The 288,358-nt window shown below is 38.3% G+C and overlaps 1 protein-coding gene across 1 annotated transcript; it reads left to right on the top strand.

Moving 5' to 3' along the window:
* Positions 1-96,851: 96,851 nt before the first annotated feature.
* On the top strand, positions 96,852-272,640 carry Rorb (RAR related orphan receptor B). The gene is made up of 10 exons (XM_051194072.1): positions 96,852-97,510; positions 223,614-223,699; positions 227,389-227,530; positions 233,032-233,433; positions 248,467-248,588; positions 250,074-250,206; positions 253,913-254,020; positions 256,126-256,236; positions 258,856-258,968; positions 272,465-272,640. Exons 1-10 carry the CDS (start codon positions 97,504-97,506, stop codon positions 272,618-272,620), a joined length of 1,380 nt encoding a protein of 459 aa, XP_051050029.1. The 5' UTR covers positions 96,852-97,503; the 3' UTR covers positions 272,621-272,640.
* The last annotated feature ends 15,718 nt before the right edge of the window (positions 272,641-288,358 follow it).

Below are 288,358 nucleotides of genomic sequence, written 5' to 3'. Positions count from 1 at the left end.
TTGTCTGTGGTTTTCTTTATCTTGGGAACATCATGCAGATAGGAATTTTTCAAAGTCTTAACTAGTAAATCTGATATCTGGACTTCTCAAGGGTTAGTTTCTTTTAAAACCCTTTCTTCTTTTGTTCAGTCTACCCTTTATCCTCTCTTCAGATGCTTTGTGACTTCTACTATTGGGCTTTTTCATGCTGCAACATAGTCACTCTAGAAGTCAGATTTTTCATTTTCCTCATTTTCTTACTTTCATTTAGTCCTTCTTTGCAGAAGTCTGAGTTTCTAGCTAGTTTTCTGTCAGTGTTGAAGGCCATGTTGTGTATTGCAGTGACCTCCCCAGCTGCCTTTACAAACCTTTTCTCTATCCTGTGTGCTCCCTGAAGTCTCTGCTCATCTTGGAGTCAGCTTGTGTTTTGACTGAGTATCTTGAAAAGTCAAGAGAAACAGAAGTTAAACAGCAAACTTCCTTTCAATTTTTACATATCGGCTTTGTGCCACAGTATTCCTTCTATACTTACTCACTCTTAATACTGAGCTTGGGATTTAGCCTAGGGTGAAAACTTTGGATGTTCTCTGTTCTTTTGTCAAAGTATGTCTTGCCCTAAGCATAGGCACACATACCCTAATTCCTAGGTATTTAGAGTACATTTTCTAAAGCAATCCTACTTAGTGGTTGCTTCTAGATGCCAGACGGACTATTTTACATTTAAATAATAACCTTTTGCCTGAAATGTTTATAATTGTTTGTCCACTTTACAGGACTTCTGGGTAATACAGTGGTAAACAAAAACAAGGTGGTAGTTTCCTAATAGGAATGTTTTCCCTCTCCTCAGTTGGGTATTGCCTTGGTGTTTATTCCTGTTGCTGTGATGAAATACCCTGACAAAGGAAACTTAAGGGATAAAGGGCTTATTCCAATTTACTGCTTTATTGGGATTTGTTCTATCCCAAGAAAGTCACAGCAACAGGGACAAAAGGCTGATTGGTCACACTGCATCCACTCAGGAAGCAGAGAATGAACAGGGAATATGTCCAGATTATGACTCCTCAAAACAATCCCTCAGTGACTCACTTCCTCCAATGAGGCTTCTGCTTCTAAAAGTCACACAGACTTTGTAAAGAGTTCCACCAGCTGGGGACCAAGTGTTCCAAGTCATGAGGCTATGAATGACACTTCAATTAAAACTACACTGTTCAGCCCTAACACCCATTGGCTTATGGCTACCTCTTAGAGCAAAATGCATTCATGGTAACTGTAAAAGTCCCGATAATCTTATTCTTTTACACTCCCAATACAATTCAAAAGTTCAAAGTCCCTTCTAAGGCTCAAGGCAGTATTTTTACTATAAACCTTATAAAACAAATAAATACATAAGTAAACAATTACATATTTCCAACATAAAATGTCATAGAGTATACACTCACATTCCAAAATAGAAGTATTTTAGCATAGGAAAGAATGTTAGGACCAAAGTAATACTGGGCTTGGAATGAAATTGGCTGGGCTATAAATGTCTTAGCCTACAGAGTGAGTTCCAGGTCAGCCAGAAGTATTACAGAGAAGAAAAAAAAAACATATTCTCAAAATAAAAATATAAAACAATAAAACTAACAAAAATTCTAGCCATAATTGGGGAGGGAAAATATTTTGATGTAGATAGATAGGTAGGTAATTAGATAGATTTTAGATAGATAGATAGATAGATAGATAGATAGATAGGTAGATAGATAGATAGAATGGTCCTCAGGCACATATTCTGGTGAAGTTGAATTGATAAAATGAACTGTTTGACAGGTGAAATATGAAGACAGACAAATACTCCAATTGATGTTGACAAAACAGCTATAATTGTGAAGGAGATCAGCACTAGTGAAGAGAAGCCTCCTGAATAGTGATTTGTGACAGTATGAGAGATATTCCACAGGCGAAATGCCATGCATTGGAGGCTCCATCTTGAGAAAAACAAAATGCATTTGAAGGAAGGAAGACTAAACTGAAGGGGTACACTTCTTGGGGGCAATTGCCTAGGACAGCGTTTCCCTGGGGTAGCCAAATAGAAGCTAGTTATCTAAAGTCTGAGGTGACAGTTTATATCTCAAGATGGCAGCAGAGCTTGACACCATTATCCATGTGGTACTGATTTTGAAGGCATGGAAAGTTCAAGACCAATGGAGTTATATAGTCCTAGTACACAGATTCAGAGAGCAATATGGACAATATGTGTGACAGGCTTAGAGGCTCCTCAAGCAGGCCACTAGAGTTCATTGTGTGAACTTATGGTGATATTTAAGTTGCACTGAACTGGAGATGACAGGGCCATGGAATGTCTTACCAAGGGAAGCATAAGTATGGAGTGGACTCAGACTAAAAGAGAGACCCTGTATGATGTAGGCTGCAGACCTAGAGGGATAGACTATGACACGTGTAGTCCAGCAAATTTCATTCCAAGTCCAGTAGTATTTTGGCCCTAATATTTTTTCCCAAGCTAAAATTCTCCAGTTTTGGAATGGAAGTGTGCAAGTGAGTATGGGTGCCCTGGAAAGGCCAGGGGGAATATCAGACTCCCTGGAGCTAGAGTTACTGGTAATTGTGAGAAATCTAGCATGGGTAAACCGAACTCTGAAAGAGCAGCACCTGCTTCTTGACATAGGCTATCTCTTCAGTCCTGAAAAATCAGTATTAACTATCACAGAATGTAATCTTCACACTCTCACTCATGCTCTTCTAATCACCTCTAGTTCATATATGATATATAACACAGTGTAAATATTCACCAAAAAAGGCTTTATGGTTTATTATAGAACAATGACAAAGTAACGTCTGAACACCTTTGTAAAGATGGAACCACCATTGTTGACCACACAGAACATAAACAAGACATGAGGCACTAATGCTCAAATAGTGAGCACTGAAGAGAAACAAGGATCAATGAAGAGTCAGGAGACTCTGACAAGGTGTGGTAAGTTCACTTCATTCATTTGTGACAGCCTTGTGCTTTCCCTTTGGAAAATTGAAACTTTGAATTTGCGGGACTTTCTAGAATTTTATCAAACATTTTTGTTTACTCTTGTTTGAATCTGAGGACTTAAGTGCCAGGAATATGAAAGTCTATACAACCTTCCAAGTACTCATAACTTTCATAGAGGCAGAAATATTTCCTTAGTAGTGTACCACCCATACCATCATATTCATATTGTCTATAACATCATTAAAACACAATAGATTTGGGTAATATGGGGTTAATCAATTCATACGTTCTGATACTAGGCAATCAATGGGTGAGCTACTATCTAACTCTAACCTTAAACTCTGCAAATTATGCATAAATCCTATCCTCTTAGTCCACTGACATTTTTCTCCTATTCAACCATGGCAAGATTGCCTTATTTGAGGGTCTTGCTACTTCCTATATGGGGGTATAAAATGTTTTTATCAAAGGCCTTCAAATGAAATACTACACCTATCAAGTGACTCTGAAATGCTAAGAGTCTTCATGGTACAAAAACAATACCACTGAAAAGCCCCAGTCTGACATTCAATTCAGTGACTGCAGAGTTTCAGTGACCACTCACTGACAACAAAAAGATAAATTCATCACAAAGTGGATAGCCTTTGTTCTCATAAGTTTACAGTTAGAAGAGACGAAAAAGAGCTTTTATCATCATCATCATCATCCATTCCCATCAGAAAGGAAGGCCTGGTGCTTTAAACAGTTTTTATAAAACACTGTATTTCTTTCCATGAATACATGACTAACTAGTAGGTGTTTATAGCTATCCTGTTGGTTCATTCATAACTGTAAGATACTGCTTTTACTTGCCTTTGTGTCATTTAAAGCATAATACAGTTTAAGAGTCATCAACCTATTTCTTATACAACTTAGTGAATCCCTGCTGATCAATTTAAATCAAAGACATCAAAGAAAACTCTCATACTAATAAAAAGGACCATCCCCAAGCATCATGCCATAAGAGAAACCAGACTGTGGTAAGATTATGAACTTCACCCACTTCAGTCTGATTTTTTTCAGTGCAGTAGGTCATATCACAACTAAGCACTAATATAGTACTTGTATAATTTGCTGAATGTTCTTTTTCCAGTTCATTGAAGATTATCTGATATTTTTAAGGGTTATTAAGGTACTAAAATGCAGACAGTTATTACCACTGAATTAGTAAGCAGCTGAGCTTCAGATGAACATTAAGATCCTGAATAAGCTGTTGATTTTGTGCATTTCTGGTATAGAGTCCTCCAGGACCCAATCTTTGTTGTTCTGTTCTAGCTGACCCTCTTTCCCCTACTATCTACACAGCCAATGTACATCCATGTTTCTCCAGCACACAGTGCTTCTGACTCTTTACATGTGTTTGGAGTGGAGTTTTCATCTATGTAATGTTTATTGTCTTGTGCCAGTTCTTTGTTATTTTCAGAAAGCTTGCCCTGGTCTCCTTTGGGAGACAATTTGAAACCTTTCTCCCATGTCATTCCCATTTTTAACAAATATGGTATGACTATAATAATGCCTGGTCCATTGATGAATTTCTACATTAACAATTCATTTATTGTCTAGCTAATTACTTAATGACTGTGACTTGCTGCATTATGTTGGATTTATTATTTGACTTTGTTTTTTCCTAACATGATCCTTAAAGGCATGGACAGTAGTGTCTATCACTAGATTTAGCACCCATCATTGAAGTCAGCAACAAGAAGATGTCTCATAAGTACCTGTCAACCAAGTCTAAATTGTGAAGGTAATCCATGAAATATGGGCCTTTAATCTACAAAATCTTCACAGTAGGGTTTAAGAAAGAATGGAGCTGAATTAAGGCAAATCTAAAAGCCATTTGCAAAGCAAAACATTTGGTTCAGAAAAGAAGTTTAACAGTTTAAATGTGTTTTGGGTCGAAATGTTTGCTCTAGAAACAGGCATTTCTAAAATATGTTTTTGCTGTTGAGGGTGAAAAAAAAATGTTTTAAAGGCATTAGGACACTGAATGATAAAAACATCTCTAGCCCTAAGACTAGAAAAGTGATAGTCAGTAAAAATGCTTGCAGGCAAGGATTCTGCTTCACACGGTCTCAAAATATTTCCTTGGGTGAAATGTTCTTAGAAACACTTTAAATTGAAAGAATTATGTTTGCCAGCTTTGCTACTAGCATGATTTCATTAACACAGAGGCCAGCACATTGTCAAAAAGTAAAAGCAGTATTGATTCCACCTAACAACAAAACAAGAATTAAAATTAACTCAATATAAAGATCAAACTAGCAAATGAAAATAAGCTTTCCATATCTATTCCTAAAGCTAACTCATCAGCCATAAAATATGATGCCCTTAAATTCTATTTGCTAAAGAAATAGGGAGTGACACATGTAACATGTTAAGACAGGTTAAAGCACCTATGAGTATACATAGAAGTTGAGATGAATTCAAGGCCTTGAAAATGTGCAAAAGATACACAATACCACATATATTGGATTTACAAACCACTATACATGGTTGTGCTGTAGAGATAAAAAGATGCAGACCTTCACATATGCTATACTTTTATATGGATAATATGTATTACTTCTATTCTTTTTATAATTTGCAAAATTGGAAATTATTCTTAAAATATTTTAACTACAAATTTTAATGGATTAAATGTGAAATGAGAGATTATATAATGTAATTTTAAAGAATTATTTTCTGTCCTAAAATTAAATAATTTAATTAATACTTCACATTACCAAAAGAAATTTAAAGAGCAATTACATAATTTGTAAATCCAACCAAATACTATTAATTTGTACCTTTTAGGAATATCTATTTTTTCTACAAATTAAATAAAAATAATTAGTTATTAATTGTGTCATTTTAAACACATAGCATGGAGACACATTTGTAATCCTAGTGCTGAGGAAGAGGAGACAGGAGGACACTGGGAGCTGACATGCCCCATGTCCTAGTAGGAAACCCTGACCCCCCCACTACCCCCAAAATAACAAGCAAGATGGTTACTGAGAAACAAAGCCTGAGGTTAATCTTTGGTAGCACATGTTTACATGCAGATACATATGTACTTGCACAAACAAGAAAAAGCATACATATACATGTACACACATATTTGAATAACTTAGGGAACATCCTTATTAGGTGTTACTAAGTAGCATTACAAAAAAAGAAACCAATATTATGGCAACAAATTTAAACAGATTCTGATAGTGAAATACTAAATAGAAAAGGTAATGTTAGTAAATTGTGTTGTGTCATATATTGGGCATAACAAATTGCCATAAAACTTAGGGGTTCAACAATAACAACTGGCTTTGCTTATTTATTTACTTGCTTACTTACTTATTTTTATTTAATTTAATTAATTTATTTATTTATTTGGTTTTTCAGACAGGGTTTCTCTTTGTAGCTCTGGCTGTTCTGGAACTCACTTTGTAGACCAGGCTTGCCTCAAATCCACAGACAATCACCAGGCTCTGCCTCCTGAATGCTGGAATTAAAGGTGTGAGCCACAACACCCAATTAAAATTCCAAAATCATCCCAAAAAATGAAAGAAAAGAAGATGAAAAAAAGAGAAAGAAAAACCCAAAATAACAAAGCAATAACAACTATCATCTCAGATTTTTGAAGGTGCAGAATCTAGGCACATTCTATCCTTGCTTTGAGTGTCATAAGGCTGCTGTCACAGTGTTAGCCATGGTATCTGATGGACCAGCTGGGAAGGCTCAGTTTCTTAGCCCACTCAGTAGTTTTGATGAGATCCAGTACCTTGAGACTACCATTTCCTCTTATCACTGGGTGCAGTCACATCCCAGTGTGGAGACTATAAGAGGGAATGAATAGAGAGAAGAGGATCCCTTAAAAGAACATTTTTAAGATTTCTACATTTTCTTGTAGGCAATTATGCACATTTTATAATATGAGGAAGAATAAAATTGGAGAAAGGTATTCAAGAGGTTGATATAGAAAATCTAAGTAACTTGATAGTAAGTAGAAAAATAATAAAGACCAATACCAAACATCACAGACACACACAAACACACACACACACACACACACACGATGGGAGATGTCATTCTATAAATATGTTTCTCTTATTGGTTAATGAATAAAGCACTGTTGGCCAATAGGAAAGCAAGATAGGCAGGAATAGGAGACAAGGAGGATTCTAGAAGGAGTAGAGTGGAGATCCAAGATGGAGGACTGAGAGGTAGAATGCCAGCCCCTCTCTCTGGTAAGATAAGACCACGTGGAAGTACTTAAATTAAAAGAAATTGGTTAATATTTAAAACAGAGCTGGCCAATAAGAAACTACTCATAGGCCAACATAATTATATCTAATGCAGTGTCTCTGTGTGTTATTTGGCTGGTGAGGCAGTTGGCCCAGGCTGGCAGGGAAAAAAAAAATACTCATAATATAATAGCACCTTCAATATGGCTAATAAGAACTTCCACTTAAAACTTAAGAAAAGCTTAAGAAAGTGTTTTAGAAACAAAAGAACAGAAACAAGCAAGGCTTCTTGGTAACAGCATTTTTCACAGTTGAACAGTTGGACTCTGTTTTGCTAGAGAGAAACAGAAAATTTGTGACTCCTTTAAGAGAAGTTTCCTGGCTCAGCGTAAGTGGCAAAAAAAAGAAAGAAAGAAAGAAAGAAAAAACCCTCAAGGCTTTAAAAAGCTCTGCTAACAACGGAATTGTGTGTAGGAGAGGTGGCAATGGCAGTGGTCACATCTTCAAGCCTGCAGCATGCTGCTGGATGGCAGTGTAGATCAAGGCAGTGAGCACAGCTCTCAGTTCTGGCGGTAAAATTACCCGCCACCATCTTGGATAGACCGTGCAGATAAAAGACTCGTGGCAACAAAAAGATAAAGATTTAAAGTAAAGACAGATTCAGATTAAGAAAAACCTCTAAAGGTTTACAATGTGTTTTAAAATATAAGTAGACTTAGGAGAGAACAAGAAAAAAAATGGTTTTAAAAAGACAGAGAATAGCTGGGTGTGGTGGCACACAGCTTTAATTCCAGCGCTCAGGAGACAGAGGCAAGCAGATTTCTTGTGATTTCAATGTAAAACTGGTATAAAGAGTTAATTCCAGGACAGATAAAAGTTACACAGATAAACTCTGTCTCAAAAAATGAAAAAATTAAAGTAGAAGAAATAGAGTAATAAAAAAAAAAAGCCACGTAAAGATGGGAAGCACAGAGAGAATCTGGATACTGAATGGTATTATATTGTCTTTATATCATTTGACTGCTGAGGAAATAACAACAACTGTTAAAAGAAATACTGCTGGATTAATTAATTCAATTTACATATTTTAAACATGCTTTGACTCCAAAATTTAAGTCTAAGGACTGGGGAAAAGGATTCTATTTTTGTTTCCACAGAAAATGAAAAGCTGTGGATTCCTTCCAGACTAATGTGGTTTGATCAAGCCAGACACCCTGAAACCGTGTCCCAGGTGATACAATATTCAAAACAGCTTGGACAAGGCAGCCTTGCAGAATACAGCCAAGATTTCTGTGTCTTCCTATGATCCCCTACCAGCAGGAAGCAGTTTGGAAAGAACGATGCCTAAATTCACAAATATTGCTTATAAATGTTTGTTTTTATTTAAATGGGCTTGGTTATAAATGGTTAATGACCACAACCAATCTCTTTTTAAAGGTAAAAGGGGGATTATGGTATAGATTTGAACACGTTTTGGAATGGATTTTCATTAATTGATACAATGTAAGGTAAATTTTGTGATATGTAACTATCTCCTCTTGCTTAGGTATTGTGTTTATATAGCTCATTTAGAAATGTATAGTTTAGTACAGATTATAGATAATTACCTATAATAGTCAAAACTTATAGTTAGGTGAGTTAGGTTTTCTAGATATACAGAGATGTATTTGAGATGAATAGGCATTCTTCAAACCTTTCAAAGACCTACAGAATATGGCATTTAAAATGGTTTAGGTTTTTTCTTAACAGTGAGGCACAAACTGCTCCTGGCAACACCACCTGCATCAGACAGAATGATGGACATTGAAGAAACATGTTATGGAGTTTACTTTCAATATGGCAAAACTAGCCAATTGGGCAAGATTCTATTCTTGTCTACACTCTTTGACTTTATGCTGTGTAAACTGGACATGCTGGACCCACGGGAAAGTGACTGCTGATACAAGATGGACATTGCTACAGGGACCCTGCTTCATAGAAGAGTCTGCCAGACAGTCTGCAGGAGACCAAGAAAGTGACTGACAAACTGCCAATACAGGTGGACAGCTTAGACTTTCCTGATTTACTGAGGAGTCTGCCAGACACACTATGGCCAATAGGCTGAAGATGGAACATTACAGAAGAACTTTGGGTGACTATCCAGGCAATGAATTGTCTCTGTCATTTCTAGAGTTTATATATTATCCTTCTGTGGTCTTTGATGGAATTGAAGAAAGATAGTCAGACAAGGAGGAGAAAGGAAGTAGGATGGAGGAGATACAAGCTGGAGGATGGAAAGAGAATGCCAGCCCCTCTCTCTGGTAGGATAAGACCAAGTGGAAGTACTTAGATTAATAGAAATTGGTTAATATTTAAGACAGAGCTAGCCAATAAGAAACTAGTAACTGGCCAACAGCTTGCTATCAAATACAGAGTCTCTGTGTTATTTGGGGCTGGTGCGGGGGTGGGACCAGAGTGGCAGAAAAACTGTTCCTACCAACACACGCACACACACACACACTTATATGCATACACATATTCATGCACATATACATACACTCACACTCACATGCACACACACATACACATATACATGTGTGTGGGTACATATGTATCTATCACATACTGTCAGGTGGTAAATTTTTAGTCAAGGTTTACAAAAAGATGAGGCTATCTTGTCAGACAACAGAACACTCACAAGTCAATAAAATGTACTCAGCCATTTACTGGAGAAGCATCAAGACTTGCTCAGTGTTAGAAATGTAAATTTCAATGTAGTTAAACCAATCAAGATTGAAAATTGAATGCTTAATAGGATATATTGAGCCATAGAACTGTAAAAAGTTATCTAAACAATTTTTGTTATTCCTTAGTTAAGAAAGCCTCTAGATCTATTTAGGGTCTGGTGATTTAGGATCACTCTATATCAGTGGGTATTTATCAGCTTCATGTGGGAGGATCCCTGGTTTTAAAACACAGCATTTGGGTTCATTATTTTAAGGAAAATTAAAATTTTCTTTTTATCAGGAAAAAAAAGAACATACTGCAGAGAAATGTCTCAGCAAAACAATACAAAATTCATTTTTTTTTTGTTTTTGCTATGTATGTTTCTGTGTTTGTTGCTATAAACATAGAGGCATGAAAAGAAAGAAGGAAGTCATGTAAGGTTTCTTTGGAGATCAGCGAGTAAAAGCAGTGCTGTAAAAGGAATTGGCCACCAAAAGGAGTGCTACTATTAGAATATGTGTCTTTGTTAGAGTTGATGTGACCTTGTTGGAGGAAGTATGTCACTGTGGGGGTGGACTTTGAGGTCTCCTATACTCAAGCTACTCCCAGTGAGAGGGTTCAGTTCCTGTTGCTCATGAATCAACTTATAGAATTCTCCAACAACATGTCTGGCACCATATTCCCAGCATCCATGTCCCAACATGATGTTAATGCAATGAGCCTTTGAATGTTAAGTCAACACCTCAGTTATATGTTTTCCTTTACAAGAGTTGCCATGGTCATAGTGCCTCTTCACAGCAATAAAAATTCAAATTAAGATACTGGGTTTCAAGATTTTTGCACTCGTTTTTATAAAAGAGCTGTAACTCCATTTAAAAGCTTGTTCTATCAATGTTGCCCTATATGAATAATTTCAGGTCTGGTACAGGAAGTAGAGACAATGTGTGAATATGAAGGTAGTGGGGCAGAGGACATGGAGTGGTTGGTTCCTTGTTGAATAGGGAACAGTGTGTTTGGGAGAGAAGAAAGGCATAAGGCACAATCAGCATAAGGATTGTGACTGAAGTCATTCATTTAAGGACACGCCAGTGACACAAATATACCCCATGCATTTTTCCCATCTATGTTCAAATGTACAATTGTGCAAGCAGAGCACCTGGGCTACCAGAATTGAGGTTGAGGTTTTACTAGCAGAATGATGAAGAATAGAGCAAGAAAGATGAGAACACACGGGTGAAGAAGTAAAATGCACAAATCCAATAGCAAGAGCAAAGGACATGACAGGAAACGAAAAATTAAGAAGGTGGTAAATGAAAGGGAGTGACAAAGTTTGAGGAATTTGGAAATTTTTGAACATCAGAGACAGTGAAAAAATCATATTGGAGTTATGGTATCTTTAAAAGGTCTGTCTTCTTCTCTCATACAATACTTGCTGATGACAACCTCCCTCCCTCCACTACCACTCTCGCCCAGATTGACTGCACCTTCGATTCCCTATAGAAAAGAGTATGCCTCCCAGGGATATCAACTGAACACAGCATAACAGAATGCAATAAGGCTAGGCATAACCCCTCATATTAAGGTTGGACAGGGCATCCCAGTAGGAAGAAAGGGTCCAAAGAGAAGTCAACATGATCTGAGATACCCCCACTCCCACTGTTAGGTATTCTCCCTCAAAAAAAATTTTTTAAAAATGCTAAACAGCCACAACATACATGCAAAGTACCTAACACAGACTCCTGTAGGGTCCATAGTTGACACTTCAGTCTCTGTGAGCCTCTCTATGAGCCCTTCTTAGTTGACTCTGTGGGCTGTGTTCTCCTGGTGTCTTGGACCCATCTGGCTTCTACAATCCTTTCTCTTCTTTCACCTAATTTCAGCTGTGGGTCTCTGCCTCTGCTCCTATCAGCTGCTGGAAGAAGCCTCTTGGGTGATAACTGGGCTAGGTGTCAATCCATGAGCATAGCAAAATATCATTAGAAATCATTTCATTGACTGTTTTGGGTCAGTCATGTTTGGCTCTACCTGCGCCATTCAGCTTCTGGTTCCTGACCATCTAAGCAATGTCAGCCATAGGCTCCCTCTCATGGGTGGGCCTCAATTTAGACCAGTCATTGGCTGGCTATTCCCACAAGCTCTAAGCCACCATTACCATAGCACATCTTACAGGCAGAACAGATTGTGGGTCAAAAGCTTTGTGGCTAGGTTGGTGCTGCAGTCCCACCACTGAATTCCTTGCCTTGTTATAGAAGATGGTCTGTTCAGGAATCTTATCCTCTCTTACTAGGTTTACTCAGCAGGGTCACCCTTATATGTTCCAGGAAGTTTCCACTGCACTAGGTTTCCACATCTCCAACTCCAAATGAACCCCCTGAAATTCCAGTCATATTCTCCCCCTCCATTTCTCCCTCACTCAGTGGATCCTTCCTGTTTCCATCCCACCTGCTCCAGGCCACCCAAAAAATCTATTCTATTTCCCCTTCCCATGGAAATCCATGAGTCTTCCAGATCCCTCATTGAAACCTAGCCTCTCTAGGTCTATGGATTGTAGCATGATTGTTCTTCAATTAATGGCTAATAACCACTTAAAAGTGATTGCCTACCACATTTGTCTTTCTGAGTTTGGGTTGTTTTGTTCATGATGATTGTTTTTCCTATTCTATTTATTTCAGATTTCATGATGTCATTGTTTTCAGCACCTGAATAATGCTATATAAATGCACCACAGTTTCATTATTATATCCATTATTTGGTTAAGGGGCATGTTGGCTGTTTTGAGTTTTTGACTATTACAAATAAGGCTGCTATGAGCATAATTAAGTAAGTGTCCTTGTGGTAGGATGGAATGGTTTTTGTGTTGTGTGTTGTGTGTTGAGGTATATTGATTCCCAACTTTCTAAGGAACATCCATATTGATTTCCATGGCTGCTATACAAATTTGCACTCCCTTGAGCAAAAGAGGAGTGGTTCTCTTGTCCACATCCTCTTCAATATGAGCTGCCACTTGTGTTTTTAATCTTAGACATTCTGGCAGGTATAAGATGGAATCTCAAGGTCATTTTCATTTGCATTTCCCTTATGGCTAAGGATATTGAATATTTCTTTAAGTGTTTCTTGGCCACTTGAGGTTCCTATATTGAGAATTTTATATCTAGATCTATGCCCCAGTGTTATTGGATTATTTGTTTTTTTAATATCTAGTTTCTTGAGTTCTTTATATATTTTCAATATTAGTCCTCCATAAGATGTAGAGTTAGTTAAAAATATTTTCCCATTCTGTAGATTTCTGCCTTTCCCAATCAATGGTATCCTTTGCCTTATGAAGCTTTAAGTTTCATGAGGACCAATTGTTATCAATCTTTTGCCTGAACTACATGAAATCTGGGCTGAAGAGCCATTAAAAGCAAGGCTTATAACCAACAATAATTTTTTAAAAAGCCTTTAAAAGCCATATGGCTAGAAAGTCACTTGATTGGCTTTTTTCTCATGAAGAATCAAATTGAAGATCTAGGTGGTAACTATGATGACAATATTTATGAATCATAGCATAATAACTAGCAGATTTTTTCCCTTTCTGATCTCCAGTTAAATGTATTGAGTTGTAGGCATAGCAACTGAAAAAACAATGACCAAATGTAGAGAAAGAGAATTGAGGGTATTGATATGTCAGATCCTTATGTCAAAATTATAAGCATTTAGAATTGAGATGCAGAGAGGTTAGGGAAACACAAAATCATGTGATAGCATCCATGTTTTAGGGTTAATATCATTTGAGAAACATGGTTTGAAGCAACTAAAAATTAGAGCAAAACTGAAAGAAATTAGTTTTCAACAAGGAAAATAAGGCATTGCAGAGGTCACTGTGCCCTTGTAAATAGCTAACAACAGTAATAAAAATTCAGATCAGATGTGCCAAGAAGTTTGGGGGCAGGCAAAAGAACAACCTCTCTCATCCCTTTTCTACAGCCACCCTTGTGCCAGTTTGGTTCCTATTGTTTCTGTAGCATGAACCCAGAGACAGATATAGGTGTTCAAGAGAAGCAAAGCAGCAAAGACATCAGAGAGCTCTTACCTCTACCAAGACTGTGACAATCCTGTCCTCAATGTGGCTGGAGACTAATTGCCTGCGCTGAGACCCCACTCCTGTCTTATATTCCTCTCTATTTCTGGGATCAAAGACATGTGCCACAATCACTTGGCTCTATGACTAATCAGTGTCGCTGCTAGGATTTAAGGTGTGTGCCACTAGCTTTGCGCTCTTATCTACAGGCAAGATTTGTTAACTCATAAACAACATATCACCACGTGCTTAGATGCAACAGTGGCCAAAATCAATTGTAGGAGAGAATGATTTATTTTGTTTTACATTTTATAATCCATCATGAAAGAAGTCAGGACAAGAACTCAAGGTAGGAACATGGAGGCAGGAACTGAAGCAGAAGTCATGGAGGAATGCTACTTACTGGCTTGCTCCTCAGGACTTGCTTATATTTCATTGTTATTCAGCCCAGAAGTAGCACCACCCACAATGGGGTGGGCCCTCCCACAATAATTATTCATCACAAAACAAAAGTCATACATACTTGCCTGCAGGCCAATATGAAGGAAATATTTTCTTAACTGAGGTTCCTTTTCCCAGATGATTTTTGCTATGTCAGGTTGACAAAATCATCCAGCATAATCTCTGTGCAAGAATATGTTTTGGAAATGTCAGGGCCATTGCACACATGAACTCATAGCACCTGTGACTGTATGCACAATATCTGTACAAGGTCAAACCAAAATCTCAGCATAGATGGAAAGATGGATTCGAACATCTCAATCCTTAGCCTAAGAGCTTTTGACAATCAATGGTTGCTGTGAGAGGGAGATTTGTCAGTTTCTTCAAGGATGTGGCCACTGATAGGCTGCCCATGCTCCTGTAGAGTGTTCTAAACCCATACACATTCTAGTAGCTCTGTGTGGGCTCCCTGAATTTAAAAAAAAAAAATAATGAGTGAAGTTGAAAAAAACTTAGTGGTAGAAATATGGGAGGAGTTGTAGTGGAGAGACTGGGGTAGATTCAATAAAAAACTATTACATACATATATGAAATTCTCAAACCATAAATTAAAAAGTAAGAGATCAGAGACTACCTCTACATGACAGTATTCATGGGTATTGATAAGTAGCTTGGGTATATTAGGTAATATGTCACTACTGATGACCTCTTGTACCTTTTTAGAATATGACCTACTAACTACAGAGTAATAAGGAATGAGACAATTATATAACTAATAGCATGCTAACTTCCCAATAAATTAGTTTCATAGGGAAATGAGCTAGAGAACCATGTCTAAGGATTTGGTGACCCTGATAGAAGAGCCTGCCTAGCTACTAATGTTTACTTATCTTCTCTTTTGCTGTTCCATTGCTGAGTGTTTTTATTTTTTAATCTTTTTGATGTCGAAATGGCACAGAACCTTTAACCAAATTTGTTCACTTTTCCAAAAAGGCTAGTGTTGTGAATCCTTGAAGCAGAAGCCGCCTGATTGAGTGCTTTATAAAATGGAGAATCCAATGGGACTGTAGGTTGGAGCACTCTGAAAATATGGACAGATGATAGTCAAACAGTCTAGATACTGTTGAATCTCTAGTGCTAATTTTAGAGACCCAGATTTCCTACAAAAAAGCATTAAAGTCCCAATAACATTTGGAAGTCTTCTGTGACATTTTCTTTAAAGAAAAGAGACAAAGGAGAAAAATGCATTAATCAAAAAAAAAAATAATAATGATGATGATGTGCTTGGAAAAATACAAATTGTTATTTAACCAGAGGGTAGAAGTCTCCCAGGAAGCTCCTTAAATAAAATGTTTACATTCATTTTTTTCATGTAAAAGGATTCATTTAACAGTGTATTACAAAATAAAACTCAACGCTGTTGATGATCCCAGCTGGAGTGAAAGGATAGAATGCAGACCAATTTATTACCAACTGGTTTTAAAAAGTTATAGGCCCCAATCCAGGAGAAAGGGAGGAGGGAAGAGGTTTTGAGCCTAGCAGGTAGAAAACTCACATTTTCTGATCATCAAAACATGAACAAGCTTTGTGCTCAGCACTTCCCAGAACTTTTTTTTTTTTTTAAACTAAAACCAACTTCAGGGCAAATATACCCAAGGTCCTGTTCAGAGACAAGATGCTCACTGAGTTCTGCAAATGACCTGAAGTGACACAGCCCATCAAAGGCAGACAACCTTTACACGACCTCAAATCCGATGAAAGGAACATGAAGAAATTCTTTACACTGTATTTACACCTTTTTCAAGTACAAGCAGGCACAAATGGAAATGATATAAAGGCTCTTTCCCCACACTTCTGATTATTTGCTTGGATACTAATTCACAAAATACAAATACTTCAGGGATGTGGTAACGGCTGAGTGCAAGTGCCAAGGCTTGGAATCTTCAGTGGCAGTGGCTTTTTTTTTTTCCTGTGACCAGGCAATTTCCTATTTCACCCTGCTGAAAAAGTGATCAGTGCAGGATTAAGTACACTCCCAGCAGAGACCAAAGGATTAGCCCTAGCTTTTATAAATTGTAGCTGGTGCAGGGGATGCAACCCTCAAGTTTCTTCTCTGTGGTCAGAACTGGGCTGGAATTTGGCAGGTTTTTCAGTCCCTTGCTTCAGGGTTAGCCCTGCTCCTGCCTGTGATCTTAAACCCAGGCAGAATCACATATTCGCAATATTTCTGACCCTTGGAGGCATCGGAACTTGTAATCCCTAGACAGGATGCTCTAGAAATTTTCTTCCAGCTCCCACACTCCATGATCATTTAATTTAGAGTTACTGAAATATGTACCCAGACCTGTCAAAACTTTTAAAGAAAAATGTCTCACATTGTTATATGAAGAAATGTTAAAAGCATAGACTTTATGATCTAGAGAAGACATCAATCAGTATTTGTGGAAAAGGGAAACAGGGATGTAACATCACCTAGCATTTAACTGGAGTGAAATTTTGTATTCTAATCATCAAGCAGTTGACAGATGCCTACCAGACACCAATATCTGAGCATGGCCCTAAGCTATAGCACTGAGACTACAAAGTGGATTAACAGCCTTATTTCCTTCACCCATACAGAAGCACTTCATCCCATCTGCAGATTAAGAAAGCATCCTCAGCCTCTAAACTGGTGATGTGTGTGAGTCTCTGAAAACTGACAGATGAGCTTTCAAAATGATAATAGATTTTTTTTCTTTAAAATATAAGTAAAATAAAGGAAATAAATTGTAACATCAAAATTCCTACCCATGTCCTTTTGCAAAAGAGCTGCCTTAGAATAAAATGGAGTTTCGTTGCTTACTTACAAAATGAAAAGTTAGTAATCATACCCCAGAGGCTCAGGCAAGGCAAAATATAATCTATCATAACTGCACAGACACACACACACTTGCACATAATTAAAAAATAAATTTAAAAAAAATAATAATGAAGTATTTTCTTCTCTGCCTTAAGAATTGCCCTCAATCGTGTATCTAAACTCCAAGTACAGAAACTATTCTCTAATTTGATGGATATCATGCAAAGTTTGTCTCTCCTACCACAAAGGTGACACTCTACACCACTGTCTCAAGACTTTGACTTTTAGATGTGGTCAGGGTCAGTGTTGTTCAATAAGCAGGTATCACTCTAGAAAAGGGTACTTGTACTCAGTGATCATTATCCTTGCCATTATTTTGGATGAATATAAGGACACTTGCAGTTCTCTGTCAATTGATACTTTCTAATATGATTTCATTTTCACATAAATATATGAGACATCAAGTACACAAGGCAATGTCTCAGAATATTGAAGAAAATACATATCTCAGAACAAACAAGTAACAGCTATAAAGGTGAGTTGAGTCACTTACAATAGTGGTTTAATTTGTCTCTGGACTTCTGAACTGCATGGCTATGGGCAGCTTTCTATTGAAGTCATTTGTATGAATGCTATCATTGTGAAATTATCAAATATCTCATATGAGTATTATATGCCTTCATTTCTCAGTTTCCTATGCTGGTCAGCTTCCTGTCACTGTGACAAAGCAACTTAAAGTTATATCTTTGAATCTCAATGCCAAGGTCGCTAACCACTTGGTTCATTATTTCTTGGCCTGTGGTGAGCAGAAAACCACAAAACCAAGCATATTGTGGAGTGTAACTGCTCACCCTATGAAGCCAGAAAGGGCAAGAGACAAATACACCATAAGTGGTTACATCCCAGTGATCTACTTCCTCCAACTAGTCTACTCCTCCTGAAGATTCGGTACCTCCAAGGAACCCATTGAGCCACAAAATATTAGAGCCATTAAAGATTAGAGTCCTCTTGCTCCACTTCTCTAGGGACTAGTTCATCAATAAGTGAACTTTTAGAGATTGTTTTCCCCAATAGAGAAAAATTACATATTAAGCAAACTGGAAACCAAACATGAAGATGGAAGTAACAGCTGCAGAAGCTTGTGGAGCAAGAGTTCAGACAGGGCAATGCCCTGAGAAGTACAGGTGCCTTGCTGACTATACACACCCACAGTGCTATTCATACAATATCTAAGCAATGATATTGTCTCTTGACGTTGCTTATCCAGCTTCTCTGCTGTATAGTGATCAGCTTCTCTATAGTTTTACTCATTCTTTGTCCCCTAAGGTGGAACAGAAACCCTAGAGTCTAGCAAGCAAATAGAAGATCACTTCTGAGCAAACAGAGACATGACACTAAGGCTGACATGTTTGAATGAATTGTGACATTGTCTGACCTTGCAAAAATTCATCATGACCCAACTCCAAGTTCGTCATCTAAAGCTCACTTTTTAACAAGAAAACTCCTATATTTTAGCAATGCTATCCTTTATCCAAACTGTCGTTTATGCCTCCAAATCAAATATCCCATTCATTTGGGTTTTGGAGGATCTTTTCTACAGGAGTTTTAGGGAAACTCCTTAAGGTTATCACATGGAGAAAAACATACAGCAGATTCAGCTTGAAAGAAAAACCTTAGGCTGACTGACACCACAATGCTTTGCTCTTCTTTCCTGTAGGCCCATTAGTAAAACCATCAGATCTACATTGTATAGATAAGTACACTGAAGCCGAGAGAAGAAAAGCTAGGCTGAAGGCTAGACTTCATCACCAGCACCAACACCAGCACCACCACCACCACCCTGCAGCTTTGAGCAAGCCATTTTTGGTGATAATTTGCTAAATAAGCCAATAAATTCCAAGCAAGAATATATAGTAAATTCAGGTTTATTATTTTTTAACCCTAATAAACACCATTGCAAAAATTTAAAAACAAGGTCCAGGTTTAAAATATAAAATGTTGTACTTTCTATTCAAATAATGACATTGCAGATGTAAAAGCATTTCCTGCTGTCTTAAAATCTCACTCTGTAGAAAGCTACATATGATGCCCTGGAGATTTGTTATAAGAATCTCAAAATTATTTTCTCTACATTTATATTTTGAAGCTGATCCCTTCATGGGGATAAAGAGCACACAACCTTGTGTCAGGTTTGCACATATTATGTCAAGTGTCATAATTCTACTGCCAATATTTACTTCAAACTATCTGAGAGACCTATTCCCTAGAATATGTTTTCTCTGAAACTCTTTCTGTTTCCAAACTGGGGGAAAATAAGAGTGTTTACAATGGTGGGAGGAAAGAACTGAGGAATCATGAGGCCATTAATGCTACAAATATGCCTGATGTTCAAATGGATAAAGATGTCCACAGCAAGCTGAGACTTGCGACTATAATACTTACTGGAAGATGTGTATCATCTCCTATACCTCAGAATTTCCCACTGGAATCCTGTTCATAGAACTGTTCAACTCTCCATCTCTGGAAATTCCTGCAGCTAAATCACATAGGAAGGCAATGTGTCAATTGTCCATAGAGATGTGGATGCAAAGCTGAGGGTTCGCCATGCTCCATAAAACCACCAAATCACTGACAGCATTGATTTGGGGATATTTACACAATCTTAATTCTTCAAGCTTTCACATGGAGAAACCAATGTTTATTAGTTTGTTTGCTTAGTTCTCTGTTTCCTTAAAAGATCTTTCTTTTGAAATAATTTTGTTGTTTTAAGGATAGACAAGTGTTTTTAAATTGGTCCACCAAATGACAAGCCACACCCATAAATCCAGCCTGGGTGTTTTCCTAGTGTCCCTGCATCATGAACAGAGTATTGCAAGAAGGCAGTAACTTCTTTATGAAGTGGTGTTTTTTTTGTTGTTGTTGTTGTTTTGTTTTGTTTTTGTTTTTTGTTTTTTGTTTGTTTGTTTTTGATATATGAGGGAATGGCTATGTTCAGTGAACCAATTTCCTTGCAATTATTTTATATCAAATCTGCGGCATTTGGCATACATTCATTGTTCTTTCTTTTTTCACATATCGTCTTCCTCTCAGGGTTGGATGTGGACTCACCTGGACTCTGTCTGTCTCCACCAGGATTCTCATGCACTGCACTTGTCTCCAAAGGGAAATAATTTTATCTCCTGTTCCTAGATCACCCATGTTTACAGTGTGACTGAGTACATTCTAAAAGTTGTAGCTGACCCTGAGAGTTTTACTACCAATACAAACTATAAAGGGGTGTCATGATAGAAATCATCTTCAAAGATATTTCCTTGCATTCTTACGTGTCACAGAGGAGAAGAGGAGGGGAAAAAAACGGCAGCCTTCTGATATCCTGGGTTTGGGTGTTCTGCTTCCTTCCTTGCTAGCAGAGGCAGTGAGTTTAACACTCAGATTTGCTCTGACAGGCTGACAACTGATATCACAAGACCACAGCTAAGAGTGGTTTATTACTTTTAGGGGGATTTATTTAATTCAGCCTCACAGCCTGAGGGTGGGGTAAAGATTTAACTTGAAATTAAATTCCAGCAGGAGACCTTTTAATATAAGAAAAATGGGCAGAAGGATAAATGACATGCTCAATTGCAATGAATTTAGAAAAAAAGTGGGGTGCTATATTTAACAGGGAAGAAAATCCCACAAAATCATTTCAGTCATATGATAGAAATAGAAGTGAAGATGAACCAGGAATGATGATGGGACTCAAAAGATAACATGCTGAAGAAAAGTTTCAGTAACACTAAAATCTTTTCATCCATGAAGGGAAAAAAAAAAAAAAAAACTCCCAGTTTATGAGTGCTTTCCATCAATGTCTGAGTAAGTTGATTGGGAAAAAAATCCCACAGATGCACACAAGTGTTTTTCTATTGTTTCAAATTTAAACTACACAATGGTTCTTGATGAAACTCGAGAATTCAAGCAAGGCCATGAGGAGCAATAACTGTGGTTTTAACAAAAACACAGGAATGTCTAGACCCTAAGCTTCAGGACTGAAAATGGTCCCTTAGAGTAGGAAGCTAAAAAAAGGAGAATTTTGTCCTAACAGGCAAGCCAGACAGGTTCTGCCAGGAGGAGACTGAGGGGTTTCATGTGATTGTGCTTACAATCCTCTGCTTGCCTCTGAGAAATGGATGTCACTGACACAGAGCATGAGACAGAAGACATCATGGTTGGCTGATGCTGGAGCATTTGTGAAGTTCTCACCTTCCCAAAATTGTTTTGGCTCAGATTTCCCTTGGGGGGAAAAATGCACTGTCATCAAAACTATTGATCTGGAATGCTTACTTTGAAGGCAAAGTTGATTTTCAGGCTTTTGAGATGCAAATGTTCAAGGAAAGAATGGGACAGAGTAAACAGAAGGACCATTTGTTTGACTCTTGGGAATAGGAATCTAGACTTTACCAGCCTGTGCTCCATGCTCCATCTTCTTCTCTGCACTAAGTGTGGCAGCTGATTCAGTCATAAAGGTTTTATCCCTAATCATATGCCATGTCTGTATAGCATCTCTCCTCCCTACAGGATCCAAAGTTGTCATGGCTCTGTTGGACAGTTTTGAAATCCCATACATGCTTGCTATGATCTTTCTTTCTCTCTCTCTCTTTATAAAAACCTATGTTTGTTCATATAAATGATTAGAATGTTGCCTCTCACCTGAATGCATAATGTCTGGCTTCAGAAGTCTGTCTGGGTAATTGTTTCATGCCATTCCTTTTAAAAGGAGATTTACTAGATTGGCTTACATGAAATGGTTCAGGCAGTCCAGCAGAGGATCTCTCACACAGGACAGGCTAAGGGTTCACTATTTGTTCAGTACACAAATCTCAGCAGTGCCAGTCTGGCACTGAAGGTCTGGGGAATTCACAGAGAGCTGTGGGCCTTCAGTCTAGAATCCTGAAAGAGCTGGGTGTTACTGGAGATGGAATGTTGCAGTAACAAGAGATTAACTTCTCAATAAGAGTACAAACAAGCTGGCAAATAGAAGCATTTCCTTCTTCCTTGCTCCCTTTTGGGTTGAGTCTTTCAACTTCAGATGCTGTGATTAAGAAAGGCCTTCACAGGGGTGCCCAGTGACTTGAGTTTTAGTTGACTCCAGATCCAGTCAAGTTGACAACCAAGATTAAGGATCACAGAGGCTAAGGAAAGAGTGAAACATTCTATATAGTGAATACTTAAGTTGAAATGCCTTCATAATCACTTCTCACCTCCTGAATACTGCTCAAAGTTCGCAAATTTTGGAATGTTTTTGGGCTCTGCCACCATCTCTAAATGGAATACAAGGATCAATATAGTGTGTGTGTGTGTGTGTGTGTGTGTGTGTGTGTGTGTGTGTGTGTGTGTGTGTGTATGTACTCAGTAAGTGAATGTGGACATGCTCTTGATGGTAAGAGGACAACCTTGAGTGTTGGTCTCTGCCTTTCATCATCTTTAAGACAGGGTCTCTTATTTTTATAAGATACTTATTCCACAAATTCTCTGGGCATCCAGCTAGTACTACAATATGCCCACTATTTCCTATGACTTTATGTAGATACTAGGGATGCAAACTCAGGGAGTCACACTTGCATGGCAAGCACCTAATCTACTGAATCATATTCCAAGCCATCTAATATTGTTTTAAGTGCAGGTTAGGCATGGGCTGATCAGCATCAGCACACAGTTTGAAAACCAATAAAGAAAGTCCTTCATCTTGTCCAAGAATAATTTTCCCCTCTCTCCCTCTTCACACCTACCACCAACTGGTGGGAAGCCTCCTGACTTTTGTCAGTTATTATTTTTCACTTTAAGTAGAGGCTTTACTTACTATTTTAGAATTATAATCTTCTGACATTGCTGGTTTCTTTGCCTCTGTGATTTGAGAGGCAATTCCTCACATATTGTTCTGCGAAAACTGATAAGACATTATTTTCTAGTTAGCAGTGTTTTATGTACTGGTAGATTTTTCAGAGAAGAGTTAAAGTCATTAAGCAGGAGCTGGGTGTGCACTCAACACAATATTCCTGAGTGATCTGATAATTGAGATATCACCTTGCTTTATTCTACAGTGAAGCTGAACCCAAGCCCTGCATGTTGAACAGCATAACCAAATTTTAGGTTAATTAGCTCCCAAGTGCCCAGTATGTATTTATACCATCAAAGGATCAAAAGGTCCACTTTGAGGGTGTCTGAAGCTGGAGTAGCCGTCTGTTGAAATCAAGTGTGAGCATTTAACTCGGATACTTCTCTGCCAAATAAAAAGTCAAATGTTTCTGAAGTGCTTTTACAGATGCATCCCCATGCTGAAACTTCTGAGGAAGACATTAGAAGTTGCCTTCACTTACCTTTAATCCAATGGCTTTTTTAACACTCTTCTAAAATTCTTTAAGTTAAAACACTGTAGAACAGAAGCTGTCTGTGTGAAGGTAGTATATCTCTTACCTTGAAAATACATTTTTGACCAAAGATTATAATATAGAGAAGATATTAATAGTTCATGTTGGCACATAATCTATTTAAAGGCTTCTATAAAGCAAGTTAGTGGGGAAAAATAGCTCATTCCTATCCCTAGGACTGTGCCTGGGTTCTAGGGACTAATTGAATAGAAAGACACTGAGAAAGAGAAGATGCTTGTCCCCAGATTGTCTGAGCATACATCTCTCGTTGTCTTGACACATTACAATTCAACTTCCCTTTGGTAATAAATCCTGCTGAGGGCCACAGGAATTTTCTGCAAGAATGTAAGGTCTCCAAGTCTCATGCTACTAACCCCCAGAGAACTGCTGTCCACGTCAAGATTCCTCTGTGAAAGATTCACTCACTCACATGGCAAAAGACAGTGATTATATATGTATGTATGTATGTATGTATGTATGTATGTATGTATGTATGACATCTCTTTCCCTGTGGTATGAATTGGCACTATAATTTAGTTTGTCCTTGGAATATGTTTACTTATGAAAAAAAATACAATGTAGGGAAAAATATCTCCTTAAGATGTTGCCCACAAACACAGCAGCCTCAACACATAACACAACTGTTCTTATTACTTTTTTAAAGCACTGTTTACAGTTATTTAAAGTCTAATAAACTGGCATGATAATTTTTATTTCCAATCTTCTTGATGTATGTTTCTTAATGGGAAGTTCTTAAGAAGCTTCTAAGTTCTATTCATTTGTTGACTATGATATAATAAATCCCCAGGAAAACCCATTCACTCAAATAAGAAGCAATGAAGCCTTATCAAAAGCAGTTTCAGTAAAATTTTGTTCATAGATTTTGGAAGGATGAGTTTCAGCTCCTTCTCTCTTTGAAGGAACAAAATCTTGAAAGGCACGCCTTATGCCACCTGCCCTCTTTTTCACTGTAACTGACCAAGAAGTAACCAAGTGAAGACAAATATGAACATGCTCATGTTTCTAAAGGGACTGAGAAAAATGATGAATAAGTAATGCAATTCAACTTCCTTTCAATAATGGAAGCCTTTTAAGGTGAAGGGGGGGGGGAATGTTGTCTTGAGTCCTAGTTGTAGTGGGGATACAATGAAAGTCCATTTTAAAATATGCTGTTAAAAATAGAACCCTGTACAAAAATAATTCATCATTTAAAGTTAATATTTATAGTTTATCTATCTTTTATACTCTTCCCTGTTCTAAACAGTTTTTACCATACACTGAAAAGAAACCTAGTTCCCTCTACCATAGGTAAGACATGTTCATAGCAGTACTTGGCAGGGGAGTGTTAACCAGAAAGCAAAGGAAAAGGCTTGAAAAACTCCTTCCACAGTTTTCAGCATGGTTGTTGAATGCACTTCTTTTTCTTTTTGCCATGATTTTGCAGCCCAAAGATTTTTACAACTTCTAAGCTATTTGCCCAAGGGCTCTAAAATAAACCTTCTACGTTCTCCTTAGAAATTCCCTCTCCTTTTTTATTTATCAATAATTTTAAGTATTGAGGTAAGTAGATAAAGAAGCAATTGTAAAAAATAATTTTGATAAAGCCAACTTTGGGTTAAACTAAACTATATTGAGAACAGGATGGTGTGAGACACAGCTCCAGATTACTCAGAAGCACTATAGGATTAAAGATTTCTATTACATGAGGCTCTCCTTAACTCAATGAACTAAGGGTTCTAGTTTGGAAAGATCAGTCATTACTTTAAGTAAGGTTAAAACGTTCCAATAACATGAACTTAATAATAATGACTAAAGCAGTTTATTCTCAATATGATACCAAGATCATCTCATTCTTTGTACATGCATTTTAATGGGAAAAGTGGTGCTTACATGTTGCCCCTCTATGAGGAAATGACCAGATGGAATTTTGGAATAGAGGATTATGTAAATAACAGCATCCTGGTTATCCAGCCCAACAATGGGAAGGCAAGTTGATGCCTGACTAATGGAAAGGGCCAATGTATCCCAAGATACTTCTTCTTATCATCAGTTGCTAAGCCCTATGAACCTAGTTACTGCTTTCCATCCTCATTGACCTATTTGGTGTGTGATATTAGACAATAGTGTTCATCAATCAAAAGTTAGGTTTTCTCATTTCTAAAATTTCTGAATAGTATTGTTAAATTATATAACATAAAATGATTTAATATAGTCAATATTTGAGATATAATAAACAATATTCCCAAATCAATATAAACACTGAACTAATGCTTTTACTTAAGTAAATTTCATTACTCTTAAATAGTTTCGCATCCCAATTTCCTTCCTAGAATCTTAAACCCACACAAATTATTGCCCATATTCCCATCCAGCTGGAATGAATTTCTTCTATTCTTCTATTTCAGCTTTCTATATACCAGATGAAGTTTTTGTCATGCCCTGTGTTCAACAGTTTTAATTTATGGAAAACATTAAAATATCATAGGAGAATATTGATTAATTTCTTCTAGTTCCCTTATAGGTTACATCTTAAAACTATTTTCATATAAAACATCCCTTAATCATTTTAGTCCCAAAAAAAGTCTTTCTTTCTTGGGTAACTAAATACATTATCCAGTATCATAGCTAGAAAAATATATATTTGTTTTGCTTATCTATTTGAAAAAAAATCATCCCATCCTTCCTCCAGTTCAACCTGAGATAAGTTTAGAACTTCAAGTTAGTATAACCCAGAGAGAGAACCCCTCACTTTCTGTCTAAATTTGAGGGGATAGTGTGACTAGTGTGACCCAGTCACTCAGCAGCTCAGAGCACTGGTGCTTCTATGGAAGCTCTTGGAAGAGACACCACAGTAACTCTGTGCACTGTTATCAACAAATATAACTGCTCTGGTTCCAAAAGAACATTGGATATGAGTGGCCTGAGCCAGGGAATTACAGTTTAAGAGGCATCGTCATTCATTCTCCCTAGTAAACATTGTTAAACAGGACAACACTGTGGCTAAGGAACTCTTCAAAATAACAGCATCCCAATTAAAAATTGCAGAAACCAGCCTAGACACATTGGGGAGGCCCTAGGTCCTGCCCCAGATGAAATGACAGACTTTGAAGACTCCCCATAGAAGGCCTCACTCTCCTTGGGGAGCAGAAAGGGGATGGGCTGGGATTTGGTGGGGGTCATAGGGGAGGATGGGAGGGTGAGGGAACTGGGATTGACATGTAAAACAACCTTGTTTCAAATTTAAATAAAAAGAATAAACAAAAATTTGCAGGCAAGTACACCTTTATAAATTTAGAAATGTGCCATATTTAAGCATAGTAAAAAAAAAATGGGGGGTGGGGACAAAGGAATCTTGAAATTCATAGGCAAATGGATGGAACTTGAAGAAACCATCCTGGGTGAGGTAACCCAGTCACAAAAAGACAAACATGGTATGTACTCACTCATATATGGATTTTAGACATAGAGCAAAGTATCTCCAGAGAAACTAGGATACAAGGAGGAACCTAAGAGAGACATACATGATTTTCCAGAGAAGAAGAAAGGGACAAGATCTCCTGAGCAAATTGGGAGAATGGGGGAAGAGGGAAGGGAGGTAGGAGACAGAAAAGGAGAGAAGAGGAGGGGGAAGAGGATATGAAGGATCAGGAAGACTGTGTAAGGGGAAGAATAGAAGACAGTAAGAAAAGAGATACCTTAATAGAGGGAGCCATTATAGGATTAAAGAGAAATCTGGAACTAGGGAAATGTCCAGAGATCTACAAGACGACCCCAACTAATAATATAAGCAATAGTGGAGAGGCTACCTTAAATGCCCTTCCCATATAATGAAATTGATGACTACTTAAATGCCATCCTAGAACCTTCATCCAGTAGCTGATGGAAACAGAAGCAGAACCCCACAGCTAAGCACTAAGCTGAACTTCTGGAATCCAGTTGTAGAGAGAAAGGAGTGATGAGCAAAGGGGTTAAGACCATGCTGGGGAAACACACAGAAACAGAGGCCCTATAGACTGTTCAATCCTCCTAACTGACACCCACGTTCAAGGAGGTCTGGATTGGTCCTATCCTGGTTTCCCAGATGTCAATCTGTGGTCCATGAGCTCCCCCTTGTTTGCCAGCTTCATCCATGTTAGTATAATATTCACCCTAAAAACATTTTGTAGTTTGGGCTATTCTTGGTGCCTTATTTATTTTATTTCTGTAAAACTTAATCAAATGACCTGAGGAAATTACATGAAGTATTGGAATAGCCTATAACTTCAAGTTGATTCCATACTTTTCTGATGATATAATATAATTCAGTGTCAATGTTATTACCCAAAAGAAAAATCAATTGTTATGACAACATGAACTCAAGACACAACTATAATGGTACATTTCGAAAAACATGATCAGATGTTTAACAAATATAAAGATGGTAAATATATGAAGTTTTTATAAAAATAACATTAACTTTTTAAGTGATTATATTAAGCAAAATTGCTTTTAAAGGAATTTACAAAGAGCAGCCACACTGAACCACTTAGAAAAGAAAATGAATAAGTTGGTACAGGGGACTGCTTCCTAAACATAACTCCAGTAACACAGACACTGAGATCAACAATTAATAAATGGGACCTCCTCAAACTTAGAAGCTTCTGTAAGGCAAAGGACACAGTTAACAAGACCAAGCAGGAGCCCACCTGTCTTCACCATTCCTATATCTTACAAAGGGCTGATCTCCAAAATATACAAAGAACTCAAGAAACTGGTCAACAAAACACCAAATAACCCTATTTAAAAAATGGGGTACAGAACTGAAGGGAGAATTCTCAAAAGAGGAAATCAAAAAGGCTGAAAGACACTTGAGAAAGTGTTCAACATCCTTAGCTATCAGGGAAATGCAAATCAAAACAACTCTGAGATACCATCTTACTCTGGCCAGAATGGCTAAAATTAGAAACACCAATGACAACTTATGCAGGAGAGGATGTGGAGAAAGGGGAACACTCCTCCACTGCTGGTGGGAGTGCAAACTTGTATAGCCATTCTGGAGATCACTATGGTGGTTCCTCAGGAAAATGGGAATCAGTCCACCACAGGACTCAGCAATCCCCCTCTTGGGTATATACCCAAATGATACACTTCCATACAACAAAGACATGTGCTCAACTATGTTCATAGCAGTATTATTTGTAATAACAAGAACCTGGAAGCAACCTAGATGCCCCTCAACTGAAAAATGGATAAAGAAGATGTGGCACATTTAGACAATGGAATACTACTCTGCAGAAAAAAATATAGGAATCTTGAAATTTGCAGGCAAATGTATGGACTTGAAGAAACCATCCTGAATGTGGTAACCCAGTTACAAAAAAGAGGAACATGGTATGTACTCACTCACATATGGATTTTAGACCTAGATCAAAAGATCACCGCCCTATCATTCATACCACCAGAGGAACTAGGATACAAGGAGGATTCTAAGAGAGTCATATAATGTCCCTCACAGAACAGGAAAGGAACAAGATCTCCTGTGCATATGGGGAGTAGCTGGGGCAGTGAGTGGAGAGGGAACTAGGAGAAAGAGTAAGGGAGGAGTGGAAAACATGTGGGATTAGGAAGATTGAGTCGGGAGGAATAGACGAGAGGAGAGAGAGAGAGACCATAAAAGAGGGAGCCATTATAGGTTTGAAGAGAAAACTGAACCTGGAGAAATGTCCAGAGATCTACAAGGCTGACCCCTGATAGGAGATGTCATTCTGTATATGTTTCTCATACTGGTTAATGAATAAAGCACTGTTGGCCAATAGGAAAGGAAGATAGGAGGGACTAGGAGACAAGGAGGAAATAGGAAGTAAAGGGGAGGAGTCAGGATGGAAAGCCTGGAGAGAACAGAACTGCCATTCCTCTGCTCTCGGTAAGACCACGTGGAAATACATAGAAATGGGTTAATAATTAAGACAGAGCTAGCCGTTAAGAAACTAGCACCTGGCCAATAGCTTTGTATCAAATACAGAGTCTCTGTGTGTTATTTTGGGCTGGCGTGGCGGCAGGACAAGACCAGGCTTACAAATGGCGCCTCGTGGCTAGTAAGAACTTCCATTTAAAATTTAACAGAAGCTTTAAAAAGGGTTTTAGAAACAAAAGAACAGAGACAAGCAAGGTTTCTTGTTAGCAGCATTTTTCTCGGTTGGACTCTGTTTTGCAAGAGACAAGCAGATATCCGCGCAGCTCCTTTAAGGGAAGGTTCCTGACTCAGCATAAGTGGTGAAAAACTGCAGGACTTTTAAGAAGCACTGCTAACAATTTGTTGGTGTGTATCAGAGCTGGCAATGGCAGTGACCACATCCCCAAGCCAGCAGCATGCTTGGGAGATGGCAGTGTAGACTAAGGCAGTGAGCACAGTTCTTAGTGCTGACAGTAAAATAGCCGTCGCCATCTTTGGTAAACCACAGCAGGAACAACTATGAATTTCATTTTAGCAATGTTGTTGTTTACCAGATAAAAGACTCGTGGCCAGAAAAAGATAAAGATTTACAGTAAGACAGATTCATATTAAGAAAAACCTCTAAAGGTTTACAGTGTGTTTTAAAAAATATACGTAGGCTTGGAAGAAAAAGAAAAAAGAAATGGAATGGTTTTAAAAAGACAAAGAGGAACTGGGTGTGGTGGCACACACCTTTAATCCCAGCACTTGAGAGACAGAGGCAAGCAGATCTTGTGATTTCAAAGTAAACCTGGTATGCAGAGTGAATTCCAGGACAGATAAGAGTTACACAGAGAAACCCTGTCTCAAAAAATAAAAAATAAAAAGTAAAAGAAACGGAGTAATAATAAAGCCACGTAAAAATGAAAAGCTCAGAGAGAATCTGTGTACTGTATGGCATTATATTGTCTTTATATCGTTTGACTGCTGAGGAAACAACTGTTAAAGGAAATACTGCTGGATTAATTCAATTTATGTATTTTAAAAATGCTTTGACTCAAAAATTTAAGTCTAAGGACAAGTTACTGGGGAAAAGGATTTCTATTTTTGTTTCCACAGAAAATAAAAAGCTGTGGATTCTTTCCAGACTAATGTGGTTTGATCAAGCCAGACCCCCTGAAACAGAGTTCCTGGTGATCCAACATTCAAAACAGCTTGAACAAGGCAGCCTTGCAGACTACAGCCAGGATATCTACATCTTCTTAGGATCCCCATGACAGCGCCCCCTATCAGCAGGAAGCAATTTGGAAAGAATGATGCCCAAATTCCCAAATATTGTTTATAAATGTTTGTTTTCATTTAAATGGACTTGGTTATAAATGGTTAATGATCACAGCCAATTCTTTTTAAAGTTAAAAAGGGGATTATGGTATAGATATGAATACTTTGTTTTGGAATGGATTTTCATTTATTGATACAATTTAAGGTCAATTTTGTGATATGTATATTTCTCTTGTTTATGTATTGTGTTTATATAGCTCATTTTAAAATGTAATGTATAATTTAGTACAGATTTTAGATAGTTACCTATAATAGTAAAAATTTATAGCTAGGTGAGTTAGGTTTTCTAGATATACAGAGATGTATTTGAGATAGATAGGCATTCTTCAAACCTTTCAAAGACCTACAGAATATGGCATTTAAAATGGTTTAGGGTTTTTCTTGACAGTAAGACATAAATCCTCCTGGCAACAACACCTGTGTCAGAAAGGAAGATGGACATTGAAGAAACGTGTTATGAAGTTTGCTTTCAATATGGCAAGACTAGCCATTTGGACAAGATACTGCTCTTGTCTGGACTGTTTGACTTTATGCTGTATAAAATGGACATGCAGGACCCACAGAAAGGTGGCTGATGATTCAAGATGGACATTGCTACAGAGTTCCTGCTTCATGGAAGAGTCTGCCGGACAGTCTGCAGGACACAGAGAAAAGTGACTGACAAACTGCCAATACAAGAAGACAGTTTAAAGTTTCCTGCTTTGCTGAAAAGTCTGCCAGGCACACTATGGCCTATGGGCTGAAGATGGAAGATTACAAAAGAACTTCGGGTGACCAGGCAGTGAGATGTCTCTGTCATTTCTAGAGCTTATATATTATCCTTCTGGTCTTTGAAGGAGTTGAAGACAGTTATGGTTATAGTTTCCTTAGTTAGGTTTAAAGATAAGTTACATATAGGACTTTAGACTCACAAATATAGGATAGATGATAGAATAGTTTCTTCAAATCTTGCTAAACGTTAATGGACTAAATAGTCTTAACTGTGATTCTTACTTGATAACTGTTATGTGATATATTTTGCTATGTTAAGGTTAAAACCCTTCTTTTTATTTAGACAGAAAAGAGGAGATGATGGGAGATGTCATTCTGTATATGTTTCTCATACTGGTTAATAATAAAGCACTGTTGGCCAATAGGAAAAGAAGATAGGAGGAGCCAAGATGGAGAGTCTGGAGAGAGCAGTATGCAGCAGCCGGCTCCGGGTAAGAAGACCACGTGGAAATACATAGATTAACACAAATGGGTTAATACTTAAGACAGAGCTACCCGATAAGAAAGTAATAACTGGCCAATAGTATAATATCAAATACAGAGTCTCTGTGTGTTAACTGGGGCTGGCGCGGCGGCAGGACAAGACCAGACAGCGGGCAGAAAAACCCTAGTCCTTACAGACCCCAACTAACAATTTGAGCAACAGTGGAAAGGCTACCTTAAATGCCCTTCCCTAATAGTGAGATCAACATCTAACTTATCCACCATCAAGGAACCCTCATCTACTAGCTGATGAAAACAGAAGCAGACACCCACAACTAAATACTGAGCCAAACTGGAATCCAGATGCAGAGAGGGAGGACAAGACCAGGCTGCAGAAACACATAGAGACAGCTGACTTGAACAAGGAGGTTCTAATGGGCCCCCAGACTGATAGCTGGGAATCTAGCATGGGACCCACTCAGACTCCCTGAACATGGGTCTCAGCTAGAAGGCCTGGGCAGTCTAAGGGACCTTGGACAGTGGAACCAGGATGTATTCCTGGTGCACAAAAGGACTTTGGGAGCACATCCCCCATGGAGGGATACTCCCTTAACCTAGAGACAAGAAAGAAGGCCTAGTCCCTACTCCAAATGACTTGACAGATTTAGATGAGTCCTCCTGGAATGCATCACCCTACATGTGGAGGGGGGGGTTGAGGGGCATGAAAGGGTGGGAGAAAGGGAAGGAGGGAGGGAGGGAAGGAAGGAGAGGAACTGGGATTGATATGTAAAATGAAAAAAAAATTAAAAAAGGGGAAATAAAGAGCAGGTTTTTGGTACCATAGGGTTTTATTATAAAGGTATAGTGTGTTTTGTTTGTATAATGAAATAGCACACAAAAGGGAAATTAATATAGGGAGAAATTAATCTCCTCCTTTATAGAATTTAAGACATTGCAAAAATTAAACACATGTTGATAAGGTCTTTGTGTGTGTTTGTGTGTGTGTGTGTTTCTTTTTGTGTGTCTCTCTTCATCTGTGTGTGTGTGTGTGTGTGTGTGTGTGTCAGTGTGTCTGTATGTTTGTGAGTGTGTGTGTGATACTTAAAGTTATAAGTGCTCCTCAGGGCAGTGAATCATGACATAGTATGGCTTTTTAATTTCTTTTTTTTCTTCACAAAACACTGAATATTACCAAGCTAACATTGGAAAATCATCTAAGAACAAGTTTTGGATATTTAAATGAAATGCCAGCAAGTAATGATGTCCTGTTCCAAGAGGAAATGATATCTGATTTTCTAAACCTTCTCCTTAGAAAATGTTAAAGAAAAATCTAGTGCTGAAAGCCAGTTCTGCAAATATATATATATATATATATATATATATATATATATATCAAAGAGCTGTGATTTGTAATAGAATAAGGACAAGATTGTTCTTCAACTTGTAGTTAAGGAAATTGAATATATATATATATATATATATATATATATATATATATATTTATTTCATTTCCTATTAAACAACTACTATATTTCATTTATTTTATCATCTTTATGAAAATACTTTATAGATGGCTAAAAGAGTACTTCAAAGAAGAAAGCAATCATTTTTCAGACAGCAGTCATAACTACAACCAAACGAAAGAAAATAATATTTTGATTTCTACTTTTACTCCCAAGTTTCTTAACTTTCAAAACATATGAAACTGAACAGTGCTTCCTATGTTTTGAAAGTTAATTTAGGTTAGATTTCCAAGTATGTCACACTGTGGAATGATGGGAGGTGTCATTCTGTAAATATGTTTCTCCTATTGGTTAATGAATAAAGCACTGTTGGTCATTAGGGAAGCAAGGTAGGTAGAACTAGGAGAGGTGGAGGATTCTGGGAAATGTAGGATGGAATCACGATGTGATCTCAGGAGGAAAGGACACATGGTAAGATAAAAGCATGTAGAAATACATATGCTAGTAATTATGGGTTAATAATTAAGACAGGGCTAGCCAATAAGAATCTCAAGACACTGGCCAACAGCATTATAGCTAATACAGTGTCTCTGTTTGTTATGTGGGGCAGGCTTTGCTGTAGGACCATGCTGGTGGGAAAGAAGGGAACAAGGGAAGCTCTATGTAAACGTTGTAAAGATTATTAGGTTAATTCTCCATAGATAATTTTGTGATTCTAGGTGAGTGTAGTGGTTTGAACACTTACCCACACAGGTTTACCTACTAGAATCTTGTTCCAGGCACCATGGTATTGAGGTAAAAGGTTCTTGGGCATGATTGGAACATAGGCCTATCCTTGGAAGTGAATATGTTTCCCCTAGTGGTGGGTTATTCCCCAAGGAACTGGTTGCTACAAAAGAACAAGGTGGGTCCTTCTCCACTCCCACATATCTTCTCTCAACCATGCTCTCTTTTTCACACTCTCCCATCCCAGGCCCTTGCCACTCATTGCCTTCAGCATCATTGGACTTTCCCACCATTGGCCAAAATGCTTTTCTGTGTACACTACCCACTGCTTATTATTTTACTATTCTAATGGGAAACAGACTGAAATAATGGTAATAGGTTAAATAAAAATAAATTTAGAAATGTATTCAAGATAAATTAAATGCTTGTCCATGTTAATAAGCAGATCTTAACAAACTCCAAAAAATAATCAGTATAATTCAATTCACAATTGGTACATAATTTCCATTAAAATATTGGATATGTGGTAACATTTGAATTTCAAATAAACAATTTTTAATATAAGCATACTCCATGCATATTTGAATCATGCTGTGAGGGTTAATCTTGTTTGCCAACTTGACTGAATCTGTTATCAACTAAGAGACAAGCAAACTGATGGGTCTGTGAGTCTATTTCCTAGAAGGATTAAATAACAGCCCAAAACAGGATCTTCTAGCTTCCAGCTTAAACATAAATATATTCTAAAAGAAAGCTGTGTTGTTTGTGGACTGCCTGCCTTTGCTCCTTGCTCGTGACTGTATCTATCCTCTTGTTGCTAACACTGTTGGCATCTTCACTGACATCAAAACCCAAATTCTTGGCCATCCACATGGGTTGAAGACCAACCATTCTCAGGTTTTCAGAACCATGTTGGGACTGTTGAGGCATCCAGCTGAATTAAAGAGATACCAGGTTCTCAGCCTCTGCCATGTGCAGGAAAGACTAGACTATCCAGTCCATGTCCTATAAGCCAATGTAATAACTCTCTTTGTGGCACATGTTAATCCTATCACTTCTGTTTCTCCAGACAGCCACGATTAACATCATACTTATACCACAAAACTACTATTTATCTGAAAATCAAATTTTCCTGGTAACATTCTATTTTTTTTATTTCCAAATTGAAAATCCTAAAAATATAAATCATCATTAAAAAATTCAGAAAATGAAGCCACAAACAAACAAACAAACAAAACAAAACCCTCAGAGATCACATTAGTAAAATAAAAAAATAATAGGAAATGTATTCAAAATATACTGTTAATATTTGGGCTCAAATCTAAGAAAAGCAAAAGCATGTGAGGGAAGTCAATAGGAATGAAAAGAAAGGACCCACACTACCATGTATTAAACTTTTGTAGAGGTCTGTCTTTAAACATGGCCACACTGTTGCAGAAATAGATACAAAGGACTGTGAAGCAGCATGAGAAAGAGAAGCAGCCATGTGGGAAGTGCAGTATTTGACAAAGATGACATTGTGAGTCAGAAGTTAGCACAGAGTTTTCAATAAAACTCACTTAGTAGGTGACTTTCCAAGTGGAAAATAAAGTCTAATCATTTCATAATTCTTCATATTTCTTTGTGGGAAAGTTAAGCTTTAAAAAAAAAGCTCAGGAAAAATAGATTATCCATTTGAAATGACTGGCATAAGTGGAACACAAATATTGATAATACTGCTTATATTTACATAAAGAGAAGAAAAATAAATTATAAAATTTAAAGAACAGATTCAAATCAAATCATGGCATTTCATTACATATGGTCAATGGTACCCAATTATTGTGAAAAAGCAATAAAACATAAGTAAAAAAAATGGAACTGAGACACCAAGAAACAATAAATTAGGCATATTTATATTTTATGATTTTATAATAAATATAAAATTTGTCCATTTTCATTAACAACTAGGTAAATGCAAGGTAAAATGACCATAATAACAAGAATAAAAAACATCTGCATATGATAAATACCGTCTTAGCTCATGCATTTCTCTAAACCAAAATCAGTTATATGAGTATGGAAAATTGATAAACACCCATGGCATATCATTAATGTGCCAATGGAAGAGATGCAGGAATTAATAATCATAATAAGAAAGCATTAATATTGAGTTAATGCTTTCAAGTTTCAGACAATAAACTCTGAATATTTTTAAGCAGCACATGGCATGTTAAATAAAAACAAATATTAGCAGGGATGTGGGCAGACAGGAGTTCTCCATCTCCACAAGCTCAGGTGCATACTGTAACTCTATTCTAGAAATCAACATGGACTATTCTAGCAGAAGTTGATTGTGTAATTCATCTCTTAACAGACAGAATACAATCCTAAAAACGCTATTATTTCCTCTGCTACAAAGTTCTGTAGCTCAACCACACACATGTTTATAGCTAATGTCAGTTAATCTGTTAATCTAAAATAGAGTTTACAAATTGGCATCGAATGCTTGCATATCCCAAACTTTCTGTAAAGTCTGCTCTGTCCTCTTGTTCCAGATTGTTGCAAAGAAAGGACATGTAACACAGAAGAACCTGCCCCTGCATGTCTTCTACCTGGTTACTTTGCCATTCTATTTATTTTGCTTCTAAGAGGGGATTTTGAGAGGTTGGAGCTGGTAGGTAGAGGTGTGGAGTGTAGTGGCATCTTGCTTTCCCAGTGAAGTTGTGGGGATGGCCACACCCTTTGGGCATGGTTTCCGGTGCAGATGTGACCCAGTACAAGGTAGAGAGGGGGCTGCCTTGTACTCTTTTGGGTTGTGTCGAGAATCTGAAAGGCAGAGAATGCATCTTTTGGAGCAGGAAGATGGAGGCTGTTTTTACTCTCATGTAAGTGCTTCCATAATAAATATCTATTTATCCTCTATCTTGCATCTGGTGGACTCATTTAAACCCTGCCTTCAATGGAGAATATAATTTTGTGTCTTGAGTGAAAATAGGCCCCAAGGCAGAATTAAAGGTACAAATGATTGTGCCTGTGCAAGATAAACAGGCTAGGACAAAAAGTAGGCAGGGAAAGTCTTCAGTTTGTGACACAGACTTATAAAGGAAGACAAAAGTGAAAGAAAGAATGCTTGGGGAAAGATGCTCATGATAATTACATCTGAAAACATTGACAAATCTAGGTAGAAATGGTGGCCCCATTAGGTAAACACCACAATATCTTCATATGCCTGCTAGCTCAGACTCTGCAAGGAGATGCCTGGGAAGAAAACAGCATTGGTTCTTACTCTGGTTAGAATCTGAAAGATGCTATAGATCAAACTTGCCAGTAATCTGTACTCTTAAGGGCAGGTTTCTGTCACAAAGAGATCTAAACAGACTGCATTCTGGCTCGACTAAAGGAGCTAGCACTGATCTCACTGACCCAGTACAGGTATGGGTTGACTATTAGCTTTTCTGTTTGTACAAGCTACCAATGCTACTCTTTAATTTTTCAACGCATTTGTAAATCCATCAGAGACACTAAGCTTGGGGTTGGATCTCAGCAAATATTTTCATTCTAATGAACATATTTCTATTTTAACTGTTTTTAATTAATTTTTCATTTTATATTCATATCACAGTTTCCCCTCCATCCTCTCCTTCCATCACCCCCTGTCTCCCCTCTGCCCCACTCCATCCACTCATCCTCCATATCTGTGCAGAAAGGGCCAGCCCCCCCCCCACTCCTTGAAAGCATGGCATATCAAGTTGAGGTAGAACTAAACTCTGCCCTTGGTATTAAGGCTGGAGAAGGTGACCCGATATGAGAAATAGGTTCCTGGAAGCCAGTCAAAGCATTAGGGACAGACCTGCTCCCACTGCTAGGAATCCCACAAGTAGAGCAAGACAACTGTTACACATATACAGAGGGCTTAGGTTAGTCCCATGCAGGATTCCTAGCTGTCAGTCCAGACTCTGTGACCCTTAATGAGCCCAGGTTAGTTGTTTCTGTGGGCTCCCTTGTGATGACCTTGACACCCCTGGCTCCTACAATTTTTATGCCATCTCTTCAATGGGATTGCTGGAGCTCAGACAAATGCTTGGTTATGGGTCTCAGCATCTATTTCCATCAGTTTGTGGATAAAGGCTATTTCCCACTTTCTCTTCTATTTGCATTGTACTACATGCCTACAACCAGTTAAGTCAGCACCTTTTCTTGAAGATGCTTTCCTTTTTCCATTACATAATTTTGGCTTATTTGTCACAAAGCAGTTTTCATAGGTATGTGGGTTTATGTGAGTTGAGTCCATTGATCCACCTGTCAAATTTTATGCCAGTGTCATGCTGTTTTCATTATTGTAGCTCTATAGTAGAGTTTGAAATCAGGAATGATGATTCCTTGGGTAGTTACTTTATGTACAAGATTGTTTTAGCTATCATTGGTGCTTTATTTTTCTGTATGAAGTTGAGCATTGCTCTTTTGAGGTCTGTGAAGAACTGTGCTGGAATTTTGATGGGGTTGTCATTGAATCTGTTGATTATTTTTGGTAAGATTGCCCTTTTTACTATGTTAATCCCACTGATCCATGAGCATGAGAGATCTTTTCATTTCCCAATGTATTCTCTAATTTCTTTGTAACATGAATAATAAAAAATGAGAGGCAGGTATTGGGGTTCAAGTTGAATATCAGAGAAGCAAAGCAGCTGGCCACTAGCTCTTACCTCAACCTTAGGCTGAAAAGGCTGCCCTATTCTCAGTGTGGCTGGAGAATAAATCTCTGAGACTGAATACTGAATTCTCTATTCCTGTCTTACATACTTCTCTAGAGCTGTGATTACATGCATGGTATCCCAAGTGCTGAGATCTCCTTTGTGTGAGTTGTTTCTCTTTTAGATTGATTCACTCTAATGTAACCCTGCATGACCTTGAACTCCCAGAGAATCAGCTGTCTTTATCTCCTGAGTCCCAGGAGGGTGTGTACCTTTAATCTTAGCTAATATGGCTGCTTCGATTAAAGGTGTGTATCACCACTGCCTGGCCCTATGACTGTGGCTAGCTTTGCATTTTGATCTCCAGTGGCTTTATTAAATCATAAACAATATATCACCACATTTCTTTCTTCAAAGACTTAAATTTCTTGTTATATAGGTTTTCCATTTGTTTGGTTAGTTACTCTAAGATATTTTATATTATTTGTAGCTATTCTTTCTCAGCCCATTTATCATTAGTATATAGGAGGGTTACTGATTTTTTTTTAGTTAATCTTGTATCATGCCACATCACTGAAGGTGTAGGAATCCCATGGTAGAATTATGGGAGGTGTGTGTGTGTGTGTATGTGTGTGTGTGTGTGTGTGTGTGTGTATTATTGTATCATCTGCAAATATTCAAAGTTTGAATTTTTCCTTTTCAATTTCTATCCCTTTTGTCTCATTTTGTTGTCTTATTGCTCTAGCTAGAACGTTGAGTACAATATTGGAGAGAGGGCACTCTTGTCTTGTCCCTAATTTTAGTGGAATTACTTTCACTTTTTCTGTATTTAATTTGATATTGCTTGTCAGCTTGCTGTATATACTTTTATTATGCTTAGGTATGTTCTTTGTATCCCTAATCTCCCCAATACTTTTATCACAAAGGGGTATTAGACTTTTCAAAGGATTTTCCAGCATCTAATGAGATGATCATGTGGCTTTTTTTCTTTCAGTTTGCTTATATGCTGGGTTACATGGACAGATCTCATATATTGAACCATCCCTGCATTTCTTTGGTGAAGCCAATTGATCATGGTGGATAATTTTGAGTGTGTGTTCTTGAATTCAGTTTGCCAGTATTTTATTGAGTATTTTTGCATCAATGTTCATGAGGTATATTAGTCTATAATTCTCTTTCTTTGTTGCATCTTTGTGTGGTTCGAACATCAAAGTAATTGTAGCCCCAGAAAAAAATGTGGCAATATTTCTTCTGCTTCTATGGTCTGGGACAATTTGAAGAGTATTGGTCTTAGCTTTTCCGTGAACGTCTGGTAGAATTGTATGCTGAAACTTTCTGACTCTGAGCTTTTCCTTTTTCTTTTTGTTTTATTTGGAGAGGGGACTTTTAATGACTGCTTCTATTTAGAGGCTATTGGCCTATTTAAATTGTTTATCTGGCCTTGATTTAATTTTAATATGTGGTAACTATCAAAAAAACGGCCCATTTCTTTTTTTTTATTTATTTATTTTATAATTTTATGTAGTACAGGTTTTTGAAGTATGACCCAATGATTCAATTTATTTCCTTAGTGTCCATTGTTATGTTCCCCTTTTCAATTCTTATTTTGTTAATTTGGATATTCTCTCTTGGCTTTTTATTCTTTCTTGGCTTTTGGCTAGTTTGGATAAGGGTTTGTCTATCCTGTTGATTTTCTCAAAGAACCAATTCTTGGTTTCATTGATTTTTTTTTTTTTCCGTATTGTTCTCATTGTTTCTATCTTATTGATTTCATCCCTGAGTTTAATTGTTTCCTGCTGTTTGCTCCTCTTGAGTTTTGTTGTTGTTATTGTTGTTGTTTTTTGTTTTTTGTTTTTCTTGAGCTTTCAGGTGTGCCGTTAAGTTGCTATTGTAAGATTTCTCCAAATTCGTTATGTAGGCACGTAGTGTTATGAACTTTTCCTCTTAGCACTGCTTTCATAGTGTCCCATAAGTTTGGGTATGCTGTGCATTTATTTTCATTAAATTGTAGGAAGTTTTTAATTTCCTTCTTTATTATTTCCTTGATTGAGTGGTAATTCACTTGAGAGTTGTTGGGTTTCCATGAGTTTGTAGGCTTTCTGTAGTTTGTGTTGTTGTTGAACTCTAACTTTAAGCCATGGTGATCCAGTTAAATACATTGGGTTATTCAAATTTTTTGTATGTGTTGAGATTTGCTTTTTGACTGAATTTGTGTCCAAGGGTTGGAGTGATGGCTCAGCCATTAAAAGCTAGTTAAACAACCAAAAATATTTAAGTATGTGGGATATTTTAAAGACGGTCTCATGGGGTGCTGAGAAGGTGTATTCTTTTGTGTTTGGGTGAAATGTTCTATAAATGTCTGTTAAGTCCATTTGAGTAATAATAACTTTTAGTTCCAATATTGCTCTCTTTAGTTTCTGGCTGGCACACATGTCTGTTGGTGAGAGTGGGATACTGGTGTCTCCCACTATTAATGTGTGGGATTTGATGTGTGATTTAAGCTTTAATATGTTTTCTATACAAATGTGAGTGCCCTTGTATTGAGGGCATGGTTGTTCAGGATTGAGATTACATCTTGATGGATTTTTCCACTGATGAATATAAAATGTCCTTCTCCACTTCTCTTTATTAATTTTAGTTTGAAATATATTTTGTTAGATATTTGGGTAGGTACACCATCTTGCTTCTTAGGTCCATTTAATTGAAAATATTTTCCCACTCTTTACTTTGAGGTAATATGTGTCTTTAAAATTGGTAAGTGTTTCTTGTATAAAAGAGAAGATGGATCCTGTTTTTTGTATCCATTCTGTTAGCCTGTGTCTTTTATTGGGTGAATTAAGTCCATTGGTATTAGGAGATATTAGTAACCAAAGCTCATTACTTCCTATTAATTTTTGGTTTTGGTGGTGGTAGTGTGTGTATGTGTGTGTGTGTGTGTGTGTGTGTGTGTGTGTGTGTGTGTGTGTGTATGTGTGTGTGCGTGTGTGTGTGTTTCTCTTCTTTGGGTTTTGCTGGTGGAAATGCAAACTTGTACATCGATTTCGGGGATCAATATGGCAGTTCAGTCTACCACAGGACCCAGCAATTCTGCTCTTAGGCATATACCCAAATGATCCACATCCATGCAACAATGACATCTGTTCAACTACATTCATAGCAGCATTATTTGTAATAGCAAGAACTTGGAAGCAACCTAGATGACCCTCAACTGAAGAATGGATAAAGAACAATGGAATACTACTCACCCGAAAAAAAAAAATGTATGGAACTTGAAGAAACCATCCTGAGTGAGGTAAACCAGTCACAAAAAAGAGGAACATGGTATGTACTCATTCATATATGGATTTTAGACATAGAGCAAAGGATCTCCAGAGAAACTAGGATACAAGGAGGAACCTAAGAGATTCATTCAAGGTCCCTCACAGAAGGGGAAAGAAACAAGAGCTCCTGAGCATATTGGGAGTGGAGGGGGGCAGTGAAGGGAGAGATAGTTAGGAGAAACAGGAGGGGAGGAGAGGAGAACATGTGGGACCAGGAAGATTGAGTCTGGGAAAAAATATACAAGAGCGAAAAAAAGAGATACCACAATAGAGGGAGCCATTATAGGTTCGAAGACAAAACTGACTCTAGAGAAATGTCCAGAGACCTACAAGGATGACCCCAGCTAACAATCTGAGCAACAGTGGAAAGGCTACCATAAATGCCCTTCCCTGATAATGAGATTGATAACTAACTTACATGCCATCATAGAGCCCTCATCTAGTAACTGATGGAAACAGAAGCAGAAACCCACAGCTAAACACTGAGCAGAACTGCTGGAATCCAGTTGCAGAGAAGGGGTGCTAAGTAAAGGGGTCAAGACAGGCTACAGAAACCCACAGAGACAGCTGACCTGAACAACTGGGAGCTCATGGACCCCAGACTGGTATCTGGGAAACCAGCATTATATCGACTCAGACCCCCTGAACATGGGTCTCAGTTTGAAAGCCTGGGCCGACTAAGGGACCTCTGACAGTGGAATCAGGATGTATCCTTGATGCACGAAAGGACTTTGGGAGCACATTCCCTACCTGTGCAGTGGACGTGGGGAATGGGATGGGAGGGGGCATCAGCGGACATGGGAGAGAGGGAGGGAGGAAAGGAGAGAGGGAGGGAGGGAGGAAAGGAGGGAGGGAGAGGGAACTGGGATTGATATGTAAAATAAGAAAATGTTTAAAAACCAGCAAAAAAAAAATTGTGGGTTAATTTAAAATGTAAGAGTTAGCTAGTAACAAGTCTGAGCTATTGGCTGAATATTTATAATTAAAAATAAGTCTCTGTATGATTATTGGGAAATTGGCTATCAGTAAAGAAAAGTCTGCCTACACTGCCATGATAAGAATGTAAGCACAATGACACATGCTCTGTCTCCAGAATCTATCTTGTCATCTTCAACTCTTTCTCATGCCTCATTTATAGGACAAAGGTGAGTAACTATATGCCAACCTGTGATACTAAAATGCACACTTTAATATATTCTTGAAATGTATGTTTCTGATACATATCAAATTCACTTCTCAAGTATAACTCGTGAATGTTTATTAAAATATCCTATGAAGTTTGGGGAGTTGTATTTTAAAATAAAAAAATCAAAATAATATAAGTACCTATGAGACTGAATAAACAAATGCATATGGCAAGTTATATATAACAACGACTTTCCATTTTTTGTGTGTATGTGTGTAGGTCTGTTTGAGTGTCTATCAATGTTGGCAGCTGCTTATAAAGGCCAAGAGGTCATATTCCCTGGATGTTACAGGTAGCTGTGAGACACCAAATGAAGGTGCTAAGAACTGAATTTTTGTCATGTAGAAGAGCCACAATTACTATTAACCACTGAGCTATCTCCCCAACTCCCAGAATTTCAATTTTTTAAAAAATTATAATCAATTGGAAAGCTTACCAAAGCACAGGAAGTAGGAACTACCCTTGGAATTTTGGAGAGGGCATATCTGATGGGAGATGTCATTCTGTATATGTTTCTTTCCACCCCCCAATGGGCGTGGTCAGTGCCACAGAAGGACTATCTCACTACACATATCTGGTCTAGCCCCTGATAAACCACATTTCCAAATTCTGCAAATGTCATGGGGTTCAAAACTCGTACTTTAGCAAACACTATCATATTTCAATTAAATAAGATACACAGTTGCTCCTTGTGCCATGGATTCCTTGAGTTCTGATAAATCCAGTAACAAGTGAAATACATTCAATATAACCCAAACATGGAAGCCCTAAATTACATTGTGAATAGTTTCTTGATTCTCATGATTTTGTGTAGTGTTAGTGTTATGGTTCCCTGCTGCTGTTCAGTATGATTCACCAGTATCATTACAGATCAAAAGTGAAGAGAAAATGAGAACATTTGTACACCACTAGTGGGAGTAAAAACTGTTCTAGACACTCTGGAAATCAGTATAGAGAATCCTCAAAAGCAAAAAAATAAATCTAACATATGATCCAGCTATATCACTCTTCAGCATATTCCCAAAGAACTCAGTATCCTACTGCATAGATGCTTCCTCAACAATGCTCATTACCATTCTACTCACAATAGCTAGTGGAAACAATTTAAATGCCCTTTAACTGATGAATGACAATGAAAATGTGACTCTTACACATAATGAAATTCTTTTCCACTACAAAGAAAAATGAAATCATAAAATTTACCCTAAAAAAATTGTATTAGAAAAGGCTGTATCCAGTGAGGTAAGCTAGTCTCTGAAAGAGAATGCTACATGACCTCTCTTCTGTGGTTTCTAGTTCCAAGTCCTCTGGTGTGAGCATACAACAAAGATTAACCACAGGAACTGGATAACTGTGAAGTAACCAATGAGATAGGAGGATTCAGGTGATATGAAGGGATGAATGGGAAAATTGGGAGGGAGGCTTTACTTTGGGAAAGGATAATGAGATCAGTACGAAAGGAAAGGAAGGACAGAGTGGAAAAACAACACCAAGAATGTTTGACAAAACCTCAAGAAATCACATTATTGTATAATTACCTAAAATTATGCAATATATTGAGCTGAGTATAAGAGCCATAGACTATCTAATCAAACATAAAACACCTCCAGTCTAATTATTGGTCAAGGAAGTTCAAGTGAATCCCTAGATATGTAGGCTATTGCTGTTGCTTTTGGTTGCCTTTCAGGGGTTGAAAGTAAGGGGATTGGGAAAGTTTAGGACTTGGGGGAAAAGAAAGATGATCAAACTATATTGAATGACATGTTTACCTTGCTATATTTTACTTTGTTGCTTTGTAGTTAATTCTTAGAAGCCAGTTCTTTTCTAATGAGAGACAGAAAAGGAGTAGATCCAGATGGGAAAGGAGAACAGGAAGAACTAAGAAGAGTAAGGTGGGATGGAATATAATCAAGCTATATTGTGTGAGAAAAGAATATGTTTAGTAAAGGGGGGAAATTTTTAAATGTACTACTTGGATAGATGTATAGTATTGAAATTTCTTATCAATTGCTTTTGAATTTATTGAATTTTGTCATTACATATTTACGTCAAATAATCATGTTAAATAATTTAACAAAATACAAAAAAAAGAAAACACTCATTTAAAATTTAAATAATAATGCTTTAAATTGCACATGTTTTTCAGCAAAGAATTCAAAGGATTAGATTCATAATAAAAATCCTTTTGATACATTAACAATGGCAATTACTACGTCATACAATATGTATCATTTTAACCATTTCAAAGATAATATCCTCTAAATGACAGTTTCTTGATTCAGTAGTATTTACCATGACAGTAAGGTAATTTAAAATAATAATGATAACATCCACCAATAACACAATGGAATTCATTCTGATAAGTTTTGAAGTTTTATTGTTTTGAAGTAATTCCTAGATAATGGGCACATAAGGCAGCAAGCACCTCTGGAAGAATAGATAGGGCATCTGTTTCTGATTATTAATAACATAAAGATCTGCTTAAAGTGTTTTAGAAAATGCAGAATTATTTGTGGATTCCCTAAGTTATTCACCTTAATGACCCGTTGAACAGAAGATGTCACAGCAGAGAACTCACGTTTGAAGTCACTAACATTTATACTTACATGCTAATAACTTCTTAGATACCAACACACTTCAAGGAGCCATCCATAACCATAGTATTGCAACATCTAGCGATGTCATTGCAATTCAGGTTGTGTGTTTTCAGTGACAGACTAAATAAAAAAAAAAAAAATAGATCTCAGAATGTGTCCCTACAATGCTGTACTTGAAAAGAATGTATTTACTCAGCAATTGCCAGGGACCCGTGTGCCACTCCTTGTGGGTCAGGGACAAATAGGAATGCTTGTTACAAGAAAGTACAGATGAGAGGAAAAAGGAGCAAACTTCCAAAAGACTTAGGTAATGTTGGGAATTTTGTTTATGCTACCAAAGCCTTGGCTGTTTCATAGAGAGCTGTTAGAAACAGAAACTCCATCTGACTTCTTGTTTAGCTCTTAATTCAGTAATGGCTGTGACTCATTGCTGTAACATCAAATGTGCATCTATTATTCACAATCCTTTTAAAATACGAATAAGAACATAAATTTCCTTACTATGACTATATCATCATTGTCAGGTCAGTCCAATTGGAGATTTCAAATTAGAAAGGAAATTTCTTTTTTTTTTTTTTTTTGGAAGTCAATGGTTCTCCCATTTGCTTGGTTATATGCACAAAGTATATTCTCTAGTTAACCTGGAGACCTGGCAATTTAGACGTCTCTAGTTAGGGATCTACTTTTCCAAGAAAAGGAAAAGAAAATTCTTATTAGACATTGGATTTTAATTAAAAGATACTGAGCTCCAATTCCTTCTAACAGAAGCACTGATTTTCATTTTAAAATATTTATTAAGCATTGGGGTTTTGTCTTTAGACAAAACCAAGTGAAAGTATTGTTAAGAACAATTGTTGTTGATTTCATTAATGACTATTTACCTTTGTAGTATATTATAAGCCAATGCTTCCCATTCATTTTCTTCTAAATACCTTTTCAATGATTTTCATGATTATGTCCCTCCCAGCCTTTTTTTTTTTTTTTTTTTTTTTTTTTTTTTTGTACAAACTATTGATATGGTTCTTACTTTGTTATCTCCTGTATCTCCTGATAACATCCCAACTCAGACAAAAACCAGATAGACCCACCATGGAGTATTTCATTCAAGCTGGGGTTGTAGGTGGGAGTGGGATTGAATTAAAAGTAAAACTGTGAAATGTTCCTATTGGCTGTATGCTTAACAGCTACATTAATTAAAAACAGACTATTTCTGTGAATTCGTCTCACTGAAAATGGCAAAGATGAAATCGGAAGCTGGTGTAAGTCCCATGCAAATGATTTTTATTGAACATGTACTGCTCACATTTTAGGGACTGCATTCTACCTAAATAATGCAGGAGTATGCAATGCCTGCCAAACCCCACACAATGTTAAAACCCTACTTAGTGCTTCATCTTTAAAGAGTGGGTTCTGCATCCTTTGGCAGCTGATGAGTTCAGATAGAAAACATGCCAGGAGTGTGGACCAATGCATTTGCACACACACACACACACACCCCTGCCGCATAGCTGTGCCTCATCATATGCCATAACATTGGCAAGCAGAGCCCAGAGCTCTTTAAGAACACGAAGCTCATAAATAATGGTTGAATCACACAAGGGATAATTAAATGAGACAACTGAATGCCAATGGACTCCCCAGCAGAAAATATCCACGCTGAGGTGCTTCCTGCCACTGCTTTGTTTAGTTTTTTCTCTCAGTTTTAGCTCTGAGAAACAGTTCATTACTGCAGATACTTTTCAAATGAAAGTGTTTTAAAACTCCTCACACTCTCAGAAACATTTTGAGATGTATTTAGCAACATTTCCCCAATGCCTATTGAGTTGTACATACAATTCTCATTTTAAAATATTTTAGCATTAACAACACTAATCTAATAAGATACACCTGTTTGACGAACCAGACACATGTAATAACCCCAAAAACCAAGAGGAAAACAGTTCCAGAATTGCAGAATCTTGTTCAGTTGTAAACTTTACAGTGTGACTGGAATTTGTTCATTCCTTCTTTTCATTTAGGGTAAATATATATCAATGTTATAACTGCCTCCTCATCCTAAAAAAAAAAAAAAAAAAAAAAAGATTCACAATGAATTTCAATGTACTTCCACCAACCTCCTCTGAATTGTTTTTCAGAAATACTTAATGTCTTTGGCTTGACAGCTTTGTGCTCAAGGTTGGCAGGCTATTTTTAGTTCCTTGAGTATTTTAAAGGCTTGAAAACACCCTGCTCTGGTTTGCTTGTTTATGAAGTATATTTAGCAGACAATTACAGTTCATTTAATATGCTTTCATTGCTGTCTAGGGAAAAAAGCCTTTATGGTTTTTTGTTTTGGTATTTTTTTCTTTTTGGCAAATGAAGAGAAATATGAATCTTTGTCCCATGAAGCCACTAGCATGGGACATGTTTACCAAATCCCTGACAACTAGGCAAAATGAACAGACCACAGAAGGAAGCAATCCTAACCCACTTACTTCTGAATCATGAGAGAGGACTGAGTGCCTAGGGTCCCCATTCTGACCCATTATTATGGGTCATATATTTAACACCATCAGTTTTATCAGCTGTATCCTCTTCTTACAGAAAATATAAACATATAAACATGTAACATTGCTTTTCTCTTTTATTGCAGATGATATGTATGTATCCAACAGGAGACAAGATAATCAGCAATGTACAGCTGAATCTCAATTGCAAGCAGGCTTCACAATTAGGCAAATGTCCTCACTGTCACTTCGGTCAGTTATCAGATGATCCCAGGCCTGTGGCCAGTTCTGAAGTTAAACATGCAAAAAGAACAAAGTTGGCCCTTCCCTGCTTTACCTTGGTGGTAGCCACTCAAGAAATAATTGGAATAGTATTGAGGGAGTCTAACTGATAAAATATCAAAGCATGGAGAAGCTTCTTAAAAGATATTTTATTTTTCAGGAACATACATTTATTTTAAAGAAAGAGAAGAAAGGCATTGTGGTTTTTGGCATTAAATCTGACTAAATAGGTAAGGTCACTGAATGAGGTTAGACCACAACCTCTGCTATAAAGGGAATCTATGGAGGCATTAGTGAACAAATTAACAAAATGTGACAACAGTTAGAGAGAAGATAAATGACAATATTGTTTACAGAACCCACTAACTCCCTACTCTTAGGAAATGCACATTACTTTCTTTTAGAAAAAAAAATGTTGGATACATACATATCATCTGCAATAAAAGAGAAAAGCAATGTTACATGTTTATATGTTTATATGTTTATATTTTCTGTAAGAAGAGGATAAAAATCATAAAACTGGTGGTGTTAAATATTAACAGTAGGTGAGTATAGATAAAAGATGTATAATTTCTGTACTTACAACTTCTCTGTAAATTCAAAATTATACATTCATAATGAAAACATTTTCACACTTGCTCAACATGATGTTATTATTTTTTAAAAGATACAACAAAATTGAGGGGTAGGGAGATAGAGATACATCTCAGAGGGGATGAAGGATTGGGGTGAAGATTAAAAAACTACATTATATGCAAGTATCAAATAATTAATAAATATATCATAAAACCTTTCTGAAGTTATGTGGTGTAAATGAAGAGACATTACCACAGGAAGTGCAGTGCAAGGGGATACAGCCTGTTCTAAAGGGACCTTGGCACAGAAATTAGCACTCACGATGACGCACACTAGGTATAGGAGAGAAGCAAACAGTGTGAGATAAGAAAAAAGCATCCTTAGCACAAGCATTTATGAAGGTCTTCCAGTAGCTGAGTGCCTAGACCAAGAGAAGCCAATGTGACAGAGTATAGAAGTGACAGAGAGAAAATGTACTGAAAGGATCATGTAGGGAGGCCAGGGATTCCACACATCCAGTCATAAGAGCTGCTAAGTTTGAAAAGGGATGATGGACAGCACAATAATTCAAAGCAGAGGAAATACACAAAGCAAATATTCGAGTATTGCAACTATATAAAGGAGAGATAGCAGGAATAGGCAGCAAGATAGCTTAGTGAGTAAACATGCCTGGTAACCTGAATTCAACTCCCAGGATCATGAGGTGGAAAAGGGAACTGACTCCTACAAGCTGTCCTCTGGCCTAGACACACACACACACACACACACACACACACGCACACACACACACACACACGCACACACACACACACACACACACACACACACACGCGACAAAGATCTTTGAAAGGTAAAGTTTTATCTTTTAGAAAAAAAAAACACCCCCACATTTCCCTCCTCCCCTCTCAGAATCCAGCTCAGTTCTAGTCCTATTTCCTCTATTAAGGAAGACTATGGTAAGAAGGGACTCTAGACTGGGGAGTAAGGAAACCTAGTGTGTCTCAGTCTTAGAAGCCAGAAGCTTGAGAACAAAATAAAGTCTCAAGTCTGATACTAAATGCTCCAAAGCACCCTGGAGAGTTTCTGTTGAAAGTCTAGGTTCATCGGTAAGAAATATGGACTCAGACAACCACAGGAAACAAGTGTGGGGTTGAGCATGCACCCTGGGAAAAGGATATGCGGGCGCCTTAGCTTTCTCCTTCTGTTAGTTCATTCGATCCAAGCATCCAGCCTGCTGATCCATGCTGTCCACATTCACATTCACGACAGCTCTACTCCACTTGCATCTTTGACCAAAATGGCACTCCTCTATAAATACCTTCACGGGGACACATAGAAGCAAGCTAATTTCCTAGAAATCTCTTAATCCAGTCAAGTTGGCATCAAAATTAATCATCATGATAACTATTCATGGCTATCTATGATTTACTCACTGAGCTGGTAATAATACTTCATTGTGATTGTGAGCCTAGCCTTTTAACGACTCCAACTAACAATCTAAGCAATAGTGGAGGGGTTACCTTAAATGCCCTTCCCTGATAATGAGATTGATGACTACCTTATATGCCATCCTAGAGCCTTCATCTAGTAGCTGATGGAAGCAGAAGCAGATACCCACAGCTAATCTATGAGCTGAACTCCTGGAATCCAGTTGCAGAGAGGGAGGAGTGATGAGAAAAGGGGTTAAGACCAGGCTGGAGAAACCCACAGAAACCTAGGCAAGTGGGAGCTCATGGACACCAGTCTGATACCTGGGAAACCAGCATAGAACCAACCCAGACTCCCTGAATGTGGGTTTAGGTAGGTGGACTGGGCAGTCTATGGGACCTCTGGTAGTGGATCAGTATTTATCACTAGTGTAGGAATGGACTTTGGGAGCTCATTCCACATAGAGGGATACTCTCTCAGCCTGGGCCCTGCTCCAAATGATATGACTTTGAATATCCCCCATGGAAGGCCTCACTCTCCCTGGGGAGGAGAAAGGGGATGGGATGGGGGTTGGTGGGAGGGATAGGGGAGGAGGGGAGGGAAAGGGAACTGGGATTGACATGTAAAACAAGCTTGTTTCAAATTTAAATGAAAAAAATATCAAAAATAAAGTATTACTCATGTAAATATTTTGGGCTGAAATATGCTAGAATGCTTTAATTTTGCTTAAAAATAAGGAGCACTTATTAATTAGCAAGTCCTCTTGTCATCTTGTAGAATTTAAAACCCTGTGACAATTTCATCGAGGAAGCTTATTTTTGCATCAGACAGAGACTATTCCAGAACACAGATAACCACTGATAATTCAGTGACCAGCACCAGTTTATGAACACAAACCTGAAATTCAGGAAACATGGAGGATGAGGACAAAAAAAAAAAAAAAAAAAAAGTAAAATAAGGACTGTAAAGTCACAGTACCAGGACCTCTGCTATGATTCTGTATGACCAGAAAACTGCAACCATGAACTCTCAAAAGTATGGTCACTGAACAAGACCTATACAATGGCACTAGTTGACATGCTGGTATAAACAGGGGAGACTTCAGAAAGCCCCAGTCCTAGATGAACAGCTGCATGCATATAATGACTTCTGTAAGGAAATCAGTCTTCTCCAAGGATGATCCTCTGATAGTCTATGCACAGCATTATGTACAACACTAACTGAAGCCAGTGGATCATGTGTGTGTGTGTGTGTGTGTGTGTGTGTGTGTGTGTGTGTGTGAGAGAGAGAGAGAGAGAAAGAGAGAGAGACAGAGACAGAGAGAGAAAGTGATTGAGAAGCAATAATAAAGGAGAAGAGGTCATGAATTTGAGATAGAATAGGGAGAAGATGTAGGAAGAAAGGGAGATTTGGAAATGATCTAAACACAGTATTTATTTTAAAATTCTCAAAAATAATTTTCAAAATTTCAATTAAAGACTAATAAAATAAAACTTTACGACAAAGCCAGTAATGCAGAATTTTGTGTACATATTCTGAGCCACAAAACACATCCTTCTAACTAGGATTTTACTCCTGTAATGCAAAATGAGTAACAGGAAAAATCTACATGGCTATGCCAACAACGGTGGAGCCTCCTTGAACGTACCTAATCCATGAACCCCTTTCTTTTACAGACACAGAGGACTTCCAGTGAAGATGGTAGCCTGGAACGGCTAAGAATTCAGATAACTCTGAGTCCTCTCAAATTTGCTATGTATTCTACCAGCATTAGCTCTAAATGAAGCTCAAAAAACCAGCATATATGCTTGATTGATTCTTATTAGGAAAATGAAGAGATCTTCATTTACATATAGCTAAAATAAGTTCTTTAAAATGCTGTTTTGTTATTTTGATTTATCAAACCAAAGGTGGTTAAGACTAAGGTTATTAGAACTTTCTTATGTTCTCAGAAGGTTGAATACAAGAGTTTAATTAAAATTTCTTTATTTTTTTTTCTCATGAAGAATATATGAGTGTAATTGGGATGAAATTAACTCTGTGTGTCCATTCACAAGATTCACACACTTACTTTTCATCAGCACTGGAATCTGAAACAAAAACATAAATTATCAGTGAATTATTGCATGTTAATTTTTTTTTATTTCTCACCCCTAAAATGCCATTACAGTTATAATAAATAAGAAAAATTCAAGTCAAAACTTGTTACTCAAGGCCAATGATTTTTTTTTCTCTAAAATGTCAGATGGGCCTGCAAATTGTTCAGTGCATCCCCATGCCATTACTTCAAAATAAAATAAGTATGATAACTTTGAAGGAAAATGCAGAGATCATAAGGCCACAGTGAAATTATAGACAACAGAGCAGAGTGTCCATGCTAAAGCCTAGTTCTCATTTTTCTGTGCATTTTTAAAGTATTGAACTTTAACCACTCTCACATGAATGATCACTCTTGCATCTTTCACCTCTTCCCTTGTGTGAATGCACAAACGATGCATTACTTTATGATTCAGTCATCTTGGATACTCTGCCCCACCCACAGTCATCAGGACACCTCAGTCATTCCATAAGAAACTCATGAGCCACTGTAAGATAATCTTTTTCAGCTGGAGAAATCAGCTGTGTTCTGCTCAGGCTGGGCTTAAGATTTGCTTCTGGTGCTATATTTAAATACATCTGGAAAAATCTTCATTTTGAGAATAAAAATCCAATGTAAATTGTTTTTAGCACTTGATAAGTTTTCTGCTGCCAGGCAGTGGTGGCCCAAGCTTTTAATCCCAGCAGGTGGATCTATGTGAGTTTGAGGCCACTGAGAGAGAGTGCCAGGACAGGCTCCAAAGCTACACAGAGAAATCTTGTCTCAAAAAAAAAGAAGAAGAAAGAAAGTTTACTGATTTATGCAACCCAATGCTAAGAAGGAAAAGTTGTCTAAAACTAAGAGGAGGAACTGTTCCTCCTCTCTCAGCTTAAGGTCCTGAAGCAGATTCCACATGCTACTTCCCTGTTCTAAAACCTCATCCTCAGATCCAGAACCGCACACTTGACAATACCTTCCTTTCTGAGATATGTGGCCAGAGTGTTTTTGCTGCAATAAAACACCAGGAGCAAAAATAATTTGTGGAGGAAAGTGTTTCATTTATCTTACAACACTCAGTTCACATTCCATCACTAAGAGAAGTCATCGCATGAAGCCAACACAGGAACTGAAGCAGAGGCCATGGAAAAGCATTGTTTAATAGGCTTCTCAGGCCCCAATCACCGGGCCTCAGCTAAAGAGGCATCAGCTGGAGAGTGCCAGGCCCCAGCTAGATCTGCCTATTGGTTCAGAAACATCCTGAGTATCAGCCTTGTCTTTGACCCCCCATCGTCTCTGACGCCCCCATCGCCAGGCCTAGGCTAGATGTGAGTCTGGGACCAGTTCGAGTGGAATCCCCCCAACACACTTCCCTGGGAACTCCCTGGATTGGCCCTGGAGCTCATTGCCCCCTGTGTCCTGTTGCAATCTAGAGTGCTCTTGGAGGTCTGATACACCCCCACCTACCCCCCCCCACTGAAAGCCTGCCCTCCCCCTACCCTGTGCCCTACCCTGCCCACTGTCCTACCTCTCTGGTTGAGCACTGGGACAGAGGGTGGAGCCAACAATCCTGCCACCTTCAGGGCACTTCCTAGAGCTGCTCTGAGCACACTAAACCTGCCTATCCACTAGAGACCACCTGTAATCCCCACATGCCTGGTCTATGACCCCCCACCACTGGTCCTCTGGAACCCAATCAGAGATCCACCTATCCCCAAGGGGCCACTCTGAGTTCCTGTGGGCTGGATCCTTGACCCCCAACACTGAGCCTCTGCTAAAGAGGCCTCAGCTGGAGAGTGCCAGGCCCAGGCTAGATCTGCCTATCAGCACACAGAACATCCTGAATCCCAGACCCCCATCACCAGGCCTCTGCCTGAAGAGAGACCTCCTAGAAAGCTTGGAACACCCAGAGCTACAGACATCGAACCTCTGACCCACGTAAGCTCACCTGGGGAGTACGAGAGAGAGAGAACCCCCCACCTACACTTATCGGAAGAAGCGATGGGAAGACGGCAATATAAGAAAACACCTAATAATAGAAAGACAAGCATGACACCACCAGAACCTAGAGACTCTACACCAACTAGACCTGAACACCCCAAAGCAGATGAAGCAGAAGAGAACGACTTAAAAATTATCATCATAAAAATGATAGAGGCCCTCAAAGATGATGTGAGAAAATCCCTTAAAGAAATGGAAGAAAAAACAAACAAAAAAGTGGAAGAAATGAACAAATTTCTTAAAGAAAATACAGAAAACCAAGAAAAAAAACAATTAAACAGGTGAAGGAAACAGTTCAAGACTTGAAAACTGAAATAGAGACAACAAAGAAAACACAAACTGAAGGAATGCTGGAAATAGAAAAACTGGGCAAACGATTGGGAACTACAGACACAAGCATAACCAACAGAATACAAGAGATGGAAGAGAGAATCTCAAGCTCAGAAGATAAACTAGAGGAAATAGATGCATCAACAAACAAATCCTTAACACAAAACATCTAGGAAATGTGGGACACTTTGAAAAGGCCAAACCTAAAAATAATAGGCATAGAGGAAGGTGAGGAAGCCCAGCTCAAAGGTGCAGAAAACATAATCAACAAAATCACTGAGGAAAACTTTCCCAATCTGAAGGAGGACATGCCCATGAAAGTACAAGAAGTATACCGAACGCCAAATAGACTGGACCAAAGAAAGAAAAATCTCCTCGATGCATAATAATCAAAACACCTAACATACAGAAAAAGGAAAGAATACTAGGAGCAGTGAAGGAAAAAGGACAGGTAACATATAAAGGCAGACCTATCAAAAATTCTCCTGACTTCCCCATGGAAACTCTCAAGGCCAAAAGGTCTTGTATAGATGTTCTATAAGTACTAAGAGTCTAAGGATGCCAGCCCAGGCTACTATACCCAGCAAAACTATCAATCACTATAGATGGAGAAAACAAGATGTTTAATGACAAAGCCAGATTTTTATGATACGTATCTACAAATCCAGCCCTACAGAAAGTTCTGGAAGGAAAACTTTAACCCAAGGAAGTTAACTATGCTCACAAAGAGATAGGTAACAGATAATCCAACTACGCCAGAAACCAAGGGTAAAGCAGAACTAATATATTCACAATACCACTGCCAACAACAAATCTAAAACAAAGAAGCATTAGCAATCAATGGTCCTTACTCTCCCTCAACATTAATGGTCTTAACTCTCCTGTAAAAAGACACAGGCTAACAGAATGGATACGAAGACAAAATCCATCTTTCTGCTGCATACAAGAAACACATCTAAGCTTCAAAGATAGACATTACCTCAGGGTAAAGGGCTGGGAAAAGATCTTCCAATCAAATGGACCCAAGAAGCAAGCAGGTGTGGCTATCCTAATATATAACAGGTCAGACTTCAAACCAAAATTAATGAAAAGAGATAAAGATGGTCATTTCATATTCATTAGAGGAGAAATCAATCAACAAAAAGTCTCAATTCTGAACATCTATGCCCCAAATACAAAGGCACCCACATTCATAAAAGAAACGCTACTAAAACGCAAAACTCACATAAAACCTCACACACTTATAGTGGGAGACTTCAACGCACCACTCTCAACACTAGACAGGACCACCAGTCAGAAACTTAACAAAGAAACAAAAGAACTAACAGAAGTTATATCTGTTAGTTAACAGACATCTATAGAACATTCCATCCAAACACAATAGAATATACCTTCTCTGCTCCACATGGAACCTTTTCTAAAATCAACCACATACTAGGCGGCATAACAAACCTCAACAGATACAAAAAAAAATAGTCCCCTGTATCTTATCAGACCACCATGCTTTAAAATTGGAATTCAACAACAACACAAATTGAGAAACCCTACAAACTCATGGAAACTGAACAATGTGTAACTGCACCATGCCAGGGTCAAAGAAGAAATAAAGAAATTAAGGACTTCCTAAAATTCAACAAGAACGAGAACCCAACATACCTGAACTTACAAGACACCTTGAAAGCAATGTTATAAGGGAGGTTCACTTCACTAAGTGCCCATATGAAGAAAACAGTGGATAGTTACATTAGAGAATTAAAAGCACAACTGAAAGCCTTAGAACAAAAAGAAGCAAACTCACCCCAGAGGAGTAGACGCCAGGAAATAATCAATTTGAGAGCTGAAATCAATAAAATAGAAACTAGGAAAACAATACAAAAAAAATCAATGCAACAAAGAGTAAGTTTTTCGAGAAAACCAACAAGATAGACAAACTAATGAAAAAGCAGAGAGAGAACATGCAAACTAACAAACCAGAAATGAAAAGGGGGATATAACAACAGACAAAGAGGAAATCCAGACAATTTTCAAGTCATACTTTGAAAACCTGTACTCCACAAAATTTGAAAATTCCAAGGAAATGGACAAATTTCTGGATAACTATCATTTAGTGCAATGAACTTCCCTCATAACATTGCTTTCAAGGTGATAAAAACAATTACCAAAGCAACCTGGGAAGGAAAGGCACTTTCTGGCTTACACTTCCATAACAGTGTTCATCATTGTAGGAAGTCAGTACATGGCAAGAGCCTAGAGACAAGAGCTAAGGCACAGTCTGAGAAGTGCTGCTTGCTTGTTGATCGTGGCTTGTTCAGCCTGCTTTTTTTTTTTATAAAACTCAGGACCACTAGGACAAAGATAACACCACCCACAATTGTCTGGACCCTCCCACATCAATCACTAATTAAGAAAATTTTCTACAGTCTGATCTTATGGAGGCATTTTCTCGATTGAGGTTCTTTCCTGTCAGATGACTTGTCAAGTTGACATAAAATTAGTCATAACACAGTACCACAGTGGTACTGATTAGGTGAAGCACTAGAAACTTCCTGGGAAAGAGTAATAGCTACTTCTGGCACTATCCCTTGTAGAAGTACCAAAAATCTTGTCTCTGTCTTGTCGGTACATTAGAAATTACATATCTATTCCTGAATGGGGAGAATTGGATTAGATTGTCATCTTTACCCATCCTTAGAAGTGAAGAAAAACTTAAGAGTCACATGCAGAAAAAAAATAGCATAAAGCAAATATGAAACATCCTTAGGATGCAATAATGATAGTAGACAACCCTAAATAAACCATGAACATTAAACCACCAAAAAAGTTGGCCAAAATCCTTCAAGCAATACATTAAAAAAATCAATATCCTGTATTAATTATAATATGTATTAACCCAGGCAAGAAAAATAGAAGCAGAGGTGTAGAAATGCTCAGGAATAAATTATTCAGTATGCTTATTATTGTTTTATAAACTCAATGTTAATTATAATGGGGAAAATGTCTTGCAGATAATCACTTTAACCAAAGTGATAAAATTCAGCAATATATTGAACATGGAAATAACTCTAAATTCTATCTGCTACTATAGGATTTTAATCTGACCCTCATAAAATTCATTCAAAATAAGGAAATTTTTTTTGGCCTGGCTAGATAGATGTTTTCAAAAATATCAAAACCGTGAAAGACACAAAAATAACAATAAACCACTCTAGAATAAAGATAATATACCAACACGACAAATTAAATGTATCATATTTCTTAGCTAAATACAGAAGCACATAAACAGCAAAAGTCAGAAAAATGTTATATTAACCAGACAGAAGTAATTGCCGATAGTGGATTCCCATAGTATATTACCTTATTAGATTGATGATGGGGGAGAATGCATTCTTATTATGCAATGAATGTTAAAATTGTCATGTGTCCTCATGCTGCTTTATTCTGAAAAAGCTAAATAAAAGCCTTTCTATGAAATATAATGAATGCTTTGATGTCTGATGTTTATACACTCTTGAAATGTTTGGTCTTTTCCATGAATTTTATTCTCCTTTAATAAGAGTATGAGGTAGGAATGATCTTTTATTGTTAAAAGAGTTTTAACTTTCACAACAGAAAACTGAACATAGAAAAAGTTAATTCTTCATCCAATAAGTAGCAATGGAATTAAAGGAAGTGTTGAACATGCCATATATGCATTTATTAGATGCAAAAGCCATACCATATTTGTCTTCATTATATTTTAAGACATTTCAATTCTTTTATTGCCTACCTAAATTAAAACTGTGTTTTCTTATGCCATTTCCTACCTTTAAGTAATATTTAATAGTACCTCCTTATGAATTTTTATGTGAAATTTTATCTATTTTTGTGAGAAAGTAATCAATAAGGAAAAGGCTTGAATTAATAGAAGACTAGTCAGTTTATTTAAGATGAACAGAATACCAAAATGACTGAAAATTTCAAAAACTATAATTTCTCACACTTTTTAAAACTATAAGGACGTCCATACTTACAGTGGGCATGTATTTATAGAAAAAAAAAAGTTGTAACTAATTTCCTACTGCTTTGAAAATCTAAAATGTGATACTTTATAAGTATCAAGATACTGTCATACTTCTTAGAGGTAAAGAAGTTTAATTTGAAAATAGGGACTTGAAAATATAGCTGAACTTCACAATACACCTATACACTCAGGCCCACCTCTGATTTGATAATATACACCAAATAATTAGGCTAATCCATGACCACAGCAACTTGTTTATGAAAGAAGACAGATTCATTTATAGCGACTCTATTTTTACATATTAACCCTATATAAGAAAGGTAATATAATTGTCACAGACACCACAAAATATTTCTTAGTTTCTACTTTCTACTCTTTTGTAGCAGTCCATCTAGTATTTCATTAACATGCATTTGCCTTGATTGTTCTTCTTACTAAAAATGTACACTGAAATAACATTATAAGTTATCACTGCTTTAAATCAAATATCACATAATTCTTGAATGCTACTACCACTTTTCAAATTTTGTAAAATACTAAACTACCACATGAAAATTGACTACTTTAATGAAAAACAATATTTTAATTACCTCCCACAATTACAGAATAGATTCTGAATTATACCAGGCAACTTTAAGGTTATTGAAGATATCAGTTGAAAAATGATACCATATGGCCAACTGTGCTAGGATTTCCAAGATGAGCATTCATTCACTGGCAAGTTGTACTGATTATAGGTTGAGGTACTGACCAGAGTCAATGACTGAAGTGCCATCTTCTTCCTACTGTAAGCCTCCCCCCATACATCTCTGACTCAGTGTAGTAGTGTCTCCAAAAATAAATCAAATTTTGAATATTGCGTAATATCTTTATGTCACCTTCTGCAAATAAAGCAACAATTATAGCTAATATTAGATGAAAAACTCAGAAATAAAACTCACCACATTTGCTGTTTTGGGAAGGTAAATACTGAAAAACACACATCAGTCACAGGAAATAATCTAAAAGGGAGATAAATAGAATCAGTGTTTTAAAGTATTTTCTTTATGGGTTAGCTCAAGAACAAAATCCAGAAAATATCAATGACCCTAAGTATCCATCTCATAAAGTTATTCTAAAATGTTTAAGCTATAGTCAAAGTTATAATAGAAATAAAGAATAATAATGGTCAGGTTTAAAAACAGAAAGCAAATATTAAAAAAAAAAATGTATGCCAATAAAGTGAAAGTTTCTTCAATGAAAAGAAGATAAAATTTTAAATTTTCTAAAAATGTTTCTCAAAAACAAGCAAGCAAAATAAAGCACAAATTATCAGGAACCAAAATCAAGAAGGAACTAAACTAGAGCTCTTAAAATGATGGCACTAAACTAGGTGTGGTTCAGGGTAGAGCACTTGCCTAGCTCCTAAGGAGCCCAGGGTTTGATTGCAACTACTTTTCTTTTTTTAAGAACAGCAAACACTAGGAGGGAATTGTGAGAGTTTCTTTCAGAGCCTAAGTACAACACAAAGCTTGGCACTGTCACCTCCTCTCCTTCACATTATGCTACAGTGCCTAGCCAATGGACCATGGCTAAATTAATGAATAGGGAAGTAATTTGGAATGAAGATTTGGAATGTTTGCAAATGATATAATGGTTTGTAAAGAACATTCATGGGAATCTACAAAAAAACAATCACAATAATGCATGCATTTGGCACAAATTCAAGGTGCACACACAATACCAAATATCAGATTTATTTGAAATACTACTCCCAAATTTTAGAAATTATTTTTATATTTAACTAATTAATGCATGTATCCAAAATATTATCTATATACAAATAAAACTAGCAAGCATGCAAATAACTCTGACAGCTATTGTTAGGGAAACCTCAAAATTGATATGTATATTCATGTTTAAGAGCAATATTGTAATTAATTCTTACAAAATTGATATATAAATTTAAGTCAGTTACAGGAAAAATATCATCAGGGTTTATGACTTTCAGTGTGTGTGTGTGTGTGTGTGTGTGTGTGTGCATGCATGTGTGCTTGTAAATGTACAAATATAAGCATAAAATTTTATATTGTAAGAATTCAAGAATATAGAAGTCAATGTTTTCAAAAAAATGAAATATTACTGTGCAGGATATTACATTTTAAATCTAAATGAAACAATAAACCATGTGCAAGAAAAAAACACTGGTATGTGATAGAACAGAGGCCAGAAACAGGCACAGTCCTTTGTGAATACTAGACTAATGATAAATATGCCAATGGAAAGAACAGTGATCTTGATTCCGTAGTGCAGGATCCATAGAAAAGAGAAACTTTGTCTCTGTTTCACTCTGTACATAAAAACCCATTTCAATAACTAGAAGTAAAAACAAGCAGAAAAAAAAAAGCTTCTAGAAAATCATGTTAAAATTATTTTTAAAATGTTGATAAGTAGGTCTGAGAAAAACAAACAAACATAATCAATTGGACCCAACTAACACTGAACTTTTAGTTATCAAAGGTCTGAAAACAAAACAGAGCAGATAATAGAAAGAGGGAAGTATTTGCAAAACATAAAAATGACCCTTGAACATGAGTAAGAATGTTCAACACCAATGAAAACTACAAAGAGATGACAGAATTTACACATTTAAAAACTGGAGTTAAGAAGAGTCATTGAGCTAATGTATGGCACTCCCCATGAGTGGAAATTCCACCAATATATTAAAGTAAAGCAATCAAGAGGATAGTGTTTCTCCACACTTTGAGTTACTACATAACAAAACACAACCTCCCTGAGTATGATATTTTCCTATTTGTTTCATACTAAAAAGATATCAATGCAGGACAGATGATTCGGCCACATACTCACTACACAAATATAATGGCCTGTATTTGGATCCCCCAGCACCCATTTAAAAAGCCTGGTACAGCAGTGCACACATAATCCTAGGTCTATGGAGGCAAACACAGGCAGATCCCTGGAACTTACTGCCCAGCCAGATAGCAAATAAGTGATCTTCAAGGTCAAAACATAAACTAGAAACTAGACAAGTGCAGTGAATAAGTGTCTGCAGAGCACTGTGTTCTAAATGGGACATCTATACCATACTCTCTACTCTCAAGGCTCAGGGACTATCAGAGAAGAAGTAGCAAAACAATATAAAAGCCAGCGTTTTGGAAGGACTGAAAAAATATTCTCTAACACAGCAAGGCATTGCACAGGGGAATTCATAGTAGCTGTAAATGCCTTCACAATACCTGCACAAGATCAAGCCAGTAGAAATTCTAGCTTTGAAGTAGGAGGAGCAGCTGAAGGAGGAAAAGTCTTTTGTCTTCAGAGTTGTAACTTGTGGTAGGTTCACTATGCTCCAATGGATAGCTCTAGACCCATGTGCATAACAAAACTCACTGAATGAAAAAAAAGAAAAGAAAAAGATATGAAATTATGTGGCAGATATTGTGGGGTATCTGGGAGGAGTTAGAAGGTGGAGCAGGGGATATGGGAGGTTTTGCATAGATTTTTTTCTGAAATAAAACCTCCATCTTTTGACCACAACTAACAATCTAAACAATAGTGGAGAGGCTACTCTAAATGTCTTTCCCTGATAATGAGATTAATGACTACCTTATATGCCATCCTAGAGCTTTCATCCTGTAGCTGGTGGAAGCAGAAGCAGACACCCACAGCTAAACACTGAGCCAAACACCTGGAATCCAGTTGCAGAGAAAGAGAGGAGTGATGAGCAAAGGGGTCAAGACCAGGCTGGAGAAACACACAGAAACAGCTAACCTGAACAAGGGGGAGCTCATAGACCCCAGTCTGATACCTGGGAAACCAGCATAGGACCAACCCAGATTCCCTGAATATGGGTTTAGTTAGGAGGACTGGGCAATTCAAGAATATACCCAAAATCAACTCCTGGCCCTCTGGATGTACCTATGCATGCAGAGCTATAGGTATATACCCACACATGATCATGTATGCACACATATACCACACAGAAAGAAATAAAGATTAAAAAGTCAGCAGTTACAAATAGCTGAGCTTCAGCTACTCATAGGCAGCCATTAGTTAAGAGCCCATCAAAATGGGATACATCAATGTTCCAAGTTTAATGAGACAACTTGTTGTAAGCAGTTTTCCTACCAGCCTGGTCCCACAGCCACACCAGCCCCAAATAACACACAGAGACACTGTATTAGATATAATGCTATTGGCCAGTTACTAGTTTCTTATCGGCTAGCTCTGTCTTAAATATTAACCCATTTCCATTAATCTAAGTATTTCCACGTGGTCTCATCTTACTATAGAGAGGGCCCACCATTCTGCTCTTTCTGTCCTACATGTTGAATCTCCTCCTACCTCCTCCTGATACCTCCTTGTCTCCTAGTATCACCTATCTTCTTTCCTATTGGCCAACAGTGCTTTTATTCATTAACCAATAAGAGAAACATATTTACAGAATGACATCTCCCATCACCAGATATAGAAAGTAAGTGAATTTTCTGTTGTGTCTCTGCTACTTCTACAAAAACATGCTGTTTATGTAGCAAAGCAGAAGCCTCTGAAACTTTTCTAGATGGAATTTGCCCAATTGTATATCATTACTTAGCCAAATAATCTCAGGTAAAAGTATTTTATCTAATGTTTTTATTGTATGGGCAATGAGGTGTCTCAGCAAGTAAAGGAATTTTCCACCAAGATTAATGACCTGAGTTTCATTACTGCGACCCACATGATGGAAGAAAACTAATTGCAGCAACTTGTCTACTGACCTCCCCACATGGCACAGAAACATGCAAAGACATGAGGTGCTTGTGAGGGGAGAGACATGCACACATAAATTTTAAGGTGGTATTTTAATGCACATACAATTTCATCTATGTACAATCAACTGCTAAGACATATATGATAATTTTGTAATTATATAATCTGCAATAGCCCCAAACATGAAGTGACCCTAATGACAGTCAGCAGTAGAACTGTCATGCAAATTATAAAATGTTCACTTCATTGAGTGCTGTATGTTAAAGGAAATGAACCATGGTAATAATACCAAAATTTGGTGGATATGGTAAACAAATAAATGGAATTGTTGTGGAGATTAAATTATATTATTCCTATAAAGAACATATTATCTTGGAAAGTCTTAAAAGATATACCAGGTTGTTTTTGTTGTTGTTGTTGTTTTGTTTTACTTACATTTCTTTTACTTTCATACTGGAGAGGTTCTCTCTGACCTTCTTGTTCATAAGTTCTTAGTATTGATGCTCTTCTAAGCGTTAATGGATGAGGTATCAATGAAAGACAAGAGGCCTAATAAATACAGGATGAGGCAGCTCTGGGTTAGGACACACTAGGGTATCTGAAAGTTAAGACCATGCAAATGGCAGAAGACTTTGCATAGGAACAGTGCCCTGGGAGCAAGAAGTTCATTGTGCTCACAGGTCACCAGGGAACCCAGGAATGTTAAGCATGAAGGATTGACTTTTCACTGAAAAAGCTATGAAACTTGTTCTATCCAGAAAGCTGGGGATTGGAGGTGGTAATAGCCTGGTGATATGTGATATATGTTGGGCTAGGTCATATCAAGTTACTACAAACAGAATCAGAGGTGGCTAGTAGTCTAAATTACCCTTGCATTGTCTATACATCCAAGGGCTCTCCCAACCAAGAACAGATGTGGTAGCCCAAATGACCTCTACACTATCTGTATGACAAAGGCTGGCCAGATCCTTCCCTAGGTCCTTAAGCTAATGCAGCTAGCCTATCTCCAGAACCCATCTTCTTGGAAGAAGTGACAAGAGCTCTGAGTTGAGTTTCAGTGTAATTCTCCTTCTTGTGCACTGCTGATTCCGTTACAGCAGGAAACTTTTTCCAAATTATATTGTGTTTAAATATCCTGGCAATAAACCACTTCACATCAGACTTTTAGAAGACACATTTATACCTTTTCACAGATTATTTCCCTGGCTGCCTTGACATTGCCAGGGATTCCCTAACAGTGAACTTATTCACAAGAACACGTCCCAGCCCAATGAATGGACAAAGGGTAAAGAATATTGGACATGAATGACAGAGCAGCAGCTTACTGCAACAAAGCTGAGAACATTGAGATGAACATATTGCCCACATATGTCATATGTTTCTATTCTATAGGCTTGGAGTTATACACAAGTTCTGGGAGACAAGAATATTGATTTTGTTGTGTTGGTAGTAGGGGTGGTTGTGGTGGTGTTAATGGTGGTTTTTTTGTTTTGTTTTGTTCTGTTTTGATTTTTTGAGATAGGGTTTCTCAGTGCAATGGCCCTGGCTGTCCTGAAACTCACCCTGTAGACCAGACTGTCTTATAACTCACAGTGATCCACCTGCCTCTGCCTCCCAAGTGCTAGGATTAAAGTCATATCCCACCACTTCCAGGTGACAAAGACATCTGGAAAGAGCTTTCACACATGGGTCTGTGGACCTGAATTGTGCAATTATCAATTTCATTAAATGTTATTCAGGCCAAGAATAACAACTTCAGTGCTTGTCTTGGGAAAGATTTGTGGTGAACATTAGCAGAAAATTCTTATGAATTTTGTTTTTTAATATTTAACTGAAAACGGGACCTTAGTGAAGGCTTTGTACTTTGAGATCAGAGTCATACTGTGTCACTTTCTATGATATGACTCGGTCACCTATTCTCTCTGAAGCCAACCGCATGTCTAAATTCATATTAGAATATCTATCTAACAGAATTAACCTGAAGAATGAAGGTTAATAGATTAAAAAGTACATATTCATATTTTAGTAATAAACAGCCACTTCTAAATAATAGTGATATTTAAAAGCAGACACATGCATGCACACCCATAAACACAAAAGTACATGTGACCCAGAGCATTAGCTAAGGAGAGCTGTTAGCAGGAAATTCTATCAGGAATACAGAACTTTACAGTTTTCGTGGAGCCAGAGATAGGGAAGAGGGAATGAGCATCAGTTAAGAATTACCATGTTGGGTGATAGATAGATGGCTCAGTAGTTAAAAACATGTAATAAATACTTTTGCAAAGGACCTGAGTTTAGTTTGCAACAACCACAAACAACCACATCAATAGGCTCATACTGACTTTAACTTGAGTTCCAGGGACTCTGATGCCTAGGTCTGACCTCTGATCTGTGAGCACTTGTGCTCATAGCTACATTCTCACAAGCATATGTGTGTGTGTGTGTGTGTGTGTGTGTGTGTGTGTGTGTAGAGAGAGAGACAACGAGAGACATTAGATTTAGATATATGATTAAGAATTAAGCAAAAATGAAACACTGTTAAAAAGAAATTATAATGAAGAGAATAAACATTTGGTGGTTCATATATATTCTGTAATGCAACTATGCATTACCATGATCCATGATGCTATTGAAATGTCCTTTTCCAACTGACAATACCATTGCCTATTTATTTACAAGTGTGCAAATGTCACAAAATCCCTGTCTCAGTAAGATATGTTATATTTTTCTGGTTATTCTCTGGGCTAATTTTCAGACTTCCAAATGCTAATGTTTAGGGTTAAAAGCTAACCTCTTTAATTATTTTAGGACATATCTAATTTCAGAACTGTTCTACTTAGCAAGTCATCCCTTACACCCATATACATAGATGAGACACTTCAAGCAAAGGGTGTGAGGGAAAGTAAAAGATTTGCTGTCCTCCAAATGAATACACACTTAATCCAGACACACATGGAGTTCTAAAGCCTCTTACAAAGCACTGGCAATTATCAACAAAATGTCCTTCCACAGAGCATATTGAAAACTCAAAATTGGGGGTTATTTTCACACTTCCCCATGTTTTCAGCCTTTCACTGGTTTTTAAATTAATAGAAAAAGTGACAAAATAAATAGAATTATTCCTTACAAAAACCTGTTTGAATGCTCATTGTCCTTTTTGACAACAAACAACAGCTAGGCCATTGAAGGCTTCTTGATGTTAGTAAACACAATTCTTATTTACTCTTCCAGGAACAATTTGTTTAAAAAGTAATTTGTGGCATAAAATATGTCTAATCATCTCAGAAACAGAATAAACACTGCAAGTAGCAATTTTCTGACAAAAAGATTAGATATGAAGATATAAGAAAGCTGAAATTAGATAGCTTTCAATAAAACATTTTCTGAAATAATACTGATGATATACTGAAATATGTATAGATATGTGTGCATATATGTAGATATGTATTATGTTTGTATATATATATATGTAGAATGGAAAATATTGTTTCTTGTCATTAAAAATACATGCACTCACATGTGTATGCATAAATAATCATGATATGATAGTTTTTTTCTACTATTGTGACTCAAAGGGTATGGAAGAATATGTACCTGCCAAAAACAAAGCAATTTAATATAAGGTGTGATGGCTCACACCTTTCATCCAGAGACAAGCAAATCTCTCTGAGTTCAAAGCCAACCTGGTACACAAAGTGAGCTCCAGGCAAGACATAGCTATTGAGTAAGAATCTCTCTCAACACATAAATGCATTAATAAATAAAAAATTATAAAATAGTTGTATATAATTTTATAGAAAGAATTGACAGCTGTGAATTTCTGTATTTGTGAAGGGGATATTGGAACCAATTCTCTGAAAATACAAAAAATGAGGCTACCCGTTCATAAAGATTTTGTGGCAACCAAAACTGGAGAAAATAGTTTAGACTTTGGCTATGCCCACCAAATGTGAAATCACAATAGACTCCACAATTTTACTTGTAATGGTAGGAAAAAAAAATGATTGTCTAAAAGAGAATAAAATTTAAAACATACACACATGAAACTAAGCTTGTGATATGGCTGTAAAAAATGAAACCTTTTTTGTCAAATTTATTCATTTATCTTGTATCCCCATTATAATTTCCTCTCCTTCCTCTCCTCCAATTCCCTCCCCTACCTCCTCTCCAACGTTCCCCCACCCATCTACTCCTCTTGTTTGTATTCAGAAAGGGGCAGGCCTCCCACAGCTGTCAAGAGAGCATAGTGTATCAAGTTGAAGTAGGACTAAGCTCCTCCCCTTATATTGACTCCTCAAGGCAACCCAGTATGAGGAATGGGTTCCCAAAAGTTTTTTTGTGGTATGTTTGATCATCCTTTGTGTATATACCCAAAAGTGGTATAGCTGTGCCTTGAGGTTGACTGATTCCCAATTTTCTGAGAAACTGCCATATTGATTTCCAAAAGGGACTGCACAAGTTTGCACTCCCACCATCAGTACAGAAGTATTCCCCTTGCTTCATATCCTCTCCAGCATAAACTGTCATTACTATCTTTGTGTATGATGGAATCTCAGAGTCATTTGATTTGTATTTCCCTGATCGCTAAGAATGTTGAATTTTACTTTAAGTATATCATGGCCATTTGAGAGTCTGATGTTGAGAATTCCCTGTTTAGATCTGTACCCCATTTTTCCATATTTAATTTAAATTAGAAACAATCTTATTTTACATATTAATCCTAGTTCCCTTTCTCTCCCAACCTCCCACGCCCCCCCCCCAAGGAACCCCATCCCATCACTCTTCTGTTCCATAGAAAGTATGATCCTTTCCACAGGGAATCATCAAAACCTAGGCCCTCCCCCATGGGCCTAGGCTGAGAGACTATCCCTCTATGAAAAATGGGCTCCCACAGTCCATTCCTACACTAGGGATAAATGAGGTTCCAATACCAGAGGCCCCATAGACTGCACAGGCCTCCTAACTGACATCCACATTCAGGGGGCCTATTTCCATACTATGCGGGTTTTTGAGCTGTCAGTCTGGGAGCTCATGAACACCAGACAGTGCCCCATTTTTAATTGGATTATCTGGTTGATGTCTACTTTTTTAAATTATATATATATATATATATATATATTTTAAATTCAGCCCTAAGTTGAATGTGGGGTTGGTGAAGATCTCATTTTGTACAATTGGCAGTCTCCTTTGCCTTTCAGAAGCTTTCCAATTCCATGAGGTCCCAATTATTAATTATAATTCTCAATGTCTATGCTTCTACTGTTCTCTTCAGAAGTTTTTTCCTGTGACAAAACACTCAAGGCTATTCCACACTTTCTATTCTTTTTTATGGTAATATATGTTATTTAAATTTGAAACAAGCTTGTTTTACATGTCAATCCCAGGCCCCTCACCCTCCCCTCCTCCCCTGTACTGCCCCAACCCCCACCCCATTCCATTTATGCTCCCCAGGGAAAGTGAGGCTTAATGTGGGGGATCTTCAAAGTCTGTCATATAACTTGGAGCAGGGCCTAGGCCCTCCCCCCATGTGTCTAGGCTGAGAGAGTAACCCTCTATATGGAATGGGTTCCCAAAGTCCAGTTCTACAATAGGGATGAATACCACTACTAGAGGCCCCATAGAATGCCCAGTCTTCCTAACTAACATCCACATTCAAGGTGTCCAGGTCAGTCCTATGCTGGTTTCCCAGCTATCAGACTGGGGTCCATGAGCTTCCCCTTGTTCAGTTCAGCTGTGTCTGTGGGTTTCTCCAGCCTGGTCGTGACCCCTTTGATCATCACTCCTCTCCCTCTACAACTGGATTTCAGGAGTTCAGCTCAGTGTTTAGCTATGGGTGTTTGCTACAGCTTCCATCAGTTGATAGAAGAAGGCTCGAGGATGGCATATAGGGTAGTCATCAATATCATTATCGGGAAAGGGCATTTAAGGTAGCCTCTCCACTGTTGCTTAGATTGTTAGCTAGGGTCATACTTATAGAACTCTGGACATCTCCCTAGGGCCAGTTTTCTCTAAACTATAATGGCTCCCTCTATTATACTATCTCTTTTCTTGCTCTCCTCTATTCTTCCCTTGACTCAGTCTTCCTGCTCCCTCATGTTCTCCTCTGCCCTCCTCTTCTCCCCTTCTCTTTCTTCCCACTCCCTCTCCCCTCCCCCATGCTCCCAATTTGTTCAGGAGATCTTGTCCTTTACCCCTTCTCAGGGGAACAATGTATGCCCCTCTTAGGGTCCTCCTTGTTTCCTAGCTTTTCTGGTGGTGTGGATTGGAGGCTGGCAATCCTTTACCCTATGTCTAAAATCCACATATGAGTGAGTAAATACCATGTTTGTCTTTTTTGTGACTGGGTTACCTCACTCAGGATGGTTTCTTCTGTTTCCATCCATTTGTCTGTGAATTTCAAGATTTCATTTTTGTTTTTTGTTTTTTGTTTTGTTTTTGTTGTTGTTGTTGTTGTTGTTGTTGTTTTTTCCTCCTAAGTAATACTTCATTGTGTAAATGTATGACATTTTCTCCATTCATTCTTCAGCTGAGGGTCATTTAGGTTACTTTCAAGTTTTGGCTATTACAAATAATGCTGCTTCCAACATAGTTGAATGGATGTCCTTGTTGTGTGAATTTGTATCTTTTGGGTATATGCCTAAGTGCAATTCCTAGGTCTTGAGGTAGACTGATTCCCATTTTCCTGAAGAATTGTCAAACTGATTTCCAAAGTGGCTGTACAAGTTTTCATTCGCCTCAGCAGTAGAGGAGAGTTGCCATTTCTCCACATCCTCTTCAGCATAAACTGTCCTGGTGTTTTTTATTTTACCCATTCTGACAGAAGTAAGATGATATCTCAGAGATGTTTTGATTTGCAGTTCCCTGATGGCTAAGGATGTTGAGTACTTTCTTAAGTGTCTTTCAGTCATTTTAGATTCCTCTATTGAGAATTCTCTATTTAGTTCTATACCCCACTTTTTAGTTGGATTATTTGGTGTTTTGGTAACTGTTTTCTTGAGTTCCTTGTATATTTTGGAAATCAACCATCTGTCAGATGTGGGGTTGGTGAAGATCTTTCATCATTCCTTGGGCTGCTGTTTTGTCTTGTTGATTGTGTCCTTTGCCTTACAGAAGCTTCTCAGTTTCAGAAAGTCCCATTTATTAATTGTTGATCTCAAGGTCTGTACTACTGGTGTTATGTTCAGGAAGAGGTCTCCTGTATCAATTCATTCAAGGGTACCTTGCACTTTCTCTTCTAAGAGGTTCAGTGTGACTGGATTTATGTTGAGGCCTTTGATCCATTTGGACTTAAGTTTTGTGCATGGCGATAGATATGGATCTATCTATAATCTTCTACATACCAGCATCCTGTTATGCCAGCAACATTTGTTGAAGATATTTTTGTTTTTCCATTGTATAATTTTAACTGCTTTATCAAAAATCAGGTGTTCATAGGTGTGTTGTATATCAGGGTTTTCAATTTGATTTCATTGGTCTACCTGTCTATTTTTGCACCAATGCCAAGCTGTTTTCAGGACTATAGCTCTATAGAGCTTGAAGTCAAGGATGGTGATGCCTCCAGAAATTCCTTTACTGTACAGGGTTGTTTTAGCTATTCTGGGTCTTTTGTTTTTCCATATAAAGTTGAGGATTATTCTTCCAAGGTCTGTGAAAAATTATACCTGGATTTTGATTGGGATTGGATTGAATATGTAGATTGCTTTTGTCAAGATTACCATTTTACTGTGTTGATCCTACCTATCCACAATCATGTGAGAGCTATCCATTTCTGTTATATTCTTTAATTTCTTTCTTTAAAGACTCAATGTTCTCATTAGATAGGTCTTTCACTTGTATGGTAGCATTACCCCAAGATGTTTTATGTTGTTTATGACTGTTGTAAAGGGTGATGTTTCCCTGATGTCTTTCTCAACCCCTTTATCATCTGTACATAGTATGGTACTGATTTTTCTTTTTTAGTTAATCTAGTATCCTGTAACTTTGCTGAATGTGTTTATTAACTATAAGAGTCCCCTGGTAAAGTTTTTCAGGTCACTTATGTAAAATATCAACTGCAAATAATGAAAGTTTGAATTCTTCCTTTCCAGTTTGTATCCCCCTGATCTCTTTTTGTTTTCTTATTGCTCTAGCTAGAACTTCAAGTACAATATTTAAGAGATATGGTGAGAATGGACAGCCTTGTTCCTGATTTTAGAGGAAACACGTTGAGTTTCTCTCCATTTAGTTTGATGTTGACTGTTGGTTTGCTGTATATTGCTTTTATTATGTATAGGTATGCTCCTGTTATCTCTGTTCTCTCCAAGACTGTTATCATGAAGGGGTGTTGGATTTTGTCAAAGGCTTTTTCAGCATCAAGGGAGATGATCATGTGATTTTTCATTTTCAGTTTGTTTACATGATGGATTACATTGATGGATTTTCATATGTTGAACCATCCCTGCATCTCTGGGATGAAGCCTACTTGGTCATGGTGGATGATTTCTCTGCTGTGTTCTTGGACTAGATTTGCCAGTATTTTATTGAGTATTTTTGCATCGATGTTCATCAGGGATATGTGTCTTTGTATGGCTTGGGGACCAAAGTAATTGTAGCCTCATAAAAAGAGTTTGGCAATGACCCTTCTGCTTCTATTCTGTAAAACATTTTGAGGAGTATTTCTATTAGCTATTCTTTGAATTTCTGGTAGAATTCTGCACTGCAACCATATGGCCCTGGGCTTTTTTGTTTGGGAGACTTTTGGTAACTGCTTCTGTTCATTAGGGGTTATAGATCTATTTAAATTGTTTATCTGTTACTGATTTAATTTTGGCAAGTGATAGCTATCTAGAAAATTGTTCATTTCCATTAAAATTTTGAAGTTTGTTCAGTACAGGTTTTCAAAGTATGGCCTGAAGATTTTCTGGATTTCCTCAGTGTCCATTGTTATGTCCCACTTTTTCATATTGTTAATTTACATGTCCTCTCTCTGTCTTTTGGTTACTTTGGATAAAGTTTTGTCTGTTTTGTTGGTTTTCTCCAAGACCCAACTCCTTGTTACATTGATTCTTTGTATTGTTTTCCTAGTTTCTACTTTATTGATTTCAGCCCTCAATTTGATTATTTCCTGGTGTCTTGTTTTTTTTTTTTTAATTTTTTGCTCTTAATCCAGTTCCCTCTCCCTCCCTCCCTACCTCCCATGCCCCCCAACCATGCTTCCATCCCATCCCCCCCAACTCCACAGGGAGAGTGATGCCTTCCAGGAGGGATCAACAAAATCTGTTAAGTCACTTGGAGTAGGGACTAATTCCCATTTTCCTGAGGAACCTCCATATTGAACAACAAAATGGTTGTACAAGTTTGCACTCCCACCAGAAGTGGAGGAGTGTTTGCCTTTCTCCATATACTCTCCAGCATAAGTTGTCATTGGTGTTTCTAATTTTAGCCATTCTGGCAGGAGCAAGATGCTATCTCAGAGTTGTTTTGATTTGCATTTCCATGATAACTAAGGATGTTGAGCACTTTCTTAAGTATCTTTCAGCCTTTTTGATTTCCTCTATTGAGAATTCTCTCTTCAGTTCTGTACCCCATTTTTAAATAGGGTTAGTTGGTTTTTTTGGTGACTAGTTTGAGTTCTTTCTGTATTTTGAAGATCAGCTTTCTGTCAAGTGGTGCTGGCACGACTAGATGATGGTGTGTAGAAGACTGCAGATAGACCCATGTCCATTGCCATGCACAAAACTCAAGTCCAAATGGATCAAAGGCCTCAACATAAATTCAGCCATACTGAATCTCCTAGAAGAGAAAGTAGGAGGTAACCTTGAACAAATTGGTACAGGAGACCACTTCCTGAACATAACTCCAGTAGCACATACCCTGAGACAGACAATTAATAAATGGGACCTTCTCAAACTGAGAAGATTCTGTAAGGCAAAGGAAACAGGTGACAAGACCAAACATCAGCCCACAGACTGGGAAAAGATCTTCACCAACCCTGGCATCCTCTCCTCCTGTCTGAGTTTGATACTTTTTGGTCTAGAAATTTCATATGTGGTGTTAATTCTCTCATGTGACTATTCTCCAGTTTCTTCATATGGGCACTTAGTGCTATGAACTTTCCTCTTAGCACTGCTTACAAAGTATCCCATAAGTTTGCGTATGTTGTGTCTTCATTGTCATTGAATTCTAGGAAGTCTTTCATTTCTTCCTTGACCCAGGAATGGTACAATTGCCCATTGTTCAATTTCCATGAGTTTGTATGGTTTCTGAAATTTGTGTTGTTATTGAATTCTAACTTTAAAGCATGGTGGTCTGATAAGATACAGGGGATTATTCCAATATTTTTGTACCTACTAAGGTTTTCTATATTGCCAAGTATGTGATCAGTTTTAGAGAAGGTCCAATAGTGCACTGAGAATAAGGTATATTCTTTTTTATTTGGATGGAATGTTCTGTAAATGTCTGTTAAACCCAATTGGGTCATAACTTAGTTCCTTTGTTTCTTTGTTAAGTTTCTGCCTGGTGATCCTTTCTAGTGTTGAGAGTGGGGTATTGAAATCTCCCACTATAAGTGTGTGAGGTTTTATGTGTGATTTGAATTTTAGTAATGTTTCTTTTATGAATTAGGTGCCTTTGTATTTGGGGCATAGATGTCCAGCACTGAGATTTCATATTGATGTGCTTTTCCTGTGGTGAATAACAAATGACCTTCTTCATCTCTTTTGATTGACTTTAGCTTAAACTCTAATTTGTTAGATATTAGAATTGCTACACCCACTTGTTTCTTGGGTCCATTTGATTGGAAAATTTTTCCCAGCCCTTAACTCTGAGGCAACATCTATCTGTCTTTGAAGTTGAGGTGTGATTCTTGTAAGCAGGAGAATGGATTTTGTCTTCATATCCATTCCTTTAGCCTGTGTCTTTTTATAGGCAATTTAAGACCATTATTATTGAGGGATATTAATGACCATAGGTTGTTAATTCTTGTTTGTCTTGGATTTGGTGGTGGTGGTATTGTGTGTGGATTTCCCCCATTTTTCTTTTGGCTGTTGGTAAAGTGAGATTATCTGTTGCCTATGGTTTTATAGGTATAGTTAACTTCCTCGGGTTGGAGTTTTTCTTCCAGAATTTTCTGTAGGGCTGGATTAGTGTCTATGTATTGTTTAAATCTGATTTTTTTTTTTCATGTGCTTTTCTGGGTACAAAAGTCTGGGCTGGCATCCATGGTCTCTTAGTGTTGGTAGAATATCTAGGACCTTCTGGCCTTCAGAGTTTCCAGGGAGAAGTTAGGTATAATTCTGATAGGTTTGCCTTCATATGCTACTTGGCCTTTTCCGCTTGCTGCTCTTAATACTCTTTCTTTGTTCTGTATGTTTTGTTTTTTGATTATTGTATGGCAAGGGGACTCTTGTGGTCCTCTCTATTTGGTGTTCTATAAGCTTCTTGTATTTTCATTAGCATGTCATTATGTAGGCTGGGAAAGTTTTCTTCTATGATTTTGTTAATATATTTTGTGTGCCTTTGAGTTGGGATTCTTCACCTTCTTCTATACCTATTATTTTTAGGATTGGCCTTTTCACAGTATCCCATATTTCCTGGATATTTTGTGTTAGAAATTTGTTGGACTTAAGATTTTCTTTGGTCAATGAATCTATTTCTCCTAGTGTATCTTCAAACCCTAACATTCTCTCTTCTATCTCTTGTATTCTATCGGTTATGCTTGTATCTTTAGTCCTGGTCATTTACCCAGCTTTTCTATTTGAAGCATTCTCTCAGACTGTACTTTTTTATTGTCTCTATTTCAGCTTTCAAACCTTGCACTGTTTGAATATTTCTTGCAATTTTTGATTTGTCTTTAATTTCTTTATAAAGGATTTTCTCATTTCCTCTATTAGGGTCTCTATCATATCCATGAGGTCATTTTTAGGGTTGTTTTCTTCTGCTTCATCTGTGTTGGGTTGTTCAGGTCTTGCTGGTGTGGAGTCCTTAGACTCTGGTATTGTCATGTTAATTTTTCTGTTGTTTACTGTGTCCCTATACCATTATCTACCCATCCCTTCTTCCACTGCATACCAGTGGGACTCTCCCTCTCCTGGTGGGTACGGGACCAAGGTTCTATTCCTGTAGATGCAAGCAGGTTCAATACTCTAATGGCTATCCTCTTCCAGTGGGTAGTGATAGGACTAGAGTGCTGGCAGACTCCAGATGAGTGGGTTACCTCATGCGCAGTCCCCAGTCCTCAGGAGGCTCCAAGCAGGGTGCCAGAAGGTGTGCTCATCATGTGGGTGGAAGTGGGACCAGAATAGGGGCAAACTCTGGACTAGCCAGTCCACTGGACAGGCTCCCTCATGAGGCTCCAAGTGCAACAGTTTCTGCTCTATAAGGTTCAGTGTAACTGGATTTATGTTGAGGTCTTTAATAAATTTGGACTTAAATTGTGTACAGGGCAATAGACATTGATCTATTTGCATTCTACTACTTGCCAACATCCAGTGATGCCAACACCATTTGTTGAAGATGTTCTCTTTTTTCCATTATACAATTTTGGCTTCTGTGTCAGGTGTTCATATATGTGTGGATTTATATCTGGGTCTTTGAATAGATTCCATTGATCTACCTATCTGTTTTTATGCCAATACTATATTGTTTTTATTACTATAGTTCTATAGTAGAGCATAAAATCAGGAATAATGATACCTTTGGAAATTCTTTTATTGTGCAAGATTGTTTTAACTATTGTGGGTTTTTTGTTTTTCCATCTGAAGTTAAGAATTTTTCTTTCAAGATCTGTAAAGAATTATGTTGGAATGTTGATGGGAATTTCATTGAGTCTGTAGATTGCTTTTGGTAAAATGATCATTAATCCTAGTAATCCATGAGCTGGGAGATTTTTCCATCTTATGATATGTTTTACAACTTCTTTCTTCAAAGACTCAAAGTTCTTCTCATACAGATCCTTCTCTTGCTTGATTAAATTATTACAATATATTTTATATTATTTGTGGCTATATAGAATAAATTATCTAATATTTTAGTAGTATCTACTACCAGCTAGAAAATACTGTGAAGGAAGGAAAATGGAATCATAATTTTCAATTTATGCCTTCTTAAGCAATTTTAATTTTCTAATGTGTTCATGTATTATCTGTGTCCATTTTTTCATTTTTATTCTTGAGATTATAATATAATATAAATACAAGATTCCCCTTCCTTTTTCCACCCATATACCATCAAGACTCGTTTTTCCCATTTGTAAACATTTCTTGAGCTTTTTATTTTTTTAAGGTATTTGAACAATTGTCTACTCATTCTAGTCAGGGCATCCAATACAGAAACAAGTTGTTCTGCCCAAGTGCAGTTGGTAACTTAATGAATTTAACTAGGCTCTGTATATGAGCACTTGTCAAGGGCTACTTACAGGAGTATAGATAGCTTATGGGCAGCTACATGGAGGAAAAAAATTCTCCAGAGACAGTTGTCTAGGTATCCTGGGGACTCCACACCAACAGTAAACAACAGGAAAATTCATATGACACCACCAGAGCCTAGGGACTCCACACCAACAAGACCTGAACATCTCAACACAGATGAAGCATAAGAAAACAACCCTAAAAACAACCTCATGAAGATGATAGAGACCCTAAAAGAGGAAATGAGAAAATCCTTTAAAGAAATGAAAGAAAAGACAGGCCATAGGAGCCATTTCTCCTAATAATGATTAACTGTGTATAAATCCCTTGGGAAGGACAGGCCCTCTGGAACACCCACCCCTCCTCCAGTTACAGAAAGGCAATGGGCCCAGTCTCATCCTCATCTCCTTTCAGTGACCACAGCTGCCCACAATTTCAAAAAGCAACAGCCTAGTTAGGCCCTAGAAAACAAGGCAAATATAACTAATGCCACAGCCTTACCATTTGCTCCTTCAACTTGCTTTCTCTCAGATTATTCACACCATCCAGATAATTTTGATTTCTTAATTTACTGGAGTCATTTGAATAGGGCTGTACAGGGTACAGTCAAACCTAGTGTAACTTGTGAATAATAAAACATATTTCAACTTTTTCTTTGCAACCTTGTCTATAATTTTAGGATCTCTAATGTGGCCCCTTGAGTTGCCAAGATGTAGCTGTGGGTGCCAAGTCAGCTCCTAGCAACAAGATCTGTGAAAACACAAGACCAGTTCCTGTCTGCCAAGACCAGACCAATCTGTGTGTGTGTGTGTGTGTGTGTGTGTGTGTGTGTGTGTGTGTGTGTGGTTTCTCTGTCTCTCTGTGTCTCTCTCTCTGTCTCCCTTCCTCCCTCCCTCCCTTGTTCCCTACCGTTCTTCCTTCTTTCTCCTTCATTCTCTTAAAGTACAGATAGCCAGCATATACCTCTGCCCTCTCTACCTCTCACTTCTTCCAAGTGTATTAGATGAATAAAATACTTTGAGAGTCCTTGGCAAGTCACTTGTATGCCTGAGAGAATGGTAAAGATATAGCACCTGCCAGCTTGAACTGATGATCAAATGTTGCAAAGAACTTGATTCATCTGATGGGAGATGTCATTCTGTATATGTTTCTCATACTGGTTAATAAAAAAAGCACTGTTGGCCAATAGGAAAGGAAGATAGGAGGGACTAGGAGACAAGGAGGAAGTAGTAAGGAGGAGTAAAGATGGAGAGTCTGGAGAGAGCAGGACGCCAGATGCCTCCCCGGTAAGAGAAGGCCATATGAAAATACATAGATCAGCAGAAATGGGTTAATAATTAAGGCAGAGCTAGCCGATAAAAAACAAGTAACCGGGCCAACAGTATAATATCAAATACAGAGTCTCTGTGCATTATTTGGGGCTGGCGCGGCGGCGGGTCAAGACCAGCGGTAGCGGGAGGAAAAAACCGCACTTCTTACATTCATCCACAGGTAATCTGGCCTCCCTTTATTCATAAGCACCCTCTGTACTCATAGGTGGAGTTAAGAAGGATGGCGTGGGACAGAAGCCAGGAGAAAGTTGGAAGGGTGTCACAGTTCTGCTTGAACCACATGATGGATCTATTGTAATCCTGAAGTGAGTCTATTGGTTTGGGACTTCATATTTCTTTCAGCAAAGAATAAATGGGAATTCGAAAGAGTCTCTTTTTTTAATTTGTTTTAATCTGTTTGTCTCTTGTAATGACTCTTAGGCTACAAAGGAAATATTACAAGAATGACTAGTGATATATGTAAATTATTTTGTCTATCAAAGTCAATTTTCTCTTATGCAAATTCTTCTGTATAATTCCAATAAGACTGCCCCCTCCACAAGGTCTCCATAGAGCTCTGCCACACCTGTCAATCAGACTATCAGTAATGTATTGAAGAACAGCAATATAACCTAATAGCAGATTTGAGACTTTTGCTGAAACTATCAGATTCTCTGAATAGAATCACTAAAATGATACAGTATAAGCTAGAACATCTGGGCAGCATCTTTTCCTTCTTCAGCTGCTGCAGGTCATCACAGACAGGGCAAATCTGAAAGATCACAAATGGTCAGCTTTACCTGTTTGCTTATAATCTACACATTATAATTCTGCCACACTCTTGTTTCTTTTGCTTTGTTTAAACCAATGCTATGTTTCAAGTATATGAGTGCTATTTCTAATTTTAACATACATATGAAATGTATAAAATGATGGGTTTCTTATGTTTCCATGCATATAGATAGTAAACATGGGATGTCACAACCCATAGAAACCTGAGAGTAAAGTCACTGAACACCCATGTTTTGAATTTAGTTGGGTAAGCTATGATCAAAGAAAAGTAGATAACTTGTATAAGGAAGCAGAATGAGACGCAGACAACCATAGCCAAATGTCAAATGCCTTTATATATCACAAATCCAGGAGTAACTGCTGGACAGAACACCAAAAAAAAAAAAAAAATAGAACTAGGTTGCTGGTCTGGATAGACATTTTGCAAAAGCAGAAATTTTGGCAAATAAGTATATAAAATATTTTTAACATTATTAATCAATATAATAAAAATTAAAAAACACTCAGAATGATAGCAAATAAAACTGCAAAACAACAGCAGTAAATGCTGACAAGGATGTAGAGAAAGGATCATCATGCATTTATATTAATGGTAGGAATGAAAATTGGTAGAGACTTTAGGGAAAACAGTATGGCTATTCCTCAAAAAAACAGAGAAGCTATATGACCTAGTTGTCCTATTGCTGTGAAGTCAGCCTGAAATAAATCCTGCACAGATATTTGCATTTTGATACTTATTGGCTATGCACAAGTCAAGATCCAAAGTCAAGTAAGTTGTCATTAAAAGGTTTGTGGGATAATTAAAATATATCACGGATACACAATGGGATATTATTCACCCTTAAGAAGAATGAGTACATTTGCTCATAGCAACATGGAAGGAACAAAAGAAATTATGACAAGCAATATGCAAGAAGGAAGACGAATACCACATATTTTTATTCACATGCTGAAGCCAAAACAGTTAACATCAAAGATGTAGAGTTGTATGAATATCGCTAAGGGAGAAAAGGGAGAGGGGAAGAAAAATAGAAAGGTAAGTGATGTATACTGAAATACGGTTAAAGGGGACAAAATAGTTCTAATGTACTAGAGCCTGCTTGAGTGCTTATAGTTTACAACTTCCTGTGCATTTTATGAAGAACCGGGAAAGGGGAATTAGGTAAATACACACATATCATATGCATTTTCAGTTCATAGCATTATATCCCTTGAATATAGTTATTTATTCACTGCTGGTGGGATTGCAAACTGGTGAAACTACTACAGAAATCTGTGTAGAGGTTCTTAAAAACACAAAAGTATATTTGCCATACAATCCACCTATTCCCTTCCTGGGAATATACCCAAAGAACTCTATCCACTACTTGTGCATTAATGTTTATTGCTACGTTTTCACAATAGGAAATAAAAACAACCTAGATGTCTGGCAACTGATAATGGATAACGAAAATATGGTTATGTACAAAATAGAATTGTATTTATTTGTAAAGAAAAATTAAACTGAAATTTGCAGGTAAATGGATAGAGCTGTAGATACTAGTACCAAGTGAGGTAGCTCAGACCCGGAAAGACAAAAGCTGCATGTTCTCTCATAAAAGGATACTACCTTTGACTCTTTAGATGTATGTATCTAAAGATGTGAATCTTTTGAGCACCTGAAGAAGCCAGGGAAGCAAATAGGTGCTGGGGCATGGATTTGCAAGTGGATAGTAGAACACAAATGGTAAGAAGTGTGAAAGGGGAAGAATTTAGAAGGAAGGATTAAGTAGAATGAGAGATGGAAGAGCAAGGTACAGGATAGGTACATTAAAGGATAGCATGAAAGAACTTTTAAAATATGGAAGCTTACTAAGGTAGAAAACGTTTAGGATACATACGTATGCAAGAGGACTTTGAATGTAGTCCCTTCATACAGAGGGAAATGCCTCTCTCAGAAGCTATATCAAACAAAGGTAGGGTTTACCTCCCTTTAAATAGTTTGTCTATGTGTCCTATAACCTCCTTTCCCAGAAACCAGTAAGGTCACTGCTGTTGCTTTGGACTTCCTGACCTTGATAGGTAGAGATAGGTAGAGATACTATACAGTTGATTCACAGGGCATAGGGAGATCAAGCTGGTATAATACCATCGTGGAATTTTCACACCTGTGAAGAAGTGTTCCGCTAGTGTTTCTTGGCACCAGAAGGTGCTATGCAGGTTATACGGGGAGTAAAGTAATCAACAGTTTTACCCATTGTCAATGAAAGAATTGCCACACTATTGCAAGATGTTATTTTTTTTTTCAAAATCATAGATGATCAACTTTGAGTTTTTAGTTATTGTTTTTATCCTTTGAGGTTACAATATAAATACATTATTACCTCCTTCCCTTTCCTCCCTCTTCTTTCTTTCTGTTTGAAATTCATGGCTTTTTTCATTACTGTTCTTAAGTGCATATGTGTATATTTACACATGTATATTCCTAAATAGACAAATATAAGCTATTCAGTCTGTATAATGTTACACATGTGTATGTTTTCAGTGTAATGGGATATTCACTTTGTCGCCTTCTGTGGCACTGACCACGCCCATAGAGGGTGGAGCCAGGGACAGAAGTGACCTGGGTTACTAGGTCTGAGGAGGAGCAGGGGATGGCTCTCTTGCAAGCCACACTGGGACAGGAGGTCTGGAGGCATTCTTGGAAGCAGGAACCTGCTGGTTTTCACATCATTTGGTATTGGATAACCAATTGATGTGTTCTTCTCAAGGGAAAACTATTTCTCCTGTTCTCAACATTCTTTAGTTACCTATCATTTGTTGAGTGGGATTGGGGCCTCTTATGCTTTTCTCTGTCTATATAAAGCTGTTTACTGTTGTCTTCATTCACTTCATGTTTAGGCAGGCATGCTGGGGAGACTTTATGGATGTAGTTTCCATCTCACAGCAAACCCTCTTTTCCTCTGGACCTTTCAGTCCTTCCATCCCCCTCTTCCGATATAGTTCTAGAGCCTTCGGTGGAGAAGTTGTGTTGTTGTAGTGTATCAGTTGGGATTGAGCTCCACAACTCTGCACATTGATTGGTTGTGGTTCTAGGACTTTGTCTGTTGCAAATACAAGTTTTTTGGTTTCTTTTTTTTTTTTTTTTCTTTTCTTTTCTTTTTTTTTCTTTTTTTTTTTTTTTTTTTTTTTTTTTTTTTTTTTTTTGATGAGGTGTTAGAACTACATTTATTTGTGGTTATAAGGGCAAGTATTTAGAAGGTAATTAGCATATTCTTTCTCATCTGAAGCTCCTCGTTCCAAAGCTCAAAGCTTCAGAAGTGAATACACAACCTTGAATAACTGCAGAAATGAAGAAAATTTAAAAAGGACTATTGCATGAGGGTGGGGCAGCAATAGAGAGAAGACTAGAACACAGAAAAGAATCTGAAGGGGAAAATGGAGAGCTCCAACTAGGGAAGGGAAAAGAGGAATACAAAAGAAAAAGGAAGAAGGATAGAATAATAATAAGGATGTCTGAAAAGCTTATAAGGAATCACACTACTATTTACATTAAAATACCAATAGTATGCATAGGTTACTGGAAAATACAGATACATGGTTTATATAAATTCTCTCATCTAGACTAACAGTGTTCCCTCCAAGACTTACAGACCATCTAACAAAAATCCCAGTACCAGGCATGAGAAATCCTTTTGAGTTGTCAGTCAGGCTTATCTAAGAGATTCCCAAAATATCATATAGTGCTTATCCTCTTGCTTGTCTCCAGAAGTGAAAGGTAAGTCCCTGTTGCTAAAGGCGCTATGTATTTCAAACACAGAGTTCAGAGGCCTCTCAGCTGGAACTAGCCTAAGTATTCCCTCCCTGGGAACTACCTTTCATTATACCAAAAGGCACTGTGGAAGCTTCCAAAGGATGGAAGGAAGCAAATGTTCATCTTACCCAGCTATAATGCCTATGATCCATAACATGACCAGCATGACAGCATAAACCTAAGGGTTACAGTAGTGATAAACATCCCTTGGTGGTAGCCAATAGCTCTCTATTTGGACTTAAGACTCACTCAACAAGAAGATCAACATGCCTGGTCCTGGTAATCTAGCCAACTACTCAGAGCTCAGTAAATCTTGGCTCTTAAAGGAGACTCTTCAAGATGTTAGTAATAATGGGCACTTAGGAAAGTGGGATGGGGCAGGGTGCATGGGAATTTGATACTTTCTGCTCAGGTGTGTGTGTGAGTGTGTGTGTGTGTGTCAACATTGGTTTTTAAAATATGTTTATTAAAATGTTTGTTCAAATATAACCCTTAAGACCATCATATCAGTAAATTCTTACTTTATATTTTGTTTCATGCACTTCTACATCTGGTTAGAGGGAGCTTCCTTTTGTTTCTAAATTCTTACAATTTTTATACATTAGAAAGAAAAATTATATAAAAATAACTTTTAGAATTTATATATGAAGCTAACTTATGCACATCTTGGATTATTTTTCTTAAAGTGTGCCTATTTAAACAAATACCTGATTATTTCTGATGTTTTACAATCATCATTTTCAAAATTGCTTAAGCTTTGACCTCTGTTAAAATACCTTAAGTACTGCAGTGGGTGGCCAGCTTTACTAAATCTGTATTTCGGGAATGGATTATGAATGTAAACCTCATCTGTAAATGTACAAAATTCTACCTTTAAAATTGTCTTCATAAGCAAACTTGTCCTTTCGTGATTAGCCTTTTCTCAGTCACCAGTAACTGCAGCCCCCACATTTTTCTCTTCAGGAAATTTGACCAGATAGTGAATTAGCCTGCTCATCACCATCCACAGGATCAAAACCTGCTTGTCTTTTCCTCAGGCACTCTAATGTTTCCATTTACTGTCCCTTTGTTTTTGTAAGTTCTCCACACCTTTAGGGGGAGAGATGTATTTCTTTTTTGAGCATTCTGAGAGCTAGTGGGAAAATGTGCTGTTCCACTAGAGAGGCAAACTTCCAAGGCAAAAAAAGACCAAGTTATAGGCAATCGGGGTACTAAAGTTGTACAGGTTTCAAAATTTAAATGAAACATGGACTTGCCGGGGGGAGGAATTGTGGTATAGACAGATTATCTGTGGAAGAAAAAAAATTAGGACATATTCTAACAAAATACCCTTGACTTATTAGCTAAAAGAAAGGTATGAAATAAGGGATTGTTGGACTTCCTAATAGTGCCTATTCATTCATGATTTACTTTAATAAAAAATACAGTAGAATACACTAGAATGTTTGTTCTAATGACTAATGAGTGCAGTTTGTTATGTTTAATTCCAAGCTCAGGGAGCTTGAAGTTGAAATGACTTGAAGATCTACAGTTAGCTTCTCACATGAGAATTCCTTCCTCATGTCTCTCCCATCAACTTCTCCAGTTCCAAGGCAGGCTCCTGGTGCTGGCTGGTTGGTTGCTCACCCACTTTCTGACACCAACACTGCGCCCTCTGCTGGAAATTAGCAAAACAAAATGTTAATAAAATGGACCCCTTGACAGGTTTGTTGCCAGCACCACTCTAACTACATTTCCAGATATTCTAGCAATGTCTTCACAGGCAAAAATGGCAAACGAAAACACTTTAAGAAAATCTCTGTGATTCTTTTTCAACTTACCCTCAAGTTGAAAAGCATGAAGTAGCCAAATAACCCTTCTCTGTAGACATACCTCTATGCTTGGGAAAATGTGACATGATCAATTCTTTCCCAAGCTGCATGTGACTCATGGCACACAAAAATTAGGCCCTTTAAGAAACAATTTCAGTCGATGCAACAGTAGCACACACCTTTAATTCCAATACTCAAGAGGCAGAGGCAGGCAGATTTCTGTGAATTTGATGCCAACCTGATCTACTGAGCAAGTTCCAGGACAGCCAAGGCTACACAGAGAAACCCTGTCTTCAAAAGCCAAAAGCCAAAGCCAAAAAAAAAAAAAGAAAGAAAGAAAAAGAAAGAAAGAACAGAAGGAAGGAAGGGAGGAGGGAGGGAAGGAAGGAGGAAGGAAGAAATGAAGAAAAAGAAAGGAAGGAAAGAAAGAAAGAACAGAAGGAAGGAAGGGAGGGAGGAAGGGAGGGAAGAAAAGAAGAAAAAGAAAGGGAAGAAAGAAAGGAAGAAAGGAAGGAAGGAAGGAAAAAACAGCTTCATCCCTGTTCCTGGTAAATTGACTGTGGCAAACTTTTCATCACTTAGAAAAGAAAAAGAAAAATGATTCACTCACATTATTGTGCATCTGTCAATTCAATGGTAGTGAGAAAGACTGAATCATTCCCATTATTGTGCATCTACCAATTCATTGATATAGGAATTGGGTGGCTAATTTTTTGTTTTGTTTTTTGTTTTCGTTTTTCCTTTTTAACATATGGCTGTATATTACACCAACTTTACTAAGCATAAGTTCTAAAAGAATTCATAAATAAACAATATCATTTAGCTAAAATAAATTTTAAAATAATTACAGAGGTTTAATTCCTGGTTGTGCTACTTTGCAAGGAATAAAAGCAAAACCTGTTCTGTGTCTTTTGTTGAAGGGCTGGAACTACCATTCTGTATTTCTGGTTTCCTACCTGCATTGTGTGTGCTAAATTATTCCAAACAGAATAGCCCGTTGTGCTCTTCCCCAGATAGGTCGCTGTGGTTAAAAGACAACAGCTTGGTAGTTTAAAGGTGTCATTGTGATAACACAGTAGGGACTTGATTGCCAAAAAGACAAAGAAACAAATGAAAATGTAGGTACTACTCCTTCTGGAACCAGGCAGTTGATTCCCATCCTGAGGGATATGTTGTCCCTTGCAAAGCCAATACACACAGCAAGCTTGCCCTGCTCTGCCTCTCTCTTATTCCCTGCTTCTCTTCTTCCTTTGCTCCTCTCCATCTTCCAGCCTCAGCCCTGCTTCTCCTTATTCTTCATAGAATGACAAAGCTGAAACATGCCCAATTAAATATACACTACACATTAACTATGTCTTATTAAAGACATGTGAGTCATGTCCATGCCTCTCTCAAGCCTTTTTAACCCCTGGTTCTCCTTCCCTTTCTGTTATTTTATTGTTACTTTTCATCTCTCCTGTGTTTATTTTGTTTTTCAGTTTTTGTTTGGTTTGCCTTGTTTAATTTTGTTGCTGTTGTTGTTGTTGTTGTTGTTGTGGGTCCTTCTTCTGAGTCCTGGTCATTAATTTAACAGAATTTCTATTTTAATAAAACTTTTTCTCCACATTTTTGTATGAACTGGCTGAGATTCTAAGTGCCCCTCTGGAAATCTAAAACAACACACTGATCTTTTGTCTTTACTCTCAGAATCCTTCTGGCTGAGCTCCTCTAAAAAACAAAAATTGATTAAGATGGATATAGTACCTTGACCTAACTCTCATGGTGAACCATGCACTCAATATCTTTTCATCCTTTGGATAGATTCTTCAGGCTTCCATATCTAAAGGAACTGGGTCTCCCTTGGATGTCCCAATCCAGAAAACCATGCTTTCTTGTCCCTACCAGTTAATTTTAAATTTTCAAATTACATATGAGCACCATCTATCTAAAGGCTGTCAGGCCTCAAGCATGCAGGCAGACAAGTCTCACAGTGCAAGACTTGGTGATCACAATGTGTTTCTTCACATGGCTTCATTTAGCCTTCCACTCTCTATCCCAAGGAAAGAAATGTGGCTTAAAATTACAAGGATGGAATTTCACAATACTGTGAAGTCTCAAAGGAAAATGGATTCCCATTACCCCACAGAACAATAACAAAAAAAAACAAATATTTATTTATTTATTTATTTATTTATTTATTTATTTATTTTTGCTGGGAATTGGTCTGATTTAAACAGTCATGTTGAAAACAAGAGAAAGATACTAGTATTTTATAAGATAATACTCCCATGCCACTATCAGTTTTAATGTCCTAAATGTATAAACACGGTAAACATTCTCAAATCTTAGTAGAAAATGCCAGATCAAATTTTATATATATGCACCTGTCTTCAACATGTTTTTCAAATTCAGATCTTCAAAGTTGCCTTTATCTCTCCTTTCATTATTCATCCTGACTTGTCCCCTTCATTCCCCATTGCTGTGGAGCTTGTCCAAAGGTTCCTAAGCTGGAAACTTGTTTAGAGGTGTTAGAGCTTTGACAGGTAGTAAGTTCTTTAAGAGATTAACAAACCATGAGGGACCTGCCTTCAGATCGGATGAGTAGTTCTTGGTTGGTTGTGTTTGTTCCTGAAGGAAGGAGTTGTGAAAGGACCAGCTCTGCTCTTGCCTCCTTGTTTCTTACACACATTTGCATCTCTCTTCCCCTTCTTCATGTTACAATTCACCTAGATGGTGGCATCATTGAACTTTCTGTACATAAAAAATTAAGAACCAAGTAAACAACTTTTCTTTGTAAATTACCTAGCACAGGATATTCAGGTATGCCAACACAAAATCTAATCAGACAACTACCATAAAGACTAGAATTTATATCATTCAGGGACATTTTAAATTATATAGATTACACCTATAATTTCAAGAAAAGAATTTGATAATAAACAAATGATATACAAAGAAGAACAACCTACATATGAATTATCAGACATGGACTTTAAAACAATTCTATGTTCATATGTTAAAGAAAACAGAAAAAGAGATAAAAGATTACACCAGATAACTGGAATGTATGTAGGATGGCCAAATGAAAATTCTGAGACAAATAATAATAATAATAGTAAAACAATGCAGTAACTGGAATAAAACAACTTAATAGATACATCTATCAACAAAATGTAAGGAAGAAATATCAGTGAGATAGATGTTATGTAAAAAATGTCCTGATGGAGTCTGGGAAGGAAACGAATATAAATTACACTGAAGTGTGAAAGGTATGTGGTACATGATAAAAAGTTCTAGCATGCACAAAATACCAAGTCCATCCTGAAAGTAAAAGTAAGAGAACTGAGCAAGAGCTATGTGAAAGAGTGTGAATCAAGAACATTCCAACTGATGAAAGACTTAAGCCATAGATTCAAGCAGTGACACAAACTCTAGCTAATGAAAAGAAAATTATACCCAGAGTGGAGAGAAAGCTGAGCTGTTAAGAGCATATATTGCTCTTCCAGAGGACCTGAGTTTGGTTACAGCGCCCATATCAGACAACTTACAACCATGTGTAACTCTACCTCCAAAGTAATTTTTTTATAATTCTCTTATTAAAAAAATAAATAAGGAAAGGAAAACATCTGAGAAACAATGACAAAAAGTCACACATGAACCATAAAGGAAGATATATTCTCTTCAAGGGAACAGTATTCCAGTGACGCCTGACTCTTACTCAGAATGATATAAAACAGAAGACAATAGAATCATAAGAATAAAATATTAAAAACAAAGTCACCAGGATAAAAGCTATTTTTAAAGTAAAGCAACACAGATATTCCTATAGCATCAGAACCCAGGAACATTTCGCAGCAGCAATCTTCTAACAAGGACCCAGAAACAGCACCATGGAAATATCCCACGAGGAAACACACACACACACACACACACACACACACACACACACACACACACACACACACACACACAAGAAAACCAGAAAATCTAAACACGGGGGAAATCCAAAGGAATATGGATGATATAAAATTATGGCAATAATATTTTCAAGAGGTTCAAATATATGCAGGGTTAAAATGAACAATACTGGCCCTAATGGAATTTAGTAGTCAGGTCTGAGTGTTTAACAGAGTTGGATGTTCCCAGTCCTGGTTGGAATGCACATACTTGATAGTTTTTATTAGTCTTAATAAACCACAGACATGTGATTTTCTTCTCCATGGTGTGTGTTGAACCTTCCATTGCTGTCCTAATCATTTGAGAAAGATAAGTTAACAAAGGAGAAATTTACTTTGGTTCAGAGATTTCAGTATACTGTGACAGATGGGTGTAGGGAACCAAAGTAGCTCATGGTGTGGCATTTCAGAAGCAGAGGAAAGGGACTGCCGATGCAATAGGTTCTCTCTTCATTTCCTTATTCATCTAGGCCCACAGTCTATGCAATGATGCTGTCCACTGTCGGAGCATCAGAGCACTTCATCACAAGTGGGTCAATCATCCCTGGGCATGTTCTCACAGACACACTTAGAGATGTGCACTCTCTTCGCTACATCTCAAACCATTAAACGGATATTCAAGATTAACCATCACTTTATTGAAAGAACAATGAAAAGAGATCAAGTCAGTATATGAACAGAAAGGGAAATAAATATTTCAAAATTACTGATTCCAATAAGAAAGGAGGGGTGGGAAGGGAACCAAAGTAATTGGGAGGGAAACAAATTGAAAGGGAATCATGTAGTAAACATTAAATTGAGTGGCAGGCTTTTCATTCACGAACTACGTAGAAGCAGTTGGGTATGACAGACTGGCAGTTATCTAAATGAGTTGAATGTTTGCCAATTCATGAAACAGGTTTCCCAAAGCAAATAGCTGACTATAAAGTTTTGAGCAACTAGATAGCAGAGTTGTGCAGGGGAAGTATGCTGGGCCCATGAAGTTTTGAGCACTATGTCATTATATCTTTTTGTCTTCTTGGGTTCACTAGCCTTAACTTGAATACTGCCCATCCCTCAGCCTCAGCACCCTACCACCACCACATGTATGTATACATATTTGAGTTCCAAGCAGTGTCTTAGTCAGCTCAGTCCATTGTAACAATAAATCACAGACAGGATGGTTTAAACTATAAACTTTTTTCTCACAGTCTCAAAAGCTGAGAAGTTGGAGTTAAAGTCACTGGCCAGACTCTGAGATGAAGGCAGCTGATTTCTTGCTGTGTTTCCACCTGAGAAAGAGGAAATAAATAGAGAAGCTTTATCCTCATGACCTCATCCAATTCAAATAGCCATCTAAAGCCGTCTGGTCTTAATCTCTGGGTAGCCACTGAGTGCTAAAAAGTCTGTGGAAGAATGTAACATGAATACAAATACATGGTATATAATAGGCTAAGTAACTAGCTAAAGCTATATTGTTAATTAGATGTGAGATTTTAAAAAATTGCTGTTTTTACTTTTCATTTCACTTGAGAACAAATGCACTTAACTGTTACTACACATGTCATTTGCTTTGAAAAGCACAACTTTTGTTCCACATGGCTTTAAATGTAGCCACGAGACAGGGAGGCATGTTAGCAAATGTGTGAAACAATCTTTAAAATAGCATTTCTTGGGTCCCTTAATTCTAACCCAAGTTAGGCTCTTATTCCACCACATTTTACTAATCATGTACTAATTATCTACAGGCATTATATAGCAAGGGTAAAAGAATACTAAGTTGTTCCTTGTGTTGTAGAATTAAAATTAGTTAAAATTTATTTATCCCTTTGATTTGATAATGATAAGCGAAAATACATAAACTAACACTCTTATTGCTCTATAGAGAAAGCAAACACATGCTCTGACAAAGACTCACAAACAAGTGCTCTTTGACTAGAAAGATGATGGGAGAAGTTGCCCCTAATAGCATGACATTTATGCCAACTCAAATTCAGAACTAGGGTAACCCTCTTATATGTTACCTAGACTAAAATGCATCTGAAAAGGATAGAGGCACTTAAAATAATTATATAGGATTTCAAGGCAATCCCTAGTTTATATTCTGAGCCAAGATAAAGGGCATGGATTATTCTTTTAATGATTAAAAAAAAAACTATAGTCAACTTAGACTTTTGAAAGTTCATTTCAAATAGCTTGGAAATTGATGGAGTAGAAACAAGAATGGACGTGGCCAGATAAAACCTTAGAATATTCTCCCCATGCAGGCAGGAAAGGGTTATTAGCTTGACTTGATGAGGCACTGAAGGAAAAAAAAAATTCAAGATAAATCAGCCACAATGAAGTTATACAAAACATTACATTTGTATTTCAATTCATATTTTACCAAACATGCAAAAGTTTCCTTAAAGTTTTACCAAGAAATCTGAGAAATCACTTACAACCAACACTGCTGGGGCTATAAATAAAAGATAAAGTCATAAAGAAAAATTATCTCAGTTATCACTACTTTTCTCCTCTACCAGTTTTGATAGTTCCTATCATTTTTTACATTTGTATTGATTTATTTATGAAGTCTGTTAGTCTTTTTCCTGTTGACTACACTGCAAATAATTCCCCAGTCTATCGATTCGTTTGGGAATCTTCTACCACTCAAAATGTTTACTTTTAACTTATATAAAGAAAAATACATATTTTCTCTATGTATCATAAAGAACTAACTTTATTTAGAAAAACTGCTTCTGTCCACAGTATTATATGAATACATATAAATGGAATTCTAGTGCTTTTTGTACATATTTCAATTTCAATTGCATAGTATTTGTGTTTTCCTCAGTGTTTGAATGTCCTTAGGGTCTCACTGCCACTTTAACCAACATCTCTCTCTAACTCTGTATGCACAACACTCTGCTGGATGTTACAGATGACATATAGAAAACTCAAGCTTATCACAATGGCTTCCTATTTAAAGAACTTCTCTGCCATGCTTATTCCCTGGACATGCTCATTCTTCCCACACTCTTTACTCTCCTGACTATGGCTAGTCTCCTCCTTGACCCCATCTCCTTGCTCCCTATAGTCATCAGGAGACATCAGAGTTTCCACCTGCAAAATACTTCCCGAATCATGCTTACCTTCCCACCCCCACCCCTCATCTTTACTGGTGCAAGCTTAATTCTGGGTGACACTATCTCTGATATGAAAAATTTATTATGAATTAATTCTCTAACTTCTGTGATGAACCTACTTGGGCTATTATTGTTTGATACATTTTCATGGTATCCTATTTCCCAAGTCAAGATTCACTGTCCTGCATTCACTGTCATTTAGTAAGTAGAGCCTGCAAAGGCTGTACTGTGAAGGGCCTGGGCTCAAATGACTGTTTCTTTATTCACTTGTGTATTTTAACCATTTACTTTTTGCCAAGCAAAATTCTAAACTCTGTCTATTTAGCGCTAACATAAATAAAATCAAAGCAGGTCCCATACTCTTGGAATTTACATTTTAGTTTTTATACCTTAGCTTGAACTTTGGATCCAGCATTTTCAGGTTTGGGCTCTTTGACACAGAGCTTCCTAAGCTTCTGTTGCTTTTTGGGGACATTGATGTCAGGGATATAACACAGAACGGTCAAGCTCTAGAGAGGGACAGAAATTATATGATTCATCCAATAAAGCAAATATTAGCTCTTCTTATCTCTTCTTTTTCTTACCTATATATTGTTTTTCTTTCTCTGAACCTTGTCTTCCTCATTTCTACCCTTGTTCATTGGGATTAATTTGTGTTTTATTTAGCCCATGCTGCATTTTCTCGTTTATTGTAATGCACAAACTACACATTTTATATTTGCTTTACATTTTTTCTTTCAATACTTGTCAAATATGTATCCTAACGTTAAAAGGAAGAAAAGCTGAAAGTGCTAACATTATAAAGATTCTGTGAATGAAATGAAAAATAATAATGAATATAAAAGTAGGTAAATTTACTTTTGTAGTTAAGTAAGCAATCTCAACCCTTACATTTTCTTCCCCAATTTTTGAGAGTTTAAAAAGCAAGAAATTCTTGTCTCCATTTGCTATTAGCATCCACTGAGTAGAAATCTCTCTGTCTGACTACAGTTGTGCAACCTATGGTGCCCAAAGAGGACTCATAGACTCCAGGAATCCTAGACTCCTGTGCCCTTAAAGCTTACCCTCTTAAGTAGGAGGCTCAGCACCACTCAGATGCAGCTGCTAGAGCAGTAAAAGTCTGGAGCCCCAGAGGATCTTTAGAGGTATACCAGATAACATCCAACCTAGAACAGAAATATATGTCCAAGCATCTTCATCAAAACTTTTCACTGATCCCTGTCTTGAATGCCTTTATTAATGTGTATTTCAAAGCTTTATTTTTTCCATATTCAATAGTCTCAAGTGTGAAATTTTCTTTTTTACTGACCTTTATGTTATTTAAAGGTACACACACACACACACACACACACACACACACACACACACACACACCCTAGTAACACGGCTTACTGAATGGTGCTAAAGACAGCCAATCTTCCAGTCATTCCTAGTACAGATGTCAACATTGCCAACATTCTTCCAAGGTTTATAACTATGTAAACACTCTTCATATATAGACTAAACCAGTGTCAAATATAATGAATCATGACTTTCTCCTTTTCTTCAAGTATTTTAGGGTTGCCATCACTCTAAGCATCATCTTTACACTACCTGGCTCGCTTATATTAAAGATTTGTTTCCTTCAGTACATATCACATCATAAATACTCCGAGGCCTTACCTGAGGAGTGCCAACATTACAGACAGTAGATGCACATGCAGCCCTAAGTGAAATAATATTTATGTTGAGATTGAGTACAGTGTTGTGTCTCTAATTGTCATTGAAATTAATCAAAATTGGTCCACCAACAAAACATACCCAAGGCCCAGAATCAAAAGCAGAGTATAAACCCTATAATTACTCAGCTCCATGATCATTCTAACAAAATTACTCACACTGTATTATATGTGAACAAGAATATTTTATGACTATACTATTTTATACAATTTGAAATATGAACATTTGTTATGAGATGTTTATAAACACATCACATTGTATACAAGTATTGTGTAAACTCTTAGAAAATGTTGGCTTCCTTAATTAGAATTCTGAAAACTTATTCTTGATTGCTAAATGGGTCCTATTCAGTTGAAATAAACGTAAAAGTTATATAAAAAAAAAAAACATTGACAAACTCTATTTTTAAAATTTTAGCAGGGCCCCAAATGTCCCAGATCACTAGATTATAGCCAAAGATCAGTGCTTATGTTACCATAAAAAAAGAAAATAAATACTTCTGCATCGCCATGTGTATAGAGTTTAGAAAATTGAAATAAGTCTTTATTTATATACTAGCATGATTTTGATCCAAAGCTGTAGGATCTTTAAAATACAGGGCAATAACAGGACATCAAGAATGCTAGTCAGTACCTACATCGCTAGTGTAGTAGAAACCAGAGGCCTCAAACCAGACCAATAACTCTTTGCAATGAGCACTTGCAAGTAAAGGTATATGGACATGGAAAAGGGGGTTTACTGCATGACTCACTGTGTCACACTGCAGGTTCCATGGTGAGATTTTAAATTTTCCCCTTTTTGTTTTTCTTTTTTCTCTCAAATGTTGTTCTATTTGGGGGTAGGGGTGGAGTGCAGGGGCTGAGGACAGATGAGAAGGGGTTGGGAAATTAATGGGATCAAGATATATGATGTAAATGGCTGGATAAAATCAAATATATTTTAAAGATAAATGTGTAAACTTGGATTAACAAAACAAAAGCACATAAAAATGGGCATAGAGGAGTTCATTCCATATATGTGTTTAGTGTCTTTTTCAAAGGCTAAAGAAGATATTCCATCAACAAAAATACATTTTAGGATTCAATAACTGATTAGAAACTTAATACATAAAAGAGTTAAATTTTTGGATTTTAAAAGTCCCTCTTTAATGAGAAATAGAAATAAGAAATAATAACAATAGCAATTACAATGTTTACAAAGGATTTAAAATTTTCACTATTCTTATGACTCTGCTTGAAGTTCATAAAATTAAAATGTTACAGTCACAATTTGTTTCTTAACTATTTTATATGCAGTAATTTTTAATGAAGCAACTAAATTAGGCATAACTTACTGCAGCTTTAATGTAGTTATGATGAATATATTTTACTTGATTAAAAATGATAAAAACTAGGGAGCCTTAAATATTATCTTAAAAGATTAACTACTGTGTCAATTAAAAATCTAGGAGAAAGGTATTTAATAGGAATAGCTATCCTGAATAATACTTTCCTTTTGTTCGTTTTATTTAATTAATGACTCAATCAATTTTTCCTTTTTTCCACAAAATGTTCCTAAATTACACATGGGCTTGCAAATGGAAAGGCACACAGAAGGGAACACTGGTGAAGATTCAAGGAGTGATTCATTTCTTATTGGAGGGGCAACTAATTGACAATGTATACACAGGACTGAACAACCACCATTCTACAACATATTTTGTGTTACAGAAAGTAGAATGAATAAAACTTGCAAAAAAAAAAAAAAGTCAGTTGTTTCCAATGGGTGTGCAATTGAGTCCTGTCTCTATCTCTGTGCTTTCTAACTGAACAATCAAGCTTTCTAACTGAACAATCAAGCAAACTTTTACACTTTCAGTCTTGTGATGACCGATTATGCAAATTATTAATACGGTCCCTAACTACACAGAAGGAAATTATGATGCCACTCATCTATATGATGTGTTTGCTTCATCGACTAAGAGGAAAACTATGCAAAGAAACAGTTTGGCAAATGTGCTTCGTTTTTGTTTTTGTTTTTTGTTGCTGTTGTTATTTTCAGAATGCAAGTAAACTGTCATGGGTGACAAGTTTCATCTAAGGAACATGAGTAGCACCACTATTGTTTTAGTGTCAAGCTCCCCTAAATGGGTGTCTCAGAAGAGCAACTAGCCACGTGTCTTGCTCTTTAAACCTTCACCAATTGAACAGAGCCACACTGTCTTGCCTTCTATTCGAGGCTCTTTGCCAAGTGACCTATCACTGAGGTGACCACAAAGCCAAATGAGCCTGTCCTTAAATCCTGAAACCAGAGGTCAGAGGATTTCCGAATGCTAAAAAAGTTCATGTCCTTGACAAAGGAACCTGAAACTAAGGAGAAGGAAGGGAAAGTGAAGTAGAAAGGGAGAGAGAAGGGAGGGAAAGGAGGGGAGGAAGGGAGGACCAGAGGCTAGTCAGTTAGAGTGAAGAGAGGGAAACATTGGAATAGTCTCTGAAAGAAGCTGCCCAGAGCTAGAGGGGTGTGGTTTTGTAGTCTACCTCTGAAGGCTGAAGTGTCCTGACTCAGTCAACCCCTGCCAGAGGACCGGACGTTAAGAGACTCTGCAAAGCGCTGCTGTAAATACGAAACTCTCCAAAGGCTATGTGAGAGAGGGACAGAGGGTGCAGCCAGCCGGCGGGTCCCGTCGGCTCTTGCCTGCAAAGAACCCAGTCTCCCTTTCTAACTACTGGAGTCAGAAGTGAACGTCACTCACAGATCTGCCTCACCCCCAGGCACGCCACACTCGGCCCCGATCGGACCTCAGACAGGACCATCTCTAATTCCCAGTCTGGGTCCCCACCGCCTAGGACACCAGAGTTCACGGCCCCGCCCCCTGTCCTGAAGCCTTCCCCTCCCCCGCCTTCCCAGCCTTTCCACGAGCTGCGGGGCGCTGATTGGCCATGGCGCTGACAGGAGGCGGGGCCAGGAAGTACGGCCAAACCCGCCCTCGCGTATAAGCCTCTTCTGCGCTCGCTCTCTCCACCTCTCTCCTCTTTCTCTCTCGCTCCCTTCCTCTCTGCAACTGAACAGTGAAAATTCACATTGTGGATCCGCTAACAGGCACAGATGTCATGTGAAAACGCACATGCTCTGCCATCCACACTGCCTTTCTTTCTTTTCTGTTTCCTTTTTTTCCCCCTTGATCGTTCTCCCTCTTCTTTGTAACTAACAAAACCACCACCAACTCCTCCTCCTGTGGCTGCCCTTCTCCTCCTCCTCAGTCCAAGTGATCACAAAAGAAATCTCCGAGCCCGAGGCGGTGGCATTTTTTTTTTAAGCAAGCACACTGGAGAGAAAGAAAAAAGAAACAAACAAACAAACAAAAGCAAAACAAAACGCGGGCACCAGCCAGCCAGAACATTTTTTTTTCCATCCTGCCTGAAAACAAACAAACAGCCATCAAAAACAGTCATCAGCAACAGCATCAAAACTGTTAGCATAGCGGCGGCGGCCACCGTCACGCTGTGGCCACGACGTCTGCCTAAAGGGATGCTTGTCTCGGCAGAGCAGCTCTTCTCGGACCGTCTTCTTCCCTCGTGCTGAGCGGGATTTTTGGGTTCTCTGGGGTTCGGGCTGGGAGCTTCATGACTACGCGGAGCAGGACAGCGGCCACACCATGCGAGGTAAGCGAGCCCACGGGCGCCCAGGGTCCCCAAGGCCAGTCAACTCTAGCCAGACCTGGAGCTGCGGGTTGGGGGGAGGAGAGCGTTCTCGGCCCAAGGGAAGAGAGATTGGCTACGCGCAGCGCCCCGAGTTCGGTTCGCAGGTGGGACTGCAAATGGCCTGGGCTTGGAAAGTTGTGGGAATGTGTAGAAGGCTCGGGACTTCGGCAGGACGCGGGAGGGCGCTTTTTGGAGACCGGGACAGCGCTAGTCGCTTCTCTCAGTTCTGGATTTGCTCTGAATCTTTTCTGCGCGTCACTCTCTGGTGCGCCACAGGACACTGGATAGAGGAGAACAGGAAGCGGGATGACTGCGTAGAGGCAGCTGGAAGTCGGGGCCACGCTGTGGTCTCTGACCGCAGGTGAACAAGCCGGATAACACTGGGCCAAACTGCCAGACTCAGGAGTATCCCAGTCTACGTGCGTGTCCCTTCTCAAGATTAGTAAACACGGGATGCTCCCGAAAATTGGACTCAGATGCCCATGGCAGGACCTTCCCCAGATCCCCTGTTCCCTTTCTGCTTCACTCTGGCTGAGGCCCCTCCCCAAAAAGAGTTGCTAGGAGAAAGTTCAGGAGACTAGAGGCTGTGTCCGAGAAACCAGGGGCTCGGTCTATTTTGTGAGATAGAGGGCCGCAGTGGGAACTAGAGCTAAGTGCACCTTCTGTCCAGGGCCACTGCCACCAGCGGCGGTGAGACCTCAGGGCAAACGATGCTGCTCAAGTGATCCGCTGGGATGACAGAGGGGTGTCACCTGTTCTGACTTCACTTGGGGCTACCTGCCCAGCTGACCAGGTGGGACTTCAGGAGTCACTTTGTAGATCGCCTCTCCTGTAGTACAAATTGCTTGTGCTCAGTGTCCTGGACCCCTCCTCTCTCACTTTACAATAGGGCGCAACTTCCCTCTTAAAGAAGCCATCGGATGCCCTCCTGACTTGGACATCTGCACAAGTAGGGACACTCAGCCCCAACATCCAAATGTCCCCTCCATGGTATATTGTGTTCCTATGGGAACTTTTCTCTCTGATTCCCAAGTCCCTCCAGACCCTAAAAACAGAAATAGGTGATAGTTGAGTCTCTGAACCTTTCTGCCTCCTGGGAGGAAGTGCTTATAGCAGAACACATTTAGAATAGGGCCCACAAATGTCAATCTTCAATCACCCCGCTGCCAAATCCCATGCACTGCCCCTACTCCCTTTAAGGGGGAGTGGGCCCGACCCCTCAACCTGACCATCCTCGAAGAGCTCTAGGACTGCTTTGACCCCAGTGGCATACAGATGCTGGGGCCACCGCCTTGGAGCCTGGGCTGTGTAGGTCAAGGAAGGAGGATGGAGGAAAGTTGTCCATTACCCGTGGGAATAAGGGACAAAGGTGTTTTGGTGAGTGTCTTGATTGACACTGCAAGTTAGGATCTCTGTGTTTGTGTGCAGTGACAACAGCTGATTGTCCCAGTCATGGGATAGTCACATGCTCCACTCTCCGAATTCTTTCAAGAAATTGTACTACAGGAATTGGCGCCGATAGAGCCTTTACTTAGTGAGAAACTGAGTTTTTGTTTATCTTTTTCTGACCTACCTCACCATCTCACACTCTTTCCTTTCGGTTCCCTTCACTCCCAACTGAAGCTGCCAGCTAAGGGTTTGGCTTTTTGTTTAGCCCCAACAATCCCCCTCCCCCATGGCTAGGTTCAAGCTACCTGGGGGGCCAGAAACCACGTGCCACAGTTGATCCCCCTGCACTAATCCTGTAGTTGAGCTGTGTACCTCTTAAACTACAGAGGGATGGAGGAGAGCACAGCTTCCTTGTGCTTACCTTGACCCTCTACGTCCGCTGCTGCTTCAGGGCTGGGTTCCCTAGAAGACCCCTGGCTGCTGGCTTGAAGGATTTAAGGCAAGAACTATTCCCAGTGTGAACCCACACTTTTGTCTCAGAGAAGATCGGGGTCACCAAGCTGCCCAGGACAGTTCACTAGGTCTAATCCGAGATGACTCCCCTGAGGCAGCCTGAAGGGAAGTTGGTAAAGAAAAAGTCAGTGTCTCTCTAGCCATTTTGCCTCTCTAATGCTTATCTCTTACTCATTGCAGTCAATGCCTTGTTCATCCCACCTTTTGGCTGCTTGTTCATTAAAGATGAAATAAGAAGCTTTTTGGAGGTTCAATGCCTGGTATTCCCCTGGGGAGGGAGCATGTAGAATGAGACTATCCAGAAGTCTTCTAATAGTTGAACTTGAGTGTCAATTAAGACATGAGACAGAAGAATCAAATCATCTTTCCCTTGTACAGGGCTCTAAGCAGACCATTGGAACAGACTCTGCTGGGGGAGGAGCTGCCATTAAACTTGGCTTTGCCCTTTGCTTGTGAACATGTCATCTACTCCATACAACACACACAGTCTCCATTGCCAAGTGGTCCTGTCAGAGCTTTAGCTTCACAATTTGCTTTTGGAGATGGCAACTGTCCTGAGTCAGGTCATTCGCCAGACACAAAGGATGTCTAGGATAGAGCAGTTTCCCTGTGGGTGTATGGACGACCTACCCTGAGAGGAGACTAAACTGCCTCTGCTTAGGGCATTTGAGACTATTTCTGGGGAAGCTGTGTGGTAAGTGGGGTGTTGAAGAGGCTCTGATTCTTGAGGTCATTGCCCTGCCCTGCAGCACAACCTTTCTGACCATGTCCCAAGTTCCAGCCATGCCCTTCTGTCTCTTAAACAGGAGGAGGTTGCAGCTTGATGGCCCACAAAACTTTGTACCTTTGTCTGTGGGAGGGCATCCTATGAGTTCAGGGATGTTTTCTATCTGTAAAGGGGGAGAACCTAGGAAGGAAAAGAGGGAGATAGCACAGTGTGGTTATGCAAGGCTCCTTGTAAAGTAGTCTGTCAGTTGTTTATTACAAAGAACACCTAAGTGTTAGCTTTTCGGTGATGCTTCTGCATAAAATCCCACTTTCCCAAACAGGAGCACAGCTGCCACTGTGAGCAATAGGTCCACAGCTTGGGAGGATTTAACTCTGGTTTTATTCTTGCTGTAGACAAGGAGGGGCTTTTATTTAAAAAAAAAAATCTAGATTCTATCATTTACAAGTATTAAATTTCTGTTGCCTGCTAAACTTTAAAAAATAATAGCTTGCTCTCTGAGATATGACTACCTTTGAAAGTATAAAGTGTCTGAATATTCTTAGATGGTTTTTCTTAATCAAATCATTGCTCTAAATTTTCTCTACAAATTCCAATTAAATGACTTAAGTTAAACATTTCTAACCAATATCCCACCTTCTACATTTAAAAAAAAATTGTTACCAAAAGGACATCCCTGCCAGTACTCCGTTAATTTCTGCCTATTCAGAAATCACCAATGAACTGTCTTTCTAACAAGAAAATCAATCACTCAACAGTTTTAAAAAGAGTCTTAAAGCTCTGTTTCAAGTATTGTGGGAAAATACAGAGCCAAAAAACTAAAACATCCCCCTAAATGGTTACAAGTTCACCCACCTACCTTGCTCCTCCCTCGACAGCCATGGTGAATTGTTAACTATTGGGATACAGAAATGTTAGACATCTTGGAGATGAAGGTTAGGCATGGGTCCACCTTAGCTTTTATATTTAAAAAAAAAATCAGTAAATGTAAAGGTGAAAACTGAGTATCAGGCTTCATAAACAGGATCATAAAAATTATAACTCCTTTGTCTGCACTTGCCTAAAACTTATAAATCCTTATATTTTCCATTAGTGACAATAATTTCTGAACAGTGCTCTGCTCTATCACTGTCAAAGTGGTTTTATGTGATAGTTTAGCATAAATAACTCATCATGCTATGCTCTTAACCAAATATAAATATTAATGTTAATATTTATTCATCCTGGTACAGTGCCAAATTCTAAATTATTAAAAACCTCAAAAACTACCCATAAGTTTATTTGCTCAGGTTATTCTTTAAATTTGTGTTTCCAATTCACAAAACATAATTTTAGAACAAAAAAGGGGATGAAAGCACCAAGAAATTATAGAGAATTTGTAGTTAGTGTTCATTATACCCAAATCTTGTTAAAAAAAAATACTGGTTTTTCTAAAAGTAACATATGAAAATATTGAATATAGGTAGTTTTTCTCCATAAAGTGACAAATAAATGTTTTAAGCTTTGATTTCTTATGTTATAAGCATGTATTCTCCTTTCAGGAAGATAAGACAGACTATAGAGTTTTTATGCATTTTACTGCAACACTTATGAGGAATGGAAATGTGACTCACAACACACTAATTAATTTACTTACATCCATTAAGTATCTCTAATTTAAGGTGAATATTGCAGGTTTTAATAAATAAAAAGTTTTAAACAATTCTAGTAGGTAATTCAGCTTCAAAACATTATACATGAGGCTGCTCTGATTATAAAAATTTACAAGGTATGGATTTAAATTATGCACGGTGACATCAGTGCCACCGTGCATTGGCAAAATCTGTGATTTGCAGTAAAGAGTATCAAGAGATACGAATATTAACAATGAATGGAAGGGTTCAAGTTCTCTTCAATTGAAAACAAAGGTACATGAGTTTGTACATTTTGAGCACAAAAGTAACTGAAATAATATCATTCTGGTAGAATAAACAGAGATCCTTAGTGTTGAGCCATCCCTATGATTACTCCACAAATCTAAGAAAGTAATAGTTTTTATTTATAGTGACACTAAGTTAGTTGATGTTAATGAAATACTGTTTTGTGTTAAAAATATATAGGAAAGTAGATATTAGAGAACAAATTGTGCTTAAAATTAATTATGTCTTTTTTCCTAGTTCCACTCTCCACCCATTCTTATCTAATTCATAAATATTAAGCCCAACTAATGAAATGTCTTTAATGATGTAAAGAATTGTAGCCTTTGATAAAATGAACACTCTACATAAAAAGTATTATTCCTGTAATTTTGCAATCATCTTCCAATTACAGCTTCTTGCAAATATTTAATCTGACTTTGAATAGAATCTCTGACTTAACAGAATTTCTAGCAGATAATAGCAGTCTTCAGAGGCGTCTGTTGATACACACTGATATGCAGTATGTATATGCATGTGCCTATAACCACCCACTCAGACAAAAAGAATGAATATTTGAGAGTGAAAATCATTCTTATCTTTGCTTTCACAATCCAGACTCCAAACTCAAACATATTTACAGAAACAGAATGGCTTCCCAAAGCGTTCAGAAAGGAGATGTGAATATATGTGCCACTTGAGCCGCATAAAAAGGAACTGTTAATAGCATCTATTTATAAATAATCTACACAAAACTCCGTTTTACTGCCTAATGATAATTAGAGGGAAAGGGAATCAAAGAACTGGGGATTGCCAAATAAATAAAATATTCCCTCTCAAATTAAACAACAAATTCATAGATAACAAGGCTTCTGCCATGAATTTGAAGGATGTCTCCTTTGTAGCATAAGACAAAGGGAGCATAGAGGAATAAATATTGATTGAACTAATCATCTGATGAATAGAAATGAGATTTACCAGTGCACCAATATAATAGACTATGTTAACCAGTTCTTTCATGGCGCATATGCTGCCCTTTCAACCCCTGACCTCTTCCATTCAGTTCTTAATGAGGGAAACCACAGGTGTTATAACGGTATTTGTAGTGAATGTAGCTAAATATAATAACATGTGGTTAACAAATGGCATTGTGTGTGGATTCTTATAAAAGAAAATACTGCGTTCACAACATCACAAAATTATAGTGTACTTCAAACTATATCAAATTTTGGCTTGCTCGGGTAACCTTTAAGATATCGTTACTATCCAATCATCAATATTTCAAGTACCATATTTAGGACTCTATGATCCTTGCAATTTCATTAATGCTTATCTGAGGAGGTAAAAAGATGATTCAATATGTATTTGCCCCCATGGCTGTATATTTTGCAGAGTAAATATTAAAAAAAAAAACACTTAGAGGGTACAGTATTTTATAAACATGGCTTGCATTCTTCTTGGTTAGTGGCTGTTTTAGAAATATTGAATATAAATAATAGCTCTATGATACTTCATAATTATGATGTTCTTGGTATAGACATATGTCTTAAAAAGCCAAAACACATCAACTTACTCAAGAGTGTGCTCTGGTTTAGGATGAATAGCAGTTTGCTTTGAGTTAGATATGCCCATCTCTGCATAGTGAATATTGTATTAGTTGGCTTAGTATGCTGACTTTGGAAATTAAGTTATTAGAATGGGTATTTGTCAATGTCATTTTGTGTGTTTGGTTATCACATTTGTGATCTTGGGTCATATTTCTCTAATTTAGACAAATTATTGACTTAAGCAAAGAAAGAACAATTTAGCCTGGTTGTTTACTAAGTGATAATCTTCGCGATGAGACTGTTTATTATTGAATAATCATGTTGACAAATATCTTGCTATATGGACCATGTAGATGATCTGGGGTATCTCAGGAAAACAACTATACTGGTTTTACTTCATATAAAGGCCTTTTTCATTATATATTTCAAAAAAATCGAATTTTAACTATATGTTTTTTTAATTTTGTATAAAGTATATAATCAATCATCCTGTTTTAAAATGTTGTTATGTCAATGCCTAAACTTCTCAGACTATGCTGTGAGCACATCACAGACTATGCTGTGAGCACATCATAACAGCACAGACACCCTGTTTTAATACCGAAATAAATTTATAATAAGCAATGCTCCCATAAATAGAGACAAAATATAGATTCTTGTGTTATTTTTCTAACAAAAAAATTTAAATGCTTTTAAATGGATATTTATACCTCTGCTTTACACCTCCTAAACATGATTTTCTCCTGTTTTGAAAACTACCAAACGTACTGACCATTGTACTTCTAGAAGCTCAAGATTAAACTCTCATGTATGAGAAGGAATTTATTTTCTTGAAGTTGTGTCCATTGCTACTTTAATTTTAAGGGGAAAAGATCAAATTTGTCATCTTTAATATCCACATCAATACCCATAAAAAAAATGAATGTGAGTTCCACACACAAGAATTATTTATTAACAATCTACCCAAGATAAACTACATGAATAGATCCCAAGAATGCTCAGGTTGATACAGTGGTCCATTTGCTTGGTCCAGGCCTTGGTCTAGAGAGAACAGAGGCAAAATCAGCAAGAAAATAGTGAGGGGTTCATTTGGTGCTCAAGTCTCACAGATAAATTGGTACAAACATGGCCTAGAAAGATAAAAAGAACCTTGCTTTTGGTTAATTTGTTGATCTGAATGAGGCCTATAAAAATACTGTCTAGTATATTCCTCAGTTATCATTTGTAGTTGGCACCAATTGAAATGAGCTTATTATGAAAGAACTATTGAGAAAATAATGTAATCCTCTGTTTAAAAAAAAAAAAAACAGCAGCATTGTTTTCAAGTATCTCAAGCAATAAATAAAAAAAAAAAAAAAGAAGAAGAAGAAAAGAAAGAAAACCTAAAGTATTTATTAGTTAAAACAAATACTGGGGACAAATATCAGTATGAAGAAGATTATAATATTTTGTTGTTCTTTGTTTTAAATTTCTATGCATTTTAACTAAAATAGAATCACAATACTTCCACCCTTACCTTTGCTTTTTCAAGCCCCTTCCACCTCCCTACAACTCATTCCATACCCCCAACTCTCAAATTGAATGTCTCTTTTTCTTTGATTATTATTGTGGCATGCAAATGTATATGCATGTGTATATACCTATGTTACTTGTTTTTTAAGTACCACAGCGAAAAGATAAGTGAAAATACAGTACACATATATTTGTTTTTACACATGAAATTCTTTTTTCCAAATAAGGAAATGGCTGAATATATTGAATTTCATTTTCTTTAATGTTTAAGCTATTATCTGAAGGTAGTGATACCACTCTGGGGAGTGTCTTAGATTACCAGATATCAAGAAAAATAAATCCACCTCTGCAAGAGAATGTTGTAGGCAGTGGCTGAAGGCTCCCGTGGTAGTCTTCACGGTCAAGGCCTCCTCATTTTGAAATGACAGTTTGCCTGCTCTTATCTTATGCATTAGCTCTGTGAGCTTCGTGAGCTTCATTAAGTGTTGTGAGTCCTCACCCCCATGTTCAGTCCACTCTGAAACAGCGGAGAGATCGAGTTTCTGAGCCTATGAAGCTGCAAAGCAGGTCGGGCTGGGGAAAATTCACTGCAGTAAATGTCACCATTCCAAAGCTCCAAGCAGGCAATTGTCCCCACTGTTGGCCATAACCCCCTGAATTAGCGAAAATATTGTTTCCAAATTTCTGCATGGAAAGCAGCATTGCGGTCATACTTCACAGCCCTAAGATAAAGCATTTAGTTTGATGCTGTTTGTTAGATAGAATTTACCATACTGAGGAAATTGGGTCTTCTGTTATAGCAACATCCAGCTAAATGATGACTATGGGTGGTCTCTGACCTCTTTATTTCTTAATACTAGAAGAATTCAAGAAGTAGTTCAACAACCTGATCCTATTTCTTGGAGCTTCTCTGAAACAGTGAAAAGTTAGGAAGTCACTCTATTTTTTTTTTTAAGTAGATTTGACCAAACAGTTATTTTATAAGACAACTACTTTTCTAAATACTGCGATTTCTCTCTGGTCACACTTGACATGATTTCTGGTCAATGTCCTGTTCTGGGTGGTAAATACAGAGTTTGGGCTGTCATTTGTAGCACACGTCTAGTTTGTTTCTTTATTTGTATGTTTACTTTAACTTGTAAGAAAATATGTCTAGTACTTTAAACTAATTAACAGCGTTAAACTAATATTCCGATCTTTCATTGGAAAGACTGCTTAAAAGGGCAATCTTATTAAATAGGACCAGTGTATTGTTCTCTGTAATTAATTCTCCTAACATTAGATCACTGTTTTATTTTTATTTGCCTAAATAGTATAGTGAAACTAGTTACTTTAAAAGCTTCAATGAAAATGTTAAACGGAACATGTCTAAGAAATGAATTACAAGAGTACTTTATATAGTTTTAATAGTACTTTATTAGTATGAAATTCAATATTAGAAACTTACCATTTTTATTCTATGATTTCAGACAGAATAGACACCCAAAATGTATTTTTCACTCCCAGCTGTTGACTTCCAGATTCCAGAAAGAAACAACACAAGTTGAAACACACACGTGTTGACTTTGTAATGAATGATTTGCTATTATTAGGATTGTTGAATCAAATAACAAGATTATTTCCCAGAGTGTTTTCTGTTAACTTGCACATACATTGTGCCTGGCATATGCAGAGGAGTTACACACTTTAAAGAAAAGAAGAAATCTCTGTCCAATTCCCACAGTTGTTAAATATGAGCAAATGCTGCACAGTCTGGTAGAACAGAGGAAGATTTACTGGGAGAAACGCGTCATATTTTTAAGGTATGGTGCTTCCTGGAAATAATTTCCTTCCTACAAAACAAAATATCTTAAATACAGTACTTAGAAGATTTGAGATCTCGATATATTAATTAATTAGCTTCTTCTCAAATTAGTGTAATATACTAGACTCCCCCTTTCAAAGCTGACTACATTTTAAAATGATATTAACTCTTACCACATTCATTCCTGCATATATATTTTTACTATTTAAAAATATGTTAGATGTCAAAGAAATTGTACCTTTGAATAAATGAACCAAAGGACAATTCAAAAATATACCTATTAAGAGTATTAAGAAGTCTACGTAAATACCCATCATGGTTTTGTTTCAATTTACTTACTGATATTACTGAAGATTAATTCTGGCTAATGTTCAAATCAGAATAAATATACATTTACATTATTAGCTTTAGAACATGTTATTTCACAAATAAATATATTCTAAATTAATTCCCCCAGTATTTTGTTGTATCCACTTTCTCCTTAATGAAATTTAAATCTGTCTAACATGGTTCACTCGAGTGTTAGTTGACAGTCAGAGGTAAACCTTTTTCTCATTCAGAATGACTAAAATGAAACGAAGGAAAAAACTGTATTTGGTACCTCACATTATAAATGCAATTACAGAAGACTTAATATGTGTAAGATACAAAGCCCTGCAAATAACATTCTCAAATAGAAAAAGAAAAGAAAAAAGAAGGAGGAAGAGGAAGAAGAGGGAGGAGGAAAGAGAGGAGAGCATGTTTCCTTACGCAAGGTCTAAAGAATTCATCAAACACTATTCACAAGAATGTCTCAGGTGTCCACTGTTGTTTATGTCACTTTTTAAATACAAAAAAAATTGTCTCTGGTTGTTTAGAAGTTAATTAAAATTACCTTGAAATGAAGGCTTCTGACTCAGAGCCTAATTCTATTTTTAGTAATCTGCAGTCTAATCTTATAGAGAATTCTGTTTTTCCAAACTCAGCATGCATAGTGGACATTACTAATAAAATTTGTAAGGCATTAATCACTTGCTAACTATGGATGTAAACTTTACTGCCATTTGGTTACTAAATCTCTTAAGATGAAGTTTTCATTAAAACTCTAGCCAATGATTTGATCACATGATGAAGAACCACATAATAAAACTGTCTATGCAATTACAATGTACCTGTTCTCCACAGTTTTTACTCCCTGAATAATCATGATGTTACTTACCAATATGAGGAAGAATTAAAGTAAGTATTAAAAACTACCTTCAGGTTCTGACTGGGCACTGACTGGCCAAAACAATAATGAATCCAAAGTGTAAATGGCATATTTTCTTACTGTAATTTTTCCATTAGAAATTTTAAACATATAATTTCATAAATCCAACTCTGCCTCTCTTTATATTGATTTCAAGTTTTAGTGAAATTGTCCATTAAGAATCTACACTGACTGCAGAGATACAAACCTGGGAAATATCTCTGGAGCTGTTGGGGACTGATAGGACATTGCTCTCCACTCAATTCCTAACGTCTCTTTCAGTCTGTGATAAATGTGCTTACTTGTCCCTGAACTTGTCCAGTTGTCTGTTTTTAATGTCTATCAGAAAGCCGTGTTTTCCCTTTACACATAAAGATCTCAAACAAAGCAATGGGCTGAAGAGCCTGGCGTACCACCACTTACCCACCTAAGCTGAAATCTGTATGACTAGTATCAGCACCAGAGGCCCCTTCCTGTTCTTCTATGCTTTATACAACATATTTATTAAGGAAAGAGTCTTGGCACCATTAGGAAGGTGCCATATCTAATTGTGCCCAGCGATATAAAGGGGAAAACCAATTACATTTGACATTAATTCTAAAGAAATGCAGAGTTCCACTCCTCCTTAACAGCACTGCAATTTAATTTGTTTTGCATTTGGGTTGTAACAGAATGCACCTTACATGAAACTATCATTTACGTGATTAATTTTTACGGTTTCAAATTAAGTTCATTTATGTTTCTTTAAAGGTGTGATTGTTAGCCAGCTGTTTTAGGCCTCCTCACTGTAAACTGTACTATACCGAGAATGGTGTAAAATGCTAGCACTACCCTGTTATTTATACTTCAGGACAGTAATTAATCATATTATATAATGATGCTGACTCCTGTAGTCATCCTAATTTGCCCACAGATACTACTCAAAAGAAAACTGCACATACTGGGTCATCTTCATCTCATTTTGCTTTCTAGCATAAGGTTAGAAAAGACTGTAGATCTACCTCAGGTGATCCTTTGTTTTGCTTTATGTAAAATACCCTCCCTGCTAGCACTATTTCAGAGGTAGTGACAGTCTTCCCCAAAATCATTAATTCTGTCACTCTTTATACTGTGGCTGCTATTAAGGAAAGTTCTGGAAACATTTTTTAAAGGAACTAACTGTGTAAAGCTGAGAACTGACAGATGCAACCTCATCCCTGTACTAATGCAGCAGCAGGGAAAACAGTATAATAATATCTTGCTTGTTTATTGCTCAATAGATCCCAACCAGCTTATGTAGATACTATCTTGACAGTCCACTCAGCAAATCTTGTGAGATATGCTAGACAGGTATGCAAAAATAATAGATGTAGGGAGAAGAGTCAAAGAAAACTCTCAAATGGAAACAGAATGCTGTATAAAACCGCTTAAGCTTCCAACTTCTGCATTTCAAAGTAGTCCCAAAATTTAAAAGTGTAAGTTTCTGGTTTATCTTTAAAAACATGGCTAGTGAGAACTTGGGAAAGGGACTCAGATTCGAGTATTAAAGAAGTAAAACGACGGAAGTGACCTTTTCATCAGTCAAGTGACAGTAGGTGGCATGGCTTGAGAATCGGTGTCCTTGTGTGCTATGGTGGCAGCTCAATTATACTAGTACAGCCTTTAACATCAACCCTTGCAGTATTTTGATCTGTCTTTTAATCTTGTTCAACTTTATCCCATGTGAGCTTTCTGCCAGTGATCTTCATCGACTGTTTCAATGGCTCAGTGTCTTCTTCTGGTTCTTCTCACAAAGCAATAAACTGAAGGCCTTGGCATTTGTGGACCCTGCTCTGAAATGTCCTGATAGTTAAGCAAAGCATCATGTATTCATTGTATATTCTGGAATTTTTTTCAAAGCCCATAAGTGAAAATTTGGGTTATTCACCTATATATGTGAAAATGTGTGCATTTATACATAGCTGAGTGAGAGCTTGTATGTATGAATGCTCACATGTGTGAGTTATTAATATGGCTCTTAAAAAATCATGGTCTTTGCTCCAGCAATTCACCTTCATTCGTGGAATCTTTATGAAGAACAAACTAAAGTGCTAACAGGAAGTTATTTCACTAGATACAGCTGTAGCCTTACTGTGTGCTCTGCAGTGATTCAGAGAAGATTTTTGTGCTGTGCCCTTTGTGACACACCCGCCACTTGCGTGCATCCACTGTGCACATGTGTGCATTTGTCCTGTATTCTATATACCTCAGTATCATTGAGCATATATGTTTACCTGATAATATACTTTAGAAAATTGGTTAAAATGGCAACAAAAAACAGAATTCCCTGTGACCAGAGTTATTAAGCCATTAAGCCATTAAGAAAAACTGTAAAAGTTTACATGGTACAATATCTAACTTACATAAAATGCTTAAAGCAAAATAGTAAACCCCACATCTGGAAACTTAGATTTATTTTTATTATTTTCTCCTTTCATTTTTTCCTGTATTTTACAGTTTTGCATGTGTAGTCACTATAAACTATTTTAAAGCAAGAAAGAAAACATTCAGGGATAGTAGTAAGACAGTATTTCGTCTGTGGTTCACTGTATTTCAGTTTAGCTGTTAGCCTGAAGTACCTAGTATGCTGATAGAATTAATAATGGAGGCTTAGTTGGTCCTTAAAGAAATTAACTTTCTCATCCATTCCTTAACATTTACAACTGTCCCTAATTTAGTGAAGAATTGCATCCCAGACACTATACTGAATGCTGACATATATTCAGAATAGAATCATCTCCATGTTTTAAAGAATTTAGTTTCTCCTCCTCATCCTCCTCTTTCTCCTTTTCTTTCTCCTCCTCCTTTTTTTCCTCCTCCTCTTCTTCTCCTTATTGAAAACCATACTTTGTTTCAAATTTAAGTAAAAAAGGAAAAAGTGAAATCTGTGTGATACCTAAAAACGAAAAATACTAAAAATAATGAAACTAGGAGGAGAGTGTGGAGTAGGGGGTGAAAAGGAGGAAGAAGGTACACTAAGACTTCCTTCATCATTGAACAAAGGAGAATTCTGCCCTGTTAAGCTCTTGGTGAAGGTGAATTAATACCCCCCTTTATGTCTCTGAAGGTTCATATTAATTTTTGAAAACACATTGTCTCAAATGCAGGTGCAAGTAGTAGGATACTCACATAGCCAGCTTTTCTCCAATTGTGTCTGCTGAACACTCTATGATATCCCAGCAAAATACAAAGGCTTTGCAGTACTAAGAGTGCTAAAATACCAACCAATATTGACAGGTTTGGGTGTCATAGTAGAAGAAGACAAAATAATAAAATGATTCCTGCACTTAGCAATGGGAAAATAATTTAAATATCCCTGTGTTCTGTCATAGTTGGAGAATCCCATTGCATCCTTAAATTTGTTGTGAGCTCATTGACATTTAGTATTTAGGCCCAAATTCAATGATTTTCACCTCCAAGGTAGCTATCATACATTAATAGTAACAGCTCTAGGATAGTAGTTTCAAGTAGGGTGTATTTTCTGACCAAGAAAATGTATTGGAAATTGAATGTAGGCTTTGCCCAACCACCAGGAAATATATGGTAATGTCTAAAGATTATTGCAATTGTGACAACTGAGATGGAGTTCTGAACAGAAGAAATAACAATAAACATCACAGCACATGGGAAAACCCCTAGAGCGAAGAATCATCCCCTGCCATACAAATGTCAAGTCCTGACACCAAACAACCTGCCACAGAAGTCTGGAGTTTCTGAACATTGTGGCTTCCCACATTATATTTCCTGGAAGAGTTGCAACTTTCCCTCCCCCTGTCCCTGCACAATAACCCTTTTGCTACTCCAAAGAAAAACTGAACTCTACTCACTCTAAGAATTTCAAGATGCCTTCTGTACTAACAGGACAGGTTATTCAAGTATTGATTGTGGTACTGAGATAATGAACGTGTTTAACAAATGAACAAGACACTCTTTTGCAAGTCAGATAGGTTCTATTTCTCTGCTTTCCACAAAATTAAAAAGAAGCTATTAGTGTTGTCAGCTACAGATTATTCAAAATAGTTTTAGGTGACAGAATGCTTTATGAGTTGAAACATCTACTTTAGAAGGAGCTGGAAGATATAAAAATGTGACTTCAATTACTATGACTAAATTAGCTCTACTTTGGTCAATATATTTATATAAATTAGGTTTTTAGCATGTATATTTGTAAAAAATAATCCAAACGTAAAGTTGATAATAAAACCACTATATTTTAGTAGTAATAGTAAAAAAATGTATCAGAAATAAATTGAAGGGAAAGGTTCTGTGTCTCTTAAAAGAATTAATTTCTTTTGAAATTGTTTTTGCACTTAGTAATGTAAAATGTATTACATAATTTGACATTTTTATCAACCCAGAAGAAATTTTATCACTGAATCAGTATTCACAGTTAAAAATGAAGGTTTTGACATAAGCATATAATTTTGTGGTATAAAAGTATGACTTCCAGAAGAAAAGTAAATACTATGAAACTTCAGTTAAAGTATTTAAGTATTTTCTCTTCAAATCTATGATATGAATATCAAAATATTGTGAAACATAGACTTCATTGGTATATTTTAAAAATGATTCAATTTTACTTTAAAACCTAAAATTATTTGGAAACGACATTCTCTGCACTAGAATTATAAAGGCCATAAAGTTTGCTACTATGGTCATACCAGGATTAAAAAGATGCCCGGGGGCCCAGGACTCTAATCCCATGGTCATCCACCATGTTTTCTCCTTTTCTTATTAATCTAGTATCATAATTCATTAGTGCAACACCTGGGCAACTATTTTACCCTCACAGTGATAACCCATTCTCAAGGCAGTAGCTTCTCCTAATGTCTAGGCACTATCATATCAATTTTTGGACAATAAGCAACTGTTTATTTTTATTCACATTTTTAAATCAGCTGTTCCTGTAGAAATTATAAATAATCTTAGAATTGTCGATCATGGGATAGAAGAAGCTCCATACTCAAAGAATAGGAGCCATTATATTCCTCTAGACTACTTTGTATTTTCTATATGTCCCATTAGTAAATATTTTAAACTCAGGGGTTCATGCAACTTCTGTGGCCCTCATCACAACACACAATGTCAGAAATTTGCAAAGTGGCCATAGACCAAGTATAATGACTTATTTATTGTGGCTGTGTTCCTCTAAAGCATTATTTACAAAAATAAAGTGGGCTAGATCTAGGTGGGCAATCATTTGCTGGCCCCAACACTTCACTGTTAAAGCACTAAAAACAGGATTTATGTCTAAATTTTGTGTTCTCATATCCTGAATCAATAAATTTTAAATTGATACAAAAATTTAAACCTTAAGAAGATATTAAAAAATATGCTGGAATACAATGAATGATTGAAAATAAGAAAAGATTCACAAACTTAATATTGCTTAAACAATAGAAAGTGCTGTTGACCACTGTCAGTGGGATAAGATTAACACACATTATTCATATACTCTTCCTATAGTAAACAATCAATTATAATTCAAGAATAACACTTCACTTATTTCCCTTGATTATATTTTGTATCATTTGGATTAGTCCCAAGGCTAAATTCACACTTATCTATAATAGGTAACTGAAACCACATTAATTATGGTTTATGGACGCTAAACAAAATATCAGGCAATTAGCAAAACAATTATCAAATATTTGATAGATCTGGAATATTTTAAGTCATTGGAGAAGATCCACTGAAAAACATATTTTTGTAAGCAAATACTATGCTGGACTTCTTACCTGCAGTGTTCTGATATAATTCTAGCAAATAGTAACTATGTTACTCATGTAGCAAGTGAGAGATAAAAAAAAAAGTATCTGTTATTCTTATATCTAATAGATGAGGAAACTGAGATATTGAAGTCAGAACACTTCTCCAAGCCATATATCAAGTAAGTGCAAGCCTGGTGTCCAGGTCCCCTACCTCTTGTGACTCTAGTCTTACTCTTCATCTAATGCTTTTCTTGATAAGTGGATCCCCAGGGCTTTAAAATGACAGGTATGAATTGTAATCGCAGAGAGTACAGTATAATATGGCACAATTAAATGACACATGTAATCTCTGAAAGCTAGAGGAGTACAGAAAGTAAGTAGATGCCACTGTGGCTAGGAAGAGGATAACTGGAAGCACTTGTTATTCAATCATATTCAGTCACTTTTCAATAAAAAATAATCATTTTCAGTAAAATAGCATATTGACCTCCTAGGGGACCAGCAAGAGTCTCCAGCATTAAGCTGAGGTAGTCTGAGTTCCAATCTGCCGCTTTTTTTGTCAGTTTTTTTAGTGTCATTGACGTGTGTGTGTGTGTGTGTGTGTGTGTGTGTGTGTGTGTGTGTGTATGAGAGACAGAGAGATGGTATAATTACAGAAAGAGATGGTATAATTATATAAAATATATGATATAATTATATGCACTAACATATATGTCAGTGAAGATAAATAATACCTGTATATTAAGTTCCTTGTAAGGGGTAAATCAAAGACAAATAAGAGCTGCTTAAAAGAATAACTTAAAGATACCAAAATGACAAGACAGGAAGGTATATTTGTGCATGTTGGAACACATTTATATTATTGGAAATTAAGTTAATGTTTGAACTTTTGATTTGAAAGCAAATGTATGCCTACATCCATGTATAAAAGACTGCCTCTTAAGACTTTAAACCTCATGGATTTAAGGTAAAATCAAACAGAAAGAAAGCTTGGAGTTTGTCTGTAGACTGAGCTACAAAGGTGTTAAGCATCTAAAACCCTGTCTTCTACCAATCATCTTTATCACTCATAACATTTCTGAAGACAAATCTGACGTTTATTCTCATGTTTATTTACATTTTTCAACAATCTGCCTGATTGAAGCTTGCCCACATTCCATCTCACTGTATGTTAGGCCCGGTGTGTGTGTGTGTGTGTGTGTGTGTGTGTGTGTGTGTGTGTGTGTGTGTTTTATTTACAGCTGTGCTGTAAATTCTGGGAATCATTTTCACAAAAACCTCTCCAGTTTTTACATGGGAGGGGTATGTAATACTTCAAAATATTTTGCACACAACCTTTGGAAAAATCTTCCAAGATTCAGGAACAGTCTTTTCTTTTGCTCCCAAAGAAAAGTGTGCTTTTGATAAGAAAACTCAATTTTTCACTTAGCTCTACTTTCAAATATGTGCTTGGAAAATGCTTACACATTTTTTAAAATGAAACCTTTTCATTCATCACTTATTCCCAAAATAAACAAAGTAAGTTCTTTTGGTCCTTATCCTTCCCCTTTTTTCTTTCTTCTTTCCTTTCTTTGTTTTCTTAATGTTTGGGAGATTAAAGTCAAGGCCTTCTCATACTAAGCACACATTCTATAATATCCTCAGCTAATACCACCACAGGTTTTGTTCTACAAATGGTTAGTCAATTTATATACCTTATGTTACACGCATACAAGCTGCCCTCAGCCCAACCATGTCTTAGAATTACAAATAAATGGAATCCATTAGGCAGAGGGTACCATTAGTGATGTACAGTCACAAAACTTTCCTTCTCAAGCTGATCCTGTTTTGGAATTTCATAGGTTTTATATAGTTAAAAGTTGTAATGATTGAATGGCCTTTAATAAGCTTATGTTTATCATAAGAAAAAAAATATGTAATAGACATTTTAAATTTAAAAACTTACTAGCCCGTTTCCCTTCAAAGCTATGGTGGAAATATTCCCAGAAGCATTATTTTACCTTAAAGTGTTCAATTCAAAAAAAGAAAGGGGTATTCAAACTGCCTCACCAAGTTAAATGATTTTATGTAAAATCTTACAAATGTGTAATAAAAATAAATTATAAAGTCCAAATTCCTCTGGGAGTTCATCAAAGTTGTTTTGTTTTTGTTTTTCCCCTCACCATAGCTAGCTATAACTGAAGGCTTATTGTAAGGAACACACTGTAATGTTTTTAATGCACTTTCTCGGTTAATTATCAGAGAAAGCTCCTGAAATTAGTAGAATTTTAACCCATTTTACAGCTGAAGAAACCCTATAATAGCCAGTTCAAGATCATGCTCATCAGTACTCAGGAAGATAAATTCAATCTCTACACAACTGTGCTATCCACATCACTTATCTATGGACTCGGGCTCTTTCCAGCTAGTCACCTGTGAGTTTCTGGTTTTAGTGGCCCTTCCAAGGGAACAAAGCCCTGATCCAATCAATGCCAAAGCTAAGACATGCTCTGATTAATTTTTTCTCTGTGAACTGTGTGTATTAATGCCTACCTCCTATGCATCTATAAGGGAAACCTGGAGTGACAGAATTAGCATTCAGCAATATTGAAAAGCATGTCTTTCTATTTATTGTACATTCAAGCAAATATCAGCAAATAACCATCCACTAAGCCTGGCTCTGACAAATTGTCTTGAGATAGTGGGACTCACACCCAAGTGCAGGCAGAGGTTAATACACAAAGACATCTTTTGGATACTCAGTGGGAAGAACCCTAAGCTTTAACACAATCTACATTTCTCTGGCTGGGACTAATAGTTCTTGGGCCCATCCTCTCATTTCACAATCATGTGGGGTGAAATTATCCCCAGGCTCTCTTTCAGATGTCATCTATAAAATCATCTCCTTAAAGATATGGGTTTTTTTTTCTAATTTTTTTTTTGTTTTATATGAGTGTTTTGCCTGCATTCGTGTCTGTTCACCACTTGCATGCCTGGTGCCTATGGAGGCCAGAAAAGGCTACCAGGTCCCTGAAAATGGAGCTACAGTTATGAACTGTCATGTGGGCACTGAGAATCCGCCTCTGGAAGATCAACCTGCCTGTGTTCTCAACCACTGAGCCACCTCTCCAGCCCTAAAGATAATATTTTCATTGCAGTATTACAGGGATTGGTTTTTAGTTGTCTTCGTTCTTGAGAGGCAGAGGCTTTTAAATTCTGTCCAAATCCAAACAGGCAGCTAAAGGCTGTGGGATTCCTAAATCCTCAACCAGGGTATTCTTCACAATTCTAGAATCTAATAGATGAGATGGATAAAGTATGCCTGTTCTGTCTGCCTTGTTAGAATCACAAAGAGTTCTAGTGTAGGACCTTACAATACATCGATTTGTTAAAACTACAGAGAGGTTGGGGACACACCCTAGTCTTCGGGCATATTAGCACGTTCAGTTTCGCATCCTTAACAGCTTCATAAGGGATCCTACCGAATCCTTTCCCAAGGACACATTTTCTCAGGGAGAGGAGAAAGCTAGACGCCGGAAAACTTGAATGATCCTTCCATCCCCTCTTGACAGAGCCAAGATGGGACAGGCACAGAAAGGTTGTGCTGATTTAAGATAAATATCTAAGCCCCTAGAAGATTCTTCTGAGTGCCCTCTGGAGTGCAGTGCGCGCGTGCGCCTGCTGAAGGTATTTAGAGACAGGAGTCAGGGTGGGTTACCTGTGCAGGAGACAGGGGAATTCATGAAGGGAGACACTTTAGCCTCTCCTTCAAGTACATCTCCCTCCTGAGTGCATTTACTTCCATCACAATGGACTAGAAGAGATCCTTGCTCAGTGGTGCAGAACCCTTGAGATCCAATTTAGCTTTTATAGGAAAATCAAAAAGAGAGAGACAACACAAGAGCAAGTGAACAGAACAAAGATTAGAGTTTGTACCGGGAATATTGATGCTTGTGGAACGCTTCTGTAACTCCTTTGAAAGAAATTTCCCAAGTAAATGCTGACTTGGACTTTTCTGGTAGCAGAAAGCAGAACTCTGCCCACCAAGCCAAGCAGGACCAGACCGATTCAGTACCAGCAGCTTCTCTCTGAGGCTCGGCTTCCTTGATTTTTGATGCTCTGAAAGACGGGAAACATTTTGGAAAAAAATAAATTTTCACTTTTAATTCCTTAAATCGCTCCTTCCAGAGATGCCCAGAAATAAATAAGTTTCATAAATGTAAATCAAGACCACACCAGTGTCTGTACCCTCTAGTTTTGTTGATTTTTTTTCACATTTCACAGCAATTTCCACGAATGTCACCACGTCCTTTGTTCGCTGTAGGTCAATTAGAATATCTCCGAGAACCAGGTACAATCTTCACTATGTATTATTCTTCTCGGAGAGTGAAAGGCCAGGTTTTACTAACTGCTATTGGGAAGACGTTGAGACATAGAGAAGTGAAAAAAAAAAAGAAAGAAAGAAAGAAAGAAAGGAAGGAAGGAAGGAAGGAAGGAAGGAAGGAAGGAAGGAAGGAAGGAAGAAAGAAAACCCTTGTATTTGAGGATTTCACAAACAATGAGGGAAGGCATTTCACCGAATATTTCATTTAAAAACAAAAACAAAAACACCCTATGGTGGCTTAACCCAGAAGAGAGTAGGAGAGGCAAGACCAGACATTCTTATTCTTTCTCATATATTGTATGAAGTCTAATAAACCTCTTTTTACAATCAAGTTTGCCACTAAAATAAAAAGTTGCTAGCGCAAGGAGCCTAAATTACCTTTGAAAAAGGGTGTTAGCACTGTAGAAGAAGACTGACACTTAAAAAAAGAAAGAAAGAAAAGGGGGAAGAAAGGGAAACTGAAAATATGGAGCCTTGAAATCGGATGTTTTTCTGCCCCTGAATATATTCTGGTTGCACTGGGCTGGGATCCCAATCCCATGAAATCTCAACTTTCTTAGTTGCCCAATAAGGGAATGAGACCTACTTCACTGGATAGACACTGGAGTTAAACAAGGCAATACATATCAAATTTAGCAGGTACTTCACTGGTTGTAATATCACGTGAAAGGCAACAATCATATATGTGTGCACATGAAAAAAACTGGCATTGCTTCTAATCTGCCATTCATATTGCTGACAAGCTGCCTCCCTCCTGTACATTGGGAATCTGCTTAGAGTTCTGTTGATCATACATCTTACCTGATAACAGACTGAAGCATCATCTCTCACCTTAGAGCATTTCAAACCCTGGCCTACTTACTATCTAAAGCTACAGGTCTGTAAGATACAAAAGCAAGTGGTAAAATTTTGTGATAGGAATAATTAACCAGGGTGAGGTGTTACACTGAGCCAATAATCTTCATGTAGTAAACCTATATTTAGTTTACTAGACAACAGGATGCTAACTGGCATTCCCTACCTGCTAGAAAGATTCATAGGGCACTTGCCACGCTTGAAATCCTGCCAGCACTACAATTCAAGTGTACCTGTGCATAACCCACCAAAACTAAACTGAAACTCTTGTTTTCATTCTGAAATGATGATTTCTTCAGAATAACATTGCTCCTAAGGGTCTACTTGTAAGTCCCAAATGATTCATATTGTGAAGTCCAGCTGTAACAACAATAGTACGCTCCAGAAAAAGAACCACATGAATATTGAATCTCTTGAGAATTTTCCACAACAGATCTAGGGGTGATAGATCATGCAAACTCATTCTATAATTAACCTAAGTGTTCTTTCTCCTTCATCAAAATCCAGATGGATTAGCCCATGACCTTTTCTGGGTAAATCACAGAGCCATGATTTACTCTGTGGTGCAAAATTAAATTCAGATTTTAAAATGCAACTCAGAAAATCCAAACACACATTCAAAATCGTAATAAACTAAAGAAAGGAAAGAACCATTTTGACAAATAGAAGCATCAGTGAAATTCACTATGAAAACTGAAAATCAGGGAAATGTAAATAAAATACAAGTGAGTACCTCATTTCCATCCCCCAGCTCTAACACTTCTAAACCTAGCAATACCCAACAAGAAACCAAGTTCCCTTTGCTGACCATAGAACAGAGGACAATCTTCACCACAAATGAAAGGTTAAATGATGGACAAATTTCTATAGAAATACTGCCAACTCTCAAAATGTATCTGAGAACTTTTCCATAGGAATCTTCCAAAATCTGCTTATCTAATCATCTAAGTTGATGGGACAGACAAACCAAGAGAACAAAACTTGTGCAGTTCAGTCCTAATCTCAGATTGTCGAATGTACTCATGCACCAGTTTACCAATACTACTTGTAATAGGTCCTAATGCCATGAGCACCATCATGGTTTGACTGAGAAACTTTCTCCATATGCTCCTATATTTGAAGACTTGATCTCCAGTTAGGGGCACTGTTTGAGGAGGTTATGAAAACTTTAGGAATTTGAAGCTTCACTGGAAAAAGGATGTTGCTGGGTGAAAATCTGAGGGTTTATAGACTAGCTACTTCCTGCTCTTTACCTGATTCCTGGATGTGGATGAGAGGTGATCTCTCAGCTTACAATTCTTATGCCTTACCCAACACTGTGGATATGTAGGGACCTCTGGAACTGTAAGTCACAATAAACTCTTCCTTCTATAATTCAATTTTGGTCACTGTTATTTTATTTCAGCAACAGAAAAGAAACTAATGCAAATGTTTACTGAATGCACCAAGAAAGTGGGTCATACATCATGTCTCAATTTGTAGTAGCATGGAAGCATAGCTATCTTTCTGGGGATGATTTACTGAGAAAGTGTAGGTATATAATTGATAGATGGGTTGGTGGGATGGATGGGTGGTTGGATTGATAGATAGACAAATAGATGACAAATTAGAGATAGATGATAGATTATAGATGAGATGTAGATAGATGATGCACATAGATGATAGACAGATAAATAGCTAGATGATAGGCAGCTTTCTTCCAAAAAATATTTATAATTACTCAATCTGAGCAGTGCATTTAGCACAATCATTGAATTTTATCAGGCATTAAATTTACATATACATTCTAAGATTTGGCCCCGTCTGGAGAATTGCATTACCCTGAAGTTATTGATTTCTGTGGAAATGTTGGAAATTTCCACATTGTCTTTATACAATTAGAATCAAGAATTATTATTATCAAAGTAGCTGCCATCAGAACTTCACAAACATTAGAAAAATAGAAGGTAAAAATACCTTTTGCCTGGAACTATTAAATAAAACAATTCAAAATTGTGATGTTACTACATTATTTTCCAAGTTGCATATATGTAGGTCAAATAAAGGCCAACAAATAAAAGCCAAGAAATGAGGAAACTCTAGCAGTAAGATAAAGTTTAATTCTTTGATTTTTGCTAAAGTAAATCATTTACAATGTTGTCTGTCACTTGCCTCCCTAGCTAATGGTATTAATGTTTGGTTCTCAAATAACACTTCACCAAGGAGGACCAACAGATATTATAGGGTATGTAAGTTTTTGTACCCAAAAGTAGCATGTAAACTGCAGTCATTCTCCAGTCTTTCACTAAACCAAGACAATAAACTAAGGGAAAAAAAGAAGCATATTGACCAATAGAGGCATCAGTGAAATTCACTACAAAAACAGAAAACAGAAACAGTATGTAAAACATAGGTGAGAACCTCCTTTCTGGCTTCTAGCTCTGATCATCTGTAACCCAGCACACAACACTGGCTTCCAGGCTCCGGGTGATTCCATTTGAGTTTAGGACTTAAAAAGCATTTTCCCCAGGATTTGACTTTGATCACTAGCTGTGGGATTTTTCAAAAATACTTGATTTATTTTCTCTCCTAAATTTGCACTCTCTTATTCCTGTAGTTTCTGAGTTTCTCCATAATTTTCTATGGCTCCAAAACCTTAGGGTTAATTTTCTGCTTCCTTTCACTAAACTTCTCTTATCTCTTCTGTCTTTTGGGATTTTTTTTTTTCACATATTGTATCCCACTGATCTTTTAATATTTTCCCTGTTATTTTTAAACTTTTTGTTTCATTCATGTCATCATATTTTTCTTATTTCTTGCATTTTTACTCTTTCCTTTAAATGTCTTGACCTTAGCCAAAAGCTTATCAAGGCTGGTACCCAGTTAAGAAAGAGAAGACTGGGGTACACACAGAGAATAAATCTTGAGCATGGGCTGTGGTTCTAAATTATAGACACATTTATGCCTCATCTACACATCTCACAACTCCAAGACTCCAGACAAAGTTTTCAAAATGAAATTGTGGACCCAATTACTAGGGCCTCACAGTAAAAATGTTAACAAAAAAGAAACAATCTGTGTTGCTTCCCACACCAACTTTCCAGCTAGATACTTCATTTTAGAGACTGTTAATCAAAAATATTGTAAACTCAACTCCTCTGTGTTTGTGTGTGTGTGCAACATTTTATTGGTTATTTTAGAACTGTGTAATTCATACAATGTATTTTTATCATATTTGTTTCCCACTCCTCCCCATGTCCTAGGTCTACCCCTACTTCCTTGTAACTTCCATGCTCTTTTGTTGGATGACTCACTGAGTCTAATTTGTATTGCCCATATACAAATGGGTGTAGGGCCATCCACTGGAAATGGCCAACCTATCAGAATGATTGATTGTTTTTTACTGTTGAATATTCCTTCAAAATCAATATTAAGTGTGGGCTATTTTTGGTGAATCAATTACACAGCTGAAGCTATTTGATTTTATTCTTAGTCTTTAATTCATAAGCTATGAAATAAACTTGAAAATAACTCAGTGTTGCTCTATAATGTAAGATTAAATTTGTAGACCAAAAAATCATACATTGTTGGCTGTATTGCATTTATAATATTAGATACACTTTTAGAAACTATTTTGTTTCAAGATCTATGCTGGTTCTAAGGAAGAGGAATAAAGGTACTTTCATATACAAAAGTCAGAGATAAAACCAAACAATGCCAATTCAGTATAAGACCCTAGGCAAGATTTTAGTCTGCCTTGTGTAGCAGGTGATGGGAGAGAGTGAGCAAATGCCTAAATAAAGTTGGTATTCCTTCAGAGAGATGATGTGATGTGATGGATAATGAAACCAATCAAAAGTTTGCTATAAAAGATTGATGCTACAGCCTCATCATTTTCATCTCCTCAATATTAAGTCTTGAGAGATCTTGAAGGAAATCTGAAGGTCTTGACTTCCTCTGAAAAGCTAATTAACTTTGTTTCTGCTGACCTTTTCTTTCCCTTTCTATGAGATGAGCTGTTGCTTTAAACACATGCATGAAAAGGTTCAACTAATTTATAGGAGGAGATAATGTTTAAATATTTATTCTGTTGTTTGCTCAAGCTATCCCTGTAGTCAGTCTCTTCTATGTATAATGTAAACAATTCTCTCAGTCAATGCTGGCTTCCTTCTTGTCTACTAACCAAAGCTTAAATCAATCATTATAACTCAAATATGAAAAATTCAAAATAAGATATTTGTCTTTCTTTTAAATTGAATTATGGGAACATAATGTGGGATATTGTATCATATTGTGGGCAAAGATCACATTTGAAAAGAACATTTTTTTATTAAGCTTCTAAAAATATTTCTTGGAAAATATGTCTATCATTCTAATAACAAAGTACCTCATAGTCTAATATTCTCATAATCTAATAAAAAAGAACTTTAGAAAGAGAAATTGGTATTTTCATCTTGGATTTGCTATAACTTAATTTAAGGGTATGGGTGTGTATGTGTACAAATAAATATAATACTCAAAATTACTCATAAAATTACAATTAATTTTATATAATACTAAGTTTTCTTAGTAATCTACATCCCTAATGCTAGTAAGTGAACAAAAAAATATTAGACCAGCCCATATAATCATTAGATCAAGAATGACAAGGCTAAACTCCGGATTTTCAGAATATAAGCAATATTTCATTTTGTCAACTAAATGGGATATGAAGAAAGAAGAGTGCACTTGTGTTTTATAATCCCTACTGTGACTTATTAATGCCTTTGTAAGTAAAACAGAGAATTTATAAGGGTTGAAGGTTATATTGATTTTTCATTACCAGCTAAAGACTCGCACACTTGATAAAAGAAATTCTAACATGAAGTCGGGGAGAAGTGGTGTTTCTAAGGTCCTTTTGAAAAGCTCAGTAGGAAGTCAAATAGTGGTATAGGGTAGTTAATAAAGTTATACAGGAAGGTGGTAGAACTTTCGAAATCCAGGAGTATAGCAGTGACCGAAAAGATCAAGAATGCTTACCCCAGTGAAACCAGCATTCCAGAAATAGGAGGCAGAAACTATTCTCAATAAGTAAACTGTAGTATTTATGATGCTTATCAATTCTGAAGAGAAAAAAATAAAGCAGGGAAAGAATAGAGTGTCAGCATGTTAAGTTGTGGGGAAGTACTCTTTTTTAGTGTATACAGTAAAAAATAAAATTACATCTCCTATTGCCAAGAATAGTATTCAAAAGAATAGCCTTGGCATCCTTTATCTCAATCTCCTGATTTTACAGAAGAAAGAACAGAGCTACAGAAGTTCACATTTTGTCTAAGATTTGACACCATGAGTTCAAGCTCACCCACAGGTGGCCAGTATTCAGAACTGTATCATCCACATCTCTTAGGAGTATAGCATTTGCCCCTTCAGTACACTGTGTTACTGCAAGCAAGTTTAGACTAACTAAAACTGTTTCATTCTTCCAAAGAATTGCTATACGTCTCACCGGCAGTGTGATTATAGACAAACACATTGACTTCACACACTTGAGGACAGATGGCTGCTAACACCATGATGTGAGTGATGACACAGTCAAAAGTGATCTCCAAGTGGGGTTTCAGAGTGACTTTCCTACCAAAGAGATCTATGCAGATCATCAGCAATTATATAGTTTACTAAAATGCACTTTAAGCTTTCATGTATTTTTAAAATAAACTTGGAACCTGCAATTTGATTTCCCAAAAATTTAAGTGAAGGAAATCAGAGATAATTTTTTCTGCTGTAGCAAAGACCAAAGGGTCCTGAGGGAAGAGAAACTAGAGTTCCCCAGCTCGAGTCAAACTGTGATCTACATAACAGGAGTAGAGGTTCTCAGAGCCCAAGTGTGGAAACACATTAAAGTGTGGTTATTGCTAGAAGTAACTGTGAAAATGGTGCTTTGCTAGTGCAGCTGCTCCCATCGCATTTGGTTTACTGAAAAAGAAAAATGTTTATTATGGTTAGGACTACAAGCCTCGGGCATCCACGTCTCAAGTGTCTCCTAATCTCTCCTCGAACAGCCGTCCGTCTGGCAGCAAGAGAGCCGGCAGCTCTGTATGTTTGAACGCAGGATTTAGTGTGCCAGGCCAAAGTCTTGTTACCCTTTCTATTTGTAAACTGTGAGCAAACTAGACAAAGATGGAGACAGGCTGTAGATATACCCACAGTTGTTTTCACTCTCTCACTCTGGGTTTTCATTAGCATTTGGGAACAACCTGAAAATTGTCTCTTTTAAATGTAATGTTTTGTTTTGTGTTTTTTATTATTATTTTACTGGGATCAACCCTTTTCTGTTTATAGTATCACACCAGTGTTTGTTGATGAGTTACTTGGGGACAGTTCTGTGCTTTTTGCTTGAGGATTTGCTCATAAGTGGAAAAAGTCACTAACATTTATTGTGTACCTACTTATCACTAAATTTTAGATTCATTTCATTTACTCTTAATGAAAAATAAATCTTGTGAGGTAGGCACTTGTATTAATGTCATATTTTAGATGTGGGAATGAGGCTCAAGCCACTTAAATAACATCTCTACACCTGGGTTTTTAATGTCAGATTGTTATTCCAGACCTTCAGGGTTCAAACTCAAGAACCTTCTTTCAGTGCAACATTGGAGGGCATCTCTGTTCGACTGTCATTTCATTGAGGGGTTCTGCATTTTCTATCCATAAAAATGGTTATGGAATAAAGGATTGTTGTATGAAGCAAATTTTTCATAATTAAGACAAATTCCCCATACCGTTAGAGCACAGGTAGGCGTCAAGTTTCACATGGCAGTCAGTGATATTGACTTCACCGAGTGCCCTTGAGGTTTTTGGAGCACTTTGATACACAAGCAGCAGCTGACTTCAAAATGGTTTTCAGCCAGCATCAGTGGGACCACCTCATTGAGAAGACCTAATCTGGTGACAGGAATACTGAGCTTTCCCTGATTAGGTGTCAAAGACAGATGAAGGTGGAGTACTAAGTCAAATTTCTGCTTCTAAAATGTTCTTATAACCTGTTCAGAAGGTGTAAGATGATCCTCAGAATGAGAAAGTAACTCACAAGCTCCCTGTTTTTCTGTAATCCGTCCTTGTTAAGGGATGATCTGGAAGCTGAAATGCCTTTCTTAAGTGAGTCATAGTCCTCTTTCAAAAAAGCCAAGTTTGTGGTCTCATGCCATTTTATCCCTTCTGTTACGAGATTGGTTTATATGGCTCTGACACCTTAAGTTCAAGCATTGAAATCCATAGGCATACATGTGTATATGCATACATACTCATTACATAATTGCCTCCTTTAATATGCAAAAGAAAAATATTGAATCTTCATTAAAAAAAAATAAGGACAAATGAACTCAGTAGTTTTCTCTCTCCACCCTATCCTATCCTCCCGTAAATTTCAAGTAAATACTACCTGTGGGCTTTCTCTGAAGATTGCTAATGCTTCTTGCTAATAAGGCATGGAAGAGTGGTGAACTCTTAGTCTTGAAATTCACTGTCAACATTATTGTCATCTATAGTCATATCGTGAATGTTTTTCAACAGAATTAATACTATGAGGTGTCAGAAGCCTATGAAAACCTTCAATGTTTATTCTCATCTAAGTTGACATATTGTCACTGTGAATAAAATTAAAGAAACACATAATTTTGTGTAACTATCTGCAATACAAGTTTTATTTTTCAAGCTTACCTATTTCTGATTTTTAACACCAAAGTGGGTTTCCAGGTCTATTACCTTGAGTAGCACTGTGTTAAAAAAAGGTCAACCCATTACTTTAAAATTTAGCTTTGAGCAAGTTTTTAAGACAACGGTAGAAAGGAGTCACACTTTTTACCAGAATATCACAAGAATAGTCTGTAGCTTCATTGTGAATGCTGTCCCCACTGAAACCTCTTCTGCTGGCCCTCCATAGTCCAAATCGCTCTGTGCACCAACTTTCAAACTCCTCCTTCCGTAGCCCTTCTTCTAGTTCAAAATCCCGAAGTCTTCTGTATTCCTCCATAAAACACCGGTCAGGCTCTTCAAAATAATTACCCATTCCTAGCACCAATCTCTATGTTACTTTTTACTTTTTTTTTTTTTTTAACTATACTTTTGGTGTGATAAAATGTCCCAACCAAGGCAAGTGACAGAAAGAAGAGTTTATTTGGGCTTACAGTTTCCAGCAGATAAAGGTCCATCACCTATCATTGTGGCAGGGAAGCATGCTAGCACTCAGGTGTGGTAGCTGAAGAACCTGGCTTAGAGCTCCCACCTAAAACTGTAAGCAAGAAGCGGAGAGGAGAGATAACTGGGGATGGCACAGGCCTTTGGAACCTCAAATCCTGTTCCAAATCACATGATTCATCCAACAAGGCCACACCCAGAACCCACCCAAACACCACCACACTAACTAGAGACCAGATAATTCAAATTATCAATATTAAAAACCATCACAGGCATTTTTACTATTCTTCACTATGGTATTTCACATGTAGATAAATGCAATCCTATTTCAAGAAAAATCACATTAGAGAGATAGATTTGAAGATGACTTAAATCTAGCAGGTTCTTAATCCTACCTTTTTTCTTTTCTCAATGATCAGGTCTGCTATCCTGCCCCAAAGTACCACTCCAAGCTTAGTTTTGTTTTGTTTTGTTTTGTTTTTCTTTCTAGTTTCATTGTCTACCATGGACTTTATTTCCTATGAGGTCTTAATGCTATAAAGAATCTTCATTCCTTTCAAAAGTTCACAATGCAATATATATATATATACTGTAAAGATACATATATATATATATATATGTATCTTTACAGTACTGATGACAAGCTACTCCTTCCTTGGGCCAGCTGTACATCATATTCTTTGTAATACCCTCATCATCAACATGTCCTTCTTATGCCATTATTCTTCTGAAGGTCAGTAGTGTGCTTAGTGTTCAGGAGATGCTTAGTAATTACAAATGGCATGATAACACTATGTCTGGGTTAAAAAAATCACAGCTGGTGTTATGGGTCACAGGTGTGCATACAGATGTGTGTGTACGTGTGTGTGTGTGTGTGTGTGTGTGTGTGTGTGCCAACTATTACAGAAAAGACTGCTTTTGTTTATTTCTCTCTAATCTCTTTATGAAGATTCATTTAGCAACAAGTATATGCCAGGGGTTAGAATACAGGCTGCACTGTGCTTCTTAAAGAAAGAGAAAGAATCCTGTGGGCAAAGCAGCCACTTGGTTTTGTTGGACTCATTTTGAAACTTTGAAAAAAAAAAAAAACTAAATTTCCAGCTCTTTTGTTAAGAAAACCTTGAAAGCCAGTAAATTTGGGATTTGGGTCCATGTCTGCAGACTGAAGCTGAGAACCAGCCTCCATCTTCTGATGGCCATGGCCATCAAATTTCCTCTTGCTCACCACACTTGGGTCACTCGCAACACTTCCAGCCTGGGCTCTCAAGGCATTTGAGCTTTCTGCCTTTGCCCCAGACAAACATTTCTGAAAGATTTCCAAGTCACTTTATAAAACTATCCCATGAATGTCACTTCTCCATGAGGGAAAACAATAGAGGCTTTCCTCTGATAGAATCCATTTAGTGTCAAAATATTTTTTCCTGTGGCCTTCCTCATGTGTATGCAGAATTTTGCCAGCTTTCCAATCTTGTTCCTCGGGAGCCCTCATTCAGTTGCTTCTACTCTGGGAACATGATGAGATATGCACTTTTGAAATGTTCTGTAAATTGTCCTGAAAAATTACCTTCAGTGGCAGTGACAGCACCATCTCTGACCTGGATAGTACTAATGACAGTAAGCTACAGACTGGAGTCCTTTTGGCGCGTATATTTTTAATCACAGTGTAAGTATCCAAAAGCTAACATAGCTAACATACTGTACAGCTTATTGCATTATATATATATATATAAATATATATATATATATATATATATATATCTCCATTCCCTTTACCTTTCTAGAAATCAATTTAATATGGATGGTCCTGTCAAGCTTATTTAAAATGATTGCAGGGCTGAATGTCAGTCCAGAAAGACAATGATGCTGGTTATCACCATGTGCATTTGTTATCATACCCATGTGACACTGTAACAGACAGACCCCAGAGAAGTGCTCTAATTGTTGAAGTATGCATTACTGCTAAAATCTTTGAGGAAATTGACTGTATACTTTTACAGAAGAGCTGTAAGTCAGGCAACTTTAAAAAAAAAAAAAAAAAAAAAAAAAAAGACAACCACCTGTTGGGGGTAGCAAAGTGCCTGACAACAAAGGGCATTAGACCTTGACTACTATATTTAATCAGGTGGAGGAGAGGAAAGATAGCTTCCTAAAGAGCGGTTGTCCACTGTGGTGTCAGCGATCAGTTTTCCCCATCTCTTCACTGCATGTTCTGCAACAGACGGACTCCAGATGTGGCTCCCTCACAACGCCCTCCTACTTCACAAGCATCCCTTTTCATGTTTCCTCTTCCCTTCTTCTGGTTCAAATTGCCAGGTTCATATCGGGATACAGAACACACGAAATGCCCTTCAATGCTCCAGGGGGTTGGTGGAGGCAGCTGAATATGGAATTCTGAATGGCATCTGCCTGTAAAAGGGGACTAGTTAAATATGACTGATGATCGCCTGACATTGTTTCCTTGATCCTGTTCCTTTCCCCCTCTTTAACCTGTATGAACAGTAATGAAAACGGCTGAGGAAAGAACACAAGAACACAGAAGCCATCGTGCATGTTTTGTACCCTCCGACCTAACAGGCACTTTGTCTTTTCTATCCTTAATGTTAATGAGCTTTGAAACAGATCTGCAGTATTTTCATGAAATGCCCTTGCAGCTTGATCAAGGGTCATTTGACCATATGTTGCCCTTGGTGTCAGAGTGACGGCTTCATTCCTAATGATGGAGGCAAATTCCAATTAGCAGGCCTGGAAAAAGTCAAACTGAGTTCTTTGTGAGTCTGCACAATCACTCATATTCCAGATGCTAGCTTACACCCCCCATAAAACTCTTACGCGACTCTTGAGAAAGGATGCTGACATTACTGTGGGAGCTCGACAGTCCTCTCAGTCAGAAAATACTTTGACATATTCGTTACAATAATATTTTCACTCTGCAGCTACTGTATCCCAAAGTGGCTATGTCAGGACATCATTCCTTCTTTTTCTGTTTCCTCAACCACAAAACTGGGCTCACAATTGGATTTGTCAGCTGCAGAGCTACCCTAATATAGCAGCAGATGAATCCAGGCAAAGAGCAGATCTATCACTGTATCTGACTGATCTTTCTCCTTATGCACAGTGACAAATTCTCACCTCTCCATATAGATCAGCAGACTCTGAAACCAGTCAGTCACGCATAAGTTGTGACAGTGCATCACAAGACTGGCAATTCAAAGCCCTGGAGAACGAGGTGAAGTATGCAGTTTCTTCACATGAAAACTGCAGTCTTACCCTGAGCCACACAGAGAAGTGGGCGGGGGTGGGGCGGGGGGAGGCATCAACACAACGGTGGGGCTCCATCATCTTACAAAAAGAGACTATTCACGTTATTAAAACACAAGGAGAGAAGAGATGAAAAAGCCAATCTTTGCACCATGGAGGAGGAATTTGCATTGCCCTTTGCATAAAGCTTATGCAGATCTCTGTCTCCATCAGCCTAGGTTACTCAAAATGAGTAAGACAAGGGAGTATCTGGCCAATAAGATCATGTAGGCACCCCACTGGGATCACAGAGCTCCACCTACAATATTCAAAAGAAAAAGAAGGAAATATACATTTCCTAGCCTTCTCCTCTCATTCCCAGGAAAATACACTCTCAGGATGCTCCTAACTGCCTAACAGAGTCAAAATCTCCTATTTCTATCTGTTGATTTTAGAATTTTGAGAAACAAATGGTTTGGACTTTTACAAAGATTTTAGATAAAGTTCCTTTGTCATTCCATGGTAAGCACAAAATAAAAAGTGTGACTGCTTTACAATTTTTCAAGGCCGACCTAAGAATCTTCCCATGTGCAGTCTGAACTTATAATTCTGGAAAAACACTTAACAAAGAGATATACCAATAATGTTTGTGTTTGATGTATAAGTTAGTGGTATACAGATTTATTTTATGCTTGCTCACTCATAAGAATAATAATGTCTTGACAGCAACATTATATACAGTTTTACAGGTGCAATTTTACAATTATTTATTAAAAAATACAAAAAGCCATAATTTATGATTTTAAGATAATTTTGGGTCACTAGCTCAACAGATATTTACACATGAAAGTAACAAACAAAATATAAAAAGTAAATATATGACTAATTTGTATAATAAACTTTTCTGCTTGTATAAGCAATTAAATCCTTCAGTTCAGTTATAAACACATGCAAAAAATAAAAAAAAATTACCTACTCAACTGATTGTCTATCCTGGAATAGATAACATCCTGGTTTTTAGGTTTAAATCAGGGAAGCATGGCTAGAGAGAAGTCTCAGCAGCTAAAAGCACATGATAATCTTGCAGAGGACCTGGATTCAGGCCTAGCCTCCATGTGTTGGCTCTCAACAAGTATCTTGAGTTCTAGGGCCCTTTTTTGACCTCCACAGGCATGCATGTGGTACACTTATACATTAAATCAATAAATCTTACAATTTTATGGAGAGATCCATAACTGACAAAGTTCTGAGGCACAACCTCCAAACTGCATAGTAATTTGATCAGGAAGAAGAGTGGAGTGCAGAATAAAAAGAGGAAACTGGAACAAAAGGCACTAACTAATATTTTCCTGTATGGAAGCAAGGGCAGATGCTTTATTTTAATGGATTAACTGTGTGAGTTCACGCAAGACCTCAGAAATACATGAAATGAAAGTTTTCATTACTTCTTGAAACATTAAAATACCAGCTGTTCAAATATCTGTGTAATTGAGAAGATAAACAATTCAAAATGTCCCTTCCTCTCAGTTTTCTGAAACAAACTCAACTGACTAGATAATTCCCACCCAGCTGCTCATGCTGCCTGTCCTGCAATGATACGACCAAGTCAGTAACTCTAAGGCCCCCAGAGAACTGTGTAGCTGCAGTCATTTATTATGTTGGTCCCATGGCTCAAAATGAGAAACTACACAGTGAAGGCACTAGCTGACTAGCCCAAGGTCACTCAGTGAACAGCTAGAAGGACAACAGCTTAACACATGCCATTCAAAAGGCTTTGAACTTGCTAAAAGGGAAGAATGTTTTAATCTCCTGAAAAGTGTTAACCATTCCCAGACCCCACTAGGAACAGTTCTCACAGCCGACCTTGAGCGTTGATGCTCTGCACACTTCTCCTGACTAAGATGATCCTAACAACCACGTGGTAAAAACACAGCAGACTACAGGAGTGATGCTGAGTTTACAGGTAATAAAAATTACTCCCCAGTACTTCAGCAACTTACTTCACATTCCTGAACTAGTTAAGAACTGAGCTAGAAACGTAAGCACCTTTATTCCTCAAACATGATACATGATGCTGTTTCCAGCATATCAGGATGCATTCTGTGTCCCTGCCTTCCCACACACATGCTTTCTACCAAAAAAATAAAAGAAAAGTCTACCTGTTTGGGTAGACATTGGAAGAACAAAGTCTAGATTCTCCCATTTATGTAGCTAGTAGAGTAATGAAGCATCAATACCGAAAGCATCTAAAAAGAAAACAAAGCCATTTTTTCTCCACTGGGCTGTCTGGTTTCTAAGTACTGTAGTTCCTCCTATTCACGTTTTCCCACTCAAACAAAAAAGAAAAAGTCATTCTGTATCTCCTGAAACTTAAAAATTCTCATTTTTTTCTTTCACATGTAACACTCAGCTCTGGTTAAATATAAAACAATCTTCAAGCAGGTGTTTGTTTTCTTTTAAAACAAGAATGACATTTAACTTTAGTCATTCTGCTTCAAAAGTAAGCAGTTTATTCATTAGTTCAAAATGAAATATTTTCAAAGGGTTTCATTGATGACTAGCTGGGAGCCATTTGAAGTTCTAAATGTCATTTGATGAAGTTGAGAAGTGAGGATAGAGAAATAACAAAGATCATTGTTAACTAATGAATACACAGCATCCTTGTTTGCAAGAAGTTCCTTCAATAACCCTGAAAGAACTAAAGGAAGTGTTACTATAGAATTCCTTCTATATTGCTGTTAACCACCTTGATTTAAAAATGAAAGGCAACATAGAGCAAAGGATCACCAGCCTACAATTCACACCACCAGAGAAACTAGGTCCCTCACAGAAGGGGAAAGGAACAAGATCTCCTGAGCATATTGGGGGGGGGGTGCAGTGAGTGGAGAGAGAGCTAGGAGAAAGGGAAAGGGAGGAGAGGAAAGCAAATGGGACTAGGAAGATTGAGTTAGGAAGAATAGATGAGAGAAAAAGAGAAAGAGAGATATCATAAAAGAGGGAGCCATTATAAGTTTGAAGAGAAAACTGACTCTAGAGAAATGTTCAGAGACCTACAAGACTGACCCCAACTAACAATTTGAGCAACAGTGGAAAGCCTACCATAAATGCCCTTCGATGATAATGCGATAGATGACTAACTTATCTACCATCATAGAGCCCTCATCTAGTAGCTGATGGAAACAGAAGCAGACACCCACAGCTAAACAATGAAACGAACTGGAATCCAGATGCAGAGAGGGAAGAAAAGACCAGGCTACAGAAACCCACAGAGACAGCTGACCTGAACAAGAAGGAGTTAATGGGCCCCCAGACTGATAGCTGGGAAACCAGCATTGAACTAACTCAAACCCCCTGAACATGGGTCTCAGTTAGAAGGCCTGGACAGTCTAAGGGATCTCTGACAGTAGAACCAGGATGTATCCCTGGTGCACAAAAGGACTTTGGGAGCACATTCCCCATGGAGGGATAGTCTCTTAACCTAGAGGCAGGAAGGAGGGCCTAGTCCCTACTCCAAATGACTTGACAGATTTTGTTGACCCCTCCTGGGAGGCATCACCCTCCCTGTGGAGTTGGGGGGATTATTAAGTTCTAAGTGATTATTAATGAATCATTAAAATTAGTGTACTAGATACAAGCATTATGCCTGATCCACTTCATAAAATAATTCTGAGTAGCTCATGGCAAAAAAAAAACAATCACACACACACACACACAAATAGGATTATTAGAAAGAGTTAAATAGTAAAAGGGAAGTGATTTAGCCATAATTAATAGCAAGGTCCTCAGAGTCAGATAAAACTGGGTTTGAATCCAAGCTTGTCGATCTGGGTGACCTTGAACAATTTTTTTCAAGCTCTGTGATCCTTCCACAATGAATGAAAAAGGAATAATAAATAACAGCTACCTCAAAGAAGATGAAGGTGCCTGCAATGTCTCTGTCAATACACCCTACACAATTAGACACAAAAACAGAACCTTGGCCTGCACTCTCTGTCCCACTGGTGATTATGTGGGACAAAAACCACAGAAGCTAAGCTAAAGTTCATGTTCTATGAGGCTAGAAAAGCCGACCTAAATTGAAAACAAATCCTGGAGAATGCTGTGACTACACCTCCCAGACTGAGCTGTAGCTAGTAAGGAAGTCATCCATTAGGAACTTCCAAACCAAACATTTATGATAACGTGTATTTGTTTTGGTTTTTATATTTGTTTCGAAGCAACCTTTGGGTGTTATAGGCCTTTCTGTTTAATACATTTAGAAAACCGTGTTCTATAATGCCATGAAAGGGGAAAAAAATGGTGTTGGGATGAAAACAAATCAAAGGGACAGAAAATCATGTTGTTTTAAATAAATACTCATTTTGAATTAGACAGGGACTTTCTTTGGGCAACTCCCATGAGAATTTCCTGTGAGTGACCTACACTGGTTCTTCTAGTTCCATGCTGGCTGCCATAGCAAGGAACCAGACAAGGTCTTACACAGCACATTTTCTTCATTAGTTCGGCCTATGAACAAAGCACCAGGACACAAATGGCAGACACAGTGAGGGAAGTCCAGGGAGTACATAGGTGCAGCAGGACATGCACAAGGACCCAGGACCTTAACAGGGGTCAGGGGTGGGGGTGGCAGTGGAGCAGAGATTTGCGGTGGTAAGAAGAGGGGCCACTTTCAAGCACAATCCCAAGAAACTTTAAATTTTGTAGCTAAACCCTCCTACCTCAGCCTACCACCACCCCAAATAAAGTTACCAAAGGAAATGCAAGTTTCCGTCTTGGCTCAGCCCATTTGGATCACAGATAAAGAAGGCTGTCTTAATGGTACTCAAAACACCTTAGCTTGGTTATGTTTGAGTCCTAGCCTCTATGAATCAGGTGACCAAAAGAGGGAAACTTGTTTAAATCCAAGTTGTAATCAGCTCCGCATTGGTCTTCCAGCAGTATGGCAAAGTGTGTATGTGTATCTTCCTCTGGGGGGGGGGGGATGAAGAATTCAATGTTAAACAAAACAACTCTGTTTATATAGTTAATTCTCACAGCTTGAAAACATATTACAACAAGATATATTATTGAGACTTCTTTCTATAATTTTCATTTCATTTTATATGTATGGGTGTTTCGTCTGCATGTATGCCTGAGGTCATCTGGACTTGAAGATGGTTGTTAGAGTCACTATGTGAGTACTGGAAACTGAACCCTTGACCTCTGGAAGAGCAGTTAGTGCTCTCAGCTGCTGAGCCATCCTTCAAGTCCCTACATAAGCATCTTTTCCATGCCCATACTCCATGAACTCTTACTGTGGCCACATGAGAACTCTAATTAGGATTTTTGTTTGTGTCCATCTACTTCCTAGCCGTGCAACCTCAAGCACCTTACCCTGTCTGTGCTTCAGTCAATTCATATGCAAAAATGAGGGTAACTGTATCCATAGCAAAGGCTTTAATGAGAATTAAATGGCTTAATATCAATAATAATTCATATGTGTATCTAACAAATGTGTTTGTTCAGCCAACACAGATGTATGTTTAAAAAAAGGAACACATGCTGGAGATTTATCTGTTCTACACAAAAAGTAAAATAAGATAGTATATTACTATATAATTTGGCTTCTTTCACTCAAAATATTTCACTATATAATCACCATTTTTACTTTCATAGCTGTATATTATTTCATTGACTAAATCTACAATAATTGACTATTGAGGATCATTTGAGATTTTTCAGTCTCTTGATTTTTATTAATAATGCCTCAACAAAGAAACTCACAAAAAATAATTGCACTGTGTCGATGTGCAGAAAAAGCTGTGGGACAGATTTCCAGCAGTGAGATTGCTTGTCCAAAGGGCAAAAGCATTTACTCTTTAGACAGATTGCCAAACTGCTACCTCTTGTGGTTATGCCAGGTCAGAGCTCACCCAGGGTTTGGGGAAGTACCTGAGGAAACATTTTGTAAAAACAGGTCTGCTGAATAAAACTCAAATATTTCTGAGACAGGGGAAAATATGAAATCCAGAATTAAGAGAAGTCTGGCAGATCATACTATTGTACATTTAATAGATGACTTTAAAATAATTATAAATAAAAATGAACATGGATGTGTATAAGAAAAATATATTAATGTGCAAACATCCACCTCACCCTCCAACCTGTTTTCATGGTCTTACATGGTATCAATGTTTAACTGGCTGACTGACCCCTCTCCTAAACTGTAAGTTGTCATGTAGAGCATTCCAGAATTTTGAGAAGTCATTTGTGTTTTGTCTGTGAGAAGCTTTTCAACATTTATCTACAAAATTAATAAGTTGTGATTAGTTCATGGATAAGGTGAGAGAACAAGGCATTTCTGCTGCTTTCTTACCTGAGCTGCCAATCATTAGGATCTTCCATTTGAAAGCTAGGGAGGTGGACTGAGGAGGTGGGACAGTGATCTTAGGACCTCCCCTAAACATAGATTATGCTGAGAAGCCTTCATGAAACATGAGGGACAGTAATGTCTCTGCCTTGATTGCAGAGGGGGAAAAGGCCTTCTTAAGAATTGGTAGTTACAAAGCCATCCTCCTGTTGCCTAGCAGCATAAGTTTATACTATGCATATGGGGAGCCCCAATTCAATCCACAAATTGATTTGAGATAATAGGTATTACCTTCAGTGACTTACTGAGTTAGAGTGTAATTCTCTTAAGAAAATAAAAATGGAATTTCAATCCTGACCTCAATTCACTCAGATAAATTGACGACGAAAAAAATAACAAAATATTGACAGAAACGAGATATACTGACTGAAATGCTAGACAGCATAATCAGATACATCAAGACTTTAAGCATTAAGATTACAAAACCAGAATATAAAATCAGTATTATTACTATTTATGCATCAGGCAATATAAGGTGTAGCATATGTGAAAGACAAAAAAAAGAACTTTTCTTTGAAGAAAGCAAGAAATTTTTAGAAATGAAAATACGTTAGTTAAAGGTCCGGAGAGATGCTGAACAGTTAAGAGTGCATACTTCTCATTCAGCGGACTCAGCCCATTTACATCTAACTCCAGTTCCAGAGAATCTGACTCCCTCTCTCCCTCTTCTGGTCTTCAGGAGTATTGTGAATGTATGTGGTACATATACATACATACTATACTATATGCGGTACATATACATATATACACACAGAGAGAAAAATGCCTATACATATGAAATAAATAAAATCTTTAAATATATTTATTGACTAAAATTAAATGTCAGGGGCATATAAAATTGAAAAGCACAACTCAAGAATAAGATATATTTGAAAACCTTACCCACTGCATCACATAACCAAGAAATGGAAAATATGTAAAACAAAGGGAAAGAAACAGGAGGTTAAAAAGTCAAGCACAAGTATTTGGAGTCCTGGTAAAAGAGAGAGGGGGTGGGAGGCAATGTGCATGTTTCTACCATCAGCAATTTTTCACAACTGGTTAAAAAATTATCAGTGCTCAGATTCAGAAAAGTGACCACTTCCCTGATTTAACCAATGTATAAAAAAACATAAACAAACAAACAAAAAAAGCTCTGTGCCAACTCCACTCAAAGGCTTATAATTTCAAGATTAATTATCCAAGTGCCTTTGTGTTTCTCTTAGAACACAGTCCTCACACTTCTCCATGGCCATTAATGCACTAGTCTAAGAGAGTCTGAGGACTTTAACTGAGCCTGACATTTGCTTATTCTAACTGTGTAGTGTAAGCAGCGTACAGCTTCCTGAGCCTCAGCATTCTTACACTTAAAGTGTGAATAATGGGATCTTCCTTAAGAAGAATGGCCCATGAGTATTAAATACTAGAGCACATATGAAATGCCTGCCATGCTACCTGCTTATTTTGGGTGTTCTGCACACATTTACTCCATTTCTACTCACTCATACTGACCATGGAGCCTTCAACACAAGGGCCCACTGATGTCCTTTAGTCTGGTACAACACACTGTTCACTCATCCACTGCTGTTTGATGATAATCCTGTATGATTGATGGTGTCAAAATGCCTCCTCCTTCTTCTTCTAGTCAGTGCACTTAGCCATTCTAGCCCATTTACATGTGATCACCATTTCCAATGGGTGTTCCTAGCCTGACCTGTGTGGGGCAAAGTGGAGCTCCACAGGATATAACATTCCCATCAGAGGGGGCTCTCCTCTGTTCATCACATGTCATATCTCCATTCACATACAGTGGAAAAAACAATGAGCTATTTTCTCTTCTTATTTCTCAGAACCCCTTTTATTGGTTATTCATTATTTCAGTCAACAATTTCATTGAGCGATCCTTTTCCCTGTGCCAGGACATGACATCAGGACCACATCAGGTCCAAGAAGTCACAAGCTCTTTCTCAAAGAACACTCCTGGTAAACTTGAGAGTTCAAGGAATTATAGCTTCAAAATAAAAGCCTTGGCTTCAAAGGAAAAGGAATGAAAGGGCTAGAATTGTCTTGGAAGAACATATACATTTAAACAGAAACAAATTGAGTAGGTAAATAATGGGTCCCTAATCAAATCTACCAAAAACTAATATACTCCTCTATCAGTAAACTTGAAAAGAGAGATGGAAGATATTCTCCTCTGGTGTAATGCAAAGGAAATTAATATCATTTCATCAGTGTGGGGAGGAAATTACTGGAAACACAGTATCAGCTAAATGCATGTAATATGAAAGTTGGTTTCATCCTTATGTGTAAAGTCAGAAGTGATTGGGCTTGTAGTTAAAAGGAACACCTTGAAGCTAGACTCTTGCTGCTAACGGATATTCTTTCCAGTGCCCTGGCTGAGGGCTGAAATTGAATGGAATCTTTCAGATTGTACCAGGAGCTCTCTTTGGTGGAAGGGAGCAGCAAAAGGTGCTGTCAGCACACACAATTCTTATTTTGTCTTCATTACTGAGCTGCAGATCCTGCCTCATCCAAACATTCACAGACTTGCCTTTGCCTCTGTTTTCTCTGTTCTCTATCATTATCCTGCTGATTGGAAGACACAGCTATTGATGGTGATTGCTATGTGGTCACATGCAGGAGCCTGAAATGGCCCATGTTAGTCCAGCCAGCCCTCTTTTCTTCACTCTCACACATTCATAAAAACAGAGCTGTAGTTTCCAGTGGCCCCTGGATTCTAAGGTCATATATGTACAATTTAGGGTCTGAAAATGGTTAAAACCAAGGTCTGGGAAAGGGCCGTGCTGCAGTGATGGCTGGATCATTGTCTCATTTGCAGACAGTACATTCATATAAATAGGCAAATGCACTTCAGAGGAAGCCGTCATAACTTAGAGATTCAATTCTGTGCTAACTGACCAGTCAGTCTTCAAGTTGAGAAATCTCCTTACATGTCACTTTCTACTTCTTTTGTTCCTTCTAACTCCTGCCACAAGGCTGTCCTGAGATGCTGTAGCTCAGAGAAGTCTAGGGTGCCCCCATTAAACTCCATTCTGCACTGGGCTTTACATATCCTTTCCAAAAGAATGAAGACCAACTTTGGGAGCAAGTGCTTAGAACTCAGTCAGAGGACATATTTAACCTTGCAGAAGCTAGTCTTCCTCGTCTTAAATTGGGGATTTTTAATGTAGGTACCATAGAGCTTTGGTGGGGGGGAAGGATAGATAGGAAGACTACTGTGGATTGTTATGAGGTAGGCAAATGTGAATATGAACTTCCCTCTGTTTCCATCATCCTCAAAATTCACTACAGCACTTTTTGGAAAGGTGGATGCTTCTGTTCCCACAGTGACAATTAATGTTCATTTGGATAAAGCTCAAAACTTAGCTTATTTAATGTCCCTCTCAATTGTTGGCTTCAAAAAGATCTTCTAAACATAGTGCTATAACCCAAAAGTTTGAATCAGTCAGGAGGAGGATTTCTGAATATTGATAGTTCAAGTTGAAGTAACTATTTTCTATCAAATATTTCTATTACTTTTCACAAATAACTAACCAAGTTGACTTCTTGAGATACTCTATGTTTATGCTATGGGAGATATATTTAATATTATCATGGAGAAGTCATTCTGTGTTTTAGTTGAGATGCAAATCCAATGGGAAGGGTATTTGTGGAATACACAGTATTTAAAAAGAGAATTTGAAAATAAAACTGAAAAATTGAAGACCATCAAGGGAACATAAAAGAACAAGGGTCAAGGTTTGAGGGGCAATCGCATCAAAATAATGTTTTAGAAGTCTTCTGACACTTCCTCTTAGAAGTCTATTAAAACATCTCTGAAACAGATAATATATTAGGAAAGAAAAAAGCAAGACAGGGATATCAAAATAATGTCTTATATTCTACTTTCCACAATGAACAAAACGAAAAATAAATAGTAAGAAAAAATGCAGAACACACAGAAATTTTTGGAGACCTAACGGTACACCATTGAATGATGAAGATGAAAAAAAAAATCAAGAAGGAAAATGCCCCCACCCAAAAAGAAGAGGGGAAAAAAAAACAAAACATACCCAAGCCTATGGAATACTTCTTAAATGAAAACTTACTATGACCATGACTACATTAAAAAGTCACACACATCTCAATATACAGTATAATAATGAAACTTAAAACTTTGGGAAAATATAAGCCAAATCGGTAATCGGAAGAAGATAGAGAAAATAGTTAAAATGAGGGTTTTGATAAAAACAAAGACTGTATGAAGAGTCAGTCTGTGAAGCAATAAATAATGTCAACAAATGCTTAGTCAAACTAAGCAAGATCAGTATGTAAAATAAAAATTAAAAAATAAATTAATAAAAAAATGGGGCCATTACAGTGAATGTCAAATACATTTAGAAAAGCCATTGGGACATACCTTAAAAACTTACATTCCAATATCTTGGAAAAATCTAAAAGTAATAGATTAACATCTAGATGCATATAACCTACCAAAATTAAACTAAAAATAAAAATAAACTTAAGCAGATCTATAGCAAGCAACAAGATTTAAACACTAATTTAAAACATCCCAACTTAAAGTGTGAGTCTGGATGAAGTCACTGGTAATTTCTACCACACATATAAAGAATTAACATCAACATCATTCATTAACAGTCTATTTAAAAAAAAAAAAAAACCTAGACAAAGAAGGCAAGCTACCATTAATAAAGCTTTTATTACCTTGATATCAAAATTGGTAAAAGAAGGAAAAGTATAAGCCAATCTCCCTGAAGGCTACAGATGCTAAATTTTCAATGAAGTGTTTACAAACAAAACATCAAAATATCATTCAACATGATCAGCTTTACTTTATTACAGGATTTCTTGGATATTTCAAATCAATAAACAGTATCATATATAATATGAATGCACTGAAGGATAGAAGTCACATGACCACCTCAATAGACTCAGAAAAGTATTTTGACAAGACCTATTATCCATTCTCAATAAAAAGCCCCCAAGGAGACCAGGAGTAAAATGGACATTTAAACAATAAAGGTTATAGGCAACAAACTGGTGGAAAACATTGTACTAAATTAGAAAAAATGCAAAACACTTCTGCTAATATTAGTAACAAGACACAGGTGTCCACTTTCTCTATTCCTATTCACACTAATGCTTGAAATCTTAGCTAGATTGAATGATAAGAGAGTACAAGAGATAAAAATATAAAAAGAAGAAGCCAAAGTATCCTTCGTCACAGGTCATATGAGACTCTAAATACTGTCTGGAATACTTTTCTAACTGGTGAACACTTTTAATAAAGTGACAGGATACAAAATTAACAAACATATTCAGTAAATTTCCTATATGCTAGTAGCAAACATGTTGAAAAAGAAGTCAGGAATACAATTTTATTCACAATTACAACAACAAACAAAAGACAACATAACCACAGAAATTAAAGCTATCTTCAGGGAAATTTTAAAACACTGAAAGTAGAACTTGAATAAGACCACTAGAAGCTGCTGATAATGCCCCTGTGCTCATGGATCAGAGCAATTAACATGATGAAAGTGACTACACAATCCAACCTACAGATTCAATGCATACCCTATCAAAATCCCAATGCCATTCTTCACAGAAATAGAAAACAAGTCTTAAAATTCATATAGGGGCACAAAAGACCTTGAATGGCCACAGCAATTCTGAACCAAAAATACAATAAAGAAAGAAAGTACTGGAATTCAAGTTTTATGACAAACTATAGAAATAAAGAATGGCACCTGCACAAAAGACAGGTGCAAAGATCAACATCACTTACTAGGGATCACAGATCTAAGTCACATAGCTATAGTTATGCAATTTCTTAAGAAGATGTCAAAATCTATGTTCAAGAAAAGACAGCTTCTTCAACAAACGGCACTGGCAAATTGGATGTCTACATGCAGAAGAAGGAAGCTAGCTCTTGTCTCTCAGTTTGTACAGAATTCAACTCCAAATGGATCAGAGATCTTTAGTATAGGAACTCAAATTTTGTTATAGCACAAAGCAAGAAAAACATTTTTAAAATAAAGACTTTTTGAAAGGGACTGCAATTATTCTGGAAGTAAAGGCAATAACTGACAGGGAACCATGGAATTAAAAACTTCAGCATTGGAAAGAGAAAGATTAAGCTAGACAGGATACAGTGATGGAATGGGAGCAAATCTTGCTGACCACACATCATATGGAAGATTAGTATTTAGAATATGTAAAGAACTTTAAAAAACTAAGTAACAAAACTCAATCAACAATATGCTAATGAAATCAAGAGAGTTCTCAAAAGGTAATGGTAGCCAATTAATATGAAAAAAAGAATCTCTCAAGGGAAATGCAAATTAAATTTACACTGAGATTCCATCTTTCCTAGCTAGTGTGCCAGCTATGAAAAAAAGGCAAATAACAACAAAAGATGGAAATCCTTGTACATATCAGATTGAACAGTAAACTAATCTAGCCCCTATGAAAGTCAGTATGGAGGTTCCTCAAAAAGAACTTAAAAAAAAATAGGTTTGCTGTATGAACTTGGATTCTAAGTCAACACATCACAGAGCTACTTGTATATTACTGTTTACTGAAGTATTGTTTACAATAGCTAAGTTATGAAACTGACCTGGGTGTCCAGTAATACAAGAATAAAAAAATGTGATGTGAGATATATCTAAAGAGAGAGATGTGATGATAATAGAATGGTTCTATCTTAATAGATATAACCAAAAGAATGGAAGTAATGAAATGTACACATTACAGAGGAGAAGGCTGCTCTCGAGATGTGACTAATGGGAAAATATTGGCCCTCATGATCTGGAGACGCTAATAAATTGATTTTGAAGTTCTAAGTGTGGTGATAGTGAAAAACAACAGCTTTGGATTAGTACCTATAAGGAGGTAGAAATTTTTGGATGTATGTCAGAAAATAGAAACATGTGCAAATTTGGGGGCATCATCTTCTGAAATTGCTGCAGCAATTAATATTTCTAATATGCATTGGAATAAAAGATGAGAATTGACAGAAAATTATGGAAGACTGCTTACATTCGGATGGCAGGGAAAAGATCCAACAAGGAAGTTAACAAAAAAAGAACTGATGTAACCACAGAAGATGATATGAGAAGGATGCCTTCCCCATCACCCTGGGCTGATGAAGGGTTCAAAAGGAAGGAAAAGGCTAGGAGGAAAAACTTTGAAAGTAGCAAGAGAAGACTATAAGGCACTGAGCTGTCTTGATTCTACTGAGCATTAGAATCATCTGCAGAGTTGTTGGAGGTGGGACTGTGTGCATCACAAACCCACACCTAGAGACTGATGCAATCAGTTTAACATGGAATCTAAATCTCTCATAAGTGAGATTATTGGTGATGCAAACTGGAAGGATCACTTTTTAATTTTGACAATGAATGTTAAGATATATCAGGATTAAAAACTGTTGGGATGTTTTGGATTCTTTCTTTAAGAAGTGACATTTACATACACATGCAGGTTGTATGGAGGGTGAAAACTACAGAAAGACATACAGAACAGATGTCTTCTCACTGGTGAGAAGCCCGAAGTAAAGAGATGGGTATGAGATCTGAGGTGTAGAAAACCTGGTTTTAAATAAGGAAGAAGTCTGGTCAATCTTGGAGGGGAGAAGAAGAGTAAATTACATGCAGTGTAGTTCGAAGATAAAGAGGAGGGGCCAGAGCTGACCTCAGCTTCACTAATTAAAAACCTATCTGTTCAGGGAGGATGAAACATCTTCCACTGACATTAAAAGAAACAGGCTTAGAGGAATCATGATGAGATTTGTTGAAGCTGATTTGAGAAATTCTAATTTCTCAAAGTGGGACAAACAAGCTAAAATTTTAAAGGGAGTTAGAGGGGACCTCCATGTTACTTTTGCCCTGTCTTCAAACAGGTGAGTGAGTAGGTGGGTGAATATCTGCAGCAGTCTTCTGGGAAGAATGGATAACAGATGCAAAAGCCCTGAGATGCTAGAGCCCCATGTGTCAAAAATAAGAGCAGAAAGCAAAGGGATAAGCTTAGGGAATTACTAGGGTAGGGGAAGAAGTCTCATGATCCCTGGATATAGAAGGTCTTATGCACCTTTTGTAAGAAATTTAGAGTTAGTTTTACAGATGAGTTTTCAATGTAATTCTTTGTATAGGGGACAGAGGGACTGATACTGCTGTCAGTTTGAATACAAAACAGAAAATTTGTTAAGAATGATAGCCCTCTCTTTTTATCTGTGCAGCCAAAGCAGTAGTGTTAGCATCCTGGACAGGAGAAGGCTGCTAGGAGAGTGCATTGTGGGTACTTGGCTGTTATTGCCAGGTGCTCCATCTACTCCTAGGTAGTTCCTTGTTGCCTTAAATGACATTGCCTTTATTGAACAAGCAAGGAAGTTTTCTGTTCCATTTTAACTAAGTATTTTGACAACTCCAGTCTTTCCAAAACAGTTTCTTTGGGATGGAAAGTTTAAGGAAAATGTAGCTCCAAGATCTCACAGATAAAGTCTACCCTTGACATTAGCTGCCTGGTCAGAGATATTCATCCCATAGATATCACCATTTTGTCCAGATTAGGTCTTCTTTCTGTTTCTTATTTTGCACTTGACTTTCTTAGTGGATTTGATACATTGTCTGGGCTGTGCTTCAAACTGCACAGTCAGTATGCTTGGAATTCCAACCACAGCCTGGCCTCTTGCCCCTGAAGAAACAATGTCGTCACCTCCAAAAAAGTGTGAATAGCAAAAGGATGAATGACACTTGCAGTGAACATGAAAAATGCAGAATCACAAAAATATTAATTAAAAATACATAAATACTTGCAAATATATTGAATAATCTCTTCTTGCCAACTTTGAGATAGATAGATGATAGATAGATAGATAGATAGATTGATAGAAAGATAGATAGATAGAGATATAGGTATAGCTATAGATATAATTTGTTTTTTTTTTCAGAATTGAAGTCATAGTATGAACAAACTTTGTATTCTATTTTCTTTTTCAGTTAAAATAGTCTTAAGTATTTTCCCATAATCTTATCTCTTTGCATAAACTTGCATGGTGATACAGAGTGTAGATAATGAATACATCGTTTGTTCAATCTTATTTTTTTTTTTTTACCAGCATTGGATATATAATTCCTTCAACTGAAATACACTACAAATAAATATCCTGATCTTTTACCTAACTCTGTAATCTTTCATTAAAATGTTAACCACATGAAGAAATGGGAGTGATAAATCAAATGATGCCAGTATTTTAAGACTGAAATAAGCTGTCCAACTGGCTTCCATGAAAGGTGAACCATCCACCGCCTCAAACTCACCTTTACAGTCATCTTGCCTCATCTCCTATTAGGGTCATATATTATTTCTAATTTTCTTTTCTTCTGGCCACACTAAGCAATTGTTTTGATTTGTAGTATAAATACTAATTCAAAACCATTGGTTGACATTTCCCCAAATATTGAGAAATGTTTGATATGTAGCCTCATTTAATTTATTTTAAAAATAATTTCCTAGCTCTGGTATTTTTTAAATTAAAGGAGATAAACACCAGTCGATGTGTCTCCAATGACATTAAGGGAGAATCTCCTTCAAATGTCCAATGAAGAACAGGGCTCACTCATGAAAGAAAGCGTGCCTTTCCAATCCTGGATGGCTGTGATAAGTGATTCTGAACCTGGAGTGCAGACCTAGACCTCCTGACTGTTTCCAGAAAGTCTCTATTAACAGATCAGAAGTAGGACTTGGACAGCTGTTAGCTTTGAAAGTTCCACAAGTGGTCTTACAGCCTAGCTGGAGTTGAAAAGTAATTTTCTATTAGCTTCCAATGGAAGAGAAATAGGTCGTTTTGATTTTTTAGCTCTTTGCAACTTCCTCTTAATTGGCCAATGACAACTTTGGATCCTTCCACCTTTCAATTACCACTTGACAGTGTATGTGACAGAAGAGGATGTCACTTCAAAGCATTTCTTTTCTTCTATAGCTACTCTGGAAGAAAGCAATTGTCGAGTCAGCCCCATTTGCTGGTAGTAATAAACAACAAGGTCTCAAAGGCAGCCCAGTGAATGAGCATGTGTTGGGCACTATCTCTCTATGAACATTGAGAGCTTCAGGGTCCAGTTTGGCACTACCAGGCACATGTGCCTATTGGACAATTAAAAGATGGCCAGTCTAAATTGACACATCCTTAAATATAGGAGAAAACTGAAGACTACCTACAAAAGTACAACTAGTTCATCAATAATTTTGTATTTTTTACATGTTAAAATAAAATATTTTGGAACTATAAGTTAACTAAACACATTTTAAAATGTTACCTGTTTCTCTATTTAAAAAAGAAAGTACAACCACAACAGAATTCTAAATTATATAAAATGTATGTACTATATTCACTAGAATGGTGCTAACTAGAGACAAAGCATTTCCAGTGAGACAAATTAAATCCTTTATTTTTACATTTTTGGAAAATTAATTTAAGGGTCTAAAATTATATAGCATCCTTAGAGACTTAATATAATTTAATTCCATCATAGTATACACACATGTCTTCATTGGCATAGTTGTCACCATGTGTTTGCCTTTCAGAAATTCCTTCTGGAGTGCTTTCTGTTCTTAAATGATGAAATAACACCATAAATGCAGAAACGTATTCAATACCAGGACAGAAATAATAGGACAAAGACTAGAGGAGCTTTCCCCAGAGAAGGGAGACCAGTATATGAGAAGGCAAGAGGGTTACTCTAGAGGATGCCTTTGAAAGAACAAGAAAGATCACACTGGAAAGAAGAGATTCCTAGAGGCAAGGCTAAGTAGCTTCTAACTGCTGGAGGACGTCATGGAAGAGGGGCTATGCATCTCTGTGAGCTTCATTTTTCTTTAAGATAGGGTCTCACTATGCAGTTTTGGCTGTTCTAGAAGGCACTGTGCAAATTGTGCTGGCTCCAAACTTTCAGAGAGCAACTTGTGTTTGCCTCCTGACTGCTGAGATGAGGCCTGTGGACTTCCAAAAGTAGAGCTCAGACTAAGAAACAAAGTCAACAAAGAGGGAAATTTGGAGCCAGAATAAGGGGGATTTATCACAGTTTTCACTGGAAGAAATAGGCTGATTCAGGAACAGTGAGAATTTTATATGTGGAAGTGATCAAGCCTAAATGGAGAATTCATTTAGCATGAAGTTCTTGGGGGAAAAAAATGTTAAGAGCTAGATCTTCCCATTTATAGCATAGTTTTTAAGAGCATAGACTCTGCAAATGTGGCTCTATATCTTACTATGAGTCCTAAGTGCTAATGTTAATAAATAAGGTGCTTTCAAAGACATCCACAATAAAAGGGACTCTTGGGAGGAAGAGATGAGAAAAATAAGAGGGCAGTGAGCTAAGGAGAGGACATGCTCAAAGTGTATTATCTAATTCACGATGATAGCCTTACATAATCCAGTATTACATATTTATATAAACACTTAGCTTGCAATGTGCATAATATACTCAGCTAGTGTAAGGGAGACTCACATCTGTTTGGCACAAAAAGATTTCTTCCATATCATATTTTCAATATTCTCTTAATCGTTTAACAAACAGAATGAACATAGCACAGTCATGTATATTGCTGGGCTCCACAGATAGGACAGCCAATGCAGAGAAGAATGTTGCCATCATAGGACTTATGAACTCCATGGGGATATTGCAAATGAACAAAGGACAGACTACATGAATGGGAACATTTACCAAACACTGCAATGTTATCATCGAATGAAGAAGCAGAAAAGAATCACATGCTCCAGAAGGTCTCTCTGAAAGTTTGAACCCAAAAATGTACAATAGGTAGGATGTTCACAAACCATGTGGGAAAAAATCATTTGGGTGTAGGAAGCCACTGGAAGACTAGCTGGGCAGGCAATACTGGATGGAACAGCCTGGATGCAGAGTTTGCGGCCACAGGAAGCTGTTAGAGGTGTGGGGAGTGGAAGTAGAAGCAGGGAGAGCAATTTTGGGCAGTCCTGCAGGAGCAGATGGGCTGAAAAAATTTTCCCCCAAGTGTAGCGCCTCCAGATGAGACTTACATACTTTGCCTCATTTTCGTGTATATTTTGGTTCTGATTCAGGAACCAAAAAATTTCATTTACTTACATATTTAGAAAAGGAAAATTCTAAATAAATGCTGTTAATTCTGGAGAATGCTCTTTTTGCAGAGTAGAATTCTGAGACACAGCTAGTGAAATTACTTCTCCCAAGTCACAATAACAGAATGATAACCAGAGTTAGCATCATACAATCCTTATCAAATGAACTGACACCCACCCACCCCACTTATACACTAAGTGCTTACAGTAGCAGTCACTGAGTGGAGGGAAAGTATTTCTAGGTGTGATTTTTAAATGAAAGAAATGAACAGACTCAAAAGAAAGCCAGAGTTTCATTGACATGAAGTCAGCAAATAAATTCCCCAAAAGACAAAATTTGTGAGACTTGATGACACTGTGTTTACCTGCTGAAAAGCAATGCTTTGGGGCTTTCAACCAGACATTTATTATTGTTTTCTGTTAAGTGAATAATGTCAGGGCCAATGAACTCCTGTGACTTCCAACTCAGGGGAGAAATTATGTGGTGTGGCCATTCCTTTGTCCCCTTGAGCCAGCATGAGCAATATGCAACATCTGAGCACAACATGCCATGATGTGCACCACAAAGTGAAGAACCTTGAACATCCAGGAGCATAGCTTAGCTTCCCTGCAGGCACGCGGTTCCCCCCACAGGGTTCATACCCAGCAATCTGCATATTCCAAGATCCCTTGAAAGTTATCCTAGTCAGTATTCTCAGTGAATGATTGATCTCCGGACTTGCAATTATCATCAAAACGTAAGAGCTGTCAGAAATGCAGATTCCTGAACCCCGCCCAGAGCTGCTGAGTCAGAATCAGAGATGGGATCCAGCAAAGCACACTTTAGTAAACCCTGTAGAAGAAATTTGCCCACGCTCTAATTTGGGGGTCATTTGCTGCACATGTGAGACAGCCAAGAAGCCATGAAATCATGTGATTTGCCAAGGCTAACCTATCTCAGTGCTAAGCCAGCTCCAGTGGGAGCTGCCTTCCTGTATTTACATCTGGAACTGGACTTCCTACTTCTCTATTCAAAGGCAACCAGAGAAGCCCAAGCTGGGTCCTATCACCATGACTTTTTGTCTGTGCCTTCCGATCCTACATCACTGAAGCACCTGGGCTCTTTCCTTTCTTTTTGGACAGTTGCTGGAGTGAGTTGCTTGGAAGCTGCATAAATAATGAGCGGGCACAGCCAGCCCTGGTAAGTCACAGCTAAGCTTTAGAAATAGTTTAGAACTATGCAGTCTGACCTAATACAGACGCAACCTGAATAACATTAAGGAGAAGGAGGAGGAAGAGGAGGAGGAGAAGAAAGAGAAGAAGAATGGAATCCCACTATCTATTTTTAGAAACATTTACGTGATTATACCTTCAATACCAGCTTTCTGTTTGTTTTTCTTTGTTTGTGCACACTACAAAGGTAGTGCACACAAATGGAAAGATAGTAGAAAGGCTATATAAAATTGAAATAGCATATTAATATTTGGTAGCTCCAGGCCACAGCAGCGCACTCCCTGCTTTCTTTGCTATGAGATGGTATTACAAATTCAGTCTCCTCGAACTAAAGCTCTCGTCACCCTAGAACTTTGCCTGGAGTCTCGTTTCTGTGGTTGTGAATGTGGCCAAATACGATACAGTTACCCCAACGTTTGCATGCGGCTTCTGGTGTGATTGAAAGTGTGTCTGTATGCAGGAGAGAAAGCAAAGAAAGACTTGTAGGAAAAAGTGGGCATGGGAGCAAAATCAACACTGGGAAATCAGTCATCAAAATGAGGCATGCACTAATTGCCGGGTCTGGGCCTCTGTCATCTTCCCTCATGGCCCCTCTACTCACATCCATTTTATCCTCCTAAACGCTGAGGCTGCAGCCTGGCTGGCCTCTTATGTAAGTCTGCAATCAGATCTGGCATGCAGTTTGTTTTAGCCTGTCACAGACACAGGGCACTGCATTGCCCTCAACAAGGCTGTTCAGCATAGCATATGACTGTAAATCTTCTTTTTCACGCACCACAGTGGGGACCTTTGTCCTAGCTGTGATTTAGCAGCTTTTATTAGCCTGAGAAAAAGCCAATGATCAGGAGACATTTAAAGTGCGAGCCTGCCCATTTCAATGAGGAGAGTCCAAAAGCCACAAGCACTTTAAGAAATTACTATTGGTAAGAGAGAAATGAAATCTTCATGAATATGAATATATAGCAAGTTTCTACATTAAATTAATGATTGCTCAAACATTAATCCAACAAAAACTGGAAGTCACTACTGTTTAAATATTTTTAAATGCTCTGCATTTAGCATGGCCTAAAGCACAGGGGTCTGTTTAAATGAGTTTTCAGAAGTGTACATTTTGTAAAAGTGCAAGTCTTAGATGGCAGCACACTCCTGCACGGCCACTGCTTTAAATTCACTGCTACTCCAATTAGGGTCTGCAGCGGCTGAAATAAGAAGGAATGATGTTCATTCCACTACTTTCGTATTCTGCAAGTGCTTTCTGGACGTGGCGGTTTGCATATGATGTCAGCGTGGGAAAATAAGAAGGTATTAGCATCTGTAAGACCAGCCAGAATTTCTCAGAGGTCCCCTCCACAAGCTGACTCCTCACTTAAGGCTGTATTTCCATTATTTCCATTTTTAAAATGTATCATGGCAGCACTTTTTTTTTTTTTTACTCATTCAGTGATGAAGCAATGATGCCTATCTGTGTATTCAAAGGTTTTGATTCGTTTTACATACGACCATGTGGTTTTTATTTTTTTTTTCTAGAAATCTGTGGTCTTGTTACTTTCTGCCACTGTAGTTTTTGAACATAAAATATCTCCTGTCCATAATTTCAGTGTGTAAAACCACCAGTGCAAAAGCCTGTGGTTGAAATAATTTCTGTGTGTTTCTGACCATCATAGGAAAATGGAAGCATTACAAGACTTTAATTCATGCTTTCACATATTTACTGATACATTATTGTGGAAGCACACAAACCTCTGCTGTAGGTCTAGGGACCTTCTGGGCAAGTGAAGAGTGTCATATGACTCTAAAAGAGCAAACTGAGCCTTTCAAAAGAAAGCTTGGCTTTTAAAATGTAGCATTAATGATCTTATCTCGAAAGCAAAGAGTTTGAGCCTCGTTCACAATGAGCTGGAGTTAAGCAGCCAAAGAAAAGTGGAGCCACATCCGTTTATCTGAGAATTGGGCACCATCCACAGCGACCCCACAGATCATCAGGAAACAAAGCCCACCTTGGCTTGCATTATCTGATGCCATAGGCTGTCTTATATTTCACAGATAATTGCACCACACACTGTCTTGCTCTGCTAGGTCATAACAACTGGCTGATCTGCCACGAGATAAATAGCATACACATACCATAAAAAAATATTTTTTTCTAGCAAGAAAGTCATTCCTTTAAAGGTATTCCACCTATCCACTGAAGTGCACATTCTGTGTGCTGGGGAATGGGTTGCAAGGTAAGAAAGGGTAGAGAGTAAGAATCTGATAATGGAGCTAAACAGGGCCATAGAAATATTTGTCACTATCCAGTGCTTTTGCTGTTGAAATAATAACTGAAACTCAGAAACTCTGTGACTTGTTAATGGCAGCTCCAGAGATATATTCTGGATATCTTCACTCTTTGCTGATTGTTTCCATTTCCATTATGAATACATGGTCACAAAGTAGACACTGTCCTTTGCATTGCCGGTATCTATTGTGCATTTTCTTCTATCTGCTAGAGCTCTCCTACTCCTTAATTAGTTTTCAAAAACAAACTCATTGCTCATGTCACTCAGAAAACTCAAAGTTCATCTATTCCTACCCATTAAAAAGTTGAATCTTAGTCTGTATGGCTCAAAATAACCTCTCGTTTTGGCCTGGGATTGGTCTGAAAATCAGGTTTAGTCTAGTCACCACACAGCATTCTCTCAGCAAAAGGACTGTATTCAACACTTGAGAGGAAAGCTCTCTTGTCCCTCCACATCTGAACAAAGAAGTAGGTGGCCTCTGTTACTATTCTGTACTACTCTGTATCTGTACTACTCTGTACTAGCCATACAGAAGCAGACTTAAGGAACTAGCTCCTATCCATAGGAGAGTGCCTGAGAATGGCCTGTGTCTTTCTGGTACTGTGTCTGGGACTCTTTTTCTGCCCCTGGGTGTTTTTAGGGAATGTAGCTAAATGATTTGTCCAGTTTGAGCCAGGGATCTTGTTGAAGTTAAAAATATCCTGCCTGATACACCTAAAGTGTTTCTATATACACCTTGAGCACATGCGTGATCTGAACTAGGACATGATTTTATTCTGACACAAAGTGTCACTGCCATTGTGAAAATGACACTCTATAACCTTGCCTTTAATTGTGGCAGTGGCTGAGAACTGTTTTTGACATGCAAGTAACCTAATGCAAGTTACCAAAACTAAATTGTTTGGGATATCAGAATACAAAGGAACAAACCAAACCACAGGAGTTTAGATTCTGTCTTATTCCTTCTGAGGTTTGTTTGGTTGTTGCATGGTGCTTGCTAGCTGACTGGCTGACTGTCTTATTTCTTGGGTGAGGATTTCATTATGTAGTCTGGGTTAGACTTAACCTTTTGGTCCCCCTATTGCCATCTCCTGAGCTCTGGGATTCCAGACAGTTTGGCTTCGCTAGTAAAGAAAAAGCATCACATTTTATTTATTTCCAGTTACTCATATTAATCACACTTATTAGTTCATGTTATATTTTTCTATAAACTAGATTATAAAAAAGTATAACCTAGGATGTGATGACTAACTACTACATGAAATTTAGAAAGTATCTAAATAAGAAGGAAAATTGAGGATGACCTATCACTACAGCTTGTCACAATTCCACCTTATAGAATAAACAGTTGGTGTCAGATGATTAAATATGCTTTTCCATTCATGAGCATATGTTTTCATTAATATTACAGGATCATTGTTTTTAAAACAATTATGATTTTGACATAACATGAATATTTTGATTGTAGTAGTGCACTAGGTACAGTGTCCCCAGGTCAACCCTTCCTTCTGTCGCTGTGCTTCAAGGTGCTGCCTCCAGCTTGTGAGTGTAAGCAGGAGTCATGAGTGGGTGTTTGGCAATGGTGTTATTGTTCACTGAGAATATGTGGTCATCATATTGGTGCCTCTAAACTACATTGACCACTTCTGCCTGTCTTCCTCTCTCTCTCTCTCTCTCTCTCTCTCTCTCTCTCTCTCTCTCTAGCTCTAATAATTGGCAGACACTTAATAAAGCCCAAAGACCGTACAACTTGAGGAACTCATACTCAGTTACATATAAACAATTATTTATGGTTAAGTAAAGATGGTTAATTTAGGAAGATGATATTTTTATTTATTTCCAAATTTTCATAATAACGTTAAAAAATTAAAAATGGACATGCATGCTGACTTTCTAATTCCACAAACCAGAGTTATTATTTTATCAAATACTATATTCCCCAACTCATCAGCCACTCAAGTACAGGCACTGGAAGTCTGGTAGGAAGGAACTCTACAAGTTTATCTGGGATTCAGGATTTTCTTTCTATTGGAGGAGATATACACAGTGTGAGAAGAATAAAAATGGGATGCTCAGAAGTAGAGGAGAGAACAACAAGCCTCACTTCTCCTTGGGAGCTTTTTCAACTTACATAATATTGTCTTACATAAGTCCCCAGCACTGGTTATTTGCCAGCTATCCTGGGATTTTAGATCCAGAAAGATCTTAGCTCTTGTCTGCTAAAATATAAATCCCCTTCAGAGAGCATTCATTAAAAGCAGACACATGTACATGGGCATTGTTAGCAACAACTATGAAATCAAAATTCTAGAGAGAGTGTGACTGACCCATTTAATTACCAATCAAATGTCTTTTATTGAAGCACCATTGTCCATCTTACTATAATTGGTAGCACTAATTTACTCAATGTATAGGATCTAATGGGTACCATGGATTTCCTGGGCAGAACGGAGGCAAAGGATTTCCTTAAAGTGTATTTCTTTATAAATCTGTGTTCTTTCTCTGTGGTACTAGGGATCAAACCCAGAGACTAGGTGAGTATGGTAGTACTCAGAAGGTAGAGGCAGAAAGATCTCTATGAGTTCAAGGCAGGCCTAGTATACATAGTGAGTCCCAGGACAAATCAGAGCTACATGATGATACACTGTCTCAAAAAAACACAAAACAAAAAAAAAAAAAAAGAAAGAAAAGAAAGAAAGAAAGAAAGAAAGAAAGAAGAAAAGCCAGACATGCATGCATCCTCCCACTGAGCAACATCTCCAGCTCGTATTTACGTCCTCTTGGCAAACAGGATGCCTTTCAGGATAGTAATGCCCCCAAAGAGGTAGTATGAGTCTCTCAAGAGTGTCTCCCAAACTCCAAGATAAAGAAACTAATGGAAGAAGATAGCTCAGAGCTAGCTGCACCTTCCAGAAAGTGCAACTAAGACTTGTATTATGTGGGGTTACTGGGTCACAACCTGACCCTGGCCCAAGAAAGCCACTCCCAATAACCTCATCTGCTATAGTGCTTTGCCAGACTCTATGTCTCAGTGAGTTACTTTTTCTTTTTAATATAGCTAGAGTTTCACCTTTGGCTTTGCACATTATTGATGGAACTAGACATTTTATGAAATTTAAAAGCAAATCCAGATATTTCATACTGGATTATAAAACTTGCAAAGCCAAGACCTTTGGGTTCTAAAGTTCACTGAGGCTAGATGGGATAATAATAGTAATAATCTGGTTTCCTATGACATCTTTCCTACCAACGAGATGAATACATCTTGATAATAACATTGCAATATTCATAACACTTCCACCTATGAGATATATACTGTTATCCTTCTTTGTTTATGAAGACACCTGCACCTGCTCCTTTGAAAGGTATTGTAAAAAGTCATAGAAAAATATGCATGAGTTGGGACAGTCAACATATGGTAAATATGTAGGCACAGTAAGGAACAATCTAAAAGTTTCTTCCAGATGTCATACAACCACATTTTAAACCATCTTCAAAATCCTCCAAGCTCCTGGGTCACAATAAAGATGGTGTTGCCTCCAACAATCAACTTCCTTTCTGTTTCTGTATCAAAAAAAAAAAAAAAAGAGCTGCATTCTTCTACAAATTCCCACTGGACAGAAAAAAGCTGAAAAAAATATTAGAAGCAAATTGTAGAAACAAAGACCTCTAGCTTGCTGGGTCAGCACAGAGGCTTCTCCAGGGGTGAGAAATGAGTGAAGTGAGCTTACCAACAGGCGCCTCCAGCTCTTGTTCTGTGTGTTAATCAAAACAAGTACTGAAATATCGGAATAAATATTCAATAAAGTAATGCAGTTCTTTAAAAGACATTCAAAACAAATCTTTTTTATAACTGGCATAAGCATAATATCATAAAATTACCATTTGATATTTATCTTACTATTAACTGAATATGAGTTTAAATTTTTAACCCTTTTAGTTTACTACAAAATAACATTTTCAACTTAATATGATATATTAATCCAATCTGCAAATTGGAAATATTCAAGCTAAAATTACCATAATTTCCCTAAAGAATTAGTCCTAAGCAATTTAAAAAAAAAATGAAGAGTAACACAAAGGTACAAAAATAATGCAGGGGTTTTACAGATATGCATTATCCAACTTCCCTCAACAATTTAGACAATAGAGCATTTTGATCAAAACCAGTAAGTTGTCATTGATACAGTATTCCTACTCTACCAATATCATTTGTACTTCTCTAGCTCTTCTTTTATTGCTTGCATTCTCTTTCAGAGTCTGATATGGAACGCCACGTTGCATTTAGTTGATGAGATTAGATATTCTTAATGCATGAGATTAGATTGCTTCTCCTTGGCTGTCATGGCTGCAGCCCTATTGATGAGTATTGCTCAAACATTATAGAAGACACCACACAACTCAGGTTGGCTTTGGTTTAGGTTTTCTCATGAAGAAATTGACAATATGCATGTGTAGTGCTTTTCTAATACATCTATCAGGGATGCTGTATGTTATGTCACACTGATGATGGGGCTTGCTCACAGTAGGAGCTACCATATAACTAATAATTTTGCATCGGTTGCCAGTGAGTTAGCAAAAACTTTTATAGCTAAGCTACTGCATATTTGAATCTACAATTCTATCTCATTCGCTATCATATGAGAGGTGTGGTTTCATGTCTTACGTGTATGGATATGTCAAAATATTACTATTCATTTTTCAAAATTGAATTTAGTGAGGCAGAAATTTAAATAAAAGACTACAATATGCTATGATCCTTGCAATCTCCTCTGTGCATATGTGTATGTTTTAATCGATTACTCAAGATTACTGTGATTTAGTTCATGTCAAGAATATCAAGAAATGTATACACTTACACTAATTTAGGAATCCCATCTGGAACAGGACTAGGAGACTAAATATTCTATGAGGCCTCTGATGCAGACCTGCTCCATCTCAGAACTATATGCCTTGAATCCTTACCCACTGCTACCTCAGGTGGCTCAGAAGCAATAAAAGGGTTAAACAATAATATCATTATTTCCTTTTTGTTCCCAGTACAAGGAACCAAAACCAGAAAAGTTGTAAGAACAGTACAAAATATTGCAGTGTCTGTTTTCCCCAGATTTCTCCATTTTTAACATTTTAGCTCTGTTGTAGATTTCTCATTACCTAACCCACGTTTCTTACCCTCCCCTATCTGTATGTGTGCACGTGCGCACATGTGTGTTCTCATGCATCTGTGTGTGTCTATGTGTCTGTGTATTTACATTTTTATGGTCCATTTAAAGCCAGGTGAGGACATATTATTAATTTATTAATTTACTTCCATTACTTACCTCATAATCTTTACTCATTTCACCATTTTTTAACCAAAGTAGTCTTCACAGAGAAAGTAGCATCCTTGTGTGGAATCAGTTCCAGATTATGCCCTGCACTTAATTGCCAAGTATCTTCAGTTTCTTTGTATCTAGAATGTTCTCTTAGTTGTTTTGTTTTAAAACATCAACGTTTTGGAGTATAAAAGCTAGTTATTTCACACAAGTTCCCTCCATTTGGAATTTTGTATTCTTCCTTTATAGTTAGATAAAAAGGCATGCTTTTTTTTTTTCAGCAATGACTCTTGGGAAAGAGCTTTGTACACGAGAGTGAGCGGGACAATGTAACACAAAACTAGGGAACACAGAGGCACTGAGAGCCAGCAATAGATGAAGGGATGTAACCTCAGACCTGTTTGTGGTGACCTAGAACCTTAGAAGAAGATGTAAAGAGGAACTAAACAAAACATCACAGGAGGATGGACATGATCAGGGCTGTGGTGGAGTAAACGCTTTCCAATGACTTCCCACAAGAAGCTCTGTAGCTCATAAATGCCAGTCTCTAGAGGACCAAAGCAAGACAAACAAAGCCAACAATGAACTTGGTAGGTCAATAGATAACAGCTTCTACAAACTTAATATTGTTATTTGCATGCATCCTTTGTCTTCTATCACAGTATACCATCCACCTGTAATATGTAACTTAAACTTCCAAAATAGACAAACTCTAAATGACGAATCAGAAAACCTGGGCTTAATTATTAGTTTCCATTCCTTTGCCACATCACCTTGGGACACACACTTAGGCTCTCTGAGTCTCTACAATGACAGTATCTTAACATATCCATGGTGTAGTTGCAAAGATTACTATCATGTTTTGGAATGGAGCCGTGTAGCAGCCAACTCATGAGATGAAAGTAAAGGTAAATGAAGCATAATGACTTGTGTTTATAACTCATGCACAATGTCAGAATGTCTATTAGAATTGTTTAAGAAAGCCACTTTCTTGTGTGGTGTTGCTTGTAGGGGTTCAGGTCTGCTTCAGTTCTGTTTCTGATGAGAAGTCATACCTGCCTGTTTCTTTTTTTATATATATAATTTTTTATTTAATTTTATATAACAAAGTCCAATTAAATGAAAACAAACATCTATACACAATATTTGGGAATTTGGGCGTCGTTCTTTCCAAACTACTTCCTGCTGGTAAGGGGCGCTGTCTTGGGGGATTAGAAGAAGATTCAGATATCCTAGCTGTAGTCTGTAGGGCTGTTTTGTCCAGCTGTTTGGACCTGCCTGTTTCTTACAAGTTACTATTTCCTACCATTTGAGAACATTTTTGAAAAGAATTGTAATTGTTTTCACTGTTGTATCTCTGCTAGCATTTTTCTTAATCTTTTGATTACTTTTGATCACTCGTAACAGTCAGGAAAAACACACTAGTGGAAAATATATCTAATGTATATAAACATTGTTCTTATATGTCTTATTTTTAAAAATGCACCCTCTACTGGGATCCCAAGGAACTAAGGAATCATAAGTTTTTCATTACTTTTTCTGGGTCAGATGGCAATGTCATTCTGAGCCTTAATGGGATCTCAGTTCCAGAAAACTTTAAAAAATTGAGTCCAGGAGATTAGCTTTACATTGGTGACACTGAGAAAATGTGTATTTGGGGTTTGGTTGGCTGGCTGGCTGGCTGGCTGGCTGGCTGGCTGGCTGGCTGGCTGGCTGGCTGGCTGGTTGGTTGGTTGGCTTAATATGGTGACAGCTTAGTGGTAGAGTCTTTGCTTGAAGGTACAAGGTCCTGATTCAATCTTGGCGAGAGAGAGAAAAAAAATAGGAAAAACCTTCTGAGCTGAGCCCAGTGACTCAGCTTGGACTGTATAGTGAAACCCTGGAGAACAGGTGTCGAGGGACTTTGTGACCCATAGAAAACATTCATAGCATCTTTCTCCTTATACACTCAATGTGAATTAACATAATGTAGGTTCAGCAGCACCTCTGAGCAGTGGTGACTACAAGAGATGTATATGTGAGAAAGGGAAGCACATATCTCTTTACTTAAATGTCTCATTAGATAACAAATCTGTTTCTTGGTGGTTTCTATATAGTGTTTCTACCTTGTGCACATGACTGGTTTCTACATAGTACACAGAACCTAATGGCATGAATAGCAAATACTAAGTTAGCTCTTAGCTGGAAAGACCAGATCATTAGAGGATGCACTACAATTTCTGAAGGTAGCTCCTTGTGCACAATGTATTTATTTACAAATGTGTATGGGTAAGTACTGTATGATAATTGCTCAAACTACAGGGCTGGCTCCCACTGCACCTTATTTGGTTTAACACTCAGTTACCTCTGGTAGACTATGAATGTCTGAGACAAATTCACATCAGTGTGTTGAATAAAATCATATAAATTGATGGATCTGGTTAATGCTCACCACCAGATCTCACTGAATGATATCAACATCAGACTTTTTCATAAGTATTTTTACCTTGCAGATTGATATTATTTTGCTTATTTTTCAAGACTTTCTGTATGGCAATGAGGTATATGGCCTCTAAGCAGTTAAATACAGAATGTAAGGTTAAGAGGAACATTTAACTTTACATTTTTCAAAACGTAGGATATAGGCAAGTGTCTGTTTTTAAAAGTTACTGTTTCAAGATCATCTTTGAGTTCATGAATTCTTACCTGTGTCTTTCTGCTTGTGTGCTGGCACACAAGTCCTTTGGATTCTGTGTAGTTCTGTGGATGTTTGTTCAAGTGAGATTTATTGGCTTCTTCCTGCATCTGAGCCTTAGACTTCCTGTGTCTGAGCCTTAGTCACAGCCTCCCTCTGGTCTGACACATGAGCATCAGAACTGCCTAATTCTAATAGAACTGTCCTGATTAAAGATAAGTGCTCTTTGAACAAGATGCTCTGATGATCTCCAATCCTAAAATTTTCTGTTTAAAAAAATATGTAAAAAAGATCATATGTGAAAGCTTGCTCTTACTGACTGGCAAAGTGTTAATGACAAGACCACAGTCATTTATGTACTTGTCATCTGTAGAGGAGATGACAACCCTGCTCCCCTCCTCCTCTGTCATTTGCCATCTATGATCTCCTCTAATGATGAAAGGATAAGTAGGGAGATGAAAAAATCCAAGAACAGGAAATGAGTTGGACAGAATGTGCCTTTTTATTAACACCTCTAATTAAAAGTCTTTCTCAGCACTCAACTCTTGCAGCTTTCTGGAATTTCACTTCTTAACATTAGAATCACAGAATAATTCTGTTTCATATAGCCACTGGAAAAATGCAATGCATATAAATGGCCCACTGTACCAATTGCTGTCTATTCATATTAGTGCTGGTTTTATTTTTCTAAACTATTGCTATCAATAGTTTTATGTTTGTACAGGGGTTCTTTATATCTCTTCCCAAATCATCCCTTTGCTAAATTGGTATAGGGAGTTGATAAGATACAGATACAAGAATAATAATCAAATTATACCAGTGAAGACACAACCATTCCCACCATCAAGCCATACTGATCATACTGATGTTACCTTTGCTACCAAATATAATCCAAGCAAAACTCTGAGATATGTGGGGTTTTGTTGTTGTTGTTGTTGTTTTTATTCTTTAGAGGCCCACCACCCAGCTTCCAAATAAATACACAGAGACTTATTCTTACTTATGAATGCCCAGACTTAGCTTGGCTTGTTTCTAGCCAGCTTTTCTAACTTAAATTATCCCATTTCTCTTTATATTTTACCTCTAGGCTTTTTATCTTTATCCTATATGTCTTTCTTTCCTTCTTACTCTGTGCCTGACCCCTGATGTCCTCCTCTCCTTCTTCTTTTCTTGCTCCTTCCCCTTGCTCAAGCCTAGATTTCTCCTCCTATTTATTCTCTATGCCTGCCAGCCCCGCCTATCCCTCTCCTCCCTAGCTTTTGGCTGTTCAGCTATTTATTAGATCAATCAGGTGGTTTAGACTGGTAGAGTAACACAGCTTCACAGAGTTAAATGTTGCACAAAGAATAAACACTCAGAGAAGCAAAGCAGCCAAGCTACTACCTCTTACCTCTACCTCAGGCTGAAAGGGCTGGTTCTGTCTCCATGAGCTCTCACCAAGCCTCAGACTGCTGCCTCTCCTCAGCATGGCTGGAGAATGCTGAGACTGATTACTAGACCCTGCTCCTATCTTTTATATCTCTTTAGTTCTGGAATTAAAGGCATGAGCTCTTTTATACTGATTCAGTCTCATATAGCCCTGGGTGGCCTTTAACTCAGAGAGATCCATCTATCTTTGTCTCCTGAGTCCTGGGATTAAAGGTGTATGTCACCACTGCCTGATCTCTATAGCATTAGGCTGACTTTGCCTTTTGAATCTTCAGACAAGCTTTAATAAATCATTAACAATTTATCACCACAGTTAAACAAATGCATCCTAAAAGAATGCAACACATCTTTGCATCATTAAGCAAGTATTCCACAGCATAAACAAATGTAACATATCTTAAATGAAATATTCCCCAACAAAGATAACCCAGAAATTTCTGTTTAAAGAAGCTTGATCTATTGGTTGTTTTCAATGTCCAAAAGCTATCACATTTCCACATCTTTTGGGCAAGGATCATCCTCTATTCAAAGAGACCCTTTAATCTAACTAAAGCCAAAAGAACTTCAAACAAAGGTAGAAATGGACTTGAGACAAGACAGACCTTCCCCTGTCTTCACTGTCCTTGAGCTCTCAACATCCAAACAGGAAAAATAGAGGACTTCGGAATACCCAGTTAATGGCAAAGGTAGAAAAATTATGTTGCCCAAGATGGGACTCACAGAAGAAAGAAAATGTGGGAGAAGGCATAATTGTGGTGGATAGTATCTACTCCAGCGCAGTGATACTTATAAAAACATCCATTCATTCTTAAACTTGCTGCCAGCCATAGGAAAGAAGTACCTTCCGTGAAGACTAAAGCCCCAAAGGTTGCATTTTCAGCCTAACACATTTCTTCCCCTGAATGAGGTAGTTGAATGATGCTTGCCTTAAAGACTTGAAACAAACACCTGAGGTACTTTCTTTGGAACAGAAACTTAGTGAAAGAAAACCCATTGTGACAATTACAGAATAAACAACAGGTCTCTATTAACTTGTCACAGTGCCTGAAGGCCTGGTTTTATTTTTATTTTCTATTTTTATTGCTCAGGTTTTTGTATGTGTTTATTAATTGTCAATTTGTGATATAAACAGCTCTTGATTACTATTCTATCAGACACAATTCTTTCTTTTTCTCAATATCCCAAACATAATTCAGGTACTCCAAACTTTCATGACATCTTCCCCATGTTACAAAGTGTCAGTTTTGCTGAACAAAGTAAAATTCAGCACTGGATAGCACTCCCCAGTGCAGCTTTCCCATAAGTGGGAAGTAGTCTGGGTCTATACTGGCCTGCAGCATCTAAAACCCCCAAAGTTAACAAAATTAATGTGAGCGTGAGAGTGTACTCACTACTTGTTTTCTTAAGATCATAAACTAGAAAGATGCATTTAAAATGTTCAGTAATGTGAATCACCACCTAGAGAGGAATTATTATTATAAGTAAAAGCATCTATTAAAACATTTACAGCTTCTTTGGGATGTAGTGTTACATTTCTACAGCTTTAAGGATGTTTTTATCATCTACCAAATATTAAGTGATCACACACTCATTTAAACCCCCATTGCAAGAAATCCTCTTCCCTGAAGACATGTGATATATCCTAGCTGGGCATGTCACTCTGAATGTACTAACTAGTATGGATGCTATTTTTGGCTAAGTGAGTTGTTTCAGGGATGAATATCAATGGCTAGAGGAGATTATGTAAATAAAGCATGAGTCAACCTACTCTGTCACAATCCACAAATGAAATAAATTAATCAATAATGATAAAAATTTATTAATACAATGGAATATTTTTATCTTTCAAGCTTTTCCTACAAAGCTTTTCAGTTGTTGTGAACATGCAAAAAACTTTTTACAAAACAAAAAATGTCATTTTAAAGATCCGAATGTGTGCATGCATGAATAAATTATACAGCATATTTTATAGCTGTATTTTTCATTGTTGTGAGCAAATAACTAACAAAAGGTGACTTCATGGAGGAATGACAGATTGTGGCTCACAGTTTGTGGCTATTGGCCATGACTTCACAGAACATGTGTGGATAGGAATGACTCAAGACTATGGAATTGGGACCTGGTCACTTCTAGATGGATTAGTAAGCACAGGAGAAGGGATACTATGCTCTACTGCCTTTTTCTTTGTCCCTGTCATGCAGTTCAAGACCCTAGCCTATGTGATGGTTCAAATGCCATTCAGGATGGATTTCTTATCCTCAGGTGAACCTCAGGTGACCCACACAGGCATGCCCAAAGGTGTGTCTCCTGAACAATTCAAAATATAGCAGTTGGACACTGATATGTAACCAACTCACCAACCATAGCAAAATTGTGTTAAAAAAGAAATCTGGGCAGGGATAAGAGTTGCTAAGGTTCATTAGAATGATAGTTTGGAAAGTGACGTCCATTTAGTTGATCACATAAGAATCAGTAACTGTGTTCAGCTTATTTTTTGGTGACTAGAGACAATATTATACACAAGTTTGGTGCTTCACAATGAAACAGCAATGGGAGGACCAGACAGAGGTCCTGGGTGCTATTGTCACGAAACCACCAACCCCGACTCACCAATGAAACAACTTAAGGATATCAAAACAATCAGAAAAATTTAAAAATCTCAATATCTGTTTATAAACACTTTAAAGTACTCATAAAACTATAAATAGAAAATGAAATGCCATGCTTTCCACAAACTGATGACTCAGTAAATTATTATTTAGATGCAAGATTCTCTTCTTTGTCTACATCAGTAAGTCAGACTTCAGGTATGCCCAGTTGGAGATAAAGCTGTATGTTCTCACTACCAAGTATTCGTCAATGTAAATTTTTTATTCCATGATTTTTTATCTAACTAAAGTACTAGATTACATCTTTTTAAAAGATTAAAAATTCCCTTACACTCCCTTGTGCCTCTTTTGTTTCAACAGAAAGAAAAATGTATTTAGCACACAGTAAGAAACAGTGGGTATGGACAACAATGTCAACTATGGCAGCACACACCATTCACACACACACACACACACACACACACACACCCCACATAGTCGAAACTACTATAAAAATCTCAGTTACTATTACTGATTAAACTATACTAATCTTATAACACTAAAATATTTTTGTTTTGAGACAAGATCTCGTTAAGACTAGCCTTAAATTCACTATACAGACTATGTAGTCAAAGATGACCTTTAACTCCAGTTTTCCTCCTTGACCTCCCTGGAGTTTCTCCATCAACATTTCTGGTTGGATTCCATGCCCTCACTCTTTGTCACTACATACCATTATTTGTTAAATTAATAGAATATTGCATGCAGGGTATATAAATGAATATGCATTTGTCATCTTTGATGTATTTAATTTGGCTGATGCACCCATAAAAAAGCCTGCAGCATATTTGCATAATTAAGCATAATATTATGATAAACCATTTCAAGAGAAAAAGTTAGTCTTTCAATCACAATTTGGTTATATTTTTAACCTTGTGTGTTCAGAATTCATCTGTGATGAGAACTGGAGGTAGAAAAGGTTGCCTTTGTTTCTATGAATAAGGGTGAAAAGTTTATTTAAATTAATGATGGGCTAGGCCAAACTAGAACCCAAACATTACACATGACTAGCATATTTTAGAGGACAACAATGTCTTCTTCAAATGTCACATAGGAAAAGAATTCTAGGGGCTGGAGAGTTGCATCAGCAGTTAAGCTCACTTGTTATTGCAAAGGACCCAGGTTCAATTTTAAGCACTCACATGGAAGCTTGCCACCTTTTCAGGCACCAGACATCCATGTGCTACACAAATATACATGCAGGCAGAACACTCATATGCATAAAATAATAAAAATTAATCTGAACATAAACATACATGCAGGCACAATACTCATATGCATAAAATAATATAAATGAATCTAAAAAGATTTTCAAATGAAAAGAATTCTAGACTGTGGCATTCACTGAGACTAAAGCTTCTATAGTTCACATATGTGTAGGTGTTTGTTATAAAGGTTTCTGTATCTTCAACTCAACCCAGGACCTAGAAAATAGCTTTCAATACCCATTTTTCATGAGTATTCATTTTCCCTGCAAATTATATGAGATGCCACATGTGAAGGTCAACAGGCAAGTGAATCTTTTGAAAGACCCACTTTTTTAATTGTATTACTAATTTTTATTTTTATTATTAACTTTTCATATACTTCTAAATGTGAAAGTTTGGAAAATCATACTATAGTTATCAATTCATCTAAAAAAAATCAGCAAGCCAGTACCAATTTTTCATCAGTTTAATAAAAACAGCAAGAAGTCATTAACAAAATTCATAACAATTTAACCTATAGCAAAGACTATGCTTTAGTCGCAGCCCCAAGGCCCTCAGTTTACTGTTGTAGTTATTGGTGACATCATGTGGTTGATGTTGGTATCGACAGCAAAGTTAGGCCATTTCCTAAAGCTGGTTGAATTACTGTCAGCAAAATAAAAGATTTTAAAGCTATATTGTTTCAATTAAATTTGAAACAAAGAATTTTCCCTGTTCCACAACTACTCATTTCTCCCTTGAGTTGTAGAATTTCTTAGATTATCATGGTGTATGAATAAGTTATAGTTGTATAGGCAGAAAACAAACACAGCAGTAATTTTATCAAGTACTTGTCACTTTCCAGATAAAAACAATACTCTTAAATGCCAGAAATGGGGAATATTCGTTCTACTCAGTAGAGTATAGAATTTTCTATTCACTGTTTCATGTAATTATTTGAAAAGTGTTTACATTGTTAAAAGCTAAATTAACAGTTTTAATATATTTATTTGTGATAATTTAGTTAACTATTGTCTGTGCTAGAGAAGATGTACTAATTCCTACAATTAAGAAGTGTTTTGTCAAGTCCTCTTTTTCAATTCATAGTAGAAAAAAGTAGAGGCGATTTGTTTTTGTCTTTGACCTTAGTTATTTTCTTAAGGGTGCTGGTGCCTAATATGGTAACTTTCACTACTGTAATGTCAGTGTCATGTTCCCATCATTTGATAAAGTGGGACATTTTAGTCATTAATCTAATAGCCCTGTGATGCAGGAAGGAAGACGTGACACTGAAGGGAAGGACTGCTGAGTCTCGATCTTCACAGAACCAAGGCAATGAATCCCTTGGTGGACAGTCTGGTGGGTATCCAACTCTGCAGTCTCCCTCCTGCCCATAAATCTTACCTGTTCTCCAGCTTACATTATACCGCATAGAACAGAACCCTCTGAGGACTTCCTTTTCCTTACCTAGAAAAGGACGTCTTCACTCTAACATATCACTAAATGAGATATCAATTTGAAACTTTTGCCAGGGTTTAGTCAAAGCAGGTTCACCAGAGGGTCTCCAATTATAGTACCCTGAGGTACTAAATGAAAAGTCTTCAGTTTCTCTTCTTTAAAATTCAGGCTGCTAAACTCAATGGGATGGGAAACCATATGCAACATGTATTTATAAAAGAAATGATCACTTGTCTTAAAGGAAAACAGAAATGCTAAGTAGTGGACGACATAAAGAAAATACAGTCAGTTATGTCATAATACCAAAGTCACAGGAAATACCATTTCTGTGAATTTGCACATATCCCAAAGAATGCCCAGGAATGGATTCTTCCTGAGCACAGATGCCAGGGAGTCTGGGAGTGAGCCTGGCACTGCAGAGCAGGCTATTTTTGGAAGGAGCCAAGACCTGCAATTGTCTCTCGTGGAGAAAGATGTACCACTGTGATAGCCGGTTATTGAACTGGGGGCATTGGCAATTGATGAGATGATGGTATCACCCTTAAAGCGCAGGTCACGGGAGGAAAAAGGGTGCTCCTGAGGGTAATGAGATACAGACACAGCCGAGTCGCACTGCCACTGCCTTCAGCTTAATTAAACCCAGTAAGGAAAAAAGGGAAAGTTAGAATATTCTTCCTTCTACACTCCAGGCCAGTCACGGGACCAATTAGCTAAATTCAGCTGAAATCCCCCTTTTCCTCAATAGGTTTTACTTAATTACTTCATGTTTCCTCATCCAGGTGTAACATGACAATGTATGTTAAAACGAGTCCCAATGCATCTTGCGAAATATGTTCCCAATTTCCCCTCATGTGAAGCACAAAGGAAAATGTGAGGAAATTGCCTCTTGAAGGACTGTTCAAAAATTAGCAAACTAGCTGAATTCAAGAGGTTAATTTTCACCCTTCGGAGACTTTTAATTGTAGATCACAGAGATCTCAGCTCTTCTATTAAATTATTTTGGTAATTCGGTCAAGTGTCCCATTTTCCCAATCTATAAAATATGTAAGAATGTGAACATAACACAAAGATCACACTTATTTTCTCTTGCTGAAAAGGCTATTCTGGCCTCCCTTTGTTAAAGCAGAAGTATGGCATGGCCCACTTTGGACAATCAATCAACTGATACATCTTATGAAGAATCTGAACGTGTCTGTCAGTGTTATGAAGGGCTTCCTTATCAGACACCAACTGGCAATCAGCCATTTAGAAATGTCACTCATACAAGTGGAGTTCCCCTTCCTATTTGTCTCTACCTCAGAGATAACTTGTGTGCCTGGATTTTTCCTACAGAATGCAGGGAGCCATTGCATTCCCCAAGTGCCATGTGACTACCATCATCCAAAGGCTGAATTTTTGCTGCTAGAAAAACCTGGGCCTAATGATCAAAGCACACAGTGTCAGGATGTTATTGGTGTGCTCTGTGTGACTGTAACAGTGTTGACATGAAATCAAATTCAATTAGCATAGACTTGCTAATGACCTGCACTGCTTCAAAAACACACAAGGACAAAACACTTGGCCAAAACAGCTCCCATTTACCAGAGTTTCCAACTCCTTTTGGTTGTTTGTTAGAGCAATAGCCGACTGCCAGATTGTCTCCATAGATGCAGGCTAGCGCACTTCACTAATGAAACACTTGACCACGCCTGTGTCTGATGAAAGGGAGGAGGGAGGAGATTTCTGTCCTTAGGTGCTCTTGAAGCCGTTTCTGAAGCCACTGTGGAGCATACACTGTGTCTCTGGAGGATACATTGGCTGGACAGGGTATCAAAGCAGCTAGGGGAAATAAGGTCTGTGGTCAGGATAGTGTTTCAGTAAAGCTAGAGGCACCCTCACAGAATGCACAGGAGGCCAGCCCATGATCCCAGCAGCACTTTAGAGAAACAGAGGAGCCTTTATGATGGCCGGCCATGTGAGGAAGATGAAGATGATTTCCACAGCTTTGATTGACTGCCTCCCTATTGTTTCTTTACTGATCGCCTGGCGGGCTCATTATAATGCCTCTGTCTCCCAGCAAAGAGCAAGGACACTCTGATTCACCTGCCCTCCTCTGTCCCACCAACAAGGAGACCCTGCAAATGAGTCACTATCTGGAATGCTCTGTAAACACAGCAGTAGATAACAATGTATAATATTTAAAGTTCCTGTATTCCAGTATGTTACTTGTTTCTCATCTTAACACTTCATGGTTTCCTTCCAGGCTTAGCCTCAAACTTTCTCTCTTGTATCTTGTAGACATTTTTTCTTAATATCACATTCTATATCAAATATGCCGTTAAAGGCAGTTGTGTAAAGTCTTAGCATTAAAGAGCTCCAAAAAAGAAAATTCAGGCACCTGGTATAAATGTGCCTATTCCTATATCTAGGCATTTGCCATCATTTCTTCAAAGTCTTGTCAAGTCACTGTAAAATGCCAAAGCCTCCCCAAGTCATGGTCAACACAGGTTCAACTTCCTAAATCTTCTATGTCATTAACCCAGAAGTTCAAAATGCCACAAAAGAGCCCTGAACTGGCTATATACAACTTAAACTCCAAGTCAAAAATGACAGGATTGTGATGATGATGACTAAGAAGAAATTCGAAAATGCTACAGACTTCTGTGCTTATAAACACAGAGGAAAACCTGAACAGGGGAAATGCCCTATGAGGAAGCACTATTCATGTGGGGGAGGGAGGCTCCACCTCAGGCCAGCAGCCATGCTACCAAGTTCACATAAGACTTAGGCCTGGCATCATTGTTCAACAGCAAAAAACCATTTACTCAAGAGGAACATGAAGACAAAAAAATATAAGGAATTAATACTGCTCTCAGACTCTTGTAAACACTTGAACACTTGGTTGACTCATAGCAAAAAAAAAAAAAAAAAAAAAAAGCAGATTTAAATTCTAAACTATTACTGAAAAAAGAAGAAAATGCCTTTTAACATTAGCAATGTTAAAGAGTGCCTCAATTCTAGAGGAATCATTTGTTTACTCTGTCAAGCCCTGTAGAAAGGAATTATTCCTTTTGCTTCCCAAATGAGAAAACTGGGTCTTAGCCTCAATGATGGGTCCATAATTGCTCTGAAGAAATGTCAGCTACGAGAAGAGTTCCAAGGAAGGGAGGAAGGTGGATAGCCCATTGAAGATCTGTGTTTACTTAGATGCTACATTCTTCGACTATTTGACATGACTTAGCTCCGCCAATCTCTTCACCAGAGAAACTAAGCAGCTTTCCTGGAGTTTGGCTAAGCTGTGTAGTAAATGGTGGTGCTTGGACACTTTGGACATGCCCATCTGACTGCATAGGTTCTGCTGTTATGGATAGCCTACAAGAATGTCTGTAGACTGGGTGTCCTCATCCAAAAATCTGAATCTGAAATGCTCTGAAATACAAAAGTTTTTTGAGTGTCATTCTGATACCACAAATAGATATTTCCACACCTGGCCTTCTATAATGAAATTACTGTGAAAGCATAGGTACAAATATGATTCAAGGTTGCCTTCAGTTAATATGCATAAGGTGTATATGAAGTTTAAATTAGTTTCATGCATAGATTTGAGTCCCATCCTAGCTACAACTCAACATATCTGTGCAAATATTCCAAGATTTAAAAAGCCAAAACCTCTGAAATCCAAAGTGCTTTCTGATTCCAAGCATTTTCAGAGAAGAAACTCTGAGCCTGCAGAGACATCTATTTACTCTTTCAATGCTCCAAAACAGAATTGTGTATATGAGGAATTTCACTGAGAAACAGTTCATCTCAAAAGGCCCTGCTGTTGAAGATCTGACTTCCACAGCTAAGAGACAGATGCCAGAAAACAGTTGCAGCTTCCCTCACAGAAGAGATTTACCTCAAACTCTTGTACAGATTAAAAAGTCAGAAAGGAAGAGGGTGGGGATAAAGAATGATCTATCTACTGAATGGCATTGGAGTATTATACTCTACAAAGTAGGAAGGACAAATTGAGCACAGAACTATATGAAGATCAAATTAAAGAACAAATGCACAAGCCCTTTATAAATGAGAGAGCCCTGTGAATTTTAGCGTTGCAGCAAATATCATCACTTAAGTTTCTTCTGCCCCTCTCTTTAATAAAACATTAGTTTCTTTAAGGTCCCTAGAAGCCAAATCAAAAGAGTATGTTTTTAGAGAAATGAAATGTAAAGGTAAATGTGGATGTTCAATAAATATTAAACAGCCTTGCTATTTGGGGGATGTTTCAAGTATGTGATTAAGTTGCGGGTGACAGTAAAGGAAACCAGAGTGATCTTTAATTATAAAATACCTGTTAGGTTTGGTTCCAGTATAATACAATTACCTTGAGGCTGCTGGATATATCTATCTCACAAGAGGTTATATTCTCACATGACAGCCTTTGTGGACTCACATTAGATGCCATTGTCTGGACTTTCTTCATGGACCCTAGCTCCTGTCTGCAGCAGCTAATCACCATTAGCTTAGCAAGCCTTGCAGGAAATCTTAGTTATATGCTGGCCATTCTGTGGTTGGCCTTGAAGAGTGGAAACATCACAGATGTAGGGAGAAAGGCAATGGTGGCAGACCACAGCATTTAACCAAGTTTAGGGACTTGTAAAGAAACTGAAGGGAATTCACGATCTCCAGGGGCAAAAAAAGGCTATAGGGGGAGGAAATGGAGTTGTCCTTGTTGGTATCACAATATTGTAATGCAAACATTTTTTTTTAAGTCTAGCAAGAAAACCGGTGGGTTTCATTTTAGAAAACTGTCCACCTCGCCGCATAGCTTCATTTTTAACTGATTTTTTTTTAACCAGTGTCTTTGAACCCATAAGTGGAAGTAACTGGTTTGCTAAGGAAATGTTATTTTGAAAGTCTTTTTTTTTTTTTTTTTTTTTTTTTTTTTTGTCTCATGCTGCCAAGGTTCCAAAAGCCTTTTATTAAAATTATTCCTATAAAATAATAATAGCTGAAACACTTCAGTAAGTGAGCACCATGTGCCACTTGTAAGTGCTTCACGTGTGGGCTCAATTCATTTCCATAATGAAATCATGGGGAAACTGAGGCAACATAGTACAAATTAGCTTGTCCGTAACCATAGGCCTTGCAATGGGAGGAATAGGGTTTCTTGTCTATCCTTGTGATTTGTGTCTATGTGAACATGAGAAGGACCGCATGCATGTGTACTTACATATTCTGTTTAAACCCCGGTTTCAAAAAGACTGTATTGTGACTTACAAACGAACGCAAGAGAACTTCGGTACTATTCTTTTCTTTCTGTTCTGTAGTTTATAATTCGTCTGATAACCAGGGTTTAGTTTCTGTGTCTATAACCAGTGTCAGACTGGTTCTGTAGATAGGGGCCTTTAAACTATAAACTTAGCAACTGCCCTTTGTTTTCTAAACTATCCCTACTTTAATTTGTAGTAAAAGATTAAGTGTAGAGGGGCTTTAGGTTTACTTGCAGAAATCTACCTTTCCATTTGCTTTGCCTCGCCCTACATTTTCTCAAGTCAGCAGAATTAAAGGGCATGATTCTTCAGATGGAAAATGTAGTCGATGGGAAACACAGTGTGTGTATGTGTTTCCTTGTAAAGAAGAAAGAAAGAGACTGTGTGCTATACTCAGCTGCAAGGGGAATGCTATATGAACTTTAAAGCCAAGAGTAAAATACCACCTAGAGAAGGCTGGTGGAGGGGGGAATACATGCTTATGGACCAGATTTTCCCATCTCTCCTGCTGTCTCATCAGTTAGCCTGATTTTCATTGAGAAATGGTGTAAAATGAAGACAACAATAATGTAGGTTTGTTGAGATAACTGAATAATGAAAACCCCTATAAAATCCCAGACACAAGCTAGTTGACTAGTTATTTATTTAATTAATCATTATTTCTTTCATTGTTGTCCCAGAGTATAAGGAAAACATTGGGATGATCTTTAAAGATATACAACAGCTCCTAGACTCCAACTAGAAGAACTTAAAGAAATCCAAAATGTTCTCTGCCCTAGCCAGACAAGGTATTAATCCATGTCCAACTGTCTTGCTTAGAGTTTCTGTTGCTGTGATAAAACACTATGACCAAAAACAACTTGAGAATGGTCAGTTTTATTTCATTTTGCAATGCTCAGACCACAAATCTTCACTGAGGGAAGTCAAGGTAGGAACTCCAGACAGAAACCTAGAGGTAGGAACTTGAAGCAGAGAAGTACTGCTTAGTTGCTATTTCTCAAGGCTTGCCGAACCTGTTTTCCTTTAGCAACCAGGGACTCACATGCCCAGGCCTGGCACCACCACAGTGAGCTGAGTCTCCCACATCAATCATCAATCAAAAAAAATACCCTACAGACTTGTCCTCATATCTTCTGGTGGGGGGCATTTTCTCATTTGAGTTTCTCTCTTCCCAAATGATGCTAGCTTGTGCCATAAAACTAGCCAGTACAGCAATCTATCGTGCAGATAAGAAAACAGAAAACTAAAGGTAGGTAGTTAGCTCAATGTCCTAAGACATCTAAGCAAGTGATAGTCATAAGACAGGAACTTGGCTTCCTTTAAGAACAGTGTTTCTTAGAACTTGCTACCTTTTTTTTTTTTTTTTTTTTTTTTTTTTTTTTTTGAACTTAAAGTCTTAGGCCAGTAGGGGTCAGCCAAGAGTGCTCCTTGGTCCAAATAATCTTGCTTCTATTCGCCACCAGAATCCTAAAAGGAAACAAAGGGCAGGACATGTTCAGATTAGAGTCGGTCATCAGATCTCAGAAAAAGAAAGCAATGATTGCACACAGAGTTTTTAAGATCCAGATTGAAACTATTCTTGTGGACAGTTCATCTGTCATAGTATGTCATTTAACAAAGTACCTTCCAGTCATCTTGGGCTCTCTTGGCTCAATAGACAGTTTCCTTTTGAGATGTCTTAGTAACAAGAGATCATTTCATATAGGAAAGAGTTCAAAAAACAAAAAAAGGCATAAGAAGTGTGTCAATCGTCTTTCCATCACTATAACAAAATACCTGCTATAGTTAGTATATGAAGAGAAAGGGGCTGAGTTCATGGATTTAGAGATTGTAGCACACAATAGGGCATTTTTCCTGCCTTGTGTTTTTGATCAGGAACCAAGTGGCAATGATGGGAAGCATATATATGGTGGAACAAAGTGCTCCCCTTGTGCATAGAAAGAAAAAGGGAGAAAGAGGAAGGAAGCAAGAGAAGGCAGAGCTTTACTCTTCCTCTCCAGGAATACATAATAGCCTAGACTTCCCACCAGGCCCCACCTCCCAAAAGTTCCACATCTTGCTTTTGGCATCACACAGAGGACAATGTTGCTAACTTGTGGACCTTTGGGACATAATCGAGATCCAAACTATTGAAAAAAGAATTTATTTAGAAAGAATGAGATTTTGAAATGGCATAGATGTTGTGTGCCTTAACAAGAGTATGACTAGAGGGATCAGGATGACATCAGCTAGCTAAGATAAACTCCCTGTGACAACAGTCTCCAATATAGACAAAAGAAATACCTACATATTTTTCTATGGCAATCTGCTATGCCAGTGTTATCATGCCAAGATTAGCGTGAATATTCTAGAAAGTGAAGCTCTTCTGATGGGCTTGCCATGTAAATGGGGTCTGGAATCTCAATTCTGAGAATCAACCCAACAAATAATCTAATCTGCAGGTTGAAGAAATGCTATAAGAGCTGTCACTTCTCACCCATCACTTTGTCTCCCCTTCATTCTATAATCATATGGTAAGGAATATGCTACTTTTGTGATGGGAATAAAGTACACCAACATGGATCCATCAAGAACAGCAGATCAACAGCTAAAGATATCCATATATGCACAGCCCAAACAACTTGCCAAAATGAGCCCAATGAAGTGTCAGTGCCAAAATGAGCACAATGAAATGTCAGATACTGAGTTTGCCAGTGGTTCATAGTGGCATAGCCTTGCCTAGGAGAAGTCTCTGTGACAGTCAGTTTAAATAGTGTCCCTATTACTTTGCAAAGGGAACATGCCTATAAAGACAATACTAGTAGAGAGGAAATTTTCTCTAGAAGTCTACAAATAAGAGAAGGCTATGATTCACGTAGAATCACTCCAAACAGCCTGAAGAATCTGCAGAAGGAAAGAAAGATTTTCCCCATGATGCTGTGAGGAGGAACCAGAAGTTAAGATAAGGAGGCAGTCTGACTTACTCTCTCTACTCAGGGCTCATTCCTGAGTTGATCTATACCCTGGTAGCTCAGGACTTCAGACTCTTTAAATAACTTCTCCATGACCCTAAGTTGAAATGCTATACTTGAAAGCTTCTCTTTTCTCTTTTCCTTCACAAAAGCCGTCAGTGCCTTGAGAACCTTTTGTTTTGTTTGTTTTTCAAGACAGGGTTTCTCTGTGTAGCCATGGCTGCCCTGAAACTAGCTCTGTAGACCAGGCTGGCCTCGACCTCTTAAGTGCTGCGATTAAAGGCATTTGACACCATGTCTGGCTAGTCTCTCATACTTTCTTAACCATCTGAAACATCATAGGAAAGAGTTCCATGCAGCCACAGGCACTGAGAACATGGCTGTGACATAAAAGATAGTTGTAAAAATGAAGGGACCTTAAATAAGACCTACCAAGTGTACTCTTTGCTAGGGACAAATAACAGTCTATATGAGCCCCACTCCTGCCTAACTGATTTAATAAATTAAGGCCAGTTTCTGGGAACGTAGAGAAGAGCTCGTTTACAAGGGAACCAGGCTTATTTAGGCTTTCAACTCTTCTGCCACGAACCTAAAACCAAATGAAAATTCCCAGGACAAGTGAGATTTGTCAGAAATGAGTCAATTGTTTTTACAGCTTCACCAAAAATGGGTGAAAGGAAAGTTTTTAGACCTTCAGCCCTGTCATGAAGGTACCACAAGTATTAACCATAAGGAGTGAGGCCAATTATATTCTTCAAACCTCCGTCTTCCCATGTAGTGAACATCTCTTTCCATAATCCAGACACCTCTACAATGAAATACTCTCATCATAAAGTGATTTTTCCCATTGAATTCATGATCACTGGTAGTTATCAGGACATGGCAACATTCTTCCATTGATCATTCAAACATATATTTTTATAGCATTATTTCTCTAGAGCTTAAAAATCTCAAAGGTGTCTGGTATATAATGTGTATATTACTTTACATTTTTAAAAAATTATGTGGTTAGCTTAGTTTGTAAAGTCAATACTCTTGAATTGAAATAAAGAATTCTCATCTGTATTAATCTGTTCAAATAAAAATTTGACTGATTCTTTGGGAATAATTGAAACTATAAATTTCCTATGGCCTAGTCAGTGTCTACTTATATTTTTTGATGATTTCAGAAAGGTGGACAAAATACCGCATTCTATCAGAAGAAATAACACCCAGTACAATGTTCATGAAGTGGGAGATTCATGGGACTCAGCAGCTTTACAACCACACTAAGTTAGGCAATTCATTAATAAAACAGAGGTTTTGATTTGAAATTATGAGCCAACTAGCTATTTTAGGATCATTTTTTTTCCTATTTATTTCTAACACCAATTTTTACATCAGTTTCAGTATATGTGCAAAAAGGAGCTAACCAGGGAAATGATTAGACCAATAGGAGTCTCCACCCACATTAGAAAAGAGGCTCTGAGTCCGTGTCTCAAGAATGATAAGAAAGCCAGTGTCACTCAAAACTGAGCAAATTATTAGGTTAAAAATACTACAAAGGTTACAAATTGCTGCGATATCTATTAAAATAGCTCCCACAATATTGTTTTGCTTTGTTATTTACAGTGTTAAAAAACAAATAAATCCTTTGTGAAGGTTGTGAATATAACTCAATGAATGAAGTGTTTTCCATACAAACAGCAGCCACATAAGATTCAGTCACAGTCATATACATTCCTAGCCCTAGGGATGGGTAAAGGAAGAAACAGGTAGATCACCAGAGCTCTTTGACCAGCCCAGTTAGCCAAATAATGAGCAGTGAATATAGTAAGAGACCCTGTGCACTTGTTGCAACAGCCTGAGCTCCATCACCAGAAACCATGGTGGAAGGAACAAGCAGATTCATAGAAGTTGTCCTCTGGCCTATACACAACACACACACACACACACACACACACACACACACACACACACACACACACACACAAATAATAATAATAATAATAATAATAATAATAATAATAATAATTCTTTAAAAGATTGGAACATTTCACACATTAATCTTGGTTGCCTCTTGAGTTTGTGTTTTTCTTTAAAAATCTGCTATTTCTGAGCACCTTTGGCTTTTCTGTATAAAGCATAGAGCATGTGCTCCTTGGTTTGCTTCTGTCTCTACCACACCTAATGTCTTCTGCCTATCTCCATTCAATTACATACATTACCAGCTCAAGCCCCAGAAGGCACTACAGAGCCTTCTAAAGCTCCTATCTACAAATGACAATCAGCTGTAGGCATTAGTAGTCTGTGTTTTGAAAGGGAAAGGTGTTCCATCCCCTCATTTGGATGGTGTCAAAAACTGCTTTCAAAGAACAATTCAAAAAAAAGAGAGAGAGAGAGAGAGATGATACTTATTCAAGACTAAATTCAAGAGCTTAAGTCTTAGCATTTAATTAAAAAATATATGCTACAATGTGGGGGGGAAGAATGGTACATACTGTATAATCTCAATTAGCTAAATGTGTGTACATTTGTAGCATCTAGAAGGACACATCAAGCTGAGCTGCTTGTGACTGAAAGACTCTTTTTGGCTTCTTGTGTTTTGTTTCCTGTAATGCACATACTACAAAGTAAATAAAAGCTTCTTTTAAAAGCTTAAAAATAAATAAATAAAATGTGCTAGGGGTTCTCTTCAAGTACAAGGTAAGTATGGGATGGATGGACTAGGCTTTATTTTACACATATGGAAAGGTACAGGATGTATTTATCATTTATTACACCCACTCTCCCTATACCAAAGTATTCCAAGCTTACCAATCACTTCAAGTACTGACACAATTCCATTTTCCAGTCAAGGGCATATTGTGTTTCTCTGTATACACTTACCACTGATGTTGAGTCTCTGTATTTGTTCCCATATGCTGCAGGAGAGTTTTTCTCTGTTGACTGATCTATGAATATAAGAGAAAATCATTAGGAGTTATTTATTTTATCACTCCTTCATTTTTGAGATCAGTAGTATTTGGATTTACCCTAGATCCCTGGGCTATCTAGTCTCTGGTTCTTGGTTACCTAAGCAGTATCTGCTACAGATTCTATCTCATGGAGTGGGCCTAAGTAAAATCTGACATTGGTTGGTTACTCCCACAAGCTTCGTATCACCATTGTCCTCGAATATCTTACAGGCAGGACAGCACTGTAGATTAAAGGATTTAATTTGTTTAATTTGTATTTGAGTTGTTTACATTTCTCATTTGGTAGCCTGCAGAATATTTTTCCAATCCAATGACATCAGTCTATAGGTGTGAAGGTTCTATAGAGATTTCGGCTACCTCTCTCAATGTTCAACAAGTTGTGTGAGTGTTGTCTTCAGCAATGGTACCTTGCTGTCAGTTTGTGGATAGCAAGCAACACCCCGGGTTGTTTGGGGATTTCCATGGAATGCCTTTGGTCAACAGTCAACTGGATGTAATCCAGTTCCAATATGGGAAACTTCATTTGGTGACAAGAGATAGGACTTGGCCTCCCCCATTATTTTGACACTTAATTAGTATTACCTTCATACATATATTTTAGGAAGTTTCCACTGCACTAGGTTTCCATATCAACACTCAAATGCCCCTCAATTCTGTAGATGGCTACAAAGAGGCTCATGGGCTAAAGGGTAATTCCTATGTATTTATGTAGGCAACTCCCAGAGCTGTTCATACCTAAGCTTCTTCTCTAACCATCAACCAATGCCTGCATCTGTTGCCTGCACACAGACATGGAGATTATACAGCAAAGTACCACTTAGCCTCACTCTTTGGACTGTTTCCAACCAAATACATGCAATCTATTTTGTTTTGGTAACTAATTCTATGCGTAATCACTTATTGGCTGAACAATTGCCTCACCAAGTAAGCATTTTCAATCAAGCAGAGTCCCAACAACTTCAGGATGAAGCTCAACCAGTTACAGAATATAAACAATTGAGACCACAAACAGTACTCTGCCATCTTCAAAACTTGGGCTGCCATGAGGACATGCTTAAGGACAGCACCTAAGGAGCAAATGCTAATTAACATTGAACCTCCCCACTTTGAGAGACTTGAATGGCTAGATACAAACACAATCAGTGTTAACTGTGGTGGGCCTTCTCCAAGTTTAAGATCATATTCTCTGTAAAGCAGAATTTAATATTTTTCAAGACAGAAGATAACATGGCCAGAAAATAGCCTCAGAATTTTGATGGTGGAGTTCGAGATTATGCAAATGATGTCTTTGTATAGCACCCATACTGAAATGAAATTTTCTGAGATAACATTTGGAAGACCTCACATGCTGTTCCTCTATGTGCCAAGCTTGATATCCATAAATAGTCTCTGCAACCTTGACTGTTTGGCTGAGCAAATATTCATAACTTTAAATGCCTCACTACTGGTGGGCTTAGTGTGACAAATCATATAGAAGTTATTTTTCCTATACCCTGTGAAGACTTAGCGATAAATTCAAGTGATACAGGCTTACCTTTTCTACAGCAGGTATAGGCAACATGATGATCTGGTGGGGTGATTTTTAGAACCAATCAGTCTGACGTTGTACTGGATGCCTGACTTTGCATAATCTGTGTCTCAATTTCCTTGTGCAAAATGGGTATTAGAATAAAATAGTCACTTGCCAGGCTATAGTGATGATTAAATGAGATAATGAATATAGGAAAGTTATTCCACAGTGATTAGCATGTCTAATATACTCATCTAACTATCAATTTCTTAGTATCTTTCAAGAAGTATGGTATGCTTGTCTCTGAAAAGCCATTGGAGATTCACATTAGGCTATTTATTACATCAGAAGGGGTTTCTATTGATTCCAAGGCAGGAATATACTGTCCTTCACATCAGGTCAATAGCAGAGAAGCTAGAAAGGCACTAATACACTTGGTTAGATGTTAGTTTAGCTTACTTCTTGTCACTGGTCATTGGTATTGGAAACACAGAGTCTACAACTGTCTCTGTCTTCAGGGGCTGTTGTCACAGATCCCCAGACTAGTGGAGATAATAGTCAAAGGAAAGTAGAAGGAGTTGAATAAGGCTGCCTTCAGAGAGAATGAACAGCTATGGTAACAAAACTACCTGTCAGTAGATGTGTATCAGAGATGGAAAGTCAGGCTCTTGGAAATAAAGCAGCCATGCATGAATTAATATCACAGAGCATGTTAAAAGTGGTCAGACTCAAGGCTCTGCTAGGCTGGGTTTTTATCCCCCTTTCCATCTCAGCCCTAGAGTTATATCCAACCAGAAAACAGCAGGGTAACCTCAGAGTCATCCAACCTTCATAGATGCCAAGGATTGCCTGCAGGCTGAATCAATATTGTCCCAAATAGATACTTAAACTATGTTTCCAGTAGAAATGCTTTACTGAGGACACTGGCACCATCTTTTAACTGGAAATCCTCTGTGTCAACAGACTCTAAAAGTACAGCTTAAAGGATGAGTCTGAATTTTTGTCTACTGTAAAGCAGGCCATTTTTATTCTACATTTTGGAAGCTACTCCCTTGTGTTCAGGCTAAAATGCAAATGATCAGCATTGTGTCATTTTCTTTCTTATAAGGAAGAATAACTTTTGAGGTGCTACATTGTGGACAAGACCCCTTTTGCTCCCTAACATGTACATGGCTCCTGCTTAGTATCCTTCAGCTCTCACAGTCTGTAAGCGCATAAGCACTAGATGCTTTGAAGTAACTGATTCACAAAGGATAATGAAGCATAAGTGACCTCAAATTTCACTAACATACTAATTATCCATGGACACTACAGCAGCACAAAGTCCTAGAGTGGAGATGTGATTTACATTATAGGGAAAATTCTTTTACTTGTATTTGTATTAATGCTTCAGGAAAAAGAAAATTCTGTATGAATGAGGATACATGTTTGTGTATGTAGTTCCAGCATATTTTATTTTTGGAGTCTTCATTGCTGTTTCTAGTTTTACAAAACTGGGGTGTTTTCTATGAACCCGGCAAAGGTTGTTTGTGTTGTCCTTGAATTTGAACTCAGACTAGAGAAAGGGCTTGATGACAACTTGAGTGGTATGTGCATGTATCACTAAAATGGATTAGATTGAATACAATGAGTAACTGGTTTAGTCATACAATTAAAATCACAGCCCTTCCTACTCAGGGTCCCTGTAGATGTACATTTCCATGTCTATCTATTGTTTCCATTAAAAGTCTCACTTGATCTCCAGTGAGTACCTAACCCATCTGTCCTTCTCTTAGTATAGACACTCAGCTAACTGGCTTGAGCAGATTACTTTTGTATTTCAATTTTCTCAGCATCACAATGAACAATTTTGTGCAAAATTTAAGAAATAAGTAACAGAATATTTGAATCAATGAAAATCAGATGGTAAACAGAGCTCTGCTTTGTACATGCACACACTGTGAGTTGATGACTTTAGGATCTAGGTTGGCCCTGAGCAGGGGCTGTGTTCCCATGGGATGCTGTTCCTATAAGCTCTTCCCTGCTCATCCCCCAGGGAAAGAAAATTCTATATTAAAAGTTGCTGTTCTATGAAAACTTCTAGCACCTCTAAAGATAAGAGGATTTGAGTGGCTTTTTGTTCCTTCGGTGACTAAATATTATCAGACTAAATGGTTGAACCTAGAAACATGCCTTCTCATTTCATTTACTGTTCTCTGGGCTCTTCAGTCATGTGTATTATCTCCATTATAAAATAAGGTCACATGTGCCAATCTGTCTTATGGCCTAACATACCACTCTCACACTCAGGGACTAATAAAAATGAATTTATGTTATTAATTATGATTCTGTGGGGCAGCCAGGTCAATATAGCTGACCACTGAGGTTACTTAAAATCTTGACTGGCGATGACTGATCCAAGATGGTCTACTCACATTGTCACACAAGTGCCTCAGTTGCAATGACCTTTCTTTTCTGAATGAGCTAGCCTAGCCTTCTCATGGGTCCTTTGGACTCCAAAAAGTAATAAGCAATGTCAAACTACAATGATCAAGTGAGCACAGACATGTCACACTTTTCACTCTCAGATTTGCTATGGTCCCTTGGCCAAAGGAAATTACTTGCCCAGTCTAGACTCAGTGTAGGGGGCTGTGTTGTAAGTATGGATCCAGAGGTACATGCATAACTTTGAGATCCTTAATGCAACAAGGCAAACTAATAGAATGGGTATTCCATTCCATTCAGACAGGCGCCTTTTTTTTTTTTTAAATCTTGTATTTCACTGGAAAACCACTCAGTGGAAGTCTGTATTGTTATTACTAGGTTTTGATAATTTCTTTCCTTCTGTGCACATTCCTGTGTTACACGAATTAAGAAAAAAAGAATTGCTCCTTTAAATTTAATAGGCAATATTCAAAATATATAATGAAGCCAGGGTGATATGAAGTAGTAACAGCAAATGAAGCTTACACGGGCATGCTTTTGACCCATGACTTGGAGAAACGGGACAACTGGTATCCCTGGTACAGTGAGAATCAGTTTTCTCACTCAGAAATCAAGAGACTGGTACTCAGCCTTCACCTATAGCTTATGTTCTATAACCATAAGACACCTGGAATGCACAGAATTGTGCTAAAACTAATTCTATGATCCAGTAAGTATACGGATGTATTATACTTTGATTTTTTATTAAAGTACTAACTTTGGCAAGTTCAGGTTGATCGATACATTATATTTGTACCAAAGGAAATCAATGTCTACTTTTTTATCTACACATAAAGTCATGTTTGTAAAATTCAAGCTAATGGTGGAAATGAGTCTGCCTCTTGGCCTAATAAATGCCATTAAATACAGTGTAACATTGTTATGGGCCATAATTCATTATGGCTGGGCATTCTTTGATTTAAAACAAGAGTGGGTATTATACTCTGAATTCATCATCCAGTTACCTTTCCTTCTGACTGAGATAGAAAGCACTTCTCATTTGTTTGGGGCAATTAGTACATGAAATAGTATATTCATTACGTAAGAACAGGAACTTTGAAGCTGTTGATACAATCATGTTTAGTCAGCTAAAGCACATGCATTGCCTTGTTGTATGGGTACAAAGTGATTCAAAGCAAGATATCATTTAATCCTCCAAGCAAAGCAGTTATATGTTTTCCTGGCCTGCTTGCACTGTTGACGTTTTTTATTTCCTTTTGTTTTTTCCTCTGGATTTGACTCTGCTAGATGAGATATTTTTTTTTAATCAAGGGACTCAGAAAGAATCAAAAGCTTTATAGGCAGGATTGGCAAAGGAATGACTATAGCCATCATTTTCCATAAAGTAGCATTGACGTCCACAGCACACAGGTAGCACCTGGCCTCAGAACACTGAGCACCTGAGAGACATCATTCTCAGTAGGGCATCTGTTTTTAGGGCCAGGACACTCCTTTGTCCCACCTATCCACATATATATATTCAGTTTCCAGTAATTTTGCAAATAGATGGGAAAAAAAACAAAAAGTGCAGTTAAGGGAGCCAAGAAATTTAGTGGTAAGAAGGAATATGTAAACAGAAAAAAACTTCCAAGCGGGCTGCTGTGCCTTTCTTATCTCTATCATTACTGGAATTTGACTACTAAGTAACCCTCCCCCAAATGCTCGAGCAACACAGACTCACACACACACACACACACACAGAGAGAGAGAGAGAGAGAGAGAGAGAGCATTTCAGATATCCAGATATCAGGTATTTATAGTAGCAAAATTATGGTTACAAAGTAGCAATGCAATAAATTTATGGTCAGGGGTCACCACAGGTCACAGCATTAGGAAGGTTGATAACCATTCACCTAGAAGTTTCTCCTTAAACAAAGTCTTCATGGACACAACCAGAGGGCTGGAGAGATGGCTTAGAGGTTAAGAATGCTTGTTGCTCTTTCAGAGCACTGGGGTTCAGTTCCAGCACCTGTGTGGGATCACTCATAGCTGCTGGAACTCCATCCCCTGGGGATCTAATGGCTCTGAGGGCACATGCTCTCTCTCTCTCTCTCTCTCTCTCTCTCTCTCTCTCTCTCTCTCTCTCTCTCTCACACACACACACACACACACACACACACACACACACACGCACACACACACACACAGGGGTAGGCACGGGGTGGGGGGAGCGGAGAAAAATCTAAAAGAAAAAGAAGAGCCTAACCAGGATGGAATTCAATTCTGAGTTTGACTAACATGTAATGAGGCTTTAGGCAAGTGACTCTGTAAGCCTCAATGGTTTTCTCATTCCAAAATTTGTGACAATCAACTCATTTATTGCAGGAAACACATCAGGTGGAATACCTTGCACATAAATATAGTGTTTTCTTTTCACACTTTGCTTCCTCATCTCCACATTTGTGAAAACTAAATTAGAGAAGGAAAAGGAAGGGGAGGGGAGAGAAAGGGAAGGTAAGGGAAGGGAAGGGGAGGGGAGGGGGGAGGGAAGGGACAGTCATGGGATTCTCATGGCAGACTTCCATGTGCCCTTGTGGGTATCCCGTTATCTCCTTTCCTAGAGACTTCCTGATATGGCCAACTGCTCACTTGACCCAAATCATACTAATCACATCTCCCCCAGAAAAGCATTGACATGCCACAGGCACCAGTTTGGGTACCCCATTACATGCTCTCTATGATTCTTCACTGTAGTTTGCCATTCCTTATTAATCAATTCATGACACTTATTAGCTTTATGTGGTAGATAAGAACAAGGACTCATGTATTGGCATTTTTAGATTAAAATTCTTCCCTCTTCACTCACTACCTATGTGACCTTGCAAACTACTTAATGCTGTTGTGCTCCACTGAACTGTCACACAAATATACCAGTGAGATAGCATTTAAAATCTTGCCAGTCAATAATAGTAGAAATAATAGTGGAGGGATGCCAATAGCAGCAGCTGCAGTACTCACAGTAGGAGAGCTATGCATGCAAGAAGTATCTAGAAATGTCAGTATTCCCTGCTAGCCTAGAATACACATTTTTAAACCACCTTATTCTCATTTGTGCCTAGCACACTATAGGCACCCAAACACCACACTTGTTAAAAGACTAATTTCATTGTATTAAAATATATCATAATATATATATATAAACCATACACACACACACACACACACACACACACACACACACACACACACACACACACACCATGGGCTGGCTGTAATCTCATAGATATGGTTAAAACTCTATACTCTGACCTTGACCTTAGTCAGTCTGAGTCCCAAGATTTAATTCCAGCAACAAATTGTGGTGCTTTGGGAAACTGCCATAACCTTACCATTGTGCATCTTCACTTGTAAGCAGAAAAGGCCACTAGAATTAAATAAGAGAGTATGTATAAAATGAAGAGCAAATGCACTTGCTTGGAGTCGGATCTTTCTGTAATGGACTGTCATGCCACATCTAAATGTCTGGCCCAGCCAGCTGGGTGTTCTGTCCCTCAGGAGATACCAGGAGGTATTTTACAGATGCCTGTTCTCACCTTGTCAGGATTATTTCCATTTTCACCCCCAGAAAGCCTCATAATCACAGTAATTTGATTGTTTTAATGGGAATTTCAGAACTATCTAAATGGTGTTGAAAAGGAGAAAGAATGAAGATTCAAACGGTAGCCAGAAAGTACGTAAGATCCCAGATGATTGAGTTTTTTAAGTGATGGATCTTGATGTAAACTGAATATCTAAACTTTAACCAGCTCCATGATGCTTATAAAAATGTTTTCAGCCTGGAGATTGGGGAACTGGAATTAGAGGGTCAGATAGGGGTGAAGGGAAAATAAAGTTGAAGGCAGGAATCTTACAATGCTGTAAGAGATAGCTAGAATTGAAGAACATTTAAGGAGTAGCATGGAATCCTAGTACTATGGAAACTTCCTAAAATATATGAAGGTGATCCTAAATAAGTCTCCTAATAATAGGGGATATAGGTCCCAACTGGCTATCTCTTGTTACCAAATGAAACTTCCAGTCAAACAGGTCATGGGGGAATCCCTAGATAACCCAGGCTCTTGTCAAAGCAATGGGTTGCTATCCACAAACTGACAGTAAGGCCCCATTGCTGAAGACAATACCCACATGACTCATTGAACCTTGAGAAGTGGAGCTGATACTTATATAGAACCTACATTCTAATGATAATGGTATGGAAAGATACTCAACAAGTTACCAAAAGACAAATGCTTTGGTCTACAATGCTGTCCTATATTTGCAAAATATGCTAGAGCCATGGTGACATAAAGTTTGCAGAGTAACCAACCAATGGCTAATTTGACTTAAGGCTCACTCCATGGCATAAGCCCATACCTGACACTGCTTGCGTGACCAAGAACCAGAGACTAGAAAGGACAGAGACTCGGGGTAAAACCAAATACTACTGGCCTTAAAAAGAATAATATTCCCAGTCCTGAAGAGGGGCCAGAAGATTCTATGCAATGAACCAATTTCCATGATGGAGTCAGCATCCAGAGCATCATGGCTCCCCATAATTCTTCCTTAACATAAACTTCCTAACATTTAAAAATATTTTAGAATACGTGTTGTATACACACATTACAAATAAACAAAAACTACATATGTATGCCAAATAATGTGAACCAAACAAGGCAATAAGCATTGTTCTTTTGATACAGCAGCTGATATGAATGACCATAAATTGTTATATCCCAATAATTAATATAATTATTCATTTTACTGCCTTAGTGTATGATTGCTGAGATAATAATAATCAGGCCTTCATAAAATTTGACATTATTTTATATAAAACATATTTATTTCAAAGTGAGAGTCACTTGAATTCTTTGACAGCTAGAAGCCAAATAAATATTAAGTATATTTCATTTACTAATGCACAACTAGAAGTGACTTGGGTTCTCAGTTTTCCTATTTTTTTAAATTTTTAAATGAAAACAGTTTTTTCATCATGTAATATATGCTGATCATGTTTTCCCATCTCCTCCAACTCCTCCCAGATTCCAACCTCTTCCCCAATGCAGTTCCACCCTTCCCTCTCTCTCTCTCCTCTCTCTCTCTAAAAAAACAAAGTCTAAGAAACACATTTTTAAAAGCACATGAAAATGGAAACCAAAATATACAAACAAACAACCAATAAGAAAAGAACTGGCCAAATAAAACAAAATGAGATCAAAAGTCTATTAAAAAATGAGTTCATTTTTTGTTGACCAACCACTCCTAGATATTGGGCCAACCCTGAAGTATGGTTAATACACTCAGAAAGACTCCCTTAGAAAAAATATTAATTCTTCCTTTCCAATGGGCATCAATTGCAGATAGCGTCTCAGATAAAAGTGGGATCCTATTCCTGCTCTCCTGTCTCAGCATTGACACCCCTCTGGTTTGAACCTGTGCAGGTTCTGAGCATGCTGCCACAGTTTCCATGAGTTCACATGTGCATCAGTCCTGTTATGTCTGGAAGATGTTTCCTTGGGAGTCATTCACCACCTCTGATTCTCACAATCATTTCATCTCCTCTTCCATATAAATCCCTAACCCCTTGGGGAAGAGGTTTGATGAATTCATTCCATTTAGGTCTCAGTGTTCCAAAGAAAGATCTCTCACTCCCTTGCACACTGTCCTGTCTCTGTGTTAGTTCCCATTGATTGCATAAGAAAGCTTCTCTAATGATGACTGAGCAAGGCACTGATCTATGGGCATAGCAAAATATCTTTAGGAGTCATTTGATTGCAATGTTCCTTTAGCAGAACAATAATATTTGGTTTTCCTGGGGGTCCCATTACTTCCAGTGCACTTATAATGTTACTCGAGAGTGTATGCGTGTGTCTGTGAGAGAGAGAGAGAGAGAGAGAGAGAGAGAGAAAGGTATGATATTTGATGATAATTGTTATTTTGGTCTTTGCAAATTAGAAGGCTGCTAGCTCACTATCTACAATAGCCCACATTTTGATACGCTAGAAGCAGAACATTGCCATCCATACTCACTTTCCATGGATCCCTTTGTTTTCTCTTTTTAACATTCATACATCCCAGAAAAAAAAATTCAGGAATGACAAGGCTGGACCTCAGTTCCTGGCCAAGTTAATGTGATACTTGAAGTGAAAATATACATGTAAAGTGTTGACTCTCCAAACCCCCATGTGCACCTGGTCAACCAGAATCTCTCTTTAAAGGTGGTCTGCACATGCATTGAGGTATCGAGAGTCTCTTCCTTATGAGACTCTTCCCACTGCTGGCCAACAGCCTCCTTGGAATATCCTGTGATACTCCTGTAACATTTGGGAGTGAGACTTCTCCAGCAACTTGGAGTCATCGCTGTCACCACTCATGGATTGCCTAGGCCAGTTTCTGGAGATAGATGACTAAAGTACTAATGGACCATATAGCATCTCAGAGATGGGCATACATGTACCTGAGTAGAATCTAAAGAGCCAGAGCTAGGATGGCTAGCAATGATCGATGGCATGTGTCAAAAATCTACAATGGAAGACAAAGGGGTATTGTGAATCTGCCAAGACCAGTCCAAAACCAAAACTGAAGAATGGAAAGGGATCGGAAGCTAAGCAATATGGTCAGGGACAAGCCCAGATAGAACTTCCAAAGCCAGAATCTTCCTAGTTCCTATAGACTCTTGCTTGTGCGAATGAGAGAGACAGCAGCTTTTTACTTGTGGTGTCTTCAGTTATGGCCATTTATCCATTTATTATTAAACTCTCTGGTGATGTAGTTCTAAAAATATACACCGAATTTTGTTTAATTCAGTTAAGTCAATTTTTGCTGGCTGTGTGACCATGATCATGACAAAGAAGAGGAGGAATAAAGCTACAGAGTCAGAATTAACAGTCAATTGTGCAGTGAGCGCCATCCCCTTTCCATGCAGAATCACATCACATGAACACTTCTGTCTACTTTTAATGTGTTTTTAGTCCATTTTACACACCATCACAACAGTATCTGAGAACATTACAAGAAGAACAAATTAGAGTAAATGGAAAGGAAAAGACAGCATGAGGAAAACACACTGATTCAGTCAGAAAGTGGCAAGTTGTCATAAAATGAAAGAAACATAAACAGAAGACCGGAGCTCAGGAAGTATATAGCCTTCTGGATTCACTTTTCACAAGGATACCCACCCTAGTCTACACCTTAGAAGACTGAGGTCTCTTCACTTCACATCAAGGCTGTGGGGCCTTGGAAGAGAGCTGCACATTTACAAAAGCTAGCATGTGTTCAGAATACTGTATCTGAGAAAAATTAAGATTATGTAACATATTTTATAAAGATCTCAAATGAGGGTCCAATAAAAAAAAAAATCATGGTGCTGGAAACAGCAGACACGGTGCATCTGGAAAGTTTGCAATGGCTCACACCACAAACGTCTGAACAGCTGAAGCTTCAGTATGTGTTTAAAAGGGGAAAACTTACTCGGCATGATGACAAACAGGCTGGAAGAAGGAAACTTGTGTGCATGGGCCCTGATTTATCTATGTGTCTCTTGCATGTGGGAGGCTTGTGCACCATCAGCACCAGCTGTGCTCTTATGAACACTGTGTAGCCCTTCCCGTCTGAGCTGTCACCACACACGCCACATGCTCCAACCCCCCTGGTGGTTAATTCCATCAAACCTTTAGGAAGCCCCAGACAGGAGCTTATTTACCTTTAAATGAGTCTGTCTGGGTATAAAATATGAAAATCATGTGCACAGCCTGTATATGGTATTATATTGATATAGTGTATTAAATATAATTATCACATAAAAAGAAAAACAGACAGGTAGGCATGGAATTGGAAATATGCATGGAACAAAATCATAAGAACATACTCTAAACCCTTAACTGGTTTCCTTTAGGAATTAAAATTACTTGCAGTTTCCTTTCTTCTTTGTAGCTCTGCATTCTGCTAATGTTTTTGGTAAGACACCACACATTTATTATATAATATCCCATATAACACAGGAAATAGATAAGAGAGAGGGTACTGAAAAAGGAAGAAACAAAGAAGGACAGGGAGGAGGAGGGAGAGGAGGAAGAAGGAATGTAAAAGGAGAATAAAGGAAGTTAAAAAGATGAGGAAACAGGAAAGAAAAGGAAAGGGAGAAGGGAAAATCAAGGGGGAGAAGGATGGAGGAAAACATAATGACCTGGGTGAGTGAGGTGAGTTGGTTTATTGATTTCTCAGTTGCTACTCATCCTGTAATGTGTCCTTCATCTTTCTCCATATGAAAATATCCTACCCTCTTGACTATATGGAACTTCCTTGACATAGTCCATTGATTATTCTACATGCACAGTCCCTAAAGACACCCTGTCCTTAGACATGGTCAAAGATGGAGATCCTCCACCAGTTTCCCCAGAGACAAACAGCCCTCTGAATCTATGCCATACTCAGTCAAGTTACCTTCCTGATCTGAAACATGGCATAAAAGAGAAAAAAAGAAAAAATTGCCTCATGATGATAGCTACCTTTCACAGGTTAGTACAAACAATTGCAGGCCATAGATGAAGACTAGATAAAGACCAACCTTGTCTGAGCATCCCCTGATGCTTTCTGCTCAAAGTTAACAGGGCCCAAGTCACCTAAGCAAGCAGTCTTACTTTTCCCTCTCCTAAACATGCCCTTTCTTTGTATGCTGGTTAAGTCTAAACGGCATAAAATGGGATTGACATCATGTAATTACTTGCCTTTTACACTGTGCTAACTTAATTTGCTTTTCGTTCTCAGGTATTTAAGAGACCATTATTTTCCCATCAGACATTACTGTCTGCCAATTAAAGCAGTAGATCGATGAGGTAGAGAGAGCACACCATTCAGGAAGATTTTGGGTGGGCATACTGAAAGGAACAGCTTTGTCAAAGATACAATTATGTCACTAGTTCACACACTAGATAACAACCTTTGTTCTACATATGTCATATTTTGATTCTACTTGAAAATAAAATATGGCTTCTGTATAGAAAAAGTTTCACAACTAAATATTAGCTAGGTCCTCTGTAAATAAGGATTAAGGGAACAAGGGGCAGTGACAGGAGCTGGAGTTGTTCAGAGTACATATTTACCTATTTAGGGGATCCTGAATTAAAGTATACATGCTAAGCCCATGTTTTGCCAGATGAGAATTTTATCAGAAATCACATCCCAGCCCCATGGCACCAGTTCAGTTTCATGATCAAATATGATTTGTGTCTGAAGAAGAAAGTACAGTTTGAGCTATTTAAGTATGGTGTGATGACCTGAATCCCCCCCCCAAAAAAAAAATCACGTTGTTTTCTTGTTATTCGGTCTCATTTAAGTAATAAAGCTGTGGCACTGAGGGCTTTCTATCTCATCCCTTGAAACCCAGTCATTTTCTCTTTCTCTGTGTCATTATTGAAAGCACCTGTACTTTGAAAGTGCAGGAAATCATAGTAATTGCCCAAGAACAGCAGAGGGAAAAAGGGCCTTGGACAAAGGTACAGACATTTGTTAACTCCAGAGTAGTTTCTTAAGAAAGAGAATTACCAAGTAAGAAAAGGTCATCATAAACACAGCAGATGACTCATACCATTAATAAACTAGTAGGCTGGCCATTCTGATAATTCAGAGGCCCCCCCAAGAAGAAAATGGCTTATGCAACCATTAATTACAAAATATGATTGTTGTCTATGGTGGCCTCCTTGCCAGACTTCCTGATTCTACTTCTGCTCTGAGTGCATGAGTGTTTATCAAGCAAAGGACTAAGGGCTGTTTTGATTACCCTAATCCCAGGTTTAGAACACACACTGGTTCAATCTATCACTCCCTTCTGAGAGTCCTCCCCTGGGAGATAAGGCTGTTGACTGAAAACTCTGCCTCAAAGTTAACCCTGAAACAGCTGCAGGCATGAATCAAAGATGCTCCTGTTACAACTCCTGAGCCCTTGCTTTCCCTGCCTATTTGAAAACGCTTCTTTATATGGTCACTAGCCACATTTAGTGAATTTAGCTACCTAAATTCATATTGGAAGTAAAAATTAAATTGAATGTAATTCTTCATTTGCACTAGCCAAATTCCAAGTAGTCATTTCACCAGTGGCTACCATACTGGACAGTACAGAAGCAGAACATGTTTGTCATCACGGGAAGTTCAACAAGGCACTGTGTGATTACAGTTCTTCCTCCCTTGTGATAACCCTCCTCTCCAAGGTAAAACCACGTATAAGCATCCAATAGTCAATATGGGATTTTCGGTCAAAGTTTCCTCAGTGGACACAATTTGCCATACTGTGTCTATACCCAAAACTGGTTCAGGCTAGATAGGATCTCATGCCTCTAGACATCAGGTATATTATTCCAGGACATGTCTAAATGAAAACTAACCACAAAACAGGACTTGCTAAGGAACTTTTAAGCAGAGAGCAACTTTTTCTATTGATCGATGTGAGGTCTACAAGCAGCCTGATACAAGTGAGGCTCCTAGGTATTTGAGGACATTCTGGGGAGAGGGATGTAGGTATATCCCAATTCCAATGGAGTTTCAGGTTGCTTAGCTATCATCATTGGCCCTGTGTTCAAATATCTGTGCTCTGCTTCAATGGAGTACAAAAGACACATTTAAAGATGTGAAAGCAAGCCCGAGGGTTATCTGACATTAACAGCGAACTGTACCATCTCTTTTCTTTTATGGTCCTAGACAATATACAAATATAGAAAATTATCAGTAGTGTTATTAACCAACTAAAATCCTCAACATTGACCAGAGCTAGGCAAATTCTGAAGCTGAAATTTTTCTTTAACAATTGTCTAACTTCTTAAGCTAGCATCTCTTGGCAATTTGGCTATCTCCTGAAATGACAAGTTGATCACTGGTTCATAAGACAGGGTTCCAGTTGATGCATTCACTGGAGTTCCAGATGTCCTTCACCCTTCTCCATGACACCTTCATGTCTTGTGTCTTCTCACTCAGATATTTGTATGCCACACACCACAGACACCTAATTCACTCTCAGGAGGCCCTGGTTCTTCTGCTTTGCTTTATATTTGATTTACCTGGAGAGTGTTGTGAGATAGGGTCTCAACATCCTAGACTTGGCTTAAACTCAGAATTTTTGTCACAGATCTGCCTAAGGCTGGAATTATACATGTGGGCCAATATGCCTGACTATTCTTTGATTCGACCTCTTAGAAATGTCTTTTTAAAAATGATCGACTATAAAAGGTGTGGTCTAGAAAGAGTGTAGGAACCAGAGGAACAGGTAGTTTGCTATGAGACTATCTTCTAGAAATGTCAGAAATTACTCCCATAAAGTCTCACCAACATGACTACCTAAACAAGAGCTGAGCAAGAACAACACCAGTAGACCTACTAATGTTGATGGGGGAAATTTCATGAGGCCTCAACCTTGGGCAAAAAACTATAGGCATCAAAGAAATGCTAAGATCTGGAGAAATAGTCTTCCTCAGGAAGAGTATACCAATTGGTTACTTAATAACAAATGGTCAGTCTTGAAAGCATGTACTTACAAATAATAAAAGTAACATTGTACAGACTGAGCAGGTTTTATTTATGTGTTTAGGAATATATACACACATACAAGAATATATGTGTACATATATATATTCATATATATATATATATATATATATATAAGGATGTATGTATGTGTATGTGTATATATACATAAGTATGCAACAACAATTAATGAAAAAAGAGGCCATGAATTTGAAAGAGGGCAGGAAGAAAGGGACATGAATGGATTTGGAGGGAGGAAAAGATGATGTAATTATATTATAATCTCAAAAATAGTAGAAATATTTTTATATGGTCAAAGGGTGGAAGCATGAAGCATCAAATACCACACAGACCAGAGAGAGAGAGAGAGACAGATGTGTTCAGACTCAATGTTGTCATTGATCAAATAGAAAATATCTATCTACAGATGGTGGTTAGCTTCATAGCAAATTAAGACAAGCATCCCAGTTCATGACTGGTGTCTTAGTTGTTTTCTTTTGCTGTGATAAAACAACGTGACCAAAACTCAAGCTGGAAGAGAAAGGTTCTGTTTCTTTTTACATTTTATGTATATCTAAGTTCTAAAATGTGTGAACACGTTTAATTTTTTTCATTTGGAAAGAAAGAAGGTCCTGCACTTTGTGGTGAGACATCCAGCTCCCAGTCAAGGATACCTCCTCACTGTCATCAGAGAAACTTCTCAGATCCTAGGATCTGAGAATCTATTGCTACCCTCTTTGGGCAGCAGAAGATGTCAGTGACAAAGACCTTTTTGCTCTGAATTTGAGTTTCTTCTGAAGAAGAAAACCATGCAATAAAAAGAACTTTTATACAAACTATTTTGAATTTCTGGACCTGACCTGAAGTATTGAATGATTTTCAAAAACAATGCCTGAATGAATGGATCCTGTACTGTTGTACCAAAGAATAAAGAGTAAAGATGCATGTGGGACACCTTTTACTCCTGCACACTGTGCTAGGTAAGACAACCAGAACAAGTAAATGCCCTGGTGGCAACAGAAAAAGCTGGGCTTGTGTTTGAGAAGTGCATGTGTCAGGAGTCTTCCCTGAGAAACACAATAGGCTGTGAGAATAGCATGGCATCTTTCTGAAGGAAAACAAATAGATGGTCTATGGAAGAGCTGTCCATCATACACTATCTGGCAAGTCAACTTTCAAGTACTAATCCCTAAAACAGGTTTATCCCCTAAATTAACCACTGGGTACACTCAGATAAACATAGGAACCCAGCATGTCTGGGGCAGAGACTTTTTACTGATACAGGACAATGGAGCCCAGCCCATGTTCCTGTTCAGTAATGGCCTCAACACGGTGGCACTGTCTTTGTGGCAGACATAAGCCAATTATCTTTCAGTGATGTTTAATTTTATTCTTTCAGCAATCTCTGAGATAGAAATCACCATGCTAGTTGATTAATGTAGAAACAAAGAAATTGATATTCTTGCCCAAAGATGTGCCTTTTATGTGCACTAGTCCACATACCAAACAGTGTGTGCACAAAACCTTCATTGCAAACCAGTTGTTCCTATAATCTGTTCTTCAGTCACAGCCTCCCTACTATCACAACTCTTCTCTGGGCTCTTGAAAGATGCAAGTCACAATTCCACTGAGTTTCACTGTCGCCCAAGAACAAGACTCAACCCACCAGGCACTTAGTGTATTGCTAGGTATCCAAATATATCTCACACACTGTAAATTTTCTATTTGTGATAGTTGTAATGAAGGGTTGTGTCTAGTTTCCTTTGACATTATTATGGGGAACTGCACACATGAGTGCTGGGATGGGTAACCTTGGAGTTTCACACATGATAGACAACTAGTCTACCACTGGAAACATCCCATCTCCAGCACCGCAAAGTGGCTATTTTCTAGTGAATACAGAGAGATGGTAAGTGGGAGTGAGTAGGATAGAGCAACTATAAAGGTTTTGCTGGCTCACATGTATTGCCATAAATTTTTTTTTTTAAGTTGAATGTTTCCCCAGCCATTGCTCTGAGTTACCTACTTGTTTGTGAGTGGAGCCAGGCAGAGTGGTAGTCATTTAATAACAATAGGCCTAGTGTTGTTTTATGAAATGTTATTTTATGTGATATAGGATCATTTAAGAAGCTTCGATAGCTATCGTTTGAACTAATGACCTGAAATCTCAATAAGTCGGTAAAGGCACATGCAGTGCACGTGCTAATCCATCTACCATCTCAAGTGGATTCGTTTTGAGTATTGTTTGAATATTTTGACTGTTTAAAATATCCTAATGATCCTGTCTTTTTCATACCCAAAGCAATATCAGCTACTTAGCACAGCCATTTAGACTCTTCCAAAAAAAAAATCAGAATAAGCACTTTTGACAAACATACCTAAAACAACTGCTTGGTCGACACATCACCCCACCAACTGCCTTCAGCAAACAAGAGATAATTTTCAGATTCTGAGTGCTAACTATTCTTGGACCCATTAGTTGCAAGGTCACAGGCAAATTGGATTGCCTGTTCTATTGGAGTTTCCATCACAGAGTGGAGTATATGTACTGACCTTTATTTACTGAAATGCCCCTGCAGCACTCATGCCCCAGTCGTTAACTGTTAGCTGTTAGGGTATAGTTCTTAATCTTCAACCATTAGACAATAATTCATTATTCTTCCAGATCATAAAGTCGTTATCTGTTAGTAAATGCTGGATGTTAAATACCAATTGTTTCTACTCGACAGTTTTTATCTCAGCAAACAAGAAAAAGGACTTGTCTGAATAGGAGGAGAAGAGAAATCTTCTGCATAGCTGATATGACATACATCACTGGAAACACCTCGGGCTCTGCTGACCCCCGATGCAGCTATATTTTAATAATGCTTTCCAAGCAGTTTGCAAATAACTTTACCACTTAATAGTGCTAAGGACAGCAGCTTGAACACCTAATAAGCTTCAAGGATGAGAAACAAACAGTGAGTACTGCACAAGCGCAGACAATACCACACTTGCTAAATTCTGTTCATATTCAGCCGTTTCTATTTGTTGTGGCAAAACGAGGTGAGCTCCCAAATTGTACACAAAGTATTGTTAACCTCCAAAAGTAAGGAGAGAAAGCATCATGGGCATGCATTTCTTTGCTCTTTTTTTTCAGAGGCCAGAATATGAAATAATATTTAGCACAAAGTATTATGAAAGTATTATTGAAACTAAGTAAGAATATTAAAGAAGAAAATGCTGCTGAATATACACATACCAATAATCTCTTATATTTTTGGTTCTGAGCCTAGCTTTTACCAGCTGAGGCATCCCTCCAGCCCAGATACCAATATTCTAGAAGCCAACACAGGTTGATCATAAGTTCAAAGTTAGTCTAGGCTGAATAGAGAGTTCCTGGCCAACCTGGACCACATAGGAAATCACATAGAAAAAAAAAAGTAATAATGTAGCTGAGTGGTCCTGAGTTTATTCTTCATTGCTAAGAAGAGAAAAAATAAGCAAGAAGGAATAGAGGAAGAAAGGGTGAGGAAACAAGGAAAGGATAAAAAAAAGTGTCAACCGTATCTAATGTATATGATTGGAAGGCACATGAAAAGAAAAGTAAAAGTTCTCATTTGGAGACAGATTTGTGAAAGGTAATCCAACTTCATGAAGGTAAAAAAAGATCCTAAACAAACTTTAGGGCCAAAACTCAGAGAACAGTTCTCTAAAGAGAGACAGTCATGGGAAATTTAAACCCCAAACATTACTGTCCATAATACCTCCAGTCCATTCTACAAGGACAATCCCTAAACTATCCTTCAGAAAAAAAAAAAAAAAAAAAAAAAAAAAAAGATGACGTGGTATTTGCTTCTTAAAGAGGAAGGGGCTTGTGCAATGTGCAGCCTGTCTTTGATGTGGGAGGAACAACTTGCCCTGGTGATAGGACTTAGAATTAATTTTCAGGACTTCTTCAAATAGAAGGCATAAGCACTCAATACTCAAGACTGAAGCATATCTTTCTTGAAGTGTCCTGAAAATCACTCACCTTTGCAAACGACTACTGAGTGGCTGAAAGAATGAAATGAGATAATGCATTCGAAGAGACATTATTGTTTCTTCATCTGATGGATCCTTGAGGGTTCTGGAATTGAAAACAGAGAATAGCCTAATATATTTGCCTTTGATTGCATCTCTGGGTTCTCCTTTTTTACCTTAGATCATACTGAACTGTTTTGAGTTTGAAAAAGATCATTCTACATTTATTTTGACAACATGTGGTTTTACATTCTTGATTTGTTTTTCACCCTATTCAGTAAAATATTCACAATTTTATTTGACTGCAAGAGCCTGTAAGATGTCCCAGGAAAAAAGAGGGAAAAGGACCGTGCACAGTTCTATTTTATAAAATGCTTCGGGGACAAATTTCTTTCTGCTAATGTAAACTTGGGCGGCCCTCAGAGATAATGCTGTTATTCTTGGGTGTTTCTACATTTTTAAGTCGATCCACAGTATCTGGTCTTTAAGCTGTCTCTTGGTGAGTATGTTCCTTAGAAGATATGACATGAGAAACTCAACTCTTTTACTTGTTTAGAGCAAAACTGAGTTAATTTAGCACTAATGACCCTACCTGAATTCTTTATGACAGGATTACCTAGCTTTCAGGGAAATGAAGGTACAGAAGGGGGAATAAAGAATAGTATTTAAACAATTGTGATAGATGACTCTAAATTACATAGATACTATCTAAAAGTGAAATCACTAGTATAAAAAGAAATCACTGTTTACAAAGAAAGAGACTATTCTTTTCTTTTTATGACCACAATAGATGAGAGTCAAGTTAGAAATGCTTTTGCTAGAAAACTTTGAGCTAACGAACACATGAAAGTGTAATAATAGTTCCTTGGTGAGATAGCTGGTCACTATGTCACTTGGATTAGAAGATCTAAGTCTATCATGTGATGTTACATATTTAGTAAGGCACAAGCTTATTACGGTTGCCCTAACATCAGACAATGTTGGTCTCCATGACATGTGAGTTTCCAAGGGAGCTTCCCTGAACCCAGCTTCCCAATTTGTGATCTCTTGGAAGGGAGTTATATGTTTACAATGGCTTTGCATAGTTTTGGATAGGATACCCTCTCCACGTAGAAGACTTCAGATTGGGACATCAGATAGGATGTGTATCATTATAGAAAAACTGGAATTCATCACTAAATTGAGGGTTATAATGGTGACTGCAGATACCAGTGTTTCTCCTTTGGTGGCATTAGGGGGCTCTTGGAACATTGAAAAACTTCCAGAGAACTAGAAGTCGGTGAAAGATCTCACATTCAATAACAAATAGAGGGGGGAAAATCATGCGTGTTTATACTACATAGTGTTCATGTACACATAAATAAATGTCTATACATACTACCACATCTTTAAGCATATTTACACTATACACACGCAACAACAAGGCTCTAAGACAAATTTCTGACTAGAGTCAGAAGTGAAGACTCTGGAAGTGAAGTAGTTTCATTTGCAGTGATCTTCCTTAACATGACAAACTAACCCCATAGCACTTCTTACCTGTTTTACTACACTGGTGAGATCAAATGAAAAGCATAGAAACCTTGTTTCTATTGCAGAGCGTTTATGGATGTGTCACTGACACAAAGGCTCTAGGGGCATGGTGTGCTACTGTAATTGATCAGGTGGGGAGGGGTACCATAGGGAAACAGATTGTTCTACAGACAGCTGAACTACTAATCAAGAAATACCCCCAGGTAGATGGTGAACAGGACTGGGGAAGTCTGTAAACTCTTCCAACATACTGAGTTTATGAACTAGAAATTCCACGACACAAAGTATTTGATTCAGTTATCCCATATGCAGCCACCAAAATATATTTGCAAAAGAACAGAAATAAAATTTAATCTTATTTCCTAAGGTTCTGGCTATCATTCCTACAGAGTTTGGGCTACTACAGAATTATGAAGATTTCACTTAATATTAAAAAAAACAGAACTTTTATGTAACCAAACAGAAATTGGTCCCAAGTACCTGCCTTATATATCCTATGTAACAACTCACACACACACACACACACACACACAAAAGCAATATTTTTTCCCTAGAACTAGCTCTGTAAACCAGACTTGCCTCGAACTCACAGAGATCTGGCTGCCTCTGCCTTCTGAATGCTGGAATTAAAGGTGTGCACCACCACTGCCTTGATTATAAGCAATATAATTTTATTATGATTCTATGAAGGTCCTCTTGTTAGTTTTCTTAAGATTTAAAGTCAGAAATGTTTAAAGAAAGCCAAGCAATGTGCTAGTAAACAATCAGGTCTTAAATTTCCTGGCTGAAATTTAGGATTTCAGGTGCTACGCTTCAACTTTTTCCTGTTTTATTTTTTTGTATCTGTAGACTTGACTTGTTTTGTCATTAATAAATGATAAAATTGTGTTTATGCTGGGAGTTGGGTTCTTTTCACTGAAAACAGATTTTTTTCATACAATATACTCTGAATTCTGATCACACTTTCCCCTTCCCCTCCCCGTCCTTGATCCTCTCCACTGACCCAAACCCACACTTTTTTTTCTTTTCTTCTCTCTCTCTCTTTAGAACACAAACAGGCATCAATAATAACAATAATAAAGTAAGATATAAATAAAGAAAAACAAACAAACCAGAATAAGAGAAATGGTCATGGAAAACAGAACCCACAGAAAGAAACACAGAGTCTGAGACACCCACATTTGCATACCCAGGAGATCCCTAAATACAGAGTTAGACACCATAATAAATAAGCAAAAAGGTGGGGTGCTACTCTTAATTTGAGCATCTGCTAGCCTCTTTGTTACCTATTCTGATACTCATAGAACTTTCTCTTTGATTAAATACATAAATAAGAGGACTGCTGAGAAAGAACTCGGGAATGTGAAAAGGCTCAGTTTTAGAATGTGGCTCTGATTCCAAGTTAAAGTATTTGGAAACTCAGCCACCAGAATAATGGTTTTAGATTAATGCAATAGTCTCTACTCTGCACTCCACCAAAGTTAAACTGCTAACATTCCTTAGTGGGTTATGTAAGAGGAATGCTTGCTCACCTGCAAATCTGCACACATGCTTCATTCATAAAAAGGTAAATAGATTACTCCATACCTCTGCGCAGACACTGACAACATGTTATGACCGTTTGATCATTCTGATCCCCTACTCAAAGAGGAAGCTGATGAATGGAGGCACAGTTTCTATATACATGCCTGAATAAAAGACATTTTTTCAGTGCCTTAGGGGAAAGGCTGTCAGTGTAAACACTAATAGTAGATAGTACTGATAAAAGGTTCCAGTGTTGGCGGCAGTCTTATAGGTTTCTAGACCTTTCTTTAGGTTCCCTCTTTTACGTTCGTTCTGTCTGTCTCTCTCTTTCTCTCTCTCTTCTGTCTTCTATTCCTACCATGACTCAATCTTCCTAGTCGCACGTGCTTTCCTCTCCTCTTCTCTTTCTCCTACTTCTCTCTCCATTCACTGCCCCCCCACTTCCCATGTGCTCTGGGGGACTTGTCCCTTCCCCTTTCTGTGAGGGACTTTATATGAATCTCTTAGAATACACCTCTGGTGGTGTGAATTATAGGCTGGTGATCCTTTGCTCTACTTCTAAAATCCATATATGAGCGAGTACATACAATGTTTCTCTTTTTGTGACTGGGTTACCTCATTCAGGATGGTTTCAAGTGCCATCCACTTGCCTGCGAATTTCAAGATTCCATTATTTTTTTCTGCAGAGTAGTATTCCATTGAGTAGGTGTGCCACATCTTCTTTATCCATTCTTCAGTCGAGGGGCATCTATGCTGCTTCCAGGTTCTTGCTATTACAAATAATGCTGCTATGAATATAGTTGAGCACATGTCTTTGTTGCATGGATGTGGATCATTTGGGTATATACCTAAGAGGGGGATTGCCAGGTCCTGTGGTAAACTAATTCCCATTTTCCTGAGGAACCGCCATACTGATCTCCAAAATGGCTATACAAGTTTGCACTCCCACCAGCAGTGAAGGAGTGTTCCCCTGTCTCCACATCCTCTCCCACATAAGTTGTCACTGGTGTTTCTAATTTTAGCCATTCTGGCAGGAGTAAGATGGTATCTCAATGTTGTTTTGATTTGCATTTCCCTGATAGCTAAGGATGTTGATCACTTTCTTAAGTGATTTCCTCTATTGAGAATTCTTTCTTCAGTTCTGTACCCCATTTTTTTAATAGGGTTATTTGGTGTTTTGTTGACTAATTTCTTGAGTTCTTTGTATATTTTGGAGATTCGCCCTTTGTCAAATGTAGGATTGATAAAAATATTTTCCCAGTCTGTGGGCTGCCGATTGATCTTGTCCACTGTGCCCTTTGCTTTACAGAAGCTTCTAAGTTTGAGGAGGTCCCACTTATTAATCGTTGATCTTAGTGTCTGTGCTCCTGGAATTATGTTCAGGAAGTGGTCTCCTATACCAATTTGTTCAAGGGTACCTCCTACTTTCTCTTCTAAGAGGTTCGGTGTGGCTGGATTGATGTTGAGGTCTTTGATCCATTTAGACTTGGGTCTAACTGCAGTCTTCTACACACCATCATCCAATTGTGCCAGCACCATTTTTTGAAGATGCTTTCCTCCCCCGTTGTGTTCTTTTAACTGTTTTGTCAAAAATCAGGTGTTTATAGGTGTATGGGTTTATATCAGGATTTTCGATTCAATTCCGTTGGTCTATTTTTATGCCAATACCAGGCTGTTTACAGAACTATAGCTCTGTAGTAGAGCTAAAAGTCAGGCATGGTGATGCCTCCTGAAGTTCTTTTATTGTACAGGGTTGTTTTGGCTATCCTGGGTCTTTTGTTTTTCCATATAAAGTTGATTCTTATCCTTTCAAGGTCAGTGAAGAATTGTGGTGGGATTTTAATGGGGATTGTGTTGAATCTGTAGATTGCTTTTGGCAAGATTGCCATTTTTACTATATTTATCCTACCTATCCAAGAACATGGGAGATCTTTCCATTTTCTGGTATCTTCTTTAATTTCTTTATTTAGAGCCACAAAGTTCTTATTATATAGGTCTTTCACTTGTTTGGCAAGCATTACCCCAAGATACTTTATGTTGTTTGTGGCTATTGTAAAGGGTGATGCTTCTCTGATTTCTTTCTCAGCCTCTTTATCATCTGAATAAAGTAGGGATACTGATTTTTTTTTTTTTTTTGGAGTTTATCTTGTATCCTGCTAGTTTGCTGAAGGTGTTTATCAGCTGTAGGAGTTCCCTGGTAGAGTTTATTGGGTCGCTTATGTAAACTATCATATCATCTGCAAATAGAGACAGTTTGACTTCTTCCTTTCCAATTTGGATCCCCTTGATCTCCTTTTGTTGTCTTATAGCCTTAGCTAGAACTTCAAGTACAATATTGAAGAGATATGGAGAGAGAAGGCAGCCTTGTCTTGTTCCTGATTTTAGAGGAATCGCCTTAAGCTTCTCTCCATTCAGTTTGATGCTGGCTGTTGGTTTGCTGTATATTGCTCTTATTATGTTTAGGAATGTTCCTGTTATCCCTGATCTCTCAAAGACCTTTATCATGAAAGGGTGTTGAATTTTGTCGCAGGCTTTTTCAGCATCTAGGGAGATGACCATATGGTTTTTCTTCTTCTGTTTGTTTATATGGTGGATCATGTTGATAGATTTTTTTTGTATGTTAAACCATCCCTGCAATCCAGGGATGAGGCCTACTTGGACATGGTGGAAAATTTCTCTGATGTATTCTTAGATTCGGTTTGCCAGTATTTTATTGAGTATAATTTGAGCAACTGTGGAAAGGCTACCATAAATGCCCTTCCCAGATAGTGAGATCAACAACTAACTTATCCACCATTATGAAGCCCTCATCTAGTACCTGTTGGAAACAGAAGCAAACACTCATAACTAAACACTGAGTCCAACTAGAACCTAGATGCAGAGGGAGAGGATGAGACCAGGTTGCAGAAACACATAAAGACAGCTGACCAGAACAAGGAGGAGCTAACGGGCCCCCAGACTGATAGCTGGGAAGCCAGCATGGGATTAGCTCAGGCCCCCCTGAATATGGGTCTCAGCTAGAAGGACTGAGCAGTCTAAGGGACCTCAGACAGTGGAACCAGGATGTATTCCTGGTACACAAAAGGACATTGTGAACACATCCCCCATGGAGGGATACTGCCTTAATCTAGAGACAGGAGAGAAGTCCTAGTCCCTACTTGAAATGACTTGACAGATTTACATGACCCCACCTGGATGGCATTGCCCTACATGTGGAATTGGGGTGGGGGGGATGGGACGGGAGGGTGGTCAGGGTGCATGTGAGGGGGCAGAGAAGGTAAGAGGGAGGGAGGGAGGGAGAGAGAGGGAACTGGGATCACCATGTAAAATAAATAAATAAATAAAAAGAAATATATTTAACCATCAGAAAAAAAATAAAAAAAAAAGTTCCAGTGTATACAGGATTTAATACACATTTTATTTCTCAAGCAGCAAAATATAACTTCACAGTTAGAACCATGACCTGGAAGAAGGAACTAAGGCACAGAGGAGTGGATGAGTTAACTTACTCTAAACCAGTGCTTCTCAACCTTCCTAATCAGGGGACCCTTTCATACAGTTCCTCATGTTGTAATGACCCCAGCCATAAAATTATTTCATTGCTGCTTCATAGCTGCAACTTTTCTACTGTTATGAATCATAATATAAATATTTGATATGCAGGATATCTGATATTCGACTCCCCTAAAATGATCATGACTTACAGGTTCATAACTACAGCTCTAAATGATATTAAGCAGTAAGTTCTGATTTGTACCCAGACACTGAAATTCTGGGACAGATTATCAATTAAAGGCAACGTCTAGAAGTCTGTGGAACTCTAAGCTACCACTCTGTGTGATAGCTTAGAGTATTTAAAGTCCACAGAAACACTCCCCAGGAAAAAAAAAAGAATTGTCCAGGCCAAAGAGTCAATAATGGGAGATTTCATCCCCCCTCTAGAACTTAACTTTCAGCATTTCTCTGCAGTTTTCTATTATGGAACTTAGGCAAAATTGTGGTGCTTATAAATACAGCAACTCATGTCGCTAATCAGTAACTATTACTCATATGTGACCTTACAACTCTTTCTCATTGCAATACTAATTATTATAATCATTACAACAGTGTGCTATGCTGACCTGAAAGTCAACTTGGTATAGCCTATACAATAAAAATTCTGCTGTCACCTCCCAAAATTCTTACTGAATTAGTCTGGCATAAAGCTTTTGGGAATTAGATTTTTTTTTCAAGTTTCCCAAGGCTTTTTAATGTGCAGCCAATTTTTAAGAAATGTGTAGAGGGAAAAAATAGCAGATATTTTTAAAGTATGGAACATTTTCTATTCTCCAATGAAGTAACAGTATAGTAATGGCATAAAGTTACTGGCTGGCTTATAATATGGCCAGGACTGCTCTAAATTAAAGAATTAGCATACTTTGAATTCCTCAACACATCCATCAGAAAGGTGGGTGTTCTAACAACTTGTCTCAGTCAATTTGAGCTGTTATAATTAAGTATGGACAGAGTGGCTTACAAAAACAGCAATTTATTTCTTAGAATTTTAGAAGCTAGTTAACCCACAGTGCCAACAGATTATGTCTGGAGCTCACTCTTTGGCTCACAGATGGTGCCTCTTGATACATCCTTATATAATAGAAACAGCAAGGCAGATCACTGTGCCTTCATTACCTAATGACCTCACAGAAGTCGTCACCTAGAAGTCGGGATTTCAGCATCTGAGTTTTGGAGACAAGAACATCCAGACATCACCATTTTACAGATGGTGAGAGGAAAACATCTGAAGATTAAAGAACTTATCTAGTCCACACAGCTAGTGTGTGTGTGGCAGAGCTGTGAATTAAATGGAACTTGATCTTACTGGAACCCTGTGCTGTACACCAGTAATTCTGAAATGTAAGCATGCATCGAACCATCTGGAGAACTTGCAAAAACACAGACAGCTGAGTTCCACCCCTACAGCGTCTGATTCAGGAGGCCTGGAACAGGGCCTAAGAATCTGCATTTCTAATAAATCCCCACTAATGCCACACCCACCACTGCTACTGCAGTGACAGCTACCTCTGACCTGAGGTCCATATTTTGGAAACTATGTCCTACACTGGAACTGCTTCCTTTACAATGAAGCTGCTTTTTTTTTCACTTTAGGGAGACTCGTTCTCTTGGTTCATCCTTGAATCTTGAAAATTTTTGTGGTTGTCTAGATTATTTTCCTTTTTGACCAGAGGTGGTCCAGGTTGGTTGGAACAGCTGGGGTGGGGGTAAGAGGATGGAAACCATCTTCTGTCTCTTGTAGAGAACACTACTGATGAGAGAAATCCACCAACTGGATAACAATCTACAGTGACAGCGACAATTAAACATAAGGCAAAGGAAAGGAAAACAGGTGCATCAAGGGGGAAAAAAATGAAAGAAGTTTGTTTCAACCTAGTGATTATATACTAAAACCAATTTATACATTAAAAAATTAAAAAACAAAACCAGAGGCAAGAGCTTAAAAGCTTGCTTTCACTCTTAACCTCCACCTCTTTTCATCGTAATAGTTGCAAGGAAGCAAACATTACAAAAATAAGCTATCCATTTAACATGAGGTGGGGAAGTTGAAGAGACAGTGGGTGAGACATATATAATTCTTCAGTGTACGAATGAGTAAGTATACACTCACCCATTCACAGACTGTGTGCTACGCTAGACACAAGAGATATAGGAAGAGGGGGTTTTATTGCTAAGGAGCTTACACACAGGGTGAAAAGTAAGCTTGTAAACAAGATTAATGAAGCACTCCAGGACCAAATGGGTGATAGAGACACAGGAGCCCCCTGTAGACAGATGGTCAGGAGACACTAAAAAGAGGTAGTGGGAACTGAGTTGAGTCATAAATTTGGGTAGCTGGAGAACAGTGGAGAAAGGCATTAAGGAAGACAGAAAGGAGAGAGGAGAGGCAGGAAAAGGACACAGTCATTGAAGCACTCAGACTTTGCAGAGAAAGAATGGCATTGCCTTAGGTTCACAGACAAGGACTTGAAGACAGCCTGACTGTGTGAGGAAAAGCCTAGGCAAGGGAAAGCATGCATTTATCTTGCAGAGCCCAGAGAATCAAAAAGGCTTTCGTAAGGAAAGCAATGCAATAAAACCATGGTTCTAGAGGATCCCCATTTGCCTTTCTTTCCTCAACATAAGCTGAATTCCCTCCTTACATGTAAGCTATCATCTCCCACCCTACACTGTGCATTAAGCAGACAATTCCTCTGAAAGGGATACATTCAATTCACTTCCAGCTCTCTCATACCCATTGCTTGAATGACCAGGCCAAGACGCAATTTCTTTTAAGATTCGGGAGGCTTAGAGAAAAATAAGATTTTACTCTTGGCATTTGATTCACAGTTCTTATGAATGATGCCTATAAATTTCATTCCAAATAAGCTAGGATTTGCTAATTCATAAGTAGTTTACCATGGTGAGAGGGAGGAACTATCTCAGTTAATGACAAACAAGTCACTAGGGGGTAAAGAGAGACAAGTGGATACCAGAAGCTTGTTGGCCACCTAGTATAAGCAAATCAACAAGCCCCAGTTTCAGTGAGAGACTCTGACTCAAAAAATAAGGAAGAGAGCAATTGAGGAAAATGGGTGATGCTTGGATTTCAGTCTATGGCATCTGTATGAACATGTCCACACACATACAGGGGAAAGAGAGATACTTTGAGTTTTAAAGAACCAATTCTATCTCCACAATTAAAACATAACATAAGAATAAATGAACTAATTAATTTTCCCCAAATCCATTTGCTTTCTTAGCCACACAGGCTACTTCCAAGAGTATAATTTTTTTAGTAGTATACAGAAAACCAACAATGACTGTGAAAGAAATTAAGCAGGATTAAATTCATAGTCTTTAAGACAACACTGATCCATGAATTTCATTATATGCTTTTCCCAAGTGGCGTGCACAAATAAAATTAATTGCTTAGTAATTAACCAATCATCAATTTTGGATACACTAATCCATAAAAGGTAACAGTCAGCCACCTAAATGCTTATTCCTGAGAAAAGCAACCCTGGAAAGATTATATCCAACTACAGTTACTGAATTGCAGCTACATTTCAATGTTAGGCACTTTTTCACACTTACTCCTCATGTGAGTAGTTGCTCTGATCATTTCAGAAATATGTAGCCTCAGGCAAGCCTTCTATGAATATGTTGGAGGTTATGAGTGTCCACACTCACCATAGCCTACAAGCTTCTTTGACTCAGGCTGAGAGGAATCCAGGTCTATGGGCACAAATATAAATCTCTGCCATGGGATTTTGACCAGGATTATAGTGACATGAAATTTCCTTCAGCAGAGCAAGCCTTGAATTCAACCAGAGGCAGGTATTACCCTCTGACAGCCATGTCATGCCACTGTTTCACCAGTGGGAGTATCTTGCCTGGCAAGTTGGTAGGTATTATAGCATTCAGAGTGCAGACCTGGTTAAGACCATTTATATCTTTTCTCCACCAGCAATCTGCATAGCATCACCCAGAATCATGAAAGGTGTGTTGTGCAGCCGAAGTTTCATGGTGTCTTTAGCAATAGGATCTTACCTTAATTATGGTGGGTAACCAAGAGCAACGTCAATAGCCTTGAAGACCTTTGTGGCTTCCCTCACCAATAATTCATAAAAAAAAATACTGAATTTTTTTAATGTCTTCTGGGAATGGTTCTGCCATCCATGCACAATATCTCTCTTTGAGTTCATTTCTGTCATTGTTATTATATTTCAAAATTAGGTAACTAACTACTGGGGTTTCCACGAGGATTTCCAATCTATCTTTTATCTTCTACACTCTCCTGTACCTCCTGCCTCAGCTCCCAACTCCAATCTTTATCAACACCCATTCCCCCAGCAAGGTCCAGGGACCATCTTAGAAGAGGAGACAGAAAACACATTAAGAGCTAGAGGTTGGAGATGAATGCTGAGAAATATCATCTTTTAGACATGGCATGGCTGTCACACTCATGAACTCACTCACAACAGCTGTGGTTACCTGCGCAGCATCTACACCATAGGAAACTGACCAAACTTCGCACAAAGATGAATAGAAGACCTACAGGTCTCGTCCCTTGCCCAGTAACAAGGGTTGTGAAGTAAAACGTTTTCTGAGTATTTTCATCAGTCTTACCTTACAAGAAGAAGCCCTGGGAGGCTCTGATACAATAGAGTCACTTAGACTTCAGGGTTAATGTGAAGTCCATGCCCTGGTACTAGGATGTGTTGCACCTGAACTGTGAGATACATTTTCTTCCCACTAATTATCACACAGACAGCCATAATCCAATACTGGGGAAGACAGGAGAACGATAATCCTTATACATCAGACCTCCCTTAAAAAAAAAAAAAGTACAAAATAATTACAAACCAATTCTGAAGTCTGTGCTGGACTCTGAGTCACAGCTTGCCTTAGGTTATTTGTCACATGCATATTGGATCTGGCTTCAACAGAATGAAAACAAAGGGGGGCTAAAGTACAGGAAGAATGCACAGCTACGTGATTCATGGGGAGATTGCAAGGGTGTTTGAAACTGCCTTTTACAATTTAGCAAATGTACTCTTGGGTGAATATCAAGAAGAAAGGGTTTTCCTCTTCCGTCCCTCCCCTGTATGAGAAAGCCTCTCTCATGTCCTTGCTTAATGAAAGCACCGTAGGTGCCTCTAACTCCTCTCCCATCTAATCCCATTAATAGAGTCTGCTGGGACTTTGTCTGTGGGGTAACATAGGGGCAGTCCTCAGACCTCCAGTGAAACGGGGAATATTTTTTCAGTCAGGCTTTCCACTGCTGCGTCAGAATGTGTGAGAGCCAGCTCAAAACTAAAGCTGACGCCACTGGTGAGTTATACTTTTTCTTCTGTCTGCTGACGTTTAGCCTTGTAAACCATTCTTGGATGAGAAACAAGTGTTTAAAGGCTCTAGGCAAAATAATGTGAAAGCTATGTGTGGGGGCAATAAATTGTTTCTGATTTGGGAGTGTATTTAATAAACCAGTCACCCTAACCTAACTGACACTAGAGAAGATGTCTATACATAAATATTGTCATATCGTGAGGTGAATTACTATGAGCCCTTGTTTTGTTCTTAAATTGAATTTTTTTCATGTGTCACATCATATTGACATTAGATTGACAATATAAACATCATTGGAGTAAATATTTTAGCTTTAATTTTACCTATTAACATTGCTACAGTTATTACTGTAGTTACTTGAATTCTCTAAATGTTTTTAGTTTGTATACTAATGTAGAAATGCATCATGTATAAGAAATCTTTTCAAAAAATTGTTTGGTCAAAAGGTTATTCACAATATGATGAATTATGGGTTTGGGGAGTTTGTTTCTTCTTATTTTTTTAGTAAGTCAGGACATGTTTCTCTAAGCATATGTTATCTCATGAGTAAACACTTCCGAATATCTGTTTTGAAAATGTGTCAAGGTAAAAATTACTTTTTTCCATTTTTATTAGCATTAAATAGACACAGAAAGCAGTTGCAAACATTTGTAATATAAAAGATACAATTGTTCAAATAATACAAAAAAAACTTTGCAATGTCTTTAAACACCTGTTAATCAAACTAAATGCTGCATAACCACACACAGAACTTTTATCTTTTCACAATGCACAAGGTCGTCTTAAAAGAAAACAGGCATTGGTTCTATGACTCACCACATTCAACACCTGTGTTCTTAAAGATTGGATTGTAGGAGGAAGTCCTGACCGATGGATTTCAGTTCGGACATCAGTGGAGTCTTTAAACAACTGTTTATCCTTTTCACTGACAGATTTATTGAGGATAATGTTACTATTGTTGTTTAGAAATTAATAACAGTGGACATATTAACATCTATGTACTTAATCCTCTTTAGTTCTGAATGGCAATTAACAGCGACTCACAAGTGAACATGTATGTTTCTTTCTCTCTAATCATGTATTTTTAAAAACATATAGTTACAGTTTGTTGTGAAATTACACAAAAACATGGTGTTTGATTTTAGAGGTTCCCACCTATGCAAACACACACACACACACACACCACACACACACACACACACACACACACCTCATTTAATAGAGCATATAAACTATGCTTTTACTTTTGAAAGGAGAACTAGGTATTTTTTCTCTTAAAATTTTGTGGACCTACAAGATATATTCTAAACTAAAGGTGAATCCTTAAGAAAATCAATCTTTCTCTTGACTACTTGGTGTCACCCTTAACAATTTCTAGATTTCACCGATTTCTTTTCTTCTATATTTTCCCCAAAGGCAGAGACATTCCCCTGCTTTAAAAGCAATTTTAATCTCTAAACAAATGAAATACTAAAAAGCCAAATGTCTTTCTACCAATGCAATCTACCCTTTAACATACAAATACCTTGGTACAAATGAATAGTGTAAGAAATACAAGCACCCGGGGGGTGGGGGTGAGGCACCATAGTCTCTCTGTTGTAGACTGTCAAGCATGGCTAGAAATGTCCCCCTGTAGGTGAAAGCAGGAACAGTTCAAAGGCAGGAAATCCATTCAAGCAGAATTTGAAAATGACATTCATTCTTACTACTTTTTGTGAAAATAATGCAGAGTGATGTTACCGCAGGGGACAAGAAAGTATGGTCTCATCTTGTTCAGGCACCAGCCAGCTTACATAAACATGGAGTAAAGCTGTTGAGGATTAGGTGAGCATGCTGGATCTGATGAGCTCAAAAATAAGATAGCTCGGTCCTATCATATTTAGGATTATGCTGGTAATCGCCTTAGAGAAAGTGTGCAGTATCAGCAGAACAGCCCCTTCCGCCTTTGAAGGGGATAGCACTAACTTCAACTGTGTTGGGCAACAAGCTTTTGTGACATTTAGCATGGAGCAAAACTGTAAGATGCAACTTCTAGAGTCATATCTTATGTGATCATTTGACCCCTGAAATAGTTTCTGGTGGTATGCGCACAGAGGAAAACTTCCTACTGTTTTTTCTCTCCCTCTGTTAAAGGCCACTTGTCTAACAGTGGACTAAACCTAAATATGCTGACCTCCAGCCTCGGAACTATTCTTGTCACTAGAAATGACAAGAACCAGGGTTCACTTCAATAATCTGATTTTCCTCCATTTTGAGTCTATTAAGAAGTCAGTGTCTGGTCTGCAAGTTTGCTAAAACATAGGGATCATGATGACATAACTCTCAATTAAAGATTAGTGGTTATTTAGCCAATGTAGCATTGTTCATGATGGAAAAGATCAAAGCCCTTGTATATTATCCAAAATATAAAATCTTAAAATATGGAGATTTTATGTAAAAATCATTGGTATTAAGTTCTTTTCCTCTCCCTCTCCTTCTCCCTCTCTTCTCCCCTCTCCCACCCTCCTCATTTAATGATCAAAAATTCAAATCCCATGTCTTCATTAATCAAGCATGCCCACATATCATTATTTGTTTTTGAAGTATTCTGTCCCTGCTGGCTTTTGCATTTGTTTTCTTACTTGTTATTGTTTAGGGTTTTTTTTAATTTTTTTTAAGAGGCTTGCTGTATAGACCAGGTTGGCCTTGAACTCATGATTCTTCTACCTCCACCTCCCTAGCGCTGATATTAGATGCCTGTAGCATGTGTCTGGCTTTCAAGTATCCCTGAAAACCCCAGAATAATATAGGAGCTACATCCTAAAACACAACAAATAATAAAATACAAGGTTGAGTCACATGAAATTCCCAATATCAATTGAGTTTTTGCACAAAAAGTAGCAATTTTATGTGAGTCAACTTTATGTACGATACTTAATACAGATAAAGGAATGCATTTTGATGATTCTAGACACATCTTACTAATTGCTTTGCATTTAACCCCATTAAAAAGGTCCCTTCAATAAGTTTACCTAATCTGGACTTTGTTTGTTTGCTTGCTTGTTTGCTTGTTTGTTTGTTTGAAGAGAGGGTTTCTCTGTAGCTTTGCAGCCTGTACTAGAACTCACACTGTAAACCAGACTGGCTTTAAACACACAGAAATCTGTCTCACAAGTGCTGGCATTAAAGGTGTGAGCCACCATTGCCCGGTCCACATTTATTCTTATACTTGACTTTTCTCTTTCAATCTTTGGCCACCAGCTTGTTTCCTCTTTCCCCATACACTCATTTTTGAAAATTCCTCTTCGATTCCAAGGTCTGGCTCAAAGCTAGCTCAGCACTCAGGCTTCTTAGCTTAACCACGTTAAAGTCCTCATTTTTTTCCTCTTCCAAGCTCACTTTTCAATCCTCTGTCTGTTGTTTGCTCGGATTTTAAAGCATATATGGCTGTTCAATCAGAATATTTCTTTTGAAGATTAAAACTTGGTTTTGCATGTATCTGTGGTCTCAAACGAACCTCAATTGCTAAATCATGTATGTGTCTGTTTGTGTGTATGGTGTATACATGGGCACATTTTCGTGTTCATGCACATTCCAGTCTAAGATTGTGTCAACAACACATTTATTTTATTTATTTGTTTGTTTGTTTATATTGTGCAGTTGTAAGTTTCCCAAATGTGCAGCTGGAAGTGTGCTAACTTCTTTCACTTAACATTATGCATTGGCATCTTCCATGTCAAAGTTGCCCATGGCTTGGTAGCTTCTTCACAGGGCCACTCTTCCACTCAACTATTGAAATGCATCGTATTTCCCATTTGGTGAAAATATGTACATGTTCTGTGTGGACATGAGTAACTGAGTGAGCTACCAAATACCGAGGAGTGCAACTGCTGCTAAGTCTTACTTTGACTTTACAAAATTTGCCACACTGCCTTCCAAAGTGGCTTTAGCATCTTGCCTTCCCAGCAACAAATGAGAGTTCATTTGCTCTGCCTCCTTTCCAGCATTTGGTGTAGCACTTAGTTTTCAGAGTGTAGCCTTCCGAACAGGTGGTTTATAGCTCAGTGATGCATGAGATACTTGACATCTTTTAATGTACTTATTTGCCTTGTGTCTTTTAGGAAGCAGATCTTCAAATCTTCAGCCCATTCACTTTTAATTTTAGGAGTTAGTCATATATTGTAAGCATATGTGACCTGTGTTTTATAATATTTCCTCCAATCCTGTAACTTTTATATATTCATTCTCTCAATGCAATCTGGTTTCTAACACAGAAAGGCAGGCATTTTTTTTCTATTTTCTAGAGAGGTGCTTTACTTCTCTCTTACCTAATCTACAGGGAATAAACTATGCCAGGTCATTTTGGTATGAACCCGGGTTTTAATTCTTTGCATTCCCCCTTCCTCTTCCTTGAAGGAGGTGCTACATAAACTTGGGATTCTACTGCAAAGGTTCAACTGAGTGGAGATTAGGAAGAGAAGTTCTAGAATAGGAGAGTTTTACCTGCCACAGAAAGGACAATTTCTGATGTCAGTCAACAAAGCAACAGGGATTCACTGATGAGGTGAAGCTGTCCGGCTAGCAGGTCTCAGGAATCAGTCTCTGCCACCCCTAGCACCGAGATTATGAGTGTGTGTCATGGCATCCAGCACTGCTACATGGGTTCTGGGAAATAACTCAGTTCCTGGTGCACATCAAGCAATCACTTTACTGATTAGATCATCTCTCCAGCCTCTACAATAGATTCTTAAAGATCCTGACCAAAAGCAATTTTGGGAGTGAAAGGTTTATTTGGTTTATGTGGCTTTTCAATCAAAGTCCATCACTGAGGGAAGTCAGGTCAGGAACTCAAGACAGGAAAGGAATCTGAAGCCAAGAACCGAAGCACAAGTGTAGGGGGATACTGTACTTGCTCTTCATGGTTTGCTCAGTCTCCTTTCTTACAGCATCCAGGACCGCCAGTTCAGGGGTGGCAACACCCAAAGCACACTGGCCCATCCCACATCAATTAACCATTCCATAGATTGATTAACGCTTGCATTGATTGATTACAACTAATTGTAATTACAATTGTAAGAACATTTTTATTGATTGACTATAATTAATTAATTAATTAATTGAATAATTAACACTTGTGGGAAAAATCCACAGATTTGCCTACAAGTGTTCTCTTAGATGCACTTTCTCCATCAAGATTTCTCTTTCCAGATAACTTTAGCTTATATAAAGTTGACAAAAACTGTCCAGTACAGTAGATGAAAAACAACAAGAAAAACACATTGCTTGATTTTCTTACTTTGATCAAAAGAAATAAACTTTGTTCAATTCCATTTTTAAAATAAGAAAATTGTATTTTAAAAGAAATCTCGGCTAGACATAGTGATTCATGTCTATGTGCTCAGTCTCAGAGGCTGACCAAGAGAATTACAACTTTGAGGATACACTTAGCTATATAGTGAATCTGAAGCTAGCCTGGATCACCTAGGAAAGAAAGAAAGAGAGAGAGAGAGAGAGAGAGAGAGAGAGAGAGAGAGGGGGGGGGGAAAAGAGGAAGAGAAAAGGAAGGGAGGGAGGGAAGAAGAGAAAGGACCCAGTAAAACAAGGGTTTAGATGAAGATGGATGAACTCATAATCTGTTTGTTGCACAGCATGAAGACCTGTATTCCAGCCCTGGAATTCATGTAGGAAGCTATGCACGGTGGTGCAAGCTTGTAATCCAGTGCTGGAGGCAAGGGAAAAGGACAGGGAATCACTGAAGCTCACTGACAACTGTTATGGACAAAAACAGAAAGGCCCACATACACAAAGAGAGACTTTGTCTCAAAAGCAAAAGCAGGCAGTTCCTGACAGCAATACTTGAGACTGACCTCTGACTGCCACATACATGTACACACATACACATGCACATATACTAATACTTGCACAGATACAAAAACAAATTAAAAATCAAAAGCCCTAGAGAGAGAAAAACCCTAGGGAGATTAAAACTTGACTTTTTAAAAAAATATGAGTAGACTTTTAAAAATAACAATAACCATTAAGATTTGTACTCAGTATCCAGACAATGACCTCTGTACTACAACCTGTTTAAAAGTATTGACAAGAACAACACTGAACTTATATTTAGTACACTCCTCCCCCTTTACACATATATCCCAAATCTTCCAGTGGTTGCTTAAAATAGTGGCTACTAACAAACACTGTATCTATTGTATTTTTCTACAAATGCACACCCAATGTTAATCATTTTACTCATCTCTGTGATCAAATACATAACCTAAATAGCATGAGGAAGGAATGATTTATTGGGGCTCTTATTTTAACAGAACACTAGTACAGGAAAGGCACAGTAGTGGCAAGTGACTTCGTCTCAACAAGTTTGAGAGGCAGTTGCTTGCTATATGGTACTTCCAGGAAACAGAGAGCTCAAACTGAAACCAGGTCAGGTTATCACCCATAAAACCAAGCCCTAGTGTAGTGAGATAGTCCTTCTGTGGCACTGACCACGCCCATTGGGGGGTGGAGCCATGGGCGGAAGTGACCTGTGGAAGGAGGTTGGAGGGGGCCAGGAAAGGTTCTCTCTTTCTGGCGTGACTCAGACAGGAGAGGATTGGGTTGAATTTCCTGGTGTTCATCTGTCTAGGTTGTAAGTTATTTCTCCCTGAATAAACATCTATTCGGCCTATTTGTTTATCCTGATCCATATTTACCGCGATACCCTAGTACCTACTTCCTCCATGTAAGCCCTACCTCTGTGTACCACTAAATGAGGACAAAGTGCTCCAACACATAAGCCCATGAGGACATTTCACATATCTCTGATAGATCTTAATTCATAAAGTAGAGACCATAAGATATTTCCTACAACTAAATGTAAAAATGGACTGCTTATATTAATATATATATATATATATATAGTGACAATTGATCTGAAAATTAACAGGTGTGTAATATATACATTGTGTATATGGGTTTTTGTTTATTTATTTATTTTTTGCAAGATGGCATATGACAATGCCAACGTTTTTTTCTGCTCAGACACATGCAATTGAAAACTTTGAATTGTTTATTTCAAGAATTTTCCACTTAATATTTTTATAACATGACTGTTGTCTTAGTTAGGATCTTACTGCTATGAAGAGACACCATGACCACCGCAACTCTTATAAAAGAAACCATTTAACTGGGGCTGGCTTGCAGTTTCAAAAGTTTAGTCCATGTTGTCATAGCAGGAAACATGGCAGTGTACAGCATACATGATGCTGGAGAAGGAGATCAGAATTTTACATCTGGATCCCCAGGCAGCAGGCAGAGAGCTAACTTGAGCTTTTGAGGCCTCAAAGCCCACCCCCTAGGAATATACTTCCTCCAACAAAGCCGCACCTACTTCAGTAGGGCCATACCTCCGAATGGTGCCATTCCTCATGAACCAAGTATTCAAACACTTGTAATTGTCCTTCAGTAATTGAAACAATGAAAAGTGCTCTGTGGGGTAAGAGAGAATTTCTATAATTGCTTTTACTCCTTTGTGCTAATTGCTATTGTTATTTGTTGGTTTCATTTTCTGTTTCCTTTGTTTCTGTTCTTGAGTCAAAATAATAAGCAGCTCTATGTGGGTAATTACAAGCTGCTACATAAAAGGTAAACCAGTCCCTGTGTGATCCACTTACAACTCTCCTTTTAAAAAAATCTGTCATTGTCATGCATTCATATCTTTTCTTAATCTAGTTTCTAGTAATATGAAGTATAAGGAATTACAATAATATAAAGCAAAATGTATCCCTAAGTCATTTAAGAGGTATTTATCAACCAAATGGAAGAAGAGTCCACCTCCCAGGAAATTGCAGAGTAGAGTTCAAGGAGGCAGATTTGGGGATGGTCTAGTAGAAATTCAAGTGCCCTGAATCCCATAAGCACAGAAGGTCTTCAGACTGGAATCTGGTGCTAAGATGCATACTTCCCTGGCGAGGTACCCATGAATGCAACCTGAATGTCATCAGGACTCCTAGAATCACCATACAGCATGACATAGGTACACATTCCAGATCTTGTGTGCACCCCTCACCCCCTGTCCATCCTTAAGGCTTTTGTCTGATGAATCTCAGAGTGGAACGGAGTCTTAAACATGCCTCCACCATTATAGTCATTTGGGTTGACTATCATGTAACCTCAGATTTCACACTAAAGAGGTGGATACTTAAAGGTCTGCCAGGGAGAAAGGAGATGAGTACAGAGATTTTTTAACTTGGATTTGTCACAGATGGTAGATGAGATACAATTTGGGCAGATGACATAAGACATGGGCTACTGAGACCATCTGCAAAAGGATTTTTAACCAAAATAGTCATCTTTATTGGAAATTTTTACATGTGTAAATTGTGTTTCACACCGACATTAAGAGAGTTAATTGCTCTGTCCACTTTTAGTCTAACTGCAAAGTTATGGGAAATAGAAACTAACAGGCAAGCCCAGCACCCAGGGGTACAGCCTGTGCTGTGTAGGGAACCAGGAACTCAGCCTGGTAGATGCATCAGAAAATAAAAGACACTGTAGAAACATGATCCCAAAGCCAGAAAACTCAGTCACTGGTTGTTCTCTACCCAACTGATCTTACCTAGGTTTTGTGCCTTTGACATAGGTTTGCATAATAAAGAGAATTCCTATCTAGTAGATTGATTCATTTAGTCCTTAAAAGCCTTAATAGATCAAAAACCACCATGGAGCCTCACCCAAAATATATTACTCTGACAATTCTGAAAATTCTGTTTCTTCTTTTCACATCAAATATGACAAATCAGTAATTCTTAAAGTCTTTTTTCAGAAAAATAAGTATGTCACATTTCCCTTTTACACTGAAAAATGAAAAGAAGTTTGGGACCACAGTTTTGTGCCCCTTTAGTCAACATAGAAAACAAAAGGCAAGGTTTGGGGAGATGACTCCATTGATAAGGTGACTGCCATATAAGCATGTATACCTGAATTCAGATCTCTGGCACCCATGAAAAGCTGAACACAGTAGTAGCACACATTCCCAGCTATGCAGAACAGAAATAGACAAATGTGGGGGCTGGTCAGCCAGCCAGTTTAGCCAACAGGTGAGCTATGGGTTCAGTAAAAAACCCTACCTCAAAAAAAAAAAAAAAATGTGGAGAGCAAGAGAGGAAGACACTGTTGACTTCAGTCTTTCACATGCAAATGCATTAATGTGGACACCCACATATGCATCAACCATACATGCATACACCACACACACACACACACACACACACACACACACACACACACACACACAGAAGCAGAGTCCTACCCTTGCTGCAAGATAGAATGCCCAGAATATAAAAATGACCAGGCTGAGATGGGAGACTTGGATCAGTGGGAATGGAAAGCTTCAAAATTATGTACAGTAAATGCACCACTACCCTCCAAACATAAAGTACCTGGCAGGCTCAACATCACTGCCTTCCTGAGGGATGCTTTTTAAGAGTCAAAGTATTTTTCGGAGCCATTTTCTGGTTAACTCATTAGCCTGAATTGGTTTTCTGACCTTAACACCTGCTGTAACCAGCAGGGGCTTGAAAGAGGCAGAACTAAAGGGGTGTATATTTCAGTAAGCAGGAAAAACTGAGACAGGTTTTGTGCAAAGTTGAGCAGGAGACTTTGGGCAAGGAAAGGGCTAGAGGGACTTAATAAAATGCACAAAAATTCTCTATCTCTCAGGCCATCCTAGATCCTCTAAATTTGTTTATCAAGGAGTGTTACACTGAAAAATTGATGATAGATAGGTAGATATTTAGATGGTAGATTGAGACAGATTATAGATATAGTTTGATAGATTATAGATAGGTAGATAGATAGATAGATGATAGAGATAGATAGATAAATAGATAGATGATAGATAGATAGATAGATGATAGATAGATAGATGATAGATAATCTCCATGAGTCAAGCAAAAGTGCCAAAGACCACTCCTCCTTAGTTTCTTCCTCCTATCGTCCTTGTCATAGCTGGTGAGGTCCAAGTAGCCACATCCCCCTATGATGCTCAACTTGAAGCAACAATAGAGAACATGGTACTAGGACTACACAGTGCAGCTACAGGGGAGGCCATGTAGTTGCCCTTAGCTAAACACTTATAAACAGCAAGCACTGAGCAATGATGTAGTCTGGTATCCTCAATGGTGTCTGAAAGCCTGTCTTGAAGATAATGCTGTATGAAACACACAGTATAAACTGTAAAGTTGCAGTTCAAAACTGGGATTTTAATAAGAGAAGGGGAAAGTAGCTACTACTTTAAATGATTCGGACTTATCTTCACTTCTAATAAACCTCAGACGACTTTTCCTGCCAAAAGAAAAACAGCCACAAGATTTCTAAACTAAGAACTTTTTCTCCCTCATAATAACACATATATACTTTATAGGTGCCTTCTTTCTCTTTAAAAATGCTATTAAAATGTTTGTAGCTCTCCAGGATTACATGTAGAGCCAAGGTTATGAATATGTATAAATATGCAGATGTTCTATTGAATGTTCCTTATCTCATTTGTATTTCTGAAGATGTATAAGATAACCTTTGTGTCTTTCAAAAGCATCTTCCTACACCTCAGGGAGCAAATTACCTCTATTTTCATTTCCTTTAAAGTTAGATCATTTTATAATTAAGAATGTATTGAAGCAGATTCTCCAATGTGTAAGCTACTCCCTGGGGAGTAATTTATGCAGAGAGAGCCTCTGACTTAATATCATATAAGCCAAAAACTATTCAGTGGCTACCTGGGATTATTTTAGTCATTTATAGTAACTATAAATAACCCACTTCTTGAAATGCTATTGTTAAACTGAAATCCATAGTACAAATTAAGTCATAGTGTGATTCATTGAATTACTTTTAAATTATCTTTAATAAAGACACAATAGCACATCAAATTGTGCTTCTTTTCCAAAATCATCAGAAAAAAAACATAAGCTAATGGATATAGTGATGTTGATGACATTGATGGTAATGATACAATGATAACATTGTTTAGAAATGCCCATTTTATCCTCACAATTCTATGAAGTTTGTTGATGAATACTATATTTATAAGTGACAAAATATGAGTTCAGAGATTTTATCTTAACTAGGGCCCAAATTAATGGATTAAGGAAAGCAACCTAGGAGGTCAAATAAGAATAAAGTCAACCCTCCCATTTCCCCATCCCAAAATTCTGAAATCATTCCAGTCATATTGGCATCTCAACCCCAATTCCCTTCCTTCAATTTTTCATCTTACAAAAAGAGAGACAGAGAGAGAATTCAAACTTCTGTAGCTTATTTAATTTTACAAAACTTAAGTGTTATCCTAAGGCTAAGTATTATGTTTGTTATGTAAAGTAATAAAAAAAGGTGGTGATGTTTTCCACTTATTTGTTTTGTATATCTGAAAATAGAAAACTATAGCACTGTATGCAAGTGTCAGCTTTATGTACAAAGCATTTTGAAGGGTATTTTGCATAATTATTTTAAATTAGGAAAGGAAATAACAGATCTTTCTAGTGTGAATAATTTTAACAACTCTTTAGAGTACCATCAAATACAGAAATTGCTGCATTCTGAATACATAACCTACATGGTGACAAAACATTCCTTCTAAGACATTATGCATTCAGGTGCCTGGGAGACACCACATAAAAGTGCATGTGTCCCAGTCCCACACCACATCATACTCCATAAATGTCCACATTTCTGTTCTAAGTCCAAATCTAGCTCTCATGCATGCTAGACAAGTACTCTACCGCCCAGTCACATCCTGGGCCCGAATATCACCATTTCAGTCAGTCCTGTCACTTTGTCTCCCTTCCGATTCTTCATCGGCTTCCATTTTCCATATGTTTCAGCATTTAACCTCACTTCTGCCTCTGAACCATTTTCATACTTGCGTCTTCACCTCCCTTTGTCCTACTGTACCTTCTATGCTGCCATTGCCTAAGTTCAGGATCAGGAACTTTGGTCTTCTGGTTTTCTTTGGTTAGTTTGCCAAACTCTAAGTTTCTCCCTTCACATCTCATGTAGGGGTTGGTTTGGGGACAATTTAGGATTTTGCTCACACTGTGCATGTACTCTGACATGGAGCTACATATAGACTTCTTTCCACCATTCATTTACTCTTCATTTTATCCATTCCTTGTAGCAAATGGGATCATGTAAAAAAAAAAACCCTGCCTAACTCTAGCAGCTCCAAAGTCTGGTGTCACACTTCTATGTAGCCATATGACCCAAATTTCCCCTAAAGCCAATTGTTCTGTATGATAACCAGCCACAGTAATACTAGACCTCTGACCTGTTTTCATTCAACATCTTTTGTCTTTCTCTTCAACCTAACCAATTCTATACAATCCTCAAAATGAGCTGTGTTCCTGACCTGTTTTCATTCAACGTCTTTTGTCTTTCTCTTCAACCTAACCAATTCTATACAATCCGCAAAATGAGCAGTGTTCCTGATTAGAACTGCAATAATCTGGAGTAGTTGGAATGTTGCAGGTCCAGGGGTAATTACCCTATCTTAGGCTAGCTTTAGTCTCCTGGATAGCCATTCTTTTCCCACCACTGTGTCAGAACTAACATCCTATGACTAATACTCTTTTAGAATCATTAGTTTAGCAGACCACTTCCACTAACCCAAAGGCTCATCAGACAGTATCTGAGACCTATAGAAAAACTTCCTTCATCTTGCTGTGATGACCACTCTGATGTACCCATGAATGCATTTCAAACTTGCCCTCATTTATGACTTTCTTTGTTCTGTGAAACTATAGAACTTTATGAAACTCTTAACACATTTCAACATAGGATTTGGGATAACCTAAAATTATGACCTAGGCCATGGTTACTCTAATATACAGTTTTTTTTTAATAAAACCTCTTCATCCCCAGTGAAACTAAACGCATGTTAACTTCCATATAAAGTTTTTCTGATTTCTTCATTATTAACTTTTTATTAATGAGGCTATCAAGTTCATTACCATATCTTCTCTTGAGCCATCATGTTTCAGTATCCTTGTAGACATTAAAGCATGCTCAGTTAATGTTTGGTTGGTTCATTAATAGTATTTTCACAGAGATGACCAATCCATCCAGCCACACAGCGTGTAAGATCACCATATACCAACACTCGTCTTGCTTTATTTAGTTATTTAAAATATTGTAGAGATAAGACTATTTAAAAACCCCTAATTACTTCCTATTTCAAATGGAAGATTAGAAATGGAAAGGCTTGAGTTTACAGGGTTTTTCTGTCATGTTATTTTAAGGAAAAAAAAGCTTTAAAAGGGAAAAACAGTGAAAGCAGGAGCAAAGATCTGGTCTCTAAATATGCATTGCAGGGGTGTGAGTGTGTGTGTGTGTGTGTGTGTGTTAAATTCAATTTGAAAAAGCAAAGGGTAATTGATAAATGGATGTCCTTTCCTAACAGTAGTTCTCAACATGGGGGCTGTGACCCCTTTGGGGTTGAACAACCCTTCTACAGATATCCCCTAAGACCATCCGAAAACCCAGATATTCCATACAATTCATAACTGAGGTAAAATTATAATTATGGAGTAGTAAAGAAAATAATTTTATGGTTGGGATTACCACAACATGAGGAAAGGGTAAAGGGTCGCAGAATCAGGAAGGTTGAGAACCACTCCCTTGGAAGAAGGTTCGGAAGGCCATTCAAATAGTAATGATGACCCAAACCATCACTCTCACCCAGCATCTTCTAACTGTTAGCATCTACCAAAATATCTTGGCAAGAACAGGTAAGTGTTGACATAGAAACAAGTAAAATAAAAGAAGACAATTATGAACATTGAAAATGCTTTTTTTTTCTTACTTTTTCAGCACAAATTGAAGTGATACCATGCAAAATTTGTGGTGATAAATCCTCTGGGATCCACTACGGAGTCATCACGTGTGAAGGCTGCAAGGTAGGGACTTTCATATTGCTGTCATGTTGCTTTAACGAGGACACACTGAGGGATATATGTGCCTCCTGCTGACACTGGCTGAAGAGCCTCTTCCAGAGGACCCAAGTGGTCCCTCAAAGTGGTTCACAGATATGTGCAACTCCAATCCAAGGGTATCTGATGCTCTCCTCCAACTTCCTTGGGCACTGCACAAACATGGTACACAGACATACATGCAGGCAAAACACTCAGATGCTTAAAGTATAAAGATAGTAATAAAAAATTTTAAAAGCATTACAAGTAGACTCTAAATCAGTCAAAAGTCATCCTTACCCAAATCTTAATTTTTCAATGAGTTCCTGAAGTTCTTGAAGGATAAACAAGATCTTATTTTGATATATGCCACTGACATAGATATAAAAAAAAGAAAGTGGCTAAGAGCACAAAACTTTCTTCACATTCTGTCCAGTGTTCCCTCAGAGAGATTCCATCAATCCAATCACAAACACATTCCTGTGAGTAAGGTGTTTGGAAAACACAGGGCTAAGGGAATATCAGTTACCACAGACCTAACCTGAGATAATCAAAATATGAAAATTAAGAGTAAGTGATCTGAAAGAAGAAAAGAATGAGAATAGCAAGAAACACTCGAAACAGTTCTACAATATGTTTTACAGGAATGGGCATAACAAGAACAAATGCATGTGCCATATGCAGGAGGCATGGTAGATGTTGGCAATATCATTGGCAAGGTCAATCATGTATTTGAGTTCAGTAAACTGAGAAAGATGCAAAAAAAGCCATGAACACTATGATTCAATCAGAATCTTAGGAGACTTTTAAAGGTAAATAGGATAAAACAGATTATAACTGCCAAGATAGCACTACTCTTGGGAAATTGACGATGCCTTCACAAGATTGGAAAGGCAGAAAATAAAATAAAAAGAAATAAGTGAAGATGATATGAGAAAATAAAAATCAACATAGTGGAAGGGTCTGGAATGGAGATGATCCGTGATATCCTTGGGCAAAGCTGATGAGATAGCCCTTTATTTTATTCCCAAAAAGCTAGAATTAACAGTTATGTACCACCCACTAGCATGCCATTATTTAATTCCATCAATGAGAAACAATAAATAAGAAATTAGCTGCTTCTTTGAGCCTTCATAAGTTATTTTCTCTGGGTAAGAAGACAAATAGTTTTTGTCATAAGCATTAGTAAGTTTGTAACGAGAACTCTTTCTCATGAGGGCATTTCAACAAGCTTGTTCTGAAGGTTTAAGATTCCTGGTGTAGTTTACAATATAGCCACTCAAGTTGTTTGTATATGAATGCTGCATGCTCATTATTTCATCACATAAGACATTTGGAAAATGTCAGACTTCAAGCTGCAGAGATATATTCATTTTGAGAAACAATTTTAAACCATAAACTCTTAAATATTGGATAAACATAACCCAACATGTCAACAGCAGGGACAAGTGGTTAGACTCCTGTCATCTTTTCAATCCACCATGAAAGAAATTATGCAGTCACTAGGAAGTATATTCTGGGGTTTTTGTCAAACTGGCTATATATCACATGACTTCTATTTATTTAGAACCCACATGTATAAATATGCTACAAGTTTCTCCAGTAGAAATCCCATTCAAAATCAGATATCAATGTCAGCATATTCAACTACCAACCTTCCTGAGTTTTTATAATAATGCTCTGGAATCAACATACACAATCATTTTAAACATCAATTCAGCTCACAAACTAATTCAGTTCCTATTCATTCAGGAAAATGTGAAACAGAATCTATTTTTCATGCCAAAAATCTCATTTGCAATAATGAGCAACAGATAAGCAAGAAATGACTCATAATTAATGTCAAATTGGCTGTAAATTAGGGCTTGTGGCTGTGACTTCAGAACATCTTCCCTGCCAACTCTTTTACTAAGTGGCACTCCAGTATCCAAAGATAAAACCCATGTGATTCTTCCTTAGGATGTAAATTCCATGGTGCCTGTAATCAGCACCAGGACACTGCAATGATGCTTTCTTGGTATATAAATCAGGCATTTCGGCCCCTGAGGACTTAGATGTGCTCCTGTTTCCAGAATCCAGTCAAACTGAATTCATGAAGCTTTATTGTGCAATCACCAGTGTAATGAACAAACACCACAAGTGAAGATATAGAGGTGAACATAGACCTTCTTGAGTGGATCTGTGCTTCAACCTCAAAACCAACTAGAATCTCTCTCCAATGGCTCCTTGGCCGTACATCCATTTTAAGGTTCCTTTAGGCCAGCAAAGCCTCTTTACCATGCCATTCTAAGCCATACTGAAATCTAAGGCAAAACCAAAATCAATAGTATCAATCCTATCTTTCTTTAAACTGTTGAGAATTTTCACACTGTTACTGATTTTAACTTTATTGAAACATTCTCTTTTCCTAGTAGCCTTTATTTTTAGTCAACCATAAATTTCATGTCCAAGTGGGTCTTCTTGCATGCTTTATTTTATCCTGAGGAAACACGGGTGTTTGAAAGAACTTCCGAGCTCTATTTCCAGCCTCTTGGAGGTTTTTCACTTCCAAGAGGTAAAGCTGAGGGCTATCTTTCCCTGGGATTATCCGTAATGCTTATATTTAGGCCATCACTTTGCAAGTGGCACTTTTCATATTCACTGCATTCACTGCATTTTGAGAGTGAACAGTGATTGGGGAAACTGATTACCTGAGGGAAAGAACAGACAATGTTAAGTTTCATGTCTGTGGGGGGAGATGTTCATTTTCCTTATTATGCTTTCTTCATAAGGAAACTAAGGGGGGGTTGGTATCCAAAGAATTAAAAAAAAAATAACAAGAAACCCAGCTACAGGTGTCAAGGGGCCATGTGCAGTCAGTTGTACTTCTTCTACTCTGGAAGAATCTGAACCGACCTGAAATAAGAACTCTTATATCCTATAACCTAAAAGCAGGCATTTGTTTTTTGCCTGTTTTATATCAAGGAAGTTGTATTTAGAATTTCTTTGACTCAAATGGATTTATGACAAAATACACCACAAGCTTCAAAAACAACTGGCTACACAATGTGATGGTGCTTAATCCCAGCACTGGGGAGGCAGAGGCATGCAGATCTCCATGAGTTCAAGTCCAACCTGGTATACAAGGTCAGTTCCAGGGCAGCCAGAAATAGCCAGAGTTGCGTGATAAGGCTCTGCCTCAAAAGAAAATAAAGAAACTAACACTTTCTGAACAATTCTTTCTTTCAGTTTTGGAAAGACACATTTTAGAATGTAGGCAAAAAATGGGGCTAATGCTGAGCCCACACTTCTTGATGCTGTGCTTCTTACCCACAGCCATAGTTCAAACCCAGGCCCATGTCTCCATCAGATTTTGACATGCCTCTTTGATGGTCCTTCCTTGTTGTTCTTTTGGAGCAGAATTATTTTCTCTTAAGGAAATTCTTTCAGTAAATATTGAATGAATGAATGAATGAATGAATGAATGAATGAATGAATGATTGAAGAAAGATGGTGTCACATGTCCATAAAAATGCCATATATTCTGCTCAGAATTATCTATAAGCTCTCCAAGAAGCAGTCAAAAGCTTTTGAAAGATTAAACTCAGCTATACTCCATGTATAAAGTCTATCCATGTATATGCTAATGTTGCCCTTTCTCTGAGTCTCCTGCCCTCACTTTCTCTTTTCATCTCTAGGGATTCTTCAGGAGGAGCCAGCAGAACAATGCCTCTTACTCCTGCCCAAGGCAGAGAAACTGTTTAATTGACAGAACCAACAGGAACCGTTGCCAACACTGCCGATTGCAGAAGTGTCTTGCCCTAGGAATGTCGAGAGATGGTAAGGCTCTGCCTTCCTAGTTCTTGGAGTTTTCAAATGGATGTTTGGCTAGAGGCTATTCAAGCCACTGAAAGAGTTTTAACTGTGGGAGCTGGGGATATGGAGGAAAGAGAACCACAGTGCTGGTCATGAATTAAGAAATAAAGCAGGAACATATCAAATGCAGAATTGCCTGAGAAATAAGAAAAAAAGAAGGTGATGGAGGTTTGGAGAGCAGCCTATGCTATCTAGATTAAGTGAGGCCAGGTAAAGCTAGATAGTATATGACTACCAGACCACATTTTCTGGGAAAGAGGGCTTCCCTGGGATGTGAGGCTTTCAGTGACAAAATTAGAAAGCCTTAGGTGAAGAGAAGGCATTCATTAACCAGAACTATCTGATGTACACAAGTTACTTAGCATATGGGCACACTAGGAGCAGATCACGCCTCCTGGGAAGCGAGGCTACTCACTGTCTGTTCATATATACCCAGTGACAGACCTAGACTTTTCTGAGCCATGACGAAAGTGCAAATTCAGGGGTCATGTGTTTCCACTCATTAGATGATTGTGTGTGTGTGTGTGTGTGTGTGTGTGTACTTCTCCACACAAAACCAACTGCTTAGATTCATGATAAAAGATGAAAAGTTAAAGCATGGCAAACGAAGAATTTTGCCTCTTTTTTTTTTTCACTCTTAGTATACACGTTCTTATACTATGAACATTGGCCCCCGCTTTCTTGTAGCCATATTGTGTGTTATAAAATGGCCTTGTATTATGAACAAATACCACCAGCATCAGGGCTGATGGGGACTTATCTGTCCAAGTAAGTAATAGTAACATATAGTACTGAACAACTCTAAAGTTCTGCAGCTATGGTTTTTCATTTTGTCTAATCAGGACTTGAGAATGAGTAGTGCAATATCTCCTATCATTTTTTAACTATCCTTCCCAACTACCGGCTCAGAAAATCCTGGCAAAGAGCTTTAGCAGTAGTACAGGAGCCAAGGTAAGATGTCCTCACATCTCCCTCAATGAGCTTCACTGTGCTACACACACTTGCCGTCTGCCACTTATGTCTGGCTCTTACTTCACCATGTCTGGTCACTGGACCATCATGGCAGCTGGTAAACAGATAGATGCCTTACTATTCCAATCATTGACCTCCTATCCTTCCCTGTGTAAATGAGCAGACATCAAAGTCAGGGATTACAAATTTATTCAAATCCACCTAGGTAAAGAAATAAAGAAAAACGAATGCATCTTAATACATTCTTGTGCCTGTGCTGCAAAGTGGCAAAAGTGCTTATGAATAGATACCACATATCTTGAATCTTCTCCTTCCTAATGTATATTCTCTATTTGTTATTTTTTGATTGGTTACCTAACTATTCAAATAGATTCCCAGTCTATTGTCCAGGCTGGCTTCAGATCCACTGTGTAGATGAGGATGGTCTTCATGCCTCGCCCTCCCAGTGCTGGGATTACAGACATATGCCCCCATGGCTGGCTTCTCCTTTTCTGTTAACTGGGCTCTACAAATCAACCCTTGGGAGAAATATTTGTAGAGAAATTAGTAGATTGAATCAGACTTCTAATACAAAGTTTAGATCCCTGAAGGTGTTAGCTCATCTCCAATGCTGAAAAAGTTGAACTTTTTCTAGTGCACTTCGACTAGTGCAAAGTAGGTAAAAAACCTAGAGACTTGGAGACTTAGAGACAGTAAGACAACAATTTCTAAATGACCCCAGAGTCACAGGTGATGCTTATGCAGCTGGAATCTGAAAATCACCTTTCAGGGCTTTGTTGGCTCCCCAGGGGAGACCTTACCCTTTCTGAGGAGTGGATAGAGGTAGGAGGGAAGTAGGGAGAGGAACAGGAGGAGGGGAGAGAGAGGAAACTGAGGTAGGTATGTAAAATGAATTACATGTAGAAATGTTTTGATGGAGCAATGACTTTTTATTTCCAATCACCCTGAAAACTTCTGTTCCTACTTAAAATCCCACACTCTAAACAAAAGTGACATGATTTCTGACCCTCCTACAAAGAAGGACACTTCTTTGTAATACGGGATGAAATGAGGGTTAAACATTTATTAGATATTGATGCTGTCATCCTGGGTATTTGTAAATCACATTCAATGTATACAGAATCATGGTGGTTTTCTTAAGACACGGCAATTTAACAAGAAACTGTCTCTATACACAAGGGAATGTTAAAATATGAGCTGTGCTCACTCAAGAAGAGTGATGAGAAGCATGCAAATACTTGAAAATATAACAGTAGATGGCCTTTGTTAACATGAGCTTTTAATACATCAAGGTGCCTTCAGATAATAGCCAGGAATATATCTATGTCAGAGAAATTCAATAGGTGTATTTTCATGGTATACTGTACATTTTCCCCTGGAGTATATCGCCAGCTTTATTGCAGGAGAGGACATAAAACTGAAACACTCTTCTGAAATAAATGGAAAACTTGTCCTGGAGTAGCTCTGTAGTCATTGCCTATAAAGTCTTTGATTTAAAACAAAGCCTGAGAATTCCAAGCTGTAGTCTCTTTAAGTTGCCTCTTTCTAGATATTCCAAGTCAGCCTTGTACAAAAGATGTACATTTTTCTGTCGAGTCCTCAGATGATTACAGCAGAGCCCTTGGCAACATCCTTTTCCAACATCATTAGCTCTAATTACAAGGACCATGGTTAAGAGCACATGGAGGCATGCTTTGGCTGCAGGTCAGTCTATGACCCTGCTGATGGTGGATGGCCTTGCTTGGGTGATAGAAGAGGCCTGAATCAGCTTTGCATATCCAATTGTTCAGCAATCTAGTCTGAATCAGCTTTGCATATCCTGTTGTTCAGCAATCTAGTTCAGGCATGTCCTTGCTGTGGTGAGGTACCCGATCAACCAGGGCTTTTTCAAGTCTCTGGTTGTCACACATTTGTCAATAACCCATTGACCTAGGCAGGTCATGTGGTTGGGAGTCCAGGGTTGGGCCGCATGCCTGCACAGAATGAAAGGGAATTGGGAATAGACATGGGGAACATGAAAGGATGCAGGTAAAAGGAATTGGGGTCATTTTCACTCTGCCTCAAAATACATAGAAATCTGACTTGAGGGTTAAATGACAAGTATTTTTTTTAAGGCAGCTCTGATCCCATGAAGAAAGCTGGCTCACTCTTGATTTTTAATCCTATGATTTAAACCTATAAATGCACACTCTTCTATAAAGTTACTACAAAACCTTAATCTTGTGCAATGGAGTCAGTGCTTGTATTGAGAAGACTGTAGCTGCCATAAGAGCTATCTGAGCTAACCTAAGTACAAAGGATCAACGGTCAGCAAGAGAGATAATGAGCAACACTTCTTTGGGACACAGTCCTCCTGAGCCAATGTTTAATATTATTTAATTTTCCTTATGAAAATTGTATTTTTCCTCTCAAGAACAATATGTACATTACTTGTAATGACAAAATATAAAAGTACAAGGAAATGTTTCCCTAACCATTCAGTAAAATTCTGCCCATGATCAAGCGGAAATACCGCACCATTCCAAAAACAAATTCTGGGAAGCAGAGTCTAATAACAGCCCTGTCTACACACAAGTTAAACATAACACAATGATCTAAACTAATTCAAGACCTAGGAAAAGCAACAACTGAGAGGGAAAAGGGGAGTTTGCTAGTAGTTAATTACATTGTTTCTCTTCATTAAGAAAAACTACAGGATAATTACCGTTTCATCTTCCTACTTAAGCAGCACTGGGAAGCCAGAGCACAGAAAGTTTCTTTTAGAAAGATTAAAGAGTAAGAAGAAAGAGGGAGAGGCTAGGGGTGTTAAAGCCCAGCCAATCACAGCTTTGATCTGGCAAGCAAGAGGGGAGAAAACATGCCACTGTACCTAGGAGTATCCAAACACTCCTATCTGTCTGCACTCTGTTATCCAGGACTTACTTAGTCACACAGCCACACTGCTCAGTAATCAGGGCTGGGAAGTGTGGTCTCTATTTTGAACAAGCCATACTCAAATAAGATTTGATAGCACCATTCCCAATGCAAGGGGAAGACAAATTTGGAAGAATGCAGTACGGAGTGAATGGCAGCATCTTCACAATGCAGGCCTCCTCTGTGGACTCTCTGAGCTGGAGAGGCTGCAAGCACTAACAATGTGTGTGCCTCCTTTCTGTACCCTCTGAGATCCTGACATCAATAAACCACAGGGAAACTGGCACAACCACCACCAAAGAAAAGAAATCAGAAACTCAGATGAGCATCTCCAAGACTACCGTAGTCCCCACCATTAACATGAGGTGGAGAATGCAAGATGACTTGAACCAGGCAGCCCAGTACCCAACATGCCCATGTGCTAAAAGAGAGGTTGATGGCATGTGAGAAAGAAGTCACTATCCATAATAGTTCACAAGTCAAGAAGCTATGTGTAGGAGTGAAAGCCTCTTTATATTATTCCCAGACACTTGGGGAGCCTCTCCTTCAGTTTCCCTCCAAAATGCCTGAGGATTTGGCTGCAAGAAAAGGGCAAAATAAACTTGTAGTCTGGAACAACAAGGAAAGTTATTCTTGCTGGTTCATTTGCCGTGAGTGTACATAAATGCCACCATCCAAAGGTTATCATTTGCTCCAAATCCCAAAATGATGGCAACTCATGAGGTTTTTTAATATACCCTGCCTGAATCCTTGGTCTTACCAATAAAAAAAAAATATGTCCCAAACTGAAACAATGGGTTTCTTCCCAAGGATCTGATAATCCTAATGATAGGAAAGAAAGTCGGTATTGATTATGGAGGCCATTTTAATAACAGGAAACCTTTGCTAGTGTCATAAGGTTTGTTGTTTGGGTTTTCAATATGCTATTCACAAATGGAGAGAGAGAAAGAGAGAGAGAGAGAGAGAGAGAGAGAGAGAGAGAGAGACCAATACATCTTCCAATTTCATAGCAGTGACAAAAAAATACACATTTTTATGTTTCTTCCTAACTTATTGTTACTGTTTAGATACTGAATGTCCCTAAATGTCCATATATTAACATACATTGAGGATGTGGACCTCAGGTTGGCACTGTTGAGAGGGTGTAAAACCTTTAGAGGGTGGGGGCTAGAGAGAGGCCTTAGGTCACTAGAGAGCATCATCTGAAGGAAATACTGGGACCTCAGCCTCTTCCTTTTCCTCTCTTTTGCTTGCTTGGGTTGAATTGCTCTACCACACATTCTCCAACATAGTATCCTGCTGTGCCAAAATATACTATGAGCCAAAAAATAAACCTTTCTACTTCTAAGTTGATCATTTCAGTCACAGTGGTAGAAAGCTGAACAACACACAGGTTTCATTACTCTGAGGCAAACCAACACACCATCCAAATACTATCTTTCCCTAACTGTGGCATCTGAATGAGTGAAGCACCTGTTTGCAGCAGGTTGTCTATGCGATACGATCGATGTCCCTTGGAGTGAAATGGCTAAAGATAACGGTAACCACACTACTGTCTTTTGCTTTTCTCTCCATCCCAGCTGTAAAGTTCGGGAGGATGTCCAAGAAGCAGCGGGACAGCCTGTACGCTGAAGTGCAGAAGCACCAGCAGAGGCTGCAGGAGCAGCGGCAGCAGCAGAGTGGGGAGGCAGAGGCCCTTGCCAGGGTGTACAGCAACAGCATTAGCAACGGCCTCAGCAACCTGAACACCGAGGGCAGCGGCACCTACGCCAACGGGCACGTCATTGACTTGCCGAAATCTGAGGGATATTACAACATAGATTCTGGTCAGCCATCTCCCGATCAGTCAGGACTGGACATGACTGGAATCAAACAGATAAAGCAAGAACCTATCTATGACCTCACATCCGTACCCAACTTGTTTACCTATAGCTCTTTCAACAATGGGCAGTTAGCTCCAGGGATAACGATGACTGAGATCGGTGAGTATAATAAATCTTCTCTGGGTTTTATTTCTGGAAGGTTCTCCTTTGAAGGTTCCTTAGTCCTGCTCAGTAAAATCATCCTTACAGCTCTAAATTAAATTGCATGCATACCTGGTTTCTACTGAGTGGATGAAATTGTCTTATACTCTAACAATTGTCACTATCCCCTTACCCCATAAATGCTATTTTGAGTGAAGGAAGAAGGAACAAATAGAAAGGTGCTATCTATAAGGGAAGAATAGATGCTCTCAGTGAATTTAGATTCTTATAGAGGAAAAAACTGTTGGTGCAAGCAAGAAAATTTCCTAGCTTTCCAAAGGAATATTATTCAAAGAAAAGTGGCCACAGCATGGAGTACTACAATGGATGGTTCTCAAAGATCACTGTAGGCGCACCTTAAGCACAAAGTACCCCAGATTCCCTCTTTGTAAAGGTGCAGCAAGCAGGCAGTCCGAAAGACAGCTATTGATTTTGTGAAGCTAAATTCAAGAATTTAACATGAGGATTCTAGGGAGAGTACTTAAACACAAGGACTTACGTTTAATCCCCAGAATCCATGTTTAAAAAAAATGGTACCCCACTTGATAATCTCAGCATTGAGGTGAACAAGACAGACTCCTGGGCTCGTTGGCCAGCCAGCTTAAATTATGTGAGCTCTGAGCCAGAGAGACAGCCTGTCTCAAAACTACAAAGGGGACAGCTCCTGAGAAGCAACAGTCAAAACTGCACCACTTACATGAATATACAAATGTCCCACATACATAGATATGCAAATGACCCACAGACGTGGATATACAAATGTCCCATATGTGTAGATATACACACATGAGCATGTATACACTTGAATATTACATGGGATTCTGAATCACAACAGTAAGGTCTTGAAGGTTATGCAATACAGAGTAACAAGTTAATAATGGGCATCTTTCAGCTATGATGACTTTTGACCTCTTAGGACACGATCTCAGGGGTTTCCCATCTCAGGCAAGCCCTCTCCTGACGTACAGTAATTTTCTTTTGACAGACTTTAATGGGTTAATTTCATTAATGAACTGCCACAAAAATAGCAGCAAACTCTCTTAATATGTTTCCCTCCCAGGCAGCAGAGCTACATGTCCACCTCAGAGCAAAAGCAGAAGTCCAGTCTAAGAGGCAAGCAACCTGAGTTCTAATTCAAGCTCTGTGGATTATGATGTAAAGTAGGGTGCCTTGATCCCAGATCTCTAATCTTTGAAGAGGACAAAGCGTAGTTTTAGGTCACGGGGATATCATAAGAAGGACAACATCAGACAAGTGCCCACCAAGTTCTCCACTTACTTCTGAAAGCCCTGTGCTTAGTTGCCATCAGATAAGTGCCTGGATCCCACAGCTGTTTTTCGTTTGAATTAGCTAGAACATACAATGAAATCAGTGGCTGTGCTCTAGGCTGCTTATGACATGTGTCTAAGGGAGATGCAATGCCACACAATGGTAAACCTGAGATGCTACTTCTCCTTTTCAATGGTTCATCATGTGGCAGAAAATTAAGTTGTTGATTTCTCAGCCAGGAGGCACCAATATTTGGACTCTGACTAGTCCACTATATTGCTATCCTTACCTATGTGCTTATTGTAACAAATATTTTATAGACATTTTGATTTCATAAAACTCTGAAGAGTAAAAACAAAACTCCTATTTTACTGCAGAAATAGGGGCCTACAGAGGCCTAGGGCGGCTCACTGCTTCAGAAGGGGCCCATGGCAACTCCATGACAGAGCCCAGGGTGCCTAATCCCAGGGTCTCGTGCTTACCTATTTACCTGTTGCTTGCTGTATTCACAACTCATAGAGATGGTCTTTGTCTTCAGAGACCTCCAATCTTTCCAAATGGGTGTGTCAAAACAAAGTAAGGTACCACTTAGTATACAAGTTCTTGAGTGTAGTATTGGTTCGGAACAGACATTTAACTCACAGTGATATGAACGATGGAAAGTACTTAGCAATCTCGGCCTCAAACACAAAAGGAACATTCACGGTTTATTTATAATGTCTCATTAGTAGAAATTATGATAAGAAAGCTGCAGACAAAATCATTGGCTCTAGGTTCCTGTGGACAAGCACTTTGCCTTTCTGGTCCTCAGTCTATTTGTCTACAAGCTGATAGAAGAGAACTGGATAGCTGTACATCTCGTCAGGGGTTCCTGCAGAGGCACTGACACCCAAAGAGAACCTTTCATAATTATTTCAAGACATCACTAGTCTCCACATGTGCTCTAAATTTTCATCAGACTTTAAGGGTGAAATTAGAAGTGTCCTGTGAGCACTCTCAAATGTAACAGACTCTTAAACATGGGCTCTGTTCAGATTTTGCTAAAACAGCAATGCCACCTAGTGGACACAATCCCATTCTAAGTGTATGGATCTCGGGGTACAAGGTTACAAGGCCACAGTAGGGTGATAGATGCCTTGTCTTAATGAGTTATCTGAAGCTAGCCATCCATGTCACGATAACACTAAGTTTATAACAGCATCATTCTGCAAGAAGGCAGCAGAGAATGTTTTTGTACTCTGGTTCACAGCTTCGCTCTTTTCCTTGATGTCTATGTGTCTTAGCTCTAAACCAGGATCAGTAATAGTCATTGTGCTTATGCCAGGGAGAAAAATGAGTAGATACTTATAACTTCCTAAGCAATTAATTGCCATTTCTAAGAATTATCATTAGCATGGTAAGATCAACATTGTGAATATTATGTAAGATCCCCAACTGCTACAGGCAGTACAATCACCTTTTATTAAGTATCCATTGTATAAAATGATATCCTATCTTTAATTTTTATAGATGTCTTGGTTTGATTGGTGAATAAATGCATATACATTTTATAGAAATATTGAGGCTAGAGGTCACATTCTTAGTAAAACCAAAGAGCTAATTTGAGTCTGGACCCAAGTAATAAAAAAGCCATTCTTTTAGTGTTTTCTAGTGTATTTTCTCCTATCAAATGATAAGCACTCTGAAGCTTATTGGCATTGCTACAGAAAGGCATGCTGGGAACTTGATGCCTGCTCACATCATTCTACGTGACACTACATAAAGTTCACAGGGTTTTCTGCTGACCTTTTGACTTGATTTGATCATTAGGCATCTGAACCACTTGGTCGGTGGCATGTTGTCATTGAAAAAGTCCTGTACATACAAAAGAGAAAATCTGAGCTTAATAACATTTTAAATGATGAATTCAGGGCTCTGAAATCTAAGAAATGTGTGAGCATTGCTCGTGGTTACTGGTTCTGACTGCTTCCTCTTTTTTCTGAGAGAATAAGGATTATGAAGTCCTGTCAGTGTGCTGAGATCAGTCCTATGGGTAGACCTTTCATTTAAACCAAGTTTTAGATGAGCCTGTGTTCAACAACATCTTGCAGCTTTGAAATCTGTAATAAAAAATGCATTTATGAACTACAACATAACATTTTGAACAACTATATAAGACATCGAAGTCAGTTATATGTATTATCAAAGTCAGGAATAAGCCCAAACCAAGTCCACCCTTCTCCAGAGGTGCCAGAGGAACTCACACTTCCTGGGTTAAGGGGTGTTAATGATAATAGTTTCTGTTTAGATGGAAAAGTGAAAATCTTTTCACATAGGTCAGTAAGCATGAGGCTCACCCCCTGCTTCAGGTCAGCTGAAGATGAGGTTAAGGGTCAGAAAAGGGAGTTTGTTTTTCAAGCTAACCAGTAAAGCTAACCAGTACTTCTAACTTAAACCACTCATTTTGCTACCATAGACTTCCAGGCATGCTTTGAAGAATTTCTTTTTACAAAATTCCGGTCATTGGAAATAAGCAAAACGTGGTTTCTACCCTCACCATCTAAGTGACAGATGTCAAAAGAAGTAGTTACCATTTAGAATAGAATAAACTGGCCATCATCAGCAAGGCAGCCTTGCAAAAGACTTTTAGTTCAATCCCAGCATGCTAAATTAAGTAAATTAATTTTTTAAACTTTCATGAAATCTAAGTCCTAAGTGATCCTGCCCATGAAGGTCTGGGAGATGGTGAATATCAGTTACTCAGACCTCTTCTTATCAGGAAAAAAAAAAAAAACAAAATACAGTTAAGAGAACAGAAACAACAAAAGATATTTCAGAAATGTATCTCTGGGCTGTTCAAACTCCCAAGAGAAAAAGAAGCCATGAAATAAGAAGAGGCTGGAAGTCAACCACAAATTAATATTTAAGCCTCAGTATTGACAGGGCTTGGCTGGGAATTTACTTCAAGCTGGCATGATGGATGTGTTATGTCTCTGGGAATAATATTCTGTGTGGTTGGTGATAGAGAAGGGAAGCTAGGCAAAGTGAGCCGGAAAATAAAAATGGAACCATTGGCTTCAGCTTACCACCACAGCTCTCCAATGCTCAGGGGATGCTACAGGGATTATCCTCTTAATAAGGCTCATTTAAGCTGAAAGATGATTGGCATGTTATCTAGAAGGTTCCAGACAAGACAATTCAAGGAGCCAAAAGACATTTTTAAAAGGTGAAAGAAAGAAGAATATATATATATATATATATATATATATATATATATATATATATAAAGATACATACATACATACATCTTTAAATTAACTGCTAAGAGGCATGGTGTGTCTTCCATGCCTGTTGCCTGACTCTGGTATTTTGCTGAGGTGTTTCCCTCCAGACATAGACAAAGGAATGTGGACTCACTGGTCTCATTGTTCCCACATAGTGTTAACATGTATTTATTCCCATATTCCTTTTGTGTTCTATTCATGGAATCTGGAGTTTTAAATAACAAACAGAAATAAATCTCATTCTGGATGTATCTATTACATAACTGAGAAAGAATAGAGGAGACTACATGAGGAGATATGCCTAAAGTGATCTAGTCTCTGTAATGTATGGCTTCATACTGTTAAAGCTACAGACACAGTCAGAGCACATTGCTCAGGGTGCTTTATTTTGTATAATTTTCTATACATTTTAAATGTTGACTTTAAGAACTCTGAGTAGATGCTATGGACTTAAAGCAGCTCCTTTCAATGGTGTGGGCTTCTATAAGTACGTATTTCATAACAGTTGCAATGTCAATCCCTGTGGGGGAGTGACACAGAGAACACAAACTGCAGCTTGTGACATATCTATGTCCTCTGGTAGCATCTGAACAAGCACCAACAACAATCAATTTAGAGTTAGTCTAATGGGGTCAGTAACACCAATAGGAAACTGAATCTATGAAGAAAGGAGTCAAGTGTTCTGCAGAAAGGAAAACCCAGACAGCCTTGGTTTATCCTTTCTTGGCTTGAAGGTCTATATTGTAAACATCTCCTAACCCCCTCTCACACTCACTCCAGCCACAGAGTCTGCAGGCATTTAGAGAAAGTACACTGAGATTTGAAATCACAGGTCCGCCTACTACCCGTGTGGGCTTGTTCCAAATGTTCAGCTTTCTAAGTCTCAGTCTCCCATTCTGAAGAGGAAGGCAACTAGACAAAATGACCTCAAAGGACTATGGTTTTCTCACCTTCCGGAGAGCTTTGGCAGTGTACACAAACAACCCTTGTTCCAGCCACTACAATGGGAAGAGCATAGAAGAATGGTAAGGGAAGGCTGGAGAGTGAGCCCTGTGCAATCCATAGCAGTGCTATGGCTGTGCCAGTAGCCAGCAAGTCTCTCCTAAAAGCCCAGAAAAGCCTCCTCTAGACTTGCACTTGGTGATGTGACCACCATCAAATCACAGCCAAGCATCACTTGGCTTCTTTCCATCTGCTACCAGCCCCCAACATATGACTAAATAGTAATAACAAAACGAAAGTCGGGGACTTAAAGGAGACATCTGAGGGTGCAGTTAGTACGGCCAGTCCCCAAACCATCATGGTTATAAACAATGGAAGTACACTGTGAGCAGGTATACAGGAGCAGCTTCAGGGAAAATGTGCCTGCCCTCACTGGCCCACTCCAGGAGAGTCATTCCCAAGCCTCTCTTGAGGGAAAAGCTGAAAGTCTGTCCTTGGCTACTAAAGAGTGCCACCTGGGTTAGTAACAGAAAAGATGTACATGGCCCCTATGATACCTTAACATCATCATGCTCTTTCATTGCTCACTGACGATCTCCTAATGTCCACTTAGTTCAAGTGTTCTATCTCCTATTCAAAAAGAAAAAGAAAAGAACTCCCTAAACTGGGCTAATCATCCTGATTTGCCACATACTTTTGAGCAGACCATGATTAGAACTTATTCTAACTGGTGTGGATCCATGAATTATTTTAACTGGTACTTAGGACAAAGGACTCTGCATCTGTTTTTAATGGTCAGCTAAATCCACCTTTCTAGATATCGTTTAATAAATCCCCCCCAAGGCTACTAATATCACCCAGTGGTGATGCTGAGGTCACCTGCACACTTAGCACACTGATTTCCCATAATTCAGAAAGTACACAGAGCATTTTGAGATTAGGGAGGCTCTAAGCAAATACAAAGGTCTGTCTATACTATAATCAACACAAACATACATGCTCAGTCCAAGTGTGTTTGAACATACACATCTGTTTACAGTATATAAATGATCACACCTTTCTTAACACAGCTTTCCTAACCAGCAAACATTTACTAGTATAAGGAAAGATTCTAACACACCTTTTCAATTCTGAGTTTAAACTGTGAAAAAATGATCTTCAGTGGAATCCCCCTAGAGATATTGCTTTAGAATTAATTTTTTGACACAGGATTCAAAACTTCTTAAGAAGATTCTTAAATCTTCCAGCAAGGAAAAAAAAAGCACTGAGAAGCCTTGGAAAGGCAATTCCATTTCATATACTCAATTTCAAAAGCCATTTCATAGACATGAAATGTTCTGCAGTAAGAAAGGGGAACCATTGCAAGATGGTCTAACTTGGCTTATAGAAAGGGATGCTTAGATTTACAATGTAACCTTTGAAATGGCTTTCACCCACAACACCATGTGGAATTGTATTTCCAAGTGTTAAGCTGCAGCAAGTCATGCCTTCACCATACTGCAAGCCTTAACATTGGTTTTATTACTGCTTGGGATGCCACAGACTCTGGTCTGTTTTCTAGTACCTGTTCATGAAAGAGCTAGTTAGAGGTAAGATACCACAGTGGCCACAGAACTAAGAAATGCCTGTTGGTCATCAGATGGATGTAGGTTAGTATCTTTGGAATCACTAGCCTAGCATAGGGTTATCTAACTAGTAAGGATGCAGAGAAACTTGTCAAATTGAGAAAAGTTGTGTTTTGTTTCTTTACTTTGGTATGTAAGCTTCCTTTTGACAGTAATACTAAAGAGAACAAATTTACTGTTTAAAAATAGAACCCAGGCTATGAGGCCTAGAAAGACCTATTCTGTCAATAAGCTCCTTTGTAAGCAATTTGTTCTAGAACACTTTGGATAGCTTTGTTCCAGACTACTTAAGAAGCATTTAGACTACCTAATTAAACAAGTCATTTAAGCAATCAAGATACTTTTTTAAGATTTAAGTTAAGTGTTTGAAAATGCAAAAGTAGTTTTCAAAGGTTACCTCTAATTTATTTTTTTCTAAAGGTCAGAAATGTATTGACTAAACTTCCAAAAATGCAGTGAGAAGGAAAGGGTTGCTTCCATCTAAATTAACAATCAATCCATGTGTCAACAAAATTCAGATAATAAACATCAATCCTAGTGATGGCTCTGAGCAATTTTTATAATTGGATTTCATCATCTGTGATCCTCTAATCGTCCTCTGGGCAGGGTGGCGAGGTACAGTTCTTAAAGGGGAGTGAGTAGGGATTCTAATGACTTTGCACTCCATTGTCTGTGTCCATCATGTCAGAATTCCATGTCCCTTTAAAGCTGGAATCTGTTCTTTCCCTTTAGCTCAGGAGGATGTGTCTTGCATGAGTCAAACAGAACAAAATGTGCCAGTCAGCCCCTCAGATTCCAGGCACACTTGTCTCCCAAAGCCAGAGACGGCATCACTGTGGCTAAACCCTCCTGTGGATGGAACAAGGACTGTGAGAAATTATAGTTGATTTTCTCAAAAGCATAAACTAGAAGTTGGAAAAAGGTTGAGTTTGACTTCCCCATCTTTGAAAACAGCTGTCTCAAAACTGGGCAACTGTAGACACTTAAGCATGCTGGTCTTTCCCCATTGTTCTGTAGAGGAGGTCTTTTACTTTGAAAGTTAATTTTGAAATGGAATGTTTTCATAATAGATTCTTTCTCAATTTTGTCAACTGTTTCAAGAAAGAAAACTCTAATTTTCCAAAAATTAGACATGCACTGTTGAAATAAAACAAAGGATGCATGATCCAAAACAGCTTTCAACTAACCAGCAATGAGAGAGCATTCTCTTAGGCAGTTAATTTGTTTTTGCTACATTTTTTCATTTTGGATCAGCTCAGCTTAAATATGGAGGCTTACACATGCTTTTTAGAGTATTCTCAATTTCTTCCCTTCCCACCTTCTGTCAAAATGCTATTGGATGTGAATTCTGCAAATTAAGAAAATATTAACAATTCTAGTCATGTGCTAACTCAGTCTTTGCCACATATTATCATATCATTGCTTACATTAATCTGATTTATTTTATACCTCATTATTTCATACTTGGTCATACTCTCAACATTCTGTAACTATATAAATTATAAAAACTACCAAACTACAACCTCATATTTTGTTAATATATTATTTTCCGAAAACTCTAAGCATCTTTCGGTGCTAGTCTACATAAAGTAAAAAATCAATTTTGCTACTCTCTGTTATGAGTTAACAATAGAACACACATAAAAAGCAAGCTAGAAACCATTCTGAGTCACTGGGGAGAGCAATGAAGGCCCAACAATGGACTGAGCCAACAAACAACACATAGGTTATTGTTGCCACCAATTCCCACTGAAAAGAACACAAACCATAAATGCTAAAGCTGCTGTTTAGTAAAGGCGAATGGATCACTAATAGATTGATCATTTAAGCTTCAATGTTACTGGTGCTTTAATTCTATTCATGCTTAAAGGTCCCAAATAGAAAAATCATAGTATCGGAAAGGTCTTAACCAACATGGTCTCTCCTGACATCAATGTTGTTGAGAAACCACCACACTTGTTCTATTGAACAACAGAAAAGTTTAAAGCGTGATTCACTGGCAAAAAAGCAAAATGTGCATTTCATTAAGTGCTTCCCCTTCCAGCCAGCTGCTTTAATAATGTATCATAGTTACTGTCTCAAAGATGGAGTCTGGGGAACCTTGATAGGATGCAGCCTAACAGAGGGGCTTAAACCTGCCTTCAGAGAGCCCATGGAGACAGCCTGGCATTAATTCAAAGCAAATCCCCTAGGCACCCCACATCCACACTAGTCACATAAACTAAACAGAGTGCTCAGCACTTCTCTAGATCCATCCATAAAGCAACTTGCAAATTAAAGATCCATTAATCATTTTGATTGAAGCTACAATATAGTATTTTGGGGAAAATATTTCCAAAACAAAATCTCTCATAAAAGAAACCAAATGGGGGTGTAGTTCACTGAGAAGAAACCATCTGTTCTCTTGAGAGGGGGAAGGAGGGGGTTGGGAAGTTCAGGTGTAAGCCCTCCAGAGCCATGGATAGTGTCCACTTCAGTCTTCTCTGTGAAGTTAGAACAGGATGATCTGGGTAATAACACTAATAGCAGCAGTTTTTAAAGATTTGCTCAACTCTCCATACTCCCAGGACCTGAGATCCTAATGAAACCACCTGAGGGATTGAGACCTAGGACTGATACAGTGTAGCCCTCGGAGAGCTCCATTTGCTGAAATGTCTAGTGAGAGCTAAAATAAGCCACTTTGGTGAAGGGGGAAAAAACCCGCTGAGTGGTTGGAATCAGAGCTGCAGAAGGTCATTTGCTATTTTAGGAGCTGCAAGCTGGTCCCAGTTTTATAACATCACAGCTACAAACACGAAATTGTCACCTTGCCTGTCAGTTTTCTTCCCTGCTGAAACAGAGGTGGCCTGCTTCCCATTGAACCTGACCATGGGTGGCTTATTTCTAAATTTTGCTTTATTGTTGAATTGGTATGCAAGAAAAAGTTGGTTTCCATACATTTCTGTAATTTTGCTTCAAAATATCTTCCAGGCATCTCTTTATGTCATCCAGTATAACTGACCTTTAAAACTCAATTTAGCTGAGTAAACTCTCCCCCATCTCAACCACACTGTGCTGAACGGGCCTTTAAATGGGGAGTCTTTCTTCCACTTTGACTCACTGAATACATTACAGTGAGAAGTACTCAAGATGGATGAGAAATATAAAAGGTTCAGAGCAAGGGAAAGAGACAGACAAACACATGAAGGGGACAGACAGACAGACAGAGACAATGAGACAAAGTCATAGAGACAGAAAGCTTTACAGGATTATTTGGGTTCAAACCATCTGGAGATAGAGGAAGGAGGTTAACTCCAGCCCCAGGCATCCATAATTATTGCATACACTACAGAGAATTACCATCAATTTTATTCCATTTTCCCTTTAAAAAATTTAATTTCTCTCTTCTCATTGCCCACATCATAGTAGAGTTAAGATTACCCTTAAGACTTCTGAGGAAGTGTGGCAATTTAGAGATACTATTTTATATCTTTTCACCAAAAATGATAGTTTTCAGGGATTATTATTTCATGTGAATTACCCTTGTAATATTTTTGTCTCATTTATGAATTTATAAGTTCTACTAATTTTAAAACATGGATTCCAATAATATTTTCCCTAAGAAAAGAATCAGAACCACAATACAAATAAATCTAAGAGTAATTTCACTGAAAGCGGGGAAATGTATGTTTATCCATATGGGAACATACTTGGAAGGCAGAGAGAAAGATGTTTTCCATTAAGTTGATAAATACAAGATCAGGAACATGATGGAGTTAACATTAGCCTGGAATCACGCAGCCCGCTTCCCTGACCTGCACTAGAATCACCATCCCTCCTCATAGTTGGGAGCAGAAGACAGCACTGTTCATATCTTTTTGTGTTTCTCACTCTTCAACACCTTCTTATTAGCAATTAAAGCAACAGTCAGACTCTCAGTGAACTGAGCAACCTCTGCTGTACCAAGCACGTGTACAGGGTCCTCACAGAGTAGTTGCAGCTGTGTTATCCTTAGAAGTCCGTTTACCAGCATGGATGAATCACCTTCCTCCCTCTGCCTGATCTCATAAAGTGTAGGGTCCAAGTGCGCCACCTCTAGACATGGCAGTGTTTGTCATATTCCTGTTGAACTCATTATCCAAACACAGCTCATGCCAACTCCTTTTTCACCATGCACCATCTTCAGCCCAAGCTAGTTAAAGAAATCAATAAAAGCCAACTGCTGAGAAGTAGCTGCAATCCAAGTCAGGGTAGGAGATGAAGGGTGTGTGATTGCCCAGTAAGATCCCATCTCCTCTGTTCTTTCTCCTCCCCAGCCTCCTTTGTCTGGACTTTCTCATGTGGCTTGTCCCTGGAGGGGACTGCATCTGCTATTACCTTTTCTCTTTTTCCAGCAGGGACTCTTGAAGCTCCTTTGGCTCCCAGCAGGAACTTGCATACTGCACTCACTGTCTCTCCTTTGTCCTTTCTTTTTAAGTCCTTTTCACAACTGCAGACTCTCAGCCCAAGAAAACTATCTTGTTCTGATGTTCAAGCATCTTTCTAAGGGATAGAATGAGCTCTCCCAGCCACACTATTTTAAAACCAGGAATAGCTTTGCCCTGTGCTTTCCTGACCTGGCCCTGAAAGAACCAAGTTCATTTCTGCACATGGCTGTCCCACACACTGCAGTGGCGGCTGCCTTCACCACCATGTATGAGCCTTATGTTCAAAAGACATTTGAGCTATTTCCTACCCCAAGGATGTGGAAAATTATAGTACTTTCATAATGTTCACGTCTCTCCATTCTAGGTGCTTAGAATTTAAGGTTATCAAACAAAAGATCAACCTTAACTTGGACCTTTTGTGAAACAAGGGAATAAAAGGGTGTTTGGATGGTATTTGATGGAAGATGATAGATGGATTCATGGAAGTACGGATGTATGGACATCATCAAACCTATGTATAACAAATTAGCAACAGTCAAGTTCCTGCTATTGCTGACGTTCTTGTTTTGTTCTTGTTTTGTCACCACATCTTCTAGTCCTGTTTGCTTTCCTTCAGAACTGTCTTGCATCCAAACCTACTAGCCCTTCTCTGTCATGACCTAGTCCAGAGCAGCTTATATCTTACCTCCATTTTCACAACAACCTGATTCCAATCACACACTCACTAATATACTTCCTTCTCTTTGCCACAGCTAAGGTCACTTTCTGGAACAAAACTCTAATCATGTCCCTCCCCTCCTTCATAGCATCCTCTGACTCCCCATAACCTTTTAACAAAAGGTCAAGTCTAAAGTCCTAGGAGAAGCAATGCCTGGGCCTTCTTACACAACTATTAAGGGTTCAGTCCCTATCGTCATATAGCTTCATTTCTCCCTATCTTCTCCAAACACTCAGTATTGCAAATGCTGGACTTTTTGACAGAAAAAAAGAATGTAGCTGACTCCAGAATGGCCTGTACAAACCCTCTCTAAACTAATCCATAATAGGTCACTCTTTCTGAACCTTACCTCTACAGTAGTAAAATAAAAAATAAAAAGGGAGTTGGTGGTAAGTAATTAAAGATCGTACAAGTGTAATGGATAACATCTGAAATGACCTAACTTAGAGCACATCTCTAGCTCTGCCTTCTTAATATTGTTCCCTCTACCTGCAGTACATCTTATTTTCTTCCATGTGACTAACAACTCCTCATCCCTCAGATTGTATGTTGTCTTCTTTCTCCGACAGATAGAACCAACCACCTTCTCCTTTGAGTATCCTCTAATAATTAAAGGCATTTATTTCATCATACTATAATTATATTATTAGATCCTACAAGATAAAAATCAATGTTTTTGTTGTTGTTTTAGTCTATACCTTGACCTGATATAGAGCAGTTGACTTAAAAAAAAATGTTAAGTGAACACATAATTGTTTTCTAGTTCTTGGAAAACTCAGAGTCTTGCAGGATCTGAGACAGACAGTTCCACAAAAATAACCACATTATAAGCCTAGATAGAATCAGGACTCAACACCAGGAGGGATAATCACAGTATGACCAGCCAACCCTTCTGGAGGAGGCCACAGAAAGTCAGGGAAGCCTTTACTACAAGTGTACAAGCAACCAAGTCCTGGAGTTAGTGTACAGACTCAATGTCTAATCTTCTTAGTTCTTCCTCATATTGATGATCCCTGTGCTCCTCTTCAATACATCATAAAACTGCAAATATAAGGTGGCAGAACACCAGAGGATTCTTAAACTTTTCTCCATAGTTCGCAGAAGATAACCTGGAAGAGCTGATCCTCAGTCACAAGGCAATTCCAAGTAGTAATTCTAGTTTTTGCTTATAAACCCTGGAGCCTGAGAGTCACCAACAAATCAACATGCCTTTGAAGATGAAAACAAGCCCACTCTAGGTCTAAAAATTGTAAAGCTTTAGTGTTAGGTATTCATTACATAACTACTGGGGAACAGATATCTAATTTTTAGAATATAAATAATTAGACTCCCCAAATGAAATTGAAAAATAATGAACCATGACTTACCAATCTATTTTAATATAATGTAGAGGGAAATTCCCACCTTTCTTTATAACATAGGAGGATATCAATAAACTTTGAATATAAGATTTTATAAGGAAAGGATTTTGTAATACAATATGCTAAAAAGCTAGAAATGTTGATGTTGAAGCCAATAGAATATGACCGTCATCATAAGTTAGCATTTTTTCAGTCTTTATCTCTGTCACTATATAGTGATGGTATGAAAATACTAACATGCCTCCCATCAATAGCACTGACTAAAATATCAAATAACTCTCTTTTGTCTCCATTGAACTGTTCACACTGCTTCCCTGGCAAGAAATCACACAGGATGTCCTGCCAGTGTTAACTGTAGCTACCACTGACTCGGAGTTTCCAATGTGTCAGACAATCAGCTAAGGAGAATTTCACTTAGAAAGTTCACTAGAAGCATAGTTTACACTTATATTTTTTAACCTCCATGTCACCGAAACTCAACCAACTTCACACCATATACAACAGAAATACAGAGAGGGACAAATACGGTACCCACATCACATTGAGGGCTATCCTAAAGAAACAAAGTGAAACCGTTTAGAGCAAAAGCTAGCTTATATTTCCAAAAGCACCTGGAACACAAGAAAGCTTCTGCAAGAACAGCAGTGACCAGGCAGTCTTGATCATTCCCTGCACACCCCCTAGCTTCGCTCTTCTCCATGTGTTCAGTCAGCACATAGAGCTATGAAGGACCACTAGCCAGCTCCATCCGACACAGGTGACTCCTAGCTAGTTTTTAGGAGAGCTTTCCTGCTAGTTCTATTACTCGATCAAAGCCAAAATAACAGCAACATAAGACAATATAAAATACTACTTTAGACAACTCCTCTTTTGTTGGTGTGATTATTTCCTTGTTTATAATGTTTTGACAAAAGTATCATCATATGAAAATGTTTTAAGATTGAATTTAATGGCTCCATGAACAAATTTCATTAGTTACCTACTCATACATGAGACACATGTATATTTAATCCACTCTTTCTAGAATAAAATGATTTCATTGATTTTCAAAACATTTCTGAGTATTTGGAATGGGTGTGTTAAACTGTTAGCCAGTTAGACAGTTAGAAACTGTCAGCCAAAAAGTAAGTAGGGTAATTTAAGATGTGTTTTCAAGGCAAACGGTTATTTGAATGTTTTACAACTTGTAAGACACCAAAGCTATCAACAAAGAAGGAAATGAGAAACTTTTGACTGAAAGACAATAGTTTGGATGTTTTAAGGTGGGAGGTGGAGTTTAGATGTTTTCATATGATTGTGCAATTAGCCTATCACTAGCTGGATCATTACAGAGCATCTTCTAGAAACAATTTCTTGGAGTAGAAAGATTTTACTCACAAAACCTCAAATTGATTTTTTTTCTCATAGATCGAATTGCACAGAACATTATTAAGTCCCATCTGGAGACATGTCAGTACACAATGGAAGAGCTACATCAGCTGGCATGGCAGACCCACACCTATGAGGAAATAAAAGCATATCAAAGCAAGGTACTCCACGAACCATGGGGATTGTCTCTGTAATTGCCCATTTCTGTTTTGTTTGTTTGGTTTTTTTTTTCTCTCTCTCTCTCTCTCACCATTATTGACATTTTTGGCCTGAGCATTCTTGTCTATTGGCCTGAGCATTCTTGTCTATAGGGCTAACCCTGTGCATTGTAGGGGCAATTTGCTGCCTCTCTGGTTTCTGCTGACTGAGAGTATCCACAACATACCAACCTTGACACACTTGTGCAACCAAAAATGTCTGCTTCTTGCCAAAAGTTCCCTAGAAGGCATAACTGCCCTGGTTGAAAGCCATTGCACCATTTGAATGACCAGGAAGATGGTGCCTTTGTCGGATGGCTTGGGACTTCTGGTAGCTATGGGTTCAGCCAGGGAGCAGAAGACATTAGAGATGCCCATCATTGCTAAACAAACACAGGAAGCAAAGCATTCTGCATTTTTATTCTTGCCCAACATTCTTGAAAATGGCCCTAGAAAAGGGTAGTTGTACTATCAGTAATAACAATGTTTCTCTAAGTACACTAGACACATTGAAGGGAAAGAATCACTCCTGGGGGCTCAGGATTCCTATTACTTGACTTCCGAACTGAGACTGGCAACCACAAGTTCTACCAGTTGAGGGTAATTTAGGAAAGTGAATGTGCTTATCTAAATGTATGACTTAAACAACATGACGATCTAATTCTTGCTACTTTTGCATAATTATGGAAATATACATTAGAAGATCCATAAAGCATAGACTTCAAAATCACATAGATTTAGATTTTTTAGTTCAAAGAAAATGACTAAAGTATTAAAATACATTTGAAGTTCTTTTATATTACTTATTAGAGTGACTTGACTTGAACTCAAGCCTTTCCTTTGAATTTTTCTTATTCAAAAGGAAAAAAAAAAAGAAATCTGACTCAAGTTTGCTAGCTTCTGCCTGCAATTCCCACACTCGGGTGGCCAGGAAACAATTATTTTGCAGATCTGAGGCCCCTTTGAGCTCTACATAGAGTTCTAGGCAGGGCTGGGCTAAACAGCGACCCCCCCAATAAATAAACAAACAAACAACAACCAGAAAATCAGGATATTTGTTTCTTAAAGCCTAGGGAAAGAGCACAATATAAAAATATTATGTTTGGTGTCAACCAGGCTCCCACAAAAAATATATGTGTGTGTGTGTGTGTGTGTGTGTGTGTGTGTGTGTGTGTGTGTGTGTGTGTAGAAGTAGGCTATAATCACTATTCCACAACATGGGGTTTTCATCTAGCACACTAAGTTCGTTGCCATAAGAAATGAGGAAAATATTAAAGAAAATGGTTGTTTTGCATTCTATCAACATTGTTTCTCTTAATTTAGCGTTGGTAAATTGGGTACTTCACAGTTGATTTCCCACCTTGGGTGCAGGGGCAAGTGGGGCGGGGCATACGCATTTCGCCAGCTCCCTGGAGGAGGTGAGTTCAAGGTCTGTGTCCTCTGCTTCAGTCCAGGGAGGCACTGTGGCAGCAGTGTGCCATCCAGATCACCCATGCCATCCAGTACGTGGTGGAGTTCGCAAAGCGGATCACAGGCTTCATGGAGTTGTGTCAGAACGACCAGATTTTACTTCTGAAGTCAGGTGAGCCAGGCCGACCTGTGGGGGCCTGTTTCTGACAGGTACTGTTTGACCCCTCATACTCTGATGGTCCAAGAAAATCCTGCTTCCGAAGGTAGGTTGTCTTACCACCCACATTGTCAGCTAACTCCCTAAGGCAACACAGTAATAAAAATGCCCCCATATTCATTCATTTCCCCCTTTGAAGTCAAATACAATTTTGCTTATTGAAAGTAGAGCTATTAATTGCGGAGGCTGAGATGCCCAGCTTGACAGGCAGCGAAAGTAATTAGTGTGTCAAGGTGGCTGAATTGCTGAGCCTGCGCTAAAACCTGCTCCTTGCAGAAGCAAGAGAACAAAAAAGTCCAGGCTGGCTGAGCTCAGCCTCCGTGGTCACTTCCAATCATTTTAATGAGAATAGCCTGCAGCAGGGATCCACTGCAAGAAACTCCTGTTTGGGGATTCTTCCTTCCTCTTCTCTGTGAGCAATCCCTTAGCAACTCAACATAAGATTAATACTGAAGATGCTGCAGATTTACAAAAACAGAAAAAGAAAAGAAAAAGAGAAAGAGAAAGAAAAGAAACTAAGGAAAAAGAAAAAGAAAAGAAAGAAAAAAGAAAAAAAAAGCTCATGTCTTTCTTGGAACCCTTTGAAAAGAAAATAGGAACGCACTAGTATGTGGGTTCATCTTCCTGGACTTAACCCAATGGAAATAACTTCCTTTTCCCGTGTACCTGTCTTCACATTTACATGTCCCATTTATTGTCATGAAAGACGATAAAATTTCATACTTGAAGCAAAAATGGTTAAGATGAAGAAAGGTCAAAGGCTGTACTCAACATCACAAATACACAAATACAGTATCACAAATATCACATGATTAGGTGGTATTTGATTTTATAGGTCACATATAGTTATTATGGTAACAATAATGTTGATTCCTTAACTACTTAGTCCTTGACCCAAGCACTAATTCCAGTGTTATCAGTTATCTAACCATCCTACAACTTAAAAAAAAAGAATCACTTATTTATCTTGCCCTCAAAGCTGCAGTTTATAGGGAATGGCTTGTCCCTATATACTTACTTTCCTGGTGTGCACTGAGGCAATTCCCATCAGGACAGGAGGATTCACTGTCTTGCTCACATGGAGGACAATCTGTGCTGGATGACAAGATGACATCGGCAAAGACTCTGGGTTGGAGCTTCAGGTGCTGCCTCCACAGATGACCTGCACTTCCATGCAGCGTAGTCACTGGGCTCCAGGAGCTAGAATCCCAAAACAGCACAGCGGACATTCCTAAAGTCTTCTGACTTATCTTAAGAAGTCACATCAGGCTGTGAAAACCATTCACTATCAGTTCAAGCCATCATGAATGCCTGCCCAGGTCAATGGTACCAGGTATGGCTTCTGCCTCTTAATGAGTTTAGGAGGCACGTGGAATAGATGATACTTTCATGACTCTCATCAAAAACTAAAATCTGACCCATCTGATGTATGGTCTTGAACTGATACCTTAAGATACCAGTGTACTAATCTTTAAAATAAAGACGGGGACTCCAAAGTAAGAATTGTATCACATGCAGCAAAGAACTTCTCAACAGTTCAGAGATGCAGCCACCATCACAGACTACGGAATTCAAACCTATTAGAAAGGAACCCAGTTCAGCATAACTCTGAGATTCAGATATCACCAATTTATGGCTGGTATTTGGGAGACATTGAGTTATGTGATCATTAACATCACTGCCTCCTATATAAATGTTGACTCCAGAAAAGGTAGTTATCACCTTAAAGCCTCCTGTAATTCCTGTAATGGGACTATCTAAAATTCACTAGAAATGGTCAGTGCAAGCTGCAATACGGAAAATGACTGTAAGGAACCAGGAAACCATCTTCCATGGTGCAGAAAAGCAATAAATGGTCTTAATTCCCACTGGTGCCAAGATGGCAGTGTTGGGTTAATGTTTGTGCATCTTCTTCTGTCTTTAAACCCAGAGGCTAACAGTAAAGAAAATTCAGCCAAACAAAGAAATCAAACACAAACATGAACATAAAGTAAGGGAATAAGAAAGGCACATAGATGAAACCAAATGGACTATATGATCTTCACACAGAATTTGGGACTTTAGAGACTCTCACCTTCAAAAGGGGCAAAGCTCACATCTCCAAACTATGTGGGCAAAGCTCACATCTCCAAACTATGGAGGAACTGCAGCAGCAGTGCTTCTGGATATAAATGTATGATGAGAGGACAAACAAAGGCAGTTGATGAACTGGTTCAATAAACTGGAAACTTTGCGTGTTTCTATATGATGCAAGACTGAATGAAATTCTCCAAAAGCCTGCTATTTCATGTGGCAGAAAAACGCGAAGGTGAATTTCCCCAGTATTAGCACTTATATCAAAGTTCACAGGTTAGATGTAAGGCTGACATAAGACCTTCCTGAACCATTATCAATTATAAGTTTAAAGGCTGGAGTGAAATTTAAAATTAGTCAAAAACTCAAAAGAAATGCTTTCCCACAAAATGTTATTGCTGCCTTCCATTTTATCTACCTTTAAAGTATATTTTTGCTTCAATTGTTTATCTAAGTATCAAAAGATCTTTCTAAAATTATTACTCTGTGTTTGTGTGCATGTGTGTGTATGTGTGTTGTGTGTGTGTGTGTGTTTGTGTGCACACACATGAGTGTGCATGTAGTTGTTCATGCCACATGGGTAGTGGTGCCTTCAGAGGCCAAATGAGAGTATAGAATTCCTTGGAGTTGGAGTTACAGGTGGTTGTGCCCTTTTTTTTTTTTTTTTTTTTTTTTTTTTCTCCTTTAGCAATGTAAACACACAGGGCTCTATTTATTTATTTATATTTTACATATCGATTTGCATATCGATGCCAGTTTCCTTTCCCTCCCTCCTTCCTTCCCTCTTTTCCTCTCTCCTACCCTCACATTCACCCCAACCACCCTCCCTTCCCATTCCCCCCCCCCACTCCACATTTAGGGTGATGCCCTCCAGGAGGGGTCATCTAAATCTGTCAAGTTATTTGGAGTAGGGACTAGGACTTCTCCTGTCTCTAGGTTAAGGGAGTATCCCTCCATGAGGGATGTGCCCGCAAAGTCCTTTTGTGCACCAGGAAAGATCCTTGTTCACTCTTTGAGGTCCCTTAGACTGCTCAGGCCTTCTAGCTGAGACACATGTTCAGGGGGTCTGAGTCAGTCCCATACTGGATTCCCAGCTATCAGTCTGGGGGTCCATTAGCTCCTTCTTGTTCAGGTCAGCTGTCTCTATGTGTTTCTGCAGCCTGGTCTTGTCCTCCCTCTCTGCATCTGGATTCCTCTCCTCCCCAGTTGTGACCTTCTTGACATGGGTGTTGATAACCCAACTTTAGTTCTCTGGAATAGTAGTAAGTACTCTTAACAGCTAAACCATCTCTCTAGCCCCCTTCAAAGAAGGAATCTCTTGAAAGTTCCTAAATTTAGTAGAATAGCCCAGAACTTGGGGACTGAGGCAGGAGGATCATGAATTTAAAGCCAGCATGCTACATAGGGAGATGCTATATCAAGAAAAAAAAAGTCTGAAATGTTTCCCATCTAGTATGCACCAGGACCAATTTATTGTTGGATATATGGTGTATGCATATGCATTTTTAATTCCTTTAACTCTGTACACATTGGGAACCACTTTATTGTTGGATATATGATACACATCTTGAATTCTTTTATCTCATAGGTTGCTTGGAAGTGGTTTTAGTGAGAATGTGCCGTGCCTTCAACCCATTAAACAACACTGTTCTGTTTGAAGGAAAATATGGAGGAATGCAAATGTTCAAAGCCTTAGGTAAGTTTCCCTCAGATGACAACACAGCTTTACTAAGTGTCACCAGCTTTCCCACTTAGACTGAAATAGCAAATGATATGCCTTGCTTCTTTGGCTTAAGCTAGTATCTCACTATTTGATTGGCATTGGACCAGGTGAGTGTTCAGTATTTCATCTAACTCTCCAGTTCCTATAATTTCAGTCCCTAATCAGGAAGGGTAGGAAAGAGCCATGAGCCCTGTTAAAACTGGCACAATTGAGGCCTTGTGGAAATAAACAAGTCTGATGCTAAATGAGTTGGGTCTACTCTAGGTCACTCTGTACAACCACCATTTTTTTCTAGCTTCTGGTTTACTGCTGTACAGAGCATAGTATGTAGACCACTGGGAGTCTGTAGCTGTGACCTGTAAGATTCTTAAGTAAAGTCATAATCATTGGTCAAGGTAATTAAAGGGAAATAACCACATGTAATAACTAGAACAGCCTGTTGCTGGTCTTGTTTCCACTCCAGAAGAGCATCTGCCTATGAACTCTGAGTTTCTGGGAACACCAACAGTTGGTCCTGACCTGACCGGAGTGACCCCCTAGACCATTCTGTGTGCCACACCAGCAGGACCAATCTTTGGAGGTGCCACATAGCCTCCTATTCAATCATTCAGATAAGGCATGCAGGAGAATGTTAGTAAAGATGGGCTAATGCCAGGAAAGGTCTGAACAGATGATAGGGCCACTTGCTCCATATCCACTCATGGACACCAAAGAAGCCACTGCCCTTTCACCTCTTGTGCGGTTAGCTGATATGGCAGCCACAGGCAAGCCCAATGGGCTGGCACTATTCCCCTTCTACAGTTGCTATGCATCCATGTCCTCAAGGCTAGATTTTCAAGAAAGGAGGAAAAGCCTTGGCAAGCAGCTTCAGGATATTTCCAGCTTCATCAAATAAACATTTACAGAGATCAGCACAGGGATAACATTGCTATTTTGCCAAAATTCACAATGACTAAGGAACTGACCTGTGAGCCATTTAATTAGACAATGGAAATCAGTCTACCCTGGGGGATGGCATTGAACACAGAATGAAGGAAGCTCGTTAGCATTGTGGAAGAAGTCTCAGTTTGAAGCCCCTGGATACCCCATGTTCCACTGCAAACGACACTTTCTGAACCCTGTGAAGATCTTTCTAGGTTTTCTCTGAAAGTCAGGGATTTAGTCTAAAGAATTCTTAAATCCCTTATTTTTAAAAAAAAAAAAAAATTGTTCATTTTTTTCTTTCTTTTTTTTTTTTTGAGCTTATAGTATAATTATGTCATTTTTTCTCTTCCCTTTCCTCCATCCAAACCCTCTCATATCCCCCCCTTGCTCTCTTTCAAATTAATTACCTTTTTCATTAACTGTCATTGCAGGCACACACACATACACACATACATACATACATACATACATATATTTCTAAATATCACCTGCTCTGTCTGTGTAACATTACTTCTGCGTCTGTTTTCAGGGCTGACCATGTGGCTTTGTACTCATTTCTTGGGAAGACTGTCCCTCCCACTCTCAGCATCCCCTCACTGTCCATAGTTCTCCGTGTAGGGTTGGGGCCTCATGGGCTTCCCCCTCATCCACTTTGCCATAGCTTTTGTTGTTCTTATTCAGTTCATGTCTAGGCCGTCACATTGGTGGAACTTTATGGGTGTGAGACAAAGTCTCACCATGTCCCCAAGCTGACCTCAAGCTTGAAATCCTCCTGCTTCACCCCTCTGAGTACAGACATCCTACACACATGCCATGTGCCATCAAATCCAGCCTACGAACTTTCAAGCTAGAAATATTTTCAGATTTGCAGGATTCAGGTTATGGGTTTCCAGCTGGTGTGGCACGGAGTACTCACTAGCCAGTGTTTTACCCCCTCATCACGAAGGCTATCTTCAGTTACCTGGCAAAGGTGTTGCTCAGTTTCCTCGTTCTACATTTAATGTCAAATCACTCCATGTGACCGTGAACTGAAAATGCCCTGTTTGGGTTTCTGATATGCAAACCCTTGAGTGCCTACTTGATAATGAGATATTTCTTCCTGTGCCCCATTCCGAGTTCAAGTATTTTCATTTAAGATTCCTCCTTCCTTTTAGGTTCTGATGACCTGGTGAATGAAGCATTTGACTTTGCGAAGAATCTATGTTCCTTGCAGCTGACTGAGGAGGAAATTGCTTTGTTCTCCTCTGCTGTTCTGATATCCCCAGGTAGGAAGGCGCGAGTCCCTTGCCTTCTTTTCAAACCTGCTTCACTATCTTTAACATCAATTACACCTACCCAAGCCAAAGCGGTCAAGAAATAACTTTAAAGAGACTGTATTTTCTCTAGCAATTGTTTGATATTTTTGGACAATGCAAAGGCAAGTGGCCTCACATTTATTAAAATGGCCATTTTTCCCCTAAAACAAGAATATCCCCATGTGAGTGGGATCACCCCAGATCCAGGTAAGCAAAATTATTCCTCAACAAATAATAAAAAGGGAATAGTGACTTGACTGAGTGGCTGGGTTCTATTTTGAGTTTAAGAATAAAGCAAATATATTTTTAATGTAGAATCCAGTAGAGTGAAGTGCATAGAAAATGTCTAAATGAAAGAACAAGTGTAGGGACTTTAATTACCATTTTTAGACTTTTCTACCCACAGTGCATTGCAATCATCTTTCAAGACAAATATCCTTGGCAATATTAAGCATTGCCAAAGGGAAGGGTAGCTATGGAGCAGGGCTTGCCTGGTGGAGAGGAAGAATATCAGATGTGGCTGCAAGCCATCATTTATCTATATGACTCCAAAGCTGTAGTTCCCCATTGATAAAATAAGGCAATTGACTCTACATGGGATGAGGGCTGAGGGAGCACACCTTATCTAGCTCTAAAAGGCAGTAAAATACTAAACTGTATTCCAAAGCTAAGAAGTGGCATTTATGGATCAACTAAAACTGTAGCAATGGATGTACTTTAAAGTATATGGCCTGTCTTAAGTGTAACAATAAAGATCTCAGTGATGTATAATCATATAATATAATAAAAGTAATATGACAATCAACATGTGCTCCCTCTTGAACCAGAGTCACTCAAGCAACTGTCTGTTAGATATGTGGCATAATAACCTGTTGACAGCTCACTACTGAATGAAGAATGCACCCCTTCCCAATTTTAAGATTAATTCTTTCTGCAATCCATTTCTCTCTGAGATCCATCTCTTTACTTACATTCTGACATTTTTCAGTAAGACTGGAAGAAGTAGTTTTTACATAGTTATAAGTTTATCATATCTTTAACATCTCATCTTAGCTATCATCACAAATAGATGCCTCTGTGCTTTGCTATTTTACTCACAATATGTTCACTGATAGTCCAATCAAGTCTTTAAAACAATGGCTTCTGGTTTTTATTTGACCCTTTTCATCATAAATTGAAAGACTCAAGAGCACAAACACAGACAGGAAAATAACAAAAGTCCCTTCTTAATAGTAACTACATACCAGGTCATGTCCTGTCATGTTCTTACTGCATTTGATTGTCTGTCCTGACCTCTGCTCCATGGAAGATGAGTTCTATGGATACAGAAGACAACCCCCATTTCCTGTTCATCCAAAGGAAGAGCCTTACAAAAATTCCCTCTCTGGGCATGTTTGTGGAACTCAGAAAACTCTTAGCAGCAAATGATGAAGACATGCTATCTTCAGCTTGAAAGGGCAGTGGAAAAGACCATCTCAGAAGGCTAGGTTGATCTCCATGAGTTAGAAATTGACTGAACTCTTAGCCTTTTTGAAAATTCCATATGCTGTCCTTATTCTCTGAAGAGTTTGGGAGCCGTGTATTTGCCTTACTCTCTGCCCAGGGGGAAGTCTTCCAGCCTTGGTCACAGACCCACACTCCAAGGCTTTGCAATATCAAATACACTGTTTGTCATCCTGACATAGTGCCAGGCTTAGAGGAGACGGAAGAGAGATCTGTGTCCTCTCAGGTCACACCCCACTCTTCCCCAGCCTTTTGACTTAATGGTTACTGCCTATTTACTCCCAAATAGCTTAAGGAAGGGAATGGGGGAATTCAATTTATTCTGACTGACAATTGTCACTGAAGTCCTTTGTGCTCACTTACATAAGGTTCTGCTTAACTCTTAGCTTGACTTGTTCTTGCCCTGTCTAGGATTACAGAATTGAGTTTCTCACCTGACCTGAACTGTGTTCAGGAGGATCTTGGCCAAGTGCTTTTCCATGAGTGTTTGTTCAGCATTTGGAGACTCCCAGAGTCTCTTGAGCAAACTGAGGCAATGACACTAGGCTGACTACACTTTGTCACCATGGTGTATAAAGTTTCTAACACGAAAGGGAGGAAGGAATGGAAAGAAAGAAAGCTAGAAAAATGGAAGTGAACAAAAGCAAGGGAAGGAGAGAGGGGGATTAACCTACCTATCACTTAATTTGTGACAGGAAAGTCAGACTCAGGAGTTCATTTCTGAAATTGATGTGTATGCTCTATCAATTATAGTAAGTGTCAGCTGTGTACTTGATAAAGGAAAAACCCACGCTAAGGAAGGGAGTTGTGACTGCTAACAGTATTCCTACATGGTTTCAATTAAGTTATTTCTGTTTTGAAAGAAAGGAGGAAGGAGAAAAGGTTTAACAGTCACCAGCACTAAGAAAAGAAGGACTTCATAGCATTATTGTGTATAGGCTATTTTTGTATAATTATTACATATCTTCAAAAGCAACTGATGACTGGGTAAAATGGGTCCAAAACTCTGTGTTCATACATGTGGGGAAAGGAAGCAAAGCGTGTGTGCCCTTTTCTTACTCTGCTTTTTTTTTTCTTTTTTGTCAGACCGAGCCTGGCTGATAGAACCAAGAAAAGTCCAGAAGCTTCAGGAAAAAATTTATTTTGCACTTCAACATGTGATTCAGAAGAATCATCTGGATGATGAGACCCTGGCAAAGGTAAGTCCTCAGGTCACAGGCCTGTTGTACTCAAAGGAGCCCTACATGAGCAAAAGGAACTCAGCTGAGCAGGTTGCATGAATGTAAACACACACATGCTCTTTCGAAGGGAGATCAGCACATTTTGAGACACTGAGAAGGTTTTGCTTGGTTGGTTGTTAGAGAAGGCCTGGCTATGCCCTGGGGCTGATCTTGAACTCATGACACCCCCCCACACACACACACACACACACACTCCATGCCTTAGCTTCCCAACTGTTAAGGCACCATACCTGTCTGGGGAGGATTGCTTTCCTAGAGTAGGACCATATTGACAGATCAGAGCCCAAGGCCCAAGGAAACAAAACAAAAGACCCATAGGTATGTCCATGTCATCAGAGGAACATACACTTGAACCTGAGAAAGAAACCTTCAATTTTATCACTGAGAAAAGAGAAGGATGCTCCCCAACAGGAGTCAGGTATGGGCCAAATTAAGATCACTTAGATTTTTATTCAAAATCAGGAAGAAGCATCAAATGTTGAGTATGACTTTCTGAACACGGGAGTGGAATGCCATGGGAAGTAGTAGCATGCCACTGTCAGGTACTGTCTGGTGACCTCTCATGTGTCATAACAGTCCTACTCAGAGTAGAAGCTTAGCCTGATGACCTCTTAATTTCCCTTCCACTCTGATCTCTTCATATATGTCTGAAATAACCAGGGTTATTTCAACATGCTGACATACCAGGAGTGAATGCATAGTACCCATGTCTTTTTTGTCTGCCAACTTTTCCTGTGGAGGTGCAACACACATGTCTACTTATCTCTGACAGAAAAACCATGACAGATCACAGATAGTACCAAAGTCCAACTTGGTGAACCAATGAGTTTTACCTGATTACTTACAACAATGTGAGTGAGGGGTTAATTACAGAAAGAGAAAGGAAAAACAGCTGCATCATCAAGGTCCACCCTAGCAGCTCCCAAAAGGCTGGGAAGCTGGAGCACACTGCACATCCTGCTCAACAGGTTGGAGAATATCCTTTCCAAGTGATTCTGGTCTAAACCACTCAGACAGCTTGGCTAGTTTCTGCTTTTCCCAGGCAGGTATTCTGGTTTTAGGATCTTCTTTGCAGCCTTGCTCATCTGAAAGTCTTTGCAGTTTAGCTCGGCCAGTCTCAGAGAGAGTCTCAACTTTGCTTACTCTAGCAGTGAGAGGCCTAGGGAATCTGGTCAGTTTCAGGGACTTCCTGGAGCTCTTGAGTTACATACCTTTCCGCTTAAGGAGCTCCCTTTCCAGGTGGAATGTCTCAACCTCCAAGGAAACTGTTGCACAACAGAGAAGTATTGAGAAAAGTTGTTTACCAAAGTAAAGTGATCATAGAAGGGAGAAGTAATTGTCATTGATTGATAGTCAGCATTATTTTAAACCTTAAACTGATTTCTCAAGTACTAGAATATTTTTTAGAGGAACAACATTATATTAAATTTTAACACATCTTTGGTTTCTTAAGAATTAAAATCTTCAAAAGGTAAGATACTGGGAAATTCAACTTATTCTTGGTTAAAGATAATAAGAATCCTACTCTTTATATTTTTGTCATTAAGCCTTCTTCCCACTCTGCCCTTGGAGTTCTTTTATTTTAAAAAGGGGGAGGGAAAAGACTATTTGGAGACATCATCAGATTTTACTTTGCACATACTGAGAACTGTTATAAAAAAAAGTCCATGAGTTAAATGTGTTTCTTCGTTATGATAAAGTTTGTTAAAATTAACATCACCAGGGAGAACTTTTCCACAGCACTTTGCAGTGATAGTTCCCTTCGACACAACTTTTCTTAAGGGCAAGTTACTTGCTGTCTGTACCTCAGTTTTTATCCAGTCAAGAGTAAAACTTGAACCTACTGTTAGCCTCTTTGGGGAAAAAAGGCAGCAACTGAATATCTTCATGTAAGTCTGTAATTGCTTACTGGCTTGTGTAAATAAGTATATCCAGTGAATTAATGTAGAGAGTGTTTCCTTTTGTCTTGGTGCTTTATTCATGGTACATAGTAATAGGTTTCATAAGGACATTTTCATGTAAATATATAATAAACTTTGACAATATCTCCTCTACCCATTCTCCTCTCTCTTTTCTGCAGAAACTTTCTTGCTTATATTTTCAATCTCCCAAAAGTTTCGGTCTCTACATTTACTTTCTAAAGCTAGGATCCTAAAGAAAACAGAGTCAAACAAAAGTTCTTGCTATTCTTAGGAAAGTTGTCTCTTTGCCTAAAAACCCTACTCTCAACATCCACACAAGAAGGATTAGAATTTAATGTTTCTGTACAGATGTGTAATGATTTGACATATTGTTCCTGTTAGAAGATGAATGTTTGTGCATATATGGTTATTCTAGTTTCTCCGTCCTGGCCTCTCAGTCATGACTTGGATTTTTTTAAATTGACAAATGTAATATACTTAATGGCAAGAAAACAATTACAACATTGATTCTAAAGATCAGTTTAAACCTGCTTTCTTCTGAATTGGTGAAAGAAAAACACATAATTCTATTCTTTTTAATTAAGAGATGTTTTTAGAAGGTTGCATCCTGGGAAAATTCTAGGAGAAGATTATTTCTTGTGCACCATTCCCTGTAGCCAGATGATGAAGCATTAACTCCCAGAGCTCATGTATACATGCTGGGTTCTTGGTTGGACCATTCTTTATAATAGGCATCACATGAATGAGATGCTACTTGCTAATGTGGAAAGGCCAAAACACAATGAAGAACAGATTCTCACAAACTTCATTTGTCTGACTTTCAGATCCATTGTCAAGTACCAGAGAGCAAGAGTGGATCCAACTAGTTTTTTGTTGCTTTAACATTTTGAGGGCACAGGTGCTATCAGTGTGCAAATCAGCTTGCTGTCAACTTATAAGAAGGGATGGTTTGTTTTGTCTCATGGTTCCAGAGGTGTCAGTCCATGGTCATTCACTGTAATGTTGTGGCCTCTGGAGAGAGAGAATACCATTGCAGGAGCACATGGTGGAGCAAAGTTGCTCACCTCATAGGAGCAGGAAGCAAAGAACTAGTCAAGAATAGAGAAAACTACCAATATCCCCCAGAAGGTCATGTCCCCAGTTACCTAAATTCCTTTCTCTATGCCACATTTGTTAAAGGTCTTACCATCCCCAACAACACCACAGGCTTGTGACAAGACATTTAATATATGCACCATTGGAGAACATTTAAGATCCAAGGAAAACCAGCACCTCCAACAGAACTCCCCCAAAGGAAAACTTTTCATTAATCCCAAGAGAAAAGCCACTCCACCCCACTGTAGACTCTTCCCATCTTTATAGAAACTTTTTATTCCTTCAATTCCTTCATGTTCACTTCTTAAATGACAATGGTCATTTTCAATATTTATTCTTCATATAACCCATGGAAAAATACAAAGCTATTTCTAAGAAAAGCCATACAAACCCTAAATGTTGTATTCAAGGGCAAAGACAGGTTAAATATTCATAGGAGGGAATAGGGCACCAGTCAGCCACTGTTATAATTCAAAAAAAGAAAATGTTTATACCACTTGCCTGCTTTACCATGAATAGCTATAGACTATAGCAAGATAAAGGCATGGTATCCATGCTGTTGTTGAACTTCAATCTGAAAGAACGGACTCCAACATACTTTCAACACACCTTGAAATTAAAGTTTAGGCAGCAGTGCTTTTTATACTTTGAGCTAAACTTCAATTTAGTGAGGATTTGAAAATTTAGAGGTTCAGTATCCATTAGCTAGGAAGCTTCAGTGTCTCTATATTAATCAGCCTTTTCCATTTGAAGGATATTTAAGGCAAAAAAAATGTTAGGGAATAGATTTTCCTCTCCTTATAAGCATATTAATATGGACCATATTTTTTAATAAATTATCACAGCTATGGAGCTGTGTTAACTAAAATCCCCAAACACAGGATTCAAACTCCCTGTATAACAGGCCAAAAGTGTCTCCAGTGTCTTGAGGGTATTTGAAGGACTAAGTTACATAATTTGTAAGTATTCCATCTAGTCCATAAAGGCATTTACCTTCATGTAAGCTGTTGTTTTGGGGATAGGATTGAGGTTGACAGGAGGAATTTTAATTCAGTAGGGAAATGTCTACATACGAAGATAATGTTTGGAGTCATCACTAAAGGATGGAAACTTTCACAAGGTACAAGTGGATGATGGGGAAAGTGTACAGCGGGGTTCCACCTGATGGGACAGTAGGGAAGTAGAAGGTTTGTTCATACTATAAATAATAGTTAGATTGGGTGGGATCCTGTATTTGAGAAGGCAGGAAATGAGGTACACTGGTCACTTTCATGAAAGCTCATAAAAAATAAATAGACATATATATTTTTAAGCCCCATATGACTAGAGGAGGCAGCCCATCTGTTTCTGGGCTTCACTTTTCTTGTCTGGGAAATGAGTAGGCTGGACTGCCTGGTCTTTAAGTTCCCTTCAGTATAGCATCCTTTGATGTCCAAAAGAAAAAAACAAAGGTTCTTCCAGACATTCTCTTTGCCCTCCACTGCTCAGTCCTGTGTGGTTATTTTAAGGACTCCTTGGATGTTTTCCATTGTAATGGGGAACAGAAGAGGACGCTTTTGCCCCATCTTGCTGTGTGCCATAACCACGTTGCTTGGAGTGATCTTCTACAGCAGAGCTTACAGCATGCAGTGTTGGTGGTGCATGTGTCCAGAGGTCAGCCTCTCCATCAGCTCGCCAGAGCAGCTTCAGCTCCTGATATGGCAAGCATTGACCTGACTCATTAGGGGAAGTTTGCTTCCTAGGTGAGGGTCTATGAGGTTCAGAGTCGTTGAGGACAGCAGAACTGCTGAGTAAATGGAAGATCAGTGGTAAATCCTGAACTGTGAAGAATGCTGTCACTTCAGATCTCTGGCCTGTCCTCCTCCTTCCTTATAAATCATTAACCTTCCCTTCTTGTTACTCTGACCATAGGGGCTGAGGCAAAGAAGGAGAGACCAGTCCAAGGTAGAGCATATGTGACAGTATATACACAGCAAAGACCTGGGTGTCTCATTCATTCTTGCCCTCAAGTCCATTTCCCACTCTTCCCTTAATGAGGCCTCTGAGTAACCAACAGCTTGAGGAACATCTGACACAAGGCTTCCCAATTCAACCCCCCCTTTCTGCTTCCTGGGTTATTAAAGCCATCAGATATCCTTAGTTACGTATTTATTTTTCCCGGAAATTCCACAAATAGAAATGTCTGAAGTTGTGTTCTTATCCTAAGTTGTAATGTAAAGTACAAGGCCTTCAAATTCTCTATTATGTTTCCATTGGACATTGCTGATTTAGACTCTGAAGTGGACTCTGAAGTTCAGGCCATGTCTCCTGCCCACCTGAGACAGCCTGTCTTTTGCTTTTCTGTGTCTGAACATAATCTCTAACCTAGGTTACTTTCCCCTTCCACATGGCATACTACAGTATGAAGCCCTAAGTGTGCATGACGCCATGCCTCATATTCATACAACACCATAGCTACCACTTCACACATGGAAATTCTCACATGGGAAGAGTGTTCCTGTTACGGTGGCTTATTTACTTCACAAATGTTTATTACAGATCAAATGTGCAATGTACGTGTATATGTGATATAATGTCACATGGCATGGAGCATAAAACAAAGCACTGCTATGATGACAATAAAAAACAAAGAATAATCAAAACCACAAGTGTAGTCAAGGGAATGAATGATTCAAAGTGGCTGAGATTTTTGTTGTGTACAATACTGTATTGACAGATCCAGATAGGTTGATTTTGAGTTTTCAATGTTATACTCTTATTATCTCACTTTATGAAAGAGAAAATTGAAAACTCGAGTGATTGTGTACCTCATCCAGAATGGATCAGTGTGCGAGCAAAAGAGTCAGAATTTAAACCAAAGCCACTACCAGCAGCTAAACAATTAATTTGTGGTTTCCTACTGCTAAATGTTCGATAAACGCAGAAAGAGACACCCCCTCAAAAGATCCAAGTCTCAACCCTATTTTACATGTTTGTGTTTGAAATCTTCCTTGTGTCATTTCTGGCCACTCTCAGCTGATGTATCTATCCTTCCATAAGGACCAGGTATCAGCAACACCACTGTGAAATGAACATAGAAGAAACAACCATTCGCCCCATAGAGTCCATCCAGTAAATACTAAAGGAGCCAGGGAAACTAGAAAGCCATTCATGCTGTTTTTCCTTACATTCTCCATAGGGACAGAAACATACACTCCTCTGGTTAACAGTAGAATGTTGAGGCCGTGTGCGCATGCGCGCGTGTGTGTGTGTGTGTGTGTGTGTGTGTGTGTGTGTGTGTGTGTGTGTATTCTTTCCAAGCATGTAATTTTAGTGTGGTCTGAGACTTCCTAGTTGGGTAACTATAGAATAGGGGTCAAGTTCACCTGAAATAAGTAATCAGTACTATCAGAAAATAAAATGGCCCTGCCCGGATGTTGTGGCTTGTGTCCTCAGTCTCACTATTCTCTTTTCTATTTTGTGAGGAATTTGTTAAGCAGTTTTAGATATCTGTTTTTGTTTTTTGTTTGCTTGTTTGTTTTCAAAGTTCTTATCTTGCTCAGGGAATATCACAATGTGACATCCCTGTGTAACCACATCTGGGGCATCCCCAAAGCTCCCCTCAGGCTTCTACACAGCTGTAAATATGTAGTAGAACAATGCAAGAACAGGCAGGTGTTACATAAAACACCTTAACAGAGTCCCCAAGTTTTAAATTTCAAATCTATATTCACAGAACATGGCTCTGTCCTGGGAGAGTTTGCTGCTTCAACCTGCATTTGTTATGAATACAGGAGCCAGGAGAGCATGAGTGCATGGCAGCTTCTCCTGGGAGCACCTGGGAGACCCCAGACTGTGTCAGTGTATTGTAGCTACTTACAATGGGCCAGCACACACCGTAAGGCCAGCACCACAAAATTCCAAGCACTGTCCATCAGATCAAGCATCTGCAAAACAGAAGAGTTCAGTAGGTTACTCTTCACTCCTCAAGCTGCAGGTCGGTGTATTCATTAGGGTTCTGTAGTTACAAGTAGTATGAGGCAAGTTTAGCTGAGCTAAAAGATTGAAAGGAGATGAGATGAAACAGTAGAAAGGTATTATGGAACCTAAAGTTAAAAAGGAAAAAAAGCAGTTCCCACTCATGGAAATGCTGGCATTGGAAAGCCTAAGATTTTCCACCTTACATGTATCCATCTTGAGCTAATTAGCTTCTCTCTCTCTCTCTCTCTCTCTCTCTCTCTCTCTCTCTCTCTCTCTCTCTCTCTCTCTCCCCTGTGTGTGTGTGTGTGTGTGTGTGTGTGTGTGTGTGTGTGTGTCTGTCTGTCTGTCTGTCTGTCTCTCACTCTCTGTGCCTCTGGCTGTCTTCTCTTTTTCTCTCTGTCTTTCTGTGCCTGTCTTTGTCTGTCTGTCTGTACCTCTCTCTCTCTCTCTCTCTCTCTCTCTCTCTCTCTCTCTCTCTCTCTGAGTCTGTCACTGTCTCTCTTTCCTTACCTTCCTCCCCCCCCCCTCTTTCTCTCTGAATACCAATGTTCTTTGCTTCCTGGTCCTCATGGGGAAGTTACACTGAGTGAGCTCCTTAAGTTCCCTGTAGTCTTGGCTGCATTTAGAAAGTACCTTCAGGCTATCCGTCTGATTCCAAATCCCAGTCCCAGCTGAGACAAACTCCCGATGGCCAGGTAGAAGGAAGATGTGCCACCACATGGATGTCATGGATGGATAGAGGAGAGAAAAGGAACAGTTTATGACATGGAAAGGAATCTCAAGCTCAATATTATTTTAATCCAAACACCTAGGTCTGGTTACACAAAAATCAAAAAAGAAATTAACCTGGATGGGTGAAATGGATGTGTTCAGCCTCTCCCTCTTCTACTTTGATCAAACCACTGCAGGCTTCCTGTGTCAGGATGGACAACTTCCTGACGACTAGTTTTACCCTCTGCTTGTCCCATTTTCACAACATCAAATGTACCACTTCTAAAAATGTGAATTCGCTCATAAAACTTCTCTCTGGAGAGGAGCGTAGGATTGTTATCCCTCCTCAGCTAGCGGCTTTCTCTTCTTGTAGACCACTGTAGACATAAGCCACAGCTTCCTTCTTCTAAGAAACACTTGCCAGAAAAAAAAAGGAATGTGAGATCCCCTTTTATAGATCTTCTGTCTAGTTCTGCAATGGGGATTATTTGGATATGAAGGAATTTCATGATGATTTCAAATCGACTACCCCCTCCATCTCTGAGTGCTTCTGAATCACCTCCCCAGCCGTTTTAAAAGTTGTTGAACCATTAACTGCTGCTGAGGCTGCTCTGAGCTCCCTTTGAAACGGGGGTCCCCAGCTGCAGTACATAATATTAATGAGCAATAAGTGACTGCCTGCTGCTTCCTCCACTGGGCCCTTCTGGGTGCTGCCAAGAGCTTGTCACTGTCTCAGCATGGTCTCCTGGCCTATCATGCCTACAGAGAGGTGGTGCCACACCAGCACTTCCATTCCTACAGCTGATGGGATGTCTCAGCCAGCCCCTTCTGAGACAAGAGAGTTTAATGAAGCTCTCTAGCTTTCTCAATGTCATTTGCTAACAGTGTTTGATAGCTATTCAGCCCATTTTACAGACAAACAATAGAAAATGGATTTAAATCCCATGCAAGAGACAGAACAGAATATGAACCAGGCTCTGCAGAGACCTAAATTTTTATCAGAAAGAGGCAAAGAGTCAACATTCACTTTCCAAAGCCAGACACACAATTCCCTACCTATAGTCAAATGAGAAGCCATCAAGCATCCAGTTCTGCTCTTGGAATTTTCATTTTCCCATATGATCCACCGAGAAGAGAAGGAGCAAAGGTCGAAAGAACCATGGCATTAGGGTCTAGCCTACAATCAGTCAATGAGCAATTTTATTGCCACAAGAAAATGAAAAATAGTCATGATTTTGCACACTCATTCCAATAAAAGCAAATGGCTGATTTTCCCATGAAATAACATACAATGTGTTCAGACTCAGATTTGGGTGCTTAGCCTAAGACTAAGTTGGGTCTCTGCTGTTCACATCCGATGAGTGAAGAGCATGGCCTTTCCCCTTTCACTCCTTGGAGACAAAGATGAGTGGGACTGCAAGCATCACAGCTTAACTTCCATTGTCTACTTGACTGGATTAAGAATCATCACACTATGTCCGGGAGGGCACTTCCAGAGAGGACTAACTGAGGGAGAAATATCCATCCTGAATGTGCTAGGGATGATGCCTGAGTTACTTTTCTATTGCTATTAACAGACACCAGAAACAAGGCAACTTATAAAAGAAAGCATTTAACCAGGGCTTGCTTACACTCTCAGAGGGTGAGTCCATGGCCATAACGGCAGGAAGTTAGTCTGGCAGCAGACAGGCAGGCACGGCTTTGGAGAAGCAGCTGAGAGTTTACATCCATATCCAAAAGTTTGAGGCAAAAAAAAAAAAATAAGAATAAGGAAGCTGGGCATGGCATGGGCTTTTGAAACCACAAAGCCCACCCCTAGTGACACACCTCTTACAACAAGATCATACCTCCTAATCCCTCCCCAAACAGTTCTACCAACTAGAGACTAAGCATTCAAATATCTGAGACTTTAGGGGCCATTCATTTGAACAATCACAGGAGACCTGCAAAGAATAAAGAGCCCAGGGGCTGAGGGTCTAGTCAAAAGAAAGTAAAGCCAACTGCATTATAATATGCCCACACACATACACTCTGTTAGCTGCCTACCTTGACAAAATCCCCTCTATCCCACCACTTCCTCTGTGCCATGATAAACTGATGCTTCTGAAACTGTGACCCAAAATGAAAATCCTGCACATGATGTTGTTCTCTGGTATTTTGGTTGCAATGACTAGAAAGTAACTAATACAATAGCCATCATGTGTGTCGTCAGCAGACGGCAGGCAGCACTATAAAACCATGCGTATTGACTCATTAAATCCTCCCAGCCTCCTTCTGAAGCAGGAAATGTTATAGTCACCATCTGTGCTGGCTAGTTTTTATGTCAGCTTGACACAGACTAGAGTCATTTTGGAGAAGGGAACCTCAATTGAGAAAAATGTCCCCACCAGATTGGCCTGTGATCAAGCCTGTGGAACATTTTCCAGATTGATGATTGACATGGGTGGGCCAATCTGACAAAAGGTGTGTGGTCTTGGATAATATAAGAAAGCAGGCTGAGCCAGCCATGAGGAGCAAACCAGTAAGCAGCACTCCTCCATGGCTTCTGTTTCAGTCTGTCTCCAGGTTTTTGCCTTGAGTTCCTGACCTGGCTTCCCTCAGTGATGGACTAATAAGCTGTAAGCTGAAACAAACCCTTTCCTTCCCATGGTGTTTTATCACAGCAATAGAACTCCTAACACAACATCTGGATAATAAGGAAGCTGGTTAAGCGACTTGGCCAAGACTGAGTATGAGTGGCAGTACTAGGATCTCAGCACAGACAGCTGATTCCAAAGCCCTGTATCCATTATTCAATCTAAATGATGCCTGTATGTCACCAAGGACTCCCAACTTGTCCCTCATCATATAATGCAACGAGAATATACAGCCCTCCCTCTGTAGACATGAATATTTCTTTGTCACCTGAAAGAACCTACTTGACACTCAGGGAATAGGACTGATTCAGAGAGAATACAGAATTTACTTGTCAATTTTGAAAGTTTTTCCCCCCACAAATCTGAGCCTCTGAGGCACTGTTTCTCAGAGCCTATTCCACGGGCTCATGACATGAGTGTTCACAGGGGATGTTTACTTCAAGCATGGAATCTGATATAGTGGAACTGAATCCCTAGGAGAGGGTCCTGGTAATATGCACTTTGAAGAAGCCCTCCAGTGATTCTTATCATGCTAAAGATTGGCAGTCATTTCACAGTTGCATCTGGAAGTTTCGGCAGCACTACAGATCATCAATTCAACAGCCGATGATTATGGAAGACTTTCAGAGCTTCTCCGCATTCAACAGCTATTTCAGGGAGCACTGTAATATGCAAGAAGTGTTTCTAAATTGTTGCCGCTTCCCTCTGTGTGAAGCAGCTGGTTAAGAAAGCTTCAATAATTCCCCAAGGGCTCCAGTTAAGTGGACACTTACAAACTGTTTACATATAAAGATATACAAAAGACACTTTTCTACCCCAGTCTCAAAGTGAGTCTTTTAGAATGGTATTCTGGTCACCTTTGTTTGTGATTAAAGCCAAAGACTGGGATGTGGACCATAAGAGCTGCCATATTCTGGCTGTGCACATCTCTCCATCATCACCAACCCAAATCCATGCTCAGCTACTGCCTCAGTTAGCCTAAACTGCCTTCGGCACGTTACATGCCCAGCATCTTTGCCTCAGATCCTGGGCGTGTGATGTTACCCTGCCCAAGTGCCTACACAGTTCTCTCCCTTTCCTGCTCAGATTTGCTGTCACAATCTTAGGGAAGGCTTGTTACAAGTTAGAATATCTGAGTATCTATCACTTCTTGGCTACCACCCATCACTCTGACTACAGCTTTTCTCTCTGTGTTAATCAGTGTGGTAACTTAATCTCCAATTGTCTTAGCAAGTACAGTATGGGCAAAATCTAGAACAGTTTTTATGGTTTTTATGCCTTCCAGTGTCTAGAGAAGCCTTGATATAAAATAAGCATGCAGTAAATTGTTGTATTGTGACTGAAAGGAATGTCATTCATGCTGTCGAAGATAAAGTCTTGATTCTCAGTCTGAAGTCTGACATGGACAACAAAGCTTCTGCCTTTTTCCTTTCCTAACCTTTCTTCAGACAGCAGCAGAGATGGCTAGGATGCAAAGCCAGAACCCTCAAACATCTTTGAATGTTTGAAGCCCCACATCATAAAATGTGTCTAGATCCCTTTAGTGTGTCAGCAGCTCTACTCCTAAAGCTGGTTTCACATTTCTTATAGCATCATTACAGAATAATTAGGAGTTAAAAGGAAAGTTAGTGGAAGAGGAGAAATTCTGATTTTGAAGAACCACAGAGTAATTATGTTTGCTGTTCCACTTCAAAGGCTGAAGTGTATTCTTATTAGTAAGAGAGGGATGCTGACCAGGTTATCACATGGGTCTACTTAATTGTATTTTATCATTAAATTGTATTTTATCTTCAAACAGTTGTGTGAATTACCACACTTGCCTTTAGTAAGAGTGTTCAATACTGACAGTAATATTGTTGTATGAACACGTGTTCAAGCTAATTGGATACTAAAGGGTAGTTGTAAGCATGTTTAACGTCAGAAATATTCATCTCCTATGACCTTTATAGCATGCAACACAATGGGCATCATTTAAATTATTACAAACATTGTTTTCCTGCTTTATCTCAAAGAAATACAATTTACTATGTAATTATGATTGTATATAATATAATGATTTGATATACATGTTGGCTGTAGACACCGCTCTATGGTAGAGCACCTGCCTGGCATGCATAAGCAGGAGGAAGGGGAAAAGGTACTTAATCAAAGCCTGGTGATTATAGGCTAGTCTTCCACTTTTTGTGAAACACTACTCCAAGAACATTCAAAGCCAGTACCTCTCAGACTTTATTGAGGAAACACTCCCATTTTCAGCATCATAGTGAAAAAAGATTAGGGAGGCACAGGAAAATTTAGTGAGTTTGACTTCTGAGTACTGCGAATCATCGCGGATCACACCTCAAACAGAGCTTTTAATTAGTGTACATAATAATAAAGTTTATTTTGACACCTTCATGCATAGCATAGCATGTACTTCCTTCATATTTGTGGCCACTACCCTCTCTATTCCCCCTCCCGTCCCCTCCTGCTGGCTCCCGTCCCTTCCTCCCCACAGCCTTCTCTGCCTTTGTGTCATAACTTGTCATCCTTCAAAGCTTAGCAATCTAATATGCATGTCCTAGGAGTCTGCAGGAAATGACAGATAACAATACTATTAGTTAACAATTATATTTCATACCTGCAGATTTCGGAACACTTTCATATCAATTTCCTTACTCCGTCCACATAACTCAAAGAGAAAGACAGAATTAACAAGCCCATTTTTACAAGTGAACAGACTGAGACAGAAAGTGCCTCAGAGTCACACTGTCCCACTGTCCTTCATGGTTAGGAAGCAGGATTCCTATTCAGATAGCTCGCCTGCTCAGCACCCAGTCACATATACTAAACAAGAATGCCTCCTGTGCATATTTTATTTGAGAACAATGAGATGGGAGGCTCAGCCCTCCTTCCTTGCTTGCTTGCTTTCTCTTGGGTTTTTTTTTTTTTTTTTTTTTTCCTTTAGATCATGGGATGAGGAATGTTTTTGTTTTCTTTTCAAGGGAAGCTGAAAGTGAGCCTTCTCTTTCTGAACATCTTTTTTCCCAAAGCCATTTACCTTTGTCTAGGTCCCCAAAAGACACTAATTCATAAGACAGTCCACTAACGAGCTTCCCTCTTTGTGTCCCTCTGTGTCTGTGTTCTGCAGCTAATAGCCAAGATACCGACTATCACGGCAGTCTGCAACTTGCACGGGGAGAAGCTGCAGGTATTTAAGCAATCCCATCCAGATATAGTGAACACACTGTTCCCTCCATTGTACAAGGAGCTCTTTAACCCTGACTGTGCCGCCGTCTGCAAATGATGAGGATGAGAGCTCTCAGTCACGGAATGCATCACCGCTGAGACAAAAGCAATGTGCTCATGGAGACTTAAGGAAAATGTCACTACTGCAACATTAGGAATGTCCTGCACTTAATAGAATTATTTTTCACCGCTACAGTTTGAAGAATGTAAATATGCACCTGAGTGGGGCTCTTTCGTTTGTTCGTTTGTTTGTTTGTTTGTTTTTGAAATGACCATAAATATACAAATATAGGACACTGGGTGTTATCTTTTTTAATTTTATTCGGGTATGTTTTGGAGACAACTGTTTATAGGATTTTATTGTAGATATATACACAAGAACAGAGCCGTACTTTACATGGTTACTTTTCCTGTTGATTGTTCAAATATAATTTAAGGAAATTCCACTTACTAGGCTTACCTATTTCTATGTTTTTAGATAGTTGATGCATGTGGAAATGTGTAACTGTCTTGGAAAGTACTGTGCATGTATGTAATGAATATATAATATGGAAGAGTATTATATATGACTATTACGTATTCATGCACTGTGGCTTCAAATACCATGCCCACTATCAATGCAGGTTCAGACAGGCTTTCTCGTGTGATTTTCTATTTTCTGTTAAATGTTTCTTTTATGTTAGACAATCAGGGTTTTCTTTACCAGCCAGAGTTTTCACCCATACATAACAACAGGATAGTACCCTTCAGAAACAAGCCTACAAAGGAATGGGTATAACATAGAGCAACTTTCTCAAAACTCCATCTCTGTCAATGCCTTGAAAGCCTTGACAAGATGGTACATGGTAGGGGTTGAAACCATTTTCCTGTTCCATAAACCAGGCTATAAACCAGACAATAATATTTCTTATTTTCTTTTACCACAGTACAAAATATTAGGGTTTTATTCCCCTTTGGATTTGGATTTCAAACTGAGAAAGAAACTTGACTTTGATGTTTATTATTTCTTTAACAAAAAAAGGAAAAAGTCAGTCTGTGGGCTATGCCCACCACCGATGTTCTTAGAAACATTTGACTAGAAGTATAAAACAAGTATAAAACAAGGCCCCAGTGCTATTTTGCATAGACATTTTCTAACCATCCCCCTCCCCAAAGAACAGAAAGAACTAGAATATACAAAGTAAAGAAGTAATTCATTCAATTCATACCCATTATAATTTGTTAGAAAACATGTTAATAAAAAAGAGAAAGCAGTCTAGAGCCTGGAACCTCCAATTTCTTCAACTTCAAAATTCTGTATTCTAAAAATAGAGCAAAAATTTAAAAGATTAGAAAAAAATTAAATGTTTTGTCTATGAGACTGATATATCCCAAAGCCGAAATTCTTTCCTACATAGGTTTAAATGGCATCCTCTGTCAGGAAATACTGGTTATTTTTTAGCCTCTTAAAAGAACAGAATGGATGGAAGGGTACCCTATGCAGGTTCTTCATCCATGCTCCTATGACATTAATCACCAGAAAAGCGTGAACCATTTGCTTGTCCAGTTCCTGGAAGGCATGGGCCTTTAATACAGTCTAGTCCAAACTAAGACTTTCGAAGAAAGAGCTAGGGAACACATTCATGTGTAAAACACCAAAAGCTAAAATGTACTATAAATGTGGAACAGCCCCTAGCTTATAAAAACCTGCCCTTTCTCCTTACACGCACGCACGCACGCACGCACGCACACGTTTTCTAAATCTTCACTAATAGAAACTTTGTTTTTGTTTTTTTTTTGTTTTTTGTTTTTTTGTTTTTTTAATTTCTTATGTTCTCCTGAAGTTCTTGGTTGAGAGTCATCTCCAAGATGCCTCAGAACTCTGGAGGATGATCCAAACAGTAGTCCTGTTAATCTTTCCTTTCCAAAAAAAAAAAAAAAAAAAAACAGGGGCTTTTCTCACCTCATGATTGATGAATTCCAAGCCATTGGGGGAAAACAAAAAGGCTTTAAAATAATGAATCTCTTTTTCAACCACTGTTATATTCAATTAATTTAACTACATTGAACCAAATTACCTTTGGTTCTGAGAAGACAGCTGTAGACTGCTTATTATGCTGCTACAGGGACCCAGTTCTTTCTGGTGTAAATGTCACTCCTGCTAGCTCTTTGTATAAAGAATTAATTCCAAGAGTCATATTTCCTTCTAATGGAAAGATACTTTTCTGATTGCTAGGAAAACAGGGTAATGGAAGGCGCTCAATTAAACCAAGCTGCTTCCAAATACGATGTATGTTTTATGATTGGCTTGTGATAGGCGATGCTTACTGTGTCTACTTGGCGTTCCCCTTTGAGCTTTGAACTCATGACAAACTTTGATTTCATTGTTCTGTTGGCCCAGTGTTTCCCGTTGTCAGCCTGTAAATCTCGCTGGGCTGCAAAGGGAATCGTTTGTTGCCTCCACTTTACCTTAGAGGATTTACACTGGCCCAATTGATGAAGTAGCTGAGAATTTTTTTTCTCCCTTGCCCACGGGTGGTGTAGGAAAAGATTGTTCCCCATATTTGCCTCAGGGGGTACTGGTTTTGAAATTGTGTCATCTCCACTAATGCTAGCATTTCACTGGGACAGTGTGAACCTTCTGAAGCAAAGGGACAGGAAACAGAGCTAGGAACTGAACCATAACCAAACAGTGGTAACCAGCTCAGGCCCAGCCCCCTTTTCCATCCAGAGAAGAGAGCTCCAATTTTGGCTGCAGTTGCCAATTTTTCCCTTAAAAGAGGACCGAGTCATGTTTTTAATGGTAAGAAAGCCTTTAAACACTGCCCTTTGAACTTCTCAGTGACTACATGAAATTTCAGTAAGAAAAACTCTCTTTACCACACACAGTCTCAGCATGCTGTTCCTTCTGAGAACTGGCAGATGTTCAAAATGTGCTAGGATGAGGCATGCGCTGGAAGAAGGAATTGGGGTCTGCAGTCTCCTTCATGCCCCAAGGATGACAATCACTGCTTGATGTAGATGCTTAGATGCCGCACTGAATCTGCTCAGGGATGGTCCATTAAAAAAAAAATCATTGAGAAGGGGCAGGGATAAACAGGAAGATGACAATAAAAGCTAAGTGGCATAAATTAAACACTCCAGTGAGAGACCCTCTCTACCAGGCTTCAGACCAGTTCCAGTGGCTCTGTGGCAGAAGATGAATGAATTGCTTTGATTTTTTTGGACCTGCCCAAAAGTTCCACACAAGTAAAGACATTAGTTTCACTCTCCAAAGTGAACAAAGAACAAACCGTCCAGGCTGTCCTGCTTATCCCCCAATGAATCCAGGCTTCCTGTGTAAGCACTTAGCAAACGAAATACAAGATTTAACTGTCACAGGACAGAGCTGACAGGCTGTGTGAATGACAACTCCAGGGCATCCGTACTCTGTAGAAAAGAAAAAAAAAAGCAGATTTTGGAGGGAAAATGAGAGATTTCAAATCTAGGTTGACAGTTACGAATGGCCTTGCTGCTGTGACTTGACCTATCTTTGTGTCAGTTTTTCTGGGGATCTTTCATGCACAGATTAGACACTGAAGGTGAGGATATGCTTTCCAAACACACTTTCTGCATTTCTCTTTGTCTTAATATTTTCTTCAGGGCTCTGAGCTAAGGGACTTCTAAGCAAAAAGCAGAGACTGTGGTCTTAGGTGACTGGATTCCTAAGGCAGTAGCTAAGAGACTCTAGGCTGCGCCCAACTGAATATTAACAAGAGGCATCGGGGACATTGGTGCATTTCCATCATGGCTGCCTTACCAAGCAGGTTACTTCCTAGCAGTCAAGCTGAACTGTTGGGAGGAAACCTTGAAGATGCACAGCCAACTCTCCATAATGACGCTCACATAGGTCCCAAAGACCGCCTAAAATGTTCCTGGTTTTTTGTTTTTTGGTTTTGTTTATTTGTTTGCTTGTTTTGTTTTTTGTTTGTTTATTTGTTTGTTGTTTTTTTTCTTTGCTGTTGTTCATTCATTCGTTCTCTTTTGTTTCTTTTCTTTTTTTTTTCAAAGACACCAGAAATACGTAATGCCAGTGTAGTTCCACATCCTCAGTTTGTCTTCATTCCAGAAACAGAAAATTTTGGCTGCTGTCCAAATCATTTCTTCTGGATCTTTCTTTCTTTCCTATATTAATTCTTATTTCTAATGAAATTACCACAAAGGATAGTAGGTTCAGGCAAGGATGTCTCTGCTCTGACAAGCACCTAAAGATAGAGGTGGCTCTTAAGTGTGTATCTGAGGGAAACTTCTGCAGAGTCCTTTCATAAAGAAGAGGGAAACGCCACCAAGATAAAGCGCTATTTGATGAAGAAAAGCCTGGTGTGGGGAGCCATGGGGTCTTTTGGAAACAGGCTGATAACCCTTTTACTTTTAGAGAGGAATACATTTCAGAACCAGAGGTGGTTGCCTGTTTAAATCAACAGATAAACTCTCAACACCCCCCCCCAAAAAAAATGTGGAACAGATACGAATAGTGTTGCAATTGTAGCAAGCTGGCAAGGAAATGCCCTGCCTACCACGAGATAGCCACCATTCGGCTGAGGTTGCATGCTGACAGTGCTGCCTCGGTTGTAATGACAGTTGATTCTGAGCATAGTAAAAAACAATCAAACACATCTCTGAGCAGACGAGGTTCATAGACTGCCAGCTTGCCACCTTGGGTTGATGTCAAAAATCACATCTGTTCTGCTAGAGCTGGTCAGGCTAAATTTGAAGGAAGATGGCATTAAGATGATATTAGTACAGAGGGGGAGAGAAGAAATCTTGCCCTTCTCATTCTCAATGTAGTCACAATATTTACCATCACTACATAATGATATAATAGCAGGTGGCCTGAACAAAATAGCAATTGAAAGACAAAGGCAAACCGGTTGAAGGATGGCTCACAAAAGATACTTCCATATGTCCTGCCGAGCTCCACTGTGGAAGAGCCCAAGAAAACTAGATTTCTTGTTCACTTTTTTTCCTGAAAGTCAGATGTATAACTTTCATGTTTTTGAGCCTGTGTACATGTGTCCTTAAATATATGGCTTCAAATCTGTGACACTTTCCCTGTTTCTCTTAGCTATACATTTTGCAGCAATTTATTTTGTCATTGAGATAGCCTCACCCCCCCTTGTTCTGAAGTGCAGGTCACGGACTCCTACACAGCAGGTGGGACTGTATGTCTGTGCACTTTTTTCTAAGCTGCTGAAATTCCTCCGAGGTGAACTGGTCACAGCAACTGTTGCTTCCTGCAGGACCAAAGCACAACCTCCAGTGGACCAGAGAAACCAGGCCAGTGGTTGTTCCACAGCCAGAACTAAAGCACAAAGATTATTGGAATTAAATAAGACCAACAAGGGCAAATGCAGGTTGTCTGCACCCCTGTTGGCAGCATGAGGCTCACAACACTTAGGCTCTGGCTGTGTCTGATGGTAAACACCCCCACGTCACCAGCACAGCCAGACATAGACACCCATGAGGAATGTCAGAAGGCCACAAACCCCACACCCAAGCACAGCATCATTTGCTCCATCCCATTAACACACACCCAAGAATAAAACCGACACCCACAGAGAACTGAGTATGTATTGTAGAAATGTAGAGGAAAAATAAAAAAAATATTTTTTCAAATGTAATTACTTTTAATATATGCTTGTGGAAGGTCTAATACAATGTATGCTGTCTCTGTAATTTTTGCTGTAAATAACTAGAGACGGTGAATACACTGATTTTTCTATGTCTCTGTTTAAGCTTCAGACTTTGTAACAATTTTTTAGAGGGGGGTAAACAACAAAGATAAAATATGTACTTGCTTCCTTCCTGAGTGATATGTACCTCTCAGGTTTTTAAATGGAAAACGGTTATAATGGGTTAAGCATCTTGACAGGTCATCGATGTTAAGTATATGCTTCTTTTTATAATACAACTAAGAAAGGGACAGGGCTATCAATTAACTGCTCCAAAGAATTCAGTATTGAAGATTGGCCTAAGACCTACAAGCACCGTCTAAACTAGACAATATGAAAAAGGAAGGCTTAAAAAAAAAGACTGTTGTGTAAGTGAAGTCATCTTTCCTCATAGCAAATGGCTCTGTCCAAATCCATTCTGCATGGAACAGCTTAAGGAAAACAAACCCTGCTTTCTGATGAACAAAATATTTTTGTACGTGTTTATTTCTTATTAATGACCTGAGGTCAGACCACTCATTCGCTGAAGCCATAACTGACCTCCACCAAATAACTGTTGTAAAGAAGCTGGGGGAGGGTTGGGGAGAGACTGAGAGGTAGGAAAAAAATCTGAGATGGGGTGAAGATAACAACCCAGGCAAGAGCAGGGCCCGTGAAACTGATGTTTTTTTCCTGCATCCCAAATATGATGGAAAAAAGGCTAGTATTTTATGACGACCGATTTATAAAATAAAAAGATATTTAGATTTAAATGAGACTTTCCAATATTTTTTGAAATCCCTGTCAATGCTTCCTCGCTTTTAGGATTGAGATAAATGATTTTCCTATCCTTCTGATGTTCTGAGATTTAATGCTTCTGCCATAGCTCCAGCCTACAGTGCAAGGTGCAGAGCCACTGAGTCCAGAGGTGAAGCCCAGGGCTGTCCAGGGCTTGGCTGTGCCTACCCCTCAGCTGCACCTGGAGGAGCAGCCTGGAAGGTACAACTTGCTCCTCCTTAGCATGCACACCGCTGTCGGCAGTGCCCCGACTTTGCATTGCCGCAAGTATGTAAAATAAAAGCATTCATTCTGAAAAGCTAAGTATACTTTTTTTTTCAAAAAGCAAAGCAAAACAAACAAACAAACAAACAAAAAAGAGCAATGCCTCCTGTAGTCAACCACTGATTCTTCGGGAGCTGAATCATGCTATTACCATATACTCTTACCAGCCTGTAGAGGCAAAAGGCAAACTACAAATAAACCCAGTGATATATGTAGTTTTTAAATCTACAATATTCTGATCTCTCTCTCTCTCTCTCTCTCTCTCTCTCTCTCTCTCTCTCTCTCTCTCTCCTTGTTTAATATATAAGCCCTGATTTCTGTGTATGTGAGTAAAACTGCAGCCTGAGTCATTTAGGAAGTAAGCATTGAAATTTTTTTTAATTATAAATATAATAGATTAAAGCAGCACTCCCTAACAACTAAAGAGAGTTTTATATTACTTTAGAATGTAATGGGGTTTGTCCTTATTTTATGTCCTGTAAATTATTAGTTGAATACTGTTAGCATTCCCAGATAATGCACACATGATTTCTGAATGTTTCCTGTAAATGACAATCAATGTTTATGACCTTCCCTCTTTCAATGCTGAACAAATTAAAAGAAGAAAAAGAAAATAAAAGTCTCTCCTGGTGCTTTTCTTCACACACGGGGACAAGGAAGGAGGGGGTGGAGTGCACAGATAACTGGGGCTTTAAGAACAAAGGCCCTGTAGATTCTGGCTTACAAAGCTGTCTTTTTTCCAGTGAATGGTGGGTAATCGTTTTCACTGGAAACTCTTCTGTCTCCCATATCTGCCCTAAGTGAAAAGTGATTTTGAAGAAAAGACTTGGAGGACATTTTGACAAAATAGCTTACCAGAATATCATTGACTTGACCTTGGTAAGGTGAACTGGTTGGAGAAATGTCTTTCTAAGAAATGTACTTCCGCACAGCTATATCATACAGTTAAAGGAGGAGCAACGTCTCTGAAAAGTAACAGCTCTCTGTTCTCAACATTTGCATAAAAGGAAGCCCACCCACCACCCCCAGCTAAGCCACAAGCAACCCCTTTGAATATTCTGTTGAAAGATGCAGCAGGTTTGAAATAAATGAAACACCCACTACATCTGATGAAGCTTTGGGTGATAACTCCTGATCGAGTCTCTGGGTCTGTGTGGTTTGTTGTTTTGTTCTCAGTGAACCTCCACTGAAGTCAGTGTTTTCAAGCACACATGAAACCCTCTGAACCTTGCTGGACACCATCCTGTAGAGTAGGTAACAGTCAACAATCACAGTCGAAAGACAATGTTGAAAAAAGTAGTTCTAAAAGAACCAATCACTTTCAGAAGGTTGGAGCCATGCAGGTTGGGCTCCCCAGAGCCACGGTACTCTGGGAAAAGTGACATAGGTTGAGGTTTCAAAAGTAGAATCACTGATTCAGACAATCAACCGAGACCAGCTCACTTTTGGAACTGGTAATAACCCTTGAAGGATATGCCAAGCAGCATCTCCACTCAGGACATGCCCTGTGCAGAGATCACAGAAGCAGAGCTATACTCTGACAAGGAAATGCTATATGTGCCCCCTTGATCTCTGCCCAGGTCATCCAGTGCCTGGTTAGAGATGGAGCAGCTGTTAATTGTACATAGTTTCTTAGTTAGGGATAGGAGCTTGTATCCACTCCCTATCTTAGCCCTGGGCTCCTTTCTGGCTTGGACCTGTGCAATCCTATGCATGTTGCCACAGTCTCTGTGAGTTCATATACACTTATCCCTGCTATGTCTGGAAGAAACGTTTTCCTCAGTGTCGTCTAGTCACACTGATTCTAATAATCTTCCTGCCTCTTCTTCTGTTTCTGATAACTCCCTGAGTCCTGAGGGGAGGGCTGTGATGAGGATGTCCCATTTAGGACTGTTTCAAGGTCTCTTACTATAAGCATAGCAGACTGTCACTAGGAGACACTTTGTTGCTGTTTTCCTTTAGCAAAACAATGGTATTTGATTTTTCTCTACATCCTTGGCCTATCTAGTCTCATATTCCTGGCCACCTGAGCAGTGTGAGGCATTGGTTCCATCTCATGAAGTGGGCCTTAAATTCAATCAGATAGTGGCTGATAACTCCAACTTTTGTGCCACTATTACACCAGTGTATCATGCAGGAAGGTCACCAATGTACATCACAGGGATCATAGCTTGGTTAGTGGTTACCTTTCTTCTCTAGTAGCATACAGAGTAATTTCAAGTACTATGAACATTAGCCAGTAGTGATGAAGGCTCTAGTTAGGCGTCATCTCAACTTCTTGTTCAATGAGATATGTAAGTGCTATTGTCAGCAATTTGCCATCAGCAATTGCCATCAGTTTGTGGGGAGCAACCAATAGCACTGGCAGCAGCCTGAGTGGTTTAGATGTTTCCATGGGTCTCCTTTGACCAACAACTTCACTAGATGTAACCCATTCCCTGCATTGGAAATTTCACTTAGTAGAAAAAAATTTTCAAGTTGGGGTAATTGTCCCTTCCCCATTATTTGGTGATTCCACTTTGATTTCTTTCACATGTGTATATACTTAAACAAGTTTCTACTATAGTGGGTTTTCATATGACCCCTCAAATGGCCCTTAGTGTTAGTTGTCCTTCCTGTATTCCCTCCCTTACCTGCCTCTTCTCCCTTATCCTCCCAATCCCGTCTCTTCCTGTCTCACTATGTACTCTAATTACCCTTACTTGAAAGATCACCCCGTTGTTTTATCCTATACCTAACTAATGGGAGATGTCATTCTGTAAATATGATTCTCTTACTGGTTAATGAATAAAGCCCTGCTGGCCAATAGGAAAGCAAGATAAGCAGGACTAGGAGACAAAGAGGATTCTGGGAGATGTAGTAGAGAGGAGTCAAGATATAGAACATGAGAGAAGAGGTCTGGACCCTTTTTACGGTAAGGTAAGACCACGTGGAAACACTTAGATTGGTAGAAATGGGTTAATATTTAAGACAGCTAGCCAAAAAGAAGCTCTAGTCATTGGCCAACAGCTTTATAACTAATAGAGTCTCTGTGCAATATTTTGGGACTGATGTGGCTCTGGGATCAGGCTGGCAGGAAAGTGTTCATAACACCTAACCTTTATGGTTCTAGGGATTATAGCATGCTTATTTAAGGCTTAAAAGCTAACATTCATATATAAGCAAATTTATAGCATGATTTGTCTTTCTGGATCTAAGATAACTTATTCTAGATGATTTTTTTCTATCCCATCCATTTACCTGTGAAATTGGAGATTATGATTTTTTTAAATGGTTGAATAACATTACCTTGTATAAATGTACAACATTTTCATTATCCATTCATCTGTTGATAGACATCTAATCTGTTTCTAATTTCTGCCTATTATGAATAGAACCCCAGTGAACATGAATGAGCAAGTGCCTCTGCAAGAGAATGTAGAGTCCTTTGTACATATCCCCAGGAGTGATATAGCTGGATCTTGAGGTAGACCTATCCCCAACTTCCTGATTACCCTCCCACACTGATTTTTATAATGGCTGTTCAAGTTTGCACTCCCACCAGATACAAATGAATGCTCCCCTTAGCCCACATCATCACCAGCAAGATGCCATTTGTTCTGTTAATCTTGGATTTTCTGAGTAGTATAAAATGAAATCTCAAAGTAGTTTTAATTTGCATTTTGCAGATAACTAAGGATGTTAAACATTTCTCAGCCATTTCAGTTTCATCTTCTTAGAGACATGTTGATACATTTTGAGGAAGAAGTTTGTTTCTTTTAACCACAGCTCACCAGTGTACAGTTTAACATGAAGCCCTTGGTCCTGCCAGGTGAAGATCTACGGTAAGTGTCTTTGTGCAATCTTGGCTCTCTCTTTCTCTCTCTCTCTCTCTCTCTCTCTCTCTCTCTCTCTCTCTCTCTCTCTCTCTCTCTCTCTCTCTCTGCCTTCTTTAGATTCCAGCTCCTTCTGCCTTAGGCAGCCAGTTCTTACACATTAGGACAGGACTTTCCCAGCCTACTACTCTTGAACTCATTGCCCATCAGTGCCTGTGGGAGTTTTAAACAGCATTATGTAGTTTATTAAAACTGGGACTCACATCTTTTATTCCTAGTTATTGGTTTCGCAGACTGAATACCAAAACAAACTTAACATTTGTCCTATCAGTTTACAGGAAGGGAACTGAAGGACCTCCCTCCTGGTCTGCCATCTTCCAAATTAAAATTTCTGTGATCCCAAACATCTGTCACAGTTTAGTCTGCTCGCACGCACAAGGTTTATTTATTGAAGATCATCAGAACAACCAGTGACAAAGATCAGGAACTCGGGATCCACTAAGAATGCCATTGGGGTGAAGGAGAGCTGTGCGTTTAGGGCACAAGATTTTGTTGTTGATGCTGATGCTGCTGTTTGTTATTGTTTTGGTGGGAGGAGAGAGTAAACTAGAGAGGAAATGTTAAGACAGGGCTATGTAGTTCTGGCTATCCTGGAACTCACTATTTAAACCAAGCTGGCCTCAAATTCAGAGATCTGTCTATATCTCTGGTGTGCTGCTACCCTCTACCTGAGAACATAGCTTTTGTGGACATTCACATTTTAAAATATAGGATTCTTATGGTCAGAAAGCAGGTTGGGCACTGTCCAGTATGTGTGATGTCAGTGGTCACTAGAATGCTGAGCTCTTACAGGTTGTCTGGCACCTGGCCCTGGCATGACTGGGCCAGGAAGATAGAGGCAAGGCAACCCTGAGGGCTCAGGAAAGGAGGAAGTTGGGGCCTGTTTTAGAGTTATTGCTTTGCTTAGTGTGGGCTCATTTCCTATCCAAAGAATTAGCTAGTCCTGGGTGGGGGCAGGGAGGGACAAACAATCTTTCTAGGGACAGCAAGACCCTAAATATCAAATATCAAAGCATCAAAACAAAAAGACATGCTTAATGGAAAATGATTGGTGCATTCATTTTGACTCAGTAAGAAAATATCTGGTCACTAACCTCATGTGGGAAGCAAAGAACAACAGAAGTTCTTCATGGGAGGAACCATTTTGAGATATTAATTTTTATGTCACTATTCCCTGACTTTGCATTCCTAGTCCTGAGGCATTCTATGAGATGAAAACTTGGCCCCTGTGCTTCAGAGCTCTTTGCCCAGCAACTATAGCTGTGTGTCATTATAGACACCAAAGAAGAAAATGTCTGTCTTAGGGTTTGAATCATGAAAGAATGCATAAGTAACTGTGATGACTATAGTAGACAGACACTCAGCAACAATTACCAGGTACCCCAAAGCATCTCATGTAAGTGGCACCAGTTCAAGAACCCATTTTCTCCTATCCATCAAGCACCGATCAATAATGTGTTCATACTAGTGTGCCAGTTTTCAAGGGCTCAAGTCTCACAAAGAGGGGGCTTCAAATGACAGCAGTGTATGTTCTCACACTTTCGTTAAATGATAGGTTATCCAGGTTGTTTCCCTCTGAGAAAGTTCCTATAGAGAACTATTCTGCTCCTTGCCCAATAACTGGCTCTTCCTAAACAATATCTATACTATCTTTTGTATAAGATTTGAAGAAACTTTGTCCCAAGATCTCTCTGCCTTCATCCTCACAGGGCATGCTGCCTGTATGCATGTCTGTGTCTACATTCTTCCTTTATTATAAGGGCACTAGTTCTAGCTGATGATGTCCTTTTAATTTGACTATGACTGTATAGAACCTGGATTCAATTGAAGACACATTCTGAGTTCCTAGAAGTTAAGACTCCAGTATATGATATAACAAACACTGTGTATATCATGTATGTCTTGTGATTTCTCGTTCATTCAATTAGATGATGAAAACTTCAGGTTGATTTCAAGAAAATGATGGTATTAATTGAACGTCTTCATTATGGACTGCCAATCTACAAATCATATAGCATATTCTTGATGCATATGACGCTTATCAAAGTAACACCAACAGAGGCAGATAGAGGGTACAAAGCTACCTAAAGAAAGTAGTAAAAGACTGTGGGGAAGTAATTGGAAATTCTAAGGCACAAATGCAGATAGCCACTCCCAAATACCCCACCCCTTCTTCCGAAAACATTGCTCAGGAAGCAAACATCCCATATCGCACTGAAAATTCAAATACACACTGCAAACTTTCACAGCACCTCCACAGTCAGGAAGAAATATTTAACTAGGAGGAGAGGAGAGAATGTGTAATCCTCTTACAGAACCAACTTGCAGAAAAAAATTGTAGAAGGGCAGCCTGTTTTCCAGTGCTATGATCCATCCTGGGACACCACTTGGTGTTGCTGAGACCTTATTGACAAGTCTGTATGTTCCATTCTCAGCAAACATTGAAGTCTAAAGTCCCACAATCCTCAAACAGATGGAGACAAAGTGCCATTTGGCTTTTCCCCAGCTTTGTAATGATTGGGTGAATGGGGCTGACTGGGAGCCATGTGGTAGACTTGGTGAGCAGAGAAGATAAAATTAGAAAAGATTGTCCCACAACACATAACCTCTCTTCCACCTTCAGTCGGCAGGAACTCCCTCTCTCCTCAAACCACACATCTACACCATGGACCAGGGAATTCTGTTTGATGGTACCTGAAAATTCCCTGACACATACTACAGAGACCAAAACCAGAGCCCTCACAGAATCTTGATCATTTTTTTTAATCTTATATTTAAAAACCATTGCACTCTAAGATATTTCTAACCCTGAATGGTGAATAAAGTTTTAGCACAAAAATGACCCTCTGGGGGTTGATGAAGTGCTCATCATGTAAAGGCAATTCCTACCAAGCCTGATGGCTTAAGTTCAATCCCTAAGACCCACTTAAAGGGTGGGAGGAGAGAACTGACTCCACAAAGCTGTCTGCTGACTTCCATATGTGTGTCCTGGCATGTGCCCACACAGGCACACATTCACTCACACAATACCAAGATGAACAAATAACTATGCAAACAAGTAAGTTAATAAAGTAACCTCCTTGGATGCACTACTGGTACAATAATGACATGACCGCTCAGAGTAACCAACTACACTCTGACTGGTTTGAGGCTTCCTCCAGGGCAGGGAGTTCATGCCTAATCACTGTGGACCTGATCAAGGGCCCATGGCTGGGGAGACCATAGGCTCAAAGGGTGAACCCATTGCTTTTGTCTCATTAAATAACACATTAGAAAATTGGCTCCTTAATATTTACCTTTATACCCATACTCTCAGCCTTGGTCAAAAAAAAAAAAAAAAAAAAAAAAAAAAAAAAAAAAACAAAAAAAAAAAAAAAACTTCTTTTTGCAGTCTACTGTTGTTAAAGAAGAGTAATGGCTGGTGACGGTGGTAAAAATAAGTGACTGTTGAGTGGCTGTCTCTCAATGGGACAGCCTTATCACCACTTCCAAGGCTCAAGGAGCATCACAAAAGAGGAGGTGGAAACAGACAGCATCCATCTTCTGAGCAGCTTGTGACCATTGTACTCATGGACTCACAGTGCTATGGGTACCCACACAAGACTAGGTCTGTCATGGATAAGGAAGGGCTACCTGGGTGGGCCTTCCCTGGGAAGCGCTCAGCAGGTGGTGGCTGTGGGAGAAAGAGAGTCCTTCTTTTCAGTGGTGCAGCCACTGGTGATTTGTCCACGCTCCGTTGGGTAGTTCCACTCTCAATGCCCACTCAGGTGGCCCAATTAAACTTACAAGGTCACACAAGCAAACCAAACTAAAAGGCGCAATAGTGAGAAGAGTGTTGGGAGGCTAGAGGAATATATGTGGGTGAGTGTGGCCAAAGTCTATTCTGTATGTAATGCAGGGATGTGAATCAACTAATAATCAATAAACAAGAAAATTAATTTTATCCAGGTGGTGGTGGTGGTGGAAGCAGAGGCAGGGCAGCTTGAGCCTGGTCTACAAATAAAGTTCCAGGAGAGCCAGAGCTGTTATACAGAGAAACGCTTCTCTAAAAGTGAAAGAAGGAAAGAAAGAAAGAAGGAAGAAAGGAAGGAAGGAAGGAAAGAAAGAAAGAAAGAAAGAAAGGAAGGAAGAAAGAAAGGGACAAGGGAGGGATCGAGGGATGGAGGAAGGGACAGAGGGAGGGAAGGGCAGAGAAAGGGAGGGAGGGGCAGAGGGAAGCAGAGGGAAGGAGGGAGGGAGGGAGGGACAGAGGGAGGGAGGGACAGAGGGAGGGAGGGACAGAGGGAGATTGATTCTACACCATTCATGTAAAAAGTAATCTTTCCTTTATAGCTTTCTTCATCAAGATTAATTATTTTAGATGAATGTGGAAGGCTCTAAGTTTTCTTTCTCTGAATTCACCTTCCTAGTTATAATTCCTCTCTGAATTAGGATTTCAATTTCTAGAAGTAATTTTATCTGAACCTTCTGAGCCCTTGACTCTCCATTAAGGGACGTCATTCTTGGGAAGTGTTTAGTTACTTCTAAGCAGAATTTAACTCCTTTATCCAGACAGGTTAAAGCAGCAAACAGCTCTTTATGTTGCTTTTTCCAATTCACATGCCAGAAAGGAGTCCTCAGGGCGATCTCAATAGTTCCAGCCACTTTCCAGCTTTCACTCCAGGGAAGACAAACATCTCCCCTCCCCAGTTACCCAGACAGATGGCTCAGTAGAATGTGTTTGCATTTACTTGCTTTCTTCTATTGAAAAAAGTTTTTTTTCTCATATATCCTGATTATAGTTTCTGCTCCCTCTATTTCTCCAAGTTCCTTCTTATATCTCTTCCCAACCAACCTTTCTGTCTTTCATTAGGAAACAAACAGTCTTCTGTGGGATAATAATAAAATACAACATAATAAGATGAAACAAAAACTAACACATTGGAATTGGGCAAAACAAACAGAAAAGCCCAAGAAACATAGACCCCCCTTCATTTACACTCTCAGGAATCCCATAAAAACACTAAACTGAACGCCATAATATATATACCAATGGCCTATAGAGTATAAAAAAGAGTATGCGTGTACGTATGTATGTATATATATGTATATATATGTATATACCTACATATATATGTATATATATGTGTGTATATATATACAATGTATACAGTGTATATACATATACTGTAGATAAAAAGAGACACACAT

Source organism: Phodopus roborovskii, unplaced genomic scaffold (genome assembly GCF_943737965.1).
Source record: "Phodopus roborovskii unplaced genomic scaffold, PHOROB, whole genome shotgun sequence".
NCBI classification, from domain to species: Eukaryota; Metazoa; Chordata; class Mammalia; order Rodentia; family Cricetidae; genus Phodopus; species Phodopus roborovskii.
Note: the sequence above shows the minus strand (reverse complement) of the source record. Positions and strands in the feature narration are given on the sequence as shown.

Excerpts from the sequence above, each read along its gene's own strand:
- Rorb (XM_051194072.1), top strand. Across the intron at positions 233,434-248,466 it reads GATAACGATGACTGAGATCG|ATCGAATTGCACAGAACATT; the intron begins GTGAGTATAATA and ends TTTTTCTCATAG. Across the intron at positions 258,969-272,464 it reads ATGATGAGACCCTGGCAAAG|CTAATAGCCAAGATACCGAC; the intron begins GTAAGTCCTCAG and ends TGTGTTCTGCAG.